This window comes from Poecilia reticulata, chromosome 1 (genome assembly GCF_904066995.2).
Source record: "Poecilia reticulata chromosome 1, P_reticulata-male-v2, whole genome shotgun sequence".
Classification (NCBI taxonomy): Eukaryota; Metazoa; Chordata; class Actinopteri; order Cyprinodontiformes; family Poeciliidae; genus Poecilia; species Poecilia reticulata.
This window is the reverse complement of record NC_088830.1, coordinates 25103276-25322882: the sequence shown is the minus strand read 5'-3', so window position 1 is coordinate 25322882 and position 219607 is coordinate 25103276. Positions and strand designations below refer to the sequence as shown.

Genomic DNA, 219607 nt, shown 5'->3' with positions numbered 1-219607 from the left:
AGATGTGACATGCAGAGGTTTTCAAAGCTAGTGTTCTGGTCTATGCATTATTACTTTTAACGTTTTTCCAGCACATAACGTAAAAAACCTATATAATTTCAGGTTTGGATAAAATTAGTTAATTTTGAACAACTATATCTTCTTTAGATGCTAAATATGCAGCTTTTAGTTCATGTGCTAATCATATTTTACATAGTACCCGCTTGTTACTTAGTTTATTTTCTTTAGAAATTAGCCATTTCTCATTGCATGAAATCAGAAGACAGTGACTAAGCAATATGTGGAACATTTATTTTATGGAAATTATGCAGAGCCTTCCAGATGTTTTCATATCCTTACATTGTCACAAAGTTAATTCTTTTGGGATTTTATTTGGTAGGCTAGCAAACAGTAAGCCAGGGAGCATCTGACTGAAAGGAAAATAGTAACTATCAGTTTTAAAAGATGTAAGGTGTGCTTATATCCACCTCCCTTAACTCTGATACTCTGAAATAAAAACCCGTGCAGACATTTGCCCTCAATAGTGAACTGATGAATAAAATCCATTTGAGATTAATTTATCAGAGGTTTGTTAAAGAGCAGTAGGAAACAAACAGAATTACGAAACAGATAATTTAGGGGGAAATATATTAAAAAGAGAAAAGTGCTCTTTTTAATATCTTTCTTAATATCTCAGTTTACACATTTTAATGCAAAAATGGTCACAGAACAAAGAGCGCTCAGGCAGTCTCATCAAAAGCTTTGTGTTTTATCTCTCCACAGACCCCTAACAAAGTGAAATTAGACACACAGACACCCTTCTCCAACAGTGATGTGAATTTAATGTGTGTTAATGTGGAGAAAAACAAATTATCTCTAGACAGAAATGAGCATTTTTCTTGGGATAGTTGTAGATCTAATTTAAACCATAATAAGTGACCTCAGGAGAGAAGTAAATCTATTTAAGAAGGAATTTAATTAAGTAGACTACAAAACAGTCCACTTTTGTTACCTTTGAGTAGCAGAGCATGTGAAACAATATACTAATGGTTACATCTACTGCTTCAATTGAAACTAAGTTGTTTGTTGCATGGCATGGCATTGTTTGGTGTTTATTAACGAGCCATAATGTCAGAGTTTGGCCATTTTTAAAGTATAAATTACAACAATCTCTGGGATTGTTGTCTGTTGTCACCTGGCTGCTGTCTCATAGAAACACACTGTTCTTAGCTCGCCTAAGTAGCTAGTAATTAGTTTGGTAACCGAGCACAGCAACTATTAAAATAATCCCACAACAACACTGAGATGGGTTTGATGTCATTCCCAGGTTCTGGTTCTGAATTTAGAGGCTAAACAGAAAGAGCCACAGACATTTATTCCTGGTTCTGTCTTCTTGAATTTATACTAAAAGCGTCTCTAAAATTCTCCACTGCACTTATTTTTGAGTAGTTTCTGTGTCTAAGCTAAGACAGTTGTAGTAGAACCACCCATATTTTAATAGCTTATGCTTATTTGCAGTGTATGATTAATTTTGTAGTTCTCTTGCTAATAATTGATACACAAAGTACCACACGCCAAGTTATTATTGGTGAGATATTTTATTACAAGAGATCCAGCAACGGTATTCGTCCAAAAAATGCTGAAGCAAAGTGGAGAAACCAAGAGTTTACGGCATGCTTCAACTCTTTAGCCAACAGGAAGAGCTGTAACAGAATATACTGGATGTGTTTAAACACTGAAACGTAATACACTGAGTGGGAATACAAAATAATATCAACAGATGACAGAGAGTTTGATCCTCATCCCATGTGGCTCCCAGATACAAAGCAGGATGCAACACGATCCTTAAAAAAAACATACAGAAAGGCCGTTTCTGACAGGGGCTTGATGTGGGAAAACAGGAAATGACTAAATGAAAGAGCAGAGGGAATGTTAAGAAAGGCTGGTGAGAAACAGAAGGACGAAGCCAGGATTGAGGTGTGGTGGTCTTAGCAGGTGTTTCTTGGTCAGAGAGTTTGTTTTTTCAGAAGGAGGAGTGTGTGAGTTCCCTGCTGACTGGTGCGATGTACCAGTACTGGGTTTCTGGCAGTCTGGATCCACGGTTTTATAAAAACATGACACTCCTACTTAAACATTTTAAAACCCTCAGGAAGTAGATGCAGAAATGCATGTCAAGTAGCTGCAAAATAACATGTGACTAGGACTAAAGAAAATGAATGAAAATCAGGGTTGAAGGGAAAAAGACAAACATTAAAAAAAGGAAGTTGTTGCAAATTTGCATTGTCATGTAAGACTTTACTATAGTGAGACACGGCATGTTACAATGCCTGCAGTTTGCGAGCAATTTCTCTCAGCTAGATTTTTAAGGAGCAGCAGCCAGAAGATTGAGATTATTGTTTCTCCGGTCGCTTTTCTTTACAGCAATTCGTCAGCAAACGGGCAGAAAGAGGGAAAGGGGGAATATAAGGTCAGCTCAGAAGGTTTGAATATTAAACATTCAGTGTTGCAAAAATAAGAATATTGCAAAAAGGTTACAGCAACCCTGGTGCCAAGGAAGTTGAACTGAAGGAAGAAATGTGGAAGGAAAAGGTTAAGCAGAAACAACAGCTTTTAGAGGATTGTCAAGAAAAATCCAATATGTATCTAATCTTCACCAATAAAACAATAACCTGATGAGATTAATATCTGGTGATGCTCTCCAGTTAATCTGAGTGATCTTATAGAGACAAATGGGCCAAAAGATCGTTCTCTAGATGTGCAAAAAACACAAATTTGACCAGGTTCTGTGGTCTGCAAATATCTTTCTACACTTGAAATAATAATAAAAAAAAACCTACAAGTAACTTTTCAGCAAGATATAAGAGCTTATTTTAAGTCAATTATTCCTTAATACTGATGTAAAAGATTACAGGGGAAAAAAGTCATGAGTGAAATAATCTGCCAGTGGAATAAATACTTTTTAAAATCAATATTGAAGAACTGTTGATTTAAACAAGCTCTGTTTTAAAAAACGCTGATGATTTCTAAATACCGTCATTTTTGAGGTGTCATCTTCTCAGGCTCATGGCAAATTTTCATGTTTCATGGTTCTAACTTCTGGTCTCTCCCATAAAACCCCAATAAAAAAAAAACAAAGATGTCTCTGGGAGTAAAGTGACAAACTGTTGAAAGGTTCAGTGGTATGAGTACTTTTGCAAGGAACCGTGTGAATGGAGCTGGAGAGAAATCTGAGACTGCTCTCGACGTGTGTGAAAGCTTGGGGTGGGGCCCCGTCTGCGCTCACACCTTACATTCTTCCTACAGCATAAAACATAATGAGATATGTGTGAGATCTGGCATTGATGTATGGATCCTGAGGTAATGAGCTGTGCAGTTTGAAGCTCAGTGTTACGTTTCACTAGAACCCAGCGAGCTTTCTGGAGAGGAAGCCAATAACTCCTGAAAAGCAACTTCTGCTGGAAGTCACAGATGAATGTGATCAGTAAAGCATGAAACTCTTTTGTGTACGCTGCATGAAAGCACAAATGCTTTTTTTCCAAGACCGACTGTGGAACTGCTTTGGACACTTTTTAAACTTTTTTCCACCACCTCCAAAACATGTCATCATGCAGACTTCCACCAGATGGAGCCAAACTCTTTAATAATCAATGGGAGGATTTGATCCAGCGGTTAGAATTAAGCATTGAGGAATAAATAAGTTCATTCAATGTGCTGCTCGGTTCGTCTTGAATCTGTTCTCGTTTTGTCACATTACAACCAAAAACCTCAAAATTTGTAGATTTTTTTGTGTTAAAGCACAGATTTTTGCACCTGCTCAACTATAAACTTGCAATGTTTTAAATTAAGCAAGTGGGACGTGTAAATCATTGTAGATCCAATATTTGAAAAGAGTTTTGCCTCAGTAAAAGATAAACTTTGAGTTTGCAAATGTTTTTGGCTCAATTGGAAGGATTTGAGTCACTCCTTATTTGAAAACAGTAGACGATTTTAATAAATTAATTAAAAGCAGATTTGGGTGCATCAAAGACTTCTTTTGAACAAACAAACGAAAAGAATCACTTCATAGATGTGGTTCTATTTACTTTGAAAACAAAACAAAGCAGGGTTATTAAAAGATGAAAACTTTGGTCTGTAATTAAGTTTGTGTTGCAAAAAGTTTGTAACTGCTTTCAGTAATTTTGTTCTAATTGAAAACAAAAAGTTTTCATTTCGAACAACGGCCTGTGCTGCTCGGCCAAATCTGGATCAGTCAGGAGAATGAATGGATCGCATGTTGTTTTAGAAATAAAAATGTTATAAGTGTGAAAAACTTCTGTGTTCTGCCCCTTTTTTTTTCCTTCTGATTTTCATTTGCAAAAACTGTTGCAGATTCAGTTCTATTTATTTCAGATTGTTGTAATGTAACACAATGACAATGTGAGCACATTAAAATAAAATAAAACATAAAGTAAAATCAGATCAGAGTTGATTTGACGAGGCAGAGAAAGTAAAAAGATGCCGAAATGTTTCTTTTTTCTTTTATTCTCCCTCATCTTTAATCAAACACTTGGGGGACAAATAGCTTTGTCTCCATCCGCTCTGTTTCTGTCACTCTTGCTGTTGTTATTAAACTGCTCTCCTTCTCCTTCTCTTTCTTCCTCTCTCTTCCTCTCTCCTTCGCTCCCATAAACCTCTCCACACTGTGACAGCAGAGCACAGTGCCATTGGATCTGGCTTTATTCAGAGCACGCGCCTGTCTCCCATCACCCGTAGTCTCCTGATTAGACCAAACCCCCCCCACCACACACACACACACACACACACACACACACACACACACACACACACACACACACACACACACACACACACACACACACACACACGCGCGCACACACACACACACACACACACACACACACACACACACACACACACACCACTCAGCAGTCACTGGGACTCGCAGCCAGCTGACAGCCATGGAAGCAGCTTTTCCCAGGTAGAGCTGCTCCTCTACCTGGAGACGAGTGAGCCTAATTATCCCACTTGTCCTGGAGGTGGGGATTACCCACCGGGATACTTCGAGATGCTTAATTTTCCGTTGAGACGGATGGGTTTTAAAAACACAAATATAGTTGCCTCCATTAGTTGCTGCAGGAATAAATGCTGTTTATGTCAAATACACTCTAAATGAGCTGGTGGGGGTAATCAAAATAGCAAAACGGTTGCATTGTTATCCTTAATGCCAGAAAATGGTTCTAAACTTCCTATTTTTCATCAGTTTGATCCGTACAGATTTGCAACACCTGATTTGAGATAATTGTGGAAAATATAAAAAGCAAGTCACATTTTTTGTTCAATTTCACAATTACATTGTACTTTATGTTGCTCAGCCACATAAATAAAAAAGGATGACGTTTTCTGTGGTAATGTTACACATTTTGAAAAATGCTTTGGGGATTTTAACACTTTTGTAAAGGACTAAAGTTTCTCAGTCTTTGTTTGTGTTTTAAAGCAGCTGATTGGTTTTAGGAAACAAATCAACCATAAAAGCAGCAAAGACTCTGAATACTGAATACTCAATACTCTAAGACATTTCATAAACAAAGGCTAGGAAATGCTGGGATGACTAATTTTATGTTTCCTTTTACATTAATGATTTTAAATCCCCAAAGCTTAACCAAAGAGAAGCTAAAAAGTGCAGCTGGACTCGAAACGTTGTTTCCAGACTTCCTTCCTCTCCTAAATCCTCTTGTGGATGCTGAAAACTCTGATGTCAGTTTAGGCAGGTATAAAACGTAGCTTTGTTGAAGGTTTTTTTTTTTATGCAGCACTGAAGTGTGACAACTTCTGAGTGCTTTTAGTCACGGAGAATGTTTAACACTTTGCTGTGTTTCTTTAGAAGTAAGAGGAATCAAATCCAGAACTAAAACGGGAAGAGAGAACTAAAAACACAGACCTATGGTGCTCCCAAAACCAGACAGCAGAAATAAAGGCATAACCAATTAGATAGAGTGGAAGTTTTATTGTGAAATTTTGTGGCACTATTACGATTATGATATAAGTGACGATAAGAACTGTTACTTCTTTTAAGGTATGACTGTGACTATATTCACAGCTATTGTAGCCCCACAAACCCGACTGTTACTCTTTAAAACATTTATAATACCGGTATTAAATGCATCCTGCAACTGCATTTAATCATATTTTCACATTTATCAATGTTTAATACACACTTATCAAACAGGGAATGGAGGAAAATAGCAAAAATAACACTCCCTACAATGATTAAGTTAAACATCATGAGCTGGAATTTATTGTGACAACAATAAATAAAAATCTTTTCATGAGAAATACATCATGACAGATGATAAACGATACAATAAGTCTAATCCTATAACCAATGAATGTAAAATTGAACTAGGTGTGAAACAGCTCAGGGCAGAGAAGCTTCACTTTTTTCCCAAATTGTGAAATTTGTTACCATTACAAGAGAGAAGGATTTTCCTGCTCTATCCTGTCATCATTTACACTTTTTTCCTCAAATCCTCCTCTAATTTATTTTTTGTTTCCTCGTTCCTCACACACATTTATACCCTTTGCTTTATTCACATGAAAACACACAGAAAACAGTCAACAAGCAGATATTTCAGTGTGTAAAACGTAACTCCTCCTCTTCCTCGTTCCCCCCTCCTCTCTCTCTCAGCTCTCTCTGACCCAGCTGGAATGAAAGTATTATGTCACCTCTCAGCCTCCGTACCCATCTCCCATCTGCTTCCTTCTCCCTGGGAATTTTGTCATTCCACATCGTCTTCCCAGACAAACTCAGAACTCATCTATGTTGTCTATACAAGGACTTCACATGTTGGTTTGGCATAAACATTGATCAGGTTTAAAAACGGACGTATTCCTTTGGTGGAGGAACATTTTCCAGACCAGTGGATGGTTGAATACCTCTGAAACTGTTCTGCCGACAGAGTCAGAGAGCTTTAAATCAATGTTCTGCTTTCTGATGCTTCATAAGCCACTTTAAAACTGCAGTCAGATTTCAGGAGCTTGTGTCGAGGTAAAGATGAAAAAACTCCCATCACTCTCATGCCTTTGCAAATCTTTGTGTCTCCAATAAAAGAAACTCGTTAAAGTAGTGAAAGGGTGTTTCTTCACATCCTTTGATATAAGCTTTGACCTAATCATGATGTTCTCTAAAAACTATATTTGAGTTGTAGAGCGTACTATACATTTTTTGGAGAAACAAAAACAAAAACTGGAAACGTACCAAGCTATAAACCGCAGGTATCTCCGCCGCTCTCGGTTTTCCATAAGGACGCAGCAGAGGGCAGTAGAGGGCTGCGTCCTTAATCCGTCTCCAACGCCGAACCATGGTTTCGTTCACGCCGAGCTTACAGCGGCTCCATCTCCCCCCTGTACTGCCAGATCGATAGCCCTCAACTAAAAAGCTGCATCATATGAATTTGAAGAAATTTCTCAGTCGTGCCTGCTGCTAGCAAAGAAGAAATTAGCCGTTCTTCTCTGATTTCCAATTTTGAGTTCCAATGATTCACTTCCTGCTAACGCGCCCCCTGGTGGTTGAAGAAAAATCCACAGAAAAGCCGCGCCGGGCTAAAAGCCGCATGGTTCAAAGAGTAGGAAAAAATTAGCGGCTCATAGTCCGAAAAATACGGTAATTGAATTCAATTCAATTAAGGTGGTTCAATTATTTTATTTTTTCAGTGCGTGAACCAATTGACCAAGTTACTTGAGTAACATGTTTGGTAAAAATGTACTTTTAGAAGGAGTTGTACTTTTTACTTTTATTTGAGCAAGTTCTTTACTCAAAGTCTTGCTGCTCTTACTTGAATAAAATTTCTGGAGGCTTTACCAAATTTTAGTAAAGACTACAAAACCTAAAGTAAGACTTCTTACTTGAGTAAAATTTTATTAGTTTCATGTCGGGTCAGAAAACATAAATTTTACTACCAGTCAGAATAAACAGTTAATTTAGAAGGAGACAGTCAGGGGTACAGGTAATTTTAAGCTTGGCTGAATGTGGAATTAGCTCTAGATTTGCAATATTACTGTTAATATTTTAAGGAAGTGATAATAACTCCACTGTAATAAACATTAGATCACCACAAGACTTCTGCGCAGAAGATGATGTTGTCTCTGTTGGAGACCTTTACAAGGAGACCAACAACTGCGGCGTATTAAACTGTTTATGTGTATCTGCCAGATTCTTGTCTGCTGAGCATCAATCACTTCACAGCCAGCATGCAGATCATCACAGCTCTTCTTCTGGGTTATTCTGTTAGTTTTACGTCACATGTACCAGGATGTAAACCTTCCAAAAAGTAGTTTTCTGCTGTCGGTGAAAAGAAAAACTAGCAAACGGTTTTGGGGATCATCAAAGTGTATTTTTTCTTTTGCAAAGGTGAGATGTTAGGTTGTGTTCTCCCATTTAGGCCATCATTTGCCTTTAATCTCTTATTGTCAAATTAACATTGAATTTGATAAAGTCAAGCACAGCCAGCAGAGGTGTAGAAGTTTTTCTGTTATTATGTGACCTCCTGGATGGGAAAGTGTTGTGTTTGCCTGCAGATCCCGGGACATTTCAGCACTGCTCCATGCTTCCTCCATTTGTGAATAAAACCTTCATTGTGAATCTTCATGTTGTGAGATTCTATAATTTCACGTCCGGTGAAATCAATTTTAAAAAATGCAGTTTATCAGTTAATTCCGGTTTCACCAAGGAAGGTAATAAAGTTTTTCTATTTTCTATTTTTCAGACTGAGTTGCAATATTGCTAATAATCTAAAACATGCAAGTGTGATCAAAGGAAGTATTTCACAAAGTTTATTCAATAAATAGAGAATCACAAAAGCAGCACAAGTGGAACTAAGAAAATCTCTATAAACAGGTCAGCAAAGCGTAAAAGTAAACGAAGCTCTGGTGAGAATGACCTTCAAAACTTCTAAATGTTCCTGAATGCAGCTCAGGAATATATGCTTTAGTCTTTGTGTAGTTTACAGAGAGAAAAGTCAAGGTAGAAAAGCCTATGTGGTGAGATAAAAGTGGTGTTATAGAAAGGATGAGTAAAAAAAAAAACCCTGGATCACCTTCAGAGCAGCATTACATCTATTTTAGAAAAGAATAGCATTAAAGGGCAGACCGGGAAAATTAAGCAAGAAGGACATCAATAAAAGCGGAAACCAAAGAACTAAATGTAAACCTGAAGTCTCTGCAAAGTGCACAGCAGCACGTCTGCTTATAAGGCTGTGCACTGCCCCATAAAAGGCAACCTTTATAGAGTTGAGGGCAGAGCAGAAAAACATCAGAAAGCGTGGCTGCAGTTCACAAGACAACAGGGGGAACGGAAACCTGTTCAACAAAAGTAACCTTGTAATGAACGTAAACTATAACAGACAACTATGAGTATGACTTGTGTTGCGAAATATTTTCCTAAATTTGTGTGCCTGCAGTTATGAACCCTGAATTCAAAAATAATCTCTTCAATAAGCCCCCAAGAAATCCCTCACATACTCTAGAAACATATTTCTACAGCTTCTTTGTTTTCATGTTTCATTTGGTGCTTTTGACCGTTTTCCTTTTGAAAACCTGACAGATATTAATAATCAAAGAAATTATTCTGTCTGTTGTTTCTGTTGTGAGAATATGAAGGCAAGAAGAAAATGGTGGAAAGCAAGAATATTGTATTACTAAATGGAAACAGATACCTGTTCTAGTCTCTTAGCATCAACCTCAAAGTCCAGTGGCTACAAGGACGAAACGCAGCCTTGATCTCTGAAAAAGTTAATAACACAGGAAGACCCTCCATTTTTAGCCTTTAACGGAATAGTTTAGCAGTAAACTATGCCCATAACGTTTCAGTTGATTAAAATCAAAACAAAATGGAGGGTAACAGAGCAACAGTGAGATTCAGAGAAACCAATCAAGAAATTTGCTCAGAAAATAAACCCTTAAGCTCAAATTAAAAATCCTGGGAAATCGAGGGATGCAAAGTGTAAAACTCTGAATGCGCATTCTTCTTCCCATTAGAATGAGTGGATGTGTGAAACCTTAAAGCCTCAAAGACATTTTAACAACATAGTTTGTGTCTCTGAGTTTCCCCTGAACTAACCTGAGGCAGGGTTCATAACACCCAGCCCGTTTCTCCATCCTCTCCTCTGTGAAGTCGGTGCAACATAAATTTAATCATCTTTACCCGCCCACTATGGCCAATTAGCAGTCGCATATTTTTCCGACTTCCTGTCAGAAGGTGACGCAAACACTGCGTCAAATCACGAGCAGAATAAGACGACAGAAGAAGAAACAGCAACATTGCTTGTTTTGATGAAACATAGTGAAGAGAGATCTGCTGTTTCCCCCATGTGAATAACAGGCACAACAAAGAAGCTCAACTACTGTAACATTTTGTTTAAATGATATATCACTTTGTACCCTTTTCAGTTCCTTTCTTCGTCTTATCGTCTGATTGGACATTGTGTACGGCCAGATCCGGATGCAGTGAGGAAAGTCGGTTCTCCCCCGCTCTGCCTGTCTTATGCTTCTCTAACGTTACCCTGCTAGACGACAAACTGACCACTTTTCCTCTGTATGACACTTTCTTCTTCTTCTACTCTCCAGTTATTATTATTATCCGTTATTTCAGCTGTTAAAATGTGATTTTCTCTCAGTTTCTCTGTATTCATTCAAGCTGCATCTGGTCTGGACTTCTGTTTGAATTTGGTACTTTCCAGGAAGAGTGGGATAACGACACCAACAACTAAACGTTTTGCTGGATATGAGACATTGACTTACTGGAAGGTTTTTGTCCCTGAAATGCATTTCAAAACCAATTTTAGCTTTTCTGCAAATGCTACGTGCTAAAAACACAGCAGCAGAGGCACTGCTCTTGTTTGTAGACCGGTTCCAACTCTGAAATTAGCTGCTTTGGCAGCTCTTTGGTTCTCTCAGCCCAGTAAGCATGCAATAAAAAGAATCTGGCTGGACTGTGAACAGACATTGTGATGACAGCAGAAGCTGATTGCGCCTCTTTGACTTCTTTTCCATCAGGCCCTGGCATGACGACGGCTCAGATTCTGGCGCTGTCGGTTCGCTCGTCTTTCCAAGACTAACTAATAAGAGTCAAGCATTCATGACGAATCATTTAGCACTTCTTGTAATAATTCAATCCACTTGAACACAGATGAAATTAAGACCTTCTAATGTCGTCCATTCATTAAAACAGGGATACTATTTGGAGCCGTTTAAAGATTGGAACCCTGAGATGATAAGTCCTGGATAATATCAGGGTTTTCTGATAAAATCCAAACTTTGGCTTCACAGAAACATTTTCTCCCAGGACTTCCAGTTACTTGATTATCTCCCCGTGCTGCAGGTTCTCCAGATGCAGATTAAGCAATGCAGGCCCAGAGCATCACTGAGTCACCACCATATAATATATATATATATATATATATATATATATATATATATATATAACATATGGTTATAAGAGCAACCATGAGACCCAATACCCACCATGGAAAAGACGGTTAGAGGCTCAAGATCAAGATAACAAGGAGGGAAGTGAGTCAACTGTCAGAGCTCCAAAGGGGTGCAATGAAAAGATCAGTACCCAAGAAGTACAGCCAGATGCCCATACCTGAAGCACTCGAAACTGCATATGGGATGCATATGAAAGGCATATGGGAAAGGGAGGCGTCCCACAACAGCAATGCACAGTGGCTAATCTCTCTACGAGAGGACCACAGCAACCTCCCGGAACAAGCCCCGGTAACCATCACTGTGGCAGATGTCCAAGACAGAGTCTCGGGTATGAAAAACTGGACAGCACCAGGACCTGACATGATCCATGCCTACTGGCTTAAGAAACTCACTGCCCTCCATGAGCGACTGGCAGCTCAACTGAACCAGCTGCTACAAAATGGGACTCACCCTGAATGGTTAACTGAAGGGCGCACAATCCTGATACAGAAGGAACCCTCGAAGGGTTCAGTCCCATAATACATGAGCAAGGCACAGAAGGGCATAGGCATAAATAGCAGAGGAGCCAAACACCAACTCCTTGTAGACCACACAGTCGCCCGAGACTGCAAAACCCGACACACCAACCTGTGTACCGCTTGGATTGATTACAAGAAAGCCTATGACTCAATGCCACACACTTGGATCATTGAATGCTTAGAGATGTACAACATCAATAGGACTCTAAGAGCCTTCATTGCAAACTCGATGGGGCTGTGGAAAACCACCCTTGAAGCCAACTGCAAACCACTTGCACAAGTGTCCATCAAATGTGGCATATACCAAGGAGATGCTCTGTCCCCACTGCTGTTCTGCATAGGCCTGAACCCTCTCAGCCAAATCATCAACAAGACTGGCTACGGATACCGACTCAAGAATGGGGCCACGATCAGTCACCTCCTCTACATGGATGACATCAAGCTGTACGCCAAGAGCGAGCGAGACATCGACTCACTGATCCACACCACCAGGATCTACAGCACTGACATTGGGATGTCATTCGGACTAGAGAAGTGTGGTCGGATGGTTACAAAGAGAGGGAAGGTCGCCCACACAGAAGGGGTCTCACTCCCAGAAGGAACAATAGCAGACATAGAGCACAGCTACAAGTACCTGGGAATACCACAAGCAAATGGCAACCTCAATGAGGTCACAAGGAAAGGAGCCACAGCCAAATACCTCCAACGAATAAGGCAAGTCCTGAGAAGCCAGCTCAATGGCAAGAACAAGATCCGTGCAATAAACAGCTATGCCTTACCAGTAATCAGATACCCTGCCGGAATAATTAGCTGGCCAATGGAAGAGATGAAGGCCACGGATGTTAAGACTAGGAAGCTACTAACCATGCATGGAGGATTCCACCCCAAATCCAGCACCCTGAGACTGTACACGAGCCGTAAGGAAGGAGGCAGAGGACTAGTGAGTGTGAGAGCCACTGTCCAGGATGAAACATCCAAGATCCATAAATACATCAAGGACAAAGCCTCAACGGACGATGTGCTCAGCGAATGTCTCAGGCAATGGGGAACAGAAGACAAGGTGCTGGAAGTACCATCATGGGAGGACAAGCCCCTACATGGGATGTACCACCGACAAATAACTGAAGTGGCTGATGTCAGGAAAACCTACCAATGGCTGGAGAAAGCTGGACTCAAGGACAGCACAGAGGCTCTCATCCTGGCCGCCCAGGAACAGGCCCTAAACACCAGAGCAATAGAGGCTCAGATCTACCACACCAGAGAAGACCCAAGGTGTAGGTTGTGCAAGGAGGCCCCTGAGACAGTCCAGCACATAATAGCAGGGTGCAAGATGCTGGCAGGGAAAGCGTACATGGAACGACATAACCAAGTGGCGGGCATACTGTACAGGAACATCTGTGCAGAATATTGACTGGAAGCCCCGAGATCAAAGTGGGGAACACCCCCAAAAGTGGTGGAGAATGACCGAGCTAAGATCCTGTGGGACTTCCAGATCCAGACAGACAAAATGGTAATGGCGAACCAACCGGACATTGTGGTGGTGGATAAAGAACAGAGGAAAGCCGTTGTGGTGGATGTAGCAATACCAAGTGATTACAACATCAGGAAAAAGGAGCATGAGAAATTGGAGAAGTACCAGGGCCTCAGGGAGGAACTGGAAAAGACCTGGAAGGTGAAGACCACAGTGGTGCCTGTGGTCATCGGGGCCCTCGGGGCAGTCACCCCCAAACTGGAGCAGTGGCTACAACAGATCCCAGGAACAACATCAGACATCTCAGTCCAGAAATGTGCAGTTCTAGGCACAGCCAAGATACTGCGCAGAACCCTCAAGCTCCCAGGCCTCTGGTAGAGGACCCGAGCTCAGAGGATGAAACAGACCACCCGAGGAGGGTGAGAAGGGAATTTTTTTTATATATATATATATATATATATATATATATATATATATATATATATATATATATATATATATATATATATATATATATATATATATATATATATATTAAGTTTTATATTTATCTTTTTGTCATAGTACCCCCAAGAATTTAAAACTATATATAAATATATATGTGTGTGTGTGTACACACGTACTACTTTAGGCCTCTGTGGAAAATATTTTAGGTGTTATGTTTTAATGAGGGGTAGATATTTTTGGGTTTTGCTCATGGCCATCTGTTTATATCAATTTATTTTATACTGTTGTTCCAGGTATCAAATTTCAATGTTTTTGATTTTTGCTGCTGTAGCACTGAAAATTTCACACAACACTGTTAAAACAAGCACTTGTTTAAATATTTATGTTTTATGTGTATACTGTAATGATTAATTATTTAGATAATAATTAATCTATAATTATCTAAAATTATTGTTAGGTGTTCATTAGTGCTGTTGTACTGTCACTGTTCCTTTAAGTTAGGAGGCATTTTCTGGTTACACAAAGACTGTTGAGACACTTTTGAGAGGGAGGGGGTTGTTGATTAAGGACTAAAAGTGTTGACTTTATTATATTATCGGCTGTCCTGGTATTGTTCAACTTTAATAAATTAATGTTCAGAGCAAATAGTTTATCTTGTGCTTAGTTCTCCTAACAGAACATTATAATACATCAGAAAATTATGTCAACGAGTCACACATCTCAACTCCTTAACAAATGAAAAAAAAAAAATATTATTACATATATTACATATGAAAAAATACGTATACCACACAGGTAGGCAACAGTTGACTATATATATATATATATATATATATATATATATATATATATATATATATATATATATATATATATATATATATATATATATATATATATATATATATATATATATATATATATCCATTTTCTTTACACCCTTGTCCCTTAGTGGGGTCAGGAGGGCACAACTGTACAGCCCCGCAATCTTTAATCAATTTTAGCAATTCATTTATCAAAATGTTCTGCTTCTTCTGATCCTTTATGCTTTTGGTTTTGCTATGTTTCACTTCTTCAACTATTTCTGGCTTTGCACTAATTTCTGCTTCTGCTAATTTATGCTTTTTTACTGTTTCCCGGTTTAACTGTTTAAACTATTTCTGGCTTTGCACTAATTTCTGCTTCTGCTAGTTTTTGCTTTTTACTGTTTCACTGTTTGTTTCAACTATTTCTGGTTTTGTACTAATTTCTGCTTATTGATGCTTTTCACACCTTCTCCTATTCCTTCAATGTATTTCTCTCTTGTGCTCTGTTTCTATCTGTTTCTATTCATTCTACTTTTGTTTACTTTTCTGTATGCCTTCTATTTCTACTGGTCTTACTATCTGCTAAGGTCTTCTGCAATCTTTAATCAATTTTAGCAATTCATATATCAAAATGTTCTGCTTTTTCTGCTCATTTATGCTTTTTGGTTTGCTATATTTCACTTCAATTATTTCTGGTTTTGTACTAATTTCTGCTTCTGCTAGTTTATGCTTTTTGCTGTTTTACTGTTTAATTGTTTCAACCATTTCTGGCGATGAACTAATTTCTGCTTCTGCTAGTTTATGTATTTTGCTGTTTCACTGTTCAACTGTTTCAATTATTTCTGGTTTTGTACTAATTTCCGCTTCCTGTGATAATTATGCGTTTTCTTAAGCTGTTTCACTTTTTGACTTTTTCAAATAATTCAGGTTGTACACAAACCCCTGCTTCTGCTAAATTCTTCTAAATTTCATTACTTAACAAACTTTTTCTACAATGTATGACTGTAGCTTTCTTCTGTTTTTTCTACATCTTAATCTTTGTTTTCATGTTTCTTGTATTTGTCCATCAATCATTCTGCAAATATGCTTATTTTGCTCCTTTTTGTTTTGTTTTGCCATGTTTCACTTCTTAAAATATTTGTGGTTGTGTACTAATTTCTCCTTCTACTAAATTTTTGCTTTTTTTTATTTGTTTCACTATTCAACTGTATAAACTATTTCTATTTCTTCTGTTTTCTTCTATTTCTTAAGCTTTACTCCACTTTTTCTGGCATTTCTGCAGCAATCATTCTGCAAATATGCATTCTCACGGCTGTTTCGCTAAGAACAGCTATTTTTCTAGTTTTGTTTGTATTTACTTTTAACTCATGTAAACCACTTTGAATTGCCTTGTTGCAGAAAATATGCTATATAAATAAAATTATCTTACCTTACTTACTTTACTTTACCTTACATGTTGAGGCCTAGAAGCCTCATCAGCTTCTAGGCCTCACTTCATCAAAATCTGGAAGTGGGAAGAGACGCATATTACCATATCTAAAAACATTACGGGGCGTTTGTGTTGAACGGGATTTCATTTCAGTTGGTAAATGCAGCGATTTTAAAAGTTCAACGCCAGACAATGGCACTCCAGTACAAAATCTTCTTGTTTTTTCAACCAAATCAAAAGATGGAACTATTCCTGCTCGTTTAAGAGTTGTGTTATATGTAAAGGCGTCTATCTTATAGTTTTGGGCTGGTTTTCTTGGCTCTAGATTGTTGATCCCCAGTCCAGCTCCAATCCAATTAGAAAATCTGACAAAGTAACTCATATCTAAAATTTCTCGAACGACAAATAATGATGATAATACGCGAATGAAGCTGAATACAAATAACAGATCTTATGTACATATATATATATATATATATACACACACAACACTCTGTGACGTCACAGGACAGTTTACTTATCTAGCCACGTCACTGGTGTGTTGCAAAGGCCCAAGGCAGCTGACGTCAGCAAGGTGACATGACAGGCTGAAGCTCGAACGTCATGTCACGTGAGTTGGAGCGGATTGCAGAGAAGAGAAGGAGGCGGAAATGGGCCCTTCAACTACAGACGTATTCACGTTTTATTCGTGTGTATGCTCCCAACTAACAACATAGAATTGTTTGTGAATAAATAATATAATGTCCCTTTTCCACCGGCTCTACTTCAGCAGCCCGGCTCCGGAGCCTGTAGCACTGTAGCCTGTGGCAAGGATCTGTAGCACGGTGCTGCCTCCTGGCGGTGGGGGGGTATAATGCCCCACCTTTAGGCGCCATTTGCTGCGCTTCGTTACTATGCGACCTAACTCGAGTTGTTTTTCTGATACAAAAGAAGAAGAAGCTTCTTTTGAGCTATTTTTTATAGCCTGATTGTGATTTTTCTGAGACTTCAAGAAAATGCGCGGTGGGAGGAAAGCTGCGATTGTGTGGAGGAGAAGCTGATCTCCGCCTTGCAGCGGATGTGCGTGAAGTTGACACCCCACCCACGTCAAAAGAATTCAGCAAATAGTCTGAATGGTTAGTGCTACGTTTGTGCAGGTTTGTGCCGTTAAAATTTTCGTTTGTGCAGTTTTGGTTTCTGAGATATTAAAAATTATTTTTTAGGTCATCCAGAGTTATTACAAAAACATCCTAAATTTTGACAAAGACAAATGCTAAAAAATACAAAGGGATTAAAATGGAAAACAAATGACTGTGCCTCATCTGTGCAGACTAGTATAATTATTTCAAAGGGATTTTGAGTCAATGTAAGCTGTTGAAGAAAATACTATATTATTTAATATTAAAATTATTGAAAATAATATGACTCTAAAATTTAATAGATGCTATTTTGTCTCATGTAAAAGCATGAATTAGCACTGACAATTAGTTAGTCTGTTACAATTCAAGTAATTTATTAACATTTATTTGACAGGCATGTTTGATTCGGTAATTTGTTGACAGTTCCTAAGTGAACCTTCGGGCGCTGCGGCGGCGAGCGGTGGAGAACCGCTCGCTGACATTAGCGTTCATAAATCGGATCAACCTTGAGCTAAACGCCGCCACTCCCCGGAGCTCGAACTATCTTCACTGCGGTGGGTGACCGTGACGTCATCGGCCAAAATTATAATTTTTAATATCTCAGAAACCAAAGCTACACAAACGACAATTTTAACTGCACAAACCTGCACAAACGGAGCACTAACGAAGTAACCCACTTTGGTTTGTTTTGGAGCAAGAAGGGGTGACGGTGACGTCATCGGCTAAAATTATAACTTTTAATATATCAGAAAGGAAAGCTGCACAAACGAAAATTTTAACTGCACAAACCTGCACAAACGGAGCACTAACGAACTAGCCTACTTTGGTTTGTTTTGGAGCGATATGGGGTGACGGTGACGTCATCGGCTAAAATTATAACTTTTAATATCTCAAAGAGGAAAGTTGCACAAACCAAAATATTAACTGCACAAACCTGCACAAACGGAGCACCAATGAAGTAGCCCACTTTGGTTTGTTTTGGAGCAATATGGGGTGACGGTGAACTCTGGATGACCTAAAAAATTATTTTTAATATCTCAGAAACCAAAACTGTACAAACGAAAATTTTAACTGCACAAACCTTCACAAACGGAGCACTAACCATTCAGACTATTTGCTGAATTTTTTGACGTGCACAGCAAAAAGCCCAGTGTTAATTTAACTTTGAAGAGTGTGGGCTATATAAACACTAAAACAGTGTTAATATCAACTCTGTGGGAGTTAAATCAACACAGTGAATTATGATGTTAACTCCCAGAGTTGATATTAACACCTTTTCAGTGTTTTTATAGTCCACACTCTTCAGAGTTAAATTAACACTGGGCTTTTTGCTGTGTGTGGGGGGGTGTCAACTTCACACAGCTTTGCAGCGGGAGGAAAGCAGGTGGCTCAGACGGTGCACATGAGCCAAAGATAATTTTTGTATTAAACTACTATAAAACTTTTATAGTGCCGAATATACTTGCACTAATGTTAGTCAGGGTGTTGCAAATAACTTAAAAGTGTCAGAATTCATTCATAATATAATTCAATGTGTTTTCAGGTGTGTCCGTCTTCTTGTCAGTCGGTGTTTACCTTCAGGATGTCCAGAGACGTTTAGCATGCATTAGTCTTTCCTGACTTCTGCAGAAAAGAAAAAATATAAAACCCAAAATCAAGGCTGTATATATATGTACATATATTTTTTTTTTGTCATAGTACCCCCAAGATTTTAAAACTACTTTCACCCCTGAGTAAGACTGTGAATGAAGATGTGTGTGAGTTGGTGTCAGGGTGGCGGGTCGCGCTAGACTTTTTTTGTTATCCGTTATCTTGACCGACAACATATTTTACCCGTGAAATTACAATCATATTAACATCGGCTATTTAGCCGCATTTTATGCGGTTTAGTTAATATCCCAGATAGCACACGATGTTAAATCAACGTTGAAAAATCGTTAGAATTGCTGATTTTTGGTTGAAATCGACAAATGACGATGGATCAACCATCAAACAACCATCCAATCAAACCGTTGAAACTGTGTCATTGAATCAATGTTGTTATGTGGTTGAAATCTGACGACTGAAATGCCGAGGTCTGATTAATGGTTGATTTTTGGTTGAAGTCGACAAATGACGGTGGATCAACTATAAAACACACTCTAAAAAGAAAATAGTTGAACCAACTTATTTGAATTGCTTGTGTAGGTAACAAGCAATTCAAATAAGTTTATCCAACTGAATTTATCAAATGTATCCAACTTAAGTTTAACCAATTCAATATATTATAATCATCCAACTCAATTTGTCCCTCACAGGAGGAAGCTGGAATTGAACCATCAACCTTCCAACCACAAGACAACTGCTCTACCCACAGAGCCACGTTTGACTCAGGCCTCGTTAGCCTGAGTCATTGTGTCAGACGAGGGAAACAAACATGATATCGAACTTAATTATTTCAAGTAAAGTCAAAAGTGAATCCAGTGTGTTTCAGCACTGGTCCTCCAAGCCCTGCAAGTTTTAGGCATTTCCCTAATTCGGCACACATCATTTTAATTGATGTCTGATTAACAGGGTTTTGCTGAAATGAAAACACGCAGGTCAGTTTGCCTTGAGGACAAGGTTTGGGGAAGAATTCGTGATCTAAATGTTCAATCAATGTAAGCTGTTTTTCACACCCCTTTCTCCCCACCACCCACCCCTCACCTGGGCCCATCTACCTCTCAATCTCCTCCTCAAGAGGGGAAGGCTGGGAGGAGCTGGGTGTGGGGAGGCTTGGGAGGGAGTAGGGGGAGATGAGAAGGTGATGAGGGGTGCAACAAACTGCACAGATTACACACATGGAGGCCTTAGGGGTGGGCAATCCTGGTAATCGAGGGTCGGTCTCCTGCAACTTTTAGATGTGTCTCTACTTCAACACACCTGAGTCAAATAATAAGGTCGTTAGCAGGACTCTGGAGAACCTGCCTGAACAGAGGAGGTGATTCAGCTGTTGGATCCAGGCGTGTTCTGCCAGGGAGACGTCTAAGAGTTGCAGGACACCGGCCCTCGATTACCAGGATTGCCCACCCCTAAGGCCTCCATGTGTGCAATCTGTGCAGTTTGTTGCACCCCTCATCACCTTCTCATCTCCCCCTACTCCCTCCCAAGCCTCCCCACACCCACTTGCTTCTCCCAGCCTTCCCCTCTGTACCCCCCCTCATCCCTTCTTCCCTCCCCCCATCCTTGAGCTCTGGGTCAGAACATTTTATTACTAAGTGGGGGTTAATCATGTTTCAAATTACGCACTACATGTTGAGAACATTGGGTTGTGATTCCTTTATGTACATTTTCTTACTTGTCTGTAAATATTATTACTGACTGTGCATAATGTGTTGACACAAAACCATCTACAAGTCTCTACTAGGAGTTGTACAGTCAGACTCCCCCTTTTTACACTAGTGGTTTGTCCCAACCAAACAGCCATTTTGCTGCTGGTTTGTTTGCAACCAGCTTCTGAATTGAATTCTCCTCTGAGCAGTTTTATGGTAAGTTTTTCAATATTACTTTGATCATAAATGTGTTTATTGAAAAATAAGGGCATTGTTTTGTGCCCATAGTAATCCTGGTTATTTTGGGGCAAAACAGATATTTTTAATAATATAAGGTCATGTCTCATTTTGTATTATTTTCATCCTGCCCACCGCTCCAGGCCTAAGTATGAAATCCTGTGAGATTTTGTGAAATTTGAGTTTTTAAAGTAGGGCGGGGCCTATTGTTTGGTCTGGGAGAGCATGTGGTGGACAAGGAAGTGTAAGGCTGGCTGCTCCAGGTGGGCTCTAAATTGTTGTGATAGTAATCACTTGTTTTTCATTTTTTATTATGATGTGCTTAGGGACGCCTCTGTTCCAGAACAACTGAGTTAGATGATTGCATGACAGTCTGCAGCCATCAAGAAGTGCAGTTGGTTGTTAATCATCCACAGATTAAATCCAGGTGAGGCAGAAAGGAAACACTTAAAACATGTAAGGCAGGTGAAACACTGAACTAAACCTGCTAATGACTGATTCAGTCTGTTGTTTCTTGAATTGGTAACTGGTTAAACTGAACTGGTCTCTTATTACTGGTGTGGGATCTTTATCAGCACGTGGACATTTTGTAATTAATTTAATAAACTTATTTGGAAATATTTGTAGTTGATTGAAGATTAAACCAGCTATTTGATGGAAGTTTATTCTGTATAAATTATAAATAATTTTTCCAACTACAGTATAAATCACCTTTTGCTCTATTTATCCGTCTCTGGTGTGTTAAATAAACCCCGATCCTCCCTGAGTTTTAGCTTTAAGTTTTCTGATAAACAGTCTTTATTTTAAATATTGGTTCCCTCATTTTAACATGAGTGCAGCATGATAAATCCTACCTGGACAGCAGCTTCATAGGTAAATGTAGTTGTATACGTAAACATTAAGATGAATATTAATGAACAATTAAGATGAATATTAACAGTGAGTGTACATGGGGAACTACAGTATATGGTTTGTATTTGTTCTCAGACCTGTAACCAGTACACTGTTTAATCTTTCAATGTCTTTCAGAACTTTTCAAATGTTTATCATATTTCTAACCGGCACCTTCCTCACTTTTATTTTTGTGTTTTTCAGCCGTTGCTCTGCGGTTTGACCAAAAGCTGACTCTTGAGGACTGCAGTAAAACTGTCAAAAAGTGGCTTCATTACACGCCAGAATGAGAGGAAGACATAGAAAGGAATCAGTGATGCCAACCAGAGTCTAACTGGGGTTACCACAACTAGTACCGTTTCCCTGGTTCATACAGTACCACGCTTAACCTCATGGACTCTGTTCTTCTGTGGACAATAGACTGTTATTCTGACAGACAAAATGGAGTCAAATATGTTTAAAGATCTGTCCCTCTTTTCTTAAATGTTATATCAAACCTATGTTGTCATTTTTAAACTTTTGTACACAGTTTACCCATGATCTGCCAATAATATAGTGTTTAACACCAGTGAAGAAACTTTTAGTGGTATGTTATGTAGACCTATCAGACCTAAAAATGTACATAAATCCTTAGCTTTCATTCAATATGAAATCAACCCAAATCTGCATGTAGATCAACGTTCAGATGAAGGTTGAATCAATGTTGATTCCTAACTGATTAAATGTAAAATCAACAGAAATATGCATGAAAATTGGCATACAACTGATGGTTGAATCAACATTGATTCCTGACTAATTCAATGCAGAATCAACAGAAATGTGTGCAGATCCTCGTTCAGATGAAGGTTGAATCAACATTGACTCCTAACTGATTCAATGTAGAATCAACACAAATATGCATATAAATTGACATACAAATGATGGTTTAATCAACATTGATATGTCAGTTATGGTTGAAACCCTAATGTTGATTCAACATACAAGTCACTGACCACTTTCAATGTTGTTTCAATGTCAGCGTTCAACGTTGATTCAATGTTTCTGGCTGACATTGATTCAATGTTGTTTCAATCATTCTGTGTTATCTGGGTATTCACCGTGAATCCAGATCCCATCACAAATTAAGCAGATAAATGCATCTACATTTTTCTCCGTAGTGACAAAAAACACTGACTGAGGCCCCAATAACTTTTAATAAATTAAATTAAGCGACTTCACTTAAATTAGCATCACTTCACCCGCTGGAGTCTGAACTCACTTCCTCCTGGTCCCCATCTGCAGAAAATTCTGCGCTAATTCATCAGTCAGTTGGATCTGTCTGATCCAAACAGATCAACTGAACTCTGTGAGTGTTTTATCCTGCGCGGTCCGGTGTGCGCTTTGACAAGGATTTTTTTTTTGTTGTTGCGTGGTTTCGCAACATCTGTCCGAAACGGACAGATGTTACATCTGCTCTCCACCCAGAAGTCTCCATTTATTAAATCTTCTGGATGAGTTACTTCCAGCGGTTTTTAATTCTTCGCAGCGGCGGAGCCGCTTCCTACCTGAGTGAAGTTGGCCCCCGCACCTTCTTCAAATCAGACAAAATTGGTGTCAATCAACTCAGCTACGTTTGTGCTGGTTTGTGCAGCAAAAATGTTCGTTTGTGCTGCTTTTGCTTTGAAGATATTAATGAAACTGTAAAGGTCAAAAGGTCAACCAGCCCCCTCACTTTTATGAAATACAACTTTCCTTATATCTTTAAAATGATAGCGGCACAAACGAAAATTTTTGCTGCACAAACCAGCACAAACGTAGCACTAATGTTTGACACCAATTTTGTTTGATTTCATAAAAGTGAGGGGGCTGGTTGACCTTTTGACCTTCACACTTTCATTAAAGCCAAAGCAGCACAAACAAAAATTTGTGCTGCACAAACTAGCACAAATGTAGCCGAGTTGATTGACACCCATTTTGTCTGATTTGAAGAAGGTGGGGGGGCTGGTTGACCTTGGATGATCTCTAGAAACATTTCTTTATATCTTTAAAATGATAGCGGCACAAACGAAAATTTTTGCTGCACAAACGTAGCACAAACGTTTGACACCAATTTTGTCTGATTTGAAGAAGGTGTCTGTGTGTGTGTGTGTGGGGGGGGCAACTTCACTCCGGTATGAAACCGACTGAAATTTGAGGTTGTAGAATGACAAAATGTGGAAAAGTTCAAGTATTTGAGTGAAACCAAATTTTGACATTTCTAGATAAAATCCCAAATTTTGCCAGATGCTTGTGCTATTATTTATGTCTCTGCATTTTGGTTCTACTGCGCTACATTTCGATGAGAAACATTTACCATTTTTGTACCAGGCGGTAAATTTAATTTTTTTTTTGTGACGTTTGTAAACTGGTAACTGGAGGCTTGGTTTCTCCAAATTGTTTGAAGAGGAACTTGCAACAAAGAAAAAAAAAATCTGTGCAAGTAACAATCAAGTAATTTTCAACAAAATATTTTTTTTGGAATTACCACAAAAGAAAACAAACAAAAACATTTCATCCTTCCAAACACCCTTTTATTATCCTCCCAAGTGTGGTGGAAAAATTGAGTAAAAAAGAGCTCAGTGTTTGTTCTTCTAAATTATGAAGAGATAAAACATGAGAAGAAAACTCCTTATCCTTTCTCTACCTTATGATTGTTGCAGAACAGCAGTAATAAACCAGCAGCAGCAGCAGCATAACTAGTCATTTAATTTGAACGGCCCGTTGCAATAAAATGGGAGTCAGTGAGAATTCCCAGCTGGGCGTTATTTTCGGAGCATTCTGCCGTACTGGGAGCGCTCTGTGACTGTCAGGCCAACCGGGACCCAGAGTGACTACACTTCCTTTGTAGTCGTGCTTGTGTGTTGTGCTGTTTTTATTTTTTTTCCGCCGACATCATCCCACTTGTAATGTCGAGTGATAGGAGCCGCTTTGGAAGCCGCTGCATGCTTTCATCCGAGTGATTACAGTTTTCATTTGGTGGGTGTTCATGTGCTTCAGATCCCTCAGAGGCTCCAGCAGACAGTGAAGCTCCATCACAGCACAAACATGATTAAAACTCACATAATGCAGTTGCTCCAAGACATGGTTGATCGTAAAGTCTTTATTTAAGACACGGGGAGTTGAAACAGATAATGTAAACTTAAATTTGACTGTAGTCGCAACATTGTGGACATCATGAGTGGATTATTTACGTTGCGAGGAAATACTCAGTTTGCATTTAGCTGACAAATACAGAGAAACTAAACTGTTGTCAGGTTTAAATAAGAAATACAACAGTATAATAAAAAAACCCCCAAATGATTTTAAAAATTAATAAATAATATAAACACCCAACTTAATGGATTTAGGCATTTTTGTTAGAAGTAAATCATGACGTCTACTTTCTCATAAATATCTGAATGTCTTCTAACTTTTCCAAATAAGGAAACATTTGTAAGATGCTGTGTCCTGTACTATAATCTGAGCGGAAAAATGAAAAATGCCAACTTTGCATTAAATTATCATAAATTATGATAAGTCATGCAAAGTTGGCATTTTTAATGGACTTTTAATGCAACTTTTAGAGCAACTTTACATTAAAAGTGTCATTATTTACCCAATGACACTTAATGACAACTGTCATAAACATTCATAAAGACTCATTTATGTTCATGACAGGTGTTATGTCATGTTTATGACAGTGTCATGTCAGTCTTTTGCACACCACGTCAATTAAAGTGTTACCATTTGAGCTAGTAGAATCATAAGCTGTTCAAGAACGGCACATAAAGAAATCCCACAATCCATTTTTATTCTTCTATATTTGTATTAGTCAAATGTCGTCCCTGCTTGCCAAATAAGATCTGAACCAGTTGAGCATGTACAGCTCTGAAAAAAACGAAGAGCCCCCTGAACCCATTGGAAACCTTCTGGTTATTCCATGAAATATTGAACTCTTCCTGAGTTAAAACATTAGTATTGTTGGTTCTAAATAAATATGAACTTGTTTTCTTTGCGGCCTGAAAGCACTGCATTTTTTTCGTTATTTTGACCATTTCTCATTTTCTGCAAATAAATACAAAATGTTTGCTTGGAATTTCAGAGACATGTCAGAACTTCATAGAATAAAAGAACAATGTTCATTTTACTCAAACATAAACCTATAAAAAGTAAAACCAGAGAAACTGATCATTTTAAATTAATTTTTTCCAGGGCTGTATATGTCTATGTATCCAGCTCATTAGCAGATTCAGTAGCGTTTGCATGAGCTTGATTGACAGCGCCTTCCTCCTTTCTCTGATTGGTTGTTTTGACCAACTAAATATTTTCTCAGTGTGAGCTTCGTTACTATAGTAAATTATGAGTTAATGGCTTCTTGCAATCCTTTACCAGAGGAGCTGAGCCCAGCACCGTCTTGGTCGGCTCTTCTTAATTTCTCCAGATTTGTCTGAGTTCACATTTTTAGATACTAAATTGCTTAGTTTTGAGCCTCTATCTCTTTCCTTGGCCGTGTGTTTTTAAATCGATTCTTCACTGACCTCCAGCAATCCTTAACTTACATTTAAATAGTTTCACAATTTAGGTGGAGCTATTTAAGAGGCAGCCGTAAAGCCAACAACACAGCAAGCTGTAATTACCCAATATTCTCCTGTAAAACACGGATGCTGAATTTTATGAAGTGCTTTTACAGTTGGTCTCAATTTACCCCATTAGCTTTAACAGTCCCTCGTCACAGGTGCCATAAATGTGCTGCACAGGAAGAAGACATGTTACACTTTGGTGTCTTTGTTCTATTAAAATAAGCAGTAAATCAAACGGACACGTAAAAGGTTCATGTCCTGTACAAGATAAAGAACAAGCCAGGAGAGTTCAGTTCTCCTGAACCCAGGAACATTTTTAAATACAAACCCAAACTAAAGTGTCTCAAATTTACCAGAGCTAAACCGTTTATGCCTCTGTCTGCCTGACGATTGAAGGCATTTATTTTTAATAATTACTACTTGTGAAATATAAAGATAAGTATAAAATCCACAGCTCTTCACATTCAGCTTCTATTCACCCCAAATCTGGAACAAACATCCAGAAAATTATAAAATAGCTGAAACACTGAATTCCTTTGAATCCATCCATCCATTTTCTTTCACCCTTGTCCCTCAGTGGGGTCAGGGGGGTTGCTGGTGCCCATCTCCAGCTAACGTTCTGGGTGAGAGGTGGGGTTCACCCTGGACAGGTCACTACTCTGTTGCAGGGCAACACAGAGACACACAGGACAAACAACCATGCATACACACACACTCACACCTAGGGGCAATTTGGAGAGGCCAATTAACCTAACAGTCATGTTTTTGGACTGTGGGAGGAAACCGGAGTACCCAGAGAAAACCCACCATGCACAGGGAGAACATGCAAACTCCATGCAGAAAGACCAAGGCCGGGAATCGAACCCAGAATCTTCGTGCTGCAAGGCAACAGCTCTACCAACTGCGCCACTGTGCAGCCCTTCCTTTGAATCTAGAATCTTAAATTTTGCTTTTGTACAATAATAAACGAAACATTTTGATGTGTAATGACATGAAACATGTAATGTTTCAATTGTTGACTTTTGTGTTTTTATGATGTAAAGCTCTTTGAACTGCCTTGCTGCTGAAATGTGATATGCAAATAAAGTTTGATTTGATTTTTAAAATATGTTCTGCTGGAAATTGAAGCTCTGCCTTGTCACTAATCGTATGCTGCCTCCAGCAGCGTTTCCTCCAGCACTGACCTGCATTCAGCTGCAGCATCCTTCCACTAAACTTTGACTGCCTTCCCCATCAGTGCCACTGCTCTATAATTTACTGTTGCCAAGTGACAAAATGTGAAAAAATTCAATTGGTTTCAATATATTTGAAAGGCACGGTAGTTCTCCTGCATGTCTGATGAAGCAATGTAGACACCGGGATGCATCTAATGCCTGTGTATTTCTTAAGTATAGGCATTTTTTTTAATCTACTTTGTGGGTTTAAACCTAAGCAGTGAAGGTAATGAGACAACAAACTTGTGTTTGTAGGACAACATTGTGGCCTAACGCTATGATTTGTTGAATTTTCCCCATCCACAGCGAGGAGGGAAAGTAAATGTAAAGTAGGCATTCAGAGCTCTGGTATCTGACGGGACTTTTCTTTAATCTGCTCTCAGAGTGCAGAGCACCACAACAACCATCCTCTGTGTTTTCGCTGATGAACTGATAATTGTATTGAATAGATTTAATGGATTCTGTATTCTGTTGGACCGGGTTGCGTTTTGCAGAGTGTGACAAGGTCATGTATCTCTTTCCTTTGTGCGGATCAGCTGAAACACAAAGATAATCAGTGAGAGAACGTGAATCATTGCACTCATTATGTTTTTGAGTATGCCGAGCCGGGTTTGTGTATTTTTAGTGGACGTCTGGTCTCTGGCCAGCTGCAGCCGCCTGAGGAGAGATAAGAAGCGCTACGTGTTGAGCCTGTTTGACGCCGACTAACCTCAGGATGCTTTCGTAGTGCACAAGCGTACTCATTTATGAACACAAATGAACTTCTTTTACATCCGATACGCGCCTGAATGACCTTAAAGTCACAGAAAAAATAAGGATTACAAACACAGACCAGATGTACTGATCTGAAGAGGTATGCAAAGAGGAAGGATGGAGTTAATCTGAGCGAACAGAGACATGAAACTATAAATCAGCCTCTCCTCTGATTTATAGTTAAAAAAATGTATATTAAATAACATCTAAAGCGCTTAAGGAAGGTGTGCCAACAATCCCATCCACCTTTCCAGTCAGTCAGTGAGTAGGATGTGTTCAGTTGTCTCAGTGCAGCACCGACATCCAGGAAAACAGATATTTCTGATGCAGCATTGTTGCATTAAATGTACTGTATGTCTTTTAAAACTTTTACCAACACAGCAGCAGAAATGTGACCTGGTCAAAATTGTCACCGGAAGAGATTTTTCTCTAAAGTAGTAAAGCTGCAGTTTCCTGAATATCTGCCCTCGTGACTTTGAATTAAATCACAAGTGGTGGAAAACATAAGGATAAGAGTCTTCTTTTCAGTCCAGGGTTTTATGTTCCATCACATACTGTAAAAGTATGATGATTTGTGTACAGATAGGCTCCCTTCATGAATATATGTCTGGATTTATCATGGAGTATTGTGGACTTGTGCAGGGTTCAGCTCTGCACCCAAAAGAGCCTCGTTTGGAGTGAATGATCAGTTTACGGTGCTATAAGTAATTACCTCTGAAAATATTATTTTGCAAGGTCACAGTGTATTTGCTGAGATCACTCCCATTTCACCTGATGGAAACAGGCATCACACAAAGTCGTTTAAAAAGGTGAGGATTATCTGGCATCACTCAACAAAACTGAATCAAACACCAGGGCTAAAGATGTTGCAACAGAAATGTGACATTTTACAGCAACCAGCTGTACGAGGTTACCTGTAATAGAGGTATTATTATAATATTATTTTCAGTTTTTATATCAAATTTAAATAAATATATTTACTGTCACAATTCAACACCTTGAAATTGGGCCTGTCTCTTTAAGAATACTCAGTCTTCAGCATATTTACAGCTATTATGCCATTTACAAATGTTTTCTGGAGTGTTTGGGCTGAAAAGTAGCTTCTGTGGTGAGTTCAGTAGAAGTGCAGATTCACCAGGTGTTTGCTAATTGCTGAATCAAGACAACACTCCAGGTATGTTTTTTTTATGATGGAATAAAATTATAGCGAGATGAAAAGCTAAAAAATAACCACCCCCTTTTACAACTTGCATAGTATTTCACCTAAGATTTATAACTTCTGCTGCTAATAACGTAAAACAATCCCAAACAAAGCTCTTTAGAAAACAAAACACGAACCAATCAGTCCATTATGTGTAGACATACCTGAAACTGATAGTGGATAATTTACTAAGACAGAAAATAGATGGATAGTCTTGGTACCAAGATATCTCAGTCATATAGTCCCTTACAAAACTATACTACCTCTTGTTTACATTATATTTTATTTGGATTTTATGGTACTGGCCAACATTAGGGGAAATAATGCATGAGTTTTAAATTTCTAACAATTAAAATTCTGAGACGCCTGGTGTGCAGTCAACACACAGTGAGTTGTCAACATACAGTGAGTTTTCTGTGCTGGAGAAGATGTGTCAACATCCATTTTCAACAAATCAGGAGGAGAACTGCCGACCTCATTTTCAGCAACACTTGGAAACAATTTCCAGATTCCTGAAGCTAACATTCAAACACTTCTATGATGGTTTGGATACTGTGGCAATGTACGGCCATCATGCTGCTCAGGAAGGATGGGATTGGGGGAAAAAAAACACCCACTTTGTCGGCTTTTTATGGACAAGAAACTAAGCTGAAAAATACCAGAAGATGAAAAACTTTAATTTTAGTGTTTGTAATTATGACAATCAAACTCCAACTTTTATAGTTTCTTCTTCTGTTGTTGCAGAAGTCATTAATTCCGCACTTTTTTTTGTCTTCTGTTTTTATGTGGCAAACTGAATTATTTCATGCTGAATAAAATCCTGCAACAGTGATAAATCATATTTTTATGAACCTCTAAACTCTTTTGATAATGGAGCCGTTGCTGCTGACCGTCTGCAGCCTAAGACATGTGCGTCTCCACCAAGTGCTGAGATAAGCTGACAATTCGTCTGAATACTGTGGTTCTTGTAAGCATCTGCTTATCTCCGCGTTATTTCCCATACTAACTAGGCTTGATGTACGTTACTGTTAATTTACGCCGTTAACGGAATTCTGCATGCAGCGGTTGTGTGTTCTGGGGGAATGTTTTTGTTTTAGTTCTGGATGCTCGCGGACTCTGGTGTGGACGTGTAAAGTTCGTCTGCATCGGCGTTGGAGCACGTAAACTATCCAGATGTACACTGGTTCGGTTATCTTCATTAAAAGAAGATCAGCATTACTCCCTCCTGGAGTGGTCATTATCCCGCACCTTTACAATCCATCCGTGGCTCCTGTTAACAATACATTTTGCTGACTCTGTTAATATATTTAAAGTCAATACCACTGTTTACTTTTAAACCACCTGCTCCTGTGAGGTTTTATTTGTAATGTTGCCCCCCCCATGGCAAACTGCAAACAATAGATCAAAGTATTGCCTAAAAAAACAGAACAAGTTTTTCCCCCCCTGTCTGTTTCAATGCTGCACAAATAACACAGAGACATAATGCACATATGGCACAGACAGAACAGAAATTGGTTTCCTGTTTCCTTTGTTTCCCCACCTTCTGTTCTGCTCTGCCCTGCTTCTTTTAATCCTCTCACACTGAAGACTCATCCTTGCTCATACGGTCAAGGATCCAGGAAGGGGGAAATGAGACTGTATACTTCATATGGACACCTGAAACACACCATGGGGAGAGAAAGAAAGTAGGAAAGATACAGACGTGCCTCTGAAATCTCACAAACCTCCCATGATAGAAGTGGTCTGTTAGTTTAACGCTGCTGCCAGGGCACACAATGGCCCAAATCAAAAATGGTGAATAAACCTCCAGGTTCAGTTTAAGTTCAAGATATGAACATTTATAATAACTTGTGCAGGGAAAAAATAAAGAGGAAGAATTCAGGAGAACTGCTGTCTGAGTGCAGTAGTTTGGAGACTTAACAAACCGGCAGTTTACCAAGTAATTTACAAGCTGAGGCCAGTTAACTTGTAATTGACAGCAGTGCAGAATCAAGCAATTAATCAAATTTATTTGTATAGCATATTTCAGCAGCAAGGCAATTCAAAGTGTTTTACATCATAAAAACACAAAAAATACAAAGTCATGAAACACAGTCAACAACTGAAACATAGCATTTTGTTTAGTGGCATTATTACACATCCTATGACACCAGCAGATCTTTAATATATTGTGGTGCTAAGACATTCTGTGATTTAAAAACTCGCAACAGTATTTTAAAGTCTATTCTTTAAAATAGACTTTAAAACACTATTTTAAAGTATTTAAAATAGTATTTTAAAGTCTTGTAGAACCCCAGTTCTACAGGACTGGGGTTCTGTAGAACTGGGGTGATGAGCTTTAACTTCATGGTTTTAGTTAGAACACCACCAGCAGCGTTCTGGATCAGCTGCTGACATTTTAGGCCGACCTGTAAAGGCACTGTTGGAGTAACCAATGCGACTAAAGATAAACACATGGATGCGTTTCTCTGGGACATTAGTCCTTTAATCCTGGAAATGTTCTTTAGGTGACAGAAGGCCAACTTTGAAACCGTCTTTATGTGGCTCTTAAGATCCAGGTTTCGAGGCTGATCACAAGTTCTTAGCTGTAATGACAGCATATGACGAAAACAGTACTTAGGAAAGTTAAAACTCTTCATAAAATTGTAATTTCTGCTCCAGTTTAACCTGGATTTTTACTTTAATACACATTGACGTTGCCACTGTTATTTTTTTTAACCATAACATAGAATTGGTTATTTTATTTATTTTTTTTCAAAGCAATAATGTACAGAAATAGCTGTTCCTATAATGTTTCCCTGAATAGTATTAAAAAACTACCTCCTTGATTGTTTTTGACATTTCAGAAAGATTGGTTGAAATGAAATAACATAATGTTTCCCATTTACTGGTCCAATAAGAATCTCCTCTGAATTGTTTGAAGGCTCATATGTTTGGTTTATTAGGTTTTAGTCATTTCTATTGCTGGTTGCTCTGAAAATTTATGTCAATTTATGTCACTACCAGTGTTTCATACACCCAACAAATTAAACTGTGTTTATGCTTTTGGGTTGTTAGCATCTGTTAGCAAACCACTGAGGTAATAAGAGTTGATATTTGGAAACTTTAGTTTCACAGAAATTAAATTTGATGTCTGGAAAGTAAACTTTAGTAAGTACAAAATAATAACAAAAGGATCAATCACCATGCTGTTTATTTTTTGTTATAGAAATGGGTTTTCTGTAATTCATAGGATCTAAATTTAAACCTTTCTCATTAACGTTGCACAGTATTGCCATTACTCTTCTAATCTGTACATCGACATGTAATCTCTGTTGCCATAGAAAAACTCTTTACATCACTGTGCTTCAGGCTCAATAAACATCTTCCTACAAAATAATAAAGCCTGCATGCGAGGAGCAGCCGTAATATCAGCCCTAAATAAATTTCCCTTGATAGCCTACGACTCTTACCAGGCTAATGTGCTTCTTTCATCCTACTCTGTGTTTGTTTGGGCGCATTCACAAAGGATTCCCTCCGGCGTCCACTGGGCTTTAGTCTTTAATAACTTTTTATATAAGTTTGATTACTGAGTTGGGTCTGATTAAAAAAAGGGAAGTGAAGCACAGAGGGAATGTGGACCATATATTATGGACAGGGCAGGTCAAGAAGAGCCTTCAGTGGAAAGAGCCAAACATGTTTTATGGAGGAATAAAGCGTAATGGTTCTGTCCTCTGTGAAGTGACTCTGGAAAAGAGGATCTATTTTTATCTTTCTGCTTATGTGCACACATGGGACCTTTTTTATTTAACAGTACTTATTATATAAGTTTTACGGGCTATATGACGAGTCTGGCACTGTGGTTGAAGGTATTGTACGAGTGAGAAAAGTTGTAATTTAAATTTATAGGTATTGCAAGTATTCAGTGAAGGTGAATACTTTTACATGAGTGGGATCTTTATGTCATGTTTTGCAAGACATCTGAACCGTTTTGAAAGTTACATTTCTTGCAATTCATATAATAAGAGTATTTATTTAAGCCAAAGAAGCAGAAACTCAACAATCACAGAGAAAATCAAATTAAAAGTCACAGAAAACCTTCCCGATTAGACAGATCGGGGTTGTCTTGGCAACGTCTGACTTCCTGTTAGGCAATGGGTCATGTTATGTCTGACTGCTGTAAATGCAGTGACTACATTTATAGAGGAACAGTTGCAACGTGAAACGTTTTAGTGAAGACAGGGGTATCCAAAGTGAGGACTGGGGGCCATTTGTGGTCCTTGTGATGCTTTATGTGGCCCCAGACTGCAGTTCAACAGCGATCCAAATGCAGCCCTTCAGCAAATGGAGGAGATGCAGATGCTGGTAATTTATATCTTCTTCTTTCCTTTATCAGCCAACTGTTCCTGCTTTTATTTTGATATTATAGAAAGTCAGGCCTGAAACTTCCCACGATTTCTTCTTCAGAAACAGATGGTCATTTTCATGAAGCTCATCTAAACACAATGAAAACTTTTAAAGAATGTTGTTGTTGCTGAGAATAAAATGAAACATTTGAGCTAAAAAGTGAGGAAAAAGTGATGCATACTTTTTTAAAATTGAGTATCTAATGACATTTCATGGGCCAACAAAATGTTGTTTTCTATTGTGTTTATTTCCAGTGGTTTTATTTCGTGTATTTAACTGAAAATAACAAAATTATGGCTCCTATGGAGTACTCTCACTTTGACTATTTCAGCCAGAGTTAAGAATTAAACTCAGACGTGAGAGACTTCAGACCAACAATTTCCATGTTGTCTTAACTGAAACTATTATGCATGAAAGTGTTTTAACAATCCTGGTATTGCTGACAGTAGGACTCAGGAACAGATGGTAGAGCTGACATATAAACCGATCGGGGAGGCAGCGTTGCCCTGCGAGCATGGCGGTGCCATCAGATCGGTCTTGGGGGCTGTAGAGCTTATTGCCACAGCTTTAACCAGCATCTGCCTCTGTCTGGATGAGCTCATCACCACAATGTACAGTGGGGGAAACATCCAGCTGCTGCAGCGCACTTAGGAAAACCGGAGACCACTTGGTGAAGCAGACCTGCTGACCATAAAGGAGCTGACCATGAAGGAGCAGAGAGGTCACGACATGGAGGATGGTCTGGATCGGGGGTGTCAAGCTCATTTTCGTTTTGGGCCAAATCAAGATCATGAATGTTCTTAAAGGGCCAGTCGTGCCAGAATGTACCGATAAGACCTGTTCACAAACGATTAAAATATTAATAAGAATTAATTTAAAAAAGTAAACATCTTTTCATATTGTTCAATCCCTTTTGCGACTGATTTTGTGATTTTTTTTGCAACTAAAATCCAATATTTTGTGGAGCTAAATTAGAGAAATAGTTTCAAGGAATTTTGTAATATTTGTGTTTATGTATGATGTTAACTGTGACTTTGTTAATCGTCATATTGATCACAGACAAACTTATAACTTGAAATTAAAGAAGGTTGAGGCAGCATTGTCGTAAAAGTACAAAATACTGGCACCTACAGGTGGGAGTTAGTGGTCAGTTAAATCCACTGTTTTAGAAATATTTTTTGAATAAAATTTGCTGTAAACTTATAGGTATGCATTATCAGGAAAAAATGTGGGCATTAGCTGATTTTATATACATTTCCACCATCAGAGAAAAGTGGGTGGACTGGACTAACAAAGTTTTTGACAATGTTTGAGAAATATCTGCAATAAACTCTCAATTATGTATTGGGGCAAAAAAAAAAAAAAAAGCTGCATTGATTTGACTGATAACATAATATTTAAGCACACTTAGTGTTTAGTCAGGAATCTCGAGGCCACATAAAAAGCTGTGGCGGGCTGAATTTGGCCCACGGGCCTCAAGTTTGACACACGTGGTACAGATTGTATCTCTAAAAGAAAGAAAGTCAACATTTGCTTTGTTTTTATCATGCGACATCGTTTACTCTGCCGTCCCTCATTAAATAAACACGACTGATTGATGACGACGGAGACATTTTTCATTTGGGGAGATGTTGATTAAACCATATCTGTCAGCTCCCATGAGCCCCGGCTGCTACCTGTTGATGTGGGTGTATATAAAGTCAGCTTTCATGTGCCTGATTTTGCCCCGAGGAGTGAAATGTTTTTGTGCCTTCCTGCATTTGGCATTTCCACAAATGTGTGCAGTTCTCTCCACCCTCGCTGCTGGCCGACTTACCGAGACAGAGCTGAGTAATAGAGGGGAGAATAGACTCAGACACTGATCAGCTCCCCCACTGGGCTCAATGAAAACATTACTAAACAGTAGAAAATCCTATTACCTCAGCTGGCGCCCTTGGAAAACAACTTTGATCATTTTGATTTGGACATCTGATTTGAAAAAAAAAAAATAAAAATCTCAATATGAGAACAAACTCAGGCTTAATAAGGAAAGATAATTTAGTAAAGGAGGTTGAAAAACATGAGCTGTGAGTCTGGTTGCATGCAGTCATACTCAATCAAGTAGAATATTATTGAACGGTTCCTGAAGAAAACCAACAAAATAGGGGGAAAAATAAAACATCAACCTTGTTGCATCTAAATGTTCTGATAAATGAACCTGCTTCCTGGGATTCAAGTAACTTCTTTAAATGGGTTTAATTTCAGCATCTCATCAATTTACTAAGGTTTAATCAGAAGCATGAAGTTTAAGTTACTTTCATAAAGACAGAAATCAAAAACTAAAAAAACTGCCACTGTACAAGAGATGAAAGACATTCATATGAGTCAATTTCTACTTCTCAATAATGACACAAGTCACTGGAAACCACACACTGCCTGCAAACTGAGAGTAAGGATGGAGTTCCTACAGCGTGAGTGTGTTTATTTTCTCTGAGCCGCATGCGGTCCTGCTCCGGTTCAGCCACTTCAGCTCCTCTCTGGAGGGACAGCAGCTTTGGCTCCCACACCGGATCCATTATCCCTCAGGTCATTTCTGCCACAGCGAGTGGAGCCGGGCTCTCCTTCCTTTTGGGACGTCCCACAGCCCCTTAATTTCAGTTCAGACTCGGGCCGCTTATGTGAAACGTTTAGAGCTAAGAAGAAAGGTTTCTGAAGACACATCTGAGAAGAGACAGCTTACGGCATCACAGACGAATATGAGAATCCACACTCACTCTCCGTCTTAGTCTCTGGCTTGGTCTCTGCTGACTGTTTTTTGACACGGCTGCATTTATCTCACATGTACAATACAATATTTTTACTTTGATATCTCTCCAAGCGAGCAGTTGTTGTTACTGGATGATATTGTCCAGGTGGTTTGGTCCATTTTAAAAGTGCAGCGTGAAACGGAACAAAACTAAATGAAGGATAGAAATCTCTCATTCCCCTGCCAATATACAGGAGTCCCTTGCTGTATTTTGGAGTGAAACAACCTTTAATTAACCCCGAGTCATAATACTACGAAGGATCTTCATGCAATCCAGTGTGTTGCCGCAAATTACCAATTTCAAACAGCTAGATAAAACCCCAGGTGTTCCTTCTCTGAATCCTATTAGAGCTCTATTTTTGGCTCTGAAGTATCACAACATCAGCAAGTGACACGAAATACTTGAAAAATGTTTTCATCCAGTGCTTTGTGTTGATTAAAGCAGTGATGCTGAAGATGAACACAGAACCCCAAAGCTACTTAGAACCTGCAGACATTGTTTCCTCTCCTGAAATATTCTCAGTTGGATCGTTGAAGACTTTTTTATTCTGCGGCAGGAAAAATTTCAATAGAACAGTGACACTACGGCTCAAGTAAAGAAAACATTAAAGCAAAAATATTGGCTTGTGTAGGGATAACATTTCTCAAACTATGCATGTCCAAACCTTTTGCATAAAACTTACTTGTGTGTAAAGTAAAAATGTGACAAACATTTGTAGGCAAGAAAATGTGAAGTTCTCTTAATGCAAGGTTAAAATAAAGAGAGCAGAACAAGGCAGCAGAAGAAGTCGAGTGGTATATCTGCACCAACTGCACTCCTGTGCAGCTCAAGTTTGAGAATGCTTTTACAATATTTAGGCAAACCTTGTGTGAGGAGAAAATATCTTCTGAAATAAACATTAAAACCTTTCGCTGTTTAAGGATATTCGCTTATTAATAACTTTCAAAATGTGCATATGGAATTGAAGAGTTTTTAGAGATCTGAATGCAGCTTTTACCAATGTCTTGATTTCTGTAAGTCAGCGAAAGAATGTTACACATGAAGATAAAAGTTTGATTTATTTTGTTTCAAATGAGTGAGTCTTAAACTGACATCTCAACGTGCTTTAGACAGGCTTATTTTTAAATGCGCAACAAAAAATTAGTTTTACCATACTGACTGCTAAGTAATGGGGTCAACACCAGGGGGCGCTACGAACAACAAAATATTAAAGTTTTTGCCACTTTGGATGAACCCAGCACACAGTGATAAAAGTTTAACATTTTTCAACTTTCTTGGGTTGCGCTTGCTACGTATAGAAGCTCAAAATTTCTCATGCACAAATTTTGCCGGTTGCTTGGCTGGATGAGGGCAAGCAATTGTTGCCTCAACAAGCAGGTGCCATAGAAAACGAATGTGGAGGGAGCAATGTTGATGAGCCCGTGACTCTGCAGGGGACCTTCAGTTTCCTCGGCTTCCTGTGCTGCTTGTATGGTCTGGAACAAGTGCACATTTAGAGCAGGACCTTGAGGAACATAGTTAAATAATGGTGGGAATCATTCAGTGTTTCTGTTACTCTGGAACCCGCAAGAAGAACGGTTTATCTGTAGAGTAACATTCATTGTCTTATGGCTATGTGCTGCTTTGCTAGCTTTACAGGCGAGCCGTTCCTGACGTACTGGACTTGTGTTCCTGTGTGTCCTGACTGCAGACGTCAACTCTGCAGACGTTTGGCATGCATAAACATAAGAGCAGGAGTGTAAGGGAAAAAAACAGGGTGTATCTGGATTTGTTACTGACTTAATCATCTGCAGAGCTGCTTCACATCCTCAAACTGAACATCAGAGGTATTTGCCGAGGCAATCTGTCACCGCGGCGACGGGTCTCTGCTCTGGGGTTCTGTAATAAAACAAACCCCCTCCGCCATCGCCTCACTCTCTCCCCTTCTCCGATTCTTATTCTGTCTCTCTGGAGTTCTGTAATGAAACGAATCTCTCTTCAGGATGTGGGTCAGTCTGCCTCTATTCCCCTCACAACCCTCCACCGTTCTCTACAGTCTGGCTCAGATGGACTGCTCCATCACTGTCACAAGGTGCCAAGATTGGATGCCAAGGTCGCTAATAAAGACGAGAACCACATTTCGCTGCCTTATAAATACTGCTGCCCAGTCCGTGTGTTTACTTTCCTGTGTCTGCAGGTGTGTCTCACTGTAAATTTGGAGCCTGGAGCTCACATAAACATAGCCTGTGCTATTAATCTGAGTCAGGGTTTACGTATCAACAAGACATTATATACAGACACAGCATGTTTCTGATGTGATCAGCCAATTATATTTTACAAGAATGTAATTTATAAAAACAGAACAATCATAAAACAGTAACAGTAAGCAGATTTGACATCATTGTGATAAAAATGGAGAGAATTCTAGAGATGAAATAGCAAAGGGGAAAAAAGCTTTGGGCTGTCCAACCGATTTGGACTAGCACGGATCAATGCCAAAGGTAGAGGGGCTCTCAGACAGATGAGTGACCCCAGTAAATACAACCATCATTAAAGTCTGGCTCTAATGTCTGTGGTGCACCATAATAAGAGGTCAACGAGGTTTTGCAAAGTACAAATTACAAGTCAACGTCTATTTAGATTATTAGGTTTTCTTCTGGGCAAAATGCCACTCAGCTCCAGGCGATTCCTGATGCGGCAGAGCAGGTGTCGACAGGGGATTTGGTTTCGATCATAAAGCCGTTCTCGGCCAAAAGCGATTCAATCAACAGAGATTGGATCAATAATTATTGTCGCATCCGTTTATGAGAAAAGTTTCAACTCACAGTGAACACAAAAACACTGCAGGGTTTTTTCTTTAACCCAAATATTGAGTTTCTGTTGTTGGAGCATCCATCTGGGATAACATCGTGACCCTCACTATTCTTCACATTTTAGGCTGTACAACAACTGATCAAATTCCCTAAAACTGTTCTACAGGAAGGAATTATATATATATATCAGTGCGGTTCGTAGCTGGTGAGGCGCTGACTTAATTATCGGATTTACAAATCTAGACCCCCTGCATGTTATTGCATGCCAAAGAAATTTCGCGCATGCGTACAATGCTGGAGGGAAAAAAGACGTGATGCTTAGCCGCGCTGCAGGATAACTCCGTTATCTCAATCAAACTTAGACATGCAGATATTAATTTCGTGCTGTGCTCAACAGCAAAGGGGGAAACCGTTAAAAGTACAACTCAAAACCACGTCTTTCTCGCTCTCTGTATCAGCGAGGCTACTGCATGGCTAGCTCGCTGATACAGTCTCTTGCTCTGCAGTTGCGCAGTCATGATATCTGGGATCATGAGCGCCCCCAGCGATGAGGCACGAGAACTGCCTGCCTCACCTCGAATCTGTTCTCTGCGGTTTCTGATGGCTCCTCAGCACACGAAACACGTTGCACACAGCTGGTGACAATAAAAACACAGTACATTAAATACATAAGCTAAATAAATCGCTGCTGCCTCACCGGCTTCGCTTCCAAGCATTTGAATGGGAAAATTCAGCGATTTTGAAGAAAAAGAAAAAATATTTGGTTAAATTAAATGAAAAACAGACTTTATAGTACAAACCACAGGGTGAAAAACTATTTCTAAATAATTTTATTATACATTACTTAATTCAAGTTCACATATATGAACTTTGTTTGCAGTGCAGCAGTATTTTCAGTTTGCTGGAGGTGGCAGGTCAAAGTGGTGGTATGTTTAATATGTAGAATCTTCATATTTAACAACTAAAAATATGAGAAAAAAAACCTGTAGTGTTCTGTTAATCTGAAAAATGTGTTTCAGTGAATTGAGTTACTGAAATAAACTTTTCAACAATATTTTGATTAAGACGTCTCTGTACTTTACTGACCCTAAATTGGGATCAGAAGCACAAACTATGAAAACATGCTTGTGTATAGTTTGTTTATCTTAACCCTTTCATGCTTGAATTATGATCCTTTGTGTCAGGATTTTCTTTTTCAAGTTTTCTTCCACGGCTTGGTACACCATCAAAATTTGAGAGAAGTGCAAAGGTATCCAGCTGATTTATGTTTCCTATTATCTTGTGCATTGTAATTTTATATGATTAATTTGTTTTGCTAGCAGCTTACTGCATTTTCACTTTGCTCTGAAACTGCTACAACCTTTAAAACACGTTTATCTATGCAGGAAATATCATTTAACTTAAAAAAAAAACCATCCACTGGTAAAGTTGAGAGGCAAAGTAACACTGGTATTGTATCTGCCTTTGTGAGAGCTCAAACCTTTAAACAGATTCTTTTGTGATTGTTTTTGTTTATGGAAAGTCTGGATATTTGTAACTGTAGAGATGAAGTATGTCTGAATGCATGAAAGATGACAGTTACAGGTGATCCATCTTTGTAATGCTTTACATCAAATATTTTCTGTGCTGAAGAATTAAGGCAACAAAAATGTTTTTTAGCATTTCATTTATTTTAAGTCATTTCTAACCTTTCCACACAGTAAAAAAAAAACACACACACATACAATGCTGAAACAAAACAACTGGCACAGAAATGGATGAATAACATTTAAATTTCTGTCAATGGCAAGAAAAAGTGTAGACTTACACATGTGTAATGTACCTATAATTAACTTTTCCACTGGTGTTTTTAGAGGCTACATACAGCAAAAAGTGGAACTAGAAGTGCACAGGCAGATGAGTGAGATTTGATTTTAATAGTGCTAGACAGACGGGCGATCATAAATCAAGAGTAGGTGCCGATATTGACTGCTTTTTCATTACTCCAGAATAGGTTATTGATCAATTCTTTATGAAATTCTGTGTCTAAAGAAACATTTCTGCAGGCCCAGAGTGCCAGCAGCAGACTGTCGATTGGCAGGCTCAGGCTCCGCCGCTGTGGCACAAAGAGGAAAACATTCACAAACACACAATCAAGCCGCTGCACAACATTCCTCCCTTGACAAACCACTCTCTTTCTCAAGTACAGCCACACATCAGACACACACAGTCACAGCAACTTACAATAGCTTCAGCCTTTCTCATCTGCTCCCTGCCGTCACATTGCTATCTTTGCTCATTATGTCTCCTTTGTGTCCCTGTCCGACTGCCAAGAGTGACGGGGCTGGGGCTCCTATTGTTCCAGGCTCCGTCTATCAAGCAGCACTGCAGGCTTATCAAAATGAACATTACCATAAGACTGGAGCCATCGGCATCTCCGACGTGAAATAGAGGAAATACCAAAGGTGAGCTGAGCAGAGACCACAATGCAGCGCCGCGTAATTGTGTCTTGGCATTTCTAGAGCGACAGGTAATGGAAGGCTAATGGCTTTTCCTGGTCTGGTGCATGCGTTTGTTTACATACACAGCAGAAAAGGATGCGCAAATAAGAAAGGATGCCTGTCCTTTTTCTCTGGCATTTTAGCAATTTTAACTAAAGTGCTGTAAACGACCATATTTAAAGACGATTACATTTAAAGGTCCTCGTCCACCCGGGTTTTTTATTTTCATTTTTGTCACAACACAAATAGTAATGAACAAAACAATGGAACGCATATGAGTTATTAATTGCATGCATAACACCAACGCCTCCTCTGATGGCACCTAGAGGATAATCGCTAGTGTAACACTTCCGATGTGATTCCAGTCAGAACAGGACCAGTGTTGGGTTCGGCTACGGGAGTAGGGAGAAGTGCAAGTGTATCAATGACCACAGACCAGAAAATAAGTTTAAACTGCCGGCTTATTATTTTTGTAGAAAAAAGAAAATAAACAGCAACTATACAAACAGTTTACATACAATGACACAAATTCAATTCAAAATAGTTCCCCTATTTCTTCAGAATGATTTATTTAATCCCTTTTTTTAAATTTAAACCTATTATTAGGTATTAAAGCAGGGGTGTCAAACTCAATTTCACCGAGGGCCACTTCAGCGTATTGGCCACCCTTAACGGGCCACGTTGACGGTACAAATCAGGAGTTCCCAGGTCCAGTTCTCCAGACAGCAACTTTTAGATGCATCCCTGCTAAAACACACCCCAGACAAAAGGTTGACTTCCCTCATTCAGTTCGAGGCTTATAATGAGTCAATGATCCAGGTGTGTTAGATGAGGAATGCATCTAAAGTTGCAGATGGTAGCTCTGGAAACTAGACTTGGGCAGCCCTAGCATAAATGTATGAAAATACAATGTTAAAAATAAATTAAACACCTCATATTGTTAAGTAACGCTTTGGAGCGTCTGGTTAGGAAGAGCATTCAAAACCTTTGGTTGAAATGGCGCGTTAAATTCAAGTCTCCATTACAGACCAGAGAAAACTAAAGAGAATGTTGTGTTAATCCATTTGAGGAGCCTGCAGTTTATCTTGAGGAAATAAATGACAACGGAGAAGTTAATTAGACTAACATGCGCAGTCAGCTGCTCAACCACTGAGGACGCGGCTCCGCTGCTGCGAAGAATTAAAATCTGCTGGAAGTAACTCATCCAGCGGATTTAATAAATGGAGACTTCAGGGTGGAGAGCGGCGTTCTGGAGGAGCGCTGCAGACGTAACATCTGTCCGTTTCGGAGAAGCGAAACCATGCAAAAAAAATTTATAAATATCCTTGTAAAAGCGCACACCGGACCACGCAGGGTAAAACACTCACAGAGTTCAGTTGGTCTGTTTGGGTCAGACAGATCCAACTGACTGATGAATTAGCGCAGATTTTTCTGCAGATGGGGACCAGGAGGAAGTGAGTTCAGACTCCAACGGGTGAAATGATAATAATTTAAGTGAAGTCGCTTAATTTAATTTATTAAAAGTTATTGGGGCCTCAGTCCGTGGTTTTTGTCACTACGGAGAAAAATGTAGATCTGCTTAATTTGTGATGGGATCTGGATTCACGGTGAATATTAACTAAACCGCATAAAATGCGGCTAAATAGCCGATGTTAATATGATTGTAATTTCACAGGTAAAATATGTTGTCGGTCAAGATAACGGATAACAAAAAAGTTTAGCGCGACCTGCCACCCTGACACCAACTCACACACATCTTCATTGAGTCTTGTAAATCGATGTTTCTTTTCTTGGACATTTTGATGTTAGCTTGTCGATGTCTCAGTTTTATTCGCTGGGAAAATCAATAAGCAGCTTGAGGTGACTCTGTTGCTCTCCAGTGGCGAGAAACCGTAATGTTGGCTGGTAACAATCGGAATGCATTATGGGAGATGTAGTTTGTAGTCAATTCGTGCTCAAAACCTATTTTAAGTCAATCATGAGCCTATAAAACGCTGAGGTGGTGGTGGTGGTGGTGGGGGGGCGCACATGAAATGACATGGCAGGCCACATGTGGCCCGCGGACCTTGAGTTTGACACATGTGTATTAAAGGATACTATTTATTTAAACCTAGGTTATAGTTCTATTTAAGTTCAAGTTGATACTGTTAATCTATTTAATTTAGTTTGTTTTAATCTTTTTAAATCTATTTTAGTTTAATGTTCTTTTAAGAAGTTAGTTTTTTAATTTCCTGTTTTAACCATTTCTTATTTCTATTTTAAACCCAACAAATAATTTTTCATCCCACACACTGCAACAACAGACACTGAATGTGGTTCAAAGGAAAAAACCAATTAAACACAACAGACACAATCCAGCAAAAGACAAAAAAAAAAAAGTGCTTCAAATCGATGCCTTTTCTCTCTGATGATCCTGAAGGGTTAATCCCGTCTCTCTGAATCCACTGCTATTTCAGCAGGAAACATGCGCAGGTCATACCATCCATCCATCCATCCATTTTCTTCCGCTTATCCGGGGTCGGGTCGCGGGGGCAGCAGCTTCAGAAGGGAGGCCCAGACTTCCCTCTCCCCAGCCACTTCTTCCAGCTCCTCCGGGGGAATCCCAAGGGGTTCCCAGGCCAGCCGAGAGACGTAATCCCTCCAGCGTGTCCTGGGTCTTCCCCGAGGCCTCCTCCCGGTGGGACGTGCCAGGAACACCTCACCAGGGAGGCGTCCAGGAGGCATCCTGACCAGATGCCCGAGCCACCTCAACTGGCTCCTCTCGACGTGTTTGGATGATTTGCAGTATCCAGCAGAGGGCGCAGCTCCTGCTAGACGGTTACAGGGCTCCTGGGTTACGGTTCGCCATCTTGTTTCTCACTAGCGGAATCCAATTCAGCAATCGACTCGGAATTTCCCGGTCCAATTTCCAGCAGAACCTCAAAAAAGGCCTGGTTCAATAACCAACAACGCATAGCAAACGTTCATTTAACTCCGTTTGGTACTGAATAAAGTTATATACTCGCCGATTTGGCGGTTGAACGTCGTGTCTGGGTGGGGGGGACATGCTTCACCCACCTCAGCTCATCCGTTACTTCCACAGTTTTTGAACACAAAACATAAATGCGCTACTTTAGCTTTCCGTTTCAACGAAATACAAATACTTTACAAATACGTTCTTCTCAGAAAATAAAATACACTTTTTAACTCACCAAGTCCAGTTCTGTAACATGTAACACAATCCCGGACGCAGTCAGGTTGAAAATGCAGAACGCTCCTTCTCCAAAAATGGAAAAAAATGTTTTAATCGTCGATTTCTCATATCTTTTTCTCGTTCACAGCACAACTCTGCTTCTTTGTTCTTTGCTTCTTCTTCGCTCTCTTTACTTCTTCTAGCGCCAGAGAACATAGCAATCCGGTTGGCTGGAGCTAGTCACATGGGCTACACATCAATGTGACCCTTCAGAATAAGAGATTTATCTCACACTTGACCATTTTAGCTGCTATGATGGTGCTCCTTCCTCTTTAGATTGTCGGCTATTTCCCCCTTCATTTAATCATTGAATTCTGCCCTACTCGTGTGACACAAACAGAAATAAATTACACAAATAAAACTGAAGTGCATATTGAAAACTCCTTATTTACAAATTAGGCTCCTTCTGAGTGCAGCTGGTTAGCTTGCGATTTACTGAGATGCATCAGGGCAAAACAGGATTAAAGACACATTGATGACACTTGATTTTTATTTAAAATGAATATCTAAAGCTCTGAGGAGACCACTTAAAATGATCAGTTTCCCTGATTTTTACTTTTTATAGGTTTATGTTTGAGTAACATAAGCATTGTTCTTTTATTCTGTGAACTACTGACTACAAAAATGTATTATTTATTTGCAGAAAATGAGAAATGGTCAAAATAACCAAAAAGATGCAATGCTTTCAGACCTCAAATGATGCAAAGAAAACAAGTTGTTGTTAATTTAGAAACAACAATGCTAATGTTTTAACTCAGGAACAGATCAGAAATCAATATCCATCCATCCATTTTCTTTACACCCTTGTCCCTTAGTGCGGTCGGGCAGGGTGCTGGTGCCCATCTCCAGCTAACGTTCAGAAATCAATATTTGGTGGAATAACCAGAAGGCTTTCAATGGGGTTCAATGCAGTGGGCTCTTATTATTTCCAGAGCTGTACATCTAACATAAATCAATCTTTTTCTTGTCACTTTTTAGTTATTTTCAACTTTATGTTTGTTTATCAGATAAATTCATAATAAAATATATTGAAGTTGGTCATTGAAATGTGAGAAAATGTGAAAAAGTTCACAGGACGTGAATACCTTTACGAGGCGCTGCAGGTCATCTGAATATTAGTTGCCCTGATATGCATCAGCTGCTCATGCAGATGCATGAAGACATTAAGAGGTGGGCGAGACAAACCGTCTATCTCTGCAGCTCAACTTGTAGCATTTGGTCATTTGGCCAAGGTCAGACAGGGCGCCTCTGAACTAATGATTGATGGATCCTCCCTAATAGACGCCCCTCAGCCTTTTCTCTACTAAGTGAAGCATGTAAAGAGTTTGAAATGAATATGTTAAACACTGACAAACGTACCAGAACCTGGACACACACACATACACACCCACAAAACTACAGATGGCCACCCTACGAGCCAGCTGTGAATACACAGAAGCCCAGAGGTACAAAGGCACTCACAAGGGCACAGCATAAAATCCTCTTACAGTAAGTCTCTCTCCCAGTTGCCCTGAGCTTTGATCAGCGTCCTCCTCTTCCTCTTCAAACGCCACACACAGACAGTCTGAATCCAGACGTCTCTCCCTCGATTCAGGCAGGACGGTCGCAGTAGAGGTCACGTCAAAATATTTTGTGCTGCTGCGGGTTGATTGTCTCACCTGCTTGTTGGCGAAAGTCGACATCTATGCATTCATTTCCATAATTATCTGTGGTACTTTCCTGCGTAAGAGGTCATCAGATATTTGCATAGCTGAAGGCACACGGGGATGTGAGGCAGAGATGAAAACAATGTGAAACATGCAAGAAGAACGGGTTGCTTTAAATAAAGGTTTCTCATCTGGTACTGATGCTTTATTGATAATTAGAGCTTGTGGTGCAATAATAACACACCGCAAGCTTTCAGGGAAGTCTGCCTTGCCACGCACTCTGAATTGGGGTTAGAATAGATTTAGTGAAGTTAATTTGAGTCCTGGATATCGAATTTGCCCCCTTCTGTTAAACTTACACCCCCTTTCATCTTGTAGTCATTATTTAAGCTGAAAAGTCACCCTGGCAATTAAAATATCTGCCTGCCCTCGATTAGCCAGTCAAAGAAAGTCAGTCCAGATGGTCTTCATCCTCAGTCACCATGTGGCCAACTCGGACTTACTAAGACAGAGGGGATCATTTCACCGATTCCACGCATGACAAACACAAACACACGCACACACAGTTGCAGATACACTCCACAGACATGAGAGCTGGATGTGTGGCAAAGCTGCACCAGGGTCACCTCTGTGCACAACATCGACTCAAAGTGTGTAATGATCAAGTCACAAGAATGCTCATTTACAGTTTGTCGTATTAAGTTATTCTGAACAATGTTAACAGGTCGGTTGTTTAATTAGACTTATTTGGAAATAATACAGTCATTTAGCTAAATGCCTCTGTAGCACACTTTCAGTCCCATCAATACTTTAACATTTAGAGATCAGATTTCTGTGTCTAAAGTGGTTACAGTGAAACATCCAGTACTGTAAGTTGCAGCTCAGACAAACGGGCAGGAAATACGGTAAGTACTTCCCATAACAAGCAGAATACTCATAAATTTATGACATGTATGTACAAAACTTATCACTGTCCTGCAACTTTACGCATCAGGAGAATAGTTGAAACTTCAGCTCACACTTCTGAGCAAAAACCAGAGCTCCTACACGGGTTAACTTCTACAAATAATTTTATTGTGACTTAAATTAACAAAAAGTTAAGTTTAGTCAATTAATTCGTAAATTATCTTGCCAACTATGTCCAGCATTTACAATAAAGCTGCTCAGACCTGAACGTTTCCACTGTCAACCAAAAACGTCAAGGTATTTTATTAAAAATGTCTCTCACATAGAAACAGAAAGTAGAACATAACTTCAGAGTGGAAATAAATACCTTTAGAAAGTCTGAAAATTGCAACATGTTTTCCATTGCTCTAACTTAGACAAATCGGATTGAATTGACCCTTTCAAAATCAAACTTAAGTTCTGCTACATAATCACCATTAAATTTAAGTTTGGACTTTGACTGAGGCGACAACAGTAGAAGATCGTTCTGTAACCAGTTTGTTACCATTAACCCCAATACAACTCATGCAATGATCTGAAGCATTCCAGTGTCTCTGCCTGTATGTTTTGCTGTCCTAAAGTCTAGTTTTGGTCTTGTCTTACCAAACCTTTTCCACGTTTACTGTGTCCTCTACTTGGCTTGTGCCGAAATGAAAACATTAATCCATACGAACTACTTGTTTCTTGCCACTTAAATCCAGATTCCCAACAGGGAACAACGAGCCTCACTGAGTTCAAAGTTCACACAAACACCACTAATGGAAACTCTCATTTGATTACATGCTTGTGCAGCAATGAATGTGGGAATAACTGGAATGTGAAAATTGAGGGTAAAGTAAAGTATCTGAGTGGATTAGCGACACATACGGCTGAAGCCATTAGGTGAAACTCTATAGCTGCTTCTCGGCTGGTGAAACTAAGCTTTTTGTTGTCAGCTCAGTTGGATTCAGCCGTTGCTTTTTTGTATTCAGAAACATGTAAAAGGACACAATTATCTTCACTGCTTGACTCTGTGAAGCCTAAATCTCTTGATATCTAACATATGAAGTCATAAAATACACAGAACTTTTCATGTGTAATGTCTTTAAACCGGCAAGAAATTAAAACTGTACAAATTTAGTCTACAGGACAGAAAGGATGAATAATCTTTTGCTGAAAATGTAAAAGAAAACTTCAGATATGTGGAATGTGATATGTTTTATTAAATTAGCTTTAACAGTTTCAAATGAAAATGTTTTCTCTATTTCTAAGCTCATCATTATTACCACACTTTTTATGATTATTTTATGTTGAGCAAATATGTGACTAACCTTGGACCTATTTAGGATTTATGCAGTTTAATAATGAGAAGTTTACCTGCGGGTTCGGTGCGCAGACATTTTGAAAAGCTAAGCACATTCTAAATAAAACAATTACATGAAAGTTGCAATATATTTAATATAATTAGGGAAGAAAGATGAAAAATAGGGAAAAATAGAATTGAAAAAAGTCCTTGAACCACCAGTGCCTGGATAATTTCACAAGGACAGGTTGATTCAATCTGCCGTGGAGTGAAGTGTCCTTGAAAAGTTCAATGGAATAAAGGCTGCAGAGATACGCTAATAGTTTAGAGGAAGCAGTTTTCAAATTTTTAAGCCATGAATGGGTAAATAAGGGCATCAAAATTTGATAAGGGAAAATCACAAAAACATAGGAAATACTGTAAAGTTGTTTTTCTTCTTCTTCTCATTTAAAACAGAAAACAATAAACTCCTGATTTGTATTTTTTTTAAGTACCACATTTTCTTCAAACAAATCCAGGTGAGTAAATGTAATTAACTGCATACATTATGCAGTTAATTGTACTCAGCCTGCAATTTTGACCACGACATTAAAAATAAAAAGAGAAAGTGTGTTTTACGCCAGCCCAGAGATGATACTAAATAAAGTATAGCAGCAAGTAAAACAGTTAATAAAACAAAAATTCACAATTAATAAAGGCAGCTTCCATTTTTTATGGTTAAGTAGTTGCTGAGGTGGCAAATACGCCACTGCTAGTCTCTCTGCCTACAGTATATTTTCTCAAGCATCAACATTTTTTTTTTCCTCTTATTGAGATTCCATGTTGAAGTACGGTATGTGGCCAAACAGTGAATATGAGCTCCTTGATGCCTGTCATGAGCAAGCAGAGCCCTGAAGTAAGATGTGTTTACAGAGCAAAGGGAAAGTAAAAAGCTTTTCTTTGCTACATATCCCGGCGCTGGCGCTGGGCCACCTCAATTCAACATCCAAGCAGTCCTGTCACGAAACTCTCCAAACGGCCCTGAGTCAGCATTTGCGCTGCTAGATTTACTTAAGGGAACTTTGCCAGGTTGTACAAATAGACTCATATTGTGAGTCACATCACAACCTTCCCACCTGCATCTACAAAAAGCACGATTGCATTCAGATTCAGGAGCGCCGACATAACCCCTAAATGTACCAAGTTCACGACAACCAAACTGTGTATATTCCTGTAAATGTCAACACAAGCTGGCATTTACATTTGGAAAAACCTGAGTTGGCACAATGTTCTACTGTCGAAAAAGTGCTACCACTGCTTTATGTAAGGTGCAGAATTTGAGGGTGCAACATGAAAAATGGAAAAAGAGAAAATCCCACCGAAAACATCAATTTTTAAAGTTAGATTTTGCTCAAGTCAGAGCAGCGATCCAGTTATATTCACACAGGAGGAAAGAAGGCATTATCATCTAACTCTTTATAAAGGTTTGATTAGGATTCCTTAAAAAAATAAATTGGCACAAATAAACATCAGCCAGATGTGGGTTGGTCATTCTGCTGCAGATCATCAAAAGAAAAGGTAGCTGCAGGGCAGTGACTGGTCAAAGTTCAGCCATCTCATTGTCTGAAAGAAACCAACATCAAAAAGTTTCAGTTTTCCCAATTAATAGCATTGCTGTTAATGCCAACAGTTTATAGGACTAGATGGTACAATCCCTTTGAGAGTCTGTTGTAAATGCGATCTGTGTTGCAGTCCAACAGCTTTTAACGCCTCATTAATCACGAGTAACTCTAGGGGGGTTATGAAGGTTTTATGGATTCAGTGGGTGACCAGGTGAGAAACCTTCCCTCTGGGGTTTTAAAGACTCATTACACCTTCAGAGGGCTCATCTGCAACACCTCCCGTTCCATGTGTGCCTCCCCATCCGTCCACTTCTCTCACTTTTGCTATTTAGCAGCCGAAACATCTTTGCTCCTGTTCATCCAGAAATCAGCTCCTTTCATTCCTTCCCATCTCGCAGGACACTGAAAGATTGTAACATGGGATGTAGAGTTGAAGTCGACCCATCGCTGCTGCATGCCTTCTCCACCTCAGGTGGTTGTCACAGCCATGTAATTGCTATAATATGGGCTGGTCAGAAAAGAAGGAAGTGAGCTGAAGCAGCAGCTCTAGTGAGTAGTAGTGAGGGAGACTCGGAAAACAACGGCGATGGTGTGAGGAATGGATTTGGAGGTCTATGAACTTCAATAAGACTGGCTGCTGAGTAACATGGATGCATCTGAGTTTTTGCTGGACACTTCTGTAATCTACCTCTTGTGTCTTGGATGCTTTCCTGTTCTGGTGCACCACAGGATGTAAGTTAACTTACCTGGGGTCTGCCTCCTCTGAAAACTGTTCCCCTGATTACTGATGATGAGCACCAGCTGGAGGTTGTACCTGCTGGTCACACCCTGATGAAGAGGAAGGTAAGCAAACACTCTCACACCCAAAACCCAGTTCACCACCCTGTAGGGTCAAAAGAAAAACCTGCAATAAGGTCAATTATACTGCAAACATCAGATTATTCCTTATATTTGTAGGATGCCCCCTTGTGGCAGCAACATTCTTTAACACAGTGGTTCCCAAACTTTTTCTCCTGCGACCCCCCCAGTGGTTTCCAAACATTTTCTGGGCCCCCCTATGGATTACAAATGGCTGTCTGGTTGAACGACGTGTGGGAGGGTGGAGAGAGGATTCTTAGAGACTCTCTGTCCCTGGGGATGGAAGGGTATCGACTTTTTTGGGGGCAGAATGAATGTACGTAGCTGGACATAGGCAACAACATCGGTAGCCGACAGGCTACTTGTTAAGCTTAAGGTGCTGCATTGATATTAGCTAGTCATCTTTTAGCTAACTTTACCTGCATCCAACAGAACAGCTTTACTCAACTCAGTCGGTTAGTTTGGGGGAAAAACTGTGAAAAGTTCTTTGCGTTTTGCTGGTTTGCTGCCATGATTCTAACACACCTGCGTAGCTCTGCACAGCAGCAGCAGGTCTCCTTCACTCCCTAAACCCAGCGCGAGCGTCGTAGCCCTCATGTTGCATTTAAAGGCGGCTCGGATAAACGGGTTACTACAACGGATGAAACTGTTTTAACTGCTGATAAAAGTGACAGAGGACACAGATATGGCAAGTGTGGAAGCTCCTATTGTATCAAATTGACATAGGAATAACAGAGAGCTGGCCAATCTAAAGTAAAAACCCAGTGCATAGAGTGTTCATGTTATTTTATTATTATTTTTCATCCAGTCGGCTTCCCGTGCCCCCCTTGCAATGGCACGGCGCCCCCCCCCCCCGCCCCCCAGGGGGCGCGCCCCACAGTTTGAGAACCTCTGCTTTAACATGAGAAACGAAAATTACAAGATAACTGTAGGCTCACTTTAAAGATTATTCACCAGTATAAAAGTAACGATTTTCAATTTCACAGAAGTGTGGTATTTAGTTGGAAATATACCGCATAACATTTCTGTCTTGAATGCTTTTGACAGGACAGATAGCAAATTTTCTATAGTTTTGATTAACTGAAATAAAATGCATGTAAATTTGTACAAGATGTTTCTTTAGTACACAGCCTTGTCATATCTGGTACATGTTTCAAGTTGTTGTTTTTTTCCAAGTTATCTTTTAAAGACAAGCATTAGTGTGTAAAAGACAGATTTTGTGCAAATATGGCAGATGCAAATACGGCCCCAAAGGATCTCAAACGGACTAGAACAGAAGGAACTCAGCAGAAGGCAAAGGGCATTCAGTCTCAAGAGATGTCTGACATGAAAGTGACTTTTGTCCTTCCAAAAGTCCCTCATCAGGCTTGGCTGCAGTAAAACAAGCTCTCTGAATTTGAGAAAAAAAAATTGTATTTCAGCAACTTTGTCCAGCAGTGTGCATTGAATACAGCTAGCTCTGTCTAAACAGAATACTGAGTTTATGTACAACATAGAGTAACTGTATGTAGTCGGTTGTAGTGTTAGCATGTCTAGGTGATATTAAAGCTTGGTTGGCCTTGAACTTTTTAAATTTTAATGAAAAGTAAACAGAGGTGATTGTGTTTGGACCCAGTGGCTCCTGTGAGTCCTCCTCTGTTGACCTGGAACCCATGGAGGTATATTTTAAACATGTTATTATAGATCTTAGTTTTAAGGTGGACAGTGATTTTAAATTGGACAGCCAAATCAGAGCTGTGGTTAAGTCCAGCTTTTATCATTTAAGGCGATTAGCGTCAGTGAAATCTTTTCTTTCCAGGCAGCATTTTGAAACGGTGATCCACGCTTTTATTTCGACTCGGTTGGATTACTGTAACTCCTTTTTTATCTGGGAGTCAGTCAGTCGCTGCTCTCACGTCTGCAGCTAGTACAGAATGCTGCTGCACGACTTTTAACAGGAACTCGAAAGAGGGAGCATGTGACCCCTGTCCTGGCCTCACTTCACTGGCTGCCTGTATATTTTAGGATTCATTTTAAAATTCTTATGTTTGTTTTTAAATCACTACATAATCTTGCCCCGGCTTACCTCTCTGAGCTTCTTCACCCCTACATACCCCATCGGTCACTCAGGTCAGCAGATCAGCTGCTCTTGGAGGTACCAAGATCCAGGAGGAAGCTCAGAGGGGACAGGGCTTTCTGTCATTAGCCCTAAATTACTTGCCTTTGCAGGTCAGAGAGGCCGATTCACTGTCCACTTTTAAAGCTCATCTTAAAACCCATTTATTTTACTTGGCTTTTAACACCAGCTGCGGCCCTATGCGTTGCATACCCTGCATACCCACTTTTTGCGCCACTGCGCCCCACCTTTAGGCGCCATTTGCTGCGCTTCTTACTACGCGACCTAACTCGAGTTGTTTTTCTGATACAAAAGAAGAAGAAGCTTCTTTTGAGCTATTTTTTGTAGCCTGATTGTGATTTTTATGAGACTTCAAGAAAATGCACGGTGGGAGGAAAGCTGCGATTGTGTGGAGGAGAAGCTGATCTCCGCCTTGCAGCGGGAGGAAAGCAGGTGGCTCAGACGGTGCACATGAGCCAACAAGGATTTTTGTGTTAAACTACTATAAAACTTGTAATAGTGCCGAATATACTTGCATTAATGTTAGTCAGGGTGTTGCAAATAACTTAAAAGTGTCAGAATTCATTCATAATATAATTCAATGTGTTTTCAGGTGTGTCCGTCTTCTAGTCAGTCGGTGTTTACCTTCAGGATGTCCAGAGACGTTTAGCATGCATTAGTTTTATATAATATATATATATATATATATATATATATATAATCTTTGTGTGCATTGGAGTTTCTGTGCTGATACATTTTTTTACAAAGCGATAAAAGCTGGTAGCTCTTGAATTGCTACAAAATAAAGCTGTATTTCCTTCAGCCCACTGGCTTCAATGTTGACAGCTTGAGATGCCATGAGACCTAAATTCTGAACATCATGGCATGGAGAGCATCCCAGTTTTCCATGTCTGGCATATAACCATTTATTTAGCTTTTAAACTGGTTCTATTGATCCTGTGTCCATACAGAGGGATAATCAGTAGCCCAGCATCATGACCTGTTTGTTCTGAAGATCCTGCAGCTTCCACTTCTCTTCCTAACATGATGCCTCCTCATTCTGACTCTCATACTGATGGGAGGAACCACAGAGCTCTGTTAAGTTAAAGCTCATCTTCTGAAGTTGGGATATTTTTCCTCCAACAGGTTCCAGAGGAATCACCTCAAACCAGATGTTGGACTGGATTTTATTTCAATGTCATTTGTGAATGTTAGCTTCTCATTTTCAACAGTGGAGCTATAAAGGTTGAAAAAGGTTATTATTTTGGAGAAAGTCTCATCAACATCAATATTTCCACTAAATAAGAGGCAAAAAAATTTGTTTGATAAAGGAAAAGCCTCTCAGACTCTGAGCTCAAAGCACCAAACTATTTTTTATATCAGACAATTAATTTAATTTCACATAATTATCGCGGAAGAAGCCATTTGTTTGTTAAATACTTAATAAGACATATTTACCGTGTTTAATATTTGTTGTAAATGACTATACTCACAAAGAACGAAATTAGTCCAAGTTTGTCGTTTATTGAACGTTCAGAAACTACAGGGGCTGTGATGAACCACAGCAAAGGTAAACAAAGGTAAAACAACCTGAACAGGTGATCAACTCTAAACCACTCGCACCTTCACTCATCGTCTCTCTGCCATTTAAGCACATCCGTTGCCATGGCAACATCCTGCGCTCCGACCAGACCCGAGATTATGTTAAAAATATAACAACCAGTCCATTACGACATTAGGTTTAGGTTTGCAGGCTTGATATTTATTTTGCGATCATTAATAAGCCTCTCATCAACACAGCGGTGGTTGATTAGTTCATTTTAAACTCCTGCTCTGATCGTTATTTTGATAATGGAACCGAAACGCACAGAATTGCGCAACACCTTGTTGAAACAATAATCACTGAGATAGTTCGTTGGCGCTGCTCTAGTAAAGCACGAACAGCTCAGAAACAATATGAAATGAGAAAAAAGGTATTCATTAACTGATTAAGTCTTGTTTTAGATTGTTCTTGAAAAACTAATCAGTCACAGCTGATTAGTGGGTGAACTCACGGCTGCACAGTGAACCCATTCATGTTTTACAGCAGACAGCTGCTCCCCTCTCTCGCAGGTACTGCGTACCCCCGCTAAATTATTTAGGGGTAGGCAGTACCCTGCCGTACCCTTCACCCCTGAGTATAAGCTAACACACATGAACGACGAGTCCAGAAGACACAGTTTTGCACCACAATAATCTTAACAGTCTCAAAAAGGAGTAGGAAGAAGTAAAAAAAAAAAAAAAGTATGAACTCATGTTTTCATTTGGACCCTCATCATTAAATTAAAAATAGGAAGGAAAATTGTTGTTGTGTAATACTACTCCACGCCATTAGGTGGAGCCGCTGACTAGAATACATGAGAAACGGTAGGAAGAGTAAGAGAGATTAGTTGTGCTTGATGTGGTTCGTTAAATAAATGCACAAGGTTATTCAAGAACGCGTCTTGTTTTCCACACAAAAATCTTTATTCATTTTACATTTTATCTGGTTTTTGTTGGGGTTTTTTTTACCATGGACTCGCCAAACAAATGTCTAAATATATAGATACACACATCAAGACCCACACACACTTGTATGTGTTAACCCCAGTGTACATACACATTTGTGCTATCTCTCCCTCTATATCTTGTGAAAATTACCTCCTTTCATTTCCTTTTAAATTGCATTAAATTTTTATTTCGTTTTAACTCTCCATCTTGTGCCATAATTTTACACCATGAATTGAAATATAAAGTCTATCAGATTTCCATCCACAAATCCAGCACAGGTGAAGGAGTATAAATACCTTGGTGTTCACCTGGACTACACACAAATGGACCCCATTTGCAACATTGAATCTGTTTACAAGAAGAGACAGAGCAGACTCCTCAATGTTTGAGGAAGCATAGGCATTTATAGGTGAAGTAATGAATGAGTCCCATTCATTACAAATTTGATGTAGAAATCTAATGGGGTTTTCCTCATGTGCGGACGCGCAGTCATTTGCTAGCAGTGTGCACACCAATGGACTTGTTTCTGAAAAAGAAAGCTTACTAGAGTGGTAACTGATGAACTGTGTGTCACACAGAATTTGTGCACAATGACACATGCAAGCCGTTAATGCCTCTTTGATACCTCATTAAAGCCACCGATCCTGAGGAAAGCAGAAATGTTTTTACCTAAACTAAATACATTTCCTGGATTATGTATTCCTCCTACCTTTATTTAACTGGACTCTACCAATATTTTCCTCATTTAGCTTTAGAGTTATCAAGTTGCTTGTTTTTCTTTGATAAATGCCAAAGTAACTATAAAAGCTATACTCTCCCTATGCTTCTGGGTTTTGACCTTAATCTATCAAATTCTTGTCAGTTCACCTATGAGTTCAAACTGGTATCATCTGAAGGAAGCTATTATGAAATGGCCCCCAGGCTTTCTTGCCATATTTTGTTCAAACGAATTGGAGTAGATGGACGGATAAAGAGAGAACCGGAAAACACAATGCCTCCAGCTGTTGCTGAAACATGAAAGGAGAGGGGGGAAAAATAGATAACTGGTTCTGGACTGAAGCGCCTTTTGTCTGATTAGAGCACAATTGAGCAACTAAAGAGAATCAAAGGCGATCCAGCAGCCTTTAGGGTGAAACTCAAGCCCCATTTCCAGTAGTTTGAGAGGAGCAGAACTTTCTTTTAATGATCCCAGACAAAAAGCCTCACTTTTCCTTTTTTGCTCTTGCTTCAGAAAATGTACAGTGGAAAGTATTGCTGGAGAAAAGTCTGCAAGATGACAGAGATATGGCCTAAAATACACTACACTGGCATGTGTTTTTTTTTTTTTTACATTAAAAGGTTCATTTAAAATTAAAAGGTTCATGGGAGGTGGAAGCGTTTGCACCATACTGTATCTACTGACGATTTAAAAATGCAGTTTTGTAGCCTGTAAAGAGTATCAAAGGCAATCCAGCAGCCTTTAGGGTGAAAGTCAAGCACCATTTCCAGGAGTTTGAGAGGAGCAGAACCTCTATATCTAACACATTAACTCTGCCCATCTTTGACCTTAGAATCTGCTCTTACAAAGATAAAAACATCCTGATTATGGATATGAAATAAAGGCTTTCATTTCTCAATGACTTCTTGACCTCAGTCAAGAAGTCAGTGTGCTACTTTCAGTGAATGGGCCACTCAGTGGATCAAAATTGCATAGTTTCCCTGTTTGAATGAGTGCCATCTTGTAACAATTTATGCCTTGGCATGCAGGATTTGTTCTGTAACTGGAGCATTGTGCTGCAGTCCAAGTGAGACTTTCCTTTAAGTCTCAGTAGACTGCCTAATCCCCCACTGTCAACAGTCTCAATTAAGCGTTGTTTAATATTCCCAACATCCTGATGTCCATTGGGATGGACATTCAATTTTGGAAAAAAATCCTACAATTTAATGATAGAAATAAAAAAAAAAATACTTTCAAATACACTAGAAATACTTAAAATTATACTGAAAGCAAATTTTCTAGGCTTTTATAAATTAATACTTTTGATGGACTTTGTTTGTTTTGCTCGTCCTATCTGATGTCTGGAACTCACTAGTGTCAAGTTAAGAGTCTGAATTTAAATGTTTTCATTAAATAAGAAACCAATCAGTAACCTGCATCATGCAAAAAACAAATTCCCTAATTTTTTTATTGGTTTAAACCCCAAAAAGTATAACGTCCATTCCAGTGAACGCGGAGTCTGAATGGTGCTTTAAGTTTAAGAAAGTTCGGTGAACCCTAGTAAACCCACAATGTATTTCCTAAAGTACCAACTTATCCAGAGGTTTCTATTTGATATCTCTTCCTGATAAGTATAACACAAACGTTTGAATGATTTTTAAAAGATGACTGTCTAACTTGAAAGAAAAAACTCTGAATTAAGCATCTTAGATCACAGACGTAATGTATTCTCTGACTTTTTGACTCTACCCTCAGTGGAGTTACTACAGCTGACAGCATCTCCGTAGACTAGGAGGAAAGTTTTAATAAGGTTCAAAGTTATAAAACTTTTTTATTTTTTTATTTTTTTACCTGAAGTAAGTGTCACAGGGAGTGTGAGAAACAGTCAAGAGAACATATCTTATGCGGATGAAATATTCCCCAAGGTTTCATTCAGCAACTCAAAAAGTTTGGCGATATGAGAGTGTGTTCTGAAGAGAAGCCTTCCATGCAGGTTCAGATCCATGGTTTTGCTTTAACCTTTGGAAGTACAGCTTGCAACCTGCTCTCTGTAACGACTTTCTCAATCATCATGAAAGGAGCTGTACAGCTTTTTTTCCCAGTGAGTGCAAGATTCCCCTTTAAGGCAAAATCTGCTGTACTGAGAGAAACTGGTAAGGTTGTGATGCTATGTTACAGGATTGTTACAGAGAATCACCAGCTGTTTGTTCTCTGGTAAGGCTTTCTATTACTGCAGGGTTTATTCTCAGTGGTGAGCCGTGGGGTTTCAATCAGGGCCTTCAATAGACGTCAACTATACCTGAACAGTACACATGTTGTATAGAACAATGCAAAAACTGTGCACCACACCAAACCGCAGGAGTCCAATAATATGCAAAAAAATAAAAATACACTAAGATATATGTAGTCCAACAATGCATATATCAAGCAATATCATATTTTAGCTAAATACATAAGCAACAATGCACATAATTGAACATCCAGCAATTTAGCAACATTATTCTGTTCCCCAGTTAAGCGCAGCATCAATCCATACTCCTCAAACAGCACCATCCATCCATCAACCTGGAGAAAACCCAAGCATGCACAGGGAGAACATGCAAACTCCATGCAGAAAGACCCGTGCCGGGAATTGAACCCAGAACCTTCTTGCTGCAAGGCAACAGCTCTACCAACTGCGCCACTGTGCAGCCCGCTGAAACTCCATATTTGTAGGAAACTTAAAGTCCGATGTTGAGACAGGTTTTCTTTCTTGCATTAATTTGAGTTATGCGTTTATTATTGATTTTCTATGACCATGTCTGGAACGTTGAATCTACTTAAAACAAATTCATGTACAATTTGTTACCCAGTAAATGAAACAAAATTGTAATTGAGGAAACCAGTGGGGCTTTTTCCAGCTGTCTTTTACCCCATGGACCCTGGCAGTGACACTGAAATACTGCAGTGACTCTGCAGACACTCTGTTTGCACTAATGAAGATTTACTCACATGAGACTCACGCTGACACAGTCCGATGACTTTTTGATCACTTATGATGGCTGAAATTTGATCTCCAGATCAAATAAAAAGGTGGCTTCAGAGCAAATGTAATGTACCATTGATTTCAGTGGATATGGAGAGTTTCACATTAAGTTTTAATTTGATTTACTACTTAGCATGAACAGAGAGGTTTAGTTGTAAAAATAAACTGTAACATCACTCGACGTTAATAATGAAATGAGCGACAGGGCGCCCAGCACGAGAACTGGTACCAACAGATGTTTGTTTGAACTCACAACGGGGCTGAGCCGGAGTTTTAGTGAGAAACCTTCGCTGCTGATTCCTTTCAGAGGCAGAAAGACGACAGCAGGAGATCCACATGAGGTAACATGATGAACTGGTGAGGACTGGGAAGCGAAACCGCAGTGGATACGCTGCAAAAAGCGTAATGAGCCACAGGTGCATAGAATCAGTCGCTCAAGTTACTCTGTGGCTGCAAACCAGCAGGGGAGACAGAAACCAGGGAAAGGGCCTGGAAACAAGACAGAAACACTGCTAAAATCTAAAATAAAAATAACCTATGTATATGCATCTGTGTGTATATATTACAATAACGATAACCTCAGGAGTTCAGCCAATTATTAGTTTAGAATTGAAATAAAAATCCAAAATTTAAGGGTAATTTTTGAAATGCGGGATTTTTGTGCTGCAAACTTCATCTGATGCTGACACCCTACAAATAACTCTCTAAAATCATTTCAAGCTGTTTGCGAGAGATTCATCTTTTATTTATGTTAATCAGCACCTATTTTGGTTTAAACAAGCAACTCGTTAGAGCACCTACAATTAACTTTGCAAATAATAGATGCTGATTATCCAGTAACCCACTGCTCCTTTCTACTGTCAATATAGAAAGAGAGTTCAAGCTCTCTTTATTCAAATGTTTTATGTATTAGGATATAAAAAAATGTTGCCTAGTCTTTGCCATGTTTGTATATGATTGCACCATGTATTGATTTATTTAGGAAAGTTTGGGCTCTTGAAGCAGTACTGTCACACAGAGGTAATTTACAACCTTGTTGTTCATGTATTCAAAGACGTTTTAGAGTTCAAACTCATGCTGGACTGATGAAATAATGTTATTTTAATTTCTTCTGTTGGCGATCTGTGTTCAGATCTATTATTAGGCTGACTGACCAAAGTTTAGGCTAGAATTCAGTCATATGCTTAAGACACATGCTGCTTGTTGATTATCAACTTTAGTTTCAAATATTGCTACTTTACAGTGCCCAACAGTCTGGGGTTTTCTTTAGTCATCAAATCAAATTTTATTTGTATAGCACATTTCAGCAACAAGAAACAACAAAAATACAAAGTCGTAGAAACACAGTCAACAATTACACATCAGATTGTTGATTAATGTTTGATTATGAGGCTCATTCATTCTTAAAATGAATTTCAATGACAGGAAGGGCTCGCAGAAAATTTTAGCAGGTCTAAAATGTTACTTTTTAAAAATGTTTGGGATATTTTGATACTTATAAGCAGTCCATATCCTTTAGACGGATTAATGAACAGTAGAGAAAGAGCTTTGACTAGACCAGCAGGAGATTAGAAGATATTAATATGTCTCAGAGCTACAGATCAAGAGTAACAGAGATGGTTAGAAATCTTACAAAAATACTGAAGAGCTGATATTTGAGCACAGGAGAACTTTATGGTTTAGCTTTTGTGATCTTGTCTTCGGGTGTTCCATTGTTGCTGTTTTTATTTTGTGGCGAGGGTTTGAGGTGATCGAGGTTCATTCAGATATCAGGCTGAAAGCACTGAACGCATGTTAAACATGCTCTGATTCACATCCTCGCCTTCTCTGCCCCCCCACTGAGCATCCTCAGAAAGAAGCTCGAGCCTCGTGTCGGCGGGCTCCCGACTTTCATCTTCCTTTCACCCTGCGTCTCTTTGAAAGGGATCATTTTCTGCTTGAGAGAGGGTAGCGGAAAAAGACAATTTGCAAATACTTCTCCTTAAATCCTCACAAGTGACTGAATTGACCTTGCACTTTTACTTGACGGTTGTCAACCTGAGAGGGCATATTTAAATAAAGCTTGATATCCGTCTCTGCAGCTCTCCTTTTTAACGGTAAATTACCACAGTGATGGATCGGTACCTTTAGCTGCATACGGCGTTTCGTCCAGAGAATGTACAAACCCATTTAACCAACCTTGATGTGCTGGGCAGAATCGATCAACTTTTCTTTCTACCTTTTGTCTAAAATAACAGCAGCAGAGCACTTAGAAAGTCAATTCCTTTACTGCTAAAGGCATTGGTGTGGCGGAGAAGCAGTTCTTGATTTTTTTTTTTAATCATTAGTCCAGATGTCTAAAACTCCTCTTAGTAAGAAGTTTATATTTGGTCATATTGACTTTTAGCATGCTTAATATTAATATCTCTGGCTTAAGGGGCCTGAAAGTAAGGTTTAGTTTCATCTGAATGAAACAAACTCAAAGTTGTAAAAAAAACAAATGTTAACATATCGATGTTTAACCCTGTTTTTAGAAAGTCACCACTGATTTTTCTTTACTGATTCTAAAAAAGAAAGAGAAGAGAGGTGGGATAAATGGAGGTAACAAATTAGTCCCAAAAAATGCAAACAAAATCAGAAACAGCTCAGAGACAGGAGGTATGCATAATAAAACATAAATAAAATGCACATATTTATCCTTTAATTGTTATGTCATAATGATTTTAGCAGTGCTCCAGCCACATGTGACCTGCCTCATTGTTTAATGCTGAGAAGAAGAAGTGGGGAAAGAACGAGAGAGGGGAGGTGGAGGAAGAAACGGGGACTTTCTTTTCTCACCTGGGGCGTCTGCCATTGATTTGCTTCACTTTAAATATTTGAGCAGCTTTCTTATTTACACACGGCTTTATTTATTCAGGCTCATACCGGCACTCAGGAGGAGTCAGCCAATTACCTTTGCATTATTGACGAGGATAAAGTCAGCCTCTTGCGGCTCTGATCTCCATCTCTCCCCTCGTTTTCTCTCTTTACTCGTTCTTTAACGTTTTCTTCCCTCGTCCTCCTCTGTGACCTCTACCATTTCTCCACCGGCTCCAGTGTCCCACCTTTCAAAGTGTTTCCTTTTTGATTCAAACAATTGAATCTTACAATAAACTCCTGCCTTCTGCCATTTCCCCCTCATGTCTCCTTCTTCAAGTTGATCTCTAAGGAATGCTTTGTTCTTCTGTTTTCGAGATTTATTTCTGATTGTAGTGACTGTTTAGGTTTGCAGGCACCGACTGAGAATTTGTTCACATTTTTCATCCGTGGTGATGAAAAAGAACCTCCATTCAAAGGCACAGAAGTTTGTTTGTCAGTGGTTTTATAATTAGCGTGGTCCAGCAGTCGGCTTTGATTCAGCTTCACCTGTTAGATCTCATCTTCAGTCTGTGTTGATAATTTCAGCTGTTAAATTCAGTCCGGTTACAAACAGAACCCAACTCCAAATTATTTTAATAAGCGATTAAGAGTGTGACTGACACGAGATCTTGGTACTTGAGATCCTGTGATATTAAAACACCTCAATGTTTTTTTTTTTGTCGTCAAAGTGAAGTTTCGTGTTGGTAAATTAGAATATTATGAAAAAGTCAATTTATTTCTGGTGCAGTCGTGACTTTGAAACACAATGTATCAATTAAATACACAGATGGATGTTTGAAAGCCTTTATTTCTGTTAATTATGACGATTTTCCACTTACAGTTAATGAAAACATATTTATAATTAGAGCACAGCATAGAGATGTAACCTTAATGAAAAGTGAATAGGAAAAGCCTTTATTGTTTTGCACGTGGAAATTCAGGAAATACATGCTTAAATCTTGCATTACAGTATTTCATAACTTCACAATACTGTCTGTCCTACTGTGTGTTGTTTTGTCATAAAATCCAAGAAAAATATACTTTAGTTTGTTGTTGCAACTTTACAAAATCTGAAACAATTGAATTTGAACACTTTTGCAAGGGACTGGATATTAAAAATTTAATCTGAATCCAAATCATGTCTGACTTGATTTGTAATTGGATTGAGCTGGTATAAAGAGGCTATATGCAACTAACTTTAAAGTGAACCTGAATGGTCTTTTTTGGGACAGAGGCGGTTTGTGCCTGGATGGCGCCATCGTCTCCCAGCCAATTAAAATGCAGGAATTTATCTGAGATTATCTGGGATAAAATGCAGCTCATTTCCAAACAAAGCACATCTACGCTCCCTTTTCTCAGCTTCATGCAAAGGGCTCCTACTCCCAATTAGCTGCACATCCTCCTTCATTATGTCGCCCAGGGCAACTGCCCATAACAAAGACCAACACTGTTGAGAGACGACTTTATTTTAAAACTGGCAACGTGTTTATGAAGTTAATTAAAACGCCTGTAAACCCCGTGAGACAGTTTTTCTACAGCAGTATAATGGGTTCAAAATCTGAATTCACAACACCTAAATCACAATTCATTATTGACCGTTTGCGTGTGACGTCACTCTCTTCGAAACTCCGCCCACTCCGCCATGACGGGGCGTCAGAACAATCAATGCGCTGCTGAAAAGCCTGTCTAAAAACACACATCTGGTAGCCTAGTATCGCCTTTATTAAGTTGATTTTGCACTAAAAAGGGTCACCGGGTGCTGCGCGGTCGGTTGCACAAACAGACAAGGATACAAACCAAACTTGTAATTTTATTGTATAACTTATAATGAGGAAAGATGCGGCAGCGAACACCGTCAATCCTAATGACTGTCAGCCCTCAGTGTAACCACGGCTTCGCAGCGAACACGTTTTACAAGGTAAGAAGATTAACGTTCATATACTTCATATGATTAGAAAGATATGAAATATCGCAATATGGAGAAGGTACGTCTAACCGTTGGTAACCATGGAAACGGTGCAGATCATGTAGCTTAGCATGTACGGAAAGAACTGGTTAGCATCCCGTCTTTTATATAGTTTATCTGGTTTAAGGGGAAACACAGTTTACAAACCACTTGATATAAATCATGTGGCGTGAATTCAGGAACAATTGGTAATTTGATCAACACACATCAGCGGGGAGGAAGTACGGGTCGGTTTGTAAGCTAGCTTTCTCCAACTTTTATAAATCCCGCCGTCTATGAGCCCCAACCAGGTGTGTTACATTCACAAATTCGTTTGACTCAAACAAGAATAAATTGGCAAAAAGAACTTTGGAAAAAAAAAAATTTAGTCGCTCTGTTCAATACTGCCGGCCCTCACTTTCGACGTCAGTCATGGGCGCCATGACGGACGTCTAGATTTAGTGATATAGTTGCAAATTGTCAATAACCACAGTTTTTTTCTTCTTCTCCAAACCTGGAGGTCAGGGTAACTCCAGAAATTCTGTTATGCTCCATAAACCACAAAGTAGCTTTTATTTGAACATTTGGTTGTGAGCAGAGGCTAGTAAAGTTACTGGATGAGTTACTGAGCTGTTAGCCCAGGCTGTGTGGCAGGATCCCTTCGGTCCAGCTTTGCCACAACAGCCAGTAGTTTCTGCCAGGTTCATCAAGTTGTCATATATGTTTATTGTGTTTGCATGTGTGTGTCTAGTTGTGCATATTAGGCTTTTTATTTTATTGTATTTTTTTTTAAACCTAACCGGTTTCTTGGCAATGTTTGCAATAACAGCTACAAATCATTTCTCATGTATAAAACATTTTTATTTAAATGATGAATTAAATGAACTCACTGGAGTCCAGACAAGCCATTTGACCAATAGGATGCATAAAAAATTCACATCAACATAAGAAGAACTGAATGCAATTATTTTTCTCAGTGGTGGAACCAAACAACCTCTCTGTTTGTGTTTTCCTGCCCTGAATGCAGTCTGTGGTCTTCAGACGCAGCTTTGTTTAATACCCCATATCGTCACCTTCCTAAAATAATGGTCTCTTTCATTTTTCACCAAAAGTGATTTTTTTTCTTGCCTAAATTATCTTTTCACAAAAAGAAGAGGATTTCTTTTCTTTTTTTTCTTTTTTTTTTTTTGCGAAAAATCACTTGTGGCAAAAAATGACTCAAGTCATTATTTTAGGGAGGTGATGAGATTTTAGTTTGCTTTGAATTTGCTGGACAAATGAATGGACAAATGATTAAGGATGTCTATTACTGTCCTTATAATGCTTTTCTTGGGTATTACTCAATCAGATTTTTGGAATCATCTCAAATTATTTCAGTTTCAACAAGAATGGGGGTTTTAAGAAATATTCAACATTTTAAATGTTGAAGCCTTTTTGTTATTTCTTAGTTAATTTTGTTGTTACAGACGACGATTAGGGTCGCTGATTTTTCTCAAAATTCTGACGTTTTTTCTTAAATATCTCAGATTAAAGTCAGAATTCTGAGAGAGAAAAAAAATCACAATTCTTTTTCTTTTTTTTCCGTGTGGTTCTAATTCTCTATTGTATTTTATGGAGCCTCCTAGGAGACATGGAAGATATATATATTTTTCTTTTGCGTTACACTGCTATATGTTTTGTGTTCTCTCGCAGCTTTATATTGATCTGTTCATGCGGCATAATTGAATACTGAAAATCTTATTTATGGTGGCCACTGTACTTTCTGCTATAATATAAGGTATTCCTAAGGTTTCTCCCATTTATGTTAGAAAGATAGAAATGTACCACAAACCTTGACAATAAACAGAAACTTTCCGAAAGAGACAAAGAGAGAAAAGTACATCCAAACTATTAGATTTTTGCATAAAAGAGTTAAAAATAAACCCTTTTTTCACTGAGGCTCTTTAAATGCGCATGTATTTAACATTTTAAATCAACATTTGTGACTGTATACAAAATAGACCAGGGTGTATTTGCTAATTTATTTCGAGGAATGCCATGCAAAATGCAAAAAAATAAAAAAATAAAAATCCCGATTCCCCTTAGGGGGCCTCCATAGTATTTTATTAACCCTTTTTGTTTTTGCAATATGTAATTTTTAAGGTGTGTGCTATTTGTGCTATTTTGAGAAGATATCATCTTAAATAAAGAGTTTCATGGAATAAATGTAAAAAACAATCCCAACCAAACAAAACAAAAAACTAAAGCACAACATGCCAGACCTGGTAATTATCATTGCTGGCAGTGGGCGCGATTGAGACAGCAGCGCATCGGAGGTGAAGTGAAGGTAGATGCACTCCACCTTGATAAGAACAGCCCAGTGGGGATCTGACCACATGACCACCCTCTTTCTCATGCACTTCAAAAGGAAGTCGGCTTCATTAAAGCTCCGTGCCAGGAAACGCGAGGAAGTACTACAAAGAGAGGAGGGTTTGTCTCTGCCTCTGTGGGGAAGCTCTTCTTACCAACACAGTGCAATTCAAAACAACAATTCATACGTTCTGCTGCATGCGCTGAATATTAAAAGCATTTTGCAATAAATTTAAATGCAAAAATCAGAGGAAGCGTTAATTAGGAACCTGACGGTGTACGAATCAAACAGCATGAAGGCTCTTCCATACTCACTGAACTTGAGTTGTGCGTTTAAAAAAACTGACATAGAAAAGAGAGAGGTGAATGAAAAAAACGGATGAAGATTGCTCTAACTTGTCTGTGCTTACAGAAAACGACTGTGTGTAGATTTAATGAAAGACAACATGTGTTCCTTGAAGAGTTGTGCTCTGTGTGTGTGTGTGTGTGTGTGTGTACGCATGTTTGCTCATTTGTGCATGCCGCTGTGACCTCACGTCTGCGTTTGACAGTTTTCAGGTAAACGATGGTGCTTTATGACAAACGTGTTTCGAAAAATTATATTTTCTTCTCTGGCTCGGCAATTATTCAGCTGCGTATCAGTCTGTTCTTGTACTGTTTAATTATTATTAAAACAGCATAAATAATACGCTCAGATGTGGCTCTAATTAAAATTCCTTAACAGCTGACAGGCTAAACGGAGCTGATTCTACGCCAAATAAAGATGCGCTGTAGATTTTTAGCTTCAGACAGTAAACGCTGCCAACCAGCAAAAAAAAGTGAGAACACAACACACACACACACGGAGTCACTTCTACTCTTTTACAACTTCACGTCTGCAGGTGACACCGACATCGTCTGCTGCTTGACAACCACAGTGATCGACTTTCTTTTGCTAAGAATTTAGTGTTAGAACACAAAAGAAATATAAAAAGTCAGCTTAAGAAAAGCGCTAAACACACAGCAAGTGAATTACTTCATTTGCATTTTACTCTTCAAACTTTCAGATATATTTCTACTTTGAACCCAGACTTTTTCCTAAAATGTTTTTGCTGTAATAAGAAATATGTGGCTTTTCATGCAGGTATGTTGTGACGTTGCTGATGCATTTAATGTTCTGTGTGCCACGAACACGTCCTAAAACACAAACACACGACGCTGTATGCATACAGCTGGCAGTGCTTGCTAACCTACTGCTGCGTGGTCCCGTGTCACCATGTCACTGACCTCGGCCCCTCCACCATGGAAAATACCTGATAATTTCACACATTGGCTGCATCCTGCACTGGCATCTTATTGAATTTTTCTATTCCCAAGTCTTTCAGCTCCACCCATCTCTTTCTCCTGTCTTTGTTGCATGTTGGCTCATTTACCCCGATCCTCTTTGTTCCTTTCGTTTTCAAATTGGGAGAGGATACTCGAATCTCCCCTTAGTGCGCAAAGTATCAAACTGACACCTGCAGCATTATGGGATGAAAAAAATGAAGCAATGAAAAAGAAACGCTTGCTGGTTAGTTTCTGGAACAGTCCGGCAACCTCTCTGACCTCCTGATGGTCTCTGGTGCAGCGTTAGCTTTCTGACACGTAGGGTTTGTGTGTGTCCTCTTCATGGGTCAGTACATTATCACACTGACCTAGCTTGTGATTTTAGGAGGACACTTGTTAGGTTTGCACTTTCTATTTTTTGATGAGAGATTGAGCAGCTCCTTTTTTTTGATGTTCGAAGCTTGGATTATAGTTTTACAATCTAATCCTGCATTAAACTTCATCCTGTCAGTGTCAGTGCTGCTTTGTCTACATGATATTGTTCATTAATATCCAAAATGACTGTTTTTAAGGAACTTTGTGAACTTATCATTTCTCATTCCCAGTGTTTCTGGCGACAGCAGTTCTCATTAAAAAGTGGAACAGCATCCGCAGAAAAAAAAAACAAAAAAAAAAAACACTGCAGTGGAACCAAGATTCCAAGATTTAATTTAGCTTCTTTAAATTACTTGAAAGAGCATTGATTGCAGTAATATTTCGGTTAATTATTAATTACCTGTCTGGTCCCATTAATTCTGAACGCTTGCTCACTGCACTGCCGAGAGGCTGGCAAAAACAAGAGTCCTGTTTTGTTTGTCGGAGACGACGAGGAGCCCGGATGGTGAATTATTCATCCGTTTCTTCTGCTCCCCACAAAGAACACGCTGTTTAACCCCGTCCACGTTCGGTTTAATCAAGACGCTTGGAAGCCGATTTAAGCACACAGTGACTGTGGAGAGAGAGCATAAATTGTTGATTATTGTTAGAAATCAAAAAGCAGCATTAGAGAGGTGAAAGTGGTGTCCTTGAAGTGGAAGCAGAGAAGCAGTTTTGGTGATGGATGCTGCGGTAACGTCTCCTACCGAGGAATCGCTGTCGTTCTGCATCAGGCGAGGTTTCACAAGCTTTACAGCCGGCTGAGACTGTGACTGAAATGAATGCAGGAGGTTCTCCTCGCTGTCATTTCAGCTTCTGTAATGTTACTGGAACAATGGCTATTCTCTTTGGTAAAACTGCACAAAAGAAGTCAATTTAAAAACAAACAAACAAACAAACAAAAGTTTAATTTGAGAGAGAAAACACTTTCTAGTAAAGAAATTGGCTCGCCAAACAGCTGGAAGATGGTGACGTTGTGTGTTTTGTGGGCTATGTATTTTGCATTATGAATTTTGTCCAGGATTTATACATTTACCAGAAAAAAAAAAACTCCAGATTCTGCTGGAAATGTAGCCTGGAGACATTTTTAACAGACCTTTTCCTCTGTAGGATTGTGTTGTGTGGTACCTCTGCATGCACAAAAGAAAAGATAGCGCATGCCCTTCAAATAGGGAAAACGCTGCTGCTGGGGGAAAAAAAGTCTCCATCTGGTTGTAAAGGTCCTCTGAAAGTCATTGTGCCAGTAGATAACTCAGTTAAATGGAAAGCCCTGAGTTTATAGGTTGATTAATATCTGATGGTCCCTATAAATCTTTGCTTAACCTTCTTTGGTTTGGTTTCACCGGTACTTTGAGTACAGGAGCACCGATTCATTCAGCTCAGAACGACGGTGATACATGATGCTTCGCTCTCAGGAGCGATGAGATATTCAGCTGCTTTCTTTTAGAAAATATCTGGGTTTATATATATATATATAAATATATATATATATATATATACAGCTCTGGAAAATATTAAGAGCCAACTGCACTGAACCCATTTGAAAACCTCCTGGTTACTCCACCAAATGCTGATTTCTGAACTCTTCCTGAGTTAAAACATTAGTGTTGTTGTTTCTAAATTAACAAGAACTTTTTCTTTGCTTCATTTGAGGTCTGAAAGCACCACATTTTTTTTTGTTATTTTGACCATTTCTCATTTTCTTCAAATAAATACTAAATGTTTGCTTGGAATTTCAGAGACATGTTGTCAGAACTTCATAGAATAAAAGAACAATGTTAATTTTACTCAAACATAAACATATGAAAAGTTAAATCGGGGAAACTGATCATTTTTGGTGGTCTGTAAATTTTTTCCATTTTTATTCATACTTATATATATATATATGTGTGTGTGTGTGTTATAACATAAAAATTTCATTGGATTGAGGAAAGATTGAAATCCTTAATTTTTAAAACTTTGATAAAGCTCTGAAAACTATATGTATTTCCTAAGTATCTGAGATGTTTGCCTTTTAAAATTGTCATTTAAACAATATAACTTGGTATACCTCATTAATTGTTGCAGTTTTATTCTTTCCATGTCATTATGTCAGTTTAGGTACAAATGTGAAACACTGATTTGAAAAAACAAAACAAAAAATGTTTTCTAAATAGTTTCTTTTCTCATACATATTTTTAAAGGACAACAAATGTAAAAGCTAAATTTAGATGATTATTTACAGAGGAAACGTCAATGTAATCATATCTGCCACCACCCAGAGTTCAGAGCATCAGTTGGTTAGAAATCGGACGCAGCTATTGGACGGATATTGCTGAGAAAGTAATCACTCATTGCCTCATCAAGCCTCCTGCTTCTTGGGCATCAGGAGACGCGACACCTGCTGCTGATCGCCTCATGGATGTTCTCTGGTTTAATTTAATATTATACATTTGATGCAAATGAAATTTCAATTAATTACTTGCTGCTTGCAAGGAAATTGCTTAAGCTTTGATGAAGAGCTGAAACTACCAGGCTTTTTTTTGTTGCTAATATGTATTAATAGGACTGAGTTTCAGCCAGCTTGTTTCTGTCGCACCAAAAAAAAAAGCCCCTAATTTTGGATAAAATACACAATAAGCTTTTCTAGTTCTCAAATATGTGGGGTGTAAACAGACCTACGACTTAAGGATTAATCTGAACAGGATGAAGGAGTAACATTTAACTACAACAGACATGCTTTTCAAGTCATTAACGTGTTGCATGGTAATGGAAGGAAAACATTTTCTGCAGAATGCAGAGTGTATGTGAAAATATTTTTAGTTGATGAATATGCTTGTCTGTCGCCGAGTTTGTGCATAATGTGAATCAGTTAATTTGCAGTGTGAAATCGTTGTGCTGGTGGATTCCATTGGAATCCTGCCTTCAGCTGCGTGTCCATCCACTGAAATGAGCCTCTGCCAAGGACCTGAAATATTTGGAATCAAAGTGTTTTCTGCGATTATGATTCCAGCTAATAAACATCGCTGGAAGAGTACAAGTAGGCATTTAGAAAATCATCTTTTAAAACATGAGACGAAGCAGTGAAGCTTTTAGAGACACATTTCTTACAAAGCTGGCTCGAGCCATTAAAGAGTAAATTATAAAGGTATGTTGACACTGATATGTACGATAGATAACTTTAATCATTGTTGATTAGAGTTAGTATTAAGCTGCATTTCCCATCAAATATATTATATTGGACAACTTTCACAATTAAGCAGTGTGTAGGTCAGCTTTTAAATAAGACATCCTATTAGTATTCTACTGACCTGGGCTATTTCTGCAGAAGCTCTGCATGGTTCTCTCTGGCATGCGTGGGTTCTCTCTCCTGGTGCTCTGGCTTCCTCCCACAAACCACAAACATGGCTGCTAGGTCAATCGATTACTATAAATTGCCCTTAGGTGTGTGTGTGTGTGTGTTTGCATTGTTTGTCCTGTGAATCTCCATGCTGCTCTGTGCCTTGCACTATTACAGACTTGCACATTAACATTATTAACTTTGCAACTTCGCTTTTTTTTTTATTTTTTATTTAGCCAACCAATGAAAAAACTGAGCCTCAAGTAAGAAGAGCAGAGGTGTTCTTGTGTTAAGTTGTGGATTTGATTTAAAAGCTAAAAACTTTCTTACCTGAATAAAATCTTCCTTCAGTGAAACTCACTTTTTTCAGAAAAATAAATAAATCAGATGTTTCTGGAAAAGAAAGTCCACGTTTGCTGAAACGGTGAGATCTTATCCTGTTTTAAATTTGTTATATAATTATAAGTTGTGTCTGAGGGCCATATTATATATAATGGTGCCTTTGAAGGAAACAAAGGCACCATTACATATTGCAGCCTTTTATAACAGCTCCAAGGTGCAGAAAAAAAATCTAAAAGTGTAAATCCTAAAGACTCAGATTGCAGTAATGGAATGAAGAAGATCAGTTGTTGACATTTTTGCAATTTCTGTATCTTTTTTCCCCCCCCAAGATGTAAAACTATCCACAGCTACTGTATTTGTAGTTAGTATAAAACCTAATTCTGCATTATTTATGATTCAAATGGGGTTGTTTAATTTAAAAAGAGTAAATGAAAACAGTGATTATCAGTTGATCGTTCACAAATCTTTAATGAATATGATACATGTTTGTTTTGACGCCTCTAAGGTTTAAATCCCTGTGCAGACCTTTCTGTGAACTCTGGCTGTTTTCTGTGTGCGTGTTTGGATTTTAAAAAGTGAGGAATGCGAGCAAGCAATATAAACCACCTCAAAACTTTGAACCATTGTGATTTTTATTTATTTTTTTATCTTTATTTATGATTTTTCCATCACAAAGTCCAAAGACCTTCTTAAAAATCCAGCTGAGAGATATGAAGGCTTATTTATTGAAAAATAATCTTGTGAGCTGCCCTGTGTGTGTGTCCTTTCTTCTCAGAGAGAATAATCGCCTCAGAATGAGGGCGCAGTCTGAAAAATATCCATCAGTGCAAAGAAGGGTCGAACAGAACGAGAGATGAGCTGTGCGTCCATCATCCTCTGTCTGAGCGCGGAGTGGAGGTCGGACGCTGACCTGAGGTTGCCATCTCCATGACAACGCCATCGCGGAGCGAGACCGTACGCCCAATATTATGGAGGTGAAGCTTCAGAATAAAATATTTGATGCGTCTTCACTGTGCGGGTAACGTGAAAGTTTACTGGCTTGAGGTGTGATTGGCGTCAGTCGCCCCCTGCAGCGACCGCGGCCCTCACACCAACCATTCATTAAACCACCCAGCAGCAGTTCAAGGTCAAGCTCTTTTAGCTTCCCTCTTTAAATCCAAGTCTTTTGTTTTCGTGTCGCTTCCCCATCATTATAAGCAGTCTCTGCAAAGAGCCACCTGCCCTCGAAGGAAGTCCCTGCAGGGGCAGAGGCGTCTGTATTTAGGAGAGTGGCCCGCGCAGCTGAACAGCAACGGCTCCCTCTGAAGGCTGCACTCCCGACGCATCACGGAGAACGCCGGGAGGATGTGGTTGATCTCCGAGTCCACCACCTCGCACTGCACCTCCAACCTGAGGGGCAAAACACCAGAGCGCACGTCTGAATACAGGAGGAAGCTACAAGTGGGTGTGGCTGTAAACACACAAAATATATTAAAAAAAAAATGTGATTATGCTGTTTCACTAATCAAATCTCTGCCTTTGCTGTGTAGATGTACTACTTGGTAGGCTGATTGAGGAGTGGAAAGTCAAGTTGGGCTGAAAAGCAAAGGAGTTAGAAAAAATGTAGCTTAATCACACATTTTTCCTGGGTGTCAACTAAGGCCTGTTTCTTAAACACACCTCTGACTTGATTGTTTGAAAAATATGTGTCGTTTATTTCTAGTGAAAACTTAGAACAATAGCCATGAATCTCGTACAAGTTGGATGGAAACATAAAATTTATTTATTCTGGTCTTACAAATTCAAAAAGTGGTCAAAAAATCTCCCGTTGTCACACCGGAGATTCGAAAAAAAAAAAAAAAAAAAAAACCTCTCCAGCACGTCCCCTGATGTGTTCCTAATCTCTTAAATCCTCTTAAATTAATAGCGGGATCTAAAAGTTATCAAAGTAATCCTAACTGTTCCAAATATAAAAATCAATTACAGATTTTGGTTCCAAACTAACTTAAGTATGTTGCAACTGCCTAAAGAAAAACTAAAGTGATAGAAGTTATGATTTGCAAAAATTCAGCATAAACGGCCACAAAGACAATATTGCAGTATTTAACAATGACATCATTCTGTCCTGTTTTTCCAATATTATTCATCTGTAGTTTGAAGTAAGTTTATTTTATTTAGAGAAAATAATAAAAAATAAAAAATTACTCACTATTATCACATTACAAACGCAATGGAACGACAATGCTGAGGAGGAGGAAATTAACCGAGCGACGAGAATGAAGAGCAGAGCAGAAACAAACAGGAGTGGCACCGCGAGACAAGGTAAACAAACACTGGAGCATGAAAGATTCCCAGAAAGCTGAGGAGCCGAGCTGCTGTCTGCAGGGAGACGTTAGGAGAAGAGAGTCACACTCCACAAACCCCCAACCCCCTTCTGATGGAAAAATCTTAAAAACTTTTATGTTTGCTTACTAAAATGATTCTGAGCCGACACGCGACTGTTGAAATTCGGATCCTTAACTCAGACTCTGCTTCCCCGCTGCGGTCGACGCTTTAAGGATGTCCTGATCAAGAATCGTTTGCTTCGATGCTAATCTGAGTCATTTCACGTTTCTCGCCGATGCCGCTTTCTGATTTGAAAGTACATTCAATAACACCAAAAGCTGAGTCAAAAGTCAAAAGTCAGAGAATATTTCATCAGCATTTGTTTGCTGTGATTGTGGAGTCCTGGACTCGCTCATAGGTTTGATTCGTTACACTGCAATTTTTTCTAAATGTTTGTACAGGAACCCAACAAGAGTTTCTTCAGAACAGCCTCAAAATGATAATTTAGTTAAAAAGCTGTTATAATGTTTCTGAAAACACATCTATAAAAACAGTCATAGCTTTGTTTCTGCAGCTGACTCAACATTTTTAAATAAACTCACGTCTTACTCATTCTTAAGATATTTTCATAACAGATTGTTGATGTCATAAGTTAACACTAGAAAGTTTTTATGTCTCTTTGTTAAATGAATCATTGATTATTCAGCACCTGAAGCGTTTCCACATGACGGTGTGCTCACAACTCTTACAGAAATTATTGTCACCTTGTATTTTTTTTAATGACTTGAAATGATGCAGACGGTCAGGAAGCAGCAGCAGCCAAATCAGTCTCTGATTCACTGTGAACCTCATTGAAATGAGTGAACAGCACTTTAAAAACCAGATTCTTGAGACTGAAAAAGTAATGCGTATGGCTTTAGATGTAGTTGTACTCTGTGCACATGTCCACAGAATTGATCATCACAATGAAAACGGTCACTGAACAAAATGTGGCCAAAAACACCAGGTTCTCACCAACATAAAACCAAATATAATAGACAGGTAAAATATTTTAAGGGTTTAGTAAGAGACATGTACCCCTTGTAGACTATTAATTTATTCCAGTAATTTATACTGGAATAACTTTGTGACAATTTAGCGGCCAGAATTCTGCCCAAAAGTCTTATTTTCTTTCAATAAGTACTAAATACCCAACTTTAAATCTATTTTATGTACAACAATTGTAAATCAATTCAAGGACTAACAGAAAGTGTTGATCTGGACTCCGATCCGAAACATGAGGTTCGACTGGGACATAAAAATGCTGCTGACTTATAGCCGATAGAGGCAGTTTTGTGCTTTAAACAGTTAAGTTCCTGAGCTCCAGTATAATGTGTCCACTCCTACCCCCGCAGAGCCTCCTTGTTGTTGACGAAGCGGAAGTGAGCGGGTTCGCAGATGAAGCCAGCTGACTGGCAGGCCTCAACACAAGACTGGCCCTCCTGCGACACCAGCAGTCGGAGAGAGCTGAGAGGAGGCCAAGCCGCGGGAGCCGTCACGTTGGACGCCCAGCCAAGGGACGTGGAGTTGGGCAGGGGCACAAACAGAGGTCTGATTACCCGGCTGCCACTGGCTGATCCCAGTCTGGAGAAATTGGCTGGAATGAAGGGAGGCTCTGGCAGACAGAAGTCCTAGAAAAAAAAGAATAGAATCAAATTAGTTTGTGCAGCGGTTCTGGTGTGAAACTGCAAACTAGTAGAAGAAGACCTTATACAAGTGATTTACTGTCTCTACAAGACTGGCTTATTCCTCTGTTGAGCCAGAAAATGCTTTTCTCCTCAGTGATACGGGCCTTTTGTGTGCTGCTGTATAGCTTATGCTGCTCTAACACAACAGTTCTGGTTACATCAAGGATATTAACAGCATGGTTTGCTGTAAGCTGCTGTTTCCCACCTTGAAAAGCATCATTTATTATTCCTACACATAATGAACTGAGGATTAGAGGAGGAGCAGATGCAGAGCTGGGCATCAACTGCCCAGAGGCACATTAAGGTGAAGTTGATTACTAATGGCCCCTGAAGGGTCCAAACTCATTAAATCTCTTAAACACAACCATCACCATTTACGCAACTTGTAAAAGGTTTATTTTTACCCATTTACTTGTTGGGTAAAAACAGATTTATGTTTTTTTTTGTGTCAGATCTCAGTGAGATGAAAGGAAAACAAACTGTGTTTCAACCTGTTCTATCAGGTGTGACAAATATACGTTTGTTCAATGTTTTGCAAATGTATTCGCACCTTTTAAACCTTTTCAGATTTTGTCCAGTTACAATTGTGGCTAGGGGTCAAGTCTGATTACATCGATTTTAACGTAAAAATGTGAACACAATCACCGTTTTATTATTATTATTTTTAAATCAAAGTTTCCAAGCGGAGCATTTGCATTTCTTGTATTTCTGTAAATCCGACGTACAAGTGACGACAAAGCTGCGTCTCATGGCCGCCTGCGAGTTAGTTTCTGTTTCAAAATACGATCGGATGAGACGCTGGGAGAGACTATTATTGTCCAAGTTGTCCAAAAAGACTGGAGTTGGTCTATTACTGAAGAAAAAATACCATCTTAATGCAAAATATGCTGCTGCAAGACCAGACGTTCCTCATGCTAATGTCACAGTTTACGTTTATAAAGATGTATTTTTTCTAAAGAAGCTAAACCAACAAAGCACTTGAAAGTTGAATAAATATATAATTTGAAGGTTAAATCACCTAAATAACAGATTAAAAACATGTTAAATATTAAAAATGTTCCAGTTGAGCTCATATGTCTCAATAATTCAGCAGCAAAAAGGGTTTTTGAATTGAAATAAAGAAAATTATTCCATCAAAATACGGTTAGTTGCAATTAGAAACAGAAATTTTAATACAGTCCCACCGTCACTTAAAATGTCAGGTGATGAAGATAGAAGAATAATTTTGTAAAATTGAATTTTTTTTTTGCATGCTTTGCTAATAAGCTCATTGTTTGTGCAAACAGAGGCCGAGTGGATCTCACCTGATTCTGTATGTAGGCGTGAACTCTCTCCAGCATCCCCTCACATGTGTACTCATAGGGCAAGTAGGGCTCAACCTGGAAACCGCAAGCAAACACATCCAACTGGGAGGTTTATTTTCATGACATTTTGCCAACATTAACATATACTTTTGTTTTGATTTCCATTGTTCACACTAATTGCCGCAAATTGCCTCCTCTTCTTGTTAATTTCAGCAGATGAATGTTTCCATTGTCAGGTTCTGCGAAGCCTAATCAAAGTGTGTCACTGCGTTGAAATTCATTACGCTTTATTTGCATACCAATAGATCATCCCATGCTGTGAAGTACAAGTTTTATAACTAGCACACACTTTTGTTTGGCCTAATTAGCTGTGTGCTTGAAAGACTATGTATCACCGCTGTTTCTTTTTATGTCTAACTCACGCTGACAGACTGGCACAAAGCCGGATGAACGTAAAACAGCCAAAACTGCAACGTTATGTTGATTACGCTGGATCTTGGAGATATTTCTAAGCCTGCATTATGGATGAAAATACTCAAGCACGATCCAAAAAAGGACAAAGACACTATTGCTCAAAGTGCAACAGAAATGTAGTGCTAAGAGCCAAACGAGGAACCAATGAAACGGTCAGCTGATTGGTGCAGAAAAATGATCAAAAACGTGTGAAAAGCAAACAAGAAAAAAAAAAAACTTAAAGACATAACAGACACAAAGACGCAAAGAAAAACGATTGTCAGAAAAAAAGATAAACAGAACAATGAAACGATAAAAAGTTAAGGATAAAATGAAAGAGTAGATAAAAAGAAACAAGACAGAAAGAAGGGGAAAAAGAAAGAAAGGAAGGAAAGAAAAGGATTTATTGGAATATAAGAATCTGTCGGCCAGCCAGAGATTGCTTTGTCCTGCCTGACTGAGCATGAACCTCTGCATCTCACCGCGTGTGTGTGAGCTTACGTGCGCGTCTTCACGTTAATGGCTGTAATGTGTAGGTAAGGCCCTGTGTCAGCTGTGTGTGTGTGTGTGTGTGTGTGTGTGCACGGGGATATCATCTGAATGTGGGTGTGTTTGCTGAGGCGCTGTGTCTCCACTGAAGGGTGAAGTAGTCCATCAGCTCTTTCTCTGAGGAGATGGAGACAGCGCCGTCAGCTAGTGCTGCAGAATTCAAGCTTGTCTGACAAAACAGACAAGATGGAGCAGTGGGATCATACACACACACACACACACACACATGCACGCAGGCGTGCTACATCATAGATGTCGCCTTTTGTTTAATTTCCATGCCGACTTGATCTAGTCTGCTGATTTTACAAAACGGTTAAAGGGGCATGCAGACAGCTGTCTTCCTGTTGTTTCGCTTCATGCAGGATGGACTGGCTGGATGGACTGGTACTGATACGACTGGTACTGATACGACTGGTACTGATACGACTGGTACTGATACGACTGGTACTGATACGACTGTATGTCAGTGGAGAGAATGCATTATTGTGAAAAAAAAAAAAAAGACAATAAATGCGCCTATCTGTGCATTAAAATGGGTTCTGCAGAATTACTGGCTGCCCCACTAGAGTTCCACCACATGACAGAAGACGAGTTCAGGAGGACTGGGAGAAAGCAGTGCTGACTTCTCAGATGTTAAGTCGTTTAAGCTGCTCAGAAAATCTTTGTGTTTGGGTGAAACTAACTAACCATCCACAAAGGAAGTGCAGGAAGTGGACTGAACTGAACAGAACCTAATGAAAGACGAGTGACGCAACGATAAAGTCCGAGAACAAAGATGTAGTGACATCAGAATAAAGTCATAACGTTATGACTTTATTCTTGCACAAAGTTATTCTCTTAGTATTTTATTAGTCCGTCATAATGACTAGAGATGAAAGAAGGAATCATGTGGCGACCGAAACAGGACAGTTTTCAGCCAAATTAATGATCCAACAGTTAGAAATGAAAAATCCGACGTTTTCTGATCAGTGAAAACATCAGACATGAGGACTTACAGAAAACACAATATTCCATGTGTTTGTAGGATCTCAGTGCAGGAAGACAGCTTAACTGCACAAATTATGTTATTTGTGCCATTATTGCTGCGAACAGATGTCCTATTATCACAGTCTGATTTCATTAACACCGTTTGAAACGGAAAGTGGTGCCTGTGAACGCCTCACGATCTCCAACCACCTCTGATAGGCTGCAGCAGCACAGCAGGCAGGTCAGCACAACACTTACACAAGGATTCATTAACGCTGGAAACTGATAATTAAGAGCCGAGATGGCAACGGCATTTATAGATTCTGCAGAAACGTCAGGTGTAGGCGCGCCGACGTTTGGGCGATGACCGCATTAAATTCAGTCACGGATGAAATATAAAAAGCAACAGAAGAATAAGAGACAGTGATACAGTTTGTTTTGCGCTGATGTTGATCCATTATTTTAGCAAAAATAATCAAATCAGAAGTGAACCTGAACAAGTTTAAGTGTTTTCAACGAGGTTTTCAGAACGTTTTTGGTGTGTAAGAAGAAGCAGCCTCCAACTGTTGGCCTGGCTCAAAGCTCAAAGCAGGTTTATGATGCCAGACACAAACAAACAGGCAGAAGTTTCAGTGCAGCACTGGAACCTGCTGGGTCATCACAGATTGATTGATTGATTAAAGCAGCAAGTCTTCTGTTAAGGTGATTCAGTTTGTAAGACATGTTTATTCACCGTTAAAGTTCGCACCGATTTTCAGTTTTAATGAGAGCTAAAAGCTTTTGAGAATCCCCCAAACTCGATTTCCGTCTGCGTTCGTTTTCCCATTTCTTTCTATTTTTGTTCCCATCCTCTCCGCTTGTGTTTGTGCTTTCTAGAAAGATTTAATCTACCCAGCTGACTCCTTAATTAACCTTTCTGCTGCTCCTGGCAGTCGCTGGCATTCTCTTATTCTCTATCAGCTCTGCATTTCTCGCACTCTGTAATAGCCATCTGCTTCCTACACGCAGAAATAAATAAGGCTCTGGAGAAACACAGGGTTGTAAAGCTTGGCTGCTGTTGTGTCAAAGTTTAGGAGCCATTAAGCAAAGTTTAAAGGAGGCACATAAGGCCTTGCGCTTTATTTACAGGCTTTCAAGAGAAAAAAAAAATGCAGCGATTTTCATATAACTTTGAACATCACAGTAAAAATGTGCTGTCGTGTTATTAGCTGGGCAAACATTTATTTTACAGTTATATAATAGGACATTTGTCAGGCAGACATTTCTATTAAATATCAGAACTGAGTGTGAAGATGAAAGCAGTCATGTTCAGACTTTTAAAAAAACATTTCTGACCCTCAGAGATGGAAAGGGATTTAAAAGTTGTTTAATATTTTTTCTCTCTCTCGTCTTTGGCGAGTCTGATGGTACCTTGGTCCTCATGATTTCCTTGACAGCAGCATCGAACTCGAGGGAGTTGTTGTAGTCGACTGTCATGACGTACGGCCTGCCTATGTACTCCTCTGCATACGGGTGCTGGGAGAAAACCTTCAGGAAACGCAGACGCAGGGTGTTAAACGTTTCAATTTACCTCATCTGCAACTTGTGATCGCGAGAAAAGCTGTAAATACATTGAAAAAACAACATTTTGCAAAAAAAAAATACACAGAGCACATTTGAAGTTCTCGCGGCCGACTCATAAAATACAACTTTGCAAGCAGGTATTTGAAATGATCTGATGAAAAATGAAGGATTTTAAATCATGGCTCTGAAGAGTCCTAACTTCTGTCTGAAAGGAAGAGCGAAGCCTAATGAAGTTACCTCTCTAGATGTAGGTTTTCCTCTGAAGAACTCGTGATTCAGTGAACTGTGGGGCGGCTGGAACTTTGGCTGCAGGAAAATGCAACCATTGGCTATTGCTTCAAGAGGGGCGGGACCTTCGTACGGAAACCCAAAACCAATGAAGAGCTGAAAAAAACCCCAAAAACATTCATATGCTTATAACCCAAGAACAAACAACTGCATCTATTTCTAAGGTTTGTGAATTAACAGAAAGGTTGTGACGAGTGAGAATTAGTCAAATCATTTGTAGACGTCGGAGCCGCTCCAGTCGCTTGCCTTGGCCTTACGGAGAAGCTGCTGCAGCTCGTGTTGGGGCAACAGACCGTGGTTCTTCACGAAGGCCGGGACCTCCGGCGGCCTCTGGGTCTCATAGTACACCGTCCCATGGACCTCCATGTACTTATGAAGGATTTCCAGGAAACCGTCTTTGCCCTGCTGGACGAAAAGACAGGAAACAAAGACAGGAGATATCATGGATGAGAGATGAAGGCAGGAGGCTGGATGAGAAAAGAAAGAACCCACCTCTGAGGACAGTATGATTAAAGAGTTTGAGAGCAAGTAAACTGTGCCGAGTCTGTTTTCTTTTATCTCTGTGCAAGCTGTCTCCGTGTGTCAGCTTCTGTCTGGATATGTCTGCTTCTCTCCACATCTAACACTATATTTACTCTCTGGATGCATCTTAAAGAAGACGTTACTGTGATGTGGAGGCAACTCGTGTTCACATGATCATATTTACTGATCCAGCAGAGAGAGAAAAACCCCAGATTTCTCCACCTCTGAGGTGGAACAAATGAAGAGCAACTTTCCTTTCTTTTTGAGTGACACAGACACATAGCTGCTTTCAGTAAAAGCTTTCACCTGGTTAGGACTCAATTTCTTTCATGGGATTTCTATTTGTGTAATATTGAACTTGCTTACAGTGCGATTTAAGTGCAGTAAGTAGATAAGCGTCAGACGTCTTGTTTAAAATCTTCACATGGATTTCCAACAGTTAAACTGAGAAAACAGCCAATTCATAATACATGAATATATGTAGACGTTTATGCATGAATCCAAACATTTTTTTTTTTTTTTTGTATGTCAATATGACGACAACCCTGCGGTGTCATGAAACAGTGTTGGCCCTTTTAGATTTCTTTTGCTTCTGTTTATTACACTTAAACGTTTAGGATCATAAAACTAATTTCGTTGATGAAAGCTGGCAAAGTATCGCAACAACTGTGCTGCTGAATTGTGTTAAAAACAATTATTTCTTATCGTTTTAAAAACATTTTAATCATTTTTTTATTCTTCCAAGGTTGTCAGTCTGAGATTTTGGTACTGCAATAAAAGATGAATTTATTTTAAACATGTCCTATCGCAGTTAATCTCAATAATTATGGTTTTTAACAAAGCATGACATAGATTGCAGAAATCGTCGGGTTAAGAGTGAGGATCTGATATTTTTTCATGTTCTGCTCACCACCAGCTGTGCACACATCCTTACTCATCAGTCCAAAGAAACAAACTCATCATGTTCTGTGTCTGAACACCAGGACGACACACTTTAAATCAATTAAATAAAGAACCTACAACAACCAGCAACAGTCAGTTAACCAAAACGTAACCATGAAAACGAAGTGCATCCCAGACCATTAAATTGATCTGCCAGCTGGTATTAAGCAGCTTACTATATCCCTCTGTTGTGTGGCGCTGCTCCTCCACAGCGAAGTAACTGGAGGCTGTAGGGATCAATAGTTTCCTCTGTGAGGATTTTCCCAGCCAATTAGGAGATTTGCTCAAGCGCTAAGTGCTGCAGACAATAGCAATGAACTTGGTAGTGAAACAGAGGCATGTAAAGGTGCAGATTTCTTAACTTCACACAGCATTTAAGTGTGTGCATGTGAGCATGAACCAGGAAAGGGACGAATACAAAGTAAGTCCAAATAAACTGGTGTTTGTCCCTCATGTTTTAAATCTATTCCTTAAGATGGAGCTTCAGGAAGTAGCTTGAAGGACTTTGACCCGTTTAGTTCAGATAGCAGGGCATGTTAGACAGGTGGAAAAATGGAAACTTAATGTTTAACAGATCACCAGAAGACACACGTCTCATCTGAATACGGTTTAGTAAAGTCACCTGACCTGACATGCATCAGTTTCAGACGGTGCAAGAGGAAAACCTATGCATGCACAGGAAGAAATAGCAAATAAAACAAACTTGACCTCAAAAGTCTTTTTATTCAAGGCAATAATAATGCCTGCCCCACGATCATAGTGCAGCGTAAAAAAAAGATGCATTCTGTAGTTTTTGAAAATGTGATTTATCTCAACTCAATACGATGATGATCAACAAACTTGCACTTCCTTTGTAAAGCTGGTTTTACCATCAGTCGCTTTCTGTCAGACAATAAAAATATTAGAATTTTAAATAAGACCAAGTCTGACTGTGACTGAATAATCCAGTTAATTTGACAGCTAAGTATTTCTAACTCGTTTTTGCTCAGCATTAATATTTTAGAGTCAGTTATTTTCAGTAGTGCAGGACAGAGGGACAGTATGACCGAAATGGAGAAACAGGTGAGAAATATATTTGTAGTCACTCAGTTTGGCAGATTAAACCATATTTTGAACAAATATTTTCTGTTTTCTGTTGTAATAATTACCTGTGCTTGACATTTAAGTTCTTTGCAATAGTACTCACAACAGTATTAACAACAACAAAGCTTTTTGTTGGGTCTTCATGTAGTAAACCAAGAAAAATATGTGCATAATTATGAGCTAGAGCCAAAATGAAATATAGTTTTCAAGGTTTTTTTTTTTTTTTTACAAAAATCTAAAAAGTGTTCAGGATAGTGAAGCTCCATCCTGATCTCTACTTATTTTCAGGATAATAATGTGAGTCACACTTATCAGCTTTATATCTGCAAAAAACTTTGATTTCACAAATATCGGCTACATAGTGTTGATAAATAAAATCTAGCTTTACAAAAAAAAAGAAAACACTTGACTTACCTGAAGCTAATCAGCATCCAGTCAGGTTCAATAGTCCACAGCAGAGGACAGAACAAAACAGAAGAAAAGAAATTCAGAAAATATTTGCAGCCAACAAAAAGGATGGAGAGAAAAATAATGAAACAAATGCTTTCTTCGACACACTCACAGGTGAAAGCATTGCACATTTTCAGGACCTTATGATCTTTTATGCGAACAGATATGTTGGAATCACAGCGGACTGACAGACAGGAGGCAGTAAACAACGTCTTTATAATTATTTTAAGAACGAAGGCGCCGCTGTGCTCCGTCTACGTAATGTGGATGAGGAAGCAGGCGGCTTCTCAGAGGAAAATCGTCTGCAAATTAAAGATGCACACTTGAGCATATAAAAGCCCCATGAAGCTGAACTGTAATGACACCAACAGTGGGACGTGCAAAACGCTGTCAACGTTTTCTTGTCATAACACAGCAGGAGGCAAGTTGCAGTACCGCATACTAGTACTCAATAAATGTATTATTTGTGGAAAAAAAAAAAATCCATTAAAATGATCTTCTCATTTACTATGTAGTACAAACAGTGGGTATTTCCTACTATGTGATGTACGTCTTGAAAAGTTGAATTATTTAAAGTCAAACTACTGAACTTCAGAACAAAGTTACTGCTTTGGCCTGCAAGCTCATTCAGAAGATGTTTTCCATCTCAACTCCTCTTCTGGTTAAATAAATGTTCTAAAAAATATTTAATTTGTTTCAAAAGTGCCTCCAGCTGTGGAGGAAAAAGGAAAACCTTCGGAGTCATTTCACGTAATGAACTATTTACTTCTTTAAATGGAAATCCCTGTATGCCACAATCTGTAGTGTAATTGCATCTTTTTCTTATTCACTCGTTTTTAGATAAACATATTTATGATTCACGTCCATTTGACAGCCAGAGGTGACCCTGTTCAGATGCTTGTTGGCACAAATGTTGGACTGATAAAACACATGCCAACAACTCGATGCATTTAAGAATCTGGTAAAGAAAACATAAACACAAAATCAACATTAAAGTTTGGAAGCGGCAACATCATGGTGAAGCTCCACCAGATGAACCAAGACATTCCTGATAAAAATCTGCTGCAGACTTCCAGGATAATAATGAATATGAAATGAGAATGGATGTATTGGCAAGACAACAATTTTACACAAACGGCAAATAAAACTCTCAACTGGATTCACTCAGAATCAAAAAGCTGCTTATCTGACACAAAATAAAGACAAAAAAAGTAAAGCTTAAAGTTCACAGAATGGAACTGTGTAGAGGAATTTAGAAGTTTCTCCAAAGTGTCTTGAAGTTTTCATCACCAGCAAAGGTTTTAATAAAAAGTAATGCATACATTTTCACCCTGTCATGCATAGTGGTCACTACAGTGGACAGCTATTTAAAAGCCATTTTCTTGTGCTTCTTGTGGATTTTTATGTTATAAATGCACACAGACCACTGAAGTAAACACTAATGCATCATAAAATACACCATCAACTACTGGCCATCAGCTGCAAATGCAAGAAATTATTTTTGTTAAATCCAATATGGCCGACAGACAAAAAAGAATGCCGGCCGACCCGGTCCCTCCTTCTACTGTACACGACTCTGCAGGTAAAAAAAAATATTGTGACATCAGATAAGCCCTAAAGATCAACACTACTGATGTATTTTTCAAATAACAACTTTGTATTTGGAGAAAATTACAATTGATCACCTAAAAAAAAATAAAATATTACTTTTTTTTTTTTTTTTTTACAAGTCTTTTTCCTAAATTTTTATGCCTTAAGAAAAATCTAAAGAAAATTGGAAAAAATCCTGACGGAGGATCAAAATTCATGCAGTTAATGAAGCAATTTTCAAAAACCTTAACAGGGGGCGATACTCTAACAAAGCACCGTTCATTTTCCATGCCTGTATGTCAGGTTATGTCACCAGAGCAGCAGAGATGCTAAGATTTGGATTGTTAAGATTCCTGGAGGTTGTGAACAATCTTAATTTTTTGAATCCAATCACTACCTTACCTCTAGGACGATTATATAATCAAATTAATTTAATTATTGATAAGTGCCAACTGATGGAACCACCAGCGTCTAACCCATCCGATGACACTATATGCATGATGCCTGATTGTAAATCATTTTAATCAAAGAATATTAGATGACTGTGCAGAATATAAATGGCAATCACAAGCAAAGGATAAACAGACCTTGCTGAAGCAAAAAAACAACAACAAAAAACAAACACATCATCTGTGTACATCATTATTTTGTGCTTAGTACCTTCCACATGCTGGCTTCTTTCCCATAGACCACAGCCATGCTGTTGACTTTGTTCTGCTGGATGCTCCTCTTCTCCGTCTCGTTCAGCTCCTCCGAAACGAAGCCCATGAAGGAGTTGTCTGGTGTGTGGGCTGAATGTGTGCGCGTGGATGTGTGAAGTTAGTGAAAGTAGCAGAATGGTGAGAAAAGTGAAAAGAATGCAGGAACAGATAAAAAGGAAAAGACAACGAGGAAAAAAAGTTTCATTTAAAGAAAGAGAATAAGAAGGATGCAAGGAAAATTCACTCCATCCTTTTGCACTTTGGCTCGTTGGTTCAGTGACTGAGTGTCGCCTAAGTATTATAAATTGTGACTGTCACACGGCCAGCTGTGGTTGGGTATGGCAAAGTCTAACACAGGGACTTATACGCTAAAATATACATGCTAAGTACATTTATGTATTTTGTTCAGTGAGTTCAAGCAATTTGACACGATAAAAACAAACTGCACATATAATCCTCTCCTACCGACTTCTTTTCTTTAAGCCAAGTGCTTATTATTCCCCCTCTTTTTTGCAGAGCGCATTTTCAAGTATTGGAAGAACTGTAATAAAAGCAGCGCCGCCACGCTCTCATAAGTATGAAGGCTGAGTCACTCATTATAGCTCTGGCCAGCGTGGAACGTGGGTGTCTACAATATGCTGTATATTGTCGATATAATGATCCTGCCGCTGAGCGCCAGCGATACAAGGCTGCTGACAGCTGAATGTGAAAGCACGAGACGGTTAAGTAGTCAGTGTCTCAGCCGGGAAGTGAGGAGACAAGACGGCTCTGAGGGAGGATCAGACCTATTGTGCAGCTCATGAGAGGGGAAAAGAAAGAGACGAGAACAGGTACAGCTTAAAGGGACGCTGTGCTGAAAATAGAAATGTGAAGCACATTCTTGAAAATGAAAGTGAACAACCAGCACAACCTGTCAAAAGAAGTGAAAAGACAAGCTTGAAGTCATTTCAGGTTGCTAGAAAGACATTTCCGACGGTTGTGTGCGAACACCTACGGGTGCTTAATGCCGTAAAGAGCAAATTCCTAATATGAGACAATATTTTAATGATGTGCAGCAATCAGCTCTTTAAAAAGGGAAAGATTTGAAAGTGAGGCAAAGCAAGGCGTTTAGTTTTCACCAACAGGGCAATTCAAAGTCCTTTAAATGAAAATAATACAACAAACAAAAACATTACGCTGCAAAATTAAAGAAAGCAAAGGCAGTGTTAAAACAGACTCCATTTTATGATGCTCCAGTTGTTATTAATCAAAGCCTCGATTTAAACGAACTCAGTGTTTCAGCTGTTTTGCAGTTTTCTGGAACTTTGTTCCACATTATGCAGAGCAGAACTGAACCAGAAGACCCGAGAGGTCTGCAAGGTTGATACGACGACAACAGAGCTTTAAAGTATTTTGGTGGTGAGCCATTCAGCGACTCATAAACTAACTAAAGTATAATCTCTCAGCTCCGTCTGGGAAATAACGCCTGATGAGAGCAACGAGTTTACTGGATGCTATGGCAGCCAAAGCTTTCTTAAAGAAAGCTGTGGTAAGACACTGAGACAACAGGAAAGTAAAAAAAGTGATTAAAACTCAGGAAAGACAGTGTAATCTTACGGAACATGGTCATGTACTGCCGGGCGTTCAGGTTCCAGTAGCCCCAGTTGGTCCGATAGCCATGCAGGGTTGCATACTCTTCATGGTTGTAGGCTGGCTCTGTCCCAAATGTGTCAATAACTCTGATGTGGCATCTGTGGAGCAACAGCACAACACAGCAGCACACGGATCGAGTTTAGCTACCAAGCTTCAAGCTTTTATTGGGATTTTATGGGAGACCAGAAAATATTTGAAAATAGTGTAACAAGCATTCGTAGTGAAAGTGAAATTTGCAGCCCCTGTGTAGGATTCATCTGGGTAAAGTGGGTCTTGATCCACTGACTGCAGCCGCGCGGATGTTTTGACTGAATTTTGTTTGTCAATCCTCTGATGCTGTGGTTTTCGCTGTTGCTAGAGCAGCTTTTCCCAACACGCTTTCTGAAACAGTAAGTTCTGGGCGTAAACTGCAAGAAAAGTGTTTGAAATAGTTTACTCTGTTTGTGATGAATTTAAATGAGTTCCACATTTTAAAATGAGTGGGAAAAAAAAAAAAACATTTTCACATCTTGAGCTGTAATGTTCAACCTTAGGACATCTCGAGCTTGAACTGCTGCTTGGTTCCTTCTCCTTTTTTCATTATCCAACAGAATCACTAATGTTTTAATCACTTGATTAACAGGAACACTTTTATTTCATTAAAATTTAAAGTAAAAGTAATTTATTTGTGATTCAGAAAGAAAGCGACTTCTCAAAGTGAGAACATTTTCTGGAACAAAGCCTTTTCAACAGAGACAGAAGTAAAGATTTTTCAGACAAAATCACACAAAGCATTCGATTATAAGAACTGTAAAAAAAAAAAAAGCATTAAACAAAGGCTGAGGATTTGAATGGAACAGCCTTATTACAAATTCCCACAAAAGTCAGAAAACTGAATAATATTCTTTACTCAAAAGAATCAAACGATCCTCACGTCTGAGTTTCGTGTTATTTGCTGCGCTGATGAAGGAATTCCACAGAAACGCCTTCATGTTGAGTTTTGAGGGCCACAGAAAGCCGGCAATGAATTATTAATAACGAGTGTTGGTTTCGTTTGTATCTAACCCTGTTTTTTTTTTTTATCCCCTGCCCCGTCACTTTCCACCCGCTCTGCAATGGTTTTCTGTTAGGATAAGCCATCCCCAAAGGATAGAAAATAGTTGGGGGAGAGGAGGGATAAGCAGAGGAGTAGCTGAGCTGAATATCTATTTGAAGATCAGAGTAAAGGGCTAATCTGGGTTAAACGGCTGCTCAGAGGTTCTCCAGGGTGAGGGAATCATGGCAGGGTGGCATGTTGTTATGTGATGCAATGCGCAGTAGGAGCACAGAATGAAGCATTACTTGATGTATTAAGAAAGTTAGAAGTAAACAAACCCTCTTCACACTTTTTCCTTATTGTTATGCAAACGATGGATGCACTCAGCGTGGTTATCTAAATTAAATCACAGCTCGCTCCTCTGATGAGGAAACACTCTGAAACTTGTGCTGTGCTATGGAGCTTGTTGTACATGAAGGCTTGGAGGGAATATTCATAGTTGCTTCAACTTCCTTATATCTTAACAACCTTACAACGTGTGTTGCACATGCGTTGATGCTAACAGGACTGTTCTGTATGCCAAGTATCAGCTTGCATGTAAGCGGCGAACAAATGAAAGACAGCAACCATAAAGCCTTTATATAACACCTGAAACAGAGCATGGGTGGCTCATTATCAATGTTTTTGTTCACTCTGGTGTTTCATTTTTGATCCAGGTGACTTTAATGCACATCTCCACATTAAATACATTAAAAATAACCTTTGCTTGGATAATTGTTTTCATTAACATAACAGTACCATTTCTAAAAGGGATGCATTTGTTATCCTGCAGGCTAACATTAACCCATCTGTCACTTCCTTTCCCAAATATGACAAGCAAGTGAAACAAGTAACGCAAGTAAAACAAGTGTTACCCTACATCAGGTTCTCCTCCGTTTTTGAATGTTCCTTCAAAGTTGTACATATCTCCGCACTTTCCACTCTTTTCTACATTTCTGTTCCTATTCATGACCTGAAAGACTTTAATAAATCATTAAATATCTAATAAATGTATTATTAATGATGCATCAAATGAGGGAAGTATTTTACACTTGGATGTAGGATGGTTTTAAAACTGGTACCGAGTTGCTAGTATGGTTTTAATAAGGCAATTTCTAAAGTACATATTATGTTTTTGTAAACAATTTCCAGATTTTTCTAAAGTTCCCAGTGATACATTAGCCAGTACTGCCATGGGTATATAACCTTTTAAAGTCTTGCATAGTTTCACACTAGATGCAACAACTTTCAATACATCTGGTCAGATATTTGACATGTGTCGTATACATTGCAAAATGCACAATACTCTAAAAGAAGACAGCGTGTTATGAGGTCCGAAGCATTAAACACAAAGCTCTAATACACAATTAAACTATCTGCAGACATTCATGCACAGCTCAGGTTTTGGTGACCAAACTGACTTAACGCACCGGCATTAGTCACATGGTAGAAAAATGAAACAATGAGAGAAAAATGACAATGAAGTTTGTTTTAAGAAATGCAACAAGAGGAGGGAGATCAGCTGTTTTTCCAGTGGGGATAATTTATCTCTTATTTGTCGATGGAGTGAGACTCAAGTTCTTGCTTGTAAGTCTTATTCTCTCACTTTATCCTAATAAATCTAACTTCTTTTACTTCAGTACCAAGGTGTGCAAATGATTATTGCTAAGCAAAAGCTAAAGATTTTGACACCAATAATTGATTAGGTGGTTTAAATTATAGCACAGATTTGTTTTGCTGAGCTTCTCACAAGATTTATTTCTATCCAGTGTTGCATTCATTTTTCACCAACATCTTGGACTGATGACTGGAGAGTCCATCCAGTGAAAAAAGCCTTTGTCTTAAAGTCCAGAGAGATTCTCATCAGGGAAGGAAAAACAATCAATTCATGGAGTAACTTGGTCATTCGGTATTTCTCTGACCTAATTCTTTAAGATCGTAATGTTGCTGATTACTGATTACCTGTCTTCTCACCCTGATGCGTCCATCGTTCTGAAATGTTTATGTGACATTAGATTAGAATTATTAGGTGTTTTTTTTTAACGAGCACTTTTCCAGTTTTTAATACTGTGCAGGAGAGTTCTTCATCTAACTTTTCTAGTTCATGCCTTAGATCAGGGGTCACCAACTCCAGTCCTCGAGGGCTACCATCCTGCAACTTTTAGATTCACCTCTGCTCCAACATGTCTGAATTTCCTCACCAGCATTCATTCCTCTCTGCAATAGGCTGGAAATGAGCAGTTTATTTGATCCAGGTGTGTTTGAGCAGAGACGCATCTAAAAGTTGCAGGACAGTAGCCCTCGAGGACTGGAGTTGGTGACCCCTGCATTAGATGTTTTCTCTCCTTGATGCTAACATCTTTCCATGACCACAGAATGTGTTTTTCCACATGGTTGTTTAAGAAATGATAAGCTACTCATTGCATTATTTGGGATAAAATAACTTGTTGCTAGATGAAAGACAATTGATCGTGGAGTTCATGTAAAATTTGCTTAGTTAAATCCAGGTGGCAACATGTGTTTAATCACTGGTTTGTGATTTTATTTACTGACAAAAATTGTTTTTTTTTTTTTTACAATTATTTGATCAAACCTATATCATCTGAGAAAAAAAGACGGTTATTCAAAGTTTGAGCAGTCTAGCTTTAAATTTATTTAACCACATTTTTGCAGCATTCACCCAACCCTTCCTCTTAACTTCGTCTAATTGTTGGGAATTCTTCCTTACATTTGAAACTTAGTGGAAACAAAAACAGAAAACAGGAAGACAGAAAAAAATGCTCTACTTCTTTTCAGTAATGTATAGATATGTAGTCTACATGGATATTCCTTTTTAAGAAAAAAACAACACACATGCAGTAAAATAACACAAAGCTGAGCTTGCATGACCAGACGCAGCAGAAAATCTGCTTTCCAAACATCCATGTTACTGAAGACAGGATCCAATTGTGTGAATGAAAGTTTGTTACCAACAATAAAAACTGATTTTCCATCCAGATACATTTAAAGGCAAAATTGTCTATTGCTATGACATCTATGACTGCAGTGCGAATAAAATACCAAATTTGTGATGTAATATGCACAGCTTTCTACAATATCGAACATTGTATTCATGTAGCTGGAATTTGCTTTCTGGCTTTTGCAGAAGATAAAAAAAAAAGGATACACAATTGTTATGTCAAAGAAAATTTGTCAATATTTTTTTACAAGGAGCTTAAAAAAATGCAGCTTTGCTGTTGGTGTTTGTGTGCAAAACCCTTCCCTCATTTATCAATTATCTACAGTTACTAGTGCAGGCAGTGTTGTTTTCCTTCAGTCTGGGAAGATGTTTTGTTGGTGTTTGGATGCAGACGTGCCCCCCAGATATCTGCTTCGACACACCGCTATCACAGAAGTAAAGTCAACAAACGGGGAGGAGGTTCGGCGGGGGGGGAGTGGATCAATATGCTGCTCCAATTATCAGATAAGTGGGTTTGATTTAAAACAGACTCTTATCTGCTTTCGGCATCTTCTCTGACAGCGGTCCACTTACACCAATACACCCTCGCCTCCACGCAAACAATCATATAAAGTGGAGCAAGTAGGACGCCCCGAACACAACAGGACCTTTCTCATTATTACCAAGTTACACAGGCCTAATAAATTAGAGTGGCTGTCAGTGCAAACATAAAACAAAGGTAATTAAAGAGAACTGAGAAGAAAGAGGTTGTAAAGCTTAGACCATGTGATTAATTGAACTCGGCCTGTGAGAGACTCAACCAGAATAAAAGAGGGGAGAGAGGGGCAAGTAGGGATGTCATTGACCTAACTTCATCCTTAGGGTCCTTGTTACACAGGTAAATGACATAAGGAGAAATTATAGGGCAGAAAACAACAAAAAATGCTGTTTTCTCCAGTTAATTCTATTTGATAAGAAATAGAATGAAGCTACTCTCATCTAAATATCAGAAATATGAATGTCAGTTCTGTGGGCATGACACCCTTTTTGGTACGTCTATTTTTAAGCATTAAGGAAGTGGTTATGAGCAGACCAGTCTGTATGCTGATGGGGTTATATAATAAAAAATGGGCTGGTTGCTAGGTGATGGGCTGGGCTTCGTTGGGGTTGCTAGGTAACAGCGCAGTGCTAGTCGAATGTGACTCAACATTTAGGAGGTTTTTGAAGCTGTTCATTTTCCAGACACCAAAAAGCTTTAACTTAATGTCACAAAATGGCTGGGTGGGTGATTAAATTAGTTAAGGTATTTAAAGTCATTCAAACAGAAAAAGTCTTTATCAGTGGAAACCAAAAGTCTATAATTAGCTTCAGAAGCTAAAGCTTTCTCAAGTGCTTTGAATGTTTGATCATCTGCTAGCTTCCCACCACTTCATTTACTTCTTACAAACTCACAGTGATATGATACATTTCTACAGGTAAGGGAGATATTACCAATTATAAAATGCACACTACTTCTTTAAGCGTTAGAAGCCTTACCAGAAATACTTGCAGTAATAATAATGGAGCACGAGAAGTCTGTCTAGGTAGATGATACAACTGCACACCTCAGTGTTACTTTAAAAACGGACAAATTCTAAATAGAAAGTGTGGGATAGAACAAAATACTTTACAAACACTAAGAGTCACATCTTGTTAAAGACAGCCAGGATCAAGACCGCACTGTAACAACTGAGCAACAGAAAGGTGAACACGGCAAGCAATTAGGCGCCAACTTCTGCTGGTCTGTCTGCTGGAAATGTGTGTGTGTGTGTGTGTGTGTGTGTGTGTGTGTGTGTGAAAAAGATAAATCACGAGAACAAGATAAAGGCAGCAAAATGGGTTACATGCTGGGAAAATAACTTCCCAGTCCATCAGCAATACATTTTTCTTGCTCATAATTGGATTTTAAAAATATACGGACTGGCCCTTTAAACATGTAACAGCAGCTTTCCATTCCCCAGTTTCCTAAAATCTCCGCGTCTCTGTTATCTTGGCTACTGTTTGTTATTTCAACAGAATATTTGCTTCGGTATTTTTAGCTGACTTCCTAGTCCAATACAATTCGCTGCCCCCCGTTTCAACTCTTTTGTTTCCTTCATTAACAGGGAGAAAAAAAAAATAAAAACATCCAAACAGTCAAACCCTGTGATCATATCTAGAGGTAGCAGATAAACTGATTTATCAAGTCATGAAGCTTCGGACTGAAACTAACACTGGAAGGAAGCTGGACGACAGAATAAGAATATAGTTGGACTCTCTTATTTGTTTCTGAGGCAACGACATGAAAGAGCCCTGGAGCTGCTGTGGGTTCATGTTGCAGTGCTCTCAGGGATGTGCAGCTGATTATTTTCCTTCAGTGCATTCTGGCAGTTTAAATCCTTTTTCCTTGGATATTAATTCATGTTTTCGTGCCTCTTCGTTGTGCCTGTCATGGCCTAGATTCCAAGTTGTTGAAACTCTGTAGCAATGCCAAAAGCCATTAAGCACACTTTTTTTGCACTACTACACACACACACGCGCAGACACACACACACACACACACACACACACACACACACACACACACACACACACACACACACACACACACACACACACACACACACACACACACACACACACGCACACACGCAGAGAGAGAGAGAGAGTCTAATTTGTGTTTTCTCTCATGAGGCACACGTTTTCTGTTTCCTTCCCGTTTCCACTTCATAAAGCGTTTAAGCACCTCTCTCCTGATCACAGTGAGCACAGAATGACAATCACACAGCAGCTAGCAGCTGCTAAGAATGAGGTCTGATAGGAATAAATGTTAAGGTTTGCATGTTACGTTGTGTGGAGCGATTACTGCATGTGGAATTGCATGTTAGCTGTCAGTATTTAAAAAGGCTTCCATCTTGCACTGCATGTGGTATTGATTATAATTATTATTACCCTTGCTCTGCAATGTAATGGAGCATGACAGACCAGTTTATATACAGGTAGCCATGCTGTTCACCATATTTAACATTTTTTATTCATTTTTTTGTTCCCAAATTTATTTTAACTGGATGGAACAGAATGTTTTCAACCCCCTTGTTTCTTGTAATTCAGTAATCACTCCTTCCTTATGTACACATAATCCCCCCCATGAGAAAATGTGCAGCACTATGGCAACCACTGAGTCCTCTAATGAAACAAATTAGAGGAAATTCGGTGTCGCATGTTGGTGCAGTTGGTAGCACGTCGGAAGCCGTACGAAGCTCCTGGTCGAATCCTGGCCTGTATGGAGTTTGCATGTTCTCCCTGTGCAGGTGAGGGTTCTCTCAGGTTTCCTCCCACAGTCCAAAAAGTTAGATTAATTGGGCCATCTAAATTATGAGAGTGAATGCTGTTCATGCTGTGTCTCACTGACTTTGAACATATAACAAATAAGACATAAGGAAACACTTTCATGTCTGATTTAGTACCACATATGGAAGTGGCACAAATCAGATTTTTCTGGGAGAGGAGTGTAAAAAGTTTTAAATTCAGACTAAGGGTGCACCCATTGTAGCTTTCTTGTTCAGTCACCGATGTATAAAAAGCCTGACCTGCGAATTTTGACTTTGGTCGATACTAATTTTTAAAAAATAACTGACACTGTCAGATGTGATAAGGTCACAATACATCTTCAATGCTCCAATCTTGTGAAACAACATCAAACAATACCTGTGGAACAACACACATGAAGGTAGTGCTCTCAAAAACAAAATCTGCTCCTTCGTTTTAAAATAAAACTCACACCGCAGAAATAGGCTGTAACTAGCAGACAACTTAAACCACCAATAAATTGACTTTGACTTTTAGGGTTCCTTGTAATGCAAATTGTAAATAAGATTGATGGACACAATTCATCTAACATGTAAACAAGAGCCAATCACTCAAAATGAAGGAAATCAGGGTCAACTATTCAGTTCACCCCTCGTTGAGACAGACATGAAAAAGTCGGATACGGATGATATTGATGGTCAGACTGGGTTAAGATCAAAACCTTAATTTAAGTTTTTTATTTGAACTTTACCTATCTTTTAGAATGCCTTATGTTATGTCCCACACAAACTCAACTTTTCTAGTCAAGCTTATAACAAACTCTGTCACTAACTTGTGTTTCTTCAGTGACAGTCCCATGTGCTGCTTCATCTGTTGCAGGCCGTGGTAGTCAGTATAAATGAGGTCAAAGGGCAACGGACCAGTGAGTGGGCAGCTGCCTCTACCAGGAGGCACTCCAAGAAACCTGAAAGACATCCAAATGAAAGAAAAGATTAGAGGAGCAGAAAAGCCTTAAAGTACAATAAGGCAGGATAAGCTGGAAAGCCACAGAGCACAAAGATGGGACATTGGCCTGAAGCAAAACATCCATTATTCACTCATAAAAAAAACCCTTTTGTGCTTGCTTTTGGCCCAGACAAGGAAGGTGAACAATTTGTGCTTTCAGCAGAGACACCGATGTTTTTTTGTTGCTGCGCTAAAACCAGAATATGAACACATTTAGTGGTTTATGTGGAGTCAAAGCCTTAAAAACAGCAAGCCCATAAACTGTAATACTGGAACTCAATTATTTCATGGACACAAAACCTGGAAAAACACTTTTAAAATCTAAATCTAATTTTAGAGAGAAAAAAGCTAAATTGTGTCTAAATGTGTCTGTATGACAGAAAATGGGAGTCAAGATGATGCTATTGATATTATATTCTTAGCTCAAAAAGAAACCAGGACATGCTACAAAGCATTTTAACAAGACATCATTCAACAGAACAAGAAACAAAATGAATATATATAAGTTATATATATTTGTTGTATTATAACCCCAACTGATGGAGTATTTTACTGTGAAAGTCTGAGAGGAAGAGTCACATCTGCAAGACAGCAACTAAGTGTTTTTATCAAGTTTTTTTGTTGCAAACAAGTTTGAATGGAAAATTTAGGGAAACCTTTGAATTATGATGACTGCCTGTGTAGTGTGTATATAGTACGACCTTGTTTTTTTTTTTTTCTCGGCACGTAAGTAACCATAACATTTACAAGTTCTTATTTGAATTGTTAGTTGCAACATTATGTAGCTGCAGTTGAAGCACAATTGATAAACAATGCACAAAGACTAAAACCTGCACACTTTTTTCCTTCCAAGGTTCATGCACATTTTTTTCTGGACAAATTCTTTCCTTCTCAATCAATGTTGGATAGGTGGATGGATAATATGTGAAGAGGTGAACACACAGCTGGATAACTTTAAATACTTAATTTAGTTCCTAACTTTCACACTGTCTAAGCCCCCATGTGGCTTACAAAAAGCAGGATTCAAAAAAGGAGAATATGCAAATGAATGCTCCACATATGGGGCTGCACTTTCATCCGCTGCAGATAAAGCGGGAGCTGCCATTCCTCCTCCTGTAAACGTACTTTCTTGGCCTCTCATCTGTAGTCTGGCTGCTTTTTTAGTAACTCTTCAGGGTTCTTTGTTGTGGACTCATAGCTGCTAGCTTACTTTAATCAGTTCATTTAAGCGCTGACAGAACTCATACACATAGCAGAAAAGACCGTTGCATCCCTACATCCCTGCGACGAGAGCATTGAATTCTCAAAATAACCCGAACTGCAGTTTGTCCCAAAAGAGTCGATAGTTTTCACAGTTGTAAGTATTTTGATGTTTTATGTTTTACCAGGTTTGCAGACTTAGATTTTTTCAACTCTTTGTTGAAAAATAGCTAAAGCTCTATCCAATGAGATGAAGAACATGGACATGTCTCTTGCTGTATACTGAACCTCTGTCAGATCTGAAGTCTTTTACAGCCTTGAACACGTTTTTCTAGGATTATACTGTGTTCACAACCATCTATGCTCCCATCAGCTTCCCTGTCCCTGCATCTCCTAGCAGGATGCTGCCACCACCGGGAATAATAATGGGATAATGTGTTTTTCAAACATTCATGGTCCAAAAAGCTGCATTTCCATACTTTCTGACCAGAAAACCTTCTCCTGCAGGTGTGCTGTCGGTTTAGGACAACAAAGTCTTGCTAGGCTTGCAGTCATTTTATAATATTCCCATTGTCAGATGATGTACTAAACAGATCATCATGGCTTGGCAAGTTAACTTTACCTATTTTCTGCTGGTGTATTACATAAAATCTTAATAAAACAGATTAAAGTTTTTGATGATAGAATGAAAATAAGAGATGGTGTGAGATATATTTGTCTGTTTTGTCAAGACAAACATTTAAGGGTTTACCAACATACTTATTCCACCTTTTGAACCTTTACTATAGAGATCTGGATACTGTCTTCGTTATTTCTAGCTTTACACCTTTGTGTTTCCATTGGCTGCAGATCCGACAGAGCCGCTCAGACCTCAGATCTTTGACCTGCAACTTGCCTTCTCACCCTTACGTCTGTGATCGATGCGGCTAAAGGCTAATGGAGACAGTAATGAAATTATATGCCCCTGGTGAATTTCATCTCGCTACATCTAAACTCAATTCAGTTTGGCTGTGTTGTTCATGCAGGGTGGGATTTTGATAGTACAGCTGACAGGACTTGCAGACGCTTTGTCGGCAGCTGATACCCACAATCAGACAGGAGGGAAAACACGCCCATAAAGGTGCTTGACATAGTGACTGAAGCAAAATGAAAAAGCGATTGCTTCGAAGAGGGAACTGCACCAAGTGGCTGACACACACAGATACGGCCACAGAGTGTTTTGTCTGATCTACTAAGAGAAACAACTGGCAGCGTGACAGATAAGCTCATCTGAAGGGTTTTTAAATCTTCTTCCTCAAGCACCACTGTCACCAGCTTGTACTCTAACTTTTAATTCAGTCTAAGCACTCCTTTGTTAGCCATCACATATATTTATTGTTACATATAAATGCTTAAAGCATATCATCGAGATAAGTGTGGCTGAAAAATAAGTCGCTGAAGCTCACTGAAACGGTTTGCTTTAGATCTAACAATGTAAGTCAATTCAGTTAAAATTCAAAAATACTTTATTAATCCCAAAGAAAAATTTAATGTTATTGTAACTCATTAAATCTTCAAAGAGTTATTGTAGCTTGTGACGGCTGTTGGCAGGAAATATTTCTTGTAGCGCTCCTGTAATCTTCTTCTTCTCCATGTGGCTGGCAGAGAGCGGTCCAATCAGTTGCTTCAAAACATGCCTGGGGGGCATCTTTTCTTAACGGTCATCTTCCCAGCAGGTAGTTTGTATTCAGAACAGAGAAAAACAAGACTGTGGTCAGGACGAGGTCTTGGTTTGGAGACATATGCATCCTTGACATTAGCATCAAACAAACCCAAAATCCTGTTTTCCCAGGGGGAGCAGCTGACAAACTGGTGAAACGTTGGCAGTGTTGAAGAGAGTGAGGAATGATTAAAATCGCCAGATATTGTCACAAATGCATTAGGATGTTGTGTCTGTATTTTAGCAACAACAGAACTGATGACATTGCGTGCATTATCGGCAACATCTTGTATTTCAGTAAAATTCATATGGTGTTATCCAGGTAGCACCAGACATTTTGTTGCCATCCTAATATCCAGCTATGGAAGATGAGGATGTCAAGATTGGATATAAAAGTTATCAGAAGAATTTGCTGAATGTCCAGAACTTTTTAGCTGATACTGTAGGGAGACATGTCTTTGGCCAGCCAGGCTTTTAACAGTCATGCTGACCTGTTTAATACATTTTCTGCTGCCAAGCTACCATACATTTTTGTTTTCAAAGTATTAAACAATTTTACACTTTTTGTCAGTTGTGTATGAATCTGAACATGCAGTAAACAGTGAACGTTATGAATACACTCTATTCAGCTATGGCAAAACTCAATTATTTAATCTCTAATTCATTACCAGATTCAGAGAAATCAGAACATAATCAATCTGTGGGAGGCAAATCTTTGACTCTCTTGTACGTCATGCAGCAAGAAACCGTTTTAAAGAAACAAAAAATACAAAAACCACAGCATCTTAGACACTAGAAACGATCTGCGGTCTAAAACCCTAAAGAACATTATAGAATAGCGTGATTTCAAGAGAACACTCAGCCTGGAGAGAGGCACTGCTAATTAGTCTTGCCTCCTGCCTGCTTTCATCCTTATGGATAATGGATAACTCGCACGGATGTAGAGGACCTTTTCAAATACTTCATTCAATAGGCACCATACAAATTTGAAAACTGGCATCAGCGGGCTTTCTGTAGCGCTATTGAGAAATATGACAAAAGTCTGTCACTTTTTCATCATCCTCCATTAGACTGAATGAGGCTGTCCTTAAAGCCTCACAATTTCCAACTCTTTCAGACCAAGAAGGTGTTTTAACGGGGCTGAGCTTTATCTTTTATCAGAATGTAACAGAACCTCAGAGACTTGTAGTTTCAGTAGCGACCTTATATTAGAATCACCAAAATGGAGGAAGTAATATATGTTGGTAAAACTGAAGGGGGAGATTTTTTAAAACATGTTTCCCACCACAAAAACAATATTAAGGTTCTGAATAAATGCAGCTCTGGAAAAAATTAAGAGCTCATTGCACTGAACCCCACTGAAAACCTCCTGGTTATTCCACCAAATATTGATTTCTGAACTCTTCCCAAGTTTAAACATTAGTGTTTTTGTTTCTAAGTGAATATGAACTTGTTTTCATTGCATTATTTGAGATCTGAAAGCCCTGGATCTTTTTTGTTATTTTGGCCATTTCTCATTTTCTTCAAATAAATGCTAAATGTTTGCTCGGAATTTCAGAGACATGTTGTCAGTAGTTCATAGAATAAAAGAACAAAGTTCATTTTACTCAAACATAAACCTATAAAATGTAAAATCAGAGAAAATGATCATTTTAAGTGGTCTCTTAATTTTTTCCAGAGCTGTATATAACTTCTTATATTTCCTTATAATAGTGCTTTACAATCAGCTTGACTTACAAATAAAAAATAAGACCCAAGAAAAGATAATTGCCTTATTAAATAATATGGCATGGCTGAATTCTAAAAGATTCTAAAAAATAAGAATGGCAAAAAGAGAGTATTAAAGAAAAATTCAGCCAAGAGAACAACAGTCACCAAACTCAACTTAAAAAAGACACAAAAAATTGCTTGAGTTGCAGATACCATGTGTTGAGGGAAACTATCTCTGCACATCACTCTGAACACCATCCTCATGCTGAAACGTGGTGGCAGTGGCAGCATCATGATGTGGGGTTGCTTTGTCTCAACAAGGGGAGAATAGTGTTTAAAGAAACCTGTTAAAAGGCTGCAAGCACTACATGCTGGGGTGAGGTTCATCAATACGTGTCCATGGCCTATTCAAAGCCCAAACCTAAAATGGAAAACAATGTGAGGACTTAAAAATCATGAACTCTTCACTAAATCAGCCTTATAGAAATACTTCATGTTGGTCTTCTATATAAAATCTCAATTAAATACAACTTTGAGCATAATTGTGATGTATATCAGTATTATAGTTCTGCCTCCAGACCAGGTTTGGACATTTACTGGATCCAACATACCTTTTGATTATTTAAATATTTAAAAGTGCATTTTAAAATCCCTTCACAGTGCTGTAAATTTTGACAGTGAAGATGTCCAAATAAATAACTATAGATAAAATATGTTTTTATCATTTCAATGTCATGTCAGGTGAAAGAAAAACATTCAAACACATCACCATGTCAGCTATAACGACATCTTTATCTGTAAATCAATCCCTGGTTTGTATGAACTTTGTGCACAGACAGCATTTTATTTTTTATTTTTTGACAGGGACCTTAAAGTGAGATTATTTTCCATCAGAGTGCAAACAGCCTCAGCCTCACATATACCTATAATCAAATCTAAAATGTGCCTGCACCAAAGCACAGTAAAATGCTCAACATTGACGCCTCAGTTGTGTCTTGATACAATACCCAAGCCTCCAAAAACCAATGCAGTGATTTGCCTTTTGGTGGCGTTTCGCTCTGCATGGCCGGTAGGAAAAACGGCTGAGGTAAACAAACACAGAGAGCTTTGCAAACTGCTGAGCTTGCACATTTCGCCAGACTTGCTCTGAAGTTAAGAGCACGATTATGTTTGTTGGTATACAAAACTGCTCATCAAAAAAAGAAAAAACAAAAAAAGCCAGGTGTTGTACTTGCTCTCAGCGTCATCGTCTGTTAAAACCGGGTCACGGAGTCGGTACCTTTTTGTAACGATGCTTTGTGAAGACATCAGAAGTTTTTTTAAACAAAAACTGAAGTTTTCCAAATCCTCTGAAGTAGTAAAGAAAGACGCCCTGGTGCTTATTGGAAATGTTAACAGCAGGACACAGACTGACTTTTAAGACGTGTAGATTTTTGCTGCTTGTATTTATTCTAGATTAGCCAACGAATAACAAAATCCGACATATTTAATTAATGCTTCCATCTAGAATTGAAGCATTGAGATCTTGTGCCACCTAATTTATTCAGTTTGAGTAACATGAGCAAAGGATGCTCAAAACCATTTGAGACAGATGTTTGACATTGGTTTGGTTTTCTAACTGAAATGTTTGGTAAGAAACCTAATAACTGAACTTCACTTAAAAAGGAACTATTCCTTTAATGTCTTTAAAAACAGAGCAATGTGAGTCGAATTTGCATAGCAAAACCCAGGGATAAAAATCTGCAGCGTTAACTGCTGCTCATTAATCCCTTCGCTTTGGATGCATGATGATAGCCGCAGGGGACCCAGATAAGTGTCAACACTTTTAGCTGATATCCTCCAAGGAGGAGATCTTATCTGATAAAAATCTTCTCTGAAGGGAAGATCTCCTGACATCTGTATCAGTTTCAGCTTTCATGATTAGTGTGGGTAAGATGAGAGTGGGGTGGAGGATGGGAACACATGTTAAATGTTCCCTAAAAGTGTTAAAGCAGAGGATGAAAGATGAAGCCTTTCCGGTGTGGAAATGAGCCGGAGTCAGAGTCAGACAACTTCATTAGTCCCAGTGGGAAATTCACTTTTGCTTCCAGGTTCATACATTTAGTTACGGCATAAAAAAAAAAAAAAAAAACAGCCAAGTAACAAATAATCTGTGAAAAAGCATACAGTAAATAACACAATCTAAATAAATCCTGGAAGTTTCTCGGCGCAGCAATTGCTTAAGATGAGCACTGTCTGTTGCTGTTGAGCAGACTAATAGAAGAGCGAATGAAGGACTTGGAGAAGGGATTAGTTCTCATTATGGCCACATTATAACACCAGCCTGGAGGCATTCTAGAACATGCCATCCAGCGAATGTGGTCAGGTTGGCTGATGTGTTTCTGCAGCCACACGTTCCGTTTCAGGATATCCGAGTCCCACTGCTGAAGTGCAGTGAACTTAAAAAAGACATTTCACACTTCTTGTCATTTAAAATCAACAAATAACAACAAATAAAGAAAAACTTTAAAGGATGTCACTGGATGAAATATAAGAGTTTGACCTGTGCAATAAATTAATACGTACATATAATAAGAATAAAGCAGAAACTAATTTTTGGATTTTAAGCTCTTACAAACAGAAGTTCTTCTGTTTGAGTCGATTCAGTGTTGGTTTTTGAGTTATTGGGACTACATCAACTATAATAGCCTCTATTAAATTACAATATTGTTTTATTCTATGTTCTGCATTGCAGTGTTTTGTTTTCCACTAATCTCCAAGAAGTGTTTACATTTGTACTATTCCCATTAACGAGCTGGTTTCCAGTCCAAGCTGGACACTGAGATCTAGAGCAAACGGTCCACCAATCATTGCTTTAGCTTCCAGTTAGATAATCAGTAGATAATGGAGCTAAAACTGACTTGTATTCAAAAGGGCAAAAAGGAAGAAAAGCAAATATGAACAGAAATCAAATGAAATCAAAATGCTAAGAAAAAAAATAGACAAACACACTGGAGTTTCCAGCTTCATGATAGTTAATTTTCTATAAGCCGTTTTTATTCTACAGGAGTCTTTTGCATTTTAATTATTTGCAGAGAAAACTGATGGTTTACTCTTAAAATTGGGTTATTCTTTGTCTCTTTTGTCAAGACAAACTGAAATACATTTCTGTTAATGAAACAACACTGAACAATGACCTCTGTTAATACAGCTTCACTCAACCGATTCAATCTATTAAAGTTGTGTTACTTTTGAACTTGCTGCCCACATATTTTGCAGAGCCAATCTAATTCTGTAAATGAAATGCCACATTGCTGCAGAACTGTTTTCCTGGATTCAAAGTCTCATTTTGTGAATATGGTACCAAAAGTACCACTAGTTTATTTAAAATATGTTTTGTTGCGATTTTCAATTTGTACTTGTCTGAGTAAAACTCAACTGAGTTGAGATAATCTACAAATAATAACCCGGAAAATGTAGCATTTTAACCATATGGTTCTCATGCAGCTCTCAACAAGCTTGCAGAGTGAAAACACAAAAAATACAGTGTTGCTGTATCATTAGAAATGCTTTTATACATGCACATTTCTGCATGTGTGTGTGTGTGTGTATTCTGCCACTGGACTTTAAAATATACGTCTAGTAATGTATATTAAGCTTATATTTTATATACATTATGTAAACTTAAGAAAATAATTAGGTCCACTGTGATTCAACAGGAAACTAAAGCAAAATTTAAAATCTGAACATTTAATATCATCCAAATTCTGTGGAAGCACAAGGACGATGGCAGTCATCCCAAAACCATACATCCCATAATTCCTCTATTGGACTGAGTTCAGGGGTCTCATTTATAAATCTGGCATACTCACAAAAAGAGGCCTGACACGGGCATACATCACTTTCCGCACAAAGATTGTGATCTATTTAAAACAAACTTCAGGGGGATGTATGAGGTCCCTCAAGCCAACTTTCACCGACACATAACAGGTATGCTTTTGAATTCAGGATGTCTAAATCATAGCTGCACTGTTTGGCATCTGATATGCACTAAAATCAGGAGAATCACCAAAAACTGGCAATAGATTAAAAACAAAATCAAGCAAGAACAGAGAATTGAGGAACACATTTTTCAACGCCATAGTTTCCCTTTAAAATCGTTTGCTTGTGTTGGTAGGAGCCCAAAACAACATTTCAATACTCATAATTCTTGAGCTGCTTCCCCAAATCTATAAATAAAATAGAATAAAGGCCAAGTAGACAAACACATTCTGTTTCCTGTGTGTTTTTATTGAAGTGTAAAAGGATGCAAACCAAATGATTAGAATTAAATGCGACTAGTTTTGACGTTCTTACACTCAGTATTAACATATCATAATCTTGAGAGTTTAAATAATATGTATACATTACTTTAAATTATTTGTTGCCAGACTTTATGTTTTAGATTAACAAATGTTTTCTTCTTCAGTCCATTAGTACCTAAAACAGCACAAACAATTTGCTCCACGGTGCATAATGACTCGATAAAATCTCAGCATAACTGCATATATGTGACTGCTGAATATTATATGTGTGAGGTTTTCTGAAGTTATTCAGTTCAATACCAAATGGCTCTATTGATCTCCTGAGGAGCAATTTGGAGAGCTGTTATTAGATGCACAAAGGCAAAATATGAACAATAAGAGTTGATTGCCTTCCCATAACGGTGTCTTTTTGTCTATAGTCCAGTGACTCCAATCTGTTTGTATGTGTTAGGAGAGATGTGGTGCAGTTGGTGAAAAAAATAAAGATTTTATTCTAATTCCTGCTACTTGTTGACAGATTTAAGTCTAGTTTCTCATTGATTTAGTTGCCACTGTAGAATGCAGCTACATCTCCAGTCTTCAAAACATATTCAGATACATTTTTTTCGTATTGTGAGTAAATCCAGCGTGCAAAAAACTAAAAACATCGTTGCTACAAATGTTAAAATGATGCTAAACATACGACCTTTTTTATGATGACCACAGTCTCTTATTCCAATCTACAATTACTCTTAAGGTCACTTGTGAATATAAACAGCTCAAAATAATCAAAATCCAAAATTAAATGAAAACCAAAAGACAACAAAATCCTCAGATCATTTTCAAAATTAAAGAATAAATGATACATTTTGCAGCAAAGCAAAAAATTAAATAGAACTTTATTACACATTTCAACCCAGAAGCCATCAGAGCCACAGCTGCTAGCACCAGTTGAGAGACAGTTAGCTTACAAATCTTTTCTCCGGCATATCGACAGTTAGCCTGCTAGTGCATAAAAAGAGAGATATGCCTCGAAGCGAGAAGAGGATTGTGAATGATGCTGCGCCATGGTACAAGCTACTTAAAGAGTAGGTGATGAATAACCACCCAATCACGACACGAGTAATGAAATATGAGGCGGTGAGACATTAAAATATGTGCTATGTAGGAGAACTTTACATTTTCAAGAAAAATGGTTTAAAGAATTATCTTGGATTCACTGCTGTTATTGTGTTTGTATTTAAAAAAACACCTCCAGGCTGTAGTTTTATACATATTAGGGGCTTCATGCTGTTTTGTAGGGCAGATGAGGAGCTGTTTACATATATGTGCACTCAACACATTTTGACCGTGCTTTGTATGTGTGTATAGTTGTTGTTTTGGCACAGTATTTGAAGGGCATTCCAGTTGGTGCTGTCAACTAAAGTCATCCGCACTAACCCCAGCTGACAGAGGGGGCTGAGGGTCAACAGTCAGAAAGTGGTGAAAGCAGCTGAGATTATGACAAGCCCTGCAGTGTGTGTGTGTCTATCCTATTATAGAAATATTCCCAAACATGAAAATTTGATGGTCTTGCTGAAGGGCTGATACATATTTACTGTGCACTGATCGTTCGCTTAATCCCAGGAAGAAATTGGCTGTCATCTTAAGCTTTGTTGGCAAAAGTAAAAAATGTTTCAAGAATGATTAATTTTCTAAACTCAAAAGATTGATTTGGCAGCTAAGTAGATGTTTTCACATATTGCACTTTTATGCGTTATAGAAATCGTGCTCACTACAGAGCCAAAACTAATTTAAGCAAAAGGTCTTTGAAACTCTGGCGTTTCAGAAGAATCTTGCTCTGATGTCGCATAAGGTTACCTTTAAAGGTTCCAGCTTTAAAAGCACAGCAGCCAAGTTTGCATAATGCGACACAATGACAAATTTGTGTAACATCAGTTTGGTCCTTTTACGCGTGTATCCCGAGTCGCATCATAGTTCTCACAATCTAGAAAGAAAAGTAGATGCTAATATGATGCATCGGTGATAGAGTGAAGTAGTGACAACATGTCCTGATCAAATTTTAAATTACGCCAAGTAGATATAGTAAGCAGATTAAATAATAGAAAAAGTTATTTGCTTCAAAAGTTCTACGAGAGACATTTTTTAAATGTCTTTGATCTTACTTTAGGCTACAGTGACTAAAATAAAAAGAAATGAATGTGTGAACATGTTATATGTACTAATACTTGAATCTACTATATTTTTTTCAAAGGAATAAAATATTCTAGGATTTGTTGACTCACTTGCAAGCCTTTAGTTCTTAGTTACTTCTAAGGATTTTGAGTCGTGTTTATGACAAAGTTTTGGTATGAGCCATTCACAACAGAAAAAATGTTCTCATCTTTTGTAAAAAATGTGACTTAATTGTTTTTTCTAAATATATTAAGTTATAAAATATAACTTTTTGTTTATGTAATTTGTTCTGTGCCCCCATGAAAAATGCTGAACCCAACAAAAACTAAATTCCTGCTGAATTTGGTCTGAATGATGCCAAACTGCTGAACCACTGCGTTCCTAGACTAAAAACCAGCTGTTTAGAGTTGCTCTTGAAACATAATCAATGAAACATTAATTAATAATCTGTTGAGTTCTATAACTTAGCATTTTTATGATGTAAAGCATTTTGAAATGCCTTGTTGCTGAAATGTGCTATATAAATGACATTTGATTGATTTATTTGATTGATGCCGTGGTGAGTGCTGTTACTTGCAGTTGCCAGAGCGTAACAAAACACAAAACGGTGAGTGTCAGTAACCGACTGACGATCCTCGTAAACACAGTAATCAGATTTAGCAGCATTTTTCTTTTCACAGAAACGTTCTGTCCATACAAAACCATTCTGAAACAGTTTAGTTGTATTACTCCAGCATTGCACATCGGTGAATATTGTGAATTCAAATCCACTCAGATGACATCAGATCTGATTAATCTCACATATCCACCACAGTATAAGGAAGCAAAGCTCACTATCTTGTCTGGCTTGTTAAAAAACTATATCTTTTCAGGTAAAATGAATTGTATTTCCCTCCATGCAGACGGTCAAGACTTTAACAGCTGGTTGTTGTCAAAAATACCTGTATTTCTATGTGAAGGGCCTGTGAAGACTGAGAATGCTCTCTAAGCTTAATCAATGGGTTTTATTTCCTTTCCAGCAATTCTGCAAGCAGTTCCCTGACAAATTTATAGTTCAGACCTTAATTATGTTCTCAACAACTACAGTTGACTGCCATTTTCTAATGTCACAAACTGAGGAAACAGCTGCTCCTTTTGTTTTGTAGTGGCAAATTACCTTCATTTTCAGAGTTGGCAGCTGTTTGTTGAAGCGTGTTGTAGGAGCACTGGTAACATTTTTAAGACACTGGTAAAATTTCAGCTGACAGGTCGAGCCTCATCTAAACGTTTTGAATGATGGCATTACTTTTACTTTACTGGAAGCTACAGGTTAAATACTTTAAAGTTTATGCTTTTATTTTAAGCACTGGATATGAGGGAGAGTGCTCAAACTTGTGGTAAAGAAAGTATTTCTTGAGTTGCCCATCAGTAAATTGTGATACCGCTACTCTTTCTTTTTTGAAAAAATGTAGAATACCACTGAAAAATATTAAAATCTTACCTCGTCTCGCCTTCATGAAGCGAAAACTAGTCTGATCCCATGAGCTGAATGTATTGTTACTCTTCCATTAAAAACCAGGAAGATAAAAACCAAGGACGAGCGAACACTGTTATAAATCAACCCGGTCTTATTCTCCAAGCCAACAAAATGATAGCTGAGTACATGCACACACTCTGTAATCACCCAAACATCCATGTAATCACCTGTTTCCACGTTTTCCTTTGATTATTCCCATGGGATGATAATCTTTGAGCATGTTTCTTACTCACACACACACACACACACACACACACACACACACACACACACACACACACACACACACACACACACACACACACACACACACACACACACACACACACACACACACACACACACACACACACGCACACACTCTCTACCACATACGCAGATACTTCTACACTTACATAGAATTCAACACAATCTTTCACACACCAGCACTCATGTGCATCAAAACACTCTGGTATCCGAAGGAGTTGACAGGCCCCAGTTATCAGCCGAGGCCGGGTGCACCAGATAAGGGAGCTGCGAGGCGCATCATAAACACCGGTGCACTCGGAGCGAGGGAGAGAAAGTGCATGTGAGGATGGGATGAATCAGAGATGAAAGACAGAGGAGCAGAAAAGTAAATAAAATCAGCCCCCCATGTCAAAAATAATAAACTTTTCAGATGAAGAGTGGCGGCAGAACGGTGGAGACTTGAGCACGGTGGGAATGAGATGGAAGGTGGAGCAGCAAGGTGAAAAAAGGTCAGGCTTATTTAAGCAGCAGGTAGGAGGAAAAAATAGCAATGGACAATATGACCATATATACATTGAAAAAAGAGAACAGGTGATCCAGCTTAAATAGAATGTAATTTGGTCACAAGTAGTCAAATTAGTTTTATTCAAGTTGATTTATGAAATTATCAAGTTAAACTAAGACTAATAAACTAAGTTTGTCCATTACTTGTAACCAATTACATTTTTTAAGCTTCTCTTTTTTCAGTGTACACTCAGAGTTTGAACATATTACTAATAACGCCTGCTCAAGCTTTTCCTCCTTGATACTCATATTCAATACTCACGACAATGCAGGGGTTTTGAAATCCTTAAATATCTATCGTGCAATGAAACTGAAGTCTAAAAATTTCCAGCCTTCAACATTTTCTCAACAACCAGCTCCATCGAAACCTGTGTAAAATTTGGTGGTGTGTGTTTATTTATTTATTTAGCTCTTTATTCACAATAATAAAAGAGAAAAGGAAACATAAAAATAAAGATAAAAATGTAGATAAAACAAAAAAGAGTAAGCTAGGTAGGTAAAACCAGAAGCGTTCCAGATATCTGATTATTAAAACAACAAGGTGAGACAATTTCAGGTGTAAAAAGCACACAGAAAAAAAGAAACATGTCTAGGCTGTACCCCTAATATCCTAGAAAACCCTCACAGCCCACCAGACAAACAAACACACATGCACACACACCGTCTGAAGCTTTTACTGATGAAGCCCGTTCTAGATTTGCTTCCCAAGTCGTCAAGCAGGTAGCGAGGTATTTTCCCTTCATCAGCAACTTCCTATCTAATAACACCAAATCAAGAAGAATGAGTCTGCATTAGTTGTGACAGACAAAGTCAAGGGGATTGAAAGTGCACACAGACCTTAGAGTGAGACGCTTTCAACACTCAACAATCTCCTGCATGGTAATGCTTGGATATGGCTATGCAAATATTAAATGCTCACACATGGAGGACATCAGATAAATCCACTTTGTAACCTGCCTCCGGTGCTCAGGAAGGATAAAACAGAAGCAAAGTGCCAGTCAACCGATCCAGCCGGCAGATGGCTTTTGCACAAATGCAAAGTGAACACGTGCATCTGGATGGGTGTGTAGGAACAAGCACTCCCTCTCGCAAATCATCTCAAGTCAAGTGGATGTGTTGATTCGAGCGCTATGTCACATCCCACCACGCAGACAGACAGAGGCGCAGCGTGTAAGTGCTCTCATTAGTATTATACCGCTGACAGGGCAGAGCACAAAATAAGAACAAATTTTTATTGATGTGCTGCAGAGCGTAGAGCCTCTGAGGCTGCACTCGGCTGTCTGAACTGACGTCCAGCTCAAGTCTGAACCTGGTGAGCGATTTTTAGGAAAGCCATTATCAGAGTGGTCATAGAAATGTGTCACGTAAAGCTGAGACGGGTGCAAAGATGTGGCACTCCAGAAAACGTCTCAAAACATGGAATATTATTCAAGTTAAGGACAGAATTTGATTCCTAGTTTAATCAGCTTGTTTTTCTTTAACCATCAACCACGATAATAAAGATTCTCAACTCTAAAAGTAACTGGTTGTTCTGTCAGCCAGATCACCAGTTCATTTAAAATGCCTCTCTTATTGCTTATCAACTTTATTTGTGATTCTTGCTGGATAATAAATCAATAATATATTTTGCTACAGACACATGATCAATATTAATAGATAATACGTCTGATAGAATGTTCAATAATTTCACCGAACTCCGATCCAGAGCCGCACAGCATTCTGGGGGATCTAGGCAAAAGGAAAGGCTTTAACCGCTCAACCTCTCAAGGCCAACTAAGGAAGGCCAGTGGCATCAACAAACTCAATCACTCTTTGGTTACCTAGCAACTCAATCGCTCTTTGGTTACCTAGCAACTCAATCACTCTTTGGTTACCTAGCAACAATTTGTTGAGTAACTTGCGCAGCAGCAGTCTAAAGTTTAACTACTGTGCCTCATAACGCCTTAAAAATAATAATAAAAAATAAACAACGGTATGGAGAGACAACTGTGGATAAAACAGGCAAGGTCATGTCGCCACTTTGGCAGCATTTCAGATATTTAAAAAAGAAAATGAATCAATAATTATTGATATTGACTGATATGAAAGGTTTCTATCATGACACGTTTTTCATATTACCCAGCCCCATTTGTACCAAAGTTGGACGGACACCTTCTGGACAAAGAAACACTATTTGTAGTTTTGTTATCTTGCAGTATGAGCAGACGCAGGTAAAACTGTTTTATGTTGGGGGATTCTTGGATAATACAATATCAGGAAAATATCAAATTGTGATGCTTCTGGTGAAAATCGCAGCAAGATTAATGATTGATCCTTAATGATTAGTCTACATTTTTCAGACACCAATGCCTGAAAGTCCCCAGAACTCTGTCAGTTTTTGCATTTCACTCACCGATTCATGTGGGCATTTAAGAGTTGTCAATTGAATATATTATATGAACTGTGATGATGACTGAGATCCAATATATAATGGCGCTCAGGAGAATACATTGGCAGGTACCAGCAGAAAAATTCATGCATATAAAATCCAAAATCTATGCACTTTTCATTTAGAGTCTGAGGCTCTGCTTGCACTTCTTCATCTATACTAATAATATTAATAGTGAGTGTTTGACAACTTGACAGGTATAGTTTGGATTTGAAATGCTGCCTGGAAATCTCACAGCTGTCTCCAGTCAAGCAGTGTAGCTCAGTCTGGGCTCAATTTAAAAAAGTGCGTTTCTCTCCATCTTTGAGATAAACTCCAGCCAACAGCGAAGCACATACACATTTTAGTGAACAAAGTGGCTGAGCATGCTGGCGACTGTGGCTCTGTGGGTAGAGTAGTCGTCTTGTGATCGGAAGGTTCTAGGTTTGATGCAGCTTCCTCCTGCCACGTCGATGGGCCCCTGGGCACTTAACCCCAAATTGCCTACCGAGCTCTGTATCGGTGTATAAATGTGAGTGCGAATTGGTGAATGTGACTCTAGTGCAGTGGTTCTTTACACTTGTGTAAAGTCGTGATGACGCCCGCTTTGCCATCACTTGCTGCAGAGGATCACATTACATTGCTTAGCCAATCAGAGCTGCGGAGGAGCCCTGATTGAAGGAGCTCCACTCAGCATGGATTTAAACTTGTCTTTAATTACTTCAGCAAAGCTCACAGTTTTTACCAAATTCTGTAACTTTCGGTGTACTTCTAAATCTGCTCCTTAGTCGCATCTTTTCGGGGTTGCTACTGCCTCTAGTGGCATGGGGGTGGTAAAACAACTAATATGATTACATTACTAAATCAGAATACCGCAAAGTCTTTATTTATTATTAATTTTTCATTCTCTTAAGAATGTAGAGCTAATTAAATGATCTAAACAAGATCTTAAAGTGGTTCCAGTTTCTCTCAATGGCCAACCTGTTGAAACTGTGGCAAATTTTAAATACATTGGGTCGTTCCTGGACAGTCAGCTCAACTGTGCTGAAAACACTCACTATATTTTGAAGAACTGTTCTCAGAGACTCTACCTTTTAAGAAGACTTAGTGATCTTGGGGTGACCCAACTAGACTCTAGTTGGTCAGTGCTGCGGTAACTTGATACAAACTATATTGCGACTGTATAGAGCGCTGCAAAATTTTGAATCTCCTGCGTTCAAAAACAAAACAACGACGTTTTGTTGTACATCTAAATAGTGCAAATTATGTTTGATGCCGTAGGCATCTTTGGAGTATTCATAATTTTTTTAAACACATTACAAGGAAACTGACATAACAGCTAACTTGTTAAAACCTAAGATTACTTTTCTTTAATGAGCGTTTTAAAAGGAAGTTCTGGGAATCTCAAGCTAAAGTTATAAACCCAATGGTTCTGGAGTCACATTGTAGATCTAAGCTGCAGGTCTTTTATGATACTGGCTTTAGACGTTTATAGACTTATATTTTGCCCAATTGATTTGATAGTTCATAGTTCAGTCAGATACAAGGTGAAAATGTCTGGAAACATACATTTTTGTTTTTCGTTACGGATTCCTAATTGTGATTAGACTCATAGTGTGATTAAGTCATTATAGTTTTCTTTGCACTTTTCCATGAATGACAGATTGGTTGAGTGCACAACTCCTTGTTGTCATGCTACGTTGTTATGCTACCTGAGCTAAGTGAGCATGAGCTTCTCTGATTAATGCTCTGACAGTGAGTTTAGGTCAACAACAATGTTAAGCAGAGTTGGAAAGAAGTTGTGCCATATTGATCATTCATTTTTTTGGATGGTGAACAGCAATCTGAGAAAACTTGTTATAAAACCAAACTTTGTCTTAATGTCTGTCTGTAACAGATGCAGTTGATATCTCGTATTTAGGCTAGAATCGAGGAAGGTGATTCAGTGTTTGGACCTCTTTCCTGGTCTCTGCAGGATTAAGATGTTATTGAATCTCTCACAGACGGAGCAGAAACACAATGTCTGTTTGTCTGGGATCGAGCTGTATTGACTTTTTTTTTCTATTCTTTTTTAAATGACGATAGAGTTAACATGAGCTGTCAAAGTGTTTTATGACTTAATTTCTGTCCTTGACATCACTTATTTCACAGACTTTGCTGCAAAACATCAAGTATGCAAAAAGCAATAAGAGGAACAAAGTAAAGAAATTACAAATACAGGCAAAAGCGAGGAAAGAGGCAAATCTATTTAGATTTGGAGAAATCAGCACTGTTTTACTGAGGCTAATTTCAAGGCTGAGTGCCTTAAAATGGCCCAGTTTTCTTCTGCACAATGCACAGAAATGTCAGGCTGCTGACATTAGATTAATTCTGGCTTTGACAATAAAAAAACTTTTGAAGCGTTTATGAAATAGAGAAACCAATGGCGTCCTCATGCATGTTTTATTTGACTCTCATGTTACAGCTCAACATCTCCAAAGGATTCTTCTGAAGTGTGCTTGTCTCAGCTCCTTCAGCTGCTCATTTGAGGATAATGCACGAACAAGAAGAGCTTTGATACATTGGGATTGTCGAGCTTGTTCAAAACGTGAAAAATAAGAAGTTTCTGCATTCATTTTAGCTGCACTTGTCTCAGACAATACATTTCCCCAAACATAATTGAGTTTATTCTGCGATGGCGCTGTTGATCTGCACAGACACGTAGCTTGTCTGACCATGTAATCCGTTTTATCTTTATGTTTTTGTATGATTGCACATTTCCCCACATTTAAAAATATGACTGTGTTTGCGTTTGAGGTGCTCCATGCTCATGTGTCACTCGTAGTCATGCACTGCTGCATTGAAAGCCTATTAAAAACCATTTAATAATAATACTTTAGTCCTGCGTTCATTATTTCTCTTACTCTGTCAAAGATTTAATTTGTTCAGCTGCACCTCACTGCACTGGTGTCATTGTGCCATCTCTCAGAGAGTTACTCTACCATATACTTCATAATTAAATCTCAACACCAGACTACAAAGGTCTGAAACACTTATGTTTAACTTTACAGTTTGTAAAGTCATATTTAAGTGTATTAAATAAAGCAAATGGCAACTTTAAGAGGGACTGAAACACAATTTTGGCTAAACCGCATCAGAGGACTGCTGCCCGTGTCCAAAATATATTGCTTTCTGTGAAAAGAGTATGTGGCTAAAGACAGATACTAATATCACATTTTGAATTTTGTATGTTTTGCCTCAAGTTTCTCTAAACTATCATATCAGTACGATTAAAATACACACATCCAGACACAAAATATGCTTAAGACATTTAATCTACAGAGTATTGGATAAATATTCATGACCACTGAACATTTCTCACGCTACAGTCACAAACTTATCGAATAAAATTGGTTGCCCTGGTTTTGCTTAAGTAAACCAGACTCAATACAAGCATGAATACTTCATATGTTTCATTTAAAAAGGAGTACGGTATGTTTCTCCTTCCGTTTCATATTTCTGAACTATTTTGTGGTAGTCTGCCATACAATTAAAAGTTGAAGTTTGTGATGACAAAAATGTAAAAGAAGGTGAAGCCAATGGATTAATTCCCTTTTAAAACAAGGTAAAACATGACTTCTTTTTTCAATTAATCTAGTTGTTATCATATTAAGGATTGGAGCCCATAAAATATCTTTAGTAATCTTTTCCAACATGACTACCCACAAAAATGCCTATTTTTTTAGTGAGTGCAATAATAAAAAGATGAACAGTGTACTTTAGGAGAAGTTGTGTTACATTAAACTACTTCCCTGTCCAATATCTTCTGAATTAAAGGCCCAACAAGGGGACCAAGGTCTGATATATCAGCTTTATTCAGCATTAATACACACGTCTGAGGAGCTTGGATCCTGTTGAACAATCTTCATTGTAGAGAATGAAATGCATGAACAGACCTAAGCGACAAAGCGATCTTCTTTGACAGATTTTTCTCCACCGTACTTGTCCATCAAGCATCTTCGTTTTCTACAATTCATTTTAAACAGAGCTAACATGTCTGACCCTGCAGCCGACGGAGTGAGACCGCACTTAACCTTTCATCCGTTCCCAGAACTGAGGCGACGCAAACACAGAGATGAAAACTGCCTCCATCTCCACGTTTCTGCGGCTCCAACTGCTTTTTTCAACTAATCTACTTATTACTATATTAATAAACGTTCCATAAGTTTTAAGTGTTCAAGGTCTCCAGTAAGTATTTGTTGCTCCTAGAGGCTCGCGCTGTGCAGACTCTAGATTTGTCACCATGGTAACAAGCCAAAAGGCTTGCTTTGAAGTAATAGTAGTGTTATGAAATTTTGTATTTATATGGAGTTTATTTCACTTTCTGAACTCTAGGAAAGCAACCAACTCTGAACCATAACAGGAGCCGCTGACCGAGTGCTTAAATGACCAGATGTGTCCAAAGTGGGACCCCAGGACTCCCTGCAGACCTTACAAGGATTTTATGTGGCTCTAGCCAGAAATAAAGTTTGGTATGAATTTGGCCGACGACAAAAAAATGCAAAAAACCTTGTCAATGTCGCAACGGTTGATACAGATTAACAACATTTTGTAGGGTTTTTTTAGGACATTTTACTGGAAATAAATGCAAAATTTTGGTGCAAGTGATAATATGTAATTAATTTAATAGAGTAGAACCACAAATATTCAGTGACTTTTACTCAAAAACAAACTTGAGTAAAGAGTCCCTGGCTACTAAACTCAATTCCCCAACACCTTTAGTTTGATCTATAATCTGTATCTTTGTTTCCGTGATATGAAGAACATTAACTTTTTCTTTGGACTGCATACAATACGTTTTTTCTGCAGAAGTCCTGGATTTTATTTTGCTGGACCGCTAAAATGTGTTTTCGTAACAACGCCTTAGATTTGAGGAGGATGCTCTCAAGTTCAACTTACAAATGTGTTTTACTTACAAATATGGCACCATTTTTGTGGGATAGATTTTATGCAACAAAGAAAATCATCCAATCAGAATTATTTTTTTGTGCGAGGTTTACTTGTTCAATGCAATATACCTCTTTACATTTTACTGCAGATTTTATGACTTGTCGTAAGACAACTTGCAAAGACAATTGTGCAATACTCGTAAACTAGAAAAATGGCTAAACGATCTAGGTATATGAATTCAATGTGCAGTAGTTGTGTAAAACTTGGATTACTGCTCTTCTTCAAAGAGAAAGCCCATTTTGTTTTTTGTTGAGAAATACTTCAGACCTAAATAGTTGTCCAGTTATTGTTCTAGTGTTGTTCCTGCAGATTAAGTTCAGGTCATTACATTTGAAGCATGATTCCCCTCCGTAAAACTCTCTCCACTTTCATAACTTAATTTACGAAAGTTAAAGTAATGTTCTTCTTCTTCCACACTTTCAAATTCAAGCAAAGAGTATGGGAAATCATTATCAATTGCGCGCTTCACTGTGATGTGTGTCTGTGCAGAGAGAGAAGCAACAGCAGGAATGATGTAATGCCCAAAAAATCTGGGAAGCTGCTAACAAGCACATTGATTGGAGTTTACAGGGTAACAGCTGCAGGGAGACAGAGCTAAAAAACAACAAAAAACAACAGACAAAGAAAGATATGCAGTAGAAAGAGGGGAAAAAAGCAAAAGAAAGGTTGGAAAGAAAAAAAAGACAAAGAAGCGGAGAAAAGAATACTGGCAGAGAAAGGGTCTGTAAGAGCTTAAGATAGACAAAATGGTGTACATAAAGCCCATTTTCTGGCTCTAGATTATAATAAGGGAACAAACTGATAAACCCACACAAACACTCTCCATTAATTTCATTGTAACACAGTTTCTATTAACGGTTGTAATACCTAATATCAAGCGCAACCTGTCCCATAAGTGAAAGTTTTAATGGAAAAATGCGTCTCCTTCACATTTACATTGTGCTCATACTTTGACTCGGTTATATCCTTTGTAATGAATAAAACTGCTGAAATGCACCATGAAGCAAACAGAAAAGAGGAACATTAAAGTTCTCGAAATGGGGACAGCAACAGTAAAGGAAGTACTGCAGTAGCTGTTTAAATGAGACACAGAAACAAAGCAAGTAGAACTTGTTTCATTACTGATAATTACATTTACTACAGTATGGGGTTTTCTTTTCTGTGTGGGGGCAAATCAGAGCAGCTCATAGTTAGCCTGTGTAAAGACGGGAGTTGACCTGAGGTCACTGGCTTCTTTTTGTGCAGGGATTGAGTCAGATTAACGAAAGGAGGCAGCGAAGAGGCTAAAAAGCAAATGCTAATGTTCACAATGTGTGTCTGAATCTGTGGGGGTGGGGAGGATTCTGGGAGCTGGTGTCCATCTCCAGCGATCACTGTGTGAGAGGCAAGCTCCTCTCTGGAAAGGTCGCCAGTTCATCCCTGGGTCAACCACACAAACTCACAACTAAGGGCAATTTAAAGACACCAGTTAACCAAACAGTCGTGTTTTTGGACTGTGGGAGGAAGACAGAGTACCAGAGGATTCAATCCAAGAAACGCCTTTTTGTAGGCAACAGTGATACCAACTGTGCCAAAGTCATGTGTAATCAGAAAATATATATACATATAGTATAAACATATTTAGAAAAAATTAAAAATAATGGGCAAACAAGCATCCTCAATGGACACAATGAGCGTTAAGGGACATTTCAACAGATTAGACATGGATATGTGCATAGTTACTTCTTCAAAACAATATTGAGTCTTTCTGTTGTTCCACCTCCAACCCCAACTTTGCTGCAGACTAATCTCCATAGCAACCAACCTGCAGCTGAGATGGCGTTTCTTGGTGGCTCAAGTTTGAGGAAAAACAGAGTGCACAAGAAGGAAAGGGCATTTCAGTGAGCACGAAAAAAAAGTGAACATGATTTTTTTAAAAATCATTTTCAGAACACAGTTTAGAGGCAGCCGACGAAGGGACAGAGCAGTTATGACTTATAATAAAGGTCCTTCTCTGCAATAAAGTTGGAGACACTGTATTTATAGTGCAGAACATGGTTTTAAAAGTGGGTGATGTGGATATTACTGCTTTTAGCAATGTTTTAATTGTGTAATAACTCTATTTGTCATCCCCGTCAGGGCACTCACTAATTTAGCTACATTATTGCCCGTAATGTCTGATATGCGCCAGTGTCTGGACTAATCCCTAAAACCAGGGCCCTGGAATAAAAAGGCTTGTTATTTTCATTTGAAAAGTAAAACAGTCTTTTATAGTAACTATGAAATAGGACATAATCAAATCCTCATGCTGGACATTGAAGCCTGGTTTTGCCTTTCAGTGAGGACAGAGTGTGGGATCACATGAGTCATAATCTACCATGGACTTTTTGAACTGACACCAACTTGAAATTATGTCATCTGATATTTCTCATAACATTTGCTTACCTCTTGTCATATACAGTACCTTGTAAAAGTTTTCACAGCCCTAAAAGCTGCAATATGCAACTTTTAGAAATACTGTACGCCGCTCTGTCAGAAACAACCAATCAGAGCAAGGAGGAGCTGTCAATCAAGCTTGTGTAAGTGTTGTTCTCGCTCTCCCTGGTGTTATTTGCTAGGCTAAAGGCAATTCCCCATGAATACTCAGGCTAGTTACCATGGCCACCAATGACTGATAAGCAGTTTTTCTGGGATGGTAAGTTGCTTTTCTGCTATTAACACACTGAGAAGCACATACATGAACATGATTGACTGCTTATGTGTTAGACTAACACAAAGAATTGTAGAAATGTTAAGTCAAAGGACACTTGATCTTGTTTTTAACAATAAAATCTATAGTGCCTTTGTACAGAGTTTTTTGTAGATTGATACACAAAAATAAAATCCCCTCAGATGTTGGTTAATAATTTGTAAATAGAGTCCGTCTGCATATATTTAATCCAGATTTTCTGTAAGAAAAGATTGGAAATATGTTAGAGAAATTAGTTAAACAGCATCATGAAGATTAAGATTTATATGTGACAAGTCTGGAAAAAAAGTCGCAGTCGTTTGAAGCAGGGTTAAACAATAAAACACGCCCCAAACAACAACCTACCAAAACATGGCTCTCCACCTTTTCTTGCAGTTTTGTTTAAATTGACCATCAATCAGTAATCAGTCTAGATCCCCAGGGTAACTCTGGAGCAGCTGCAGAGAGCTACAGCTCAGGTAGGATAAACTTAGCAAAGCATTTTTGTTATGCATTCAACAAATCTCCCTTTGTGCAATATTGGTATGGATAGTTTGTCAGAATCCATGAAAAGGGAACGACGTGTGGAAGAAGGGGCTTTGATCAGATTTAAAGAGAAAATAACTTTTTGGGCTGCATGACAAACACTATTTGTGGTGGAAACAGTTGATGTGACCCAGTCAGAGTCTAAACGTAAATCCAACTATGTCACGGCTTTAAAATTGATGTTCACAGATTCTCTCCATCCATTCTGCCTAAGCTTGAGATATTTTGAAATAAATAAAATAATAAAAGATGGCACAGATGTCAGTTTTTCAAGTTGGTTGGGGAATACCTCAAAGGATTTGCTGCTGCAATTGTTCTGCAAAGTACAAACTCAGATGGGGTGAATCTAAATGCAGGTCATTTTTTTAGATTTTGGATTTGAAAACCCTACATTGTAAGTATGCACAATTTTTTCTAAGCAACAAAATTAACAAATATTTGTGGTTGTGCAGTGGCAAAATTTCACCAGGTTCAGATAGTGTCAATGCCTTTTCAAACTACTGTTCATTCAAGCTACACACTTTGCTTTATTCTATAACACAGGAGTCGAAAAACACCGACTTTCTTCCAGGCTACTTCTTCGACACAACTTATAACTGTGTGTGTGCTGTGGGCAATGCAGTGCAAAAGGCAATTACTTTTTAGCCTGTGCCAGGTTCTTTCATCTCCTGGTATTACTGAACCCTCTATATGTCACTTAGCAGCAATGACAGGAAAAGGCACAAAAGGTGCTGACCGCCCACCTCTGTTATGACTGCAGCCACCGCCGGTGAGCTGGTCCCTCTGGGCTGTAATGAGCAGGCAGAACCAGACCTTTCCTTCCTTTCACACCAATACATCTCAGTCACCTCACCTATCTAACTAGTGCCAATTTCAGCTTCCTTTCTGTCAAGTTACTGAGTACGCCACATTGTGAGGATTGCATGCTCAGCACAGATAACGACATGCAAAGCCCTGTATTGAATTAAGCATTTGGTATTGTGTATGGGCGAGTAAATGGCAGTAAATGGAGACAGTTTTCTGGTTTCTGCATAAATGAAGGACAATTCAAGATTTTCCAACAAAAGGATGACATTTATCAGTGAACCTTCACATCAAAGATTTGCACATTTGAATTCAAAGAGTGCCGTCTGAAATGTGCAGATGCTGCACTTTATTCAACTTCAATTTCTTCAGTTTTTCAGAAATAATATTCTCTGGGAATATTTTCATATTAGGCCATCCATCTACATGCGGACACCCTTGAGAATAAGATGCTGCTTTATCTTTCTGCCGCTTGTACATTCAAGACAACACAATCCCTTTACAGAGCAGTTCAAATAGGAGTTTTTATTTTTTAACCACACAAAGTTGTCTTGAAAAAAAACTGAGCTTCTAAAAAATCTTCATGATACAACCACATACATAATGATTTTCATAGGGATTTTATGTGATACAATAAAAAGTAAAATATAATAGTGAAGGGAAAGAAACGGAATAAATGTTTTTTGGGTTCATCTCAACCAGTTTAGCAATCAGACTAAATCTGGCTGCCATGCATTTGAGTTTCAGGAGGTTTTAAGACACACAGCTGTGTGTCTTTAAACATTAATGTTTAAATACATTAATATCTTTAAACAAAGACATTAATGTAATGTCTTTGATTAAAAGACAAAGACATTAATGTAATGTCTTTGTTTAAACCTTTTCTTTACCATGCAGGTAAAAGCTGCAAGTTGAAAGCTACACCATCTTGAGTCTAAACTTACAGCAGTACTCCTCAAATAGTGGTGCATGATTGCAAGGCATTTCATGCTTGAACAAGCTTTCAACAAGCCTCCAGTCACTAGGTGGCAGCAGTGCTCACACTAATCAACAGGCAAGCTGTTCAACCCAGTAGAAGAAATAGCCTCTACAGGCAAACTAGTGTACTGAACTGATGGAGGAAAAGAGACAGAGAAGTTTGTATCAGTGTAAAGAAAACCGGGGGTCGGAGGTACAGCGGCAGAAAAGAACAGAAAATATGGAAATGCTCTTTGGTTCACTGTGAATGCAAAGTTTTATGCACATTTCCTCACTTCTGAAAAGATAGAATACAACTTAATAACTTTTTTTTTTTTTTTACATTTCTCTACCTTTTTGAAAATGAATAAGTTGAATTAAGTTGACAGGTAACCAATACTTATAGTGTGAAAACATTTAGAATGTTATTGTGTTCAGTCTATAAATGAACATCCAATAAATCATTTAGAGAATCGCACACTGAGCCGTCTTGTTCCAGACTGAGTTAAAGCCCCTTCATTATTTTATTTATTTATTAGGTTGTTTTTATAGGGACAGACACATTAACACAGACAAACTGAACAAAGAGACTTACTGTTTAAGACCTAAAACAATAAAATTAACTGCATCAACTTAAAATTGAAGTTGTTGCAGGAAACATGACAGAAAATAATTGAGATCCACTGACTTACAGCATTTAGGATGAAAACCCTTAAATAAATATTTTTGTATTCATTTAGCACAAATTCAGTTGATTCGGATCCAAGTTCTAATGAAGAAAAGTCTCTTTCAATTGCCAAGAAGCTAAAGTCTCCATGGGACTTTTTGGTCAACACAGTAACTAATGTCCAGCCACCTGTTGTCAGTGCTGACCGGTAACTATAAAACAAAAGTTGGGGCCTAATCATCCCCACAGCGGCCAATTACAGCTGTGCTGTGTACCCAATAACAACTCTCAAAGGTAGTCAGAAAAGCAGGCTAAATCACTAGTCGGCAACCAGAAAAGCATGCTTGCACATAGCAATCCACACACGCACATTCTGTGTAGGGAAGATGAGAAATACATAAGCTCATTTATTTGCCAAAGCGTACATATATTAGTCTGTGCAGCAGCGGAAAGAGAACATAAGGCCTCTTATACACCAAGCTGACGTCAAGAACCAGCAGGGATGACAGGACCCTCTGCTGTGTGTCCTCATGTCGCCAACATCCAGGAAAATAAATTGCACTTGAACACACCACAGAAATGACCTCCAAACGCCAGCCTCGGTGTGCACCTGTGCAAGAGGACGCAAGTTATCACTACAGAAAAGAATTGTGTAAAAATACTCTGGAACAATGTTTGCAGGTTGTACACCATTTTTATGTGCAACATTGAGGCAGTTCACTTCTGCAGATTTTAATAAGTTTCTAAGACATTTAAGGTTTGGGTTTTAATCTTTTACAAGGTACTTTAGCTTCAATAAGGAAAAAAAAAAAAAGGTTCTTTCAAAAAAGCCAGCCAGTGTTAACTTAGTTATTTTTTTATATAATGTATATGTAATGACATTAGCTATGGATTGGTGCTACATAAATAACCTGAACTGAATTGACCAGAACAATAAAAAGAAGCGTGTACTGAATCTCCCAGCTGTCTTAATGCAACCTTGTCTATACTTACCCCTCTGGGGAGGCCAGGACCCGTTTGGGTCCTTTTAATGTCTTTTTAATGTTTTAATAGCCAAAATTTTCCTGTCATTATGCTAATGGAGTTAAGCTTTTCAATCATTGAAAACAATCATTGATCCAACATATCATTACAATATGTCAACATATCATTACGATATGTTGATCCAACATATCATTACGATATGTTGGATCAAGGCAAAATAAACAAACTCAGAAACAAACTCAGTCTACTGTTTCTCAGACGGTTCAGCTGCTGGGAGAAATCGCTGTTTGGACTGAGAGGCTGAATGAATTTGTAACGGCTTTTACATACTTTGCTGCTGAATTAAACAAAGAACAGAATAACAACATAGAAAAAACATCTTTATTTTGCAAATGCCACAAATACTTTAATTGTTGTTAATTGCTTTACTTCCCAAAACGTCCCACAGTGATAGCAGAAAATAAACAATCTATGCTCATGCTTTTCAAACTGGTGTTGGTCTCGACCCGTGAAAAAGTGCTCGACTCTGCAATTACACATTAATAAAGCACTGAAAATATGGGATGTTCCCACTAGTGAAACACTGTAAAATTCTTTCAAGCATCATTGGTTTCCCTTAATTGATTTGATCAGTGATGCAATAAGTGAACAGAGTTTTTACATTATCAATAACATGTTGGTGTCAAGGTCCCCGTGAGAGGAATTACAGTCCTGCTGTTGCTTTAAGGGTTTTGAGGAACAACAGATCAATAAAACAGCTTCCACGGTTTGCAGACAATACAAGACAAGAACAAAATAACTGGCGTTAACTTATCCTAAATTAGAGCTGAAGTTGGACTTTGTGAAGCATGATTCGGTTCTTTGAACACTATAGACCCATATTAAAACATTAATGAGCCGTCTCCATTCAAGATGACATCCTGCGAGTTTTATTCTCAGTCAAGACCATAAAGTAGATTGCACAAACTAGACAGAGCAAGCCTGGAGGATTTTTTTTTCTCCAGGTTGGCAGATGTAGATCCATCTGCTTGTCTCTGTGGTGGATCTACTGCTGTATCAGTCAGCAGAAACATGTAGGGATGCTGACACAAGATAAAAAGACCAAGCAACGCAGTCCCACCATCAATATGAGCTCAATATAGAGACAAATCAACAGGACTTCAGCATCCTATAGCCTAATCCTTGGGCTAAGTGGAAATGAGGTCTAATTAGATTGCAGAGTTCTTTCACATTCAGGACTGACGACGTGCAGCGTACTCACAAAAGCAACTACTGGTGTTTGTATTAGAGAGAGATTTGACATTGTAACAGTGAGCCTCTTGTATGACCACATTATTTTTAATAGCTGATTTTCTAAATGTATGACTAGTGACAAGCAGCAGGTCCTCTGCAATGTTTCAAAGATTATGTGGGTGCAGAATTTTTTTTTTATTTTCTGAATAGTTCATCATTGCTCTTCATGTATCAGATTTGCTGCAGGAACGCTGTCGCCCAATTAGCTGATACTGCAATGTACAGTAACAATACTAGCAAGTATCAAGTCAGCAGATGTTTCAATCGCAATGTCGTAAAGACTTTCTGTATTTGTAGGGTTCAGCCTACAAAGTGAAACATCTCCATCTATGTAAACACTCTACAAAGACTCATTTCAAGACTTGGATTGTCGGTTTGCAGTTCCTACCGCCTGCTACAGACATACAAATGTTTTAGACTAAAATAGAAATATTTTAATGGCTAATATTTAATATCACAAAAAGCTTTTGCTATAGTTCATGAAAGATGCACGCAGAACCAATACGAAGGGAGAGAAGTCAGACTGGAAGGAATTTAGTCGACTTGATACATCCAAATTTCAAAGATCTTCTTTTATATACAAGTCAAACACATGTTTTACATACAAGTTAAATATGTGACACATCTGCTTTTTTTATTTCTGTAAAGTAAATAAATATTCTTAACACATTGTTTCATTTCTGTTCTAGACCTTTTTGATTTTGTAAGACATCCTTTAAAGAAAAGAAAACGATTGTTTGGCTGTAAATACAGAACTTACCCTTGAAGCTCTTTAACAGACATGGAGATCTTCAGGTTGTGTCCCAGAACATGGAGGGCAGTCAGGATGTCGGCCCACTGGACCATTTCCCCTAGCGGTCCCCCCTTCAGCACCTTCGGGCTGAAAACATCCCCAGACTCCTCTGTTAGAAATCCCACATGGATTAGGACCTAAAAGGGGAAAAAAGGATGCTGTAATGAAGGGAGCTTTAAAACGATGTGTGAAAAATAACCACAGACACTCGCCTTCAGAACATGTATCTGCATTCATGATACTTTTTATAGTATTCTTCTGGCATACTGAATGAGAACAGAATAAAATGGAGTGGTTATGGATTCAAGGGTGTGTATGGCATAGTTACCAGCTGCTTAAACAGATAATAAGCACACACGTAAAACCTAAAAGCAGCTAAAAAATGTTAATAACATACACAACAGTTTAAAAACAACAGAACACCAAAGTTATTGAACACCTTACAGGCCTCAATGTGCTATTTTGATTCAAAATGTTGGAGGTTGGTACAAAAAAGTATTTAAATCAGTTCGATTAAATATCATCAGGGGTGTTCAGAATCTATTAAACTGTTATCATAAATTGTTTAGCGTGAGCATTCATTCTAATCAGCTGTTTAATCTTCAGAAATGACATTTTTAAGATTGCTCTACGCTGGTGGCCTTTGTTCACAGTAACCTATCAGGAAAGGGGAACGATGTGTAGACAGGGTCAAACCCCCGACAGCGGTGTTGACAACTAAAAATGTAGGCGAGATAATTACAGGTAATTTATGTATTTTCAGTATGAATGCTAACTTTTGCCATCAATTGTTGGTAGATATTTTACAGTAGATCAGGTGTTTGAAATGGAGCATGACAAAACTATAAACAGATCAACATGTTGTTGTAGTACATATGGACTAAGGTTGGACAAATTAATGGATATATGTATGGGTGTAAGATAAACAAATGCACGCATGAATGTACACAAAATTGTACATAGTGAGGAATTTTTCCATCTTCATGATAAATGGATGGAAAGATGGACAGACTATTGGAATAATTAGAGAATAGGATGTGAAATACAGTTTGAAAATTCAAACATTTTCTCATTTTGTCCATATCTGGGAAATGCTGCATGTTCAAACACCATACTTACCCCTATCCACATGGATAGAAAAATGTGCTTTTGGAAAATTCTCAATTGGTTTCCAGTTTTTTGCTTTTTTTATACAAAAGAAATGAAACAAGAACAAAATTTAAAGCACATGCACCAACATTTATGGCGACTGCCCAGAAAAACTAAATCAACATAAAGATGTATTTGAACCACTAACACACTGCTGCTTGTTTTTTCAATGAATAAATCTAAAACACAACAATGACTGCAGAAAACACCAATCCTGACTTTAAACCACACTTCCAACCTAAACTTTTCATTGCAAATTAAATCTACAAGTAAGTGGTTTTCTTATGGCTCAATAGGACATCAGTCATTACAAACGTTGCCGTGTCCGGATACGGGAGAGCGAGTGTGTGGATTTAGATCCAATATTCATTCTTCCTTGCTAATGGTTTCAACAGTTGTCCTTCATAGTTTCATTTGCTTGATCGAGTGTTATCATTCCAAACATTTGTTTCACTGTTACGACCTTCACAGCAGTTTGTTCCAGGACCATGAAGTCAGATGAGTAAATGAATGGATTGCTACATTTGTTGTAGCTGCTCTGATGACACTGACGCTCATTCAGAAGATTTTATAATTAAGCTCTGGTTCCCTGCCTCCGCTCCTTTGTTGACATTTTGAAATCCCAGTGTTTTGAACCTTGAGTTCAGCCATGCTGACATGATGTGCGTTGTCTCCATTTTCCCAAACAGGTGTGTGAGTAGCTGTCAAAGTAATTCACCAAAGTGTCATGACTTTGAAGTGGTCGATACCAATCTCTTGGTCTGAAATGTAAGAGCATTTTTAAAAACTGGGATGACTTGTGATCCTGAAACTCTTCTCTTGTTTGACACTTCAGTGGATGTGTCATTACATGTCAGCAGTACAGATAAGCACTCAGAAGTGCACAAATACACTTCATAGGTGTAAGCGGCTATAATTTGGAAAGAGGCTGGAACAGTCCTGCAGGTTCTCTCCACTCACATCGACATTAAAAAAGGTGTTGTTCTAAATGATCTGACATTAAAGATTGTAAGGAATTATAGCAGAAAGGATGTTCAAAATAGCATATTTTGCGATCATAAAAATAACTTCTCACACACAGAGTATAATCTGTTATTATGAAGTTAAGTAATCCAAAAATTTTTTAATGACTTTGAGGATTAGAATTATTCAAATTCCAAACTCTTCAAAAGAAAAAAAAAATGTAGGAAATGAAGATTAAGTCCCTGAAATCCCCAGTGAATTATCTCTCCATGCGCCAAAGAACTTGGATGCACAGAGGGGGAAAAAAAAAAAAAAAAAAAATCCACCATCATGGACATTAGTGCACAGCTCATTTCACTTGGACCATATGCCAAAACAGATATCCACTACAACAGATTCTTTGCAGTCCCAAGTGAAAACTGTGCTTTAAAAATAATTATATAGAACATTTAAAGGAGTTATCCCAATTAATATGTGGCATTTTTTCCACAGTGTTGGACCAACAGGGCACAGTTCTGTCAAACACATCTAGTTAGCAGCTGCATAATTACAGTGACCCACTGGGAATTGAGCAACACGTTACTTTTCACAGTGGATTAAGCATAGCTATGTCCAAACGGTGCTCTGCTGAGTAATCCTGATTAGCCAACGCAGCATGAGCACATCCAGCTGCTTCTGCTGGCAAACAGATCCCACAACTTGGACCGTGAAACATGCATAATGAGCTTAAGGCCAACCGAGGGACGTTTGCCAGCAAGTTTGCATTTTACTTCACTCCACTTGTACAGGAATGTGCCCTGTGTCTGTAATTTTGCAAATCTTAAATAAGATTAAAATAAGTAACTATCCAAAGCTTGCAAACAACTCCACTAATTCAAATCTCCTTTCCTAATTATTTTATGAAGCACTATTTCTGAAATGAGCAGCACCACTATACGACACAAATTATAACACCAAAATCAATACCTTTCATCTTCTGTAACACATTTTTTAAATATGTTAATTGGCAGCAGAGCAGAGTGAGAACAAAATTGTTCTTTTTTTTACATGACCGAGTTGCATCTCATGTCATGTTTGTGTCCCGTGTTTACGCTCTTTAACACTTTTCGGTGTTTACCACCTCCCCAGGGATCCATCTGGCTCTTTTGCCGCTAAATGCCTCAGCAGATCTTTGTAAATATGAGGAACGGCATGTCCAAGAGGGGATTTTTCGGTTTCTATCTCCCTTTAAAGTTTGAACATATAATCAAAACATTTTTATAGAGCTAACCCTGTACAAAATATATGTATGTACACAAGTGAGTATTATACTTCTTTTAAGGGTGTCCTTGACATTCTCTTGTCACCTACAGTGCAGCTAAGCTGCACAAAAAAGAAGAGAGAACAATGATATGTACGCAGCTGAGTGGCGCTCCAGTGAAACCCCATCTGGCATGCAAAATCCCCTGATTTAATAAACCTGCTCTATTAAGTTCTGCTTCATAAAAAAGATAAGTGAAACTAAATTAGAGTTTGGATGGCAGATGGCAAAAGTAAGAATGCATGACGCCAATACTGCTCACTCTCAGCTTTTTCTTGTAGATGGTGTTAGGTACAGGGTGTTTCTTTTAAAAAAAAAAAAAAAAAGCAGAAACTATGCGAAAGGGATGAATCTCACATACAGCGAGTTGTTTATAGCTGGTGGAGTAAAATAAGGATTATCCAATTTATCTGAGCTGAGGTAAAAAAAAGAAGAAGAAGAAAAAAGAAATCCCTAAAAAGTATTTCAGTTATGAAATAAAATTGCATTTCTCTTGTCTGGTAGATATAAATAAAATATATCCACCATTGACATGCAGGATACCATTTTGGATTTTGGAGGCTTTTGATATGGACAACGTGGCTCATTGCCCAGGGTGGCATTCAGCCACCCTGGGGGAAAAATGCTGTTTGATTTGTAGCTTCTGTTTTAGCACTTCTTTAAAGGGTCACACTATATCAGTTTGGCAAGACACGGTGCATGAGTTTAATCATCACTCGCTCAAAATCAAAAACGTCAAACCTGTACTGGATTATTCTACACTCCACGCAGATTCATAAAAAAACTGAAAAAGAAAAACTGTTATTCCTATGTTGTAATTAGATACATACATTATAGGCTTTACATTATAGCTTAGATTGTTGCTGCACACAAAAGTCAGAGCTTTCTAAGGACCACCACCACCTGCGACATCCTCCCACATCTAAAGAGTTGGAAGATCCCCAAAAGAAAAATCAGTGCGACTCTGCATGCAGCACCGTCTACCCTCCACCCTGTGCTTGGTCTCCATGGTAACTTCATTTACAGTTTCTGACCAAGATATAGCAGAGCCAAAATTATCCCTGAATTCGGGGGTGCAGTGGTGGTGCAGGGGTAAACCACAACCCACGTGTAGAGGCCTTAGTCCTCGACATGTTCGTCACAGGTTCGAGTCCTGACCTGATAACCTTTGCGTCATGTCTTGCCCCTCTCTCATTAATCACTTTCCTCTCAATTCACTATCAAATAACGGCTACTAGAACCAATAAAACCTTTTTTTTTTCTTTTTAAATATCCCTGCATTCCTGTTTTCATGTGACTGGGACAACTCAGACACAAAGTGGTAGGTCATGTAAAACCACAGAGCAGGGTCAATGAACAGAGAACAGAGGACAGAGGATTGTCCAATATTTACAGACCTCAAAACTTTGCTGGGTCCTCCGATTACCTCAAAAACAGTGCAAAGAGATCTAGTTTCCAAAGTAGATGATCTGCATTAAGGCAGCTGCACTATTCTGACTTTGCGTCACCAAGGGTGAAGAATCAGACGCAGTGGCGTAAGGTAAGCCACTGGTGGAAACTGGGGCAGTAAGACATGTTCTCTGGAGTGAGAAATCGTGTCTGAGAATCTAACATAGGGTGAGCACTGCCAGGAGAACAGCACTTGCCTGATGGCATGGTGTTAATTTTAAAGTTTGGTGCAGAAGGGATTATGGCGTGGGGGTGTTCTTCAGGAGTTGGACTAAGCCACTTAGTTCCAGTAAAGTAGGTTCATATGTGTGAAACTAGATGAGTTTATACTGTTGGGACTATAATACGCTTTACTCAGGGACCTGAAATCACAGATAAACGGGGAGAAAATACCACGGTTCGGAGCAAGTCTTTCCTCTGCGGGAATCCAGTCACAGAAGAGAAGTTGATGCTGTTTTGCTCTGGACTTATATTGCTCTCACAAGGCAGGTGAAGACAGGTTTTGAATTGTTTGTTCTTGTGTATGTGTTTCACGTAGACGTGCATCAATAACCTGCTGTCAGAGACCTGCGTGTGATTCAGCGGTGATGTTTACTCACTCGCAGGGAACTCTGGGATTCTTTAAAGGTCTGAAGTTCATTTCTGCTTTAAAATTCCTACAGGGATCGAATGTGAGAAAGTTCTCCACGGATGTAACCGCATGTACAAATCTTCAGTCAACCTTACAATCCTTCTTCACATGTTTACATCAGGGTTCCTCTAACATCTATCTCAATAGCATTTCCTGTCATAAAAAACAATTTAAAAAAACCCACGATGTACTCTGTTTTTCTGAAAGCTTGTAAAAGCCTATGTAAATAAACTCTTGTGTGGTTTGCATTCTAACGTGAGAAGCATTTAATGCCATTTCAGTGCATGCCTAAGTGGAGTCTTTGGAAAAACTGGAAAGCTGAAGAGGCTCTCATGTATGAGGTGGTACTCCACTCTGCTCCACTCATCACGGAGAGGCTAACGACAGACAAATGCTAATGTATGTCCCAGCATCTGTTGGCCCAGAAAATCACATGAATGTGTGTGTGTGTGTGTGCGTGCGTGCGTGTGTGTGTGTGTGTGTACGAAATCCCTCTTATTCAAGCACCATGGCCTTTAAAGAAGGTTGCACAACCCAGGTGGCAACACAAGCTGACACTGCAAACCAACAGCGCTCTAACCTCAACCTCACCTTCTCTCCAGTGCATCTTCCATGATGAACACTAGAATTTACACTGGCAAAAGTGTTAATAATTCTTGATTGTTTTCACTTTGTTACGTTACGATAGCACAAGTTTATTAGGGCGTTATGACAAATCACGACAAAGTAGCACTAAAGGAAGCATTATACATGGAAAAGTCCAGTTCAAGCAATTGCATTAGAAGTCCACTTTCCAACTAGAACTACTAGAAAATGAAAGCATAAAACTACCAAGACACGGCTGTCCCCCTAAAATGACAGGTCAGGCATGGAAGAACCTTTTCACAAAAGCTCAATGGTTTCTCTGGAGGAGTTGCAGAGATTTGCAACTCTACAATGCTGGGATTTATTGACGATTTTATTTTTAGATGAAATGTGCCAAAAGAAGTCCCATCTGAAGTTTGTCGCATAAGTCAGTAAGGAAGATAGCAAACATGTCAAAGAAGGTCTGGTAGTTTGTTGAAACTAGTACATAAATCTTTTTGCTCAACATGTAAAATATATATATATATATATATATATAATCCTGACTACACCTTCCTGATCTTTAATGGTTGTGGCAGCATCAAGCTAAGAAGCTGATTGACTTGGGGAGACTGAAATAAATAAAAAACTAACAAAAAATTCCTAATTTGCTAAAAAACAAAAAAAAGAAAAGAAAAGCACTTAAAATCCCAATAAAATACACCAAAATGTGTAATTGCAATGCGATAAAAGGTGAAATTGTTTAAACAGTATAGATGTTTTGAAGGCACGGTACATAATTTTACCCTTCATAATCCTACTCGATGTGTTTGGTCATTGTCATTGCCATAGTGCCTTCCTTGTTCCTTCACACTTTTCTGCTCCTCCCTTCCTCCTCACTTCCTTTCATATTCCATTAGTCTCAGCGCTGTCTGCACTCAATCAGTAGGAGGTCAATTAACCCTCAAGAGGGTAGACATACGGAGAAGGCAAATTAACAGTTTGGCACAAGCTGCAAAACACACTAAATGTAGAGGCAAAGATGCACACCAGGTCACTGGCTGGGAGACAAAAACTAACAAGATGTGAGCAGTGAACGGAGAGTATGTTTTAAACAAAAGGTAAGGATCTTTAAAACGCCACAATAATCTCTCTCTTGCAAATTTTTACTGAATATTTCTCTGCTGATGTCTTGAAAAAATCGGCTAAATTATCTTTGTTTAATGCACATTTTGATCCAGTTTTAACATTTAATCTTTTTGAATATACAACCATCATGAATGATAATGTATCCGATTAGCCGGAAATACAATTCAGTTAGACTAGAGCTTTGAACAATCGCCTGACTATGGACACAAACTGTAGTTTTTCTTTTTTTCTTACACAAGTGATCTGTAAACATATCTTTAAATAATGGTTTTTTGTGGCTGGAGGCAGATTGTATGAAACAAAAGATTAAAATCTTTAAAAAAAATTACATCGAGCAGGACTGGAATCAAAAAACCAAAAAGCAAAAGACAAAACAATCACACACACACACACACACACACACACACACACACACACACACACACACACACACACACACACACACACACACACACACACACACACACACACACACACACACACACACACACACACACACACACACACACACACACACAAACAATATGCAAACAAAGCAAATCCACGACATGTTTAGGGAGCAACAAACAAAGGGCCACAGGTCAATTGGGAGAGAAAGGCAGGTAACTGAAACAAAACCAAACTGAGGAAACTTGTTAACACATAACATGAACCAAAGGCAACTATTGAATCTGAAATGATCAGAAGCACAAAAACAAAACTATGGGACTAAAAAGATGACCAAAAAAATCCCTAAAGGATTTACAGGGAACACTATTCAAAGGAAGGGAAATGTTGTTTATAAAATAATGTTTATAACTGTGTTATCGATCAAAAGATTTCATAATAAATAATATTCCACAAACGGGTGTAAAACAGCTCTCAGTACAATTTGGATATGCATTATATGGGTGTTCTCAGCAAATTTGCAACAATTGTGATAGAAAATAGCACAAAGGGAATATCTGCTGTATTTAGCAACTAAATGTTTCCTTGTTTCCCATGAAGTACTTATAGCAAGTCAAAGGCACACACAGCAAACATATAGTCACATTTCCTGCACTTTTCCTCTCACCTCTGATCTTCTTTGTCTTAATTTTTGCCTCTGCTTCGTTAATTTATTCTCTCTCTGAATAAACGCTCTGCTCAGGAATCAAAGAGAAAGCCAAACGGGGAGAGTCAACAAAGCCCCACTGGAATAGCTAAGAATGTATACTCAAGCAGAATGCAGAACTTATGATTTGAAGGAGACATTGTGTCGAAGAGCCTGGCTGGACCTAAAATAGATCAATGTTTTATTCGTCAGAGCCAATTAAAGTTAAAAACTTGAGTGTCAAATTATTATGATATATGCGGTACGGTGGGATAATAGTGGTGCTCTTCAGTATTTCTTCTGTTTCGTTATTTTGTTGCAATTAGAAGTCTATGCTTATCAAAAAATATTATTCCACACAAACTTCCTAAGTGAAAATTCACAGCCTGTTACCCTAAACGTGATAATGTCTGTGTTATCCTTTGCACAAACAATTAGTAACAATTACTTGTCTGTGATACCTGGAAATGAGTCTTTAATATTGTGGCTACGGTTGTGCAATATCAGAAAGTCATGTAATAAATGATAAAATTAGCGATGGTGGTATGAGTTGTGACGTATGCCTCTTTTCTTCTTTCCCCTGTCATCTCTCCTTCCTACCATTGGAGATCAGTCTGGTGTGAGCATCTTCTGAGTGTCTGTCTATGTGAGTAAATATCACATTAGCATATAAAATTCAAGATCATAACATTTGAAATATTAGCCAACAGTTTTTCCACTTCAAATTGTGATTTTCAGCTTGAGTATTGCACACACTGACATTCTGATAATATATTGTGCTGCCCTAATTTTGTCTCACTCATTTTTGTAGAGTTGGTTAAACTTAGGAAGGTTTCCAGTCATGACCATAAAGTCGCACCAAAGCATCTCAAATTAACTCGAGTTGGACTTTAACCTATTTTTGAACAATTTAGAAAATGGAGCTGTTGTCTGGTCTGCTTTGGCCCTTGAGCTTAAGGTTACAAGCTAATAGTCTAAACATTATCCTTCAGGATTTTCTGCTATAGATTAGGATTCATGGCTCCATTGATTAGCTGTCCAGCTACTACAGCAGCAAAGAAACTGCAAACCATCATATGCTGCACTATGTCTGATATTATTTTTCTGAAATGCTGCTGTAGTGTTAAACCAGATTTAACAGTGCTTCCACCTTCTTAAGACTTCAACTTTTGTCTCGTCAGTCCACAGAATATTTTCCTAAAAGACTTCAAGATTATCAAGATGTATTTTGGCAAACGTATGACAAAGCCTTTCTGCTGATTTTAGTCTGAAGTCTCCATGGATACAATTTTTGCCCGGTCTCCTTCTCATTGTTGAATCATGTGGGTGTTTAAAGTGCTGTATAAATAAAGCTGGTATGGCACGGGGCCGTGATGTGTTGCTTGCTGAGATCTCTAATTACTTCATGGCAAACACAAGTCACATATGCCACAGTGAAAGCAAACCGAAAATCTGAAAATCTTTTGTTGCGAAAGCACCAGCAGCACTTTATAGAACGTAATCAGCTAAATTCAAGTAACTAAATCCTCTCAGTGCATTGTTGGAACCAAGAATATCCTTATGATCGCTGAAGGTTATTCCAACCATATCAACTTATTTTAGGATGGGGCATGAAGAGCAGACATTGTGCTCATTGTGTGCTCTTGTATTGTAGTGATTTATCAATAAAAATCTCAGCTAAAATATTATGAATTTCCTGAGTGAGAATTAAAACAGAGACAGATCAGTCACTTGGTAAAGTAAAATGGTAAATTCTTCTTTTAACTGTATATTTTAAGCCTATTCTTAACGGGAGAAGCCACACAGTCTCCCAGGAATGGCTTCTTTCTCATCACAGCAGCATACGAGTCCCTTCTCGCCCCTCATCAATCCTCTCCTAATCCATATTCTACAGCGCCATCCGTCCCTCTGTTGTACTGCCTTTCTTGTCTCATTCTTTTCCCTGTAGCACTGGCACTTGCTTGGGATCACGTCATAATCCCAGTCATTCATCATCATTCTACCTAAGAAGAAACCGCCCGCTTCGGTTTCTTCTTAGATTTATTCTCACACGGACTATATTTCTTGCTCTCACACCGTGTCTTTGACATAAATAGCTACCAGCAGGGAGAAGACAAGTCCGTTCAGAAGAGATACAGCACAACAGTAACTGGAATGAAAATCAGTTTTCCAATGAGGTACTGCAGCAAACTAACTAACTAATAGCATACAACAAACTTTAAAAAAAAAAAACTATTAAATTACCTAAGATTTCCCAACTTCTTGATACTTTTTTTGACTTCTTTTTCTATCTAATCATGTTTTGATGTATAATCCCCAGCCTTCTGTTTATCTGGAACTGGGTCATGGAGGTAACAGGGATACTTGATGTGCCTCTGCCCAGTGATGCTCTCCAGCTCCTCTGGGTAATCCCAATTTGTTCTCAAGCCAGGAAGAATATACACTATAATCCTTCCAGCAAATTCTGGATCACTCCTGGAGTCTCCACGCCTCCTTCAAACGCTCAAACAACTTCAGCCGACTTGTTTTGATATGAGGCAGCAGCTTCTCTTCTCATTCTCATAGCTGTAAACTGAACGCACCGGTACATCAACGGCTTGATCCAACGCTTGACTGACCTCTGACCCAGACACTGACAACCTGATCCTGATGGAGTAATATGCTTTTATTCTATTTATGAACCATTACCTCAAAATAAGAGTTAGTAGTAGTCTATAATTAAATTAAAAATATTTATGTCCAGGTTTTAGCATTCAGAAATTACGACAACTGTCTCTATCCAAGATGATTTGCTGTGATTTTTGTGTTTTTAGTATAAAACCAGTCCAGATTTTTCTAGTGGGTATCACAATGCTGTATACTTGCAAACTTAATTTTACCAAACAAAGCCAGGCTGATAGCAACTGGATTAAACTTTTCAAAGCAGACAATCCCTCAGCAAGAAACACTTCCACGTTTTAGCATCGTCAGATCCCATTGCAGTGCAATGTACTGTAGCAAAGATTTTAATCAGAAGGACAATAACCACTATTGTTACTATTGAAATAACTAAAGGAAGACTCAGACAGAACACCAGGACTCTGCCTGTTTATTTGACACATGAATGTTTGTGGTGCCAACATAACAGAGGCTATACTGTGTAATTCCAGTTGCTGTGAATAACACATACCTCAGTGTAATGGTGAAGCGGCATTACCATCTCTCTCCACGTCCAATTCTACGGTGTTGGCTTCAGTAATCGTAAGCCTCTTTCACAAATCATTTCTGTCGCAAACCCGCAAAGACAAGCCGCGTATGACCTCCCTCTGGCAACTCAAAAACACGAGTTAAATTGGCAATATCCCACATATTTATGGTTTTCAAAAAACAAGCTGGTGGGGCAGCAGCACGCATAAAATCTGTGTCCCGACTCTCCCTATGCCATTTCTTTTTTTCAAAACAATGGCGGACAAAGTAAGTGTAGTTATCCAGGTATTGAGCAAGCGTATGCTTCAAATTCAAATTGTATAACTCACCTTCCTACATCACATGTCTGAAAGGATTTTGAGTGTTGCTAATATTTTTAGCTGGTTGGTCATATAGACTATAAGTCATCACTGGATTGGTCTTTGACCTGTAAAGAAGCCAGCCGATGTGGGCGTGTTAAAAACCTCGCTTGGCGAGTTGGGGGCGTGCAAGAGGTGGACTGATGTCTAACTCCCTCTCTGCTGTGAAACACATGTACGGCAAAAAAGCGACACAATAATGTCTTGAAGTTTCTTGTGAAAGGATCCACAGCCTCGCTGTGAAAACTGCATGAGAGGATTTGGGTCAGCTAAGCTAAGCCTGGTTACTGTAGAATTAATGAGTTGACAGAAATTAACATGGGAGATCCAGGAGTGTGCAGTGTAATCAATCCCAGCGCACTGGACTTTATCTACTGTCTCACCTTCTTCTGGTCCCTCCAACGTTGTCCAAGTTTGGCACCCAGACGGTTTGCAGCCGTTGCCCACTGCTGTGCGAGCCGTCGGATTCTGCGCTTCATGAAGCTCAGAGACTCTTTTCCACCGCCGACCTGATCCAGCAGAACAGAAAGGTCTGTGCGGAAGGCAGCCTGAGAAAATGATGCAAATTAGATTAAATGAAACGATAAATGAGGCAGGAGTGGTAAAAGTTAGGCTACAAATGCTGGAAGCGCCACAGAAGCTGGAAATATTGTACTTTTCATCTGTGAAGTGCTGAGTTCTCAGCCAAAAAAGCAGTGAAAATAATAGTTATTCTGGTCTTTCAAGGTAAATCTTCCTTTATACAATGACAATTCCATAAAGCATGAACCATTTGGCCACATGCTTGTCATTTCAGCAGAGACAGGCAGTCGCTTTCCACCAAACATTAGAGAATTATTTCAAGGGAGAATGTGACCTTGCTCACTTGGCAGCTTTAGTTTCCCCTGTCACTGAAAAATATGGAGAGATGTCTCAACGCAATCCCATGCATTTTTAACTAAAGCTATAAACAGTCAAGATTTCTCTCTGCAGAACAGAACCATGGCACAGTCCCATACCCAAGAGTACTGTAATCCACTATGCAGCTATCCGGGTCACCTGGTGGAAAGGAGAGTCTAGGTTTCATCTTCTCTGACACTGTGCTAAACCTTTTGAAAACACGTTGGTGAATATGCAATAATGATGACAAAAATGACCTGATCAGCACTGAGATAAGTTTTTATCCTATTCGTCATATATTCATGTTGCAATACAATGTAGAAGAAGAAACTTTATTACATACACCTATTGGACTGCTTGATAACAAAAACAGTTAGTCTTGCTAATCACATTAAAGAAACTCAACTCATTTACGCAATTAGATTAGACAAAACTAGAGGTGTGCCGATCGATCAGCCACCGATCATAATTGGCCGATTTTCGTGAAAAAGTGTATGATCGGTGATCGCCGATCACGGTCTCTTGTTGTCAATCACACAAACCAATAACCTGCATCTCATTTCGCATCCTGCCTGTGCAGCTGGTCTCCTCTTTCCTTCCCAATGCGCAAACGCGCAGCAACAAATCCTAAGCGGTGTGGAACTTGAACGCTCTGAAAGTGAATGGGGACGTTTCGGTGTTGCGGTGGAAAATTGAAGCATGTGGGGTGAAGCAGGTCAAAATGCATCAACACGACGAATCTAATACGGTATAAAAACAATGCCATACTTGAGGAGTTTGGCTACATCGAGGCTCACTGCAATAAAAAAGACATATGGAGGATCAGGTGGCAGGTAAAGCAGAGCACAGTTACAAACACTCACCCGGATTAGCATGACGGTCAGAAAGCTAAACAAATAACTGGGAAAATTATTTAAGTCTTCGAGCTGCAATGTAAGACGCTGGTTCTGCTCTCGCTGTTGAACCGCTGCTACGCTACAGGTAGTAATATTTCACAGACGGAGCGCCGCTTCTGCTCCACCTGGTAGTGACTCTCACACCGAACCTCTGCTTAAAGCTGCAGCATCTAACTTAAAAAAATTATTTTACATACGTATTAAAACTTTTGTTATCCTAACATGAGACAGATAATCTCTTAAAAATAATCAATCTCCTCTGCATAATTACTCCACTCAGTCAGAAACAGCTAATCAGAGCTATCAGGAAGGTTTCATTCATTAACTCTGGATTGTTTATTGTAATGGATCCTGTATTTGCCTTTGAATGTTAAGTTTTATACTTGAATTTCTTAGGCAATGTTGAGAGATTTTATTTTGACTCTTTGCATTATTTAGCCTCTTCAGAGCCTTCGTATGTTATCAGTCTGTTAAAGATAGTATTATTGATAGCAGTACAATTTGCACAATGCCTGTTGTGTTTTTTTTCTTGGGAAAAGTTATTAAAAACAAGTTTTTGTCTACATTAAGGTGAATTCATGGTTACTTGTTCCACATAATGTAACCGGTAGTGTTTATGATAAAAAAAATAATAATTATGTGATCGGTATCAGTGATCGGCCCTCATGGGTGATTGGAATCGGCAGGAAAAAAACCTGATCGGCACATCTCTAAAAAAAACCAATGTTATTCCAAAAATAAGAAAGGTGAACATAGACGGGTCAGACGTGCTCGTCTTAGAATTCAAGAAACTGCAAGAAACTCTTATGATTTCCACCCACAACCCTCTCCGAGTTTTATTGGAAAAGGTTTGAAATATCATGGTGAGAAAGACCTGAATGGAGGAAAATATCTTATTGATGTGAGAGGAGAATGTGTAGACTGGTTTGAGATGATAAAATAACCTTTTCTGACTTAAAGCAGATGGGCTGCAGCAATAGGTGATATCAAGTAGGAGGAATTTGCTAAATGTCAGAAAACTCGGCAAGGCCATTTTTTACTTGTTTTTTTGTAGCTTTCCTCAAATTGAAAAAGTTTGCAGATATTTGGCCAGTATCATAAAGTCATGTTTTCTGGCATTTAGAAAACAAAAATAATTTTGATAATTCTAACTAAACTAAAACCAGAAATGTTTGGTCCAATTTAACTTTAATCAGTGAGAAAGAAAATATGTTGTGTCTTTTTTTATTCGGTGTATGTAAATATTTGCATTCAACTGTAGATGTACAGGCAAAAGTGGATTAATATGTAATAAACTGTTTGGCAAATCAATGTTTACATCCATAGCAGTTTGTTTTAAAAGTTTGAGATAATTTTAATTAGCAATAAGGTGCTGTTGTTTTAATAAAAAGGTCATTTGTATTAGTAGCCAAGAGATGAGATTTTTTTTTTATTTCAACAAAGAGATAGATGGATATGACCTTGCAATTGGCTAACATTGGGTGTTTATGTGTTAATATGTGTAGAAGGATGGCGCTAATCTGGTCTTTGACCTCAAAGTTAATGTGGAGGAAAATAAAAAGAGGGGGGGAGATAATGATGATGATGCAGATCCAGCCTGTATTAATTAACAGTGAGCAAACAGGCTCAGAAGAAGGTCAACCGTTATGCAGTCGTGAGGTCAGACTGCTCATCCTCTTATTACTCCAGAGCATCTTCAGAGGAAAAGGACTCAACCTCGTTTGATTGTTACTACATAATTAGCTTCTTTTAGCATTGATGAAATTCTCTGCTGAGACAACCTGTTTTATTTTTTAGGGAAGATTGTGCTGAAATGCTGGCCTTAGAAAATTTGAGCAGATGGTTGTGTGGATATGATGATTACAAGGAATATGCAAACTTTGCTGGCAGAAAATGGCTTTAACATAACACAGCAGTTTCTAGGGGTTATGTGGATATTTAGGATTTTGGATGTGACAATGCATAAGTTACAACTTCCTTTATCTAAGTTGGTATGATAATGAAATATCTGTGTTCAACTCCTCAATGAAATCGTTCTCAATAGGCACTATAAGTTTCCAGTTTTTAATAAAAACAAGCCTGAAGAGAGTCGTCATAAGATGCAAGGTTAAAAAAAAAAAAACCATTTCACAATTAAAATCAATTTATTTCAATGGTTCAATTCAGAAAGCAAAACTAGATGTGTACCACAGTTTTGATTTCCTTTGCTTACAGCTAATCCCTGCCCCCCAAATTCTGATTTTAAGAAAATGTGATTACCAATATGATTTAAAAAAAGTAATTTTTAACAAAAAAATAATTAATACTGCCTATATAATCGCGAGTAAGACTGCTGACTTAACAGTCGTCCAGCAGACAGTCATGGGCATCCTCCACACAGAGGCTCAGTCCTAAAATGTCATTTCCAAAAAATAAAGGGCTATTCACAGTGTGAATCCAACGAAATAAATGGAAGGGAAAATGTGTGGTATGCAAAAATGCACAAACAGGAATAACTGCTGAGTTTGGTGGGTGCTGTGACTGGAGCCAGTGCTTAGAGAGCCATCACACAGAGATGCATCCAGAAAATGGGCTACCTCTGTCACATCTCTTGTGTTAAACCTGCTTAACCAGAGATGTCAGAAGTGTTTTCCCTGGGACAAAGATGAACAGGACTGGCCTGTTCCTCAGTGGTCCAAACTATTTTTAAAGTAAGTATTCCATTTGATTAAGTTGCAAAGTCAGGAGAAAGAGTTTGTTTTCTTGTTTATTAGCGGCAGACCTTTTCAATAACATGTTTAAAATTCAATATTGCTGGGTTTCAGATAATGTAGCACCAATTTCACCCAATGCAGATGGAGGGCAGAAATTAAATGTAGCCCATTTATTTCTGTTGAGTCAGCATCAAAATGCCTAAAGTCTGTGTCCTGTACGGTTTTTCCAACCGTTCTAATAGTGAGAAAGATAAACGTTATTTTCGTGTTTCGAAGGTAGTTGGTCACAAGGAAGTCAATTTTAAAAAACTCACCGAAAAAAGAGAACAGTGGATCACCAATCTACAGCTAACAACAGGTGGTGTGAAAACTAACAATGCCAGAGTTTGCAGAGCCAACTGTCTAACAGGTAACGATCGCATCGTTTAAATTGTATTTTCAGATATTTTATTGGATAGTTACTTAGAAAGACAAGCATTCATATGTAAGGCAAGATATATTATTTTTACGCCCTAGCTTGGTTGTCTCCTCAGAGTGCTAATGTTGTTAGCAGCTAGCTCAGTGCCGAGTCACGGACAGAAAATGTAAATGTTTATTCAATGGGACTTTCATGCTAAAAATAATTAATAAAAAAGAAGCTAAATAAATTAAATATAACCTACACAGCCATACAGTCTGTTTCCCCCACGTGCTTCCTGGCCAGACACGAAGCACGTGGGTTTCTGTAGATCGGAGCTAATCGTTGACCTATATTGGACCTGAATCCAGCGTCCTACAGCGACTCAACATTAACATTCAACTCCAGCATGAATTTGGGTTTACAAAAGCTAAATAAAGTATTTACCATGAGAGCCAAACTCATAGAAATAACATGGGTTAGTTCGTTGTTAGCGATAGCATCGTTATCGTAGACTAATTATTTAAAATAGCACAACTCTCTACTCACCGGGCAGAAACAAGTCGACAGCCATCTAATGCTTCTTCTGATCCTAAATGGTTGACCCAACTTGATGCTAAATGATTGTATAATCCAGGCTTTTGAAAGCTTTCTTCTGGCTCGCCATATAATATGAACTCTGCAGCTCCAGGTAGTTAGTTATGTTGATCGCCTCGACACCTGGTAAATCCTCAAGATTATTAGATAAGTCTTTTTTACCGGGGTAATACACATCACATCCAAAATATACGCATATTTTTTCGAGATGCCTCGCCATTTTCAGCCTATTAGGGCATTATGGTTCTCATTGTGATCAATTTTGCTTTGTTTTGAACCAGAGAAATCCGTTCTCTGGACCTCCATCTGAATTTCGCGCGACATCTGGGTCACGTGTCTGAAACCCAGCAACAGTAAGCCACATATCATGTATTCGGTGTCATTCTTTTAAATGTGCAGCATAAAGCTATAATGTCAGGTGCAGCTTTTAGATAGCAGCCGTGTTTGCTGCTACACTGATATGGCAGGTCGACCATAATCACTTGTAAATGTATTGATCATCAGCCATCATCTGGCAGTCTTCACAGGATGTTTTTATAACTGAATATATTTGTCATTTAAAGCTTATTTAAAACTCTCTGTAGCAGATTACTGAGTAACATGTCTGGCAGCTATTTGAGAGTGGTGTCCTTACTTGTCTCTTGGGGGATTTTGTCTGCTGTGTGTGCTGAGTGGGGGAGCTTGTGTGGTTCCTCCAGGGCAGTGGGGGGCAGAACCACTCCACTTCACTCAGGTAGATGAGGAAAGAACAGTCTGAACCATCCACACCGTAGAAGGCGTAGCAAGGGTCCGATGTCCACCGAGCACGCATCCACTGGAGGACGGACAGAGAGAAAGTGGACATGTGTGAATCAGAAAATTATTCTGTGCCCACAAACAGACCAATTTAAACAATTGATGGCCTGTATGATGACTTCGGTCAAAAGCAGATTGAAGTCAAATCAGGTCACAAGGACACCAAGAACACAGGAGAAAGGCAAAACAAAGTAAAACTGAAAGTTAGAAAGACAACAATATCCTAGAGCGCCATCTTTACTTGGGTTGTGACATCACCAGTCTCTACCACATTGTTTGACCAATGCACAGTGATGCAGAAATTTATAAAAAGCACTATAATGTATGAACTTACATCTACTTTTCCAGGGCACTCTGGAAAGCGGCTGTCCCTTGGTACTTCACACTGGCTCGCAGTGCCATCTCTCAGCACTGAAAGAAACACAGAGAGAAATTCTTCCTTCAGATGGAAAACAGATCTGTTCAGCTCCATTCATCTTTCCATCAACTCAGATCAGATGCTGCCACCACCACGTTTCAGTGTGAGGATCAGGTGTTCACGGTTACATGCTGCATTGATTTTCCAGCACACAGCATTGGTGTTCGTGAACTATGCAGGTGGCATTTCATCGTTTCCTTCAAACAATGACTTTTTCTTGTTATTTAATAAAGGCCAATCTCATGTTGCACCTGAACAGTGGCGCAAAAAGGGGGTATGCAGCGCATGCAACGTATAGGGGCGCTGCACCAGAGGGGGCGTCAAAACCCCGTCTGGAGGGGGCGGCGCGCCGATGATGTCTTCGTTACACTTCAGCGCCCTTACGCTCCTTCACCTCGCGCACATAACATTACATTACCTTTAACGTGTTTTCGTCTGGGGGTGGGGGATTTATGCTTTCGCATCCACCTGATTAATATGTAGTTGCGATCCTGCACCTGAACCATACACTTTCCATGACAAAGAGACAGACTTTGATATTGTTTTATGACATAAGTCTGCTTTAAATAGTTGTACTATCAAAAGATTCTCCAATCTTAAGCACTGCTTTGTGTCACTTTGTAACATAAATCTCATTAAAATACGATACAGGCCGTAGCTGCCAAAAATATAATTGGCTCATGAATGATGTTCGCAAACCCAGGAGCAATGTTTCTTTAACGTTATGATTCACAGTGACATAGGTCTTGATAATCTTCCTACTTCTGTAAATTGTCTCATCTGCTCACTATTCACAAGGTCTACCATTAGATGTTGCGTTTTGCTGCTGCCAGCTGTTGCAGGCGTTTCACCAACAATTATGTCTGCACACTTAGACTGCGGCCACTGCATTAATTGCTTCACTGACTTGGTTAACTGCTCTTCTGCAGCTGATGCCAGTAAAACAGAGGCACAGTCACAGAGACACAGACATGGACTCATCTTGGTGCTTCATCATCCTCAGAGTTTTCCATCCCCCTTCTCTCTTGTCTCTCTAAACCAACAACTTTCCTTTGTCTCATATTCTGTCCGTTTCCATTTGCTTGATGAAAAAGAGAAATTCCTCTACACAAGTCTTCCCCGGGGCTTCTCTCCTGTGACTGAAAACACACACAGAGACTCACTGTGTCTGCAAATATGATTACAGCAGCAACAATTGAAAATGTGGTCATTTAACTAGATAAAGGCTTTAGTCCTGTCCCTGCGAGCCATTACACGAAAAGGGAAATTTTTAACCGCGCGTTCCAACTCCCGCTCTGCTTCCTCTCCCACATGCCAAAGCACGAGATGAATAAACTGCCACTGAGCCGTATGATAATAAAGTCTGCCAGCAGGATTTCAATTCATTTGTGATTAGAGAAGGGAGCAGTATTTTCATTTTGCCGTGCACTATTGTCTCCGCAGATGCAGCAGGGGAAAACAAAAGGAGACGCAACTCTCATTTATTCTTAAGTAAAGAGTTACCCTGAAGAGAAAAAGCAAAGGAGAGGGGGAGGAAATTCTTTTCAGTGTTATTTAGGTTTTGGCTAAACATGTTGAGAAAGAAGATGAGCACTGAATGACAGAAAAAAGCAATGTCAGTGTATCTTATTTTTGGTAATTTACTAAAAATGCTTCAGCAAAATGTACCTCAAATTTGTAAGCGCGAGTTGCCATTTAAAACATTTCAATGCTATGTAACATACATTTGCATAGAATTTCTTTGCCCATCATTTTGCTGAATCATTTTCATTTAAAACAATATCTTGGACTTTATTAGCTCTAGTACTTAAACAACTAAAATATGCATCCACGCTCTGAGCCTCCATCCATCAGGAGAAATTTATTATTGACATAAATAAATGTCGATATTTCACACGTTAATGACTGATTCTCTGTACTGTGCAGCTCTAGTCCTTGCATATTTTATGACATTATGGAGATATAAAAATGTTCAAATTTTGTGAATAAATTAATTAAGTTGTATGTTTAATTTTATACTAACTTAATTAAGTGCTCTGATCTCCATTTAGGCCAGTCAACTCTGTATGACAGACTGTGACCTAATTACCTTTAGTTGGAGTCACATAATCACATTTCCTTGCAGCAGAGTATGAGTAAAATATGGAAAAGAGTGTACAAAGCACCCCCATGGTGAGTAGATATTAACACATTGTAATTATGAAATATTACGTAACAGGAAACTCATTTAGAATCCCAAAAACATTTTGGGGTGACAAAAAATCTTAAACTGAAAAAGTGTGAAAATGGTAAATGATGATCAGCACCCCACAAAAGACACACTGTCAGATACAATCAATGATCAATAAACCCTGCCAACACCTAATCATTTTCATCAGACTTTTTCTTTTACAGCACAAAATCAAAATTTTGGATCAGTGTCTGTGTAATGATTAGAAGAAAGAAACACATTTTATAGGATATTTAGGTTACATTTAGAAGAGATTTTGATGCTCAGGTCCAGGTTTTTCCTGAAATCCAATTTTCTTGCATGGTTTTTCATACTGATAATTAAATGCAGCTGCAAATAAAACTTCTGTGAGAATAGTTTAGAGACCTCCTATGCACAGGAGGTCATGCTGGCACATTATCTACCCAAAGCTGCTCTCCGTTCCATCTCACCGAGACAGTAAGTAGATGTGTTGTGCTATAAATGGGCATTAAACTCCGCGATAACAGTGTAACATAACCACTGTTTGTTTGTTTTTCCTGGATAAAATACATTGAAAGGTAAATGTATTATATGGGTTGTATAACAGTTGTTGTTATTTCGTTGAAAAAATATTCCGTATTTCCATTTCTAAAGCTGATTTTTGGGCAGGTCATATTGGGTTTAGGTGTGGCTGACATTAATGTATAAAAAGGGGCGTGTGCGTCGGCGCGGGGCGGCGCAATCAGAGAGGAAGACGCTCACCGTCAGGTCCGTGCAGCGGGAGACTTGAATTGCCTGAATGGTTAGAATAAGCTACAAATCGAAGAAATGAGATAAAACAGCAATCAAGGTTCGCCCAAGCGCCGCGGATCGAGCGCTTTAGGAGCTGGATTGGAGCTCGCACCCAAGAAACGCCGCCAGGTGCGAGAGGACGCCAATTGGCTAGAGGACGCCGGCGGATCGAGAGATCGCCCCGGGGAGGAAAAGAAAGACATTCCCGGTGAGATCTGGACTTTACGTTTCTTTTTGGGGGATTTTGGGTGGTACCACTCCTTTTTCTAATTTTTTGGGGAGGGTTTTTTCGACGTGTTGGATTTTTCGTTTTGGATTGGGACTTTGGAGTAAAAGGGCGAAAGGCTGCCAGGATATGGAACTCTTTTGCGGACAATATTCGCAGTAATAAGGATCGTGAGTTTTGCATTTATCTATGTGGGTTTCTTTACTGACATGAACGGAGTGAATTAAATCTATCCTAAACTTGTTTTGAGTAATTTTTTGGTTACTGATTCACTCATCAAGATAAAGGGTATTTTCTTAGTTTGTGGTTTTTTGTAATAAATCATGGTGGCTAAAAATCAGACAAAATTTCATTCTGAGTGGTTTGACTATTTATTTTTGTCGACAATTTAACTGGTGTAACATATTTTACCTGATGCCTGAGAAGTAACCCCCTTGTGTGTGTTTGTGAGTTCCGCTTTAAATAGAAGCCGGATTTTACAACAGAATGCTCCACCGTGCTTATTTAGGATCAGTATACAGGCATGAACGGTTGGAAAGAGTGCTTCTTGACAGATATCAGAAGTGATCCTCGTCAGTGGAGAAACCAATAAATAACACCTGTGACTTGTTGCAAGTCTCTCTCGTCTGCTGTGAGTAACAGCGACAGTTTAGTTCTGCTTTAACTAAAGCTGACAGCTGTGCACAAATCCAGCTGGACTTCAAGTTAAGCACAGCGAAGGACAACTGTGAGCTGTGGCACTTTATGCTTTCTTTGGGGAAGATTATAGAGAAAACATACTGTTTCTCCAGATAAGCAGTAGTGTTAATATGTAGTATGGATTTTTTTCTGCTTGTTTTTCTTAATCGTTTCCACATTGCAGTTTTTAGCTACCTGTGTGCCCCTCTGAGGCGCTGCTCTATTGATTGTTCTGTTGGCTGCATACACATTTGTCTTCTAAATCTTTGACTGGTCTTTATAATATCTAAGAGGTGCTGTTTGTAATGACAAGCATCAATCAAAAAGTGGAGACAAATATGAGACTATAGAAACTCAGGTTCACTTTGGGTCACTAAGGACATTCAGACACCTGAAACGTCACAGTTTTACTTCACATTTACAATTAAAAATGGAAAATATGTAACTGCCTTTGAGCCTTTCTGTGTGATTGGATTGAAATTATTATGTTTATGTCGATAAACTTAATGCTGTTTTTGTAAAATGTATTAAAACTATGTTTGTTGTGTATTTGATGCAAAATAAAAAAAAACAACTCAATTATTACTGAATTGAAAAGTCTGCACCCAGTCTTGCTCCTGTCCACCTCTATCACCAGAGGTGGACTAAATAACATTTTGTTATTTAGAATAACAAAATGTCCACAAATTGGATTGAAAAATGATGTTTGGAAAGAAATATTCTGCCTTCTTTTTGGAAGACAAAAACATCAAACCTAAACAAATACAGACGGGCAAAGGGACATTTGATTCGGTTAAGTTTGACATACACAGCACTTTTTTTACTGCACAAAAGCACCAACCAACTTCACCTCCCATACCATAACTAAATATATTTGTCAATAATTGGTCACTGGAGAGCCTGCTGCTATATGAATTAAAGGAAAATATACAACTTTTGTCACTGAAAAAATAATTGTGGCATCAGTGCAAGTAATCATTTAAAACCATTGTTAAAGCTTTGCAAAACAAATGTCAAAATCTGCTGAGTCATCCCCAACAGGCGAGGCTGTAAGCACTGAGAGGAGAGTGTGTAGACCTTTGAAACTCGGTGTTGGTACACACCATTAAAAGTGAGTGGGAGTTTGTTCCAGAGTGAGATATAAAACCAGATTTCTTTCTCTCAAATGTTACAGTGTCAAGTTTTCTATTACATAAAATGTACAAACTTGCTGTGGCTTTCCAAAAGCTTTAAAGCTGATCTGATTTCGACGATATCAATTTGTACTGCCCAGACAAAATGATTGCAAAGCAATATCAGAGTTATACTGTACCTCTGCCTTGCATCATGCTACTTTGCAGCATCTGCTCCACTCTCATGGCCATGTTGGAAACATTTTGAGCTATAGCTTGGATCCTCTCCACCAGGCCAGCTGGTTGAAACCTGCAACACACATGAAAACACAGAAACATGGAGAAGATAGTTGTTCATGTGTTCATGTCTCTAAATGTTTGCTTTCTATTTTTTTCCTATTAGTTTGTTTCCTCTCTCTCTGTCTCTACTTCATTCCAGTCGATTTGGTTGTGTTAGTTTTGGCAGATGTAGACTCTACACTCTTTAAGCGTGAAAAAGAAATTGACTTGTATAACAGTTTCTTTTTCCCTTTTAGGATGGGAGAACTCCCATTCACTTAAGACCGGTGTGTCCACAGGGATTGGGCTTAAGAGTTTCATTTCAGTTTAGATTAAGTTTAGGTTTTGTTTAAACACATAATGGTTATGATTATGGTTACTGTACATGAACACCAGTCGCAAACGTCTAAAATTTGTCTGTAATGGCCCAAAGTAGCATTTGCACAACAAACTCAAGTTATTTTACAACCTGAAGAAGAGCCAACAGTTTTCAGGGAAAAATACATTAAAGATTTTTTCTTTTTTTTTGTTAATGAGAAAGTTTTGGCACGTGAAATGCTTTCATATTGATCGGTCTTTTCTTTAAACATAGGTTCATAACTGATTAGGTCCAGCAGCATAAATCTCCAGGTGAACTTAATAAATTTTATTAATTAGCAAGAACATCTTTGGGCTATTTGGGAGCACTAACAACAACTTTATCCCCATAATCTCCTTGAATCACAATCCCACTGATATCCGGTCTGCCATTCTTTTTCCTACCGTGTTATCCAATCTCCATGCTGCCCAAGTTTATTTTTCTCAGGAACTACATGTCTTCCATGCTGGGGTTTAGGAAAAGTCCCTCTTCTCTTCACTAGGATGTGCATGAATGGAGAGCACACAGGCACAGCAGTGACTGGCTATCAAATATAAAATAGCATCCCAGCACAGTTAAATAGTAAGTGGGGCAAAAGCCAAAATAAAAACCACAACACTTGGTGTCAGTAAGTGGATTTCCTTAACCTTACTCGTTTTTTGTTTTGTCCAACAGCATTTTAGTTTAGCAACAGAAGTATAAATGTTCTTCTCTGTGTCAAATGTATAGCTTGGGCACTTTCAGGAGTGAAATTAGTTTAAGTGAAACATTTATGCTAGTCCTAACAACATTTCAAAGACTATCAAGTCGGAGATCACTGCAAAATCAATTGTGTATTTTTCTCAAAGGACAAAACCTTTGCACGTTGAGCTGATCACCCAACGCCACTTTTGAACTTTCTTTGACAGGACTTTGTGCCAAATGGACTCTCTGGAGTGTCACCCTCTAATCTCATGTCTGCGGTCTGCTGCAGTGTAAACTCATCTGACTCCATAACGGAGTCGGGTATAAAGGGAGACATAAAGGAAGCGAAACAGATTAAAAGACTGAAAAATGGAGATTTCACAATGGGACCTAAATAGGGCAAAAACAGAAGCCAGAAACATACTTGGATTGTGAACAGGAATATAAACTGGCAGAAAATAAAGGGAACTAGATCAACCAACAGCAGCAACAAAAACCAGGGGGAATTTTGCTTTTGGAGGAATGATAAAATAAATGGATCCTGTGTGCCGTCGTGTGGAAGCCAACAAAACGGCTTGACTGAAACATTAGAGAACGATTGGGATCAAAGAAATACAAGATTATGCATATTTGATGGCCCACTGTTGCATGCCTTATGCTGTAAAGCTCCCTTCCTTTTGATGAATGTAGACAGTTAGTTCTTTTGCCAATGGGACTAACATGGAAGAGCCAAGGAAAGACAAAAATGGCAGAATGCATGTAGATGAGGAAGGAAGATGATGGGTGTTTAGTGGAAGCGTAACAGCTTGAGAAAATCAATGTTAACTTCAGTTACACAGTAAAAATACAACAAAACAAAGTGTTAATACTTCCTTGTGTGTTTCTTTTTGTTTTTGTCAGATTTTGCTTAGGGAAGAAAATTATCAAACAAAATCCTCTGGGCAAAAAGTGCCTTATCCCAAAGGCAAAGAATGACAGCAAAGAAAAAGTCATTCATTAAGCTCACTATTTCTGCTCTATGTAAAACCAGCTAGCAGCTTGCTTGCCCACAACTTGCAGGGGTGCACACTGGTTTTTGAAACATATACTGGTACCGGCAATATAGTTCAGCAATGTGAACTACAGTAGTTCTTCAGTCGGCCTGGAAAACCAAAGTAAGGTTTCAACTCTGTGACATTTCAGGCCTCGTTTACACTGAGCTGGTTCGCAGGGAAACCATCGTTTTGTTGCGATCCAGCTGCTTCCAGCTCCCGAAGTGTCGAACACTAAAAAAACAGCACAACATTTTTAATTTATTGACAAAATTAAAAGCTTAGTCAGCATGCCTTGGGATTTAGTAAAATCTTTTAAAGTACATGCACTTTATAGGACTTCGAAAGTGACTGTGATTAAAACATATTCTCTTTGAGCCAGGTTTCATTACCCATTTCAGATTGAATTTGTTTTACGACATCCATCCATCCATCCATCCATTTTCTTCCGCTTATCCGGGGTCGGGTCGCGGGGGCAGCAGCTTCAGAAGGGAGGCCCAGACTTCCCTCTCCCCAGCCACTTCTTCAACTTTTGTTTTACGACAAAAGTTGATAAAGTGTCTGACAACAGCAACTTTATTCTGAATTTAGTTAAGTACAGAAGCAAACTAAATAGGTTTGCAGAGAACAGAAAATAATTACTTTTCAGTGTCATTGTTAATTGTACTGATTTCTGTGCCAGGTCAGTTAATAATGCCACTGTATAGCAAGACGAACATTTTAGAAATGCTCTTCTTGCCATACCTTCCAGTTTAGGTTGGTCATCTTTTTTTTCTTTTGAAATGGTCCCATTCTTCTTCTTTTTTCTCCAGTGGGTGAATTGTTCAGCGGTCCTTAAAATGTTCAGAAGTTAAGATGTCGTTTGTAAACCTAAAAGATTAAATCCACAGAGCTTGTATGTACTGTCAAAAAGAAAACAAGTCGTTTCTTACCCGAGTACCTGCAGTAAATTTATGAGAAAGAGCACGGTGCCGTGGAAAGAAGCCCTCTGGGATAAATGCCGTTACTGACTGAGCCTTCTTGTGTGCTTAAGGGGGAGGAATAGGTAAGCTCAAGGACAGAGACTGATCTTTGGAGAGCGTACACCTAAAGGGGGACTTACCAACCTTTTTCGTAGCACAGTAAACGGTGAATCAACTCTGCATCCTTATCATCGCTTTCATCTCCCTTGCTTATTTTCCCAGGCTCATTGCTGCCCCCCTCCCTGGCTTGTTATTCCTCTCAGTTTTCTGCTCTAACGAGTGGCTGCCCCGTGGGCGAATCGCAGGCTGGGGCTTCAGACATCAAGTTCCATTCGCCGCTACATGGGAGTGTGTCAGCAGCAATGAAGCTCACACAGAGCCGAGACTCCCACCCCGCATGTGTGCAAAAGTGTGTCTTTCTGTAAATGCACTCCTGACTGGCGTGGAATTTGAGATATTTCCATAAATCTCCATTTTCCCCATTTGCACCATTCCCCACTGGAATAAAAAAAAAAGATCATACTTTTTACCTCGTCAGTCTTACCCCCTGTACTCGCACACTCTGCTGTACTGTATTCTGTATGTGTGTTTGGAAATGAAGTATAAGAAGTGGGTGATGGGAGAGACAGGAAAGACAGTCATGGTTGGGAGAGTAAAAAAGATATAACGATTGCACGTTTTGACCAACTCTGTTAAAAAAACCCCAACAGACTGGATGTCAGAGTGGAAGTAAATGACAGAATGAATGAACAGACTTGGAAGCTTTCTGCTTTGATAACATAGCTGCTCGTCTCAAGGGATGTCGAGCAAATCCTACCGTCCATGTCATTCTCACACTGCGAATATCAGAATATTACCTGCTCAAAATTTTATATCAGGACGCTTAAAACTGGAACAAGAATCCCTCCAAAATAAAAGTCACACAAGTGAGGTAAAGAAAATCAAGCAACACAAAATTTAATATTGACATTTCATCCATTTAGACAAAAACTAAAATAACTCATTCATTTCAAGTTTTTTTTCTTATTTTCAGAGTTTTTGTGATGAGCAGTCAATACTGTTTTTAATATTAGGAGCAGTAGTGTTGCCACGTGTGTGAGATTGCATTCACTGCTTAAAACAAATATAATTATTAAACTGTTTTTAATACATTTTAGCGAAAGGTTAATGGGTCGAACACATAATAAGCCTAAAATGAACCGAACTGCCTCTTGATGTGCAGTAATTTGCATTAGTAAAGTATTTTTTCCTCAGTGGAAAAAATGCCTCCAGCTCAGGGCCCACGTTCTCGTAAGTGCAGCCCTGCTTCACACATTTCCTCAAGAATTCAAGTAACCAATTAAGTTATCATGATCAGATCAATCATATGATTGGAATTGCCAGTTCCTGTGTTGTGTCTGAATCAGATTTTCCTTGTGGTCCATTACAGAGAAGAATTAAACCAAAAAAGACAACAAACCACAAGTATTACATTCTAACATGTCCAACATCCACAGTGGATATGGTCAAGTCATAAAGTAATTATCATTGATTGAAGTTTGCTTTGAAGCTAATTACAGCTCGACTATAACTCTCTACCCCGCTCACCCTAAATCCAGTCTAAATCCCTTCAGGACAGTAAAACATGGATGCATCACGCTGGTACGGCTCTCTGACAACAGACCATTACATCCTTACTTCTCTGTAATGGCCCAAGAGACGAGCAGCTTCCTCTGCATTAAACAGCCCATTACTAGACATTGATTGCAGTTAACACCAACGTCAGACCATATTAATCGTTCCATCTTTCCGCTCTGGCGCCTCTCCGCGGATGTGAACCTGAGTGCTTATCGAGGATCATTTAACGAGGTTTGAAGAAGCGAAAGGGGCTGCTGTCAGTGTGCATCACATCACACCTGCTGAGTTTAGTTAGGCTGTCTGGAAACAAAATTTGGAATAAAGAAAATGTTAGACAGAGAAGACGGGATGTTTGGGTGTGGATGCAGCGAAAGGAGGGGAAGTTAGATAAGAGCCTGGAGCAGCACGACTTTCCTGTCTGCACTGATTGGGACGTAATGGGGGCAATTTCCACAATCAAATACGAGGGTGATCGAAATGAAATAGAGGAATGCATGAGGCAATTTTGTAAACGAAAAAAAAAAAGAGGTACAATTTCTAACAAAACAAAACCTATGGTGTCCAACCTCCAACTTCTCCTTTTGTCCTTTTCTAATCCAATTGTTTATGGATTTCATTGTTATTTTGGAGTAAAGGTTTAATCATTCTTCCTGATCTAGTGTTTTTTGTTGTGTTCCAGTCAGGTTTGTTTAGTTTGTTTCATCAACACCTGCAACATATCCAAATTCTAACTAAAAAAAAAAATCCTGGTTTATCTTTTTAATAATAATTTGAATGCACATTCAGCGAGTTTTCAAAAATGATCTGAAAACTAAATGTCTCCAGTTTCCCTGTTATAGGTAATTAAATCCTCCTTCTCTGTCCTCTTCCTGTAACACCATTAAAGGTGCATGGTAGAAAACAAGCTAATTTGGGCTACTAGTCCAACAGTCCAATCTGAAGTCAAATACAAATCAATGTAAAACTGGGTTGATTTAACAGACTGGGTGAGGTGAGGGGATTTAACCCAGTTAATGTTATGTTTAAAATTATAAAATGGATTAAAACAAAGTATGGGCAATTTATTGAATTTACTTTGACTTTGGTAAGAAAAATTTGCAAAAACAATGTATTATGAAAAACTAATTTTAGTTTACTATTTGGGCATATTTCGCAAATATGCTATTATTGTGTTATGTTACCCCTTTTAAGAAACCCCTGTTATGTGATCATGTTTTGAAAAGTCAAGAGTAGGATCCATCTGTCAGTTCCAAACTTTGCTCTACCATTTCCTACGTGGAAAATAAATTGATAAAAACAGTAAAATATGAAGTGGATAAGGGAAGAAATGACTATCTGTGTCCGCAGCAGTGCTTACCAAGTAAAAAATAGCACCACTCTGGAATGCAACAAACTAGTTCAACCATCTGATATTTAGACCCAGACTGATCTATAAACATCAAACAGGAACGTGACTGAAATTTATTGAGTCTGTTTTATTTACATTTATATACATGTGTAGGATATTTGGGTTTAAACAATCCATTACCTAGCATACTAAACATAGATAATGGGTAAAGGAATATGCCATCCATTTTCCATGGCTGAATCAGTATAAAAATGAAAAGCATTTTTTTTCTTCTTTTTTTTCAAAAACATCTGAGGTGAAATCCTTGGAGCAGAAATCAATAGCATGTTGTGGTGTAATTCAAAATCATGGTCTATGAAGAATGATGAGCCTAGGGCAGCCATGTTAGAGGAGGCGCTCTATCCTGCTTTCTGTTGATTACTAGTAACCTTGATTTCTGACCTTTTGACCTATCCTGCATATTTCCCCCTTTGCTTTTTTTACTAATTGTATGACTATCGACTGTATATAGAAAACAAGCAGCACCAGCAGCAAGCAGAGAGAGAAATAATGAGCCTCCTTTTGGTCTGTTGTCGCAGTATTCGATTAAAACTATCCAACAAAATGAAATACTCACTGGAGTTAAAGAAATACCCCCACAGTTTCAGGGTAAATATCTTTGGTCACTTTCTGAGTTGCATTGTCATCGTTTTCTCATCTTGGCTTGTGCTTTATGTCCATTAGAGGTAGAATGTTATTTTTATTTGCTTCCAAGTGTTATAAACAGAGGAGCTCTGATAATAACAATAATTAAAAAAGATACTTGCTACTCTTAAATTTTGCTGAGATGTTGTAGGAAATCAGAGCCGAAACTGTACATTTTCAAAATAAAACAAATATGTTTTGTTCATTTAATAACCATTACCATATGTTTAATAAATCGGAGTGCTATTTCACCAAAAGCCTGTGGCGTGAGGCAACTTTCATACCTGTTGATAGCAGAGCTGAGCTCATCCAGGCGCCTCGCATCCGACGTGGAGCTGTTGTCGAGTTTGGACAGCGTGTCCATCCTCTTCAGGATCACCTCCAGCATGTCACTGATCTTCCTCAGCACACCGCGTGACTCCACACCTCCCAGCACTGAGAGGAGAGAAGACCACAGAAGGAAAGACAGAAGGTAAATAAAAAGCTAGGACAGGGGATAAACAGGTGGCATAGTAAACAGTGAGCAAGGCAACCGTAAAGTTTGCAGCTTCATCGAAGGCTCAACATTTGTGAATGGTTGATGTCGTGTTGTTGTGTTTTATTTTTGTTCATTATGGTACAGATAATGACATAAAAGTCCCTTCCGATGGGTGACATGTTTATGTCCTAAAATACATTTGTCAGCAAATTATGCAACTCTGACTTTGTATAGCATCCAAGTATTCTGCTACCTTTAGTATATTTTATAAAGACAAAACGTTCTTATAAAGTTTATATGGATGTGTCCATCTAATATATTTAGCCTAGAGATGAGCCGAGAAATTAACTAGTGGATTTCAGAAATTAAAAGATGAATGGACAAATGGATGTCTGGTCTTGTGTGGACATCCTTTTACCTTTTACTTTTCATAAATAATTTCAAGTTGCTTAGATGGAAGGAAATGGACTTTCAATGTTTATTCAGTGGTGACTGAATCCCATTGTCATAAACATGACATAACACCTGACATGAAGAAATGTTCAGAAATGTTTATGGCTGTTGTAATGAAGTGTCATTTGGTAAATAATGACACTTTTAATGCAATTTTGCATTAAACATTGCATTACAAGTGGATTATTCAGTAAGCATTGGCAATGTTAATGGAAAATTGTTTTAAAGTTGCATCAATAGTGCATTATTGAGTAAATATTGATACTTCTAACGCAAAGTTGCATTAGAAGTGTCAATGTCTATTAAAGTAGTAAATGCAGTATAGACATTTACTGAATTATATTCAGTAAATGTGCATTATGATGCATTAAAGTGCATTATTCAGTAAAAAGACATTTTTAGTGTTAAGTCTCATTAAAGGTTGCATTAAAAATGCATTATTCTGTAAATATTGACACTTGTAATACAAAGTTTGATAAAAAGTTGCATTAAAAGTGTCATTATTTACCAAATGACATAACAGTCGTAAACCTTTCTTCATGTTCATGACAGATGTTCTGTCATGTTTATTACAGTGTCATGTCAGTCTTTTGCACCCCTTCAAATAAACTGAACAACTTGAAACCCTAAATCTGGAACCCGCTTAATTGAGACGTATCGAAACATGATAGCTGTTGTTCCAACTTTTCACACAAGTGTCAACATTAAATGCCTCAAAACCACATTATATTTTTTTATTAAGTCATAAAGGGACAAATAGGTCAGAGTGTATTCCAATAAATCCCATCAGAGCTGCATGGATGCTGGAAACGGCCAAATTTCAATGACAGACACCTCTGTCGAACCCCCGTCTGTCCCTTGACAAGCAATTACAGCCAATGGGCTCCGGGGTCTAAGAGTCCCTGCACAAGGCCAGCGTCTGTCTTAGTACCCAGCAGGAAGAGGACAAATTGTAACTTTAGTGAGTTATCACCTCAGTTATTGATGAATTTATCTGAGACTGACAGTTTCACATTCTCGTTGGCAACAGAGTTCTCTGTCATAGCGTGCTGCTGGATGGCTTCAGAAAACTTTATTACTGCCCGTTAATGCTGACGGTCTGAGTAAGGTCATTTAAACTTTAGATGAGGTTTCCTTACCTTAAGCTACACAATATTAAAATGTTGGTTAATGTTAATTGTGATTTGAAACTGATGAGGAGTGACTAAAATTATACTTTGAATGTCTTTAACAGCTGCAGTTATTTACTAGTTTGTCTCAAATCAGAATTTAAGGAACAAATATTTCCGTAAATATTCTATTTTTTAAGAATTAATCACTGCAAAGCAGACAACGGCTCATTCAAGTCTCTGTGGTAGATAACTGGAGACCATACTGGGAATGTCATCCCTTTTCCAGTATGTAAAGAATGGGAGACGAGGCATTTTTATTCCACCTCTGACTGTGTTTAACGCCATACAAAGGAAAAAGAACAAAAATGAAAAAGAGGGAAGTAAATTTGCCATTCCAGTGTCTTCAGAAAATATTTTAACTGCCTTGGAATTAATTACAATGAAAACACAATAATGCAATAAAAAGAAAATGCTGAACAAGCCATCATTTCACATGCGTAGTAATACGCTAGGAAATGGGTTATTTCATGAATTTGAAATTTCCTTATTTCTAATAGGGATATTTATCTAAAGAAACAACTCTTCCAAAGAGCTCATTATTTGGATCATAAAACAGACTGATGAGAAGCACAGCATGCAGTAGCAAGTTAATTTGTATTTGTGAATTGTTCCAGTTAAAATGCATGTCATGTCACTGGCTTGCAAGCAATGTGCTGATATTGAATCTCTATCAACATTTATACTGGCAAAAAAAAAAACAGATGGTTGTGTCACTGCTCTTGAATTTTTGTTGAACACAATGAATTTTAGTAAAGTATTTTAAATACTTGCTATGAAAAAAGGACAGATATCAGATTTGAATCCTTGTTATGCATGTCTCTGCATACTGTGAAAGGTCGGTTCAGTTTTCTTTGCAGGTCAAGATCAGTCAGATTGGATGGAGTGTATCGTGAAAATCCATCCAAACAATCTAAACCATCCACACCTATAGGTTAAGATGGCCAACTGTAGGCTTGCATTTTTGCAATTTCCTTTCAACTTTACGGTTATGCACCATTTCTTGGTGTTATATCAGTATATAAAATGAATCAAAATACACTGGAGTTTTTGGCTGTTATGTGAAACTAAGAGAAAAAGTTTGAGGAATAATTTTCCAGGGACCATAAATCCTGTAAGAGTGAAAGCTGTGGGCTAACAGCACCTAGCCTGTGGCATGCTTCTCCATGAGGACTTTAAATTCCTCACCTTGAATGCCTGGAATAATTCAGCTTCCACACTGTCAGTGCCCTGCTTTAGCAACCATATTGAGCAGAATATTTAGTGCAACAGCACATCATATTTCTTCTCAGGCCCTCCAAAGCGTGAAGCATGACCAGAGGCCTTGTTAGTTGCCTTGAATGGACTTCTGAAAAGTGAGAGGATGTTACCGTGCATGTGTGGATGTGGTGTGCGAGTTTAAATAGTGCAGCATGCTTGGAAACTAAGCGTTTTAAGCTGACCACTTTCAGTTAGTGTGCAGCTGAGGCTTGGCAGAGCAAGCAATTACCATTGGCAGTAGGAAACTAATCTGTAGGCCGGACAGAAAATATTACAGGATACTGAAACTAACCATCATGGCAGGTCTATTTCTTAAATATTAGCGATTTGAAAAATATCTCCTACGATTACTACCCAATAAGTATCTACTCTATAGGTCATAAAATGAACAGAAGTCATGGGAATAGCTCAATATGACGCAGTGCAAAGTTCATAGAAAAATGGAGCCAAATTCAGGACAAGGTGAAGGATTTAATCATCATCATCACTAAGGAGCGGTTTAAAGGCCATCACTGCAGATGAAATGTATTGAACAAGTTTTTATGTTGCCTAGAAATACCCTGATGACTGCAAGTTTTCAAATTGTTATTTCATGTATTAAGTGGAAAAATATTTTGAAAACACTATGTGGGATAATAATCACCCCCTTGGCCACTGCTGCCCTATGATTATTATTTTTTTGCTTCTGGTTGCTTTGCAAAACAGGTCAAGGTTGAGGCCATTCCACAAGCTTCATGTTGGTCTCAGCTTTCTGTGTTTGAGATCATCAGATCATTGGCCAACAGCAGCACCCAATTTAGCAAAACTTGAGACTTTAACATGGCAGTGATGTTCATGATACATTTTGAAAACCTCTGACCACAAATGAATGTGGAGATTTTTTTACTTCTGAGTTTTATCGACCAGCTGTGTATTTTATTGAAATCCTGCATTTTATTTTGTGGTAGTAATTGGTACAGATGTTTGTTTTTGTAAAAAAATAAAATAAAATATAAAAAAAGCTACATCAATACATTTTTTTAACGTTTAAATTTTGTTTATATTTCTTTAAATTCTGTCATAAACATACCAGAGTTATAATACTTAATACTTCTTCTGTTAGTGCCTTTTCCAGTGTGAATATAAATTGCAGGTGCAAATTTAAATAATATGTTTGGAAGAAGGCAGACTTCAAAAATGTAATTTTACAAAAACACCCAATGAAGCAACTTGTCATGTGATATGACAAATTACTGGAAGGAGACCAGTCCCCTCTCTCAAATCTGGAGAGGTTTTCTTACAAGGATTCATCTTTTAAGATTCATCCATAAACTCTGACCAATTCAGAAAACATTCCTGAAGCAAGACACTGCCATCACTACCTGGTGTATTTCTCAGCTTCATGATGCCGTTTATCATCTAACAAAGGTCTTTCAAATAACTCCTGTATGTAGACTTTACATATCTAGTACACAGGTGGACACTATTCTATATATAATAAGGTTGCTCCACATTTTGTTTGGTTGTAATAATAGAAGAGGATGGATACAAAGGCAACCAGAGCTTTTTTGGTTTCCAACTGTAGAAAAAAAAACATGAATAATTCTCCATAATAATCATATGTTGTGTTCTCAAATGAAATGCTAATAAAAGTCTTTCAATTTTATTGATGTAGTGATGAGTGTGAATATTTTTGCAAGGAACTGTATGTTGTGCAAAGTTGCATAATGAATAACATGAATCAATGCAAAGCAAAATATAAATATGCACTCATACACACCCAGTGCAAAAGTTACTCTGTGTGCCAGAACAGAATGGTGTTTTGATTGGCTGGGAGAGTGTTTGCATATTCATGAAAAGAAAAGTGTTCATGGTGTGATGAATGCTGACAGAACGGCCTGCAGGATATGAATTGATGCAGCTAAATCAACAGGAGACTAGTGCTATTTTGTCGAAGCACGCATAAACACACACACACAATCCACTTAGAAACAAACATCTCACCTTATTTCACACCTTCTGATAAATAAAAAAATTATATATACAAGGAAGTTAATTAATGTTGACATAGATACGTCAAAAAGATCTCGAACCAGAGCTTAATGACTTGGCTTCTTGGGAAGAGGACAACACTGCAATAGAAGCAAAACTAATGTCCACCCCCGTATGCATGATGGGCCATCAACAAGCTGAGCTGTTTACGAAGACATGCCAGTTTCCAAAATATCTATTTTAATATCGTAAAATTATTTCCTGAATTACCCAGACAGTGCTGTTTTAATCCACTATGATCTGGAAAACCAAACACAAAAATCCACCAGCGCACACCGCTAAGAGCAGACAACTGTCCTGAGGAAAATGAATTCCCAACAAGAGCAGCAAAAGCAGTTGGGTGGTCGACCCAAGATGCTAGACCTAGCAAAAGTTTGGACAGATGGAGGTTAAACAGGTGAACGAAAACGAAAGCACCGTATCATATATGAAAATCACTGGAAAGCGCATTGATTAGACTAGAGAGGACCACAAATGGGCAAACTACTTCCCGCTTCTGTCCTCTTCCTGATTTAATTTTCGCCTTTAGATTTTTGCCTGAATATTTCTCTCTCTCTGCCTCTCTACCTTTTCTCCAATAGTTCTGACTGCCAGCTTCATTTCATTCTTTGCCACTCTCTCGCTGATAGCAAGGCAATGAAATGACACATCATCCAACAAAGAAGAAAGGTTTATAAAAAACGGTTTAATACCTTGAGATCAAAGATGTTCATTTATTGTAATAAAGATCTGCAAGAAGTGAAAAAGGCTGAAATGTGTATTTTTTTTAGATGCAGAATGAAAGTAAAGTGAGCACAAAAGAAAAGGAGAGCAATAAAGTCTTGGGTATCAGATAATACAATAGCAGTAACATAAAAACAAAAGATTTCACACTAAAATACAATAAAATACTAGGAAATCTAGGAATTAAAAGATCAACGAGCTTTTGTAAAGTCAAGCTGAACACGTTTAGTAAAATAGGCTGACACAAGAAAGAGGGAAATGCCTCAGTCTCCATTGTTCATCTTGGATAAGCTTTTGAAATATTTATTCATTTGCTTTTGACATTTTCTCCCCATCTACCAAGCGATGTCATGGTAAATTTGATATTGTGAAGGAAAACGTGGTAGATAAGAATTATTTCAAGTCACAAAGATGTGAAAAATTGCTACAATGCTTGTTAACGCAGACACAGATTGTGCCTCTTAACTTGACATGGTTGTTATCAAGCTCTTGAGGCTCTTTGCGAATGCCTTCTGTCTGTTACTACCAATAGTAAGTCCCGCCCACTCCTCACAACTCTTAGGACTCACTACTGCCCAGTTCTCTGTCTAACAGGTCCGGAAAACCCCCAGAAACTCGGGTCTTACCCTAGCGATAGTTTGTGGAGAATTATCTGTTTAAACTGGGGTCGGAAAGGACTCGTCTAGCTCTGACTACCTTCAATCCAGAAGTTATGACCTTTTACAGTTGAGGGGCAATCCGCTGAGTAGCCCTCACAACGACATAACCCCTACAACCACTCCTGTTAACGGTAGCTCCTTTCCTAAAATAACGGCACTTGTTAACGGCTAGATTAAATTTAGTGACTTAGAGTTAAGTCCCAAGGTCATTATTTTAACACTCACCAGAGGAAAACACAAAGCCACCCTGTCTCTAGCATCATGTATATTGTTTTACTATATTCAGGAGAACCAACAATAATCGAGACTGACACAATTAAACTCACTGTTCACACTTCTCATTAGAATCTTTAGAATTATAATTTTATTAAGCAAGCTTTAGCAGGGGCATATAACAACAAATTAATTTCCAAGAGTTATAAAAGAAGCAAAAATATAATGAAATCAACTAGGATTAATCACCTCCTTTCCTTATTCTCATTCCTAACCTGTTTCACTAAATTCACTGAGCGAGGCTTTGGGAGAAGCTGGTTAACTCATACCCGATGGTCATTGCTCTCAGCAGCTGTAATCTTTCGGTGTCCTTGGTCAGAGTCTTTGTCCAGCCGGAGCAAAGTCCTCTTTACTGAAGAGAAGCGGAGAGAAGACTCACGCTTTCCATTGAACGTGCAAATTCTTTGTCCTTTAAAGACCTCCGTCTCTTTTCCAAGTCAGCTGCACCGGGGTTGAGAGCGTTGAGTAGAGGCAGAGGATTCGATCGGATCTGGAGCCAGGGGTGTTGGCCGGTGGAACTCGTCCCTTCTAAGCAGCGTGAAGTCGTGGAATAAGTTTCCCTTGGTCCCTCGGTGTAATCCTCCGCTGGTCTTTAGTCAGCTCCCTCTGATGATTCCGCTTCTGCGCTGCCGACGAAGAACCCTCGTTCTGTCCCGTACATTAGTATTTATGCCCTGTGTTTCCATGGAACCCGCCCATCGCATTATGTCATTGCCTGAGATCATGCAAGGCAGGGCTGCCGGTGGAAAGCACCGGGCTCTTTCTCAAGTTTCCAATGACTCATCCCTACCTACTCGCTTCATCGGGGCAGTTCCCTTTTTCCGTCGACCATCTGTTTCCAATTCTGCCGCACCCTTGCTTTCCTTCCCCATTTGGTGACTCACCCCTCGCCTTTTGCTCAGTGAGAAGTATTCTTATGATTTTTAATAATACATACTGACTTTATATAATCATGTTGTTTGTTGGTTAACTCAAAAGTACAACCATTATCATTCACCTGATTATAAGTAAAGAACATTGACTGATTAGGAGTACAGAGTATACATTGCTATAACATTTACTTAATTAAAATTACAGAGTACATGTTTTGATCATTCATTACAGACATTTCTTCATTGGCATGAGTATCATCACCTTATAATCACTTAACATTTATAATCATCATTTAATCATTATTTGGTATACTGTTATTTCCCAGGCCTTTATTCCATTTTTCTGCGTAAACCTGGACAGATCTCACACCCATACCAGATTCCTCGACACCCCCTCCGTGAGATCGGACGGGGCTTCGCAGAAAACATAAGTTCCGACTCATGTTAGAAATGAAAGTAGCTGCTTTGAACACATCTTCGGGTTCTTCTGGGATCAGAGCAGCCTCTCAGAGGTGGGCAGAAGAAACATTATCTAGTCAAAATATTTTTGGTATTTTCCAAGGCATTCAAGTTATTTTTTTTCACTATTTGAGTCACTTCAATCAGTCAAAACTATTAAAAGTGTTTGGGCTGTAAACGATTTGTCATAATTGCTCTTGTCAGTTTTAATAAAACAGCATGTTATGACAAAACTTGACACCGTCGATGGACTTCTGTGATGGGACAGTTGCTACTTACACAAGAGCAACTGTGCTGAAACATGTTTGTTACGACCCGGCTCGGCCAGGGGAAAGGGAAATAACATTAAAGAAACCTAGGTGGTAAGATTTTACAGTTTAGGAGTTTATTGTTTGGGTTTTGACAAAAAATAAAAAGGTAAAACATAATAATCAAAAGGTAGGGACTTACAACAAAAATGTACTAAATAAGAAAATCCACAAAACAATCAGGGTTGTAAACCAAATATCTTAAACAAACAAAAACAAACTACAAATCTCTAACAGAGATTCAAAGATCCCTCACAGGGACAAGACGAGCTAGCAAGAGCTGGCAAAAACTAACAAAAGCTATCAGGGCTATCAGAGTTTACAAAGTCAGTTGACAGCAGTCAACCAAACAACAAACACCCAAAGTGGCAAGCTGTCTAAACAAAGAATCAGCCGCGCCTTCTCCCAGGAAGTCCTTGGTTTTTAAAGGGGAGGCCTCTTCAGGGATTGGTGGAGCTGGCAATTGATGAGCCAATCGCTGTAGGCCTCAGGGAGTGGCACAGGAAGGCAGGGCTGCATCCACTTCCTAGTGGAGTCAACTTGATTAGAAGCTGCCGATGGTACAAAAAAAAGGAAAAGAAAACATACACAAGGCCACTGGCCGTAACAATGTTAAAGTAAATTATAACATTTCCACTTATTCTGAAGTATATTTCGGAACTTATCAGAGCTTCTTCAAAAGGAAAATATTAGGGATGGTAGCATTAATCAAGGTTTTTCATGACTAAACTTGGTGTGCAATACCTCTTGTAGGTCTACAGTTTGTGCTTTATAAGAATTAGATGCTAATTACCGTATTTTCCGGACTATAGAGCACACCGACAAAGTAAAAAATAAAAAATAAAACTGGAAACTTACATATATAAGCCACACCCTGCTATAAACCACTGGTATCTCCGCCGCTCTCGGTTTTCCACAATGACTCAGCAGAGGGCCGCTTCCTTAATAAATCTGCTATTAAGGATGTAGCCCTCCGCGGTTCTCCACCGCCGAACCACGGATTCGTTCACGCCGTGTTTACGTGCAGCGGCTACCGATCTGTACTGCCAGATCGACAACTTTCAACTTAAAAGCTGCCTCATATGAACTTCTTCATGTTGTTTCCATGATGAGGGGGTATGAGTTTCAAAACATTTCTCTGTCGTGCCTGTTGCTAGCATGTGCTTGTTCTAAATGAAAATTAGCATTTTCTTTGATTTCCAAGTTTGACTTCCAATGATTCATTTTCTGCTAAAGCGCCCCCTGGAGGTTGAAGAAAAATCCACAGAAAAGCTGCACCGGGCTATGAGCCACATGGTTCAAAGCGTGGGGAAAAAGTAGCGGCTTATAGTCCGAAAAATACAGTAACTGCTTTATGAAATTGCGTGCTTTTCCTAGGGCATATTTTGTGCTGGTTAAACTGGTTATGTTTACAGTGAGTTGGTAGGTCTTCACTAATATCCAATGTTTTCTGAAAGATCAACATATACTGTCACAGAGTACATAAACAATCATTAGATGTGTTAAAATAATTTCTGTCCTGTTGATAATTTAGCAATACTTTCAACTTCCTACATTAATGCTTGTAAAGTTTTTTTTAAAAAAAGCTAAACTTCCATCTTCTTTATGTGCTTTTATGCTCAAAGGATGTACACTAGGTCTTACACTGGAAAGAAGGAGATAGATGTACTGCAGCACTATGTAAATAAACAGTTTATCACCTGGAATGCAAATCAGGTCTCTGTACTGTTAAAAAGTTATGTGTATGTAACTGAGCAAATAATTAGGTTATATGAAACCTCAGAGGCATACTAATTTTTACCCCCATTTCCACATCACTGTCTGTCAGGAAGACATTTTGCAGTTGACTTTTACAGTTTCAGTTCTGCTTTGTCTGCTGTTCTCATCTTCAGCACTAATACAGCTGCAGGGGCCGTTTCACCTGCAACCATGTCTGTTTACGCAAGTATGATTGAGCTTTACATTTTACATAAAGACTGGCAGAGATTAGAAAGGTTTAAAGTTTAAGGTATAAAATTATGAGAGACTAATAAACTGGGGAAGAGGAGGACACAAAGGGAAAATATGTGTGATACGACCTTTTCATTATTTTGTCCCAGTACACATATCCAGCTCAGCAACAACAATAAGGGTGTGAATGCATATAATCAGGAAAGGAGAGCTGGTACACTGTAGATTTAATTAAAACTACTCCCTCGAAGTTTCTGTAAAATCAATCAAACTTTCTTTAGATATAATTTATCATTTAGAGAACTTGTTTTCATTTTCAAGTCTCCAGGATATTTCTTGTCTATATGGTTGGGCTCACTTAGGAATGTACTCGTAGTACAACCTGCACCAATGGCATTTTTCCAGTCAACACCAGAGGGAAGAAGTTGGATAACCATCCCATCACTCCGCAGCAACATATATTCACTCCTTCTTCATTGTTCCTGTGTCATTCTTTTCAAAACAATCATGGCTGACAAACTTGGTGTCCTACTGTTAATTAAGCAAACGCTCAAAATTTGAATTATAGCTTACATCTCACCTTCTTACTTGAGTCTTCAGAAATGATTGTTGAGACGCAATTATGCCTCTTAGGCAAAATATACCCCACTCACCACATCGGTCTTTTTATAAAAAACACACAAAGATGCCAAAAAGTTTACTTAATCCTGTTGTGAAATATTTTTGAAGAGGGTTTATTATAAATTATAAAATGACATTGCGTTTGCTTTGAACATGTATTTACTAAGAGCTATTCATAATGAAGTATATTTGTTGCTCATGGTCAAAATGGCATTCCATCTGAAAAATACCAACTATAAAAGCCATTATGTTCAGTCCAAGTTGTAAAATAACTTTAGTTGTGTCAAAAAGGGCAGTAGGGTAAAAAGCTAAAATAATATTGAAATTTTGGCTTTTGTTTTTTTCTTCTGTACTCATTAATGTGCTCTGATAGACTGTACATCAGTCATTGTCATCAACCAGTATGAAGAAAACTTTGACCTCAAGTATTTTTTTTAAAGTAATGAAAAAGTCTTGTACAATTCCTTATTAAAACTCTTAAGTGATTTGTTAGAAATATGCAAAGAATAATATTCAAGCAATTTGTTGGTAATGCAATAAAAAACATTCTGGTCTACATGCGTAAGATGATAGCCGAGCCCGATAGGCAGTGCTATATGAACTGTGTCTTCTTTGCCTCTCCACAATCACTCACTGTAACACCTAAAGGCCCCCAAATCAATCAACATCACAAAGAAACATGGTTGCACTGCAGCCCTGAGGGAGGGATAAGGGAAACACAGAAGAGAAATGGAAAGAAAGCACTTTTTGATGGCTGTTTATTGATTTAGGAGAAATTGGAACATCAGGGTGCGCCAAGTCTAATATTAAGGAGACAGAAAAAAAACAAAACTTTTTTTTCCTTCAGTACTTTAAGGTACAATATGCATAAATAGTTGATGGCTTTAGAATTTGCTGCACATGTAGATCTACCATCTATTGTGATCCATCACTGCAATGACCAAGTACGTTCCTTACATTATAGGCATATTTTGCGTGATCTCAACATAAAAACATTCAGAACATGAAATGAACAATTTTCTTATCAATATTTCTCAGCACTCTTTTTTCACTCTACTTTAATTTTGCACTGCTTAATTCAGATGCTGTGAAACTATTTGAACCATTTGGACATTCCCTCTCTTAATATCAACCTGTTCTGTCACATCTCAATGACCAATGTGTGCTTTGTATTCATTTTCTCTTTTAAAGAGATCCCATCCCTCACAGTTGCCGACTTGCAGAATGGCCACATACATTCTCCTTTGGCATCTTCGGCTCCTTAATCCCCTTAAATCTTATCTAACAGCGTCTACACTTCTTTCTCTCTGGACCCATAATGCTGAGCTCTAATTCAGTCTTCAGGACATAGATTAGCATCTGTCAAGGCTTTGCTCTGTGCTGGGAGCTTCAGCGGGACCTTCTTTTTTTTTTTTTTTTTTTGGTGCTCTGGCATGTTCACTCATCCAGCTTACTCTCATTCATAGGTAATGAAGCAAATGACTGGAGAAACTGTGTGTGAAAGATGAAAACTGACCACCTAAAATCAGAACGGACATCCGGGCATGTGATACTGGAGGGAGAACTCGAAAGATGGGAGTCTACAAATGTTTACAGGGAACAGCTGTGTGGCAGAAGCCTCCCTGCTTGCGGCCACCACCGGGCCATGTGATCAGCAGAGCAAAGTCAGTGGGCGACAGCTCCTATGTTTATTTCATTGTATTGCTCAGAGTCGGGTACATTCATGCAGACTACAAATAGAGACTGTCGATTCTAAAGAGTGATTGTATTTTAAACATATGTCACAGAACTCATGAATAGGCCTTTTCCACCAGCACCGATCTAGTTCCCAAATGCGTTTCTGCTCCTGTTTTGCGTGTTTCCACAGAAAAAACAACGCAGGCAGCACAGAATAGTTTTTTTTTCCTGTGCAAACTGTGACATCACCTGTTGGCTGGTCAGCAGCTGGAGAAAAAGCCCAGTTAGCTTAACAAAGAATAAATAAGCAGAGCAGCGAGTACTGCAGAAGACATCCTTCCTCCATCGTCGCCTGATAAGCATGCCGCCACGCAGAATTATAAACTTCTCTATTGTTTTACGACTTTAGTTTTTCTGTTATGTGCAGTAGGAGAGAACACTGAGTGATTAGCTGAAAGGTCTGTGGGTTGTTAAATTAAATGAAGATACATAAACGAAGTAGTAACCGGCACAGATCAGCCATCTTGTTGTTACCCCGTCCTGCTTTGTGCAACAACCTCTTTTTTTTAAATTTCCTTTATTTAACGAGGTAAGAAATCTGCCACATACAAAATAACCTGGTTACACAAAAGTAAAAACAAATTAAACACGTTTGCTGATGACGTAAACTTGGTTGACTAAATTGGAGGAAATGGGCGTCGGCTCTCGCACTGAACTTTTAAGGCAACAAAACCAATTTAAGAACAGGAGTCGCTTCAGTGGAAATGCACTGAAAGAACAGCAGGAATAAATTGTACATCACAGCTTTGTAGAGGTGTAAAAAAAATCTTTAAAAGGATTCTTCCTTTTCTTAATCCATTCATCCATCTGTTAAGTTCAACTGCAGACATTGAGGACTATTGTGGTCACGCGCTGCTTATCTTCCGAGACGATACTTCATCGATATCTTCAGAACAAAAGAAGTTTATGTAGTGCCAATAAATTACTTGTTGAAGTAGAGCATGGCCATCAAACAGAGGAAGATTATTCTGGCTCTTATATTAAGGATATTGATCTTCAGGTTATGAACCATATGCCATGACCGCAGATGGGGGTTACGGTGCAGACAGAGTGAGTTTAAGGTTGTTATCTTTCAGCTCAGCTTTTTCTTTACCACAGCAGAACAGAGAAAGATCCTGATTTCAGCAAATGAAATCCCAATCGGTCTCTTTTGCCATCACTCACTAAGACACCAAGAAACTTGAACTCGTTCTCTTGAGGGAAAGTTTCTAAACTGGAGGCAGCATTGTACCAAAGATGCATATAGCAATTCTTATACTCTCTTATAAAAAAAAACTAATAGTTTTTTTTCCTGTGCAAAAAAACTAATAGTTTTTTTTTTATCTTGAATTTTTGCGATGCTGATAAAACCGTCATTTAATTTTCCACCATATTCAGATAAGATTGTAAATGTGATTTTAATTAAGCTTGATCCTTTTGGTACTTGATTAATTGCATTTAAAGTTTAAGTCTGACGTGCATAATAAAGAATTGGAATAATTTTCTAACTTTTTAATGACGATGTCTATTTTGTAAACTTAAATTAAAAGCAGGTGTCCTAATTATAAAATAACTATGTTTATCTTTGAAATATAAAGTGAGAAGTTTAGGGAAAAAAACCCAGAAAGAAAGCAAAGACAAACAAACAGATGGGGGAAATCATGAATTAATGATCAGGCCAGATGACGGAGTGTGTAATAGGTGTGTGTTGAATTCGACTAAGACAAGAGTGCCCTCTGCTCACAGCTGACTTGTTGTGTAATCTGCAGCAGGCTGCTGCGTCTACCCGCTCCATCTCTGCGTCGCTCCGCACCTAAACACTCACACACAAATCAACACATAAATATAGCAAAGCTCAGTCTCTGCTCTGATCTGCCTTCCTGCCACCAGAAGCTGACAGCCACGTCAGCTACAATTAGCTTCTGAGCTTCTGTGGTCTCCTACTAATTGCATTATCTGTCAGCAACCTGAGACCCAACTGGGTTTTTTTTTTTTTTGGCGGATTTTGATGTGCGTATGAGTTGTTAGTGTGGTGACAAACATTGCTGGTCATTTAAAAAGATAATACTATTACAAGTGTCCTGTGGTCGTAATAATAGCAGCTCACTTTAATGTCCAGGCCGGGGCACAGCGTAGCAACAACAACACCATGCTTGAAAAGATCAGAAATATTAAATCCCAAAGGACGGCTGATCAGCTATTTATGAATTCCCCTGGAATGTGGATGATGTTCTTTTTGAAAAATTGATGGCAGCAACTTGACAGTGCCAAGAGAGTTTGTGCGAATCGCATGCGTGTTAATGTGCAGGCTTAGAAATACAAACCGTTGCGCTGGTTCTTTGTTAGCTCCATTTTAAATAAGAGTCAGCGTCGTTGCCTGCTCGTTATTTGTGCTAAAACATAAAAGGGAATATTACACAGCTGTATACAGAGGTTTACATACACTCATTAGGAGAATTGTCAGTAATATTGAGCTAATAATAATTTATTTGATCCATTCACCTTTTTACCCAGTGAAGTACAAACTTTGGAAATGTGTGTTTTCTTTAACATATTAATTTATTTTTGATTATCTCTAACAGAAAAGGTCATCAGTTTGTGTAGAGGTTCTCAGAAAAAGCTGTACATTAATTTGAGAAAATCTCTCTCAGAGCTAAGAGAGAAACCACACACTTTCTAACCATCAACAAGCTCCTGGCAGGATTCTAGCTGGATGTTTCACTATTCTTTCTGGCAGAAGTTGTTGTTAAAGCTGGCTGGTTTCCTGACAAAGTTCCAACCTTTAATAACACATATGCACAAGTTTTCAGTAGGGTTGAAGTCAGGACTTCAGGTCGGCTGTTGACAATTACAATAACACCTGTGTTGCAGCAGTTCACAGTTTGTTGGGTTTTGGGTTGTTGTTGAAAATCTAAACCAATTTCTGTGTGGTTGAGGACAAATGTTTGGACCTTGTACAAAATTTGAGAAAGTTGACAAACATCGCAATAACTTTCTTGTTTGATTGTGAGTCATTTGTAATTTATCTGAGCACTACACAAGCTGATCTTGATTTGCTTGTAGGAAATTCATCTAGGAATGATGAAAACAAACTATATTGACATATTCCATTCAAAAATCGTCACATGCAATTAAGGTAAGATAAGAGGTACAGCAGTAAATGCTTACTAGAGGAATCTAGGAATAATGTCAAACATTTTTTTAATTAATTGCACAAAAAAGCATGAAAGTGTTAAGCAGTTACCTCATTTTTCAGCATAACAAAAAATGACAAACATATCCACCAATGTTGTTAAAGCTATAATCTTACACTATACATTGAATCTCCACTCTTCATGCAATGAACCTCAACATCACCAGATGCTATATTTCTATTTTTCTCATTTTACCATAAATTCCTTAATCAAATTTCAAATTGCTTAGAAGAAATGAAGAGATTTTTCATGGTCCGGTAGCAGTTTGCTTGCTTTGGCTTCATTCATATCAGTTTGCAACAAAAACTGGTTAAGCATTGCAACTTGCAATATCCATTGAAAGTCATAAGTTAAAGACATTTAGTTCAAATCCAAGAGTAGTTCAATTCATCCGTTCTTTTACATGTTCTAAAACAAACTAATGCAAATGAATTGTTAAAGATCCAAATGTTTCTGAGACAGGCCACACGAAAACATGGCAGAAAATTATATTTCACTATTCTGTAGCAATAGAGTTAGATTCAGTTGGGAAGAAAAAAAACAGCTATATACACAATGGGTCAAGTGTGGATTACAAGTTATTCAACTCAGGCAAAAATATCCCAGGAGATGTACTGTAGTACAGCTGGGTGCAGACATGTAGATGTAGAATATTTGTATCGGTTAAAAGCATTTATTTTATATCTGAATGTAACATGGATTTTTTTTTTTTTTTTTTTGCACAAAGCCGTGTTGAGGAGCTCCAGGCAATTTTCTTCATCGATTTGCAAAACTGCCAGTGCTCAACTGCTCTGAAAGCGTGTGGGTAGTTAGCTGTAAGTGTGTGTGTGAAACAGAAAGAAGGAGACTGTGGGCTGGCACTCATTTTGATATCCTATAAGCTTACAAATATAAGACAACAAGATTGTATGTGTAAACAATCGCCAGTCGGGCTTCTGGTCTGACTCATATTCCTGGATTCATATGCTCAGGGCTGGACACATTTCATTCTGCACAGACTGATAGCCTGACTCCAGTGGGAGTTACAAAGACCGCCTCGAGCAGGTCCATTAAGGAAATGAGTATGATCAATCAAAATACATTAATCCTACTTGATCTCCCAAGGCAAATTAAGAAATTTAAATCAGGACCAACACACCCACACGCACACGCACACTTCTGCTCAAAGTTAGACATTAACATGCCAAGCGATAGCTGTGTAATTGCATTTTACTGTTTCAATTGTTGAGAGGGAAAAAAGTACCGGCAAGGGTTGTACCTCGAAGCAATAATTTGCATTTTATTTCTGTTTAACTGTGTGTCTTAATTTATTTGTTTAGAATGCAAAGGAAATAAATGAATATCTTTGCCGTTACATCAGCCCTTAATTTCTAAAACAGTTTTAAAGGCTTATTCCCAGAATTAGCCAGGGGACAGCACACTGATTAAGCCAGAAGACACCTCAGTTAAATCTAGAAACCTGATTGGTAAAAATGTATTTCTTTAAGGAAGGAAGCAGCAGGGAATATAATCCCTTTTGCCATGATTGGTGGGAAAGACTCGTCAACTTGGCACTTCTGAGAGAAGCCGACATGTTTACCATTGAATAAAAACCGATACATGGAAATTTCCATGGGATTAACTTGTAAGAAATATATAGTCTTCAATATACGTATTAGATTTTAACTTACTGCAGAGGTTGTTGTGTTTCCAAACAAAGAAGGGGATGCACATCTTTAAGCTTTGACTGTTGTGGAACCAGCTCTGAGGATTAGTTTTGAAAGAAACAAAATGTCCTCTCCACCTGTGAGGCTGACCCAGGGCTCTACCACCTGGGGCTCCAGAACCGCATGTGGCGCTTTGGGCCGTCCACAGAAGCTTAACAACTTTCAAAAATGATATAGAACTCAAATGTTTTCCTATATAATAGCAATAAAAAGATCTTAGATGTGCACAGAATAAGTATTTTTTCCCCCCTCAATTATGTCTTTATATTGCCAACTATATTTCCAGAAATATTGAATATTCAATTCTATTTTCCACTGAAATGCCAAATTAAATGGAATTTTTCTGGGATATTAATCAGAGTGAAAAAAATATATGTCTATAAAAAATAAGTAGAATATAAAACATCCATCCATCCATCCATTTTCTTTGCACCCTTGTCCCTTAGTGGGGTCGGGAGGGTTGCTGGTGCCCATCTCCAGCTAACGCTCCAGGCGAGAGGCGGGGTCACCCTGGACAGGTCGCCAGTCTGTCGCAGATATAAAACAACCAATGTACTAAATGTAATGTCATTGCAACACCCCATATTTTTACTGATACATTTATTTCCTAAGCTGCATCCATCATAAGGAGAAATAATAACTTAATTAAGCCAAAAGCCTGATTTCAATGTGCACTACTGCCACACGCATCAATAGACCACCTGAGAGAACAAAGCTCAAGAGTTCTAGCTGTAGCAGCTTCCAAACAGAGACAATGTGTTGCAGGTCATATCACTTATAGATAATAGTACTAACAAGAAAATAAATCTAGTTTTTTTTTTTTACAAATATGTAACAGATATTTGCCTAAGGGATGCAAATTTCTTAGCAAATTATCAATGTATTCACAATGAATACCATGTTATGCAGCCATAATTCATCTACATCTTTTCTTCCTGCGTCAGTCATTTACACAAATGTTAATTTGTACTGAAAACAAAAACATGAGTGTTGTGGACCAGAATATTGTCAACTGAAAAGGAGATCATCAACCAGTGCAAAATGCTAGACAAGAGTCCCGATAATCTGTAGGTTTAAAATATTTTTAAAAAAGCAATATGTCTAACTGTTTCATAGTTTGCCCTGTGACCCCATAGAACAGAACTAATGTCGTCCCAGATGTAAATCTCAGAAAAGCAACTACCCAACTGCACTGACTGCGAAGTGAGCATCTCTGGTGGGGAAAAAAGATGCGCTTTTAAAACTGTTCTGCTTCAAAATGACTCATTTCTCAGCAGACAAATTCTGAATCCTACATGACAAGAAACAACGGATGAGGCATTTGGGGAAAACGGGCTTTGGTATGTTTTTTTCTTTTTCTTTATATTTCCTGAAAAATAGATGGGCCCCATCATCTGAGCTGACAGGTAACGCAGTATGAAGTTTTCCGCAGAGGAAGAGAGCCCAAGGCTTGGCAGCTTAAAACACATATTTTACGGTCAACTTCATATTCTTCTAAACAGATGCTTAAAGGGAAGAAGTGCATGAGTGTGAGTCATGTCAGCGTGAAGCCCTAAAGTGATTATTTTTGCTCCAGCTGATCTTTGACGTTATGCACACAGTATGTCAATAAATGCATATATTAGTTACCGAGTCATGACAAGGCAAAAACACAGCTTTATCATGAAATATGTCAAAGCCCGGCTTCTTAACATCTCTATTATTCAGTAAACTAAAGACAGGATAATCGCAAACATCGTGTTTTAAAAGGTACAAAATATAACTTACTGCATTCAGCCTGCACCCTCTTATCAAAAATAAACTGCAGATAAAAACAGGCCTTTATAAACAACAACCGACACAAGACAAAAATAGTTCTTGGATGATGACTTTGATGAGGCAATCAGCGGGTAGAGAGTCTGTGTGTGTCAGGACTAGTGGCTGATATTAGCTGCTGATGGATGTGCAAAGCGTATCAGCGCTTTCATCACTGCCGCCGCATGATTATGTAGAGCTTGACACATTTGTCTGTTTATTTGAAAGTTGTGTGGCAAAGTGAAAAGCGAACTGTAAAAAAAAAAAAAAAAAAAAAGAAAGAAAGAAAGAGAAAGCAGACAATTTGAGCATATTTTTAAACAGACTGCATGACAAAACAAACAAAAAATAATAATGGGAGGGTTTGTGTCACATTCTCCTCAAAATCTAATGCAAAGTTTTGACACTTGTTCCACCCACTGAAATGAAAGCATCCCAGATTTCACCTGCTTACCTGATCTCGTTACCAAACTACTCTAGGTTTCAGTGGCACCATCTGTCTCTGCGCTGGTGCTGACAGTCACTTTCCTTCAACCCACACAGACAAATCCAAACACGCATCTACACGGTGTAAGGTTAGCTGCATCTGTCTAGTGAATGTCAAGATTGAGAACTGGAGTTCAACCTTTTTACACTGTTATTTTTGTCAAGAATTACCTTCTTCCCACGGTTGATTTCCAGGAAGCAGATGTTTTATGGTCAAGGTAAAAGGTGTAGGTTTGAGCTTGAGAGAGAGCGAGAGGACAGGTAGCTTTTGAAGTTTCTACCTACAACTTGTGCAAAATCTGATCAACCATAATATGGCACAATTAATCCAATCAGTTTGTGTGAACAAATAAATCTGTATGATGTTAGACCTCGAGGTAATACTTAGCTTTGTAAATGAGTATGTTACAGCGACAGTGATAAATCTGGGTTTAAGGATTTGTGGTAATGCTTAAGAAGCACCGAGGCAGAAAGGATCAATACAAATCCAGGCCTTTTCTTAGCTTTAAAAGAAATACCCAACATGACTTAAAAATAAAACAAATTTTAGGTTCTGATTTTTTTTTCAAAACCATCTGCTTGATGTGAGATTTTAAGGAGAGAATCATCAACCAAGGTTACTAGGAATGAGTATTTGGACACAAGATGAGGCGCGGTGACCAGTGTCAGCAGAGGTCATCATGACAAGGAAAATGGATACCAACAATTGTAGGACAAATCAATTTTCCCACTTCACTGTTCTGTAAATTGGCTGTTTTTTGTATGATTATAACATCTTTATATTCAATTGATTAATTTATAGAACATAAATGTACGTATCGATTGTTAAAATACAGGAAGCACATTGTGCTTCACTTCTGGTGAATGCAGCAGGCAGTAGGTGCCTGCATGTACATGTGTCGATGGTTCACAGTCTAATGTATTAAACTTATTTAGTCTTTCTGATCAGCCATGATTGCAGTGTGAGGCAGAAAGTACCGTGTCACACTGATAGGGGGCAGTGCTGAACCACAAAGGGGCATCAATTCTCTTCTTCTACACACTGAAAACATGATTGCTGCATCCCAGGATGTTTCTCCTCATTTTAAAACAGGTAATGATCTAATATCATTTGGTGCTACAATTATTTGTGACCCTAAATCTCTAGCAAAACAATAAGCTCTTTAATTTTAAGAAAATTAGAGCATAAATTTAGATAAAATTTAGGCTACTCCAACAAATAATGTGTCATTTTTGCACACAAAAAACAAGATAAACAAGACATGGAGAGAGTTGGAGTACACATTAAAGTAGGATGAAAAATGAACCCATCTGCCTTCAATGAACAGCCAATTAAATTTGTTTTATTTTATCTGTATTTCAGAACTCATAGTTCTAAAACATAAGCCCATTCCTTAGCCTTAAAACTTATCTTTTCATATTATATAATCAATAGTTCAGCTGAAAAATAAAATTCAAAAACTGGATTTCTTTTTTGGTCAGGCTGAGCTACAGCTGAGCCCCTGCTGAGGCTCACACATCACACACTTTTACTGCTCATTCCCTGAAAAAGTCCAGATTCAGACCAGAGTCTTGACTTTGAGCTGTTCTACTTGTTAGGTAGTTGGACATGATCATTGTATCTAACTGGCAGAGCAAATTATTTATGATCAACATCTCATTATACAGCTGAACCACAATGTCTCATGCAAGCAAGAGGAAAACAGAAAGAAAAAGAAACAGGGTGATGGATGAAAAGAAAGTTGCAGCTTAGAGCAGTAAATGATACAAATCAAACATCCTTGTGTGGAGGGCAAAACAAGAAGAGCCAAGAAATCTTAACTTTTCTCAAAGAAGTCGCCCTCATCTTTATATTTCTCCTTGTCTGTCCATCCATACTACATCTCTGCTCCCCTGGGCGACATGTCACATCCTCCTAACGGCCTTCCTAAAAATAGTCTCAGTGCCCCTCGCAGGCGCTGAACTGCTACATGTGCACCATTCCAACAAAGCACATTAGATACAGTAAATACGCAACACTGGATTTACTGTGCTGCTAATCTAAAATCAGCAATGGTAACATAATTTATTTATAACACTCTGAGGACGCATTGCTTGCATGAGCTTCGCTCCGCTTCCCACCAATGTCTACCGCAGCCAGTTTAATTTCACCATTGTGTTCAGAACCGTCGTAGCCTTCAAATCTTATTTATATGTGCATTGCTCTGTTCAATGAAAAATAATCAGCCTGCGCAGATTTCAGCTTGACAGAATCATTTGTTATATAAACATAAAGATTATCAATTTACATTATTTTTATTTTTATGCACAGGAGCCTTTAAAAAAAATGTGCAAATACAATTTGAACGTCTTAATAGGCAAACTGAGGAAGATAAATGTAATATGCAATGCAACGCTTTTTTCAAACGGTCAGAAAAAAAAGAGACATAAACCTCTGCACCAATATGACATTTCCATAGAAAGGAAAGCATGAGCACACCTGAGTCAGGAGCAGAGGAAATAAACAGCTCACAGAAGAGGAAATGATGCCCTGGCAACCTGCAGACAGCTTGATACAGGCTGGGTACCTGAGGCAGCATATTGCTGCAGATTAACCTTCAATGAGACATAACTATAATATAATGGGCTATAGAGATGTTTCTCGTTTACTTCAGGGTGAAAGCACTGAGGTCAGGACTGCAGAGGTTCTATCTTCTAGGGTTTTAAATCATCGTGTCTACGCATTTCTATGAGCAATTTGGAAAATATTACAGTCATCTGGCTGAAGTTTGCCAAGAGGGTCAACAAAACTAGCAGTAGGGGTTGTGGAAAGATACAAGCCTCTCCGAACATGCTTTTGTGCTCGATTCTGAAACTTGTGTGAAGAGTATGCTAGTAGGCTCCTGATCAAAACATTAAAAGTGGGAAAAAGTTCTGAGGATTAGCATTTCACATCACTGGATTATAGCTAGGGTTGTAAGCTGTGTTTTGAAATGTTATAAGACGAAACGGGGGCAAGATGGAAAAATAATCCAAGTTATTTAAACTATTTAAATACAAGTGTTTCCTGTAGCTGTTGCTCCATGTTGTGAAAATGGATCACCAGGGGCATCAGGACCGTACCATCCGTTTTCTAAGCCACCCGTGTCATCCATCTCCAAACATTTTTTAGAACATTTGGCCCAGGGAAATGCAGGTTTTCCCTTTGTTAGTTAGATGTTGATAACTGCTGTGTTTTCATCACCACACAGACAAAGACTCAGCAAAAACTGGCCTTCATTATTTGGTAGGTTTGCATTTCTGCCATAATATTGGCATTTTTAGATGCTGTAATGATTAATGTTCAGTGACACCTTTAAAGCTTGCTTGATATTTTATACCTTTTACTGCGCTTTAAACTTCTTTACAACGTTGTCCCTGACCTGTCTGCTGTGTTCGGTGGTTTCATGATGCTGTGGTCAGTGGAAATGAATATTTTCTTCAAAGCACTGTGAAATCAAGAAGTGCAGCTGGTGTAAAGAGAATGGTTTTTGGATCAGGAGAGCGTCTTAAGATGAAGGGAAAAAAAGAAGTGGAAAATCTTACACAGAAATTTTACACAGAAGGAGGTTTTCTAAATTTAGCACATTACAGTCTCACCGTACTAGGTCAGACTGTATGGTGAAGAGCAAAGCTGGGTCTGAGTCCTGTATGAAAGGACTCTTGCAGCCAAACTTTCTGCCAACTTATCATGGTAATGTCAAATCTAGAGTGAAAATCAGAAATATGTCACTGCTTGAGATCGATTTTTTTCTGTTTATATATATATGAGATATAAGAATAACATGATAAAAAACAATGTCTTAATGTAATTATATTATCTTAACTGTTTCTTTCTAAAAAGTTATCTTTGAAATGAAGGTAAACCATTTAAACCATCCAGTTAAGTTAATGTATTTGCATTTTATTCTAATTAGAACACTTAGCTGTTTCTGGCTTCAATTTTGGAAGCAGATCAGGGAGCAGCTCTGCAATCTGGAGGAAGGCAACAACATATCTTCTGTCCAAGCTGCCATTAAGAAGTCTTTAAGTTGTAATTTATACACTTTAGCTCTGAAATTTACTGACAGTGTAGTTCTGATCCACTTCCCCGTGTCCGTGCAGTAATGCGATTTTTCAAGAGAAATCATTTGGAAAGCCTTGTTAATGGTATGCTGACAAGTAAAGTATTGAATTGCATCTACAGGAGATTTCCTAATTTACAAATCCAACACCAGCGACTATAGCCGAGGTCTCCATTAATCACAGCTTCAAGGTGCCGAGCAAAAAAAATCTGTTGAATTTGCTCGTGTCTCTCCCTTTTTATAGGAAAAAAGCAATTTCCTACTGGCATCAGCGCATTGAATTTATTGTAAGTTAATGTGACAGATCAAAATAGTGAATACCTGTGAATTAATTGTAGAATAATGAAAAATAATGTTCTAAATATTTATTCATACAAAAATATGAAGCTTTTTTGTGCATTTAGCCTCCTGAGTCAATACTCTGTCGAACCACCTTTAAAGCTGCAGTATGTAACTTAAGAATATGTTTTTTACATATTTAACGCTCTCACCATGTTGTGACAGTTTGTTATAAGGCAGATAATCTGTTAAATGATCAAGTTAACAGCTCCCGACCAAAAACAGCCAATCAGAGCCAGGAGGAGTGTCTTAATTCATGCTAACATGCTAAAGGTAAAAAAAACAACAACAGAGTATTACAGGAACACTGGACAACAGGATCTCCCGATGGGAAAAAAGATGTAGCGGTAGCAAAAAGGAAAGGGAAATGGGAAGAGAGATGAGCAGCGCCACACGAGATTGTGACTGACAAGTGCTAAGACGTGCCTCCGGGCTCTGATTGGTTGTTTCTAGTTAGCACTTGGAGCATTGAGAGAAGGCAGAGGAGATCATTGTTTTCACAGATTATCCATCTCGTGCCATACTTTCAGAACATAGTGACAGCTTTAATAAATATGTAAAAAATATTTCATAAAAGTTACATAATCTAGCTTTAACTGGAACTGCTGCTGCAAATAGCAGCTACCTCCTTAGAAAATATCCAGTCTGAAATATTTTGTCCTTCTTTCTAAAATGGGTCAAGCCACGTCAGATTGCATCTTTGAACGTCAGCTGTTGAATCATCCCACAAACTGTCAATAGGATTTAAGTCTGGGCTTTGATTAGGCCATATAATATGCTTGTATTTAAACCATTACATCATGGTTGGAAGTTTATGGTTAAAATGTAAAAGTGCACCTGGCAGTCTCCAACTAGTTTTATTCCAGGATTAGCCTGCCGTTAGCGCTCTTCATGTTCCAATCTGCTCTGAACAACTTCTAGAAAACCAACAGTTGTCCTTTAAACAGATTCTCCCACCTGAACTGCACATCTCTGCAGCTCCTCCAGAGTTTCCAATGTATCTTATCTAGTTACTATTACACTGAAAAAGCTGTGATAAAAGTAAATCTTGGATTTTGGAAGATTTATTTTAGATCAGTTTAAACACAAGGAGATGTTTTGTTTTTTTTCCCCCCAGGAACAAACTCCAACAAACACACAAAAACACATCCACTCGCTCACTTTTGGCCACCTTATACATTTGGCACTTATTTGATACTGTCATCCAGAGAGACTCATAAACTGTTAAACCCACAGATAGACACACACACAGTCCTTTCAGAGCCCTGAGGCGATGACTGCACTGATAAAGTGGACTCCCTAAGTGACTCCCCAGCTGCACCTAGCATCAGCGACAAGAAGAAGATTGCCATGCCAGATTTGTTCGACATGAAGAGATGGGAAGGAAACATAACTGCAGGGAATGTACCTTGGAGATGAGCATCCAGTGTGGGAGATGGAAAAAAAAAGAGTGGGGGTGTATGATGTGCTTCACTGATGCTAGCTGTAAAAAGCTGTCTGTGTGATGCAAGATGTCTGCTGTCAAAGAATGTAGCTTTACTGTATTTAACAAAACTGCTGTGAAACCTTCCACAGTGGTGTTTAGTCAACTGCAAACTGGTGCATAAGAGAAAACAGTTCCTATCAATAGTATTCCCCTCCTCAGGTGCTGCGCTCTTACAAAAAGGTGTGAGGTGCACAGGTGGAGCGACGGTCCTGATAGCAACCAAAGATGCATCTGAGTTTTTATGAAATCACTTATTTTATATTACGTATTTTAATTTAACTGACATATGCAGAAATAAGTTTTCACTTTGTCAAATTGTTTTTTTGGGTGGTGTTTTGTTTTGTTTTTTTAATCAAAAGAGCCCAATTTAGTTGATCATGATTGATTTGTAAAAGCAATAAAACGGGTAAAATATTGATGGGCTGAATAGCTTTTATTGACACTGGGATGTAATTTTTACCCATGCTGATCTACAGGGTTACATCTTTACTGTTTGAAATCTAAAATAACATAACATTTGAACTATTGTATGTTTTGAAATCTGCTTATTTTTCTTGCATTGGATTTTACAACCATAGCAACAGACATCCGGCTATCTGTTTGCTGCACTGGGAACGCTGCAGTCAAGTAGCTGCCAAATCTGTGAGGTCAAACAAGCTGTTGGTATATTTGAAGCACTTTGAGATAGCGCACTATGCTAATTTATGAATGGAAACCCTTCTTCTGTGCGGCGGAAATAAGCAGCACCAGCGAGATATTATCCTTCACAAAAAGATCTGGTTTATAAGTTCACTACATTTTTCAGGGTGGTCAAAATAAATGAAATTGCCACAAAGTTAGAAAAATAAGGAAATTAGTTTTGCCAATAAATCTCATACAGTTTGAAAGCTTGCTTATTTCTCATTAAATGGAGTCACATTTGATAGAGAAATGAATTTTTGGGTTTAGTAACAGAGAAACACTGTGACCAATGAGACCACATTGGCTCCACTCAACTTGAACACAGAGAAAGACATCTGTATTGACGAATAGCTAATGACTCTCTGGCAACACTTTCAGTACAAGACCAACAACCCACTGATGCCGTCGTCCCTGGAGACGAAGCCCATGTCTGAGTCGAACCAACAGATTTTCACTGGCAGCAGCCCAGCATCTGCCTGGTGAGGCCAGTTATGTGCGTTTCAGCGATGGTGAGCATTTTTATTGTGAAAATATGACTTTTATAAATAAATATATCCCTAGCTGTGAGAATTTAACCACCATTTTACATTTTTCACATGAAAAATTAGTCCCTTTTTGGGATTTTTGTTTAAGTTTGAACAAACTAGCATTTTAGGAGTTGCATGAATGTATGAAAACAACACGTGGGTATTCCTGTTTCCTCCCAAAATTTGGATAAAATTTCATCTTATGAGCTGGATTTATTGTTAAAACCTTAAATCACCTGTAAGAAGGGTAAGATAAATAATAAGGAACATAAATCTGTGAACTGATAATTCAGTATAAATTCTAAACCAAGCGTCTCTCAGGACATGAGTCATAATATCTCTCAGGCATGAGACACACAGGCATGAGTCTTTTTCCAGCTGACGGTAGTCACTTTAATCCAAGTCTAGCAGTCATTAGTCTGAGACTCTGATTAAAACTAAGCACAGGATTATTACTAAACAAACAGCTTCTATTTTGGATGATTTTTACCATTTGATTGACAAATACTTTAATAAAATATGTGTCCATTTGGAAAGAAGAGCTTAAATCTTTATATTTGAACAGATAAATGCTGTGAGACATGCTTCAGGACTTCCAGCAGTCCTTGGTGTAATAAACGTCATAACAAGCTCTAATGCAAGGCTTTTGACCACAGTAACTTAGCCAAAATCCTTCTCTGACTCTTTTGGGATCAATGTAACCTTAATGCTTCTCGCGGATACACAGAAACACATTTCCGTTCCCCACATCCCGCCACAAAACCCCACTTTTTCATTTTCACTATTGAGCCCTTACTTGTCCATCTCTGGCTCACAGCTCTTGATGGGGGGGGATTTGAGCAAAGACTCAGCACCCTGAATCTCTGGTGGAAGCTGATAATCCACAGACGCAAGAGGTGGCAACGAAACGCAGCTAATACCCAAACAATTGCTATCAATGCAGCTCGAGGTAAGAAGCAATAATAGCATCAACATTGTGGCTGACAATCGGTGGCATGCACACACAAATGGCTGAGTATGAGATGGAATCCATTAAATTCCACGTACAGCATTATAAAAATAGTATTTACAGATTTCTTTCATTGCTGCTTTTCTGTCACACTTAAACCCTTCAGAATATCTAACTAATTTTAATGTCAAACAATCATAGCTCAGTCAGGTTCACTATTAATTAACCATGATTAGCCACATTTTCCTTCAATTTCAGCAGCCACTGTAAGATCAACAAACACTTTTATCCGCTTACAAACTGAGGCAGGCTAACAGAACTCAAAAAGCAACTCTTTTTTTTTTAAAATAAAAAAACAAAACAAACAAAAAAAACTTCAAGAACACAAGAAGTTTTCCAAAAGGCTGCAAATGTCCTTCTAATGGTTTGGTTGACAATGGCTCACAGTGAGAACCTTTATACAAATCATGGAGCAATGATTTGTAATTTAAGTGCGTTTTAAAACTTATCCAGGAGGTCACAACTGAATCCAAAACACCTAAGGTTCTGCAAGTTCCACTTGTCTCATTTCAAGCCAGTTTGCATCATTTAGTGCATCATAATAATAAAAAAAGCTCAACAAAAAAATAACATCCATGATCTCTAAATCAAAAAACAAGTATTGACCAAATATAATAAAAAGTCACATTTCGCTCCCAAACTCCAGTGCTTGTAATTCTGCTCCTCAGCAGAAAATGGTGAAGGAAAAAGTCCAGCCTTCAATTATTGATATTATGCAGCAGGAAAATGATCCAAGGTAAACCAGGAAATCTGCCTCTGAGAGTGGGAGTGAAGGTTTTGGAATGGCCTAGTTGAAGTTAAATCTGATGTTATGACTCAGTATCTGAGAGGCTTTAGCTTGAACTTGAAGTGACTGACTTTAAAGAAGAGCTTAGCTAAAGTACTGCACAGTGATACAAAAGACTCATTTCCAATTATTACAAGAAATTCACACTAGCTGTCACCAAAAATGGAACAAGTTATTAAGTTTCATGGTTTACTTTTCACAAGGTTTATCTGTGTATGTAATTAAAAGTGGTTAGATGTATCCAAGTACAAAAAAAGCAGAAATCAATCTATTGGTGATTAGCTTTCATAGGTTTGTATGTGGATAAAAAAAGCAGGAATCTTGCGACAGTCTGCAAACTGCTTCCAGTGAATCAGATCCTTAACTCTAATATGTGACCAGATATGGAAGCTAAATGTAAATCTTAACAGTAAAACTGAAAATGACAAAAAAAGAAAAAGAAAAACACAACAATGCGAAGCAATAAAGATATGAAAGAAACAGTTTGCACCTACATAAGCAGCTTTTTCAGAAGTGATTAGGTCTTCAAGGGGACAATTCACTGAACATTGAAACTACAGTATGTGCTTCATAAAGGCTTTTCCGTTGCACTTTGGAATGACTAAGACTCTTGTCAGAAGAGCCGAGGGGGCGTTTGTCAGCCAGGAGGGACAGAGCAAGCCATCAAGATTAGCATTAAAACAACAAATGAAAAAAGCTTCATATTGCAAGCAGTTTCTCTGACCTCTTTCTCTCTTGCTGGAAAACTTGCTGACACTCCAGTGTTTCAACTCCACAATCCTGATTTCTGAAAATCTCATTTGTTCTTTTTAAAGTTACAAGCTCATAACAAGGAAATCTGCAGAAAGATTTAATATGGCAATTAAAACAAATGTATTGTCTGTTTTAGTGCTTTGGTCTCCATTTGAGTATTAAGATTTTTCTACAGGTGCACTCCAGCCGTTTTGTCACTATCCAAAGTTATAACCAAAATGACCAATTAATAGATGAGCACACACACATACACATGTGCGCATGTGTATGTCTGTGTGTGTGTGTGTGTACTGCACTGCAGGTGGCGAGTAGCGGCCTAATGCAAAGGCCAGTTGTTTTGCGGAGCTGATATTGCAGGGAGCAGATGGATCGGTCTCTCGGTCTCCCTGCTTTCAATCTTGTCCCACATTGCTGCCGTCGCCCCATTTAACAGCCAATTTCCAGCCGTCTCATCACAAACACCCGTGAACGGGCACACACACACGCACGCACACACACACACACACACACACACACGCACACGAGAGGAAGAAGGCAGGAAACGTAGTGGACTCCCGAGACGTGCGTAGAGGGGAGTGGAGAAGCATTGGGGAACTTGCAGACAAATTCACCCAAGTGAAGGAGATACAGATGCAGGAGCGTCATTTGTACATAGCTTTTAGTTATTTAAGCACATAAGTGGTAAAAACAAAATGTACATCAACACACACAGTCACACACACACAGTTAACTCCTTTGGGTGGATGCAGCTGGAGAGTGTGCAGCTTTTAATGAGCTTGCTCCAGATGTCTTCTCCTGCTGCAACACATGAATGGCTGATTAATCAAGCACGTTTTACTCAAACACTGACTCGCACACATGAATCCTAATTTATCTCACAGATTCAGAAATCTCAATTTATAACTGTAAACCCAAATGGCTTTGCCCAACACACACACATAGCCATTCATCCCCATGTCGCTCTATTGCTCACACACACACACACACACACACACACACACACACACACACACACACACACGCGCACACACACACACACACACACACAGCTGCAAGCTTTAATACATTTCTTTCTGAAAGACATCAAGTTCATGTGCACAAACAGCTGAATGATTCACTCTGAAACAGCACTTGTTCCATCTTCTGCAGTCTCTCCAACACCTACTCACACTGACCCTCGGCTGGCTGCTGGGGATGCAAACATGCAGCAAACATGTGGAAATGCCCTCCATGCTTCTTATTCTAACAAGTCCTGGTGAGAACCGGCTGGCCTCCATAAAACGTGACCTCTGACTTTCAATCTTCACACCTCTCACAGCAGGAGATTACATCAGGAGTCCTTCATCTTTGCCATACCATCCAGCCCACGCTTTTGGTCATGTGATTTATCGCCGATGTAAAATGACATCACACTAGTGAGTTTTGATTTTTGCTGAAGGAGAACTACGACTTCTATGGTCTGGTGACTAAATAACGAGAAGAGAAACACATTAGAGGTAGCTTTTGGCTTAATGCAGAGCCTGGAAGAAGTATTTCTATCCGTTCAGCATTTGTACATTTTGTCACATAACGCTACAAAATGTTATAGAGGTTTTATGCAACAGACCAACTCGAAGTACTGCAGGATTGTAAAATGGAGGAAAAATGAAAACATGAGAAAGTAAATCTGTGTGGTTTGCATTTATGCTCAGCAACCCTAACTTTAAATGACAACAATTATCAGCTAAATACTTATTTTTTTCAGTTGAAATGACTTTCTTCAACTTCATAAAAAAACACCACCAATTTGTATTAGTTTAGCATGTAAAACCCAATAAAACATGTTGAAATGAGACAAAATATATATGTAAGGGAAGCAGAAACTTTAATTATTCTAATTGTAAACGTGTTTTCATCAGCGGTAAGCATTATAATTAAAAGATATGTGTGTGGTAGCAGGGAAAGGAGGAGTATTATAAATGATAAATCCACATCATCATGGCCAGGATCTTATCCACAGTACAGACTGTTTTTAAGTAATATTTTCAACATCCTGTTTTCTACATAATTGGAGACGTAGATAGCCGTGGTTAAATTATGTCATACATGCAGACATGGTTAGCATAATCGTGCAGTTAAGATGCACATGCAGTCAGAGAAATGCATCTGGTCACACACAAACACACCACTTGTCATTACCTTCTGTACGGATGGTGAATGGCGAGTCTCCCAGTCTCTTGGCTGAGAACTGCCCCCCCAGAGAGGTCATTAAAAAACACAGGCTGAAGAAGCCCACTCCCACCACAAATATCCTGCAACACACGAGAGGAGAGCGAGATCACATGAAAGATGGCAAAAGGTAAATGTATTTACTGGACATAGTAGCTACACCCATTAAACTAACATATTTCTTGATGTTACAATCACAAATTGGATGTATTTTGACCATAATTTGATGCAGCGATATTTGGTCATGAAGTACTAAATATTTGTGAAGTGAAAGTACGAGGATACGGCGTTTAAACAAAATGACTCGAATACATTTCTGAGCAACGTGATGTGGATTTGAACTCAGCTTCATGTATTTACACTTTTCAAAACTGATTGCTGCAGCAAGTCTACAGGCTGAAATGAATCAGAATAAAACGGAACTGAAATTCTTCACCAATCTCCTTTTAAGGAAAAGCCTGAGTACATTCAGACTGGAGGGAGAACACCTGTTAGCATATTTTTTAAAGTCTTTGGTTCTTCACTTGATTTAGTTGTGGACTTTGACTGGGCCATTTCAACACATGAACATACTTTGATACAAACCATTCTGTTTCTGCTCTTGCTTGGTTGTTGGTAGTCCTTTGTGCCTTTTAGCAGGCTCTGTTCCCCATTTTTAGCTGTACCTGTTTTCTCTTTCAGTCTGATAAGTTTCCATCTCTGTGTTCTCCATGGAGTATGATGCTTCCACTACATTTTCACTGTAGGAGGTCTGTAAGGGTCATGTGCAGTGTCACTCTTAAGTGGGATTTTATGCCTAAGGCACATAGCATTTTGCATGAACTTTCATTTTGGTCTGATCTGAACAGAACATGTTGTTCCACTTGTTTCTCATGTCCCCCCGCTGTTTTATGACAAAGCTGAAGACATGAACATGATGTCATGTTTATGTCTTTCTTTCAACCGTTTGTCTTCTTTTTTTTCTCTCACAATGACCAGATTTGAGTGCACACGGCCTCGGTAGGTTTGCAGCTGAACCACATTTTTCACCGCTGAAGGAAGAAAAAAAAAGCACTCTCTGGAATAATTTCCCACTACCTCATAAATAGGCACTTCCATTATGATGCCCTTGTGTTGGACCTTCACATAAAATCCCAATAAAATACAACTTTACAGCTTGTTGTGGTTATAATGTTGACATAATATGAGGCAGTTCTAGGTATGTGAATACATTTGGAAAGCCTTGCACATGTAGAGTTCAAAACAAGCATGTCAATTCTCTTTTCTTCTTTGTTTTTATTGTGTCGGTGAGAGAGACAAACATCTAATATACGGTAAGTTGCAGTTGATACAGAAAAACACAGGATTCAAAAGTAATCAAGAAGAATTATAATTGCATCTCAATTGTAATTTCAAGCTGTGCTGAAGATCTGAAAGGATGGAATCCTGCGGGAAAAAATGTACGCTGGAAAGGAATGTATGGACTCTCCCATCCAAAGGCTTTCAAAGACAATTACGTCATGTCTTAGGAAAACTTTATGTGTTAGCCTTCCCCCCAGTTGGGTACGCGCTGCTCAGCTTCCCTCTTGCTCTCTGCTATGGTACAGCTCTTTCCCAGGCTAGTAAAAATGGCCACCGATGACGACAGAGAAACAATTTTCCCGTAACGGTAAATTGTTTCTCTGCCATTAGCAAAGCTGCAGCACATACACGTGTGTTTGATAGCTGTGAATTTCTGCAAGTGTCAGAAGGACCACAAGAAAGATGGAGGAGATTGACCTTTTCAGAAATATGCCTCATGCTACACTGCTATGACATGGTGACAGTTTTAAGAAATTAAAAAACTTTTTTTTTTTTATTAAATCATAAAAGTTACCTACTGCAGCTTTAATCTGGATTCACACATTGATACACTAATCACACATCTGGAATATTGGCTCAAATCCAGGCCAGCCTGTAGGACAGTAACTTCTGCTCAGCTCTTCTTTGCAGCGTAGATCTTATATTTAAAAGGCTCTTACAGCCCATAATAGAATAGAAAATAAGACTCTGAGGTTCAGATCTTAAGGGATTGAGATCTTTGATTTAAAAAGACCTGAAAGGTCTTTTAATTCCTGCCCTACTCTGTACAGCATCTATGGATCAAGGGTTATCTTATTATGTTAAGACTGTTCAGTGAAACAGGGAGGAAAAGCTGCCTGGGATTTTCATCCAGTGAACAAAATGCCAGTCGGCCTCCATGACTAACGAGTCAAATCCTGCTTTTAAAATGCTTACTGCTCCACCGCTTACCGAAGCAAGAGAAAGCAGTTGAAGGACTGTGAGAAGCTGTGCTAGACTGTATAATTGTAAAGAGGAGGGAAAATGGCACGGTGATTTTCAATGCCCTCCCACCCCACCAAAAACACTAAAAAACCTAAAAATGAGCCCTGGATATAACTTAATCCCATACCTCAAAGTAAAATACAGAGACCGCTAAATACCTATAGAAATCCCCTAATAAGTGAATATAAATTTTTGTAAATAGTAGACATAAACCTTCAAGCATCAGGTCTATCTGGAAGTGTAAAGCAATAGTTTCATAAAAGCTCATATTTAAATGTTGACACTTTTCAGATTTCTTCTAAAAAAAATAAAAAATTAAAAGCCATCCAAAAAAGATACGATTGTAGCCAAACTGGATTGAAAAAACAAAAGTACGTTTGATATGAAAACTTTTGTATAGCACTGTAAATATCCAGATGTAGAGCAATAAACTAGAGCAGAAACAGAAATGTACACAATGACAAAAAGCTGAGAACAATTTGAATTTTGTGGCAATAGCTTAAATCTTAACCCAGGAACAAAAATGAATTATTCATAATAAGAAGCAGTCAGGGCTGTTGAGCGGTCCTCTGTAACGCCTGATGGCACTTTCTGGAAGGGTAAGCAAGCAAAGTCACGCAAAACGTCAGAGGACATTTTTTTCACCATTGTTGATGCTGCAAGAAATGGGTTTCCATCCACAGCTCAGAACAATAACCCATGAAATGATGTGTGTTGTAGTTAACCATATATCTAGTCTTTACTGGTCCAAAGGAAATAATATTGGCAGCAGGCTCATATAAACAAACCATCATTAAAAATGTTAACAATTTTGAGCTAATTTCACTCAGGATACTTTAGGACAAAATTAAACCATTGAACTTCCACAGTAATAAAAAGTTGGATTAAGACTAGAATAACAGTAGCTCACTATCATTTTTGTGTTTAAGTAAATTCACCACATATTGAATGCTGGAAATATTTAGAGATCTCTTAACAGGGATCACAAAACAAAGATTTGTCTGGGTCGAGTGACAGAAAATTGCGAAGAGCAACAGAAAGAACAAACTTAGCTGTGGAAACTGCTTCCTTAGAGTTATTTATTATAGAACCAGTCATGAATCAACAATAACTGGAGCCACATTAATGTAAAACCTCTGTTTACTTTCTGGTTCTGTGTATAACAACTGGCTTTTATTTTGAATGTATTTTTGATTGAGCACAACAACCCAGAACATACAGCCAGGATGGCTTGGATCAAAACATATGTGTGTTTGATTAGCCCAGTCAAAGTCCAGAATTTAATACAATTATGAGTCCATAGGAAGACCTGAACATTGAGGTTCATAGATACTCACTATCCACTCTGACTGAACTGGAGCTTTTCTCTTATATTTATTTTTTTATTTTTTGCAGAAACATAATTTCATCCTTTGGATATGCAAAGCTGAAGGAGAGATGCCCTAAAACTCTTCTTGTCATAATTGCAGTTATTCAGGTATGACTGTAGTTGTCAGAATCTGGTTGTTAGCCAACCTTATGCAACTACAGACATTACGCTCTCTAGATTTCACTAAGTGGATTTAAAAATCAAAGTACCAGCATGTCAATGAGCACTTCTGGTTGTAGTAATTCTTTACTCACGCACTCACACACAACAGACAAAAACACGAGTGCTTACGTCAAAGTTGTAAAGTATCTCATCGGTTACTGAGCTCTCTCATTTACCTCTCTTCCTCTCCTAGGAAACGGGAATATAATACAATCTGCTACCAGGAATTTTGAGGAATGTATTAGAATAGCTCAATCAATTTCAAAGAGTCAAAGAGAACCAGCACAGCAACTCCAGCCAATATAGCGATTATAATTCAGAGATTATTCGACATCAATATGAGGCCACGATCCAGAAATTTTTAGACCTGCGTGGATTACGCATTTATGGTACGACCATCTGCTGTCCACATAAAGCGTGTGAAAGCTGCAAATTAAAGTCGCTGACCTCACCTAGAGCACCTGTTTTTCTCACTTCAGCAGATCTATTATTTGCTTTTTATCATCATCCTCTGTGAAATGGATTATTGAGAAGAAGAAAAAAATCTTAAGACTCGTAGGAAAAGGTTTGAAAAGATAGAAAAGGTTGCACAGAGGACACGGTACAAAGGGCTCATTTTTCAGCTAAGTGTAATTTTCTTAGCATAACATTTGCGGCAAATGAATAGTTGTTTGGTTCCTGTGTGGATATATGTATTTAGAGCAGGGACAAAGGCAGCAGCTAGTGTGGGTGTGCCACAGCTGGTCTGATGGTGTCCGAGGGTAATCGTTTTCTTCTAATATCATTTAGCTGGTTTTCTAAAGTGGCCTTAGATAGGTGATATGAAAGGATTAGGTCCTGGTCCTGCCTGACGAGACTTTAATTAACAGGCTTAAACTAAATGCTCGGCTCTCTATAATTGGATCAGAGGCAGAGATGTGCCATCAGCCATCAGGCTTCCCCGCACACCAAGATTTATCAGATTTTGCCTCCAGAAGTATTTTACGCGGCATGTGGGAGCGCTGTCGTAGGTTTTGGTCGCGCTGATTTTTCATGAACTGTCCCTGCAACCAAAACTGTCCTAAATTCATAGCATGAAAGGAAGGAGTGAATTACTTGGAGTTTGTGCATGCCAGGCTGCATTCTGAAACATGTTTTGGTTTAATCAAGTGTAGGAATCAACAATCAAGCAACGCTGACAAGTCTTCATTCATTGCGACTCCTACAACCATACGTTCCCGTAGCAGTATCTATGCTCAACAAATGTTTTCCAGTTTTTTAAACAGCTTAATGATGCATTTCATTTGGAAGAGTACAAATGACTGCATATGTCTGAAATGGAAGAAAAATAACACATATTTTGCAGTTATTTTTGCAAACAAAAATAAGAAAATTGTGACATGCAACTGTATTGGTCTGAGTCAATACTGTGCAGAAGCATCATTCAATCTAATTACCGCTGCGAATCTTATGGGTTATGTCTCAACCAGATTTGCACATCTAGAAATGAAATGTTTGCTCATTTATCTCTGCCGAATACCACAAGCTCAGTCAGACTGAAAGCTTGTTTGGTTTGAAGTCTTGCCACAGATTCCCGTTTGGATTTGGGTTTGGACTTAGACTGGTCCATTGTAACATCTGGATATGCTTTGGAACAAAACCTTAATACATGGATATTCAACTCCAGTCCAAGAACCGGTGTTGCACAACTTTTATATGTGTCCTTGGTCCAACACACCTGAGTCAAATGCCTGAATTACCTCGTCAGTTTGCAATCATGTTTTCCAGAGTCCTGCTAATGACCTGATTTTTGACTCAGGTGTGTTAAAGCAAGGACCCATCTAAAAGTTGCAGGACACCCTCCATTTAGATGTTGACTGTACATTTTTCAGTGGTTTTCCTCCTGGAAACAGAACCTCTGCTTCAGTCTGGATTATTTCACAGTCTCTGCCAGGTTTTTCTACAAGACTTCCCAGTATTTAGCTCCAACCATCTGCTTCTCAACTCTGATCAGATTTTCTTCCCCTGCTGAAGAAAAGAATCCCCCTAGGATGGTACTGCCTCTACCGTATTTCTCAGTGGAGGTGTTGATGCGCAGTGACAAATGTCCCCCAACAGGACAACATTGTGCACTGCCACGTTCTTCTTCTACATGTTTCTGTCCCCGAGTCCTGCCCGCAGCGTTCCTTCGTCTTCCTGATAATGAGGACTACACAGAACAGCTGGATTTTTACTAAGAAAAACGTGCATTAATTACAAATCACTGACAATGTGATTTGTGAAGACAGTTGGTTGTCTAAATGCAAACACATGCCAGACTATATGGATGTTTGTTTGTAAGGAATATGTTGAAAACCCATTTATTCTTCACATACTCCATGAAGCGCATTGTGCATGCCTGTCACATTAAATTCCAAAATACTAAAAAGCTTTTGTTTTGGATGTAAAGACGAAATTACTTCAAAAACACAGTGTTATATTAAGAGAAATTAAGCAGTCAACTCAATATTGCTTCTTTGGACTTCGGAGCTGGTAGCCTAACCCTAAGCACTGTGGAGATGGACGACTCCCACTTTAGATAATTAGTTTTTATCATGCATTCATTTAATCCTCTAAAGCAGTGGTGTCAAACTGCATTCTTCAAGAGCCAGAGTCCTGCAACCTTTAAATGTCTCTCTGCTTCAGCACACCTGGCTCTGATATGAACTCATTAGCAGAGCTGTGTAGAGCTCGACAGCAGGCTAGTGATGCAGAGTCACCATGTAATTCAAGTATGTAGGACAAGGGACACATCTAAAAGTTGCAGGACTCCGGCTCTAGAGGAATGCAGTCAGAGACCTCTGCTCTATAAAGTGCAGCTGGTTTGAAAGACTCCGTCTCCTCTTTACCCCCCACTGGCTTTAAAGGTTGTGGTTAATCAGTGTATGTATGAAATAACAAGGCCTTTTAATGGAGGATGGTTAGAGCAATAAAGTATCAACTCTTTAGGTTATCGTGTGTGCATGTAAAGTACTACAGGAGCCACGCACACTGGCAGCAGAGAGCTGTCCGCACAGTCAGGAAGTGAGTCGGAGCACAGCCTTGTTTACAGAACAAGACTTAATTCCCTGTTTGCAGCTGTTTGTTGTCGGTGTCTCCATATGGAGGCGGTTTTAAATCATCTGGATGGCAAACTAAAACATCTGGAGTCCACATGCACACACCTTCACTCCACAACCCAACGCATTGCATTATAAGCTTCCCAACTAAGGCTAACAATTCATGAAAGCGGTGAGCAGAAAAACCCAAAGAGATAAAAAAAAAAAAACAACAACAATCGGAATACAGCTGAAATGTAGACATAAAGCAAACAAAGCTAAAGACAAAGCACATTTTTTCCTTCTTTTTGTTATTCTTACCTGAAGGGTTTGAACGTTACTAGGCATCTTCTGACCATTATTTTACCGTCGGTGCTGCCCAGCAATCATTTCCCAAAACGAACCCCCGCTGACATGGTTGCTAACCTCCCGACCTGGAACTTGAGCGGAGCGAGCATCTTAGTCCCATCCAGCGGTCCGCCCCGTCCTCCGGCTCGCTTTATCCTCAGTAACCCGCTGGCGCGTCTTCGCTCCTTCCGTGGGGAATGATAGAAAGTTTCATTCAGCAACTAGGGGAAAAAAAGGGTTATTTCCCCTCCTCTTTTTATAGCGTTATTTCAACGCTAAGCAGACGCTATGACTGAGGACAGAAATGACCGTAGAGCGTCGCCCGACCGAAGTCTTTAACAAATACGGCGTTCTGGTCAAGACCATGAGATGAAATATGTGTTTACTCCAAACGACGTTTTATTTCTCTGTAGAAAGTGAGAGGACGCCGCTCCCCGAAGAGCTGAACTTCTCAGTGGAGCCAGCGCGACTCTGACTGCTCCGCCGGGTTGCGCTTACAATTATCACCATGTAATTTATCACAGGTAAAGGTTTCCGCATCCGGTTGATACTTTCAAAATAATAGCCTCACGCAAGAAGGCTCGTTCTCTAAAGCGACCAAACAGTACTGTGTGAATTCAGTAGAGTATATAATCTATTAGTTTCTTTTGAGTTTTGTATTATTTCTGTATAACATGTAAGCAGAAAATCTTTGAGGATATTATCTCAAATTTAAGTCAATGTTGGTTTTAAATGCATTCTTCAAAAAAAGATCAACCTTTTTTTTATTCATATTTCATACTTGTTTTAAAATCTGATTTATGTAATCCTACCAAATCCTGCCTCAACAGTATAATTTAAAATGAACCAAAGATTTACATTAATTCCGGTGTTCTTCCCATTCATCACGTGCAGCTTCCGGTAGTGAACACAGAGGCTATTTTAACTGCTTTATGACAACTAGATCAACTTTGTAAAACTTCCGAACAGACATAAGTACTTTGGTTGGTAAAGATGTGTGTGTCTGTCTGTGTTGGAGCAAGAAATTAAATTAGCATCATATGTTAACTATCAGCAACAGCATCAAAGCCTTAAGTTAGTTGTTGCCTATAAAAAGGAGCTACAGTACATGTTAGCCGTGGTAGTAAGGGTGATGTTTACACGCCATCTTGTTTGAACGGAGCCTAAAGGGATTTTTGTTTAATTTCTCAAATTCATTAGCATCCAATGCCTCTATTCTAACCTTACTATTTGTTGTTTCTCTCTTGTAACATGAAAACCCAGATGAGCAAGGTGATCTAGAATAATTTAGTAGGTTTAGTTTAACTCAGAGGTGGCTGAAGATTTTTCTCTTTCTTTTTGTGCTAATTTTGTTTTCTTTTTCTCTATAGTTATATGACGCAAAAATGAAGTCAGGTTTTTATTTTATTTGTTTATTTGCAAAATTTGAATCAGATTTTTTTTAGGGAAACCAGTTCATGTTAATCATTTATCCAGCTCGTCAACTTTCATATTGTTGTTTTATTTAGAAGGAGCCAAGTCATCTTTCCTGTATTACTGCTGCCTTCACAAGCTGTCTTGACTTCTTATTTTTCGTACTATAGCGTCCAACTCCTCATGTTAGAGACCCTGCTGCCTAGTCGCGTCCGTGTCTCCACCGTGCAATGATTAACATCACAAAAAACAGCAACAACAAAGATACAGAAGATAGTAATTTTATTGGGTTGTGTGTTTTTTTTAGAAGTTAAAATTTTGAATAAAAAAAAGAGAGAATGAAAATATAAAAAGTTATTTTTCCAGATATTTTGCAAATGAAGAGCGAGTATTTGATACTCTGGCTACTAATATTTTTCAGCAACATCCATCCATCCATCCATCCATCCATCCATCCATCCATCCATCCATCCATCCATCCATCCATCCATCCATCCATCCATCCATCCATCCATCCATCCATCCATCCATCCATCCATCCATCCATCCATCCAGTATAGCATTTCAGGACCGTGGACAGCGAATGAGATGAGGATGCGACAGCGGCACTCAGCGGTACACAGTGGTACTGCACTAATAGATTAGATAGATAGATAGATAGATAGATAGATAGATAGATAGATAGATAGATAGATAGATAGATAGATAGATAGATAGATAGATAGATAGATAGATAGATAGATAGATAGATAGATAGATAGATAGATAGATAGATAGATAGATAGATAGATAGATAGATAGATAGATAGATAGATAGATAGATAGATAGATAGATAGATAGATAGATAGATAGATAGATAGATAGATAGATAGATAGATAGATAGATAGATAGATAGATAGATTTTTGGCCTCTTTTACGTGAGCACAGACTTAGCCTTCGTACACAGCAAAGCACTGGAGCAAAAATGAAGTAAAAAGGGCCGATTTCTGCAGGGAGAAGAGACTGACGATGACAGAGAAATCTCGGATTCCCTTCATGCATCACTTGCTCCTGTACATGTGAAAGTGATTGACAGCCTGCTGCCCGTGAAGGCTGCCCCTCTCTGCGGGTTGTGAGAATATTTCTGCTCCATCAGGGAAAAGCCACAGCGCAAGCATAATATTGTAAAACCTTTGGGTTTTCAACGTTTGATGTGTGTGTGTGTACTTATGTTTGATGTGTGTGTGTTTGTGTATTCTATAAAAACATTTAATGTGGATGTACAAGGCAGTGTAAACATGACATACCAACACATCCATGAAGCTAAAATCACTTTCTGTCATCTGTCCAGACACAAAGATACAAGAGGCCTCAACCAGACAAGACTTTTAAAGAAAAACGACAAAACACTGTGTCTTCAACTGGTTTAATAGAAAATGTTTTATGTTGCAAATGAATATTGTTCTTGCAAGAAAAAAATAAAGAAAGAAATAAACAGAAAATTTCCTGAGTGGGGAATCATTGCAAGGCTTGTCACAGTTTAAATGTGCAGTTATTTTGCTGTCTAAAGCTAGTTGACGCATTGAACCGGCCACAAGGGGGCGCGTTTTCTCCGCCGCCCCTGAGCAATGACATCACACTCTGTCGCTGCGGCCATTGGCGCCTCTGAATATTTGTAACTTAGCAAGGATTTTGGGCGCTCTGTCTCAGTTAATTAATACAAAATTATGTCATATTAGATTGCAACATTTTGTATGTAAAAGTTTAGAAAAGATGAACCAATTGTTATCCAAATTATATAATTCTTGCAAAGATGTTAATATTACACTAACTTTTGTCCCGCAGATTTACAGAGTAAAATGGAAAATGCGGCATGTGTTTTTAACATTCTTTACTATGAAATTGACTGATGTATATATATATATAAATAAACTGAAGAATATGACATGCATTTGTATTCAGATATGATACTGTCACTTCCTTTCAGAAGTAACTTGAAGAGTATATAGAGTTGCTCTATGTTTAATTTAATATCTACTGAGATTATATTAAACACACCTAGTAGAGATTAAATTAAACATACTTGCTGTGTGAAGTCCTCAGAATGAACCGTGATGCAGCCCAGAGGCTTATGGGAGCTCAGGAGGTGTTGCAGATATCTGCACTGGGAAAACACCTCTACAAATGTGACCTTTATGAAGTTAAGAGAGAAAAAGAATAAAGATATTTTCAAAGAAACACATTCAAAGCCCACAGAGCCAAAAGTTTATCACATCGAATATGCATGGGCTAGCACTACACATCACCCTAAACACACTTCATACAATAAATATTAAAGCAGCAGCATCTTGCTGTTGGGCGACAAGTTCTATAAATATCTATTTTCTTCAGCACAGATTGGGAATGCTGGCCAGACCTGATGGGAATCAAGTCTAGACTTATTTTTACTTAAAAATCTGTGACAAGATTTAAACATTGCTGTTGTCCAGTCTGGGTGAACTTCAGCTATTTTAGAAAGATGACTGAGCCAAAAATACAGAAATATATTATAGAAACTTGAAACTGAAATTGCACAAGAAATATTGACTCTGCATGCTTCATTACAAAAAACGTTGCAAACCCTATATTATTTTCATTTCACTTCATATTTTTGCACTACTTTGTTTGAAACCTATAGCAGTCCAATAAAATGCAGTGGAAATGGTTGCACGCCTCATTCAGTCTGTTGTATCTACCTGATAATATAGCAGGAATTATTTCATTTTGATCGCAGCAGATTTTGCTCAAACCTGAAAGACTATCTGTTAAATTAAAATATTAAAAAAATACATATATTCATAAACTGTGCTTGCTGTAAATTTTTCAAATGGTAACAGCAGAGGACATAATGTCTTTACAAACAGAAGCTATGTAAAAAATAATGGATGGGTAAAACATACATTATTTACAGGCACAAGGGGGACAAACCAAAGAAGATCCATTTGTCAGGTTTTACTCTTTCATACAAGAAAACCCAACACCATCACATCACATCAAAGGAGAACAAAGGAGTTTATTGGAGTATTCTTTGTACACAGTTCCGGTTAAAGGTTATGGCACTGAAAATGAACAATGCTGTATTGATTTTGTTGCAGTTGAATAAAATAGCCTCAGAGAAGAAATCATTCCTAAAACCTCTGGTTTCTTCTTCAAATATTCTGTAGCGTTTGCCCGGGGCCAGCTGAGATGTGCAGGGTCAGAACTATCTTTTTTGAAAAATCTTTGGCCGTTACAAAATTTGCAGCATTTTTCGGGGATAATAGAGCACCTTTTTGTTTTCCATGTTTATCATTCCTTAAATGACTCTTCTGCTGTGGAGCATTTACTTTTTTAGCTAAAGCAATGTGGGAAACAAAACAGCTACATCTCCTAAAATAAAGGAAAAAAATTCTGGAAAAATTTGCTGGATTTAATGGTGATTGAAAACAACGGAATGAAAAGAAACCCATCTACAAAGAAAACAAAGTGAGGAAACATCAAAGCGGAACATTTATTATGTAAGACATGGTAAGAACGTTTCATGTTAGATTGATGATGAAACGTTTTCTTTTTCCAAACAACAGAGCAAACCAGATAAAGAAACAATGTGACATTTCAAATCCTTTTTCTGTTTTTTTGTGGTGGGTTGTTGATACTACAACAATTGGGCTCACAGGTTTGAATTTTTCTGAAATCTTTCTAATCCACAGAGTCTCGTAATGCACAGAAGCTAAAATATTCACACACCTCCACTAAAACTAGTAAATGTCTGCCATCATGTTACATCTGAATTACAGGCTTTTGGTTTTATTCTGGAGGATTTTTTGACCACTCTTGAAATTAACATACTCCAGAAATTGTCCATCGGACTGAGGTCCATAAGATGTTAACGTGTTAATGTTATGTGTAAATATCCTGTGTCCAAATTCATGATACTGCCACCATCGCTTGCCAGTTTCTATACTGTTCGCGAGGTTTAAAGGCTCTCCTCGATTCCTCGATTTCTCCAAACAGCTTTTGTCTCTTCTCCATCTTTGTCTTGTCAGATCATTAAACATTTTTCTATAAAGCATTTGTTTTATTGATGCATTTAGCAGCAAAACTTAGTTCAGCTTGAAGATCCCAATTTCAGAGCAGACACTCACAATCCGGATGTTGAATTGGCTCCCTGAACAGAGGCAGCGGCGTCACGGCAGCCTCCACATCATGCAGGCTTGAACAGATCAGATAACGTCTCTCTGGTACACCTGAGGTTTATTGAGGCCAAAATAAAGCATACAACTGAGGTGCAGCTTATTAAATGACATTTACTTAAATATTTGAGGTGACATTTCTTCTGAACATACCAGTGAAGTTCTCCAACAAGATGGAAATAAAACCATTCTGCAAACAAAGTTTGGTCTAATATTTCTCACCAGTAAAATAAAAACAGGCCCAACCAGTTAATAGGTCAGGCTGGTCGAATGTTTTTACTCTTTATGACCTGAGTTTAAAGCTGCTTTTTATACTTGTGTAGTAGGCTACCTTCTTTACATTTCTATACATTTGGTTGGCGATGCAAAATATTTAAATAAGGCAAAAAACAAACAATAAAGACAGAAAAAGCCAGAGGGGAAAATACTTTTTCACAGCATCACATAAACTTCAAACCAGAAGCGTAGCTAGTTTGATTGAAAAAAAGAGAAAAAAGTCAGCAGTGGTGTGTTAAATTGCTAACCTAATGTTGACATTTGTAACAAATAACTAATTAAAACACTAATGTTTTGTTTGCTCATTCTAGTACAGTCATACATGCATGGCAGTGATTACAGGGATTGCATGAGGCTGTAGCGCTGATGCTTCTAAGTAGTTTTTGGGAGCAGATAATGAGCTGCGATAAATGGTGTTGATATGAGGGATAAAGCATCTTTAATGCTTTAAACTGTCAGTGCTCTTGGGATTATCCAAAGCACTTGTTTATCTGAATTTAATTAAAATTATGTAACTCACACAAATCTGTGATTTGGATGATTGTAGATAAAAGTCTAAAGCATTTAAAGGGGGTTTATAAAATCAATCAGCACACTGAGAGCTTCTCAATCTTCAGCAGTTAATCTGATTTTTTTGGGGGTTTTGCTCACTTTAAACTCACAGAGAAGCAATTTGTTTAGTGATTTCCCACGCCAAAATCCAAGCACTAATGGTTTTTCTCTAAAGTTTATCTCTGAAAAGTATACTGTGAGGTACTGAAAAACTGTTATTTTCTCTTTTCAATCCACCTCCTCATTCCTAAATGCACTTGGTTTGAACAAACACATTAAAGGGAAGTTATTTATGCAGGTTATTACTAAAGCTGAACGAGCGAGGAAACAAACAAAACACACTAGACCATTGCACCAAGGACAAATAGCATGTTTGTTACATATTCAGCCAGACAGTATGATTACTTTCTGTGAAAAATAAATTATACTAAAGGAGAAATAATGCTGCTGAAGCTTGTCCTCAGTTGTAGGAAACAAGAGACTGAAGATGTATGAAGTAGCTCCGGTGGTGTGTATAACTCAGAGTGTGGCTAGTGCTCAGTTGGACTATGTCAGAATACCATGAAGCAACAAAACACCACATTAGATTAAGTCAGCATTTACATGTATTTATGCGGACGACCAGACAGCAGCCAAACATGTCAGCTCTGCCCGTGAGCGATCATCCTGATGCTTTCCTATCTCAAACTGTGACAGCAGTCGTACCGGGCTGGACATAAAAATGATTATTTATCACCTTCACTTTTTCATCCAGCCATGTAAATATTCACCAGGTTTACCTCAGCTTGATTGCTCTTCAACGAGCTGAACATGCAGGGAAGCTTTTCTGGTCAGCCGCTCCCATTTCTCCCCCTGCCTTTTCGCACATTTTGGAGTCTAAGATGCAGATTGTTGTCCGTGTCGAACCCGGAACTGGATTCACAGAGCAGACTGCACCTTTAACCTCACTATAAAAGCACTTAAAAATCCCACAATCAAAAACACACACACCGTGTTCACACTGTGTTAATCTATGACCTCTGAGAAAACCTATAAACCTGTCCAGACTCCTGGTGAAACATTTGTTTTAGATAAATGCCGGTCTTTTCTGGGGAGAGGACCAAGTAAAGACAGAAAAGTGATACGTAACGTTTTTTTTTAACACAGCTTTACACACAAACATTTGCACTTTTTGCACTGTTTAACCAGTCAATACACCCAATTACTTTCCTCTTATAGACACCTATCATGCTTCTTAACAAGGAGAATTCAAGTACTAGTAAAAGTGCTTGTGAAAAAGCACAGTTGTTCTCATAACATGCTACAGAAGTTATTAAAACAGAATGAAGACCTCTTTACTACATCTCAGTAATCAATTAATTGGGATTGTAGAAATCTAATCGACGAGTGCTGACCTTATTTTTGCATGTCTCCCCTGGTGATTTAACAAACTCCACGTCTTTAAGGTTGGAAGTCCTCCATTGCCATCCCCCTAACCATTACATACATTCAGTTTCACGTGGATTGAACTGAGATAACTTAATAAATCAATATATGTAGAAAACATTCATTGCTCTACAAAGTTACTCTTTACAGGATTTTTATATATTTGCTTAATATTCATGAAACCTTTGAAATCTATTCAGTAGTTTAAAGCCATTTTTCAGTAGGCCACTTAAAAAAAAATAACAACGTTGAACCCACAAAACCTAACATTGGATAACTTCCAAGAGACCAAAAAAATTACTGGTTAATCTTTAAAATTAAGAACTCTAATACAAGAAGATTTAAGTGCAGCATTAAAGATATTCTTATGTTTTCACGGCATGAGCAGACATCAATGAATTATGTTGCTACAGGAGGCAACTTCCCATTACAACGTACAGCAGTCGCTGCAACACAAGTGAATTAGGTGGTCGTTAAAGTGCACATCAACCATTACTTTGGAACTGAAAGCAGAGCCAAGAGTTAATTACAGTTTATTAATCACCCCCACCTCTTTATTCTAACATTTTTTTTCCTCATTTGAAAGAAAAGTCCTCTTTGGATGGCATCCAGGGGAAGCTGGGATAAAGATGAAAACAATCCAGACACGCTGAGGGATGACAGAAATCAATAGACAAACAGGGGATAGACATGAGGAGAGAACATAACAATAAGGGGGATTGATTTATTTGTAATGAGTGATGGAAATGGCTTGGTGGAGTGATTTGTACCAGTCACATCTGGGCTGATTGTGGGCTGTTTTGTCGGAGGCTGAATGGAGAATTGCGATGTTGACTGACAGCCCAGGTCGACACGGGAGATACAGATTTGCATTTTCATTACGTTCAAGATTGACTCTTTTTCTCTTGTGGGGTTTGACACAGACACACACACACACACATGCAGACACAGACGAACAAGGTTTATGTTGTTCTCATCCAGCCTTGCAAAGGGCAGCGGCGCTGGGGTCTTGCTGAAGTTAATATTTGATATCAAAACAGAATGCAAAATATGGGTTTCTCTGAATGGAACATGCAACAAAAGCTTCACAAAGTTCAACAAACTTGTAATTACTTTCGCTTTTCCTTTTTGTTCTTTTCACCACCAAGTAACTCTCAGGTGAGGTTCATTACTGTCTGTTTGTAGGATGATGGCAGAAAACCAAAGTGAAACAGTGACTGAAGGATCAACAGTCCGATTCTGTGACGGCAGGGCAAAGGAGCAAGAGGACAAAAGAGTACGAGTTCTCCAAAATCCTCTACCCAGGCAGAGACAGAAGGAGCCGCATCCTGATCCTAAAAGAACCTCTTTCTCTGGCTCTGGCACAAAACACACACTGGGCAGCCAGCAGCCTGTGCAGCCACATTTGGCGCTGGCAGCCACAGCTACGGAGCTACAGGAGTTAAAATTAGCCTCTGTGAAGTTATATATGAACACGAGACACAAGACTTTCTCCCCTCATCTCCTCATTCCACTCTCCAATTCCAACTTTCCCTCAGTAAATTAATGAAAGATTGTAAACTTGAAATTAAATCAACTATTTGCACATTAGCGATTAACATATTGCTGTAATAGTGTACTGATTTTCTTTTACAAGCCTCGTGCAATTAAATTGAATCGCGAATACGAGCAATTTTCCCATTGATGCAATCACAGTGCAAGGTGTTGGAGGAAACTGTTCTCCTCACATCCTGGTCCTCGGGCTCTTTAATGCATCTAAGGTGAAATTGCAACTCTGGCTTCAAGCTAAGCTTCATCACCCACCAGCTGTGCTTAACTCATACATAATTTCTTATCTGTAGGGGAGTAAATTCCTGCAGCCAGGCTTCAAATTTACTGACTGACAGACACTCTTATAAGAGTATTTTGAAGTTCCTTCCTTGAGAATGAAATTTTCATACATCATATATAGGAAGTTATGCTTGAGCGTTGGACAGGTGTCAGCATGTGCAATACAATGAAAGTGGATTCTGTCTCTGACTAGACTGCTTCACTTCTCTGTTGCAGAGCTTCATCCTGCTTGTGGAGGGAAGTTTATACTCTGTACTCTACCTAAGAAAAACTCCCAATTGAAACAATTGTAAACTCACATCTCAGAGGCTGCACTCAGACTTACAATCCACTTATAATTTGTGTCATAAATATGCAAATTAGAAACAAAAGCAGTTTTCTACTTTTTTTTGCAAATTTACAACTACAAACCTGTTAGTGTTTCATTGGGATTTCTTATGGTAAACCAACACTGCAGTTAAAACCAGATGTTGACGCACATTACATAGAAATACACAAACTGTTTTTTTCTCATTTCCTGCCTTCAGTCTAAATGTTTTTCTGTGTTAGGTCAGGTTGAATTACCAAAATTACTTCTGTTCGCTGAATTCCTTCAAATGTAAATTAAAGTTCAAAAATAGTTTATTGATCCCAAGAAGAAATGAAATGTTGTTGTGACTCATTGCTGATGATGTTGATGACTGAAGACTCTCTGTTTTTCTAAGACAGTCTTAGCAAAAGATAATTAACTTGAGAACATCTAGATAATGATGTTCTGGCTTTGAATGACTTTGGATTAATAATAATAATAATAATAATAATAATAATAATAATAATAATAATAATAATAATAATAATAATAATAAAAAAGAGTTAAATAGAGGCACACCTGTAAAGTATGTTTGGTTGAATTCTCAAACACACTGCATCCTTGTATGGACAAACAAATCAATATCGATTCAAATCGGGTTCCAGGTGCCTGATTGTGTCACATTAATCTGGGCAAACAATTATGGAAGATTTAGCAACATGTGCAAATCAAGCCGTCATGCCGAGGCATGGAATAAGGCGAGAATACTTTTGTACAAACTGAAATAAGTGAAGATTAATTTGTTTCAAGACATATACTTCAAGTCTCTATGTGGGGATAATTCCCTGATGGACTTTCCCAGCCAACAAGCCTCCTCTTTGCTACAGACTCTGCCCTCCAGTGTAACCAGTTTCCTACAGGCTTCGTTGAACTGGGGCAGAGTAGTTTCCATATCCACAACTCAATCCTCATTGTTCATGCTTATCACAAATGAGAAAAAACAGGTATTTCAGCTGCAGTACTTCTGTTGCCTCAGAATAAGGCAACAACATATTTGGGTATTATGGACCTTTTTCACCCCCTACTGCGGTGGAGTGACTGAGACTGCTGCCTTTAGGTTTGAAATTGGGGAAAAGTGGAATGATTGATCCTGTCCTCTTTCCACCATGCAGCAATAAAAAGAGAGACTGAGGCAAAAATCGATGGGAGGCTTATAAAGGTTGCTCTTGTGCTGTGCTGAATATAATGTTACGACCACTCTGAGTTTAACAGAGTGAGGTTAAGGCAGAGGAACTGGCCGCTTGATAACCAGACAAGTTATCCTCCTTTTCAAAAAGTGCAACACAGATGTCTGTTGAAACTGCACTGTTTTTTTTATCCCCCACCCATTCATGAGGTCAGATTGGATGGCTACTTGGAAGACGTGCCAGGAAACCACCAGAGCAGGAGAAAAGTTCACCGCAAAACGTTGTGAGCCATTCAGCCTCCAGCTGCAGCCGAGCTGTATTTCTAAAGCGCCACACTGCCACTGCCACCAGTGTCTAATTGTCTACATGGCTGAAGACAGCGTTCTAAATAGGACAAATGTGCGAGGGCTGAGAGGAAGCAGCGATGTGTCAAACCCTGGCACCGTCGGTGAGAGGTTGGAGAGCCAGAGTGATTAAAGCAATGAATCACTATTGAGGAGGTCTCAGCTCCAGGCGTCATCTAACTCGCAAAGACAACAATTTGGAGAGCCGTCTAAGCAGTAGCAGAGAAGCTCCACTAAAAACGCGGGACATGGACAGGAATGTGTGTGTATGGGGGAGATGCTGCGATGTAGACATAATGTTTCAGCGTAGCCGCTGTGTTTGCAAGGAGCTGTGCAGATGCGTCCAATTTCATCCTCGTTTCATGCTCATTGAAACAAGACTCATAAATCTGGATGGTGAGCTTGTGCCGGGAGCTGGAACTGCTTTGTGACACAGTGAGTGAAGGACTGTAAGCTATATATATTGGAAACTGAAGAGTGAAATCAAAAAAGGTTGGTCATAGATTTAAACTGACATGACTCTAAAGTTGATCCCCATTTTATCAATGAATATTTTTCATTCTGCTCTGACCACTTTCAGTCCATCCATCCATTTTCTTTACACCCTTGTCTCTAATGGGGATGGAAGGGGTGCTGGTGCCCATCTCCAGCTGGCGTACCGGGCGAGAGGCAGGGTTCACCCTGGACAGGTCACCAGTCTGTCACAGAGCAACACAGAGACACACAGGACAAACAACCATACAACCATGCACACACACACACACACACACACACACACACACACACACACACACACACACACACACACACACACACACACACACACACACACACACACACACACACACACACACACACACACACACACACCTAGGGGCAATTTAGACAGACCAATTAACCTGACAGTCATGTTTTTGGACTGTGGGAGGAAACCGGAGTACCCGGAGAAAACCCACACATGCACAGGGAGAACATGCAAACTCCATGCAGAAAGACCGGGGCCAGGAATCAAACCCAGAACCTTCTTGCTGCAAGGCAACAGCTCTACCAACTGCGCCACTGTGCAGCCCACTTTCAGTCCAATCAAAGTTAATTTTACATTGCTTTTTTTTAAAGACAAACTTTAAATCTTTTAAATACGCAACTGAAATCCCCAATTTTTCACCAAAAGTCTGGAAAATAATTGATGAAGATTGGAAGATTAACTAATTAGATTAACTAATTTATCCACCACAAAAACACTTTCAATGACTTTTGATTAAATGTGTCAACGTCAGTTTATAAAATTTTTATTTTTTTTCAGACAAGCACCATGCTGTCAGATGTAATCAGCCGTAGTGAATGATATCCAGTTGTGTTCAAAACAGTAGCAGTGTATCTAAAAGGAGTGAGGAAAGCTCAAAATTCATATGTTTCATTTTTACACTGGTTAATGCAATGGGAACGTTGGGCTTTTTAATCCAATATCCTTGTTCAAACAAGTTCAAAGGCACTTCATCTATTACATGGAGCAACATCCAGTTCTTTGAGCAGTTTGATGAACTCAAACTAATCTGTTATCACTGGCATGTGAAAGAGAGGACAGGAACTAAAGCATGAGAGAGATGATGTCTGAAACATGCCTTATACTATTCTATAACAAGAATTCATTATTTCTAAATCATCTGAAAAACCACATGCAAGGATTTCTCAAACATGCACATAAAGAATCAAAGCAACACTCCAGGTATGCTTCTGATGAAGGAATAACATTACAACATGGTGTAAAGCTTAAAAAAAGTCGCTCCAAAACCGAGAAATAATTTGCACTTTATTGTTTATTTATTGATAAGGAGGTAAAATAATTGGACACACAGATTTGGATAATAATATGAAGATGGAGGATGAGGGATTCATTTCAAGGTGAAACTGATGTCAGGAGTTTCAGTCAGCAGGACGACGATTAGCCGTGTGTGAGTGTTTCATTTACCCGCTCTAGATAAAGGCTCAACCAATCCACCCTTTCCTGTCATTTCATGCCTCTGTTTGCGTTATTTATCTGTGTAATAAGGAGTCAGTTCCATTATTTAGCTAAATGAAATGTGACACACAGTGACTTCTACAATCTGCCACAGTCAGCCTCCCCCCTGCAGCAGCAGAAACACAGAGAAAGACACTAACAACTATTACTGAGATGCTACACAAAACCAAAACACAATATGACAATAGTATGACTTTAAAATAAGAAATCTTAATGTATAAAGCCTCAAATGTGCTCACTGAGCCAAAACAAAATGTACAACGATTGTAAAACTGGGCTTTCTCTCTTGTCAACTCCTGAAGTTTGATCTTGAAGAGCGAACGCTGTGCTGAGCAGCATGACATCTTGATCACAGGCCTGAGCACAGCAGGGCGTTTTTTTATTATTAGGTTAGATTTCAAGTCTGCATTGCTTATTCCTTTTAATTTAATTGATGCTAAGAAAGAATCTATGCAAGGATGAAGGTATTTTAATGAGGATTTGTAACTGTCCTATTAGGACAGTGAAAATTCATTATGTGTTAGTTACGCAGGTCATGAGAAGACGAAAGAAGAAAATAAGATGTCATTTTTATTCTCTGTAAAATGTCAGCCTGGAAGATGTCCCACTAAGATTTTATTTTTTCAAAAAAAGCTACTTATTTGATCTGACAGTGCTAATCATTACTCAGCTATATGAGAAAAGATGAACATTTATCAGTGAGGTGATAAATGTTTCATTGCTGGGTTAGGTCCAACATAAATAGCTTTGGGCTTTGAAGTGCTTGGAAAGATCATTTTTGAGACGCCTTCAAGTCTACCAAAACACACAAGGCTTATACTAAGGAACTGTTTAATCGAGCCAAAATCCAACTAGTTCTTTTAGTTTTACTGTGACTGATATTCTAACCTTACACACATGAAGAATCTGCCGTTTTACATGTCTACTTTAAGCAACGCCATGCGGAGCCATTGGATATCTGCTCGATTATTCCAAGAAGTTAAGACTGAGGAGTTTTGTGAGGTCCAAGGTTTCTTCAAGGTTCCTCAACTTCAGCTGACTGAAGTTCTGCCCTGAAGCAGGGAAAGAACCCAAACGACATCCAAGGAAATAGACTTGTTTATTTAGTGTAATAAAACTCACATATAAAGGTTTTAGTATTTTAGTTTGAAGACTAAGCATAAGATTTATTTTGAAAACCATCAGATTAAAAAAAAAAAGTTGTTAAACCGCTGATAAACTCAACTTGAGCTCTAGTTCTATGATTTTCTTTTCATGTTTATTTAGTGACACATTTCTGAACGACTTTGGATCTTGCTTTTTGGAGCGTTGTCCTAAGACATTTGTCAACTCCTGGATAAGTTCTAACGAAATCATCCTGATCATCATAATCATCACAGATTATTTGTAAATAAAATATGAGTATGGCTGAAATTATTGCCTTGATAACTGATAACTCGTTTAGGATAATTGAGAGTATGAGTCCTTCTCTGGTTATCATCCAGTATATAATGCAGATTTGTCACTGAGCATATTATTGTGTATTTCAACACTAGACAGTAAAAGTTTTTAATGCAAGACATGACGGCATGTTTCCTGCTTTTTGTCTTACGGAATAAACAGAACTAAATTAAACAGGAAGTTAATTTACCTCAAAGTATAGTTTGCTGCACTGAGGGAGGACTTGTCAAGTTTGATTAATCTCATGGTGGACATGAATCAAAGGGTGTGAGCCAGATGTGTCAAACTCAAGGCCCGGGGGCCAAATATGGCCCACCATAGGTTTTTCTGTGGCCCTTTAGACTCCAAATCACATCAATACATCCTTCCAGTTTTTCACAAATCTGCAAAATTCAAACAAAATCAACAAATCTCCGCATTTTTTTTCGTTCTGATTTTTAGTGCAAATTTTCTCAAAATTGGTCAAAAACATTGAGTTTAAGTGACAGCAGCCTTACTTGATGTTGAGTTATAGTCCCATAATCGATACGGTATGTAATAAAAAGTCACATTTCACATCATACATTAGCTCAAATATCATAAAAATTCCTAATTCCTTCCTAATTTCTAAATTGGCACCACAAAATATGCAATTTTGGTTGCAGAAAAAAAGCACTAAAACAATCACAAAATCCTGGAGGAACAGCTATTTATTGATATTTTAATAATTTAATTAGCTCTATCAACATATTCTGGCACAACCGGCCCTTTAACAACATTCAGGTTTTTGATATGGTCCGAAATGAAAATGCGTTTGTCACCCCTAAGCCAAAAAAAGCCTTTCTGATTTTCTGTGAAACAACCTGGCAATGCCTGAGCGGCGGCCATTTCTTTAAAGTTCCCATGAAACCGGTTCCTTCCTTTGTTGATTGTTTTTTTTGTTTTTTTAAAGATTATCATCATTTAGCATGGGTCCACTTGAAAGCCAAAGCATTTGGCTATAGCTTGAAGGCAAAATTAAGTTGATTCCACTTTAGTGAAATTTGTCTCGATATTACGGACGCGCCCACACTTGATGTGGCGCTGTGATGAGCAGCTCGTATCCCCAAATGACTCCAAAGATTGAGAAACAAGCCCTCACAATGTAGAAAGTCTCTCTTGGCAGCTTTTGAGAGCCTCGAGTGCTGAGCAGAGAAAGTCTGAAAGGGGTTAACAGAGTTTGCTGTGGGCTTCCAGCTTTCATCCAAAATATCAACTCATTTCCATGCTCAAATATATTTTTGATGGAGGGCAGAACATACCAGCTGCCTCGTAAAATATACGCCTTCATCTCTGGCTTTACAGAGTCTACAGAAAGTTAAACTTTAACCAACACATTTGATCTTATAACGAGCCATAAATCCTCATCTGTTTGCTCTTTGATTGCTGTTTTGTTGGTTGGAAGCAAGATGCTGCTAAAGGGATTCATACTGATGATTTCTATTATTGTATTTTATAACTTTTGATTGAGTGTATTCCATATGTTGCTTTGTATCAATTAATTCATCTTTATATGGGGAAACTCCATCTCTTTCACACTGACATATGGAGAGAGTCAGGAACCAATTTTACCCAAAGATTTAGAGGATTTTGATATCATATGGGTGAGATTAGATCTACTGTACACAGACTCATCATGGATATAAATTTGATTAATTCTCAGCTTTTTATAAGGAATTTGAACTATTTCTTTCAGTATTGGAAGATTATTCCATAAATTTTAGTAAACACCTGGCTGGATTTTTAACAGGACTTCATAACGTTTTACGGTCTCTGACGTACCGAGCTCTACCTGGAACTGTGTTGGAAATAGTTGTCAGATTGAAATGACGAGTTGTGTCCAAGTTGCAACAATCTCCAACCATCACTCCCAACAGAAAGACAATTAGGCAGAATAATCAGGGATAAACGTGGGATTTGATTTTCCTTCATGTTATACTGGTGCGTCACGCAATCTGGATGGAATAATACCAAAAAGAATGACTGCCTGCTGTATCTCCAAATGAAGGAAACAAGTGAGTTTTCCAACAAGACAATGATCTAAAACATGCATGTGGTTGACAATTTCACAAGAATTTATTTACATCACAAAGTAGGTTGGCCATTTAAAATAATAATAATAATAATAATAATAATAATAATAATAATAATAATAATAATAATAATAATAATAATAATAATAATAATAATAATAATAATAATAATAATAATAATAATAATAATAATAATGAAATAAAAGGCCCAAATCACCAAAACTAGATAAGTAGCAGGACTGATACTTTACTTTCTTAAAAACCACAATGATACAAGTGACTCATTATATCAAAAAGTAGGAAACTGTTTTATTTGTAAACCTAGTTTTTATGACTTTATTACTGTCACTGTTATTAATGACAATTCCATAGTGGCAATACAGATTTGGAGTTAATGGTTTAGTTTCTGCAGCCTCAACTTTACGTCGACCCGGAGGCTGTTTGCTAAAAATAAAATAAACCAAACTGAACTCAAACGTGCATTAGCTTACATTTCAGAATGAAGGGAATTTGCAGAGTGTTGCCACCTCTGCAGGATGCTCTGCGGAGGACAAAGAGGAACTCAACAACTTGCCACGATGCTGCCGAGTCGCTGCCATTCCCATCCTCTTTGTTTGATCTGTTATTAGTCATTCACACATGATGGCTGTGCTGTTTCAGATCATTTAAAGTCCCTCTCCAGCAGGATGGTGCAATCGAGCGCGGTGGAGAGCTAATTGAAGTCCACTGACACCATTAGCACAGAGCCATCAAACTGATAAACAGTCGCATAACAAGTGGCTGAAGGCTCAGGAAGGAGGAGAGATGCACACACATAGAAATGATAAAAACTGTGACAGAGTTTGTTTTTTTTTGCTTTCCTAACAGCATCTAATTTAACAAGCCCTGGGAGAAATGGTTGATAGAGTCTCTAAATGAGGAGACTTTGGAGTGAAATCACAGGAAGCTGATTCTCTTCCTTTTAAAACGTCTCACATCGCTTAGTTATTCTCTAATATGATTTTAAATTCTAATGGTTCTGCATGATCTCTTCTATTTTCTTGTCTCTTGTGAAACACAGCTTCAGCCGCTTCAGTGCACCGCAACACACAAAACCGCTTCTGTCTTATCTGTAAAGGTCACAGAGTACATTGACCTGCTACTCCTGTCACGCGCTGGCCTTTATCTCAGAGCTGCAGCTAATGCACCATGACTGGTGCCTTTGCTGGAAGGGCTAACTTGGGAAAGGGACCTGAAAATGTACTTTATTGTGTAGTCTTAAAGAGAGGGGGGATTGGATTCAGCTTGTGCGGCAGACAAAGAATGACTAAACATTATAACAAATAAAGAGTAATATCTTTCACTGTGGTCTTATGATGAGTTACTCATTAGGAAAACAAATCTTGCAGCTTTGCAGAGAATTAAGGGAAAATTTCAGGATTTTTGATTGAAGTTACGATCATATGCAATAAATTAGATTATCATTGAAAGGTTTATTTATTTCAGTGACTCGCTTCACTGAATGAAACACATTATTTAGCTGAGTTACACACAAACTGAAGTTTTAAAGCCTTTATTTTTGTTATTATGACGAGTTTCCGCCTAATGAAAACATGGCATTAATAATGAGAATGTTACATCAGATCTATAAAAAACATTTTCACAAAATAAAAAAGTATGCTTATATGTTGTTATTTTCAAAAGATACTTTAAATCTGACAAACCAGCCTCATTTAAACCCATTCTAACTTTTGGAATATGACTGTAAATAGTTTTTATAATGCTTGCTTGTATTAGACATTCCTTTTGATTCTGTAGTGCTTGACTGCATGCTGAGGAGGAGGCAGTTCAGCCATTAGCTGAAAGATGCAGGACTGGGAAGTGAAATCGCTGCTTTGTTCTGTTACAGGACAAATTGAACAAAGGAAGATCACTGACGGTGCTCTGCCTCCTACCTCCAATTCCTGCACAATTGATATGAACGTCTGCAGTAGAAAATGCCCAAGAATCATGAAGAAATAGTCGCACCAATTTTTTAAGATCAGCGTTGTCTTCGAATGGTAAAACTCGGCTTTGATGCAGAACAAAGACACAATACCGACATTCACTTCTTCAGACCTTTTAACAGTCTTAATCTTAGCTGCCTCTCCTCCCCCACCCCACTTTTGTGGCTCATGAAGCCCCACAGCAAGAACCTGATCATCTGAGCTATTGTCCCTCTTCACTGCAAATTTGATGTGGCGGCAACTGTCTTCATTTCCCCAGGGCTGTGGCGCTATCACACTTAGGAGGTGAGCCATCTTAACTGCTGAAAATGCTCGCACACATGTGCAATATGTTGGGAATAGCCTCCTGAGACCAATACCGGCTAATGGATATCTGACTGACTTGACAAAGAGAGGAAGGCAGGTGAGGAAGGAGAGATGGGGGGAGTGCAGAAAGGTGACATGGCTTCCCATTTCTTTCTCAGAGCTCAGGTGTAATCCTACACAGCGGCTGTCCTTGTACCTTTTCCCGTTTTGCATGTGTGCGTGTGTGAAAGCGTGTATGTGTTTTAGGCATTCCCTAATGAAGCCTGCTTGCAGCATAATAAGAGATGTGGTCAGATAATGGAGGAGGTAATTACTTCAGCTCCGAGGAGCCTCTGGTTAAGAATCACATTATTGATTTGCCAAATGCAGCACCCTGGCAGCGAAAGCAAGGCGGGAACGCAAAAACGGAGAGGAGCTCATCTCCTAAAATAAACAGTTTGTCTGCTTTGCTTCCCGTCAAGGCAGAGAGGCGAGGCACACAGGTGAATGGAGAGAGCAGCGCACACACAGCTGAGGAACGTCCCTCAGTGAGGGACATCTGAAGCCATTTGAGTGTGTAGTGAACCAGAAACCTCACTAGGGAGGAAACATTTCCTGGACGGCGTCTAGTGAGTCAGACCGGCCAAATCTAAAGACAACACAGGTGTGATTTCTAACATGTTGAGCAGAAAATTAAACTTGGCAAGTATTTAAACGCCATCATAGACACCAGATGACATCCGAACACGATAGCTTACCCCATAGCTTGCTGGTAAATAGTGTAATAAGAAAACTGAGGTCTGTGGGGTAAATTATATTGTTAATAGTGGAAAACAAAAGTATGAACCGCCCGTATGTGCTTTGCAAAAGTATGTTGGCTCATTACATCTGAACCTTTTGGAGCTATAAGGGAAAATGTATGCAAAATTTGCAATTTATGCCAAAAAGGCTATATAGAAAATAAATGGTAGACTTCTTTTTCAGTCTTGACTTTTTTTCCAACCCTACTTGTCATGTCAGTCTTATTCACCCCCCTTCAAATAAAGTGTTACCGTTTTATCACACTGGAACCTCAACTCTATTTGTGTTTAGTACGATTGTCATGGTATGCGCCAATAGAAATGATTGCATCATTTTTCACAAATTCAAATCTAAAAAGTCTGGTGTATTTACACCCGTCGACACTTGATACCACAAAATAAAGTCCAGGGCAACTAATTATCTTCAGATGTCCACTATAAATAGCAAATAGGGTCAATGAGTGTTTTATTCTTATTATTTAATTTCAGTAGAAACCCACCTGCCTAAAACAATATTCCAAGGACAGCACTGCAGCAGAATGCCTGGGAGGTAATTCATCCAGTTGATTAAGTTATATTGGACCTTGAGGACTTTAGTTTTATGCGCATATTTAGATCAAAACATATTCTTGATTTAGAAAAGTTCTGCAAAAGTTCCAACCTAAATCCAGCTAAGATTCTGCAACAGGACTTGAGAATTATTTCTCACAGATGCTCTTTCTACACCAACATATGACGTAAATATTAATTTTCTTAACTTTTTCAGTGTTAAGAACTACCTCTAGGGCGTTAATACATTATTTTTGACTCTGATTGTTCAGAAATAGATTGGTGACAATTTTAGTATCTACATCTGGGAAGGACTTGCTCACACAACTGTTGTGAAACATTATTCTTTAAGGCATAAGGCACTTTAGTTTTCATTTTTGTATAATTGTTTCTTACAGTTCACAGTTTGTTTGGATCTTTCAAATAAAATTCCTATGATATGCATTAATTTTTGTGGTTATAACTTGGACATTTTTAAAAATAAAAAGGTTTACAAATATTATATGATAGAATAATACAGTATTAGACCATATGCTTGGTCATAGGAAGTGAAAGAAGCCAAAAAGTGAGCACACATTTCAACTTATTGCTTCAGAGCCCAGACATTCACTTAATGCAACACACTCTACACTATCCCTCCAGCATCCTTTCTGCTTCTTGTTGAAACTAAAAAATGTTCTTAGAAAGGTTTCTCTGGGTCATTTCAGGACGTTTGGACCAGAAAGCCTCATTAGCATTCAGGTAACAGAATCATTCGAACGCTGTTTTATTCAACACGTGTGAACGGGAGCTAATTTTCCCTTCAAATACTTCCTACTGATGCAGAATAATCTTGATATTCTAAAATAAATCTCTCATTCAGGACACAAACACAGTGGCAGTTGCAGTGTTTTTTAATGGTGGGAATCCACACAGCTCAGGTAATTGCAGTCCAAGACCTGCCCGCTAGCAGGCTGCAGTGCGTGCACAGCTGTGTGTGTGCCAGTTGGTCTGTGTGGCTTTATGTATGAGGGCTTTCTCTGTGTAGGAGGGAATGCTGCAGCTTTAGCTTTTCATTAAAACAGTAGGCCCTGCAGACTGTCCCCAGCGGCTGTCTTTTTCGCTGAGCTCAAGCTGATAAATTGCCAACCTGGGGAAGGGAGAGACCCATGTAAAGGGGTTTACTCTTGGCTGGATGCACAGAAACAGGAAAAAGTAGGAAGAGATATGTGGAGGCTGAATAAGAATTAGGATTGATGAAATTTCAATTGGATACGAATGCCTTTATTTTAGCCTTAAGGTCTCCTGAGAGCGGTTTTTGAAAGTGGAAAGCCTTTTGCCTCAGAAGATAAATGTTTTTTTTGTTTCTAAATTCTGTATTTACTTCAACATTTTCATTTTCCCTTCTTTGCTTCAGTCCATAAAAAAAGTATTCGCCCCCCCCCAAAGAGGTCTTGTGGTTTTGCTTTTTGGTCACATTTGCAGGTTTCAGATTATCAGGAGTTTTAACATAAAACAAATATTACCTAAGTAATTACATAATGCAGTTTTAAACAATAGTGTAATTTATAAAGGGAAGCAAGGGATTGTTTTCCTGATTTTACAGGACAAGCAGTGGTCATACCTGGGTAGAACGTGAACCAATAAGATGTATTAAATACATTTTCATGTGGAACTATATTGGTTTGGGTAGATTTTCTCTCTTAAAAAGACATTTTGCACTTTAACTTTTAACATTTTCTTAATATTTTAATTGTTTATATCTGGCAAAAAAAAAAAAAAAGTTAAAACTGAAGAAATCTTTTTGGGACAAAATACATATTCCAAACAGTATTTTTTTTGTCCGTTTTGTCTTTTTGATTTCATATTTGAGTTTTAATCTCTTTCTATGATTCTAATCGAGCCAATAGTGAATCTGTAAACGGTCACTCAAAGCTGCGAACATCCTATAAGGAAACTTTCAACAGCATTCATAAGACCACATGACTGCTGCCTCAGCTGGTGCAGAGTGCATTGATGTTTCTAAATGTGCGGTACATCTGTAGAAAAGCATTATCGTAGATCTCTTACCAATGCAACAAGTTGTGGTGAGGCGTTATTGACAAAGCTCCATTAAGATTCCATTATTTTGCTCAGCATGCAGCAGCAGCAGGATCTTTCGGACAAGCGAGAGCTTGTTGATGCGTACTGGCCTAATGGAAATCAACCAAAACCTTTCATCACTTGGGAGGAAATTAAAAGTGTGCGGACCATCGTTTTGTTTTTATCATCTCATCTTATTTCATGTCCTCATCAGTTTTCCCATAAATTAGTCTGTTGTTTGTCAGAGGTGTTTATGAATAATCTGAAGCAGTGTTTGGAACCACCTTCTGAATGCTTTGTAAAAAAAAAAAAAAAAAAAAAAAGAAAAGAAAAAAGCTGTTGCTATGTTTGATCTGTGATACGGTAACGCTTCAAAATTGTTCTTCTCTGATTCTTGTCAGTCTTTATCTTTTCTAATATTGGACAGCAACACAGGATGATCCAAATCAAACCAGTAAGAAGGCAGCAAACAATTTCCCCACTGACTTCAGTTTTTGGTTTGAAAGTTTTCAATCCATCCATCCTCCTTCATTGTAAAACCTTAAAAACTCACTTTTATTGTACAGAAAAATCTGCACCACCCTGCTTTTATGACCATCCATGGTACGGACAAATGTTGCCTCATCTCTGGAACAATAGTTCAACATGAAGCCTTCCTCAAAGATTTCTCTGATGTAAAATTGCAACCAGCTGCTCCTGAAGCTACACTAAGAAAGCAGTTCATATCTGACAACATGTCTGCAAACTTTCACGGATGTTAGTGTTGCATGATTTTCTCTGCACTGGCCACTTCCATGATACAAAGTTTCACAGAATCAACCACAGTTTGAATTTCTACGAGTTTCCTGTTCGACTCCCAGCTTAACTTGAAATTAACCAAATCAATGAAAATCTAGATAATCCTCCCAGATTTGGGGATAAATGCTGTGACGTATCAGTCAGATTATCTGATCTGGTGATATCTACG

General features: G+C 38.6%; 1 protein-coding gene and 1 long non-coding RNA gene across 2 annotated transcripts; both read right to left on the bottom strand.

Moving 5' to 3' along the window:
* Positions 1 to 73453: 73453 nt before the first annotated feature.
* On the bottom strand, positions 73454 to 195979 carry LOC103467751 (alpha-1,6-mannosylglycoprotein 6-beta-N-acetylglucosaminyltransferase B-like; the record flags this gene model as incomplete). Its single annotated transcript, XM_008414418.3, has 18 exons — positions 73454 to 73709; positions 76011 to 76294; positions 77656 to 77730; positions 81034 to 81150; positions 81424 to 81570; positions 81721 to 81879; positions 84436 to 84441; positions 86722 to 86852; positions 88359 to 88492; positions 96546 to 96677; positions 126187 to 126356; positions 138425 to 138589; positions 144138 to 144317; positions 144633 to 144709; positions 149916 to 150025; positions 156963 to 157113; positions 188673 to 188785; positions 195915 to 195979. Coding segments are annotated over 18 exons (2415 nt in total), but the record flags the coding sequence as incomplete, so codon positions are not given.
* LOC145552549 (uncharacterized) lies at positions 74143 to 76004 on the bottom strand. The gene is made up of 2 exons (XR_014088634.1): positions 74772 to 76004; positions 74143 to 74678 (listed from the first exon to the last, which is right to left on the bottom strand). It is a non-coding gene; the product is annotated as an uncharacterized LOC145552549 (long non-coding RNA).
* Positions 195980 to 219607: the final 23628 nt, after the last annotated feature.